This window comes from Nycticebus coucang, chromosome 1, assembly GCF_027406575.1.
Source record: "Nycticebus coucang isolate mNycCou1 chromosome 1, mNycCou1.pri, whole genome shotgun sequence".
NCBI lineage: Eukaryota > Metazoa > Chordata > Mammalia > Primates > Lorisidae > Nycticebus > Nycticebus coucang.
The window spans coordinates 163,870,416-164,158,773 of record NC_069780.1 but is presented as its reverse complement, the minus strand read 5'-3'; the positions used below and the strand labels follow the sequence as shown (position 1 = coordinate 164,158,773).

The 288,358-nt window shown below is 37.6% G+C and overlaps 3 protein-coding genes and 1 pseudogene across 8 annotated transcripts; 3 read left to right on the top strand and 1 right to left on the bottom strand.

The window, feature by feature from the left end:
• Positions 1-40,760: 40,760 nt before the first annotated feature.
• LOC128589666 (UDP-N-acetylhexosamine pyrophosphorylase-like) lies at positions 40,761-42,558 on the top strand. Its single transcript, XM_053596451.1, is given in 1 exon segment — positions 40,761-42,558. A coding segment is annotated over 1 exon segment (1,314 nt). The 5' UTR covers positions 40,761-41,025; the 3' UTR covers positions 42,340-42,558.
• A 29,671-nt stretch (positions 42,559-72,229) lies between these two features.
• Positions 72,230-134,076, top strand: OSMR (oncostatin M receptor). 3 transcript variants are annotated; one of them, XM_053591888.1, is made up of 18 exons: positions 72,230-72,403; positions 91,182-91,267; positions 95,356-95,528; positions 99,338-99,509; positions 101,606-101,884; positions 103,063-103,201; positions 103,712-103,863; positions 113,512-113,654; positions 113,981-114,134; positions 118,485-118,561; positions 119,708-119,930; positions 122,431-122,610; positions 123,646-123,750; positions 125,649-125,822; positions 126,150-126,317; positions 130,761-130,842; positions 131,340-131,412; positions 131,742-134,076. In XM_053591888.1, the coding sequence occupies exons 2-18, from the start codon at positions 91,195-91,197 to the stop codon at positions 132,318-132,320; spliced, it is 2,946 nt and encodes a 981-aa protein (XP_053447863.1). In that variant the 5' UTR covers positions 72,230-72,403; positions 91,182-91,194; the 3' UTR covers positions 132,321-134,076. The 3 variants fall into 3 exon arrangements, with proteins under 3 accessions (XP_053447863.1, XP_053447881.1, XP_053447872.1); XM_053591906.1 differs by having other exon boundaries at positions 72,234-72,403; positions 113,984-114,134; positions 131,742-133,959; XM_053591897.1 differs by lacking the exon at positions 72,230-72,403 and adding an exon at positions 72,978-73,039.
• A 2,695-nt stretch (positions 134,077-136,771) lies between these two features.
• RICTOR (RPTOR independent companion of MTOR complex 2) lies at positions 136,772-278,506 on the bottom strand. 4 transcript variants are annotated; one of them, XM_053591853.1, is made up of 39 exons: positions 278,436-278,506; positions 278,218-278,265; positions 224,531-224,628; positions 208,641-208,705; positions 207,682-207,813; positions 201,514-201,577; positions 196,022-196,148; positions 192,508-192,677; positions 188,859-188,926; positions 185,549-185,616; positions 179,938-180,020; positions 177,550-177,637; positions 176,466-176,556; positions 176,286-176,352; positions 176,078-176,158; positions 173,773-173,873; positions 171,280-171,445; positions 170,719-170,820; positions 170,550-170,596; positions 168,544-168,679; positions 167,958-168,157; positions 167,362-167,488; positions 166,836-167,000; positions 166,590-166,666; positions 165,768-165,846; positions 160,496-160,605; positions 159,631-159,718; positions 158,355-158,447; positions 157,902-158,008; positions 155,900-156,129; positions 153,551-154,559; positions 153,185-153,256; positions 150,974-151,151; positions 149,839-149,923; positions 148,569-148,802; positions 143,146-143,301; positions 142,659-142,782; positions 141,280-141,418; positions 136,772-141,157 (listed from the first exon to the last, which is right to left on the bottom strand). In XM_053591853.1, the coding sequence occupies exons 1-39, from the start codon at positions 278,482-278,484 to the stop codon at positions 141,083-141,085; spliced, it is 5,199 nt and encodes a 1,732-aa protein (XP_053447828.1). In that variant the 5' UTR covers positions 278,485-278,506; the 3' UTR covers positions 136,772-141,082. The 4 variants fall into 4 exon arrangements, with proteins under 4 accessions (XP_053447828.1, XP_053447847.1, XP_053447838.1 ...); XM_053591872.1 differs by lacking the exon at positions 278,436-278,506 and adding an exon at positions 228,008-228,037 and having other exon boundaries at positions 278,218-278,260; XM_053591863.1 differs by lacking the exon at positions 153,185-153,256.
• LOC128592765 (uncharacterized) lies at positions 199,871-199,966 on the top strand (annotated as a pseudogene).
• Positions 278,507-288,358: the final 9,852 nt, after the last annotated feature.

Here is a 288,358-nt window from a genome sequence, read left to right as displayed (position 1 = left end):
AGACAAGCAAATGATTTGAATCAAAACCAGAGCTACTGCCCAAAGAAAGTTTGTACTTCAAGCCCAACCAAGAAAATTGCAAAGCCGAGAGAACCAGGTACATTAGAGAAAAATAGCAGAAATCGGGATCTCACATTCATAATATACAGGATATAATCCAAAATGACTTGATATGTAAAGAATCAAGAAAATGAGCCACATTCTTAAGAGAAAAGAAAGTCAACCACATCTGACCCTGAGATGAACCAGGTGTTGAAACAGTCAGGGATGTTAAAACAGTTATTTTTAACTGTCTTTTATAAAGTAAAACAAAATATACTCTTGTGAATAAAAAATAAGAAGATTCAGCAATCATATTTAAATAGTAAGAAGAAATGGAAATTCTAGAACATGAAATTATAATATCTGACATTTTAAAATTATTGGATAAACTGAGTAAATGGAGAGATACAAAAAAAAATGAACTTGAAAATAAATCAATGAAATCATCTAAAAAGGTGAACAGAAAGAAAAAAGACTTTAATAAAATGATAGGGACATGTCTCACAATATCAAATGGTTCAATATACAGACAGCAGCTAAAAGATAACAGGGCAGGAAAATATTCTCAAGTAAAAATGAACAAAAATTTCCGAAATTTGCTGAAAGACAAAAATTTACAGATTAAAGACGTTTTGTCAATGTCAATTAGAATAAACATGAAGACACTAACATTAAAACACATCATAGTTAAGCCATTGAGCTTAAGATATAGAACAAACACTGAATGTTGTAAAAGAATAAATAAACCATTACATACAAAGGGAACAGAAGCCAATTAAGAACAGAATTCACATCGGAAACCAGGGAGGCCAGAAAAGAGTAGAAAAGCATCTTTAAAGTGCTGAAAGGAAAAAAAAAAAAGACTCACAACTCAGAATACGTAACCCAACAAAAATGTCCTTCAAAGAAGGAGACAAAATAAAAACAATTTCAGATAAAAAATAACTGAATTTGTTGCCAGTAGATATGTGCTATAAGAAATGCCAATGGGAGTTCTTTGGACTAAAGAGAAAAGATTCCAGATAGAAATTTGGATCATCAGAAAAGAAAGAAGTACATCAGAAATAGTAAAAATATCCAGGGAAATGCAAAAGATTATTCTTTTTCTGCTTAATTTTTAAAATAAATCTGTTTAAAGTAAAAAGTATGATACTGCCTTGTGAGATTTACAATATAGGTATATATAGTATATACAGAGTGGACATAAAGTTCGTGTGTATTTAAAATAGTTTAACATAGTAAATTGCACACAAACTTTATGTCCACCCTGTATAACAACTATAACATAAAAAGGGGAGCAGGGGTAGACATGCCTCTATATACTTGAAAGATTTTTATATTTTTTACACAGTATTAAAATACAAATGCCTACATACAATAACTAAGAAAATGCCATGAAGGCTACGTTGAACAGTTTGATGAGAATATTTCAGATTGTATATGAAACCAGCACATTGTACCCCTTGATTGCACTAATGTACACAGCTATGATTTAACAATAAAAAAATAATTTATAAAAAAAACACTAAAAAAAAATAATAAATAAATAAAATGTTACCATGTTAACTGTGAAAATTTAAGGGTATATACATAGTACTGTAAATCACTAGTCAACCACTAAAAAAAAATAAAATGTGAGGAAGTATAGCTAAAAGTCAATAAGAAAATTTAAATATTCAAATAATTTTTAAAGGCAATAAATAAAGAATACAGGCTAAAAGCACTCCCTAAAATATACATAATTATTTATTTCTCAATAAAAAATAAACAGATATATAATTTTTAAAGTACAAAAAAATAGAGGAGACAAATAAAAGATAAATAATAAAATGGTAGACTTACCCAAACATATCAATAATTAAATTAAATATTAATAGATTAAACAATCAAAATTCAGAGATTGTCACAATGGATTTAAAAAACTACTGTCTACAAGAGACACATTTTAAATCTTTTTTTTTTTTTTTTTTTTTTTTGTGTGTGTGTTTTTTTTTGGCCGGGGCTGGGTTTGAACCGGCCACCTCCGGCATATGGGACCGGCGCCCTACTCCTTGAGCCACAGGGGCCGCCCCACACTTTAAATCTTAAGACACAGATAGACTCCAAGTAAATGAATGAAAAAATATACTATTCAAGTAGAAAGCATAAAAATGTTATAGCACTATGTCAATATCGGACAAAATGAACTATAAAATGTTGTGGGTTAGGCTCCCTAAAAAGATATGTTGAAGTCTTAACTCCTGGTACCCACAAATGTGATCTTATTTAGAAGTAGGATCCTTGCTGATGTAATCAAGTTAAGATGATGTCATGGTGGATTAGGATGGGCTCTAATCCAATGACTCGCGTTCTGATAAGAAGAGGGAAATTTGGACACTGAGGCACAAGAAAAAAGTTTTATAATGATGTGGGCAGAGATTGGATTGATGTATCTACAAACCAAGAATACTAAGAACAGGTAACAACCAGAAGCTGGAAGAGGTACAGAATTTTACCCTAGAGGTCTCAGGGGCCCGACTGATACCTTAATTTTCGATTTCTGTCCTACAGAACTGAAAGAGAATTTAATCTTTATAGGTTTAAACAATCCAGTTTATGTATTTTTTAATGGTAGTCTTAAGAAGCTAATACATAAGACAAAAATTATTATCAGAGATAAAGAGGGACATTTCATTATAATAGAAGGGTCATTTCCTCAGGAAGACATAAATCAGAAATGTGTATGCTGCTAATAAATGAGTTTCAAAATACATGCGGTAAAAGCTCCCACCTAACCCGTACAATGTAGGGGTATATGGCACACTTATTGGCTGAAGGACTCAACTATAGCTCAGACATTACCTAACAAATGCAAACCGTGTAACCTAATCATACGTACCCTTATATTAACCTACAAAAAAACCATACGTACCCTTATATTAACAAAACAAAAAAAGAGATATAATTAAAGGGAGAAATAGATAATACTCTAATTTTAGCAATTTTACTAATTGCTCTCAGCAAAATAACTAGACAAAAACAATCTGAAAAAAATAAACAAACACTAGCAACCACATAAATACATGAAGGAAAAAATAGTTGTTACACTTGGAACATTCTTTCCTGCTTTCTGCAATTTTCCTAATGTCCTCAATTACAGTCTTGGTTTTTCTTCCGATAATGCAACATATTTACCCTATTTCCCCCTCAAATTTTTGGTTGCAAATGTTTTTAATTTGGCTTTTTAAAATATCTTTCATCTTACATTTCTTATGCAACAATATTTTTTTCACTCCTTCTTTCCCAATCACTTTAAAGAACTCTTTTCTTCCTTCTGTTCATTTCAACTTCTTCTAGTGTAGATTTCTAGCTTCCTTAAACAGTATTAGCAAAAACACCTCTAAGTGCTCCAAATATATTTAAATCTTTTAATCATTTGAAGTATCATTACCACCTAGGTTTGGCAGTCTAAGGAGGCAGATTTTATAACCCAGCCAAATGAAATATTTTAGATTCTCTTTATAACTTCCTTTTTCTTTTCTTTTTAACACATGTTCATTTTCAAGTTTTGAGCATTGTTGGTTATACAATCATGCATCACTTACCAGCAGGGATATGTTCTGATAAATACACTGTTAGGCAATTTTGTCATTGTGCAAACATCATAGAGGACACACAAACCTAGGTGGTGCAGCCTGCTATACCCCTGGGCTATATGGTGTGGCCTATGGGTCCTTGGCTACAAACATGAACCTCACATCATTGTGCTGACATCTGTTGGCAATTGTAGCACAATGGTAAGTATTTATGTGATAAATAAATTTTACATTATGTGTAAACTTAAAAAAGGAACAGCAAAAATACAATATAAAAGATTTTTTTAATGGTACACCTGCACAGGGCCCTTACCACCAATGGAGTTTTCAGGCATGGAAGTTGCTCTGGGTGAATCAGTGAGTGAGCAGTGAGTGAATGTGAAGGCCTAGGACATTATTGTGCCCTACTCTACACTTTATAAGCCCTGTACACTTGGGCTATATTCAATCTATTGAAAAGCAAAATAATTTCACAACAATATTATGACAACTACAGTGTCACTAGGTAATGGCAATTTTTCAGCTTCATTATCTTATGGGACCACCGTCTAATTATATATGTAATTGTTGACTAAAACATTATTTGGTACATGATTGTATAATTCTTCATCAAATTACTACTTCTTTCTAACTCCTTTATCATAATGTAAATTTTTTTCTAAGCCTCCTGGACTAGACTGAAAAGGGGCCAACAAAATATATCTTGGTCCTAATCCCTAGAACTTGTGAATGTGATTTGTTTTTTATAAGGCAAAGTCTTTGAACATATGGATTAAGTTAAGATCTTCAGCTGGAAAGATTATCCTGGATCATCTGGGTAAGCCCTAAATAAAATCCCGTGTATCCTTATGAGAGAGGCAGAGGGAGATCTGGTCCAACGAGGGGCTGGACCAGAGAGAGACTCAGACATCCTGGCCTTGAAGTGTGGAGCCATTTGGCCACAAGCCTTGGAATGTCCACTGCTGCCAGAAACAGGAAAAGGCAAGGAAGATTCTCCCCTGGAGCAGCCGGAGGAAGGAAAGCCTGGCTCACACTTACTGTGTCAGTATTAAGTCTACCAAGTGATACTGATTTGGACTCTTGGCTTCCAGAACTGTGAGAAAACAAATATTTGATGGTTAAGCCACCCAACTGGTGGTAATTTGTTATAGCAGCTGCGGGAAACTAATCCATTTCCTCTCTCTCAGCTATGCTGTTAGATCAGTTTCCTTCTTTCCATGAAGGGGAGAGATAATTTTGGACTTTAATGTAAAAAATATTGGTTTTAAGCCTACTCTGTGCCAGGCTCTGGGGATAAACATGCAAAACCGACAGCTTCTTTATTATGAAAGAGCTTGGGTCAGTGTTGGGCAGGTTAATTTCAAACAAAATACAATGAAGTATGTGTCATGAGATGAGGAAGGTGATCACACAGGAGGAGTATGAACTTGAGAGGACCAAGGGTGCCTTCTTCACGGAGGTGACATTCAAGCTGAGACTGGTACAGAAGATGAAGGTGAGCCAGACAAAGAGTGGTGTTCCAGGCAGAGGGAAGAGCATGAGGTTAGTTCACTCTCAGGCCCTTTGCATTTCAAGATACCCTTTTTTGGCTCGGCATGCTGGCTCACACCTGTAATCCCAGCACTCTGGGAGGCCAAGGTAAGAGGATCCCTTGAGGTCAGGAGTTCAAGACCAGCCTGAGCAAAACAAGACCCCGTCTCTACTAAAAATAGAAAAATTTGTCAGGTGTGATGGTGGGCACCTGTAATCCCAGCTTCTTGGGAAGCTGAGACAGGAGGATCACTTGAACTCAGGGGTCTGAGGTTGCTGTGAGCTAGGCTGATGCCCTAGCACTCTAAAAAGAGAGAGACCCTTTTTTACTTCAATTAATTCATAAAGCTCATAAAATGTCTTTTCTTCTGGACCATGGGCTTGGCAGTGCAGGGCGAGCATGGGTAATCCAAAAATCTGAAATCTGAAATGTTCCCAAATCTGAAATATTTTGAGTGCCAAATATGATGCTACACGTGGAAAATTCCATACATAAGTACTTAATACCAACTTTGTATCATGTACAAAATTATCAAAACTATATAAAATTACCTTCATGCTATGTGTATAAAGTGTGTATAAAACAAATGAATTTTGTGTTTAGACTTGAGTCTCATCTCCAAGGTACCTCATTGCATACAGGCAAATATTCTGAAAGCTGAAAAAAATCCCAAATCTTCAGTACTTCTGGTTCCAAGCATTTTGGATAAGGGATACTCAGCCTCTACTTTATAGGTGTTTGCTAATCATCCAGTGATAAATGGTAAATCTAATATAACTGGTTTCCTTACTTTCTCTTCTTACACATTCTTCAGTAGATCAGCCCCTGAGGGCTGGAGATGAGAGATTAGCTTCTGTTTCCTTCTCACATGCACCCACATTCGGAAAGTGTCCTCCCCACAATTGGTGAATTCCCTGAGAGAACACTTGGGACATAATAGTCACACACATTTTGCAGAAGTATAAAGTATGGCCAAAGTGGTTACCATTCTTACCCTCACCCAATCCCTAAACGTGACCTTCAGAAATGGATTCAATTTGCAATGTTCCCAAAGACCCAGGAAAGCCACTGATAACTTTTCTGCCTCCATTTAAAAGGTCTTAGCTTTCTCTAAAACTGGCACAAGCTCACCATTCTGCTAGATTAACTGACTGTGAGTGGGAATGGACTCCACCATCTTGCTTGTATCTGGTCAGACAGTGCACATAAAAGTTGATGGGAGAATTGTATCAACAGCTCTATTTTCTCTCTCTCTCTCTCTCTCTTGCCATCCTCAAGAAAGAGGCCCACGTTTGGGCCCATATTCTGCACCACTGTTAGCTCATGAGGATCCTTGATGAATGTCTACTAAGGCATTTGAAAGTGTTTGTTCATCATCTTCATCAGCATCATGACAATGATGTGATCTGTGTTATAAAGAGCAACTACAGAACTTTGGGTACTGCACCTCATGTGGGCTCTGAACTTGCCAATCAACTTTGAAGGTCAGAAGAAGCAGTTTGATAATAATGAGATCTAGAATTGGAATGTACATTTTACGCTTTCTTGCAGATGTGAAGGCAGTAAGGGAGGGACAGTCCAGGAAATGGCTGGCTATGGGGACAATATGGTGTCATCTCAAAGAACAGCTGGCTATAGAGTCAACTTCTTTTTCTTCCTCCATTTAGCAGACATTTGGTTGGCTGAGTTATACAGCTCCCAGCTCTGCTTCAGAAGGTCTTTGTTTATCTTAGCAAGGACAAGTAAGTGGCAGGAATGTGTAATATAGTGAAGTGTTGCCAAAACAAACAGCTCTCCTAAAATGTTATGTAAAAGTGGCTATTGTTGCTGGTGCCTCTGCAAGAGTCAGAAACCACTTGCTAATAGCTTAATTCCATTTCTCTGCAGACAGGCTGATCCTATTGCAGAAGAGGAACCATGTGTCTGCTGGTTAGAGAGAAGTCCTAGAAGCCAGAGTGGGCCCACATTTTATAACATAACCGAGGACTGACTCACACAATATCCCAGGGTTACATCGTTTAACCTCCTGGGGCTTGCTGTCCATCCAGCTGGAAAATTTGTTAAGATGTGAAGCTGGATTTAAAATCATTTGTGGTGCAGCTGAGTTGCTTTTCTAAGGGGTACAGGCTGAGACTGATGGGCCTAACTGAATTACAAAGCCCTGTGGGCTCTGCACCGTACAGGTGAGAGCCTCATGAGATGCAATGAGAGTTCAGGCTGGTGAGGTTATTCTACAACAGGCAGCAAATCCTCTGCTGAATTGATAGATAAGTATTTCTAGTTTCTGTTCCTTTTTGGCCTCAGCCAATAATCATATTTCTCTGTAAAATAGATCCTGCTCGAATCAAGACCCCCAGGTCACCATCACACAGCGACTGTGTATAACAGGGTGAGTACTAGGTGGGGGCTGTCATCTTGATTGCTACAGAAATTTGTAGAGCCTGCAGAGATGTACAATCACGGCAGCTACACTGATGCAGGAGCAGGGAAGGGAAGCGAGCAAGCCATTCCCTTGGCCTCCAAAACGGAGAGAGTTACATAAAGTTATATATTGGACATGTGTCTGAATGCAAAGATGATGGATTGAAAATTGGTAGAAGAAAAAACAATTTGAGGAAAGAAATGCTTGTCCTCAAACAATTGGTATTGCCTTTTGGGTTTCAAATACACTAAAAGGTATTCCGGGAATGGTGGCTTCAGTTTTAGGGTCTGGGTTTATAATATCTCGGTAGGACAGGATTGGCCTCTGAAGGTGAGATTTCTGATAAAACCTACAGAAGCCCAGATAGGTCATGTGTAGTTTACACTTAAACACTAAAGGAGTTTCCAAAGAGGCTAGGAAACTGATAATTGTGTTTGAATTGATTCTTTTATTCCTAAGGCCAATAATCGTTTGTGCTTAAAACATCTTTTAGTTGGGCTGTCCCTAAACAGGTTGAGAGAGAACTGTTTGATGACAAATGAATGTTAAGTGGTGGCAGAAAGAATGAGTCAGACTGGCTCTTTCTGTACTAACTGCTGCTCACCAGTCCTCAGACACCAACGGGTAGAGCTGAGAATATTTATCTCTTCATCCTATCATGGAAGAGAACTGTCATTTCTCTCAGAGAGGCTAAAATGACAGTACCCATGCAAAGTCTGGCCTCTGCTTGGTAATTCTGAACAGATGCTCAGGACCACGCTCAATGTTTGACGCCTTTGACATCTTCCATTGAAGGGGTACTCAGTTCAATGTTACTTCCAAAGAATCAAGAGGGAAATCTTGTTAGCTTTCTAGGGTGAATGAGATTCATGGAGTAAACAGGAATTAAGAATGCTAATAAGAGGATAAATCAGAGGAAGCCAAAAGAGTGAATCCTGACAAGTAGTACTTAGAGCTTGATTTGCCTTCAGAGAGATTGGGATGGCCCTGGAGGAGTTCCTAAGAACCCTGTACTCACATGATTAATAGCCACCCGCTCATTCCTTCCGCAATCACTCATTCATCACCATCTACTTTCCCAGAACTGCCATAGGAACGGCACAGGACTCGAAGATGACAGGCAGCAAAAGCCATCTGAAATACATTAGATTTGAGCACATACACAAAATATCTGCACATGCCAAGTGAGTGACTCTGAGCAATGTGTATGGCAAGTTTCATGACAAGATGAGAGATTTAGGTGAGATCTTTAAAAAAAAAAAAAAAGATTTATTTAAATGAGATTGAATTGGGAAGACTAGAGAGAGAACATTCTCCACTAAAAGAAGGCTGAGTCACTTAGAGAAATGACTGAGTTCATGGCTAGGACAGGGTAAGTTCAAGATGAACCTCAAATATTCTTCTTATGCAATAATTAAGAACATTCTCAAAAAATAAGGGCACAGGAAGAAATATGAAGGGGTTCCCAATGCCAAATCTGGGATAAATTGAGCATCCAAATAAATTAATGTTTACAGATTGCCTATTGAATAAAATAGAAATTCCTAAGTTCATATTGACATGAATCAGTGGATGAATGAATGAGGGAGGAGGAGAAGCTTCTCCTTTTGTAGAATGCCATGAAATAACTATAGAAGAGTTTAAGAAATCACTTTACAAACATCGTTGCATTAACTGATTCAGCGAGAATCATCAATAGAGGCTCAAACTAGTGGGCAAAAGTTTGATAAGAAACAATATATCTACAAAGTCTCAAAACACATTCTCACAAAACACTAATGACAAAGGGAAAAGGTAAATTTAAAGAGGAGAAACTGGCAAATACCTCCTGAACCTCCCTTTCCCATTTAACCTTATCAGTAATTAGACAAACTGATAGCACACTCCTACAGACACATTGCACTAAGAGGAACGCTACATGGCTACCTGACATCTGTGATGCTTCTACCAAAGCACCTCAGCGCATGCCCATCATGAGCCAACATTACAGATAACTGGATGAGGTTTTCTTCCTTGGTACGCCCATATTACTCTGTGCATATTTCTAGTATTGCCCTTATTATCTGCACTATACATATGCACTAATTGGGTCTGCATCCTCCTTAGGGTCAGGAACAAAGCATTATTTATCTTTGTGTACCTCTAAACCCATTTTCTTCCTATGCATGACTCGATCATCACATTTGTTATACTGTATTTGAAATACTTATTTGCCTGAATTTCTCCCTTGCTTTGGTTAGAAATCCCAGTAGTAGCTTAAACAATAAAGGCACTTGATTACCTTATAGAAAATTAAGTCTGGACATGGGCAGTTGCAAAGTGTATCAGCATTTCAGTATTGATATGGCACTGGTGAACATCTCTATGACAGGCCTTTCCTTCAATTTCAGTAAGACTGCTACAGCTTCAAACATCAAGTTCTCATACAACAGGGCCCCGAGAAGAAAGGAAGGAGGTGGTTGGGGAAAATCCTTCCCCAAATCCCTAGTATACTTCCCCTTAACCTTCACGCACACGATCATCCTAGACAAATTATAAATCATCCCCTTTGCCCAGACACATTATTAACTGAACGAAATTGGAGTTCTGTTAACAAGAAAGAGATGCGGGATCTACTGAGTGGCATCCTTTGTGCCTGCTGTGTTCCTCTACAAGCTTATGGAGATTCTTTGATGGAAGAAACTGTTTCCTACTCCTATTTCCCCTCTGGCACCTGCAGTGTATAGCATAACACCTGACAATGGGCGCTCAATAGGTGTTTGTTGAATGGATGAAGATGAACAGACATGGAATAACACCTTAATAACAACAAGCATGCAACAAAGTTGCAGAATTGTACAGATTCTTACAGCCTTGAGCTCCAGCTGCTAATTCCTTCCCTCCAGGTAGCTAGAAGACAAGTATGGAGTCATAAAAGGGTTTCCACCTTCTGAGTGGTTAATCCGGCATGAGTAAAATGGAAGGTGGGAGCTTTCTAGGCAGAGAGGCTGGCATATCTGTTGACATGCTTTGCAATGTAAAATACCAACAGTCGAAATTGCACATAACAAGAAACGCATGAGAAGGACAGGCCCCAGGAGCAGCAGAGTGGGAAAGGCCATCAGAGATCTGCTGTCACTCCAGATGCCACACAGCCAGAGGAGGCAAAGGAATTAACTCTTCTATTTTTTTAGGAGCAAGGATATCATTCCCAAAGGCCCATAGCAGATATCTCCTCACACTTCTGGGCACATAATTGTCCATTCTGAAGCCAGTCACCGGGAAGGGGAGTGGGATCTGTGTATCTGAAGAACCAACCCTTCAGGGTGGGGTGGAGCCCAGGAGTAAATCTGCAGGACGATGGGTCCAGTTCACAAGTTAAGGCCACACTGTAGGTTAAAAAGCTCTGATGCCTGAACTTGTTTTATTTATTGTGGTAAAAGTGGTTATGAAAGTAGGACCTAAGAGCTCTTTTGAAGAGAGAACAGTCATTAATTAAATATGGGGGAGCAAGAGAAAGGGAGGAATCAAAGAGGGTTTTGAGGTTAAATTTCTTTTCAAAATTGATGTATAGCAACAACAGAAGATGGAGCCACTTACTATTTCCAGAAACTTGGAAACTATTCCCAGACTTAAAGTTCAGTTGGTTTACAATGAACAAACAAACAAAACTCAGAGTAACCAGCAGAATGCAGGACTCAAGGCGTTTTATTATGTGGTAAAATCGGGTGAAGGTCAGCTAAGAACAACATATGCAATGAATAATTCATGTGGCTTACAACCGCTTCATCTCCCAGGAGTTGGAGAAAATGATAAGGAGAAAAATTATTCTACCCCAAAGTTTGATCAATGGGGACAAACTAGTGAGTTAAGAAAATAGCAACTAGGAAGAAAGTGGCAGCTGCGGCTTTGGGGAAAACAGGAAGGAATAGCATCAGCTCAGTCAGACAAGAGCTTTCAACATGAGGGGTAAGATTTTCAAAGCGCAGATTCCCATCAGGACATTCTAACTGTAATTCCATCTAATGCCAATGGCCCAGGGCAAGAGAGGGGGACATAAATTCTCATGGCTGCCCAAGCTGTTCTCTGATGACCCTAAATTTTAAAAGGATATCCATTAAAAGATGGAGGGAGTCATTACCACATGGTGGACAAAACCTTCTCTATGGAGTTAGGTAAAACTAGGGGTAAATGTTGGCAACGACTTAGAAGCCGTGTGGCCTTAGACAATGACTTAGCTGCCCTGTGCCTCCACTGCCTACCTTTAAGCTGTGTGTTAGAAATCCTCCTGCACCAGGTTGTGGAACAGAAAAGAAAACACAGAGCACGTTAGCATGGTGGCCGGCACAACATAAGTGCTCCATATATACAGAATATTTGTTGCTGTTGTGGAAACAGTACTAAAAAGATTATTTTCACTTTTTAAAATATTTTTCAATAAAGGGAGGGGAATTAGAAAAAAAGATAGAGAAACATTTTCCATAATTCCATTTTCCATATAAGTCATTGGCATACTCAGACAATTCAACCAACAGAGAAAAATGCCAAAGAAAAATCTGAAATCTTCTGTCCCTACCAAGCCTGGGCCAGCTCATCCCCCAAATGTAACCATTGCTAACTGTTTCTTGTGATTACTTCCAGAAAAACATTCCAAAGTTTTATCTTTAATTAAAAGCTAAATATAAGATGCAAAAAAATTTAGCGATCAGTCAAATAGAGTGTGTGGTATAATATCAACTGATGACAGAATTAAGAGAGAACATATTTAATTCTTCCCTCTCCACCCTGCCCTTCCCTCCTCCCCCTCATCAAGTAGAAGACTGAAGCTCACTGGCTGAGAACTGAAGATCCAGGCAAGAGAAGGCCTCACTCTGTACTGGCAGATCTAACTAGTGGGCCATTGAGAATTTAGGGAACTGAGAGGACCTGGGGATGAGCTCATGTAAATGCTGCCCATTGTGTTTAAGGAACATTGGAGATGGAAGGAACTGAATCCTAGTTTTCAAAAAGTGGATCAATGTGGATGCCTCAAATCATAGTCACTAACTACATTATGGAACCTGAGGAACATTCTAGAATAAGTTATTACTAAAGAAGATGTGAATATAGAAAAAGAGATTTATAGAGCCAAGTTGGACTGGATCCACCCCATCCTCTTTTCTGACAAGTACACTAGACCAAGAACCAATAGGGAATGTAGACATGCTGGATCTGGATTTCATGAAGCAGGTAACAGAGTTTCTTAGGATATCCTTGCAGGGAAGTGGATATGGTCTGAGGGACAAAGACATTCAGGTGGCTTTCTAAGTAGCTGAACCACGAGAGGTAAAGGGTGCTGAGGAGGAATCCACATCAACCTGCAGCAGGCTCTGGAGGGTGGTGTCCAGAAAACATCCTCCACCTCACCCCACTCAACAAGGACTTGGCTGTCAGGAGGCTTTAGCTTTACCAGACATAGTATTTTTTTTTTTTTAAGGGAGAGTGTGTTTTAACATTACATGTATAAATGAAAATTAACTGTCAGATAATTTAATGTCCTTTTAATCTCTCCTGTCTTTGTCGAGATAAACTCCAATTATCTAAATTTCTTATGCTATATTTATTGCAAAATTGGCTACAATGGGCTACAATCACATATTCTTTTTTATACACACAGGCTTTGCAACAAGATCTTGCAGCACCTCCTAGGAGGAGTCCCCTGTCCTTGGAATCTGAAGTGGTCTTGTGACTGGCCATCAGTAAAATGTGGTATCAGGAAAATGTGGCAAAAACGATGATGTGCCAGCTCCAGACCTGGGTCTGCAGTGGCCGTATGTTTCCACTCTCCTTGGTGTCACTGTCTGAATGAACCCAGGCTAGTCTGTCGTATGATGAGAAACGCACTGCCAACAGCAAGTACGCTGCCAGCATGTGAGTGGGCCTACCCGAGACCAGCCAGCCCCTGCACTGACACCTGACCCCTAACACATGAGAAAGCCCGATAGTGACCAGATGTGCCTGGGCCAGTGCAGCTCAATCCCACGCAGCTTCATCCACCTGTCCCCCTCCATTGCCCATCCTGCTTCCTTTGGCTCATTCCTACGTCTCCTTCAAGACTCATCTCAGGCGCCACCTTTGCCAGGCAGCATTCCCTGTCCCTGGGCTCCCTGTCCCCGAACCTCTTCCCACCCGCCAGGTAAGCGCCTCTCCTGCCGCACACTGCCCTTGGTTCTCACCTGTACCTTTGTCATAGCACTTCTCCTAGCTTACGGTCACCTGTTTACTCAGCTTCCTATTTTTGTTTCTCTATGAATTCTTTAAAGGTAGAAATGTTGTTCTTAATCTGTTATTCCAACAACTAAGACAAGTCCTCAAAAGTAGCTGGTGTCTTTGAACATGTGTTAAATGATGTGAATTAAATGCTTTTTTAAAAAATAGATGTTTAGCCTTGAAAAGAGAAGATACAAAGGAGCTGATAGATGTAATAAATACGTCATTAGCTTGGGAACAGCAATAAGCTACCAGTTAGATAAATTGGATTCCTGGTCCTAAGGGCAGCCACAGATTAGTCCCTGCCTTGGAAGGACAGGACAGGAAGGTTTAAGTTAGATCTTCGTTGGTCCAAAAAGTAGCCGGCTGATACATGTTAGCTCCTTTAGCCATTTATCTCTAGAAGGTAACATGTGTTCCTTAAAGCAGATATCACCACTGATGAAAACTGTTACTTCTGTAAAAGGAGGGTGAAAAGAATCCTGGGCCCGCCCATGAAGCCCTTCTCTTTTTGATGGAGACCAAGATCAGGCAGCACAAAGTCTGGGAGGCCCATGTTCCATCCAAAGTCGAGTTACTGATTCATTTTTAAGGAAGCAGAGAGAGGCAATTCTAAATACAAGACAATGAGTGCACAGATGGCATTCATTGATTATCATGAGGAAAAGACTTCAAAACAACATAATCATGTTCTTCAAAATAGTTTTCTAAGGGTTGTTGTATGGAAGGAGAACTTACTCTCTTAGGTTCCAAAAGGAAGACCTCAGACCACTGGAAGCAAAAATGCCCATAAATAGGTGGGCGTTACGAAAGTTTTGAGATACACAAAAATCGACAAACGTAAAATCCATCAGGATGGAAAACAAATGAAGCCCTCCCCAACACCCTGCCAACCCCGGCAAGGTGAGACTTTTACGGATGAGTCAGAAAGGATGCTGTTGACTGTGTTTCTTGGAAGTGAAATAATGAGCCCTAACACAGTCTGTCTCAAATCTTTTGTAGTAACCTGTGTATATGGATTTTCTAACAATTAGATGTGTTTTTAAAAATGGAATGAACAGCTGTTGAGAAATAGTGCTTTCTTTGTCCCCAGGGGATATCCAGAGAGGGATTGGGTGATAACATCTCAGCAAAGTTGCAAGAAAGTTTTGTGCTACAGGAACAGATGCAGTCCCCTCTAGTTTGTTATTCATTAAAACAGGGTTCCATTTGGGAATTACCTTGTACCACTTCCCCAAAGCTGTCTGCGTCTGTCACAACTACGTGTCCAGAGATGCTATCTTCCCAAATCCAAAGACTTCCTTTTCATTCAAACAGCACCTCTGCCTAGTTGTATTTGCTAGAGAAACCCACCCTCTGGACAGAGTTCACTGACCAGAACCAGTGAACACCTGATACCAGGCTGAATTTCAAAAGTGGAAAATTGGGTGCTATGGTGGGACTGCTTTTTGACATGCAGGAAGCTGGCTTGCAAAGCAATATAGTAACACATGTTAAATAAGCAACTATTATATGTCAGGCACCGTCCCAGGTCTGGGAAAGCCTGCAGGTAACAAACAAGACAAACCCCTGGATTCATTAAACTCACATTTAGTAAAAGTCAGGAAACAAATAAGAGAGGCAGAGAGAGAGAGCTCAAGAGCATGGCCCCTGAGAGCGCTTTGGGTCCTATAAGATACCCTCCTGATTCTTCAACAAACATCCTGCTTTGCCAAGGCTAACTTGAGTTGGTTTCTATTATTTGCAACTCCACCGGTCTTAACTATGACCCCACATGAGTGCACTGAGTCAGTAACCATTCTCTTTATCACAATTTGGGGGCAGTAGGAGAAAGGGGCCTTTTTAAGATCAATAGGTTAGAAGCTAGTCAAAGAAAATGAGAAAAATTTTCTACCCATCATCCCATGGATCACTTATTTAATTTAGGGTCTCAGGGTGTTTCGTTCCCATAATAAGGAAAACTGAGAGAAGCTGTTTCCCCAGATATTCAGGATGGCAGAGCAAAGGTTATATGATAGGCAGGGTTTTATGTTCTCTACTGCATCCAGGTATTATTATTTAAAACGTCTACATAACTGATGATAAGTAAGGAAGTGTGTTCTCCACCCAGGCTTATAATAATAAATAAAATCATTCCAAAACAAGAAAAGAAAAAAGCTCTTTCCCCCAACAGCTTAGCGGGGAGAGGCGAGTGAAACAATACAGGACGGAGATGTGACCTGAGATGAGTCCAGGGAGTTTTAAATAGACCGTGGCAGAACGTGGCTGGGTTTCCAGGGGCTTTTTGAGACAACAAAGTAGCTATTTGGACGGTGACTGGCTGGCGTGCTCCGCAGAGGGGTGCAGGTCCTAGGACAGTGTGTACCCTATCCCTCAGGGAGCCTCATTCCCTGGACTTGTAGTTTTGGAGTCTCCAACTTATTAAGGGGGTAAGAGAGATTTATAAAAATGTACCTTGCTATTTTGCCAAATCTGCTTTTATTTTAATGACTCGTACAGTGAGATGAGATCTTCTTTCAATTTTCTACTTGCTGATTAATTTCCTGTTGACTTTGAAGGTAACTGAAAACCTTTTAGATAAAGCAGAAATAGCCTTAATGCAAGTGATTCTTGGTAATGGGATTGAGTCATTTGAAGCCAGTCTTTGGAGGCCAGGTTTGAGTCCCTAGATGGGTGGGTGGTTGGGGCACTTGCTCATTTAAAACATGTCCATGTGTAAACACTTGTAACATCAAGTCATTCTTTCCCCATCTGCAGTGTCCTGGGAGCCTCCACTTACGCTCCTCTCCAGAGGCTAGTGTGCGCCACGGGGTCTCTGTCTGCCCTCAGTCTCCTGTCCCACAGCTTTCTTTGATCTTTCCCATCAGATTTGACATTTTTCTCTCTCTCCCATGTTCAGGTTCCTAAGTTTGATGTATCCCGCCCAGCTATTACTAACTGCTGGGGCGACAATATGTACTCAGTGGAGTGGGAGTTTACTCCTAAGGGCAGCCACAGACTTGTCTTTGCCTTGGAAGAACAGAGAATTTTAAGAGAAAAGGCAATGGGCCGGTTGTTCAAAGATTTCATTCTACTCTTAGTTCTGCCGCTAAGTGGCTGGGTTTCTGAGCAAGGTACTTTTCCAACCCTCAATTAAGAAAAAAAAAATTTCAGTAACAACAGAGGTTTAAGTAGATAATTTCTAAACCTTCTTCCTTCTCAAGATATGAACTTCTAGTCCCGGAATAGGAAGGGAGCTTCTGAGGAGATCTGAAGCCCCTCCGTATCTCTGAGCCAGCTGTGTTGTTGTCCTCCTCCTTAATCCAGATGCCGAGACATCTCCAGGCACCTTCCAGGGACTGTGACCCAATGTCCCCAGCTTTCCCCTGGGCAAAGTTCCTGCCAGGATTATATGAACGGAAGGACACACTCTGTATCCTGGATAATATTCCTAATATTAACTTCCTGATATTCATATCATAATTAATATTAACATTCCTGTTAACTTCCGAACACTCAACTAAAACAATGTGACTGCTGACAAATAAGTTTAAAACTAAGACATTCACTGGGTGGGGTGGCTCATGCTGTAATCCTAGCACTCTAGGAGGCCAAGGTAGGAGGTTCGCTTGGTGTCAATTCAAGACTACCCTGAGCGAAGCAACCCTGTCTCTACTAAAACTACAAAAATTAGCTGGACATGTTGGCGGGTGCCTGCAGTCCCAGCCACCTGGGAGCCTGAGGCAGGAGGATTGCTTAAGCCCACATGTTTTCAGTTGCTGTGAGCTAGGCTGAGGCCATGGCACTCTAGCCCAGGCAATAGAGCAAGACTGTCTCAAAAAAAAAAAAAGCCTAAAATATACAAAAACACACAAGCTTTAAGGACTGAGTCTCTTTCCTCATGTCCCCAGGTGTGCGCTTTCAGCATAGCTCTCTGGATGGTAGCTCTGAACCTTGGCTTCACAGGAATCTTCCAGAGGAGCTTTTGGAAGTCCTGTACCAAGGCTACTCCCTGCTCAAACCCGCCTTTCTCCCCGCGGTGAGGCCAGAGAACAGTGTACTGAAGAGCCCTGAAATTCCAGTTTTCACTAGAATTCAGGGTCCCTGTAGACATATGTAGAACCCAAGGAATATCTGATTGAGAGCAGGGTTGTCTAAACCCTGCTCAGGTGAAGGAGTTACTTTGGCTTTCTTCTTTTCTTCAAAATCTATGTAGATTAAGAAATCTCGGTTTATTACTCTGTTTCACTGGGGAAATCACACTTGGAACTTCTATCTTGACTTCTTCTTTTACCTTGTTTAACCTACATGTTGGTTTCCCGAGTGTCCCAGGCCTCTCAGAGCAGGATCTTACTGTCCTCTATTAAGTTAAAGTTCTTTAAGCTTCGTGTTCACCCAGGATACCTGAGGATTCCTGAGAGACCTACGTTTCCATTGACACATCTTCCTGCTTCCACTAAACTTCTCTCCACTCTGATCTCCTGCAACATCATCTGTCTTCCTCATTATCCTTCTGTGTGATCAACACTACTCCCCTTGAATGGGTGTGGAATTACTGTTTACTTTTACTCAAGAGGCTTTTTCATCTTTTTTTCTAGCTCGTAGGTTCTATTTCCCTCAAATTCCTGATACTTATTTTATGCAGGCAAATTCAGCTTTCCACATCCTAGGCTAAACTAGCCTTTGGCTGACTTTACACATTCCTCTGCCCAGTTGCTCAGTTAAATAGAAGGCCAAGAGCACAAAGGGACGCACAGGGGTTGATTTGCTATACCCCTTTCACCTGCTCATCCTCTCAAGCAGAGCTGCCCTCCTAGGTCATGGCTTCCACCCATCTGCCCTCTTTGTTCTGGTACACACATACTAGTCTAAAATCAGCTCCTTGATTTAACAATCAATCCTTGACTGAATGAAACCAGATCACCCACCATGCGATGTTTCCACTCGATGGTGGTGGGCACAGCAGAAGTGTGAACATCAGAGCTAGGAAGGACCCAGGTTTAGTCCAGCTGAGATGAGGATGGAGTAGTTCATGATGAGAGCTCAGGCTTCCTACATGCACATCCAGAAACACCGGGGTATGACCTTGGCCATGTTATTTACTCTGTGTTATTATTAGCTCTGGGGCTAAGAATAGAACCTGTCTTATCAGTCTAAGGGAATAAGTGACCCAAAGCAGGTAAAGTAATTGGAATGGTTTCTAGTAGACCCAGACCATGGGTCTCAGAGCCATTTAAGAAAAACTAGATGGAGAACCCAAGCCTTTCAGCTTCTGGTCCTGTGTGCCTTATACTCTTCCAGGCTCCAAAGGATAAGACATCAGTGAACCTGTATGGACTTTCCATCTATCTGGAAAACAAAACAGATAACACTGGAAAACATCAGGGGTGAACATTAAGGAATAGATAAAGGGACCAAGTAGTGATTCTCAAGCTTGACTATACATTAGCATCACATGAGAAAATTTTCAAACTCCTAATGCCAAGGCCATACCCAGACCAATTAAACTAGAATTTCTAGGGGTGGAGCCCAAGCATCCATAGATTCTAAATCACTCTGAGCAATTTCAATATGCAGCTAAGGAAGGAAATCACTGGCTGGAAGAATCTTGACATCTTGCTGGGCAACCTCAATTCAAAGAGGTGCTGTGGTTTGCTTCCAAACACTACAAGTACTATGACAAGGCTGAACTTGACCAAATTTTATGACTTCTCATCCAGTCATTATTTTTCTAAAGCTAGCACTGATTAGGGCTTAGGGCTTAGGGATTCATCATGTACCATGTACCATACTAGACCCCTCTTCTCATATATTGCCTTGACCCAATGCAATAATCCTATTAGCCAGTATTATAATCAGCCCTACTTTACGGATGTGGAAACTATGGTCTGGAGAGATAAATCATTTGGCCAAGGTGACACAGGTAATGTTCAATAGATCTGGGACTCAAATACTGGTCTTCGGACTCACAGCCCCTGGAACCATACCGTGAGCCCATCTTGCTGCTTTGCCCCCTGAAGTATCCTTTCTCAGAAATATTTCCCTCACTTGCCAGCCACAATCTGAGGGCAAAACTCTCCCTAACACATCAACACCACTACTACCACCTTCACCTTTTCTAGCACCATGACCCAAATCCCAATGCTTGGGATGTCATTTTTGTAAAATATAGATTTTTGCTTTGCTTCAATCCACCCCCCCAAAAAAATCAATTATCCTCCTTCTCTGCCACAAAACTGTATTCAGTCCTTTTCTTGCTGATTCTCACTATTATTTTCCTTCTTCATTCTGGTTAATTTTTTAACAGGACTGCTAAATTTCTACCCTTTTTATCCACACAGGGTTAAAAATTCTCAGCACAGTGCAGGGCAAAGCATTGTCCTCACCTGTTGTGGATCCATCTCCAATCTTCCAGAACATAATTCGTTTGCTCTCAAAGGTCTTCATCAGAGGGATATGCATTTTCTTTCCCTTCCCAAGGCCAAACTCCTTTTTATGAGTGTGTTAATTATCTATAGCTGTGTGATATTACCAGAAATTCACCAACTTAAAACAATACACATTTATTATCTCACAGTTTGTTTAGGTCTGGGATCCAGGAACAACCTAGTTGGATCCTCTACTTTGGATCTCACCAGGCTATAATCAGGTGTTGGTTGGGGTTGTGGTCTCATCTGAGGCTCAACTGGTGAAGGACCCACTGCCGAGCTCTTCCAGGCAGCTGGACGTATTTAATTCCTTGCAGTTGTAGAATTGAGGACTGAGGGTTTCAGGTTTCTGTTGCCCTGAGATGTTCTCAGCCCCTTGCCACACCACACTCATAGGCAGCTCACAACATGGCAGCTTACTTTAAAGTCAAAAAGGGAGAATGTCTCCTCACAAGGTAGAAATCCCAATTGTATAAAGTCCCAGGGGCAAAGATTGTGAGGCCCCCTCAGAGACTATCCTCCACACCATATTATGGACACCCCTCTGCTGCTCCTTTGGAATATTGCCTCTTTTTCCCCACCTCCACTCCCCACTTTTCAGTCTTTGCCCAGGTTGCCCTAAATTTGGAGTACAAAGAGAAATGAAATTTATTCTACCCTCAACACTTATTCTAAGGACAGGAAAAGGCATTTGGATGGAAATTCTTCATGGTCATTGAAGGAAATATAACTCGACAATGTAACTGAGGGCAAAGAGGGGCCAAATCCACACCCCCTTCCACACATACCAAGGGTTTCAGTACTAGTTTTCATGAAACAGAGCCAAACTTAAGTGAATAAGAGGAATATGAGTTTTTTCGTGCTAAATAAAAAGTTATATTTAGAAGAGAACTAATCCTTGTTATAATGAAGTAGATTTAATTTTGGACATTCAGAGACACAGCAAGACACAGGTCAGAGTAGAGGCCCCTTTATCTTTTCCCAGTGGCCAAAGCTTAGGCCTGTAGGGATATCACTTCCTTCTCTAAGCCAGTGGTCTCAGAAACCAGAGTTTGTTGTTTTGTTCCTGCTGGACTAGCAGATGGTGGCTCAAGGAGAAAGGACATTATAGAGAATGCCTGAGGTTTCAAATCACTAGAAAGGATGAAATGATAGGACTTGATTATATTTCTATGCAGTAGAGGGGTGTACCTTAGCAACAGAAGTGAAGCGGAGACATGAGAGTGTGCAGATGTTTCTTGGCCTACAGTAGGGTGATGTCCCGATAGACTCCTTATAGACTGAAAATACAAGTCTAAAATGCATTAAAGAAATCTAGCCTGCCTTAAATATGCTCAGGACACTTACATTAGCCTACAGTTTGGCAAAATTGTCCAACACAAAGCCTATATATAACGAAGTGTTACATATCCCACATAATTTATTGAATACAGTACACTATAGAGTGTTAGTTGTTTACCTTTATGATTACAGGGCTGATGGGAGCTGTGGGTCAGTGCTGCTGCCCAGCACTTCTAGAGTGTGTCTAGTAAATACATTTTACCTTCACACCATGTTTACGTCAAACACCCTCCAAGTTGACACATGAAATAAGCACCACAAATACCTTCTCAAGGCCCAGGAAGCTTTCTCATGGAACCCTTCTCATGGAACGCCCATAAAGCTCCTTTTATTCCCCCACTGTACACAACACAACACACATGTGTGCACACAGGCCTAGGTAGTGAAGCTTTGCACCCAGGGTGATAGAAGAGAACAAGCCTGGATTTCATTGTCCTTTCCCATGCTCTGTAATGCTGTATGACTTTGCAGAATCCTTGGGTAAAGAACACTTTCACATACTGTATATTAACTTCAGGAAAGACAAGAGAGGTTGGGATTTAAAAAAAAAAAAGGAGGAGGAGGAGAGTGCTTCCCTCAAATCAGGTCAGGGCATGGCACGAGCTGGTTAGTAATGTTTAGTAGATTACTGGGCCATGGAGCAGCCATGTGCAAACAATAACCAAGCCAGAAAAGGTAGTTGTTTCTATTTTCCATGCTCAGTGAGAATAAAAGAGATGAGGTCAGCAGTGAAGTTTCACCGAGAATGGGACCACCTGCCTGCCAATGCAGCACGTTCTCCAGCTCAGCCTGCCTCCTATCAGAGGTCCTTGCCTAACTCCATCCATTCCCCAACTATCCTTGCACATATCTGTCCTCTAAGAACTTTTCTGTTCTGTGTAGATCTAAGTTAGATGCATATTAGTGTTATTTCTGTCTCTTCTGTTAGATTACTGCCACCCTAACTTCAGTGATGATGTCTACTCGTTAGGATGAACCTACAAATGTCAAGGGTGATTCTATTTTCCATGTGCATTCAAAAAGGTGAGGACTGAAACTGCATCATTGCAAATGCAGATTTTACCAAAGCAATGTAGGTAATATATTACAATTATTTCCCTGTCCAGAAAACATATCCTGTACACATTCTATAAATGATAGTGGGAGATCTGGAGGAAAAAATCAACTACTTGTTCTGTATTTCCTTGTTAGGATATATCCAGAATATAAAAAAGGAAATTCAGGAGACTTGAAAGGTAGTTTAGATTAAAAAGCCCAGTCCTCCTGGAAAACCAAGACTCAGAAAGAATCAGATTTGTCTGTGCCCCGACAGCTAGTTGGTTATGAAGCTGGGTTTTGAACACAATTCTTGACTCTTGTGATGCATTATAAACATTACTCAGGATCTATTAGCTTCTTACTTCCATTCAGTAAAGCCCTCGTTTTTACAAAAACAATGTCACTTTCAAATGGGACTTTCCAGTGTTGATGAGTTGGCAAACAGTTACTTAAATTCTCACTGAAACCCAGTGTTTCTTCTCATTGCATGCACAGTGGATCCATAAGGGCCCTTGCCAGGAGCAGAGCATGGCACAGGATTCTGCAAATGTTCCCTATCGATTCCTTGGGGTCAGCCCAAATTGCCCCAACCTTTAGCAATTTGTAATATCTGACATTTTATTGGATTATACAATAGTCATACCCCCCCTACCACAATGCCCCAAGAAACGTGCAATAAAGCACATCAAAATGACATTTCTAGAAAGAAGTTTACTGTATCTTCTCAAGACTAAAGCTAAGCATCTGGAAACCAACGGGGCCCTCACAGCCCCTCCCACCGGAAAATGAATAATACATGAGGATTTTCAGGAATTGCTAGAAGTGTGACACCTACTCGTCCCAGATTTCCTGGAAGAATCTGATTCCTTTCTGATGAATAAATTTATTAAGCACATAATGAAAATTTGATTTGAATTTTAGACCTTTGCAAATGTTTCATATTCATCAAATCATTCATGAGAAAAAAGAACCCCATGTGGGACTGTGTGTCCTGATGATTTGTTTGCAAATGTAGAGGCTATAACCCAATGTAAAGAATGAACTAGAAGCCTGAGCACTTGCACGCAGCCCTGGTCTTGGGTTCCTCCTGTCCCTCTACCCCAGATTCCCAGGTCACAGCCGGCAGGAGGGCAAATGTCTACAGCGAGACATACACAGCAGTACGGGGAGCTTGCTTTCTTCCCACAAAGCAAATTTCATTTTGCTTCTTGCAGAAGAGATATCTGACTAATTTTCCCCTTTGAGGGTTACACGATGATCCACTATAGGCCACAAATTCAACTGAGTCATGAATGTGGAATTGCTAGTCATACTCATTCCATCGTATTTAACATTCAGATGTTCCATATAACCCCAAACCCACAAAAACAACTTTTCTGCAGGGCTCAGACCAGATCAGCAGCAGAGGGGGTTGCATTGCTATTCCCGTGGCTGCTTCCCTCCCCAGCCCTCTGACCAGCATCTCTCATTGTCCTTCCCTTCTTTCCCTCCTTCCCTCTCTCTCTCCACCCCTGCATTTCCAACCTGGTGAGATCTGAGTTTAAATGTGCAGTGTGATTTACTCGCTTCCTCATGACTGCTGTCCGTTCCTGGCTGCAGAAACAAGGATCTCGCCAACAGTCCTCAGCCAGGGTGTCCTGAGTTCCCCACCCTCTTCTCTTGTCACCTTCCAATTCATTTCCTGTAAGCTGTGACCCTTTCCTGGGAACATTAATTAGCTGTGATGCTTTTTTATCAGAATTCTAGGAAAGTGATATTGGTATGACTCACACTTCTGCTGTTTAAAATAGTATTAACTCTATCTGAGTGAGGCAGATGAGTTTTTTTGCAGGATGCTTATGTATGGATTTATGACCTTCCGTAATCATTCTGGGAAAGAAAGAAAAAAACACACATCAGCACCACTTAATCAGACTCTGTCGTATCACTAAAACTTTTAGAGTGAAAACATACGGGATGCCATGACTTTAAAGATCTCATAAACGGCTGTATTTAGGCATACAACAGACTTCCTTTATGATGTTAGTTTTAAAAATAAAGTTAACACCACCCTTAGAAATTATATTCTACCACACTTTGCTTGATAAAATACAATCTATAATGTATCTTTCTAAGGGATTTTGCAATCTATACAGTTTGAGCTGTGTTAAATAAACTATGTAAATTTATGTGGGCCATGGTCTAAATTAATTCAGACTGAAATAAATCAAACTTTAGCTAGACCATGATTTAATTAAAAATTGAAAATATGACTCATGGCACTTAAGTTTACTGATGTTTACTGCCAAAAGAAGCATTGTTGCTGTGACAGAGATAAATGTAGGACAGGATGATAAATTTCTCAAGGTTGAAATAGATAGAGGTATCAAGATGGACACCACATTGCAGAAATGCCTACAATTACTCAAATAAATGTCTTTAGAACGGGTTCAGAAGAAGTAAATTCACAATGCAGTTACGAAAGTCCATAGATACACAGTTTTTACTTTCAGCTTGGCTCTGAGAAATGCAGGGGACAGGTTGCCCCCTTTGTACTGAGGCTGGGAAGCAATGGGGGCTCTCAGGGAAGGACAGGGATTGAGATTTCCCCGCAGGCTGACTTTGCGTGGGGCACTGGGACGGAGCTGGTGCAAACTTTTGAATTATTGTCCTGGCTTTCATTCTTCAATGTAAGCTTGAAGCTTTCCTCCCAAAATATTTAAACAACGTTTAGGAGACTCAGAGAGAAATGCAATATTTAGGATCAAGTGTAAGATCCCCCAGAATTTCCCTCAAAAATAGCCAAAGTGCATGGCCAAGAGTCCCCCTTCACTGCCAGCTGAGATCAATCAGGAAAAGGAGAGACTTGGCCAATGCATCTCACCTCCTGTCAGTTGACCTGGTAGTCCTAAGCCTGAAAGGGACACGCAGAAACTGAAGCTGTCCTGGTCCTCTCTTCCTCCCCTCCCAGAGAAGGCGGCCACCAGGAGAGCAGAGGAAGACCCATGGGTTAGCCTGCGGCGCCACCTAGCAAAGCCAGAGGGCACTGAGGAAATTAGGAGCTGGGCAGTTTAGAGGTTTTGGTTTGGGTTTTTTCCACACCAGAAAAGGGGGTTTCCGTTTCATTCACAGACTTCTGGGAAAAGGAACTTGTCTAAAACTTTTCTTGCTCATGATGGAAAACATTTATTTGAATCTAATGAGAGAATTTGGCCCAAAGATAGTATAGTAATCAAAACTTATGAGGACAAGCATTTTGTTCTCCAAGCTTGCTTTATTCCCCTAATAACAGCTATGACTATGCAGTTTTCGTTTCCAGAAGAATTTGATTCTATCTTAAGTTAAAATTTTTTTTAACAAGGAGGCACCATTTCCCTTGTTTACTTTTTTGCTTTTTTCTCCCTTTTTTTCTTTTCCTCTCTCGATCAGATTTACCTCTGCATGATATCTTCAAGTCCTGAAGGAAACAGAGGCTCACCAAGGACGTGGTTCTATAAGATTTGGGCACCCAACTATTTTTTTTTTTTCTGCTGCACATTGGAAGATGAAGAGTTGTCTTGGGCCACACATTAAATACATAAACACTAATGAAAATTGATGGGCAAAAAAAAGATCTGTGCATTCTTTTCATGATACCTGCCACCACAGATAAGCAAAAAGGCCTCAAATAATCTGCATGCAGCCTGCAGGCCACAGGTTGGACACCTCTGCAACGAATTTAGATATGGTTGAGTCAAGGGACATTCTAAGAATTTTACAATGTCACTTTGCCCCTTTGTGTTTGGGAAAGTGAGCTGTGTCTTCCATTAAGGAGACACTTGCTGAAACTGTAGCACAGCCCAAACACTGATGGAGGCCCTTCCCAGAAAGCCAGAGCAGACCTTCTCATCTGCAATGTGAAAATCTCTGTGGAAAAACAGAGACTCAAAGATGCTTCTGAGCTTCTTGGTGAAAGCTGTTGTGATGACTCCAGGGGCCTGACCACACTAGGAAGAGACAATCTTTGCCTTTGAAGGAGTTAGGGGAATGCAGAGATGGCGAACATGGGCTCTGGAGTCAAATGCCTGGGTTTAAAGTTTTCTTCTCCCGTCACTTAAGTCCCAGGCACCTCAGTTCTCTATACAGTGAGGATAATTCTAGTACCCACTTCAGTCTTTTGTTAAGATTGAATGAGATAAACCATAGAAAGTGCTTAGAATCAGGCCTGGTACATAATAAATGTTAACCAGTATTTAATTATACTAGCGTTTAAAGGAAAAAAATCTGAGTTTTCTCACATTCCAATAAACCAGTCGCAGGTTTTGGTCCCATTTGAAATAGTCTCAGTTAATTAGTCCAGTAGATTGAGCCTGTGTAGCAACCCTCAATAGCAATTTCTTTTGGAAACTCCCACATTGGCAGCAGAAACAGGGGTAGGTATACAGCACTTGAAAATTCTTTTAGAAGGAAAGATAGAAAAATGTTTGAAAGGCCATAGCTCAATCTCAAATGGATGCAGAAGTAAAGCAACTGACCAACTAATAATCGAGGTTGTTTCTTTTCACTTGCCATTGTGATCATTCTTCAAACTCTAGCAGCGTACTTCATTGATTCGCATTGAAAGCAGTGAACTCTCCTGAATGTTTTGATGGCAATAAGGCTTTTTCCCCATTTTTTATTTATTAGATTTAAATTTCTTGAGTGCAGGCATTCTGCCTAGCCACTGTATACCTCCAAGCAATTAGAAACTGCTGTGTAATTTCGAATTAAACACCTAGACAGTTTGAACAGTGGTGCCTTTCTGAATCATGTTAATAATATGTGATACTAGTCAACTGAATCGACTCTGTAGTCAAACAAAAACAAGCCTTAATTTTGGAAGCATTCTGTAAGGGTATTGCCTCTGTGTATTGCCATTGACTCTGGTCCATTGTTGTGTTCTGTCAATGCCTAATAAGAATCAAGACACAACCCAACACTCTGAGCAGCCCATTTCTTAGGAAATGGCAAACTCATACTTTTTTCTGCAAGGTGAATGCCTGAAGAATTTACCAGAAAGCCTTTGGCCTGCTGATTAATGCCAGTGAAAGAGTACTTTTTCCTTTGAAGACATAGGATACGTATCAACATACAAGCTAAAGTCAGAGTGCAAAGCTCCTTTTGAGCTTCTCTGACCAGGATAAATGAGGTTGTGCTCAGACCCTGGGAATGGGAAAAATGGCCTGACAAGTTTCATATGTCTAATACCTCTAGACGTCACATGGCTTTTTATGTAGACCCAATTAAACTGCAAAATAAACATTAGGAATGTCAACTTGATCTAAGAGCAGTCTGCTGATCTAAGTGATCTAAGATCCTCCTGTTTTTAATGCTCATCCTGCACTCATATTTATATAATCACACGTTCTCATCTGAACTAGATCAAGAGTCTTGGTTCTGAAAAATTCTTACAAGTTTTTATAAACAGGGAGACGTAGATAATACTGAAGACAAAAGACTTTTTTGATGGCTAAATAGCATTTGCTTCCAGGTCCAGTTGCAATGTTTTGATCTAGGTGCACCCAGAAATATAATCTTCATTGGTTTATGTTGATGTACTCCTGTGATAGCAATAGCAATTCCTGAGCTATTCTGACTTCAGGAACAACTCTTGTGAGAAGTATGTTCCTGGTAATTTGAGCACAGAATCTCCTTCCATATTGTTATCAGATATTGAAGTATCAGAGCAAGGACAGACCACACTGGCTCCCTGTACGTCCATGCCGAGCTCGCTCCCTGCCTTTCGTATGCCACAGTGACCTAAGGAAGTGGAATGCTGCACAAATGATCTGTTTGATTGCAAAATGTGGTCAACTATATAAGCACATACAATTAAAGTATATGACTTTATGTATTCAATATGATTCTAATTGAAATTCCCCTGAGCTTCTGGCAAAACTTGACAAGCTGATCTTCAAATGTATATGAAAGAGTAAAGGATCAAAATAGACATGACACTCACAAAGAAGAACCATGTCTTTCAGATGCTGAAATTATTCTAGAGCCATAGAAATGAAGGTCTTGTGGTATTGGTGGAAAAACATATAGATGGACGAATGTAACAGAATTTAGAACCCAGAAACAGATCTACACATGCATAGAAATCTGACTGTTTTTTCCCGGAGCTAGCATCACGGATGCTTAGGAGAAATGTGAAATTTTTTCATATTGTGAGCATGGGGAGAACAGATTACTCATATGTTTAAAAAATGAAACTGGACCCTTATACCACACACAACAAAAGCCAATTTCTGGTATCTTAAGGACTGAAATGTAAAAGGAAAATTATAAAATGTGTTAAAGATTAATATAGGGATAATTTTATTTTATTTTTCAACAAAGTAGGCAGGTTAATAGGGGGATCATTTTATATCCTGCTTTATAAAAACTTTCTTGGAAAAATATAAATGAAATGATTCTTAAACTAAAATCAATCTCATTAAAACTAAGAATTTATATTCCTCAAAAGACACTGTAATGAAAGTAAAAAGTTAAGTCAGAAACTGGGAGAAGGTACTCACAACATAAAAGATTAGTCTGCAGAATATACAAAGAACTATACAAATTAATAAGAAAAAAAACAATCTAAATGACAAATAGGCAAAAATGTTAAATGTGTATTTTACAGGAGAAAGAGATGGCCAAAAATACATTGAAAATGCTAAATCTTATTAAAAATTAGGGGAAAACCCCAATTAGAATGCCAATGATCAGATACCACTTTACAGTCACCATATACACAGGAAGGATCAGGACAATGCCCAGTGTTACTGAGAACGCACAGCAATTGTCACAATACTTTGGAAGATAACTTGGCATCATCTAGTAAATTTGAAAAGTAGTTGAACTCTTTGATCCAGTAATTTCGCCCCTATGTATATTCCCTAGAGAAACTCGTGCAATGTTTACTAGGAGGCATAAAAAGAATGTTTATAGCAGCACTGTTTGTATTAGAAAAAGACCCTGAAAACGGACCAAATATTGATAAACAATAGAATAGATAAATAAACTGTGGTGTGTGCACAATGACTACATCAATAAAGAAATAAAAATGCTACACATAACATGGACCGAGGTCATGATGAGTAAAGCAGGAAAGCAAGCACAGAGCATGCGCAGATGACTCCACTTACGTGGCTTCAGAAATGTACAAAACCAACAATGCATGTGGGGGAATATAAATATATAAGGCAAAACTATAGAGAAAAGCAAAGAGATGATGAAAACGAACGTCCCTCAGGGCTTATCTCTGACAGCAGTGGGAGAAGGAGGATGAGAAGGGAAGGGCACTTTAAAACAGTTATGGGGGCGACGCCTGTGGTTCAAAGGAGTAGGGCGCCGGCCCCATATGCTGGAGGTAGTGGGTTCAAACCCAGCCCCGGCCAATAAATAAATAAATAAATAAATAAATTGTATTAAAAAAAAAAACAAACAGTTACGCTCTCTTTCTTAGAGTGGGTGGCTGGTAATGGATGTCTGTTGTGTTCGTATTATTTAAACCCCCCAAATGCTTTAAGCTTTTTATTTTGAGATAATCTTATACTCACATAGAGATTTCAAATAGAGCCCAGTGGGTTCCTTTGGGCCCTTTATCCAGCTTCCCCCAATGATGTCATCTTACATAAGATTATCAAATGATTACCATTCAATTACCAAAACCTGAAAATTGACAGTGAACTAAACTGCAGACCTTATTCAGATTTCACTAGTTTTTACATGCACAATTTATGGGTGCATGTTTGTAGTTCTATGACATTTTATCACACATGTAGATGTGTAGAATTGCCTCCATAATCAGAACACACAACAGGTTCATCAAACCTGACAAACTACCTCCCTCCCCTTTGAGAGTCACACTCTCCTTCAACTCTCACCCCTAGAAAACACTTGTCAGCTTTTAGCACTATAACTCTGTTACCCTACACATATGTAATATAAAAAAAAAAAAGAACCCTCAGTTTTAGAAGGAAAAAATACACAGGACCCATAAAGCTGGTCCTATGTTCACCATCAGCCCCTGCAGTGACATTTATTTACCCAGGCTTAATGAATTGGAAGCATTTCATGTTCATCAATTCACCACCCTTAGCCTCTCCTAAAGACCAAAGCTAAAGATGTGTACGTGCCTATCCTTCTAGAAGGTCCTCTTGAATCAGAAGATTACCCTGTCTTCTCAAACCACAACCCCCCTCACACACACACACTATACCTAGGCCTCTGCAAAGGGGTAGTAGCTTATCACAGTCTGTTTCAGAGGGTAAAGTTGGCCCAGCATGGGAAATCTTACCGGATTAGACACTGGTGGAGATGCTCCAGGGACCCTGAGGTCACTGGATCTTGACAACAGCCTAACACAGGAGGCATGCCCTGTGCCATTCAGCCTCCCCTGCAGGCTAGTTTGTTCCTGTTACGCAGAGTCCCTGGCAGGTCTGAGGCTCCCACTGTCTGGCTGCTTCAGACATAACCAGTTTAGGTTGAAACCCAGTGATCTCATCCACCTGGGCCCAGTCTCGTTACCTGCCTCTTAGCGAACCCAGCCCACCTGTCCTTTAATGAGCTCCCTTTCCTCCAGCCAGCCTCCAGGGGAGGAGGCCTTGCCCTACTCTAAATCTTTTTATTAAAATACAAACAGAACAGAACTCTTTCCATTTGGGCCCTTACGATTATTTTTGATGCTTAGTATATCTTTCAAACCTGTTCAAAACAGGTTTGAACTCCTCTCCTCCCCTGCACTCCCCTCCTCTTTTTATTTTTTTCCATTGGTGCTTCTCATTCTAGCTGAGATGTGTTTGTTTCAATGCTGCAGTCCTCAAACAGGCATGTATAGGCAGACTCTGTTTCTGCCACGATCGATCACTTCTTGGAATCTTCCTCCTGAATAGATTCATGTTTCCTTCTAAAAACAACGGCAAAATTGGGAGTTGCATTCTTTAAGAAAGCTCAACCACAATTAAATGGGTTTATTAAAAGGTATTCCTTCAGACAGCATCATGGGATTTGAAAAATTGTCTGTGGGCAAATACATCTGAGTTGACAATGGATTTGACACAGTTAATTACCAAACCCTGCTACTTGGAGAATGCTCAGATCTTTTATGTGTGATCCACACGCCTTCTTTTTCTTGGAGGGGAGGTTTCTACGGGAGGTATTTTGAGTGCTTTAACAACCACTGAGTTAAAGCATATGTATGACAAGAATGCATCTTTTTTTTTATTGTTTGGGATTCATTGAGGGTACAAAGAATTAGATTACACTGATTGCATTTGTTAGATAAAGTCCCTCTTATAATTGTGTCCTGCTCCCCAGAGGTGTGACATACACTGGTGACCCCCATCCCCTTCCCTTCTCCCCTCTCCCCACTCCCTCATTCTCCAACCCTTTCCCCTTGTATTAGCTCATCTACTGCCTTCATATTAGAATTGAGTACATTGGATTCTTGCTTCCCCATTCTTGTGATGTATCCCTTTTTAAAGCAAAGTTAAAAGCTGAAGGCCCCATTCTCCACTGCACCAGTATACTCCATGTGGCGAATATGCTTCTATTTGCTCTCGGATCCACCCTCCACCCTGCCACCTCCCCATAGGAGCTGACCTACAAGAACAGGCTCCTGTGTTTTTCATGCCATGTCTCTTTCTTGAGCATTGATCCCAAGAGTACTTCCTACTAAACCTTCTGCATCCACCTCAGAATCTGCTTTTCAGAGAACTCAACCTGTGATGAGAATTGAATAGATCTTAAGATTAGATCTATAGATCTTAGGAAGAGGCTCATCCTTTCCCTTCCCTCTCATTTTCAGTTTTCCAGAGGTGATTAATTTCAACTCCTTTGATATGTTCTTTGCATATCTCTGAAAAAATGCTCAGATTGCTACTTTTTAATTATCAGTTTTCCTCTGGAGACTGAGGCTCTCTCTCACATGTGCACAGCCAGAGAGCAAGAGTACACTTTCCAACCACACAAGGTTAGAATCAATAAGGTTAGAATAAATACTCAGTAACATATTATTGTGACTACACATAAATGACAAGGCTCAGAAATGTCATATAATTTGATTGTTTTCTTCCCCTCACATTTTCTTTTCCTGAAGTTAATGTTTGTCTTGCTTTTCCATTTGCTTAGTTTTCTATGTATTTGTCACTGATTTATTTCCAAACATTTATATTATAAATTTCTTCTTGATATAGTCAAGCAAGTTAAGTACTCTATCAATGTCATTTTTTCAAAGACGTCTCTTCTAGAGCCTTCCGGTCTGCCATATTTGGATGGGTTGATAACTAGGACCACCTCCTCTGTGTTCCTAGAATCCCCCTTTCCTGTTAATCTGGGGATTTTCTTCACATCTTTCTTGCATTGTATCTTTCCTAGTTTACCTCCTTGTCCTGGTGGAGCATAATCTTCAGTCATTTCCTTAGAAAGAATGCACGAGGATAAATTTTTTGAGATCTTAACTTGTCTAAAAAGTAGGATATTTTACCTTTGTACTTGGTTGATTCAGGAAGATAGTCAATCTCATGCCTCAATCTCCTTCAAGCAGATGTCTCTGGAAAAATCTCTTCTTCCTTTTTTGTATTGCTACCTCCTTAGGTCTCCATAGTTCAAAAAACCTCAAAAAGTCCTGAATAGAGACTTCAATTCACAGGTAAAACATAATCTCAGGATTAGAAATGCATTCACACATCATAGCCAAGTATCAGTTTAGGTAATAAGAGGGATTATTATTTTTTTAAAGCCAACTTCACTTTTACTCCATAATTTAAGTTTAGTTGTCTAGTTTCAAATATTTCATTCCTTAAAAAAGACTGTACTTCATCATATAGGTATTAATAAAGAATTCTAAATTCCCTACTGAACCATGGGTCTTGGTAATCCTACAAAAAGCACAAAAGGCTAACGACAAGCCAAGGTACAAGTTTTCATATTAGAATAAATACACAGAAAAATTGTTGTATCATAAATTGCTACATTTTGTTCATTTATATATGGGTTTGTACATTTCTGTATGTTTCTGTTGCATACATACAATATACATTTCTGTATATTTGTAGATGTATACATTACGCACACACATATAGCTAATGCATCTATATTACTCAAAAATCACAGTCTAAAGAGTATAATAAAAAGCATATTCCCCACCCAGATTCCCAGTTCACAGAAAACCAGTCCTTGTTTTGTGTGTTTCCTAGTAAAGATATTTAATGCGGATGCAACAGATATTAGGAAATATATTCAGAAAGGTGTGAACACAGCAAAAGGAAATGACATGGACTGGTAAATCTTGGCGCTAATGGCAGCAGGATGGCTTGACTAAGCTTGAAGAGATAAGGGGATGAGAAGAAATTGCTAGAACCTAGAGAGTGGTTGGCCAGGGCTACCCACCATGAACATCAGCCATTGATAGAGGGTGACAGCCATTCCAATGAGGGCCAGCAAGCAGAAGGGCAAGGGATTAAATACCCCCAATCCAGTCTCCACTGAGGGGGGCCCATTGGCTGAACCCAACTAGAAACTAGAGGATAATGAAACCCCATAAGGTAATGAATTAGAATTCTCCAATGAAACAGAACCTAGAAGATATATAGATGTATCTGTGTGTGCATGTGTTTGTGTGTATGTGTTTGTGCGTGCACATGTGTGTAGAGAGAGAGAGATTTATTTTGATTTTAAGGAATCCATTTACATGATTCTGGGGGCTGACAATTCTGAAATCTATGGGTCAAGTGACATCATAGTCTTGAGTCCAAAAGCTGGAAGCTCAGATAGAATTTCTATGTTGTTGACATGTGGAGGAAGAATTCCTCCTTCTTGGGACTTTTAAGACCTTCAGCTGACTGGATGAGACTTACCCACATTGTGGAGGGTAATCGTTTTGACACAATGTTTACTCATTTAAATGTTAGTCACATCTAAAAAATACCTGCAACATTTAGGCTGGTGTTTGACTTAGCTAAGTTGACACAAAATAAACCACCCCATGCAATACACGGAATTTATCTGTCTACAACATATAGTAGGTAGGAAATAGTGAGAAAGGAATCCAGAGGTGAAGACAAAATAACCAGCTCAGTTTACATATGATTTTTCCCTTTTTATATACTAATAGTAACATGTCATACACAGCATTTTATACAATGCCTTATTCTCCTTTTGTATCTTAGAGATATTTTTGTATTTAGGAAATAGTTTCCTCACTCTTTTTTCTGATGTATAATATTCCATTTTGTGGTTGTATAATAGTTTACTTAACTATAATCCATTACCTATAAACATCTCAGTTCTTCCCTCAGTCTTCTGCAATTACAAATGGCTGTACATACATCATTTGAATGTAGGCAAGGATAATAAAGTTCCTAAAGTTTTTTTTTTTTCTTTTTATTGTTGGGGATTCATTGAGGGTACAATAAGCCAGGTTACACTGATTGCAATTGTTAGGTAAAGTCCTGCTTGCAATTGTGTCTTGCCCCCAAAAGGTGTGGCACACACCAAGGCCCCAACCCCCTCCCTCCTTTCCTCTCTCTGCTCTTCCTTTCCTTCACCCCTCCCTCCTTCTTTCTCTCTCTGCTCTCCCCTCCCCCCACTGTGACCTTAATTGTCATTAATTGTCCTCATATCAAAATTGAGTACATAGCATTCATGCTTCTCCATTCTTGAGATGCTTTACTAAGAATAATGTCTTCCACGTCCATCCAGGTTAATACGAAGGATGTAAAGTCTCCATTTTTTTTAATGACTGAATAGTATTCCATGGTATACATATACCACAGCATGTTGATCCATTCCTGGGTTGGTGGGCATTTAGGCTGTTTCCACATTTTGGCGATTGTAAATTGAGCTGCAATAAACAGTCTAGTACAGGTGTCCTTATGATAAAAGGATTTCTTTCCTTCTGGGTAGATGCCCAGTAATGGGATTGCAGGATCAAATGGGAGGTCTAGCTTGAGTGCTTTGAGGTTTCTCCATACTTCCTTCCAGAAAGGTTGTACTAGTTTGCAGTCCCACCAGCAGTGTAAAAGTGTTCCCTTCTCTCCACATCCACGCCAGCATCTGCAGTTTTGAGATTTTGTGATGTGGGCCATTCTCACTGGGGTTAGATGGTATCGCAAGGTGGTTTTCATTTGCATTTCTCTAATAGATAGGGATGATGAACATTTTTTCATATTTTTATTAGCCATTTGTCTGTCTTCTTTAGAGAAGTTTCTATTCATGTCTCTTGCACATTGATATATGGGATTGTTGGCTTTTTTCATGTGGATTAATTTGAGTTCTCTATAGATCCTAGTTATCAAGCTTTTGTCTGATTGAAAATCTGCAAATATCCTTTCCCATTGTGTAGGTTGTCTCTTTGCTTTGGTTATTGTCTCCTTAGCTGTACAGAAGCTTTTCAGTTTAATGAAGTCCCATTTGTTTATTTTTGTTGTTGTTTCAATTGCCATGGCAGTCTTCTTTATGAAGTCTTTCCCCAGGACAGTATCTTCCAGTGTTTTTCCAATGCTTTCTTTGAGGATTTTTATTGTTTCATGCCTTAAATTTAAGTCCTTTATCCATTTTGTGAGTGGGGAAAGGTGTGGGTCCAGTTTCAGTCTTTTACATGTGGATATCCAGTTCTCCCAACACCATTTATTGAATAGGGAGTCTTTCCCCCAAGGTATGTTCTTGTTTGGTTTATCGAAGATTAGGTGGTTGTAAGATGTTAGTTTCATTTCCTGGTTTTCTATTAGATTCCAAGTGTCTATGTCTGGTATTTTTGGGCCAGTACCATGCTGTTTTGACCACTATGGCTTTGTAGCACACCCTAAAATGTATGGTAATGCTCCCAGCTTTATTTTCATTACTAAGAACTGCCTTAGCTATACGGGGTTTTTTTCTGGTTTCATACAAAACACAGAATCATTTTTTCCAAATCTTGAAAGTACAATGTTGGTATTTTAATAGGAATGGCATTGAATAGGTAGATTGCTTTGGGAAGTATAGACATCTTAACAATGTTGATTCTTCCCGTCCATAAGCATGGTATGTTCTTCCATTTGTTAATATCCTCTGCTATTTCCTTTCTGAGGATTTCATAATTTTCTTTATAGAGGTCCTTCACCTCCTTCGTTAGGTATATTCCTAGGAATTTCATTTTCTTTGAAACTATGGTGAAGGGAGTTGTGTCCTTAATTAGCTTCTCATCTTGACTGTTATTGGTGTATACAAAGGCTACTGACCTGTGGACATTGATTTTCTATCCTGAAACATTACTGTATTTTTTGATGACTTCTAGGAGTCTTGTGGTTGAGTCTTTGGGATTCTCTAAGTATAAGATCATGTCATCAGCAAAGAGGGAGAGTTTGACCTCCTCTGCTCCCATTTGATTCCCTTTATTTCCTTGTCTTACCTAATTGCTAGCACTTCCAGCACTATGTTGAATAGTAAAGGTGACAGAGGACAACCTTGTCTGGTTCCAGTTTTAAGAGGAAAAGCTTTCAGTTTTACTCCATTCAGTAAAATATTAGCTGTGGGTTTTTCATAGATAGCTTCAATCAGTTTTAGAAATGTGCCACCTATGCCTATACTCTTCAGTGTTCTAATTAGAAAAGGATGCTGGATTTTATCAAATGCTTTTTCTGCATCTATTGAGAGGATCATATGATCTTTATTTTTGCCTCTGTTAATACGGTGGATAATGTTTATGGACTTACATTTGTTAAACCAGCCTTGCATCCCTGGGATGAAACCTACTTGATCATGATGTTTGACTTTTTTGATGATAAGCTGTAATCTATTGGCTAGGATTTTGTTGAGAATGTTTGCATCTATATTCATGAGTGACATTGGTCTGAAATTCTCCTTTTTGGTTGGGTCTTTTCCTGGTTTTGGTATGAGGGTGATGTTTGCTTCATAGAATGTGTTGGGGGAAGATTCCTTCCTCCTCAATTTTTTGAAATAATTTCTGCAGTACAGGAATAAGCCCTTCCTTGAAAGTTTGATAGAATTGTGGTATGAAGCCATCTGGACCAGGGCATTTTTTTGTTGGAAGCTTTTTTATTGTTTCTTTAATCTCAGTGCTTGAAATTGGTCTGTTCAGGAGCTCTATTTCTTCCTGGGTAAGTTTAGGGAGAGGTGTGATCCCAAATATTGACCCATTTCCTTCACATTGTCAAATTTCTGGGCATAGAGTTTCTGGTAGTATTCAGAGATGATGTCTTCTATCTCTGTGGGATCAGTTGTTATTTCCCCTTTATCGTTTCTGATTGAGGTTACTAGAGATTTTACTTTTCCATTTCTAGTTAGTCTGGCCAATGGTTTATCTATTTTATTTTTTCAAAAAACAACTCCTTGTTTCATTAATTTTCTGAATGATTCTTTTGTTTTCAATTTCATTGATCACTGATTTGATTTTGGATATTTCTTTTCTTCTACTGGGTTTAGGCTTAGATTGTTCTTCTTTTTCCAATTTCATAAGGCGGCTTGTGAGTTCGTTGATGTGCTCTCTTTCTGTTTTTCGAATGTAGGCATCTAAAGCGATAAATTTTCCTCTCAAAACTGCTTTTGCAGTATTCCACAGGTTTTTGTAGCTTGTATCTTCATTGCTGTTATACTCAAGGAAGTTAATGATTTCCTGTTTTGTTTCTTCCTGCACCCATATGTCATTCAACAGAAGGTTGTTTAATTTCCATGCCTTTGTGTGGGGTCAAATGTTTGTTAGAGTTGAGTTCCACCTTTAGTGCCTTATGATCTGAGAAGATACAAGGTAAAATTTCAATTCTTTTGATTCTGTTGATATTTGTTTTGTGTCCCAGGATATGATCACTTTTGGAGAATGTTCCATGGGTTGATGAGAAGAATGTATATTCTTTGTCTTTGGGATAGAGTGTTCTATATGTGTCCATCAAGCACAGTTGTTCTAGGGTCTCATTTAAATCTCTTATATCTTAGTTTAATTTCTGTTTGGAGGATGTGTCCAGCTCTGTAAGAGGAGTGTTAAAGTCCCCTGTTATTATGGTATTATCGGATATCATATTGCTCAGACTGAGTAAGGTCTGTTTCAAGAATCTAGGAGCATTTAAATTGGGTGCATAAATATTTAGAACTGAAACATCTTCTTCTTGTATTTTTCCCTCGACCAATATAAAGTGACCATCTTTGTCTTTTTTGACTTTAGTTGCTTTAAATCCACATGTATCTGAAAATAAGATCGCAACTCTTCTTTTCTTCTGAATTCCATTTGCCTGAAAAATTGTCTTTCAACCCTTGACTCGGAGTTTTAATTTGTCTTTTGAAGCCAGGTGTGTTTCTTGCAAACAGCAAATGGACGGCTTGTGTTTTTTAATCCAGTCAGCCAATCTATGTCTCTTCAGTGGGGACTTCAAGCCATTAACATTTATTGAGATAATTGATAAGTGCGGTAGTATTCTATTCATCTTATTTTATGAGAGTTCATTGCTTAGTATTATCTTTTGCATCAGTGTGGAAGTTAGGTTCTGTCCTTTAATTTCTGAGTTCTTACTTTGCTGCTGATCCATTGTGATGGTCAATGTGTAGAACAGGTTGAAGTATTTCCTGTAGAGTTGGTCATGTTGTGGCAAATTTCCTCAATGTTTGTATATCCATAAATGATTTGTTTTCTCCGTCAATTTTAAAGCTTAGCTTAGCAGGGTATAGAATTCTGGGTTGAAAATTGTTGTGTTTAAGTAGATTAAAGGTAGATGACCACTGTCTTCTTGCTTGGAAAGTTTCATTAGAGAAGTCTGCAGTCACTGTGATGGATTTGCCCCTGTAGGTCAACTGGCATTTACTCCTGGCAGCTTGCAGAATCTTTTCTTTTGTCTTGACTTTGGACAGGTTCATCACAATGTGTCTTGGAGAAGCTTGGTTAGAGTAGAGGTGACCTGGGGTCAGATATCCTTCAGAAAGCAGAGTGTCAGAATCTTTGGTGATATTTGGGAAATTTTCTTTTATAATATTCTCTAGTATGGCTTCCATTCCTCTGGGGCATTCTTCTTCCCCTTCTTGGATTCTTATAACTCATATGTTTAAATGCTTCATAAAGTCCCATAATTCTGCCAATGAACATTCTGCTTTCTCTCTCTTCTTTTCTGCCTCTTTAACTATCTGAGTTATCTGAAGAACTTTATCCTCTACCTCCGAAATTCTTTCTTCTGCATGGTCTAACCTAGTGCTGATACTTTCCATTGCATCTTTAAGTTTCCTAATTGACTGCTTCAGTTCCTTCAGCTCCTCTATATCCTTTCTATATTCTTCATATCATTCATCTCTTATTTGATTCTGTTTTTGGATTTCCTTTTGGTTATTTTCCACTTTATTAGCTGTTTCCTTCATTGTTTCCATCCTTTCCTTCATTATTTCCATCATGTGTATTCCAAATTCCCTTTCTGTCATTCCTAACATTTCTTTGTAGGGGAATCCTCTGCAGTAGCTACCTCATGGTCCCTTGGAGGGCTTGCTCTGGGCTGGTTCTTCATGTTCCCAGGAGTTTTCTGCTGATTCTTCCTCATGAGTGATTTCTTTTATCTGTTTTCTTGCCCTAATTTTCCTTTGACTTCCTCTTGCTCTTTAAGTTTCCATGCCTGTGGACTAAGGTTTCGATGAGTCCTTTTGGTACAGGACCAGAAGGATGAGAAGGTTGAAGAGCAAGAAGGGATAAAAGAAAGACAAAGAAAGAAAGAAAGAAAGGAAAAGAAAAGAAAAGAAAAGAAAATAGAGAAAGGAGATGGGGTGGGTAAAAGGGAATATTGACAAAAAGAAGAGAGGCACAGAAAGAGGGAGACAGAGCAATATAGGTGTACAGTAGGGTACTTTGACACAATCTTAAAAAAAAACCCAACCTCTGAGGGTACCGGTTGGGTGGTTCCCTTGAGGTCAGCAGCTCTTTGCTAACCTGATCAGACACAGTACCCCACCTCCACCAAGTAGAGAGGAAAGACCAAAATGATATAAATCAAACCAAAATAAGCAAACAGAAAACCTAACGGGGTGTCTGGGCCAGCGGCTTCCACTCCTCCCCCAGCTGGCAACCACTCGGAGCAGTGAGAGGGGTGGGGTGGCTGGGGCCAGCGCACCCCACAGTCCATGCTCCCACCCTGCTGCCCTGGCCTCCCAGATGAGGAGGAGGACGCTGATGAATGGCCATGTGGAAGGAGCCGGAGCCAGAGCTGGAGCAGGGCGGAGATGCCGAGGAAGGTTTATAGGTACATAAATTCTTCCCCCATTGTCAGAATGCTTGAGTATCAGAGCATTATGAATGTCAATAACCTCAAACTCAGGTTGTCCAAAGGTGGACAAGAACACCTACTGCATTTCTGGAATGAACTTGAAGAAGCTCAACAGGTAGAACTTTATGCAGAGCTCCAGGCCATGGACTTTGAGGAGCTGAACTTCTTTTTCCAAAAGGCCATTGAAGGGTTTAACTAGTCCTCTCACCAAGAGAAAGTGGATGCATGAATGGAACCTGTCCCTCGAGAGGTGTTTGGCAGTGATACCAGGGATCGAGATCAGTTGCAGGCCTGGGAAAGTGAAGGACTTTTCCAGATTTCACAGAACAAAGTAGCAGTCCTTCTTTTAGCTGGTGGGCAGGGGACAAGACTTGGTGTTGCATATCCCAAGGGGATGTATGATGTTTGTTTGCCATCCCATAAGACACTTTTTCAGATTCAAGCAGAGCATATCCTGAAGCTACAACAGTTAGCTGAAAAATATCATGGCAAAAAATGCATTATTCCATGGTATATAATGACCAGTGGCAGAACAATGGAATCTACAAAGGAATTCTTCACCAAGCACAAGTACTTTGGTTTAAAAAAAGAAAATGTAATCTTTTTTCAGCAAGGAATGCTGCCTGCTATGAGTTTTGATGGGAAAATTATTTTGGAAGAGAAGAACAAAGTTTCTATGTCTCCAGATGGGAATGGTGGTCTTTATCGGGCTCTTGCAGCCCAGAACATTGTGGAGGATATGGAGCAAAGAGGCATCTAGAGCATTCATGTCTACTGTGTTGACAACATACTAGTAAAAGTGGCAGACCCACGGTTCATTGGCTTTTGCATTCAGAAAGGAGCAGACTGTGGAGCAAAGGTGGTAGAGAAAACAAACCCTACGGAACCAGTTGGAGTGGTTTGCCAAGTGGATGGAGTTTACCAGGTGGTAGAATATAGTAAGATTTCTCTGGCAACAGCACAGAAACGAAGCTCAGATGGATGGCTGCTATTCAATGCAGGGAACATCACCAACTATTTCTTCACCATTCCATTTCTGAGAGATGTTGTCAATGTTTATGATCCTCAGTTGCAGCACCATGTGGCTCAGAAGAAGATTCCATATGTGGATTCCCAAGGGCTGTTAATTAAGCCAGACAAACCAAATGGAATAAAGATGGAAAAATTTGTCTTTGACATCTTCCAGTTTGCAAAGAAGTTTGTGGTGTATGAAGTCTTACGGGAAGATGAGTTTTCCCCACTGAAGAATGCAGACAGTCAGAATGGGAAGGACAACCCTACTACTGTGAGACATGCGTTGATGTCCCTTCATCATTGCTGGGTCCTCAATGCGGGGGGCCACTTCATAGATGAAAATGGCTCTCGCCTTCCAGCAATTCCCCACTTGAAGGATGCCAATGATGTACCAATCCAGTGTGAAATCTCTCCTCTCATCTCCTGTGCGGGAGAAGGACTAGAAAGTTATGTGGCAGATAAAGAATTCCATGCACCTTTAATCACTGATGAGAATGGAGTCCATGAGCTAGTGAAAAATGGTATATGAATCAGATACCAAGTTCTGCCATGATGGAAATGGCTTTTATTTTTGACAGACCAACTGTGAACCTACAGGACCTCTACTGGAAGACTGAAGTTTGAATAGCCACAAGGTTTCATTTTACTTGTTGAAGTCTTATAACTACTACAAACTTCCCAAGATTCAGATGACTGAACTACAGAGAACACTTTTATGATTCTCAACTCATTGAAGGTCTTATTTATATTTTTCAATTGTATAATTTTTTCCCCCAAGCCAAGAAAAACATTGGCCATACAGAAAATTTCCTACAGCTTAATGATGATGGCCAGGATGTTTGACATGATTTTACTTGGAGCTGGAAGCATTTGTTTTTTAAGTTTATATAGTAATAATGTCGTCAAAAGGTTTCTATGGTACTAAAAGTTTTGTTTTGTTTTACAAACACTAAACTTTTATAAGAAAATAGGCAGTAAAATAAACTTATGTTCTTGCCTCTGGGGGAAAAAAACTTTACGGGATAAAATTGGGTGAAAAACCAAATAATAGGGGTAGAAACACTAGCAAAAATGAAGTTCTAATTACTGAAAAAGGCAGCAATGGGAAATTGTATTTAAACTAGAAAAATGGAGAAAGAAAAGAAATAAAAAGAAAAAAGAAAAGAAAAAATCTGTACAGAAAAGGTTGAAATTAAAAAACAAAACAACAATGACAAAATAAACAAAAAACAAACAAACTAACAACAACAACAAAAAAACAAGCAAAAACAAAGCAGTATATATATCTTGTTGAATATTGTCTGGGCAACAGTTGTTCTTCTGGGGTATGAGATGTTAATCACAATGCTGATACGACTGGAGGCCTCCGCTGATTTCTCAAACCTCATAGGGTAGAGACCCTAAATCTCTCTTCAGCCCTTTTAAAAGGCACTTTAAACTGTTAAACGTGGCTAAGCAGAAGCTTTCCCAGGAAAGTGCTTGTCGCTGGGATCACTGCTGAAGTGGCTATCCACTTACTCAGTGTGCCAAAACAGGTCTCACTCTGCCCCAGAGGGTTAAGGCTGTAAGGCTGCTCAGTCCCTGTCTTTAGGCTGCTCAGTCACTAGGTTACTAGCTTCCGCCTGATCCTTGCTCTGTGACCCTGAGGGCAGAGCTTGCCAGGGCAGTTCTCTCACAATGGCTCCCTGCAGCCCAGAGCCGAACACTATTAGCTCCGTCTGGCTCAGCGGCTCAGTCTGGGGCCCTAGACAATGCCCAAAATTCTCTGCACTTCTGCCCAAGCTCCCCCCAAGGCAGTTCAACTGAGTGCCAAGTCCAAAAACACCAAAGCAGCTCACAGGTAAGGCCGTTCCGGTTTGCAGTCTCACTGCTGCTGTACTTACAGCTTCCGGCAGGATTAGACTGAACAAACACATGCAACCACTTGCCACTATTTTTGTCCTCCTCTTGGGGTCCATAAGTCTCTTGCTGACTCCCTGTATCCTCAGAGGGATGATTATAGGCAGATCCCACCAGCCAGAGATGCCTGGAGTCACGGTGCCCAGTTGCAGGAAAGCTGTTACTTGGCCACCATCTTGCTCTCACTCCCAAGTTCCTAAAGTTTAATTGCTGGGGAAATGAGTATAAGCATTTTGTCAAATTGCCCATCATAGGATCCTACCAATTTGCATTCCTAACTAAACCATACAAAATGCATGGTAGCTGAAAGGGAAGGGATAGAGAAAGGAAATTAAGAGAGCTAGGGCAACCATCTTTATATCAGCCAAAATAGACTTTAAGTCAAAAACTGTAACAAGAGAACAAGAAGGTCATAATATAATGGTAAAAAGGTCAATTGTAAATATATATGCACTCAATATCAGAGCACCTAAATATGTAAAGCAAATATTAAATGCACTTAAGGGAGAAATAGCAACATAATAATACAAAGGAAACTTCAATAACTCACTTTTAACAATAGACAGATCATCCAGACATAAAATCAATATGGAAAATTAGACTTCAACTGTTCTTTAGATCAAATTACATCCTTAACAATATCCCATGCAATATCAGCTGAATACACATTTTTCTTAAATACACGCAAAATATTCTCCAATTCTTAAGTTGGATCACAAAAATAGTTGCAATTAACACTGAAATCATAGCAAGTATCTTTTGGTATGAAACTAGTAATCAATAATGAAGAAATAAGAAAAATTCACAAATATGTAGAAATTAAACCACACGTTCCCAACCAACCTAACTTTACACCTGAAAGAACCATAAAAACAAGAATAAAGTTAACAAAAGGAAGGAAATAATAAAGATCGGAGCATGAATAAATGAAATAGAAACTAGAAGAAAATAAATGAAACTAAGAGTTGTTTTTTTGAAAATATAAACAAAATGATAAACTTGACTAAACAAAAAGAAGAGATTATTCAAATAAAATTAGAAATGAAAGAGGAAATACTACAACTTATACTATGGAAAAAATAATAAGGGGCTATCATTTCCAGTTACACACAAACAAATTAGAAGAAATGAAGAAATTCCGATACACATACAACCTACCAAGACTGAATTATGAAGAAATAGAAAATTTGAACAGATCAGTAATGAAGAAGGAGATTGAATCAATAATCAAGAACATCCCACCAAAGAAAAGCCCAGGGCCAGATAGCCTGACTGCTGATTCCAGCCAGGTGTGTAATGGCTGGATCATTTGGTAGTTCCACTTTTAGTTTTTTTGAGGAACCTCCATACTGTTTTCCATAACGACTGTGCTAATTTACAACTCTACCAAGTGTCCAAGGGTTCCCTTTTCTCCACACTCTCACCCACACCTATTTTTTTTCTTTTTGATAATAGACATCCTGACAGGTATGAGGTGATATCTCATTGTGGTTTTGATTTGCACTGTCCTGATGTCTGGCAATGCTGAGCACCTTTTCATATGCCTCTAGGCATCTGTGTCTTCTGTGGAAAAATGTCTATTCAGGTCTTTTGCCCACTTTTTAATCGAATTATTTTTGTTTGTGTTTTACCACTGAGTTGTGCATTTTGGATAACGGTGCCCTATCAGATACGCAGTTTGCAAATACTTTCTCCCACTCTGCAGGTTGCCTTTTCATGTTGTTGGGTTTTCTTGTGTGCAGGAACTATTTATTAATTTTTTTGTAATTTTTTTCCTTTTGTTGCTTCTGCTTTTTATGTCATATCCAAAAGTTCACTGTCAAATCCAGTGTTCAGGAGCTTTTCCTTTATTTTCACTTCTAGGATTTTGATAGTGTATAACGTGCAGTTATGAAATGTGTAAGTTCTGAAAATCTAACATATAGCATAGTGCCTACAGTCAATAATAACGTATCGTACACTTGGAATTTGTTAAGAGAGTAGATCATCAAAAAAAGTAAATATGTGAAGTGATGAATGGGTTAATTAACTTAATTTGGGAATCATTTCATAATATATACATATATCAAAATGTCACAACGTACACTTGAAATACAATGTTTATTTGTCAATCATAACTCGATTTAAAATAAATAAGAAATAAAAATTAACAAGTTAATTACAACAAAAAAGAAATAATTTTATAGAAAAAGGAGAAATGAGTATCATACAGCAATGAAAAGTTTGCAGCAATGACAATTTTTTAAAACTAGTGAGCTACAAACGCTTAGGGCCAAAATGGAAATGGTTTTATCACCCCTGAAATTTCCTCACTATATACATGCGTACAAACCACCACCGACCACTACCACCACTTTATTTTCAACAAGCCAACTGGGAAATACTAACAATAACATTATTAAATGCCTTGGCATTTAAACATTTGAAACTTGATGGGGAGCCAATGATAGAATGCTATGGCTCTTCCAATTTGAGACTGGCTAAACTGTGAAAATGCATCTTACTATACAAGCAGAAAGTTGATTTGTAGGGAAATGTAAAGTTTCAAGGTAAAGGACCTTAGAACTAAGATATTTGGAAGGACATAATTTTGTAAAAATAGACAATTCCATAGCAAATCTCTCACGAGCAGAAGCAAGTTAACAAACTGGCAGCAGAACGTGGAAATCTTTTTTTTTTTTGAATTTACTTAAAATAAATAGAATCAAACTATTTTAATTAAAGTAAGCAATGAAGTGATATGTTCAGTGCCAAGTTTTATAAATCAATGCTGTCTCTATTTGACACATTCTGATACTTTTGAAGATGTTCTAAATTGTGTCTTACCCAGAAACAAAATTGTGTCTTACCCAGAAACAACTGACTTTTCTTCTTAATACTGATTTATACATTGTTTATTTGCATATAATATTAATATATTTGTCCCAATAATGCTATTGGAGTTTTTAAGGAATTTTAAGATATTAACAGAAAGATTTGTGGATGAAATGATAAGATGTGTCAGATTTGTTTCCAAATCACACAGTGGACTGGAGGGAAGTAGAGAAACATTTAGATGGCGTAAGATTGGCTAGGACTGCCACGGGATTCCTTACACTAGTTTTCATTACTTCTGTTAAGTTTAAAATTCTCCACAATAAAAAGCTTTGAAAAATACAATTAGATCCCTGAGATAAGAAGTTGGGGAATTATATTGGTTTTGACCGTTGTCGTTTTGACACGACTGAATAAAATCATTCCATTCCTCCAGCGAGGAGCATAATAAATCCCTTGAAAAGGTAGAGAAATGAAACTTCCAAATAAGGGGATTTCAACCTATAAATTCTATGTACAGCAGAACTTCCACAGTTGACCGCCTCCTTACGTTGACCTAATTTTCACAGACCAGACGTGTACCACATGTACGAGTCAGTACCAGCAGGCCTAGCTCCTTATGCGACCACCTCCGTATGTTGTCCAGCTTGTTACGGCCCCTTGGGTGGTCACCTTATGGAGGGTCTGAAGCATCTTCCCTCTGTGCTCACAGGAAGTCCTAGGCTTTGGCTCCTTCTGGAGTCTCAGTTACGGTGGAGTATAGGCCGTCTCCCCTCTGACTCAACATCTGCCTGACTCAGATTAGAGGTAAGATGAATACAGGGAAGCCGATTATGTAAAAGAAGGAATACACCACTTTTTTTTTTTTTTTTTTTTTGCAGTTTTTGGACGGGCTGGGTTTGAACCTGCCACCTCTGGCATATGGAGCCGGTGCCCTACCCCTTTAAGCCACAGGCACCAGATTATCCAAAAAAGCTTATTCTAAGGGTTTCATGTTTTCATCTGAAGCAATTATATTCTTCAGCAGAAGCCTTCATTCAAGGTTGGTGGGAAGCTTCTGAAACTCCTTTTTTATTTCCTCTATGAAAAAAAAATGCTTAAAACCAGAAGCATTGCAAGGTGAAAATTGCAGCAAACTGTTGCAATTAAACTTTAACATTTAATGTGGGTGATTAATTTGAAAACTTGGCAATACAATAAAAGTTATCTCAGGCTATGCGTTGATTTAATGTCTTTTTAAGTAGCAAATGAAATTAAATTTATCTTTCCATGCAGGAAATGTTAGTATTCAAACAAGACATTTTTTTCTCTTTTTTCTAAGAAGGCTTCTGTTTGTTTGCTTGTAGTAGTTTGGGTAGAGTAGAATTTTCAAGAGTGGGGACTGTGAGAGAGAAAACTCAGGGGCTAGATCAGTGAAGATTGAATGGTAAATTTTTTTTTTTTACACTTAAAGGAAATTTTAGTCATATCCACACAGGTGCCAGCTCCACTCTAGTATGTCTTTTCTCTGCAAAATCCCATTCACTCTCATAAAGGAGATTTCCAACTCTATTTTGCAAGTTGGCAGTTATTAAACAATAGTCACCCCCATCTACTGTGGGTGGGTCATGGGGGTCATCTCTGCAGAAAGCTTCAGAAGCAGCATTGACACAGGGAGCTTGTCTCCCAGGTAGGATCGGGGCCCAGGAGAAGTATTCTCAGCTTGAGATTTATATTGGAAGTTGGGAGAGATTTGATTAATTTTTAGAAAAGACTAATTCCCTTCCTTTGTCCCCTGAAGGACAAGTATACTTCCCGGTTCTGTTGGCTTTGGGCTTGGCCAGGTGTCTTACTTTGACCCATAAACTGTGAGCAGACGTAGTAAGAGCAGAAGACTTAAATTTGCTTGTGTGATTGGGCTTCTCTCTTGGGTTTTTTGATCTGCCAGAACTTGTCCCAAGTAACGTTCAATCAAGGAGAATGTAAGGACACCTAGGTTGGACTCGAATGCAATCTAAAGCCTGAAGCGAGCCCAGGTGACCTGCAGTAGGAAGCAAAGCTGCCCAAATGACCCACAGACCTGTAGGCAAGAAAGTACATAAGCTTATTGTTGTAAGCCACTGAAGTTTGCAGGGGTACTAGGGTTTGGATGTTTTTTTCCCCTTCAAAATTTACATGATGGAAAGTTAATCCCAATGCAATGGTGTTGAGAGGTAGGGCCTTTGGGGAGCTGTTTAGGTCATAAGGGCTTTGCCCTTGGGAATTGATTAAAGTCATGATTAACAACAACAAAAACTTGCGGAAGTGGGCTCTCTCTCCTCTGCTCTTCTGCCATATAAGGACACAGCAGGTATCATCCTGGAACCAGACACCAAATCTGCCAGTGTCCTTCCTGTCCTTCAGAGCTGTGAAAAATAAATTTCTGTTCTTTGAAAATTATGCAGTCTCAGATATTCTGTTATAGAAGCATAAAACAGACTAAAGTAGTTAGTGATGCAACACTGATGGCTGATGAACATAGAATCATCTGCACACACAAGTGAAACATGCGAGCAGGTGCATTTTCTGGGAAAACTGTATACAGCAGTGACTCTTAATGCTTTTTAGGTTTATGGACTATGATGAACTAATTGTTTCTGCATCCATAAAATTTATGTTAGAACCCTAACTTTCAAGGTGGTAGTGTTATGAGGTGGGGACTTTGGGAGGTGATTAGCTCATGAGAGTGGGGCCCTCATGGATAGGAGTCAGGTCTTTCTTAGAGGGAAAGCTCTCTCCTTTTTCAGTGAGAAGATGTCTGTCTATGCACAGGAAGCCAACCTTCCCTAGACGCCAAATCTGCTGTACCTTTATCTTGGACTTCTCAGCCTCCAAAATTGTAATAAATAAATACAGTAGAGCCTCTGTAAGTTGACCACCCAAGGGACTGTAACAAACTGGTCAATATACAGAGGTGGTCACCATAAGGGACTAGGCCTACTGTGCTGATACACACATGTGATGCTTGTCCAATCTATGAAAATTAGGTCAACTGCAGGAGGTGGTCAACTATGGACGCCCTACGGTATCTGTTGTTCGGCAGTCCAAATGTACTAAGACATAGACTTTTTAAAAATCCAGTAAATGACTTGATCAGATTCTTCTCCAGAATAGCTTCATTGCACACCCCCAGATGTCTCCCCAGATCTCCATATGAGACTACCTGACTGGCAGAATCTAAAACATGTCCAGAACTCTGGGGTCAAGGGAGTTTAGGTTGACTTCAGAGTTTAGGGTTCAGACTCTTTCCTCTTTGGCATTTTTTCATTATCTTCTTCTTTTTTCCTGAAACAAGTGGTGATCTTCTTGGGGTTCCCAAGTCTTCATGTGAGTCAATGGAAGTGACTCTCAGATTCTCTTTGCATTTTCTTGTTTTTGAATCATTAGTATGAGCAAGTTCCCTGAAAGTGCTGTCCTATCCCTGTGTTCCACCTTTCTCCCAGCCTCATGCAACCTGCATCTCATGACTCCCTCGGCAAGGTCTGTCTCTCTTGTCACCTTCTCTGTCCTACACCTCACGTTCATTCTTACATCAGCCTTGCAGTTCTCAGGTCTCACCATCTTCTAACCATCCTTGGTTTCATGATTTTGTTAGACACTGCTAATAAACTCCCAATGTCTACCTTTTCTTCTACTTTTTAGTGAAAGAAACTTGAAGTTTTATATCAGCCCACCTAAAGACGAATACCTTAGCTTCTCAAGCAGTTGGCTGTGATAAGATCTGAACCAAAAGGATTCTTACCCCTGCCTTCCTTCTGGCTGGAGAAAGGTAATGGCTGGTTGGAGAGACCTCACAAGACATTTATTGAACATGTTGGAGCTGCCCTATCCAACCAGACTCACCCCTAGCCTATTAAATGAAAGGGAGATAAATTTAGGTTTTAGGTAAGCCAGAGTGTTTTGTTTTAGGCTTGAAGGAGATCAGGATGTGTTACCCCAAAATATGCCGCTTTGACGTAAGGATTATTTTGAGCTGACGGCAATTCAACAGATGACAGGAAGAGTCCTTGGCCCTCCCTTTATTTGCTTAAAAGCAGGGCATAAATTTCGCTTTGTGAACATGTCTCCCTGTCCTGTACCAGGAAGAAAACAGCAACTCTTATCAGTGGAGATGGTGGTTTGGCATTGAGATGAAGTGGCATAAACAAACCTTATGAAAATAGCCCTTATTCATATTGTTTGTTAATTTTCCTCATATGTTTCCTAGTCACTTCCCTAAGATTTATCATCCCTTAAAGTCCAAACTTTCCTTCATCAAAATGATGTATAAATCTCTGAGTCTAACCACTTCTTTGAATTTCACTTATTTTCTTTGAGCTCCTATGCATATAAACATTAATAAAAATTATATGCCTTTTCTCTTGTTAGTTTGTCTTTTCTGAGTTAAATTCACAGGCCCCCAGACTCTGAACCTAAGGAAATGGAGGAAAAGTTTTCTCTCTCTGACAACTGTACCTTAAATAATACAATAGCCACAGGCATATTTCTCTTCTTGGGGACAATGGCTGCATGGTCCTGCTGCCACACAACATCCAGGACTAGCTTTACAGTGACAACTGCATCTTTCTGGTGCACCTGTCATAATTTGTTCCCTGCCTATTAGCAGTCTCCTATGACTAGGACAATACCTAAAGATGTTTCTCATGTGTATCTCATGATATTTTAAGAATCTGGGGATAAGAATGAATAGTACCTGGTAGGATGATCCTGTAACTTTGTCCCTTTGGAAGTAATAAACATATTCTCTACGATCTTCTGGCATTGGCGTCAGCTAATGCAGCAAATCCGAGCTCTACCACTTAACAGTAATGCTGCTTAACCTTTCTGTGTCTCAGTTATAAAATGGGGATAATAATTATACTTGTCTGCAAGAGTTGCTATGACAATAGTTTAACCGAAATTATTAGGCAGGATTATATTATTATAATTAGATGGTTAAGTTACTCTACTTTTTAAAAAATACGATCATGTGAACCAGTCCTTGGGCCTCTCCCTGGATCTTGGAAAAGTCTGTGGCATTGGCTTCACAGTAAATCCACCTCTGCCAACCTCACACTGTGATTACAGGATAACACAACATACAGCTAGGGCCACCAGCATGAAGGGACATTTATACTTATTACAGAATGGTGACCTCTCCAGGGGGCTCAGGCCTTGGCCAGCAGAGAAAGGGTTAGATTTTGGCTCCTCCACTTCTGTCACTCAGGGCTACTAATACAGCTGTAGGTTGGTGAGTCCACCAAGGTACTTGGCCAACAGGGTGGAAGTGAGCAGACGCCAAGGTCAAGTTCCCTTTTCTCACCCAATTGTGTGTCTCAGCACATTGCTGCATATACCCAAGAACAGGGCACCTGTCACTTCCCACGAGGTCTGTCCTTCAGCCAATCCTTGCACCCACTTTTTGCTAATTGCACAGAGGTGCCCTAGAGTTTGCAGGTGAGGCCAGCACATTGCACAAGTACAGAGGGCAGCCCTGACCCCTATCATACAATAAGTACTCTGCAAATAGAAATGTTTCTCTTTTGCTCATCATCTCTCCCCATCAATTCTTCCCTACTCACATAATGTTTTCCTTACTTGCTCAGTGTTGTATAACCTAAAGTAATTTTAAAAGCTTATTTGCGTTATTTTCAAGGAAGCAATTGGAAACCTAAGTTGCACCAAGGAATTGAGCAACTTTCCAGCGTGTCCTTGAGCTCTGTGGGGGATCCACATGAGACAAAAATTTAGGCATTGTTCCAGGTTCCTTGTCAGTCTGTACTGGTCCCCTGTCACAAAGATTCTTTGCTTGGCCAAACTTCAGTCAGACTTCTGAACCCTCCCTATGGCCCTCAACCCTCAGGGGCTGGAGGTGGGGGGTGGCTGAGCATCAATGCCCTGTGATGTCAGATTTACCTTTTGACATCCTGATGGAAAGATTTAAAGCAAATTCCTTAGGTAGTCTGTTCTCTAAAAAGCAGCCACTAGAGGGCTCTTTAGGCGCTCTCTCTGTCTCTCTGTCTCTCTGTTTCTCATTGGCAACTCTTTCTTTTTCCTCCCTCCTCTCTCCCCTTTCTCCAGCCGGCCCTACTGGGAGCTGAAAGGTTTGGTGGGCTGCTTCAGACTCTCCCTAAGGATGGATGGTTAGAGAATTGGGTAGCACAACAACAGAGGTCCAGATCACCTCACCACATTGTCTCTGCTGTATCAAAATAGCTACAAATTTAAAATGTTGGCATTGGCCAGGCATGGTGGCGTAACCCCTGTAGTCCCAGTTACTTGTGAGGCTGAGGCAGGAGGATCCTTTGAACCCAGGAGTTGGAGGCAGCAATGAGCTATGATTGTGCCACTGCATTCCAGCCTGGGCAACAGAGAGAACTTACATCTAAAAAATAAACAAAATAAAATAACATTAAATGAAAATGTAATGTTGGTACTATAAAGGCTAATTTATACTCCCACCACCACCATTTGTGAATTAACTGCAGATCCACACCCTTATTAACACTTGATCTTGTAAATTTTTTAAACATGAGAGTATAAATATTGAACTATTGGCTATTCAATTAGCCATCTGTATTTTATCTGTTTCTATCCTATCAACAAATTCTTTGCCCTATATAGATATTTTTAAATGATACTTTTTAATCTATAGAGTTTCCCTGTACAAAGGAAATAGTTTCCATCCAGCCCTCTCCTACTAGAATATCCAACCACCTGAGCCATTCCTCATTCTCCTCCATACAAAATGTGCTTGTCTTCCTGCGATGACAGTGTTCAGCTGCAGTGCGATTGATTGCTCAGTGTTTCTGTAGTTCTTTGAATGTCTGGGTGGAAACTTTCTAGGTGTTCATGGTGTGTTGGAGAAAGAATTCTCACGCAGTGATTAGGAAAGGAAGAAGTACAACGTTTACTTATTTTCCCATGGAAAGAAAGAAAGAGAGCAAGAAAGAGAAAATGAGTGGCCGCGGCACACAGAGAAAGGAGCGAAAAGGCTGAGCAGTTGAGGAAAAGTGGCTGGTGTGTTTTAAAGGGTAAAATGGCTTTTTTCCCTTCTCTGTTTCAGAGGACTGATGATAGAAGCTGCTATGAACTTTCAGGGAGTTCTTTATTTTTTTCTCTGTGAGGCTGACTTTATCTGGATCCTTGGAATCTGGTGCTGGCTAGAACTAAGGCAGAGGGTCCGGAGCAGGGAGTTCACACCCCTGCTGTTGGCTCAGGACTCTTGAAGGCTGAGCAAACAAAGTCTTTTAGGTAAGAAGTTAGACACAGGTATTTTAATTAAACAAAACAGAAGGGGCAATTGTGAGTCTTCTCTTCAGAGGAGCAATTATATGTTGTGAGTTTATTTTACTCTTTCCCTTCCATAGTGTATTTTCCTCTGTTAGACAGGTTATTAGCAAGACTACCTTTCAGGGAGTAGATAATGTAGGTCTGTCTGCTTTCCAGTAAAATCTCCTTAAGGGACAGACATGGTTTACTTACTGGCTTTGTTCAGTAAAATGTATATTGTTTGATAAATGCTGCAATTGACATGACAAAAATAAATAGGTTTTGACCTTTGCTTTTCCTTCTCTGGGAGTAAATCTAATATGTGATTCTAATCATAGCTAATGGTGTGAAACAGTTAATTTGGCTGGTGTTAATGTCACGAGGAAAAATAAGCACTAAAGAGCCGCCCTCTGCTGGCTAAGAAAACTTGGTACCAGAACTTCGGATTCAGTTTGCAGCACTTGAGGAATTTTAAATGTCAGTTCTAGCTAGTGGCAGATGATCTGAGGATTTATCATGTTAAAAAAAAAAATCCTTGGGGGAGACGGAGCAAGATGGCAGCCAAGTAACAGCTTCCTTGCATCTGGGCACCGTGAGTCTGGGGAGATAGGACTCCAGGCATCTCTGGCTGGTGGGATCTGCCTATCATCACCCCTGAGAGGATACAGGGAGTCAGCGAGAGACTTCTGGACCCCAAGAGGAGGACTAAAACAGTGGAAAACCGGCAAGTGGTCGCGAGTATTCAATCCGTCTAAACCCGCCCACAACTGTAAGTTCAGTAGCAGCGAGACTGCAAACCAGAAAGGCCCTACCTGTGAACTGTTTTGGTGTCTTTGGACTTGGCACTCAGCTGAACTGCCTCGGGGAGAGCCTGAGCGGGAGTGCGGAGAACTTTGGCCGTTGTCTAGGGCCCCAGTCTGAGCCGCTGAGCCAGACGAAGCTAATAGTGTTTGGCTCTGGGTCACAGGCAGCCATTGTGAGCGATCTGTCCCAGCAAGCTCCGCCCTCAGGGTCGCAGAGCTAGAATTGGGTGGGAGCTGGTAACCCAGCGACCAAGGAGCCTAAGGGTGGGGTCTGAGCCGCCTTGCAGCCCTAACCCTCGGGGGCAGAGGGAGACCAGTTTTGGCACACAGGGTAAGTGGATACGCACTTCAGCAGTGATTCCAGCGACAAGCACTTCCCCTGGGAAAGCTTCTGCTCAGCAAGTGAACAAGATCAAAGTGCCTTTTAAGTGGGCTGAAGAGAGATTTAGGGTGTCTACCTGCTGGGGTTTGAGAAACTAGCAGCCTCCAGTAGTATCAGAACTGTAATTAACATCTCATACCCCAGAAGACCACGTGTTGCCCAGACAATATTCAATAACATATACATACTGCTTTGTTTTTGGTTGTTTTTTTTTTTTTTTGTTTGGTTGTTTTGTTTATTTTGATGTTGTTGATTGTTGTTTTGTTTTTTAAGTTCAACCTTTTCCATACAGATCCTTTTTCTTTCTCAATTTTTCTAGTTTAATTATAATTTCCCATTGCTGCCTATTTCAATAATTAGAACTCCATTTTTGTTAGTGTTTCTACCGCTATTATTTGGTTTTTCCAGCCAATTTTATCCCGTAAAGTTTTCTGTTTGCTTGTTTTGGTTTGATTTATAGCATTTTTTCTTTCCTCTCTACTTGGTGGAGGTGGGGTACTGTGTCTGATCAGGTTAGCAAAGAGCTGCTGACCTCAAGGGAACCACCCAACTGGGCACCCCTAGAAGGTGTTTTTTTTTTTTTTAAGGTTGTATCAAAATACCCTACTGTACACCTATATTGCTCTGTCTCCCTCTTTCTGTGCCTCTCTTCTTTTTTTCAATATTCCTTTTACCCACCCCCTCTCCTTTCTCTATTTTTCTTTTTTTTTTCTTATCACTCGGTCCTCCTTTCTTTCATCCCTTTTTTGCTCTTCAATCTTCTCACCCTTCTGGTCCTGTAACCCTTAGTCCACAGGCACAAGAACTTAAAGAGCAAGAGGAAGTGAAAGGAAAATTAGGGCAAGGAAACAGATAAAAGAAATCACTCATGAGGAAGAATCAGCAGAAAACTCCAGGCAACATGAAGAACCAGTCCAGAACAACCCCGCCAAGGGACCATGAGGTAGCTACTGCAGAGGATTCCACCTATACAGAAATGTTAGGAATGACAGAAAGGGAATTTAGAATACACATGTTGAAAACAATGAAAGAAATGATGGAAACAATGAAGGAAACTGCTAATAAAGTGGAAATTAACCAAAAGAAAATTCAAAAACAGAATCAAATAAGAGATGAATGATACGAAGAATATAAAAAGGATATAGCAGAGCTGAAGGAAATGAAACAGTCAAACAGGGAACTTAAACACACAATGGAAAGTATCAGCAACAGGTTAGACCATGCAGAAGAAAGAATTTCAGAGGTAGAAGACAAAGTTTTTGAGATAACTCAGATAGTAAAAGAGGCAGAAAAGAAGAGAGAGAAAGCAGAACGTTCACTGTCAGAAATATGGGACTTTATGAAGCGTTCCAACATACGAGTTATAGGAATTCCAGAAGGGGAAGAAGAATGCCCCAGAGGAATGGAAGCCATACTAGAGAATATTATAAAAGAAAATTTCCCAAATATCACCAAAGATTCTGACACTCTGCTTTCAGAGGGCTATCGGATCCCAGGTCGCCTCAACTCTAACCGAGCTTCTCCAAGACACATTGTGATGAACCTGTCCAAAGTCAAGACAAAAGAAAAGATTCTGCAAGCTGCCAGGAGTAAGCGCCAGTTGACCTACAGGGCCAAATCCATCCGAGTGACCGCAGACTTCTCTAATGAAACTTTCCAAGCAAGAAGACAATGGTCATCTACCTTTAATCTACTTAAACAGAACAATTTCCAGCCCAGAATTCTGTACCCTGCTAAGCTAAGCTTCAAAATTGACGGAGAAATCAAATCATTTATGGATATACAAACATTGAGGAAATTCGCCACAAGACCAGCTCTACAGGAAATACTTCAACCTGTTCTGCACACTGACCACCACAATGGATCAGCAGCAAAGGAAGAACTCAGAAATTAAAAGACAGAACCTAACCTCCACACTGTTGCAAAAGATAAAACTAATCAATGGACTCTCACAAAATAAGACGAATAGAATACTACCACACTTATCAATTATCTCAATAAATGTTAACGGCTTGAATTCCCCACTGAAGAGACATAGATTGGCTGACTGGATTAAAAAACACAAGCCATCCATTTGCTGTCTGCAAGAAACACACCTGGCTTCAAAAGACAAATTAAAGCTCCGAGTCAAAGGTTGGAAGACAATTTTTCAGGCAAATGGAACTCAGAAGAAAAGAGGAGTTGCAATCTTATTTTCAGATACATGTGGATTTAAAGCAACTAAAGTCAAAAAAGACAAAGATGGTCACTTTATATTGGTCAAGGGAAAACTACAACAAGAAGACATTTCAATTCTAAATATTTATGCACCCAATTTAAATGCTCCCAGATTCTTGAAACAGACCTTACTCAGTCTGAGCAATATGATATCTGATAATACCATAATAACAGGGGACCTTAACACTCCTCTTACAGAGCTGGACAGATCCTCTAAACAGAAATTAAACAAGGATATAAGAGATTTAAATGAGACCCTAGAACAACTGTGCTTGATAGACACATATAGAACACTCCATCCCAAAGATAAAGAATATACATTCTTCTCATCACCCCATGGAACATTCTCCAAAATTGATCATATCCTGGGACACAAAACAAATATCAACAGAATCAAAAGAATTGAAATTTTACCTTGTATCTTCTCAGATCATAAGGCACTAAAGGTGGAACTCAACTCTAACAAAAATGCTCGACCCCACCCAAAGACATGGAAATTAAACAATCTTCTGTTGAATAACAGATGGGTGCAGGAAGAAATAAAACAGGAAATCATTAACTTCCTTGAGCATAACAACAATGAAGACACAAGCTACCAAAACCTGTGGGATACTGCAAAAGCAGTTTTGAGAGGAAAATTCATCGCTTTAGATGCCTACATTCGAAAAACAGAAAGACAGCACATCAACAATCTCACAAGAGATCTTATGGAATTGGAAAAAGAAGAACAATCTAAGCCTAAACTCAGTAGAAGAAAAGAAATATCCAAAATCAAATCAGAGATCAATGAAATGGAAAACAAAAGAATCATTCAGAAAATTAATGAAACAAGGAGTTGGTTTTTTGAAAAAATAAATAAAATAGATAAACCATTGGCCAGACTAACGAGGAATAGAAAAGTGAAATCTCTAGTAACCTCAATCAGAAATGATAAAGGGGAAATAACAACTGATCCCACAGAGATAGAGGAGATCATCTCTGAATACTACCAGAAACTCTACGCCCAGAAATTTGACAATGTGAAAGAAATGGATCAATATTTGGAATCACACCCTCTCCCTAGACTCAGCCAGGAAGAAATAGAGCTCCTGAACAGACCAATTTCAAGCACTGAGATCACAGAAACAATAAAAAATCTTCCAACCAAAAAATGCTCTGGTCCAGATGGCTTCACTCCAGAATTCTATCAAACCTTCAAGGAAGAGCTTATTCCTGTACTGCAGAAATTATTCCAAAAAATTGAGGAAGAAGGAATCTTCCCCCAACACATTCTATGAAGCAAACATCACCCTGATACCAAAACCAGGAAAAGACCCAAACAAAAAGGAGAATTTCAGACCAATCTCACTCATGAATATAGACGCAAAAATTCTGAACAAAATCCTAGCCAATAGATTACAGCTTATCATCAAAAAAGTCATTCATCATGATCAAGTAGGCTTCATCCCAGGGATGCAAGGCTGGTTTAACATACGCAAGTCTATAAATGTTATCCACCATATTAACAGAGGCAAAAATAAAGATCACATGATCCTCTCAATAGATGCAGAAAAAGCATTTGATAAAATCCAGCATCCTTTTCTAATTAGAACACTGAAGAGTATAGGCATAGGTGGCACATTTCTAAAACTGATTGACGCTATCTATGACAAACCCACAGCCAATATTTTACTGAATGGAGTAAAACTGAAAGCTTTTCCTCTTAGAACTGGAACCAGACAAGGTTGTCCTCTGTCACCTTTACTATTCAACGTAGTGCTGGAAGTTCTAGCCAATACAATTAGGCAAGACAAGGAAATAAAGGGAATCCAAATGGGAGCAGAGGAGGTCAAACTCTCCCTCTATGCTGATGACATAATCTTATACTTAGAGAACCCCAAAGACTCAACCACAAGACTCCTAGAAGTCATCAAAAAGTACAGTAATGTTTCAGGATAGAAAATCAATGTCCACAAGTCAGTAGCCTTTGTGTACACCAATAACAGTCAAGATGAGAAGCTAATTAAGGACACAACTCCCTTCACCATAGTTTCAAAGAAAATGAAATACCTAGGAGTATACCTAACGAAGGAGGTGAAGGACCTCTATAAAGAAAACTATGAAATCCTCAGAAAGGAAATAGCAGAGGATATTAACAAATGGAAGAACATATCATGCTCATGGATGGGAAGAATCAACATTGTTAAAATGTCTATACTTCCCAAAGCAATCTACCGATTCAATGCCATTCCTATCAAAATACCAACATCGTACTTTCAAGTTTTGGAAAAAATGATGCTGCATTTTGTATGGAACCGGAAAAAACCCCGTATAGCTAAGGCAGTTCTCTGTAACAAAAATAAAGCTGGGGGCATCAGCATACCAGATTTTAGTCTGTACTACAAAGCCATAGTGCTCAAGACAGCATGGTACTGGCACAAAAACAGGGACATAGACACTTGGAATCGAATTGAAAACCAAGAAATGAAACTAACATTTTACAACCACCTAATCTTTGATAAACCAAACAAGAACATACCTTGGGGGAAAGACTCCCTATTCAATAAATGGTGTTGGGAGAACTGGATGTCTACATGTAAAAGACTGAAACTGGACCCACACCTTTCCCCACTCACAAAAATTGATTCAAGATGGATAAAGGACTTAAATTTAAGGCATGAAACAATAAAAATCGTCCAAGAAAGCATAGGAAAAACACTGGAAGATATTGGCTTGGGGAAAGACTTCATGAAGAAGACTGCCATGGCAATTGCAACAACAACAAAAATAAACAAATGGGACTTCATTAAACTGAAAAGCTTCTGTAGAGCTAAGGAGACAATAACCAAAGCAAAGAGACAACCTACACAATGGGAAAGGATATTTGCATATTTTCAATCAGACAAAAGGATCTATAGAGAACTCAAATTCATCCACATGAAAAAAGCCAACAATCCCATATATCAATGGGCAAGAGACATGAATAGAACTTTCTCTAAAGACGACAGACGAATGGCTAACAAACACATGAAAAAATGTTCATCATCTCTGTATATTAGAGAAATGCAAATCAAAACAACCCTGAGATATCATCTAACCCCAGTGAGAATGGCCCACATCACAAAATCTCAAAACTGCAGATGCTGGCGTGGATGTGGAGAGAAGGGAACACTTTTACACTGCTGGTGGGACTGCAAACTAGTACAACCTTTCTGGAAGGAAGTATGGAGAAACCTCAAAGCACTCAAGCTAGACCTCCCATTTGATCCTGCAATCCCATTACTGGGCATCTACCCAGAAGGAAAGAAATCCTTTTATCATAAGGACACTTGTACTAGACTGTTTATTGCAGCTCAATTTACAATCGCCAAAATGTGGAAACAGCCTAAATGCCCACCAACCCAGGAATGGATTAACAAGCTGTGGTATATGTATACCATAGAATACTATTCAGCCATTAAAAAAAAATGGAGACTTTACATCCTTCATATTAACCTGGATGGACGTGGAAGACATTATTCTTAGTAAAGCATCACAAGAATGGAGAAGCATGAATCCTATGTACTCAATTTTGATATGAGGACAATTAATGACAATTATGGTTATGGGGGGGAAACAGAAAGAGGGAAGGAGGGAGGTAAGTGGGGCGTTGGTGTGTGTCACACTTTATGGGGGCAAGACATGATTGCAAGAGGGACTTTACCTAACAATTGCAATCAGTGTAACCTGGCTTATTGTACCCTCAATGAATCCCCAACAATGAAAAAAAAAAAAAAGTGAAAAAAAAAATCCTTGGTTTTCAGATCATACATAGATTTTTTTCAAAGACGTGTGATCATTGAAGAAAAGTTGGTAATTTCTTCAACAGTATAAAATATAGAAATGACTCATAAGCCTACCGTTTAGAGATAACCACAAATAACATATTTTCTGTTTCCTTTTAGTCTATGTTTATAAACACACACATACATGTATATGTATCATGTTATTTATTTTCCAAATTAGAATCATAAAAATCTATATTTTGCTCTTTTCACTTATCATTGACATTTTCTGTGATTACTCTTCTAAAACCTGATTTCAATGGCTAAATATTCCATTAAGAAAATATATCATAATTTATTAACAAAGTTTCTTCTGTGCCTGGACAATGTGCACACTGATTCTGCCTATTTTTTCCTCTTCTTGGGCATAAGAGATGCTCACATTTCCCGGCCTCCTTTGTAGTTCTGTGGGAAACATGTGACTGGATTCCAGCCATCAGCGTAGTCCAGGCCTTGAAAACAACTCTTGCCATCCTTCAGCCCTCTCTTCCAATGCTGCAGTGACTTTGGAGCGAATGTTCCAGACAGCATGGCTATAACACGGAAGCAGACTAGTTTCCTAAGTCAACACTTGGCAGAGGAAAGACCACCAGATTGGCATCAGGCTATGACTTGAGAGAGCAACACACCTCTATGGGTGACTGCACTTAACCCAGTGATGCCTTAAGTAAATCAATGGATTGGAAGAACTGCAAGTTGTTTCCAACCTTCCGTTGTTGTAAGAATACAGTAACATTTTGCTTATTTCTAATTGTGTTACTATAATAAATAAGTAGTCTTTGGGGTTTCACCCCATTTTAAATAAGCACATAGTTACTACTTTCTTCTTTATGTTTTTGAAAATTTTATAGTTTTCTATAAAATGTTACTCTTTAAAAAAAAATCAAACAAGCAAACATTAAGAGACTGTGGAGGGGGAGAAGTACAATTTTCTACAGAATGACCCTGAATTTGTAGTCTGGCAATGAGATGACCTGGAACAAGGGCTCCTTCTTCCCTATGGGAGGGTCTGTCCCTCAACCCAGCCCCCTGTGGGTTAACAGTCTCTTGTCTCCAGCTCTATGAATCTAATTTCTAAAACCATTGCTAGGTGCTGGGAGCCAGCATTCTCAGACAACTGCCGGGCAGCCTGCATCTAAACGCAGACTGGCACCTAAGATCTGTTTATCTTATGTAAATAGCCCATAGATGCAGCACTTTGAATCAGTCTCTTTCTCTCTCTTTGTTAATCACCAAAGTTATTTTCTTAATTTTACTTTTTAACTAACATATTTATATATAAATGAAAATTCATAAGATGAAAAAAAGTAGAGTTAATAGTCTCCCCTCTGTCCCTTAGTCACCTAGGAACTTCCCTACAGGAAACTAATTTTGTTTCTTCTCTATCCTTACAGAGATATTTAATTCTTTTCTATTCTCTTTTTTATTTCAAAAATGGCAGTATACTTTATGAAATGCCAAACTTTTGTCCACACTTACGGAATTCAGTGCAATATGATCACATGACATTTAACATCTTTCATTACATCTGGTTCCAAACCTTCTTCATGAAGAATGTTCTGCTTTCTTCCAACGGACACCTCTCCTTCCATTCAGTCAGGCCTGGACACTTCCTTTCCGATAAATTCTGTGTTTCCCTTTGTTCAATCTTCTTCCCAGCCTGCACTATCTCCTCACTGCCGATCAGTCGGTCACAAGTCTCTGGGTCGTCTTCGGCTCCAGCAACCCACAACCCTAGCTCTCCTCCCTCTCACGGGGAACTGTTGCCTTCCTTCCAGCTCTAGACAATGGATCTCCTTTTCCCTTCAGTTTTCCTCCAGCTCTGAAACCCATTCAGAACTTCATCATACCAGCACTTACCCTGGAGACACGCAGAGTTGGAAATATTAAAGAAAGTGTTCATAAAAGTATTCTAACAAACAATATTACTGTTCCCATGAGAAAAATCAGCTCCCCTTGGCAGGGGTAAGAGCCTCTTTCTGACACGACCTCTTGTAGAGTTTACATAATCCTGTCACTATGGCTACTATCTCTCCTAGGTATTTACTTTTCTTTCTCAGAGCTCTGAACTCAATCTCTTCCAGTCAAAAGTCATCAGTTCTCTGACTCCTAGAAAGCTTATTATTGCCTAGACTCCTTGCTGCCTGCATGGGAGGGTTAGGCTTTTACAGGGTGTCCTGGAGGTTGTTCCTAAAGTCACTATATGTGAGGGGGAATGGGAAATTGTAGCTAAATGTACCTTTATGTACAAAAGATTCATTATGAAGTTTTGCAAGGAGGTGCCCAACATGTAGAGAATATTTTGCAAATATTTTGTAAAATGTTGTAAATTTTAAATATTGTAAATAAAGGTACATTCAACTACAATTTTTCATTTTCCCTATGTATGATAACTTTAGAGGTGACCTTTCAGACACTCAGTATTGTCACGGTCTACAACTGGACAGGGACAAAGGCACACTTGTTCTTTCAATTACCAAGAGACCTAGGATGATGCCTTGTATAATATATAAATGCTTCCTAAATATTCACTGATTATAATTTGAACATAACATCCAAAATAAATAACAAACGAGGCTTCTCTTCTTCTCTATCAGGGCATTCTTTGATTTCTAAAATTATTATTTTTAAGAAATAATGTACTCATCATAAGAAGCCATTTCACACAGACAGGTCTTAAGGAAGAGCACAAGCTTCTCACCTCTCACCCTTAAACCTTTTCCAGAAGAATAACATTAGGTACCAATTTTTGACAATCCTATCCAGAACATACTTAAGTATGCACCCCAGAAATATTAAGAAATTAAATAGATGCGAGGGATACACTATATACACTTTTATGATTTTTGCTTTTTCACTAAATCATATATCTTGGATATATTTCCATAGCAGTACTTACTTATAATCATCCTTCTTTTGAAAGAATGAATCATAGTTTTCAGTCTTTTATTGGTAGATCTTTATAAGTTTTTTGCTGTTACAATGTTCTTCTGATGCATGTACAAGTGTGTGTATTATAACTACACACATATAAATGTTTGTAATCCTAAATTTCTAGTCAAGTATAATTGTTCTTTATTTTTATTTTTAAAAATAGCAGAGATATTCAGAAGAAATTGCCTAATGTTGTCTTTTTCAAAACATTTAAATTTTCATCTTTGGGCATTATGTTCCAATAATTTCTAGGAAGACAAGTTCTTATGATAATTTCTGGTTAAAGAGCTAAGAAGATCGATTTAATAACTCTTGTCTTCTAGGAAGACAGCTCCTTATGATAATTTCTGGTTAAAAAGCTAAGAAGATCAATTTCATAACACTTCTTTTTTTCTTGGGTATGTCATCTTACTCTCTGTTAGTTTGGCCATTTCTTATTGAATTTGAACGAACATTTTTTCCTGGCCTGTTCACATATACTTCCCTGGAGAGTGTGGAAATTACCTGAGCATTATTCCAATGTGACTAAGCATCACATGAGAATATTCTGCAATGGATAAAATAATTGCCATTGTGTTAGAATTGGCTACAAGCAGCTACATTTAAGCTTTAAGAAGCTGAGAAGATGGACTATAAAAGTGAAGGCCTTAGCCAGGTATAGTGGGGCGTGCTTGTGACTCCAGCTCCTGAGAAGGCTGAGGTAGGAGGATGACTTGAGCTCAGAAGTTCAAGGCTGCAGTGAGCTACAATTATGCTACTACACTCCAGCCTGGGTAACAGAGCAGGACTCCATTAAAAAAAAAAAAAAAGTGAGTGTCTTTAGGAAGTTTTCATTTCAATCCAGTTGGAATGAAGCACAAGTCAAATTACAAAGATGAAGGTAAACCTGATTCTAACTCCCTCAGTTGAATTTTGTGTTCCTCATTTGAAAAGTACCTGGAGGAAATCCAAGAATGAATTTAACTCTTCCCTTTTTTGGTTTAAAACTCTTTCCATGGTATTACAGTGTCACTAATACTTACAAATATTTATCCTGAAATGATACATAGCCATAACAGATTAACATTACATGATTTGAGCATGTTTTTATCAGTTTCCAGATTTAGGTCTAGAGCAAATATATCCCAATCTTTGGAAAAATGGAGTGGTATCCAAGAGAATTTTTTTTGGAGGGGGGAGAGAAATCTAGCCTAGCAGAGGAAAAAGTTAATACTAGCTCTCCCAAATGCCTAATCATTTAGCAGATCTACTTACAACTGTGGGGAAAGCCACTTCCAGTCATTACCTGAATAGCTTCACTAAAGTGACAGATACCCCCGCCCCAAACATAACAACATAAAACACTAGAAAAATATTTTTAAAAAAATAAAAGCACTTAAAGGTAAGGAGAGCAACCAACAGTGGACACATTGTTGAAGAGAGTCCTTACTTGGCAGAAGAAAAGTTATGATATGAATTTCCCACATTTTATGGCACTTACCCTAAGACTAGCCCAAGTTTGTGCAAAGTAGGTTTAGTCATGGACTAAGGGTTACAGAATGTTTGAAAACGTGCACTATTTCTGATTTGAGAACTAGAGATCAGAGTTCGGGGCAACCAATGCCTTTGGTGAGTGAGAGAGAAAATCACAGGAGGAGAGAGCAAGAGAGGAAGAAGCACAAATCGTGTGTTTAAACTCTATACCTACTGCTGGATAATCTCCAAAGCAAGCTTGGGCAAGAGAAATGCGAAGCAGCCCAGCTAAGGCTAAAAAACTGAACTCAGATTTGAGCTAGTAATATTACCTAATGTAAGCAATATCAGATTCGCAGTTTGAATTTAACCACACTAACTGCCCATTTAAAAAGAAAATGACTATCACTGGAGGAATGGAAAATAATCCATAGGGTTCATAACATGATATTTACAATGCTCAGGTTGAACTCCAATATTACTTCACAATCTGGAGACAGATAAATCAATAAACCAGGAAAATGTAATCAATTCTCCTAAGAGAAGCAATCAATGAAGACTGACTTTGAGATGACGTGAATGTTAGAATACTGAAGTGGTGCCTTACAAGCAGCAATTATAACAGCTATGCTCAATGAAGTAAAGGCAAATATATCCATAATAATTGAAAGAATAGGGAATATAGGTAGAGAAATAGAAAATATATTTTCAAAGAACAGACGGAAATTCTAGAACTGAAATATATAATATCTATTACACTAGGTGGGTTTACTAGCTGAATGAAGATGGTAGGAGGAGGAATCAGTAAGCATAAAAATATTCAATGCAAACTATACAATTTGAAGAACACACAGAAAAAAGATGGACAACAACAGAGCTTCATGGGCACTTGGGAATATATCAAGGGTTTGACATATTTGTTGTCATTGAGGCTCAGAAAGAGATGAAAAAGATTAAGGGGGAGAAAAGACATTTGAAGATGTACTGGCTAAAAATTTTGGTAAAAGAAATAAATGTACAAATTCAAGAAACTCAGTAAATGTCACATACTATGAATAATAAAAGTAATTTTAAAACCTCTAAGTACATCATTGATAAATTATTGACAACCAAAATATAAAGAGAAAATATTGAATACAACCAGGTAAAAATTGACACACTATCTATGCAGAGGAAAGAAGACTGAAATAGTGACAACTGTTCATCAGAAGCAAAGGAGGCCAGAAGATTGTGGGACAATTACCTTTAAAGTTGAAAGAAAAAAGAAATCTGCCAACTCAGAATTCTTTATCCAGCAAAATATCTCTCAAAGGTGAAGTGAAATAAGACATTTTGAGCTAAAAGAAAATGAAGAGACGAATACGCATCTCCAATAGACTTGCACTTAAAAGAATGCTAAAATAAGTTTTTAGGCTGAGTAAAATGATACTAGATAAAAAATTAGGTCTTTGGAAAACATTTAAAAACAGTGGGAAAGGAAATATGTGGGCTAATATAAAGGACTAGTTGTCCTCTTAATTTCTTTAAAAAACATACCACATGGTAGGTTTTATTTTGTTTATAGATGTACGATCTTTACAACTCTAACATTAAGAATCAAATGTAAGATTAAATGGACCTATTATGTGAAATGGTACAATATTATCTCAGTGAAAATTAAATATGTATATTATAATCCATATAGAAACCACAAAAATATCTTGCAAACAGGAATGACGAAAAAAAAGACAAACTAAAATGGCATTCTAAAAAATATTCATACAATCCAAAAGAAGAGAAAAGGAGAAATAGAAGAACAAAACCAGAAAGAGCAAACAGAAAATATATAATAAAATGGTAGGAGAACCACAAACACATCAATAATTGCCTTAAATATAACTATACTAAACATTTCCTATCAATTTCAAATGCAGAGATAAAAATAGGTGAAGAAATATATTTCTTAGACTTTATTTTCATTTTAGAAACAGGGTTTTGCTACATTGCTCAGGCTGGCGGGGGTGGGGGGGTTACGTGATCCTCCTGTCTCAGCTGCCTGAGTAACTGAGACTACAGGCATACACCACTGTACTAAACAGAATCAATTTTTAAAAAACATCTTAACTATATGCCGTCTAGAAGACATACGTTTTAAATATAACCACAACTATAGGCGTTGTTGAGATTAATCTTAAGCAAATAGTTTTCAAAAGTCCCAAACACTCCCATCTAATTTTCCCCAAAGTACTTCTTCCCCTATCACTGTATTAATGTTCTATTCTTTAGCATTCAGTACTATACTCAAATTTATTCAGTCCCATAACTGTAGGCCAAGAAAATAACAGCAGCTATTGAAAAGAAACACACATTAAGCATTTTCCTTAAAGTCCATGAGGGAAAAAAAGCAAGAGATCTAAACAAGTCTTCCCTGTTGTCTAGTTTCTGATGATTTTTGGAACAAGTTGCAAACACAATTATAGCCCCTAGGAGAGGGTGGGATATACAAAAAGAAATCAGCCAATTTTCAAATAATATCTAGTTGAAACATTATTAAGGATGATATTTTCTTTCACTTAAATTCACTTAGATTTTGAAAGAAAAATAATTAATCATGAAATAATGAGAGGGAATCCCCTGAAATTACAAAATAACAAAGTTCCACGTGGTCTCAATATACTCAACATCTTGCTTTGACCTTGCTGAGTCCCTGCTTGGATGTTTAGAAGTAATAGATGTCCCAGTTAATCAAGCTTTATGTTAAATTTCAGATTAAAAAATCTGGGGACTACCTATTTAGTTTTTTACAATGCAAAAATAACATTTTAATTTCCATTAAGTTTTCTTCATCATCACCTGTGGGTGCCCATGGAGGAATCCATGGAGGCACCCTGTCACCCCAAGAATAAAAACAGCGAGGACATGGAATGAAGGTACAGACCTGCAAGAGGTGGGCTTCCCAGAGGTGCAGGGAGAGCCCCAAGCACCCTCTGTCATCCAGGCGTCCTTAAACTTTTTAAACAGGGGGCCAGTTCACTGTTTCTCAGACCGTTGGAGGGCCAGACTATAGTTTAAAAAAAAAAAAAAAGAAGAACAAATTCCTATGCACACTGCACATATCTTATTTTGAAGTTAAAAAAAAAAAAAAAAAAAAAAACGGGAACAAATACAACCGCCTCATGCGGCCCGCAGGCCACAGTTTGAGGACCCCTGCTGGAGGCCCAAGTACTAAGATCAGTGCTTAATGGTCACTTTGTTCTCTTTCCCCACAGGCTCAACTCCCACCCTGCTGCACCAATAATGTTGAAGGTATAACACCTGCTTGCTAACATCTTATCTTATTAACACCTGTAGTTGCTTGAGGGCTTGTCTCTGGACAGCAAAACATCTCCATGCTAGCTAGGAGATCGTCCCGCTCCCAGCGCCTCCCTCAAGAACTGGTTGCCGCTTCTATAAGCCTGGTGCTTAGTCTCCCACAATCACCAATCATAATCACAGAAGCATGCTTCTAAAGCCTAAAAGTGAATCTTTATGATGTCAAGAGTGATAACATGCCAACAAAATACAGAATTCTTATAGATGAGGGTAATTGTTAACTTATTATCCATTGCTTAGTTGATGAAGCCACTTTCTTCACAAAACTCCCAATTCCTTCAAACTCCATCAGCTGGTAACTTAATACTGGCCAACATGTAATTACAGATACTTATAGTAGTTGAACAAATAGAATCATAGTTGTATTTCACAATTTCATCTATATCTACCCACCTCTATATTATATACAAAATGATTTTCTATGTATGTATATATATATATATATATATATATAGCGAGCGAGCGAGACAGAGAGAGACAGAGATAGATATTTATGCAATGCTCCTGACACTTACAGAACTATTTTCCCCTGAGAAGTTGGATAGTCCACTCATGCCTCCCCTACAACAGTTACATGTCTAAGGCTTTTTGTTGGAAGATGGGAGATGAAAGAGGATGGATCATTCTCAGGTTTTTGGCTTCCAGGTTTTTGGTACCAGTGTCCAAAGGGTACTAATTTAGGACTGGACCATTAATTTGGTTAAGTGTCGGGCTATTCACTTAGTATAAGAAATCGAGCAAAAATTAAAGAGTTCGAATTTGGGCATATTGATTTTGAAGTACAAATACACTGGTCTGGAGTACAGATAAAATCATTGCAATTGAAAGGAAGAGTTGAAGGTCATCGGTAGACCCTCATTCTCCTGAATGTGATCATTCAGGCTGTGGATTAAGAGAAGAATGTCAAAGATAGGACCCTGGACACACCAGATATTTTCTTTTTTCTCTTACCTTTCTTTTATTGTTTGTTTATTTATTTATTTAGACAGAGTCTTGCCCTGTCACCTAGGCTAGAGTGCTGTGGCTCTCACAGCGTCCCTCTTCCTCAACCTCCCAAGTAGCTGGGACTATAGGCACCTGCCACTACACCTGGCTGATTTTTCTATTTTTAGTAGAGATGGGGGTCTCACTTTGCTCAGGCTGTCTCAAACTCCTGACCTCAAATGATCCTCCCACCTTGGCCTCCCAGTGCTGAGATTACAGGTGTGAGTCACTACACCTGGCCTATTTCAGTTATTTCAGGCTTATTTTTAAAAACTATGTATCAGTTTCCTAGGGCTATAAAAACAAATTATCATAAATCTGGCGGCTTAAAACAACAGAAATCTATTCTCTCACAGTTCTGGAGGCCAGAAGTTTGAAATTAGGTGTTCTTAGGGTTGGTTCCCTGCTAGGGGCTTGCAGGGAGACTGGTCCTTGCCTCTCCCCTAGCTCCTGGTGGTAGTCAGCCATCCTTGACCTTCCTAGGCTTGAGACAGAGTCACTACAATCTGTCTCAATAGTCACACAGCATTCTCACTTGGCAGCTGAGTCCAAATTTCCCTTTATTTTCCGAGGTAGAGCAGACACTGGATTAATCCAGTATGACCTCATCTCAACTGCAAAAACATTATTTCAGAATAAAGTGATACTCAGAGGTTTTGGGTGGATATAAATTTTTGGACCCAGTACACCCACCCTAAGCATATGCTCACAAATTGACAAGTGCTACAGCAGGGAGGCTTTAAGCAGAGACATCCAACCTTTTCCTTCTCTGCTGAAAATGCTAAGAATATGAGTTGTTGAGGGCCATGTATTAAATACACAAACATTAACAAAAGCTGATAAGCAAAAATAAAAGGTTCAAGCATATTTTTTGTGATATCTGACTTACAGGTAAGCAAAACAGGCCTCAAATAATGCAGCCTATAGACTCCAAGTTGGACGCTGCTGCTAAAATGTATACATTTAAGAAATTAGAATTAGGCAAAATAGATTAATTTTTATGAAGGCACAGCATTTTTGAATTGTAATAGGAGCTCAAAGTGAGACTCACTTTTCAGAAATTCTTCATACTGAATATTTTTTGTTTGATGTGCTGGAAAATGGATCCCTCTTGACTATTTCTATAAAGAAGAAATTAATGTTTTTTTCTACCAGTGAAATACAGTCAGAAAGCCTTTCCAGCCCTTGGGACCCGGCTTGACAGTTTCCATGGCCATGCACATGGTGAAACTAATGGACTCTTCTAAACTCTTTTATCAATGAGAGGTGTGGCAAAGGACCATATACTGTATTTATTTAGACAAAAAGTGCCTTTTCTTCATTATCATCAAATATTTACTATAAGCCATGGTCTTCGAGGTAGCATTAGGTATTAAGTGTATTAGGGCAGAAAACAAAATAAAATCAAAAACCTACAACCTAGAACTTTCCCTGGGATGACATTAGGGAGGAGCAGGAACTGTGAACAAACAAAACTACCGTTTTAAAATAACAAATAGTTCTGACATTATTTCTGAGCCAGCTGATCAATTCGAAGAAGATTCTAAGATACGATTTACAGCCAATACTTGTTGATGTCTCTTGATTTCTCCCGTCACTGCCTTCCATGTGTGACACCTTCCAGGGTCCCCAGACCCGAACCCACCAGGCTTAGCGGAGCAGGAGCGAGGCCCCGGAGCCGTCCCCTGTCCCGTCCCGGTCAGAGGTGGTCACGCGAGGGGCAGTATTAGAAATCTTTCCCTACCCCCTCCCCAAGTCAATTCTGCTTCCGAGATCCCATTGTACAACTGTAAAGAGACGTGAAATAAAGTCTTTCGAAGGCCCCAGCACAGTCAAGACTGGATTTTTAAGTAAACCAAGTTGCAGCCCGAGCCGCTTCGTGAAAAACGGCCTCGGCACTGTTGCGACGGAGGAAACTGTCACTTCGTTGGGCAGAGCGTTCCCACAGGACCGGAGCAGGGAGGAGGAGGATGCCAGGGATTTGCTGAGACGCATTTTCACTGCTTTGAACACCAAGTGGAAACAGGGCCACAAGTTTGGCAAAGGACTTTTGGTTTTCTGCCGGGGAGCCCAGGGTTGGGACAACAAGTGGGCGGCCACAGCCCGGGCCTCGGCGGTCCCTGAGCTTCCCTCGGGTCTGGCCGTGCGGGTTTCCGAGGACGCGGCCCGCGGGGTTTCGGTTTCCACTTTTCCTTCCCAGGCCGCTCCCACTTCCTCTGCCCACCGGTCCCCGCCTCTCCGCCCAGCCTCGGTCCCGGGGCCGCTCCTCCCTCGGGGTCCCGTCTGTTTCTCCCACACCCACCCCGGGGCCAGAAGGAGAGGAATTCCTGTGGGTCCCAGGAGTGCCAAGAGTGCGCGGTAGACGGGAAATTGCAAAAGCCCTCAGCCCTCTGCCCTCCCCCGGCCTTCCCGTAACTCCCGCCCTCGGCGCTCGCCCCGCGGCTGATTCATAGCCCGGCCGGCCGCCTCTGCACGTCCACACGGCCGTCCGGCCCGCCGTCCGAGGAGTCGCCGGCCCGCGCGCGGCCTGCGCCCCCGCGCCCCGCGCGCCTCCCTCGCCGGGACGGTGCGCACGGGCGAGCGCGGCGAGGAGCGGGGAGGAGCCGCACCGCCAGCCCTGGGACTCACGTCTGCGCCGACAGACCCGGCGCTCCGAGGGGTCCTCGCCCCCGGCCCGCCCGCCCGGTGGGTACCGATCACAGACTAGTTGCTCGTAGAGCGCTTCTAAGTTCACCGTCCGTCGCCTCTTTCTAAAGTGGTGGGGGAATGTTGTTGAATTAAATCCCTGTGTGACCTGCTTTTGCCTCTCCCAGGACTCGGTGTGGGGCTCCTCGCGGCGCTTGGCCTCTTCCCCTGCCACCCTCAGTCCCCCCCCGACAGAGCCATTTCTCTGCGCCTCTGTGTCTCTCTCTCTCCACCCTGTGCTGTTTAGACGAGCAGGTGGGAGGAGCTCACGCACAGGTGGGATGAGGAATTCCTGGTGACTCCGCCGTCATGGACACTTACCTTCTCCAGCCACAGGCACGGAAGTACCCTCCTCCCCCAATCCACACTATAGACTAGAAACGTAGGCATGGAGGGTTCAGTGACTCGTCCAAGGCCATAGGGCTAGCTGAGCCTGCCCTGAGAGCAGAGCCCAGGCCAGCGGTCGACGTTTTTCCTGCTACTCCTTAACCTGCCCTCTGTCCACCCACCCACGCATCCACCTTTCGGTCCTGCCGGTGCGTGGCGGGAGGCACAGTGCTAGGTGCTGTGGAGAGGGGCTTGCTCACAGGCCTGCCTGGAAATCACTTCCTGAACAAGCTATTCTACCCCAGAGAGGTAAATATGGGGGTCTGTAAGTGTGTAGGCAGAGAAGACAGAATCGAATGTGGAACATTTAATTTAAAAAGGCACTCTTTTAAATGGAGAGTTTAAGGAGAAGGAGAAAGAAATTTGGGTCTCATTCCCAAATCTAAAACTAACTTGGTCAAATTACTTATGTTCTCTCAACCTCAGTTTCTTTTTTTGCAACCTCAAACTCTTGGGTTTAAGAGACTCTTGCGTCAGTCTCCCAAGTAGCTGGAACTACAGGCGCCAGCCACAGTGCCGGGGTATTTTGTTGTTGTTGTAGTTGTCATTGTTTGGCAGGCCCAGGCTGGGTTCGAACCGCCAGCCCTGGTGTATGTGGCCGGTGCCCTAATCACTGAGCTATGGGTGTGGAGCCTCAGCCTCAGTTTCTTAACTAAAAAATAATGGTGGCTCATACTTAATACAGACTATGACTAAGCATTTCACATAATGGTAGCTCATTTAGGCTTCACCAATAAGGAAGGTACTAGTTTTGTCATTCTTATTTTATCACTGAGGCCCAGAGAGAGGTTTAACAGCTTGTCTATGGTCACACAGCTGACAGGTAGCAGAATCAGGCTCCAGCTTTGGAGTCTGCTCGTAACCACTATGCCATACCTCAAGTTCTAGCACCGTTTTCCGAGTGGGCCTTGGCTGGAGGTGGAGTTTCATTATTGTTCTGCTTTATCTCTATCCTGAGCTGCTTTAAAATGTATTCTGAGACTACAAGATTAAAGGGTCCCCAAAGGTCAGAGTGGCCTCTGGTAGCTCCCAAACTCAGCTGTGTCTGAGCATCAGTGCTGGGTATTTTCAAAGCACTGAACTCTAGTCACAGCTGTTGAGAATCTTCAGGGAGTGCTCAGTTTGGTGTCTCCTGGAAGTATCCAGTATCGTTAGAATGCGTCCAGTGGCATGAAGCTCACCTCCTAACATTTTATTGTTGGACAGAGTTAATTCTTCTTCTTCTGTCTTCTTGTAATTTACATCTGGGCCCCCGTTCTGCCTCCTTTTGTCCCAGCAAAGGTGTCTAAGCCTCTTCTACCAAAGGGAGCTTTGAGGTGGTCAGCAGGGACTCCAGCACCACACTGGGAAGAAGACCTCTTACACACTTGGCCTTCTTCCCTCTGCTCTTTTCTTTAACCTGAGCAGAACAGGAACATGGACAGGGACGCAGTGGGTGTTCCAGATCTCTACAGCTTTTGTAACCCCTCTGTCCTGAGAAAGGAACCAAGTCAGGAAGACCATTAGGTTTTGTAAGAGGAATCAGTGATTACTGTATTTGACATAAGGAAAGAGTTTGTTTTCCTTGTGGAACTGGGCTGGGGCGTTTGTTGGCTTACAGTAGAAGGAAAACTTGGTGAATGTTGTCTCACTCACTTACAGGAACAGCGAGCCTTGGCCTTGCTTTCCCTGGGGGAGGATGTCCTTCATGATTAAGAACAAAAAGTGTGTTAAATGGGAAAAAACAAAACAAAACAAAAAAAATATCATGGCCTTGCTAGAGAAAATCCCTCCTCCAAGCAGGCTTCTTCGTAGCTGTGTAAAGTGAGATTCTCGATTCCAACGGCCGTGTCCTCACAGCCTTCCTTCCCTCTTCATTTTAGTTCCACTGGTTCTTCAGTATTATTTGCTCCAGAGTGTGTCTTATTTTTATGTTGTAAAAATAATACAAGTTACGGCTGGGTATGGCAGTCCACACCTATAATCCTAGCACTTTTGGAGGCCAAGGCAGGAAGATTGCTTGAAGCCAGGAATTAGGAAAAGCCTGAGCAATGTAAAGACTCCCATCTCTAAAAATAGAAAAAATTAGCTGGGCATGGTAGTTATGCACCTGTAGTCCCAGGTACTTGGGAGGAATGCTTGAACCAGGAGTTTGAGGTTTGTGGTGAACTATGGTGACACCACTACACTCTAGCTTAGGCAACAGAGTGAGACTCTATCTCAATAACAATAGTAATACAAGTTATGACTGAACATATTCTCATTCAAACAATATTAAGTACATGGAATGAAATGTAGAAGTCCCATCACCACCTTACTCTCATTCAGAAGAGAGGTTAAGTTTGGTAAATACTACTCCAAGATTTTTTTCTTTTCTACAGATTTGTATCATAGGTACACACACACACACACACACACACACACACACACACGTGTTTTTAAATATGTAAATGAGATCTAGGGCGGCGCCTGTGGCTCAAAGGAGTAGGGTGCTGGCCCCATATGCCGGAGGTGGCAGGTTCAAACCCAGCCACAGCCAAAAACTGCAAAAAAAAAAAAAAAAAGTAAATGAGATCTTACAAATCATTGTGCAGCTTGCTTTTTCACTTTCCAAGACTTAGAGATTTTTTCCATACCTCTTTTGTTAATGGTTACATATTATTCCAAAGTAAAATAGAATATAATTTATCTGTCCTTTCCCTTACTGGTGGACATTTAGGTTAAAGTTATTCAGCATTGGCACATCGAAATGTCAGGGAAGATCATATATCCATTATTGTGCTCAAGTGTGAGTATGTTGGTGGAATAGAATACTGGGAGACTGATAGTCTAAGGCAGTGGTTCTCAACCTTTCTGATGCCGCAGTGTATTTTCATTGTTAAAAGGGGTCGCAACCCCCAGGTTGAGAACCGCTGGTCTAGGGGTTTGCCCATTTTTCTATTTGATAGGTCAACCCTTCACATTGTACCACCCCATCTCCCACGTGTATTATTGTAAACTCGGTGCATGAGAATCTGTTTCCCCCTATCCTTCTTTTTTTTTTGCAGCTTTTGGTTGGGACTGTGTTCTGTGTTTGGACCCAGCACCTCCGGCATAAGGGGCCAGCGCCCTACTCCTTTGAGCCACAGGTGCCATCCATCCCCTTATACTTCTTTTTTTTTTTTTCAAGCAAACTTCAAAACTTATTCATGAGATATTTATTAAAATAACACATTTAGGGAAAAAAATCAATACAATGTATATCATTACTGAAAACTGTATACCATCATACAAAAAAGGATTTTTTTCTGGGAAGCTGATGACTAATTTATGGCAAGTTTCACTTTCAGAAATAAAATCACAGAATAACACAATGTAATTCAATCTTAAAGGCTGGCATGCTGAGCAAGGAATGTTCTTATTCTTTGTAGGAGTTCCTTCTTTACACTGTCAGGTACCAGGGCTCTGCCTTTTGGAGTGATTTCAGCCACTAAGTCATCAACAGTAACGTGTTCTAGTCCTTTTTCTTTAATTACCTCTTTACAGTGTGCCTTCAATTGATCCTTCCAGCCACATTCAATTAATTTAGCTCTCAGCAACTCTTTGAGGTGTAGACCAGCTGTTCTTTTTAACTTTCAAATCTGGAAAATGAGTGAAACTCAATATAACATTTTAATTTGCATTTTGTTGATTACTACTATAATTAAATAGCTCTATATATTTATGCATCATTTGTGTTCTTCTGTGAATTACCTGTTCCTTTCCTTTGCTCATTTTTCTATGGAGTTGGTTCATACCGTTCACTCATTTTTCTGTTGAGTTGTAGAAGCTCTGTACCTACTCTAGATCTTAATCTTTTTCTGTTATATATAATGCAAATATTTTTCTTCTAGCATAATGCTTGTTTTCCCCAATTTTTTATTGTGACAAAATACAAAAAAAATTGCCATTTTAACTATGTTTTAGTGTTCAGCTCAGTGGTATTTAGCACATTCACACTGTGCTGTTACCACCATCCATCGAGTGCTCTTTTCATTTGCAAAACTGAACATCAATGCCCATTAAATAATAACTTACCATTTCCTCCCAGCCCTTCTCCTTTCTTTTTGAAGTTGACTACTCTGGATACCTCATATAAATGGAATGATACAGCGTTTGTCTTTTTGTGACTGGTTTATCTCAGTGTAATATCCTCAAGATTCATCCATGTTGTAGTAAGGATCAGAATTTCCTTCATTTTTAAGGCTAAGTAATATTCTATTGTATGTGTATACTACGTTTTGCTTATCTCTTCATAATGCTTTTTGTTTTTAACTGTCTTTTTGCTGCACAGAAGTTCCAAACATTGTTGAATCAACTCAGCAATCTCAAGATTTCTATGTTTTATCTAACTTGGGCCAATCTTTTCTCCTAAAAATTATTTTTAAAATTATTTTCTTTTCTTTTAGTTTTTATATTTATTTCTTTAAAACATCGGATTTTTAATAAGGTAAAAGGTAAAGATATAACAATTTTTTTCTAAAGTTGCAGGCAGTTGACCCAATACTATCTATTTAGTAGTCAATCTTTTTTTTTCAATGCTTTTGAAGTTGAATTTATTTTATAATAAAACCATTATAAAATTATTATAAAATTTATTTTATAATAAATATATAAGGTCTGTTTCATGACTATTCTGTTCATTGTTCTTTTTTTTCCACTCTTTTCTTATCCCAATATTACTCTGAATTAAATACTATATACTTTTATGGTGTTTTTCTATCTAGTAGTGTATATTTGTATTTTTTCGAAAACTATTACAAATGATTCTTTTTTTTATGTTTTTTCAGGATGACCCTCGAACATTTTTTTTTTTTATGAGTGATTATGCACTCTTGGCTTTTTCTTTTTTTTAACTTTATTCAAATTAATATGAAGGTACAATACTTAGGTTACATTGTTCTCACTTCCAGGATAAAGTTCCAGTTGTAAAAGAGCCCCTCACCTAGGGGGCATGTTTTACACCCTCACAATCTCTCAGTTAGGTAAGATCCCCCTCATGCCTTCCCTCCTTCTGCTATAAATCCTCACCTCTCCCCCCTACCACTTCCCTCTACCCCCAAACTGGACTATAGGAGTGTTTCATTGTTCTTAGGAACATATAATTGTTTACACATCAATTTCACATTAGTATGGAGTACACTGGATATTTATCTTTCCATTCTTGCAATACTTTACTAAGAAGAATGTATTTCAACTCCATCAAGGTAAATGTAAAAGATGTAAAGTCTCCATCTTTTTTAATGGCTGCATAATATTCCATGGTACACCTATACCACAGTTTGTTAATCCATTCATGGGTTGATGGGCACTTACGTTCCTTCCACGACTTGGCAATTATGAATTGAGCTGCAATAAACATGTCTTTGTGGTAAAATCATTTATGTTCTTCTGGGTAGATACCTAGTAATGGGATTGCAGGGTTAAATGGAAGGTCTACATTTAGATCTTTGGGGATTCTCCATACTTCTCTCCAAAAGGGCTGTATTAGTTTGCAATCCCACCAGCAGTATAGAAGTGTTCCCTTCTCTTCACATCCACACCAGCATCTGGTGTTTGGGGACTTAGTGATGTGGGCTAATCTTGCTGGGGTTAGATGATATCGTAGAGTGGTTTTGATTTGCATTTCCCAAAACACCAGATACAAATGATTCTCCTACATTTTTCTCTTTAAAAATAGCTCAAGTTTAACAAAATCATAGTTTTTCTTAGGATTTTATTGGACTTTTAATTGTTAGCAATTTTTTTTTTACATCTTAATGTCCATTCTAGTATGAGCTTCACGCTCCGAGGAAGCTGCGCTATGCAGACTTTGGTGAGTGGCTTACCTGGTTTCAACTAATGGCTTCACATCAGATTAATGTGTCAATTTGGACAAGTTACTTTTAACCTTTTTTATTCTTAATTTCCTCCCTTGCATATGGGAACCATAGTAGAATCCTTTTCATAGTGTTACTGTCAGGATTCAATTAATAAATACATTAAGACACTGAGCAAAGCCCCTCACAGAGTTAGCATCTAATACTGCTAGCTGGCATCATTTTCATATTTATCTTTATATATTTCTCTATGCGTTGCAGAATGCCTTATTAGTAGTAGGAACCAGTAAATAGTTTCTTTTATTTGTTGATAGAATCCTAGGAGACAAAAATATGTAATAATATTAAATATAGTAATAATGTAATATTAACATAATATTAAATATACTAGTGCTTCTTAAACTTTAATGGGCATATGAATCACCTGGGGATCTTTTAAAAATGCAAATTTTTATGTAATAGTCTGTGGCATGGCCTGAGATTTTGCATTTCTGATAAGCTGCCAGGTGGTATCAATACTGTTGGTCCTTTGTCCACACTTTCAGGATATAGCTTTTCTCTTATTTCAAATTATGTTGGTAGTGATAGTATTTTCTATTTATGATCAAAGTATTTGATATATTTATAAATTGCTTTCTTTTAAAATTATATGCTAAAGAATTGAGCTAGTGCTGGTTCCCTTTCTTCATTTCCTCTTCCCTTTTACCCTCCCTTTTTTCCTTCCTTCCTGTGTGTGTGTTTGTATGTTTGTGTTTAAAGAAGGAAGGTTAGTGAAAACACTAAGTATACCATCTAGTTCTATTCTTAAATCTGAAATCATTGAGGTAATTGACTATCTGGATTATTTTAAACTGTTGACTTAAGGTGAAGATAGTCACGTAAAGTACGTCCAGTCTGAGAATGACATCTAAAGTCAACTGAAAGAAAAGTCACAATTGCAAGTGGTTTAGCAAATAGAAAAATGTATGCCACGAATAACACTTGGAAAACTAATAGCACAAAAACAACTCTTAGGAAATAGACAGTGAGGTTCCCCTGTTTGTGTGTGAGCCTACTTTTGAGATGGTCTAGATCAGGGGTCCTCAAACTTTTTAAACAGGGGGCCAGTTCACTGTCCCTCAGACGTTGGAGGGCTGGACTATAGTTTAAAAAAAAACTATGAACAAATTCCTATGCACACTGCACATATCTTATTTTGAATTTAAAAAAAAGGAACAAATACAATATTTAAAATGAAGAACTAAAGTTAAATCAACAAACTTACCAGTATTTCAATGGGAACCAATGGCCTGCTTTTGGCTAATGAGATGGTCAATGTCCGGTTCCATATTTGTCACTGCTGGTCGTAACAAGTGATGCAAGTGTGCATCAGTTAGTCCTGAGACTGAGAGGAGGAGTCGAGAGACAGAGAGGAGGGGAGTTGGAGAGTGCGGCGCACATTCCACACATGCCCTCTGCGGGCCGGGAACAGTCCACTGCTCAGCAGGACAGGCAGCGTTGGCAAAAACACTGCTGCCGGATAAATGTCCTTAGTGGGCCGCATATGGCCCACGGGCTATAGTTTGAGGACCCCTGGTCTAGATCAACAAACTATCCTTTCCTGAGTAAATTTTGAACACATTGTGTTAACTCTTGGCCAGCTCTCTCTACTACCAGTCTTCCTAATGGGGGATTTTGAAAAAGTTAACTTCATAAACGTATGCACCTCAGTGTGCCCATCTTTTAGAAGGGATGGCAATGTGCTTTTCTACTCAAGATACTGGTTACTTTTTGTATTTGGAAAATACACACTATTAAAGTATCTGCATACTCTCAAAAGCTAAGTGCTTGCATTTTTGTACAGAAACACATAACACCTTCCTAGGCTAATCCAGTACCTAAACATTACTAACCCATTCCAGGTCTGTTCAGTAGCTGTGGTATTTGAATCATAACACACTGTCAACTAGTTTAATACTGTTGGGGTATATGATTCAAGTATGAGGTATGGAAATGATGGGATTGGCACTGCTACTAGATGGAACCCAATCTATATAGAACACATGCACACACGCGTTTTAAAGAATGTTTTACGCTGTCGAATCACATCACTTGCAAGGAGTTAATACACAGTTTCTCTTATCCTGCCCGCCGCCCTCCTCTGTCCCAGCCGTGCATGGTGTAATGGCTCAGAGGTGAGTGTGTCTTTTGAGGCCAGTTAAGATCTTTCAAGTTGAAGACAGCAAGACAAATAGACACGGAAGAGACTGAACTGGGGAAAGCACTTGAGAGCAATACAGGGAAAGGGGGCAGGAGTGGGCAGAGAGGCCCTCCAGACCCTGTGCAGGCCTGACCCCTATGATAGAGGTTGGGGAAGGGAAGGTGGGAAGGAGTGGCTTCCAGCTGCAGTGCAATTCTGAGAAAGTTTTGGCTGGGCCAAGCGGTAGCTCCTGATCAAAGTAGCCCATTACAGCCCATGTCAAGTGAAAAGGCTTCTCTTAATCACTGGCTAGAAGCAGCCCCTGGGTGTGAATGAGCTGGAGATCCCAAGGGGCAGTGGCTGGAGGCTGTCAGTCATCTGTGCTCTCCTGAAGGCAGCTCTGAGTGGCACAGCTGCACGGTAGCCACACTTCTCTTTCAGGGATGTTCTTGTGCACACACTAGTCTGAAACTTGCTTTTTCAGCAAATATTTTGGAATATTCTTCCAGGTCCACACATGGATCTAGTTCCTTCTTTTTAACAGTTGCAAAGTTGTCCTTTGTAGAAATGCACAATAATTGTATTTTTTTAGTTCCTTGGGATGGAATTTTGGATTGTTTTAAATCTTTTCTCTCAACGCACACAATGCTACAATGAAAAGTTGTTAAATATCTATCTCTTTATACTATCAACTGGGCAACATTTCAGAAATCGAATTATGTCTGGATCAAAGGAAATGCCATAAAATTCGTAGATATGGCCAAAGTGACCTTTATAAAGTTGTACTCTCTGATTATTAGTGAGTAACAATCCTTATTTCTGTTAACTCTTGCCAGTGTGAGGTCTTAAGAGCATTTTAAGCTTTGCCAATTGAACACTACATACATATACAGACACACAGTTACAGATTTAATTTGCAGGACTTTTTGTTTTTTTTTCTGAGACAGAGTCTCACTTTGTTGTCCAGGCTAGAGTGCAGTGGCATCATCACAGCTCACCACAACCTCAAACTCCTGGGCTCAAGTGATCCTTCTGCCTGAGCCTTCTGAGTAGCTGGGAGTATAAGCACACACCAACACACCCAGCTAATTTTTCTGTGTTTTATAGAGACTCAGGCTGGTCTTGAACTGCTGGCCTCAAGCACGCTTCTTGCCTTGTCCTTCCGTTAAGGAGCCCAAAAGAGGGGTGCTCCGTTGCTTCCAGCACAGAAAGCCAGTTACGGAGACAATGAGGGTTGTTGAGGAAGAAAGGATTTATTACAGGAAGAAAGGATGTGTCAAGTGGGAGGGGGGAGGAATGGACCACCTTAAATCTGCCTCCCTGACACCAGGGGTTGGGAGCTTTTCTATAGGTTAAGTGAATGACGCACAAGGGGAATGAGGGTCCTGGCATGTTTGGGTGGGGTGCAGGGCCCACCAGTGCAGGGAGGAGTCGTGTTAGTATGTACATCCCATGGACAAAAAATGGTGGCTAAGTCCCTTCCCAGTTGGGGATTTTAGTAATATAACAACCTAGGGGTTAATATTGGTCCTTCTTTCAGCCTTGTGTGCAAGTGGGTTGCAGGGAGTAGGTCACTCAGCATGTTCTTGGGCACAATCTGTGGTAGGGTGTCTCTTCTCTTCCCTGGACAAACAGCTGGTGTGAGGATCTGTAGTTAATCATGTGGCTGCAAGGAGGATCTGCCGTTTCTGGAAAAGAAACTCAATAGGGAATATGTCAGTGCAAAAGAAAAAGAAAGTTTTGCTCAGCAAATCTTACTGAAAACATAAGAGAACTACAAAAAAAAAAAAAACCCAAAAAACACTATAAAAATATTTTCTAGCTCATGGAGCTATACTCCCAAAGTGCTAGGATTATAGGCATGAGCCACCATGCCGGGCCTGTGCGTCTTTAATTCTTAGGGATCTTGCCCAGTTTTTCTTTTTAGGGTATTTGTATTTCCTTCTTTTCATGAATTACATAGTCACATTTTACTATAGAGTTGTTTTCCTTTTTTAAAAACTTATTTCTAAGAGCTCCTTATATATTAGGAATCGTTGCTCTTTGCAATATATATTGAAACTGTTACATCCGGTTATAGCGCTAACATTTTTAAATGTTGACGGCGTCAGCCTAGCTCCCTTTGTCTTTCTTGCTTATATCGTGCCTCAGAGATTACACCAATACTCACCCATGTTTTATTTTAGCTCTTGGGAGGGTTTAATTTCGTTTATGTGGAATTTTTTCTGCTGAAGGCAGTGAGGCAGTAGCATTAACATTAACTGGACTTACCGTCTGTATTCTCAGAATCCCATTTATTCCTGATGCCTGTGTTAGGAAGTACATTCTTTTATTCTCCTCATTTTACCGAAAAGGAAATTGAAAACTCGAGGGGTTAAATAACTCGTCTTTAGCTGTGCAGTCATGGACCGGACTAGGGATTTGACCCTAGGCAGTCTCGCGTCACAGTCTGTGTCTTTAACTGCTACACCCTCCTTTTCCCACTGGCTGTTGTTCCAGTGCCGTTTGGAGGAATAATGTATGTTCTTTCAAATGATTTAAAGTGTCACCTCGAACATATGCTGTACTAAATTCCTACATACTTTTTGGATCTAGAAGAGTCCCTGAATTCAGGTTTTCCATTTCCTTCTTTGGCTTCCTTACCACTTAGACCAGCAGTTCTCAACCTGTGGGCCACGACCCACAGAAACTGTATTAAAGGGCCACGGCATTAGGAAGGTTGAGAACCACTGACTTAGACACTCAGCTTTAATCCTAGCTAAATGTCACAAATTACTGAAATCTTTCATTGCTTTAAAAAAAAGTCAGTTGTGCATGAGCTAATCTAATCCTCTAGATCAGGGTTTACCTTACAAAAGTGGTAGAAACACTCAACTGTTATCCACTGGGTGGTTTAGAAGGGTGGGGCTGGGGGAGAAGCGCTAGAAGCTTCTGTGGGGTAGCTCTGGCTGTGAACCTTGAAGAGGAAGGGAATTGGAGCAGAGCCAAAGCTGGTAGGTAAACAATCCTCGGTGTAAGGGCAGAGGCCATCTTCAAATATAAATAATAGTGCTCTTTAAAAAAAGAAATAAAGGTAACTGGGTGGCACCTGTGGCTCAACGGAGTAGGGCGGCAGCCCCATATGCTGGAGGTGGCGTGTTCAAACCCAGCCCTGGCCAAAAACTGCAGAAAAAAAGAAAGAAAGGTAACAGAAACAGAAGATTCTGGAGAACGTCCTGGCAGTGGCAGGCAACTCTCTGTACTGCTGCATGGAACTCTTTTATGAACTCACACACCCACATACAGGAATCCTCCGGGAACAGCTGCTTCTTTAAAACAGCATTTACATGTGACATCATCAAGTTGCCAAGCCAGTTTTGAAGGAATTTGCAACACACCCACGTTCTTGGGAAGCAAATGACTGTTATCATGCTACTTCTTATGGGGATTATTTGTGAAGAAATTTTCCGGGAATAAATATGTCGTTGCTGATAGTACAAGAAGTGCTGGTGAGGAAGGGCAGACTCATACCCAATTGTTTTTTTTTTATGGGCATCTTCTCATAGTTTATTCCTGCCCCACAGTTTTTTTTTTTTTTTATTAAATCATAGCTGTGTACATTAATGCAATTATGGGGTACAATGTGCTGGTTTTATATATCATTTGAAATATTTTCATCAAACTGGTTAACATAGCCTTCACTGCATTTTCTTATTGTGTTAAGACATTTATATTCTACACTTAGTAAATTTAGCATGTACCCTTGTGAAACGCACCGTAGTTGTGTTCCCACCAATTACCTCCCTTCACTCATCCTCCCCTCCCTTCCCTTCCCTTTCCCCATATTCTTGGGCTATAATTGGGTTATAGCTTTCACATGAAAGCTATAAGTTGGTTTTGTAGTAGGGCTGAGTACATTGGATACTTTTCTTCCATTCCTGAGATACTTTGCTGAGAAGAATATGTTCCAGCTCCATCCATGTAAACATGTAAGAGGTAAAGTCTCCATCTTTTTTAAGGCTGCATAATATTCCATAGTGTACATGTACCACAATTTATTGATCCATTCATGGGTTGATGGGCACTTGGGCTTCTTCCATGACTTAGCAATTATGAATTGGGCTGCAATAAACATTCTGGTGCAAATTTCTTTGTTATTCATACCCATTTTAAAGTACTGTTTTATGATGCCTTTGGTATTTCTGCTGAGTGATCTCTAAGGCACCTCGGCTGAGAATGATGTGTTGCAGAGAGACGAGATTTAAATCTGAAGTTCTACAAAGTGAGCGGGCAGGTTTTCTCTCTTTCCCATTTTCCCCCGGAGAAGGAATGTCAATGTGAGACACTGAATTAAGTAATATTTGGGAACACCAGTAAAAGAGGGAAGGCCTGAAAAGGAATCTGTTTTCATAAAATAAGACTAAAAGCAAAGAAGAGAGAAAACTGGTACCAATTTTAATTCATCCACCAAATATTTACTGGGTGGGAACTGAGTTCTGGGACAGTGGCAGAGAATGGGAAATAAGACTCAGGCCTGCACACCGGTGGTGCCTCGTGTGGCTGGAAACGATGGAGCTCTGAAAAATAGACTAAAAGGAACAGATTTGGGGGAAAGCCAAAGTAATGTGGATGAGGCAGGAAAGGTTTTTCTGGTGGAGTGTATTTTGGTGCTCTCACAGGGTCACCTCTGTGCCCATTGCCCGTGTTTCCTGGTCCTCTCGCAGGGTCACCTCTGTGCCCACTGCCCGTGTTTCCTGGTCCTCTCGCAGGGTCACCTCTGCCCCCGCGGCCTGTGTTTCCTGGTCCTCTTACAGGGTCGCCTCTGCCCCCGCGGCCTGTGTTTCCTGGTCCTCCCGCAGGGTCGCCTCTGCCCCCGCGGCCCGTGTTTCCTGGTCCTCCCGCAAGGTCACCTCTGCCCCCGCGGCCCGTGTTTCCTGGTCCTCCCGCAGGGTCGCCTCTGCCCCCGCGGCCCGTGTTTCCTGGTCCTCCCGCAGGGTCGCCTCTGTGCCCGCCACCACGTCTTCTGGTGCTGCCTGCTGGCTGCCTCCACTCTGCCACACCTGCCCCTTATTATCCCTTGACTTTGCCACGTGCTCCCCCAGCTCATGGTCTGCAGAGTGTGCTCTGTCACCTCCAGGTCTGTCACTGTGTTAGTCAGCGTCCCATAGGGCGCAGTCAGCACTCTGGGAACAGCGTAACACGAGGAGGCTTCATGCGCAGGTGTGGAGTCAGGACCACAGGGGGCTTGGAGGCAGCTGACTGGAGTCGTTGGTGTCTGTGTTTTCCACACAGCGCCAGGCGTAACAACTGTCCGTGAGGCATTTCCCAAAGAGGGCTCCACAGGGGTCTCTGGGATGGTCTTCAGGCTACTGACTTGTGTTTACGAGTTTTTTTTCTTTTATTTCAGATTAATATGAGGGTACAAAGGTTTAGGTTACATTGTTTTCAGTCCTAAGGTAAGGTTCAAGTTGTAGTCAAGCCCTTTACCTGGGGGGTGTGCTGAACACCCTCACATTGTGTCTTTATTTTTTTGTTTGTTTTTATTTATTTATTTTTATTATTAAATCATAGCTGTGTACGTTAGTGCAATCAAGGGGTACAATGTGCTGGTTTCATATACAATCTGAAATATTCTCATCAAACTGTTCAACGTAGCCTTCATGGCATTTTCTTAGTTACTGTATGTAGACATTTGTATTCTGCCTTTAGTAAGTTTTTATGTAGACATTTGTATTCTGCCTTTAGTAAGTTTCTCCTGTACCCATTCTAAGATGCACCATAGGTGTGGCCCCACCCATTACCCTCCCTCCACTAAAACCTCCCCCCTCCATTCCCCATTTCTTGGCCCTTTCCTCATAGTCTTGTGCTATAGTTGGGTTTAAGCCTTCATGTGAAAGCTATACTTTAGCTTCATAGTAGGGCTGAGTACATTGGATACTTTTTCTTCCATTCTTGAGATACTTTACTAAGAAGAATATGTTCCAGCTCCATCCATGTAAACATGAAAGAGGTAAAGTCTCCATTTTTCTTTAAGGCTGTGTAATATTCCATGGTATACATGTACCACAATTTGCTAGTCCATTCGTGGGTCGATGGGCACTTGGGCTTCTTCCATGACTTAGCAATTATGAATTGGGCTGCAATAAACATTCTGGTACAGATGTCTTTGTTATATTGTGATTTTTGGTCTTTTGGGTATAAACCTAGTAAAGGAATTATAGGATCGAATGGCAGGTCTATTTTTAGATTTCTAAGTATTCTCTAAACATCCTTTCAGAAGGAACGTATTAGTGTGCATTCCCACCAGCAGTGTAGAAGTGTGCCCTTTTCTCCACATCCACGCCAACATCTCTGGTTTGGGGATTTTGTTATGTGGGCTACTCTTACTGGGGTTAGGTGATATCTCAAAGTAGTTTTGAAAAAAAACTCATCATCCTTAATCAGAGAAATGTATTTACAAGTTTTGATAAACTTTGTAGATTTTACCAGAAGGTGTTTGTGTAACAGCTGGGTCCTTCTGCCCAGGATCCTTAGGTGGCCAGGGACCTGAAACCGTGGAGGTGCCGTTGTTAAGTAACACTGGGAATGACAGTCCCTTTGCTCCCGGGCAGGCAGTGGCTGCTGTGTCACGCTTGCCACCCGCCCCCACATGTGTGGAACAGGGCGTGTCAGATCTAATGACAGACAGAGGAGCACACCTGATGTTCACCTCCTGGGAGTCACAGCTGACTTGTGGGACAGCAGTGGGATGGGAAGGAATTCCAGACAAGACTATCCTGATGAGTCTCAAAGTGCTACCCCAGCCATACAAACGCGTCTCTCGTAAATACCCACATTTTCCTCCTCCCTGTGTTGCGTGACAACTTTTACTCTCTCATTTCATCTCACTCTTATGTGGCATGTGGCTGCTCATTTTTAGTTGTTTAAGTTTTTCTGCCCCTGTGATTTGTTAACTTGTTACATGTAAAATATCTGATTTACTAAGAAAACTTCAAATTTCTGAAAACAATTTAAATTGTCATTTCATCAAGAAAACGTTTGCCAGCACACAGGTCACCCTCTGCATCACCTGGTTTTAAATCTATGAGATGAGATCTCCTGTCAGGGGACCCTTGCGTTCCTCAGGAGATGCTGACGTGAGAGGATGAGATACCAGCGCTGCGGAACAGCAGCGATGTTTGAAATTACACAGTGTCGGACACTCCGCTCTGGGTATTTCTCCTTGACTTCCTCTTGGTTGTGAGTAGAAACTGTTTCCTATTGGCTTGGTTTTCCCCTGGCTTTGATATTCAGTTGGAATAGGAACATATTTGAAGGCTTTTAGTTAACTTTTACTTTTTTGTAATTGATATATAATAGTGCACATCTCTTAGGTATACATTGTATACTGATCAAATCAGGGAGGGTAGTGTATCCATGTAACTTAAAACGTGTCCTTTCTTTGTGATAACATGTAAAATCCTCTCTTCCAACTATCTTTTTAAAATTTTGTATGATTGATACGTAAGAGTTATATACGTTTATGAGGTAAATGTGATATGCTATTTGATACATATCATGTATAAAGATCAAATCAGGATATTTATGATGTTTATCATCTTCAACATTTATCATTACTTTGCATTGGGAGTATTGCAAATCTCTTCTAGCTGTTTGGGGATTTTTGTTTGTTTGTTTTTTCAGCGTAATAAAGGGAAATTTTATTTACAAAGAACAAAGGGCAAGTTTAGAGACACTTCCAAAGACAGTTGGCGGTGGTCCCTCTCATGGAAGAGAAAAGGTGAGAGAGACCTCTCCGAATATACGCTATTCTGCTGTTGCTAAGGTGCTACAGAGACCTCTCCGAGCTATTTTGAAATACCTGCTGTACTGCTGTTGCTAACTGTAGCCGCCTTACTGTGCCACTGAACAGTCACACTTATTCTCCCACCCTTAAACTGCATTTTTGTATCCATTAAGCAGCCTCTCTTCAACCCTGCCCCACCCTTCCCGCCTCTGGGACCTGTAATTCTACCTTCTACCTCTGGGCACTCTTTTAGCTCCCACAGGTGAGTGAGAATGTATAATATTTGTCTTTCTGTGCCTGGATAATTTCACTTAACATCATGACCTCTAGTTCCATCTGTGATACTGCAAATGACAAGATTGTATTATTTTTGTGGCTGAATGGTGTTCGACTGTGCGTATATATCACATTTTCTTGATCCGTTCTTCTGTTGATGGACTTTTAGGTTAATCCCCTATCTTTACTATTGTGAATAGTGCTGCGGTGAACATGAGGGTGCAGGTGTCTCTTTGGTATACCCAAGTTCATTCTTTTGCATGAATACCCGGTAGGGGACTGCTGACTCCATGATAGTTCCATTTTTATACTTTTGAGAAACCTCCGTACTGTTTTCATAATGGCTGTACTAAATCACATTCCTTCCAACAGTGTATAAGAGTTCCCTTTCTATACATCCTCACCAGCATTTGTTATTTTTTGTCTTTTTTGTAATAGCCATTCTAACTAGGGTTACTGACCATTCTAATTATGTTTCTGATTTGCACTTCCCTGATGATTACTGTGTTGAGCGTTTTTTCATATGCTTATTAGCTATTTGTGTGTCTTCTTTTGGGAAACATATGTTTGGATTCTTCCCTTTTTAATGAGATTATTTGTTTTATTTGCTGTTGACTTGGAGTTCCTTGTAAACTCTAGATATTGGTCCCTTGGAGGATGAATAGTTTGCAAATATTTCATTTTATAAGTTGTCTCTTTATTTATTGTTTTCTTTGCTGTCTAGTAGCTTTTTAGTTTAATGTAGTAGTTTAATTTGTCTATTTTTGTCTTTGTTGCTGATTTTTTTGATGTCATAGCCCTAAAATCTTTGCCGAGGGAATGTTCTGAAGCATTTTTCCCAAGTTTTCTTCTAGTAATTTTATTGTTTTATGTCTCCTGTCTATAATCCATTTTATGTTAATTTTATGTTAATGGTGAGAGGTAGAGGTTTAGTTTCATTCTTCTGCATATGGATGTCTAGTTTTCCCAGCACCGTTTATTGAAGAGGTGTCCTTTCTCTATGTTCTTCGAGTCTCTGTCGAAGTCATAAGGCTGCCTTTTGGCCTCTTCTAGCAATTTGCCAAAATGATGAACACAAAGAGAAAGAGGAGAGGCTCTCAATATATGTTCTGTAGACCTCTAAGAGCACATGGAGTTGTTCCTTTGGCCACATACATGTGAATCTACAAGAAGGGTGATATAAATGTCAAGGGAATGGGCACTGTTCAAAAAGGCACGTCCCAAAAATGTTATCATGGCAAAACTGGAAGAGTCTACAGTATTATCCAGCATGCCATTGGCATTATTGTAAAACAGAAATAGAGGGTGTGGATAGAGATACTTGACGATCTGGTTCACTGAATTTCTAGGTTTTGATGAAATCCAGGTGGCTGGACAGAAACAAACATCGCCTTGGAGTGAATGGTCCCATTGCCGCCCTCTGCTGAGTCAGAGTTTGAAGCAGAAAAGTAAAATTCACTGCTTCCCCTGACTAATACGTTTATTGTTCAATTAAGAACATATTAGCCCGCTTGAGGTCATCCAGGCTTGTTCTTTATGCCCTCAGATGGTCGTACTGCTCGAGTACCTGATGATTCAGTGAAACTCTTTGGCCTGCAGTTTACAGCTCTTTTCTAAGACAAGGAAGAGCGGAAATTATTTGGAACAATGAAAAACTGTCTCCTGGGAGAATATGCTGACTGTTCCTAGGTTAAATTTTAATGAGGGAGGAATGGAGGCGCTCCCCCTCACCCTGAGGAATTAATTTACATTTAGCTCTTTTAAGACTATGGTATTTATTCTTTTTCTAATCTGAGTTTATTGTTCATGTTCAACTCTTTAACCTTTCTTTACCAGCCCTTTGCTTGGTTGAATGAATTGGCTGATCAGTTGTTGATTGCCAGCAAGCCTCAGTGGCACACAGAAGTCAGCATCTGTCGCTCCCACACCTGGGGTCAGCTGCTCTTGGCTGGGGGTCCACCAGCTGCTGGCTGACCCAGGCTGGCCTCAGCTGGCGTTACCAAGGGGATTGGCTCTGTGTCATGGGTTGGCCATTTTCCTCCTGGTTCCAGAGGGGCAGCCTAGAAATGCACTTTTCATGTGGAAGGTGGAAACACAAGAGAGTAAGCAGAAACACAGATGCCTTGAGTCTCGTCTCCTGACTGGCACACTATCACTCATGCCTCGCTTGTGCACCAGAGAAGCCACAAATACACTCCTCCTGTCCTGGGACGATTCCTGTGACATGGACATGGCTGCAGGGAGGGGAGAAGAATGGGAGCCTTTTATGCCATCGTCTACCATGACTGTCTTCAAGAAACCTGATACAGTTAAAATTAAATAAAACTTTCCTTCTTTGCAATTTGTCTTTTTCAGGAAACTGGAACCTATGGCACTCCTTGCCGTCTTCCAGACAGCATGCCTCTTCACGCTGCTGTCCATGAGGGCTTGTCAGGCTGAAGGTAAGAGGTGGAAGGAACGTAAAAGAGAAAACATCATGCGGGGCACAAATGAAGTGGTGGGTGCTTTGGAGGAAAAAGTTAAACACTTCCTTTTTTCTTGGGAATTACTTGGAGTTAATGAGGAGATTTGTCAGTTTCTCAAGGCAGCGACTGCCTTAGTCTTGGCTTCCTTCGTCTTGAAGGCTCATTTTAATAAGCCCCCTGTGCCCCTGACTTCCTGGCCGGCGCCTGGTCACTGCGGGCAGTTGTGTGCACACCTCACCCTACGGAACTGACCAGTCTGTGTCACCAGGACATGGCCAGAGTAGTCTGCTGGGGACAGATGTGAGATACAACAGTATTGGCTGCTAGATTAGGACAAGTTCTGATGTCCATCTATCTACATTCTTTAAGAGCTATTAGCTTATAAAATATGAATGAAAGCAACAAAAAGTTATGAGTTTCTACTCTCTCAAGTCTTTGCTAAGTACCAAAATACTATTTATAAGTAAAGAAATAATATTTGTCACTTAGCCACTCCCCAAGGGAGGGTGTTTTGAGATAAATCAACTTTGTATTAATAAATAAGGACAATTGGAATGCAACACTTCCAAAATGTTTACGAATATTTTGATAGTACTTTGAGCCTATTTAGAAGTAGGTTCTTAAACTTGGGAGTATCTACTGGTTCATCAGTTTTCATTACTTTCATGCATATTTAATAAAGCTTTGCTCTTTTCTCTTCCTGTACTCGTTCTGTGCTGTACATCCTTTGTAGCAGAGCGTGCCTGTGGATGCTGTTACTAAGTACACCCACAGCTCCTGTGCCTGGATTCAAGACCATGGTGTTTGCCAGGGATATGTGTAGAATTTCTCATCTTCTCTTAAAACTCCATAAAAAGATACTTGGAAAAACAAGGAGATGCTGTCCTGATAAATAGTTCAATTCTCCGTGTGACCTTGTTTAGGTCTGAGTGCATTTATTTTAGGTCCAGGGCACATGGGAAGATGCTGCTTCTTAAAAATCACAGTTTGTTAGTTTCTTCCATAATCTGAAGCTGAAAGGTGGAAATAAGGAGTTCTTATTTGTAGTATGGGATCCTCTTGCACAATCTATCTCAGTTGCTAAAATTTAAGTGCAGTGGACTAGGCTGAGTGGGCCACCTGCTACGAATGTCCAGGCAGCCAGACCCACCGCCCCAGCCTGCTCTCTAGGAAATCCCAGGCAGTTAACTTGTCAGCCCAGCCCCTCACTCTGGGGAGGCCTCCTGATCCCACCCTGCACTCTTACTCTTTGTTTTCTCTACTTCCTTTGTTTAGAGCAGACATGCATTTCCCAGTCAGTTCTCTGCTTCCAGCAAAAATCCCTTTTTTGCTAATATCCCTTCTCTGCCAAAAATCCCTTCTTTGGTAAATAATCCTGTCTTTGTCCTCCTCTGTACTATTTGGATTTCTTAATTCAATTTTTGCCTCTGTACATTAAACTCCTGCTCAGACAGTTGGCTTACCACTCAGTCCCTAAGCCAGGTTCATATCTGAGAATCAATGTCAAGTAACCTGGAGTAATTTCTCGTGACCAGTGATGCTCTTCAGTTACCCCTGGGCACTTACTTCCATCACCAGAGAGCGTATGTTTCTGTAGCATTTTCCATGTCTGTTGTGTGGACGTACACGCAGGCAGAAACAGAGATGCAAATATGTGGTGTGTTTTAAAACAAAAGTTAAATTACACTCAGAACATTTTTTTACTTAAAACAATACAACATATGATGAATACTTTTTCTTTGATATTAAATGTTCTTCAACGTTTGGTTTAATTGCTGCACAGGATCCCATCTTCTGAGTGGGCTGTGCTTTATTTCCTCAAGTGGGAACAGGGACAGTCTGAGAAACGGTTGGGGAAGTGGGAAAAGAGACTCATCCCAAACCTGACCTTCTCGGCCACACTCCAGCGAAAGGAAAGGAGACCCTGATGGACAGCCAGGAGCCCTGGGTTCTGGTCTGGCTGTGTGACCATGGCAAAGTCACTTCCCTTTTTTTTTTTAACCTCAGCTTCCTCTTCTGAATGATAAAAGGCTTGGACTTAGTAATTACGGTGCCTTTGATCTCTCTGACTTTACTTTGGTATTTCCCACTACTGCCCAAGGAAGTCATAGATTGCTTTTGACCAGATTATTTCTGACTGATGTCACCTGAGTCATTCAACCCTCACTAATAACATTTGTTAATACAGGAGTTCTTTTTTTGCCTAAGCAACATATGGAAGCTTTCTCAACCTTCCAGAAATAAAGTTTTGACATGTAGTTGACTCATTCATTCAGAAGCCAGTCACCAATGATCTGTCCTGGAGCTGGCTCATTCTTAGTCTTGCTTTCCCTGGGCTGAGTAAGACTTAGTTTCAACCTTGTTTTGCTCACAGTCTACAGCACGTTTTTCAACCTTTTAATCTCATAGCACACTTGCATCTATAGTTAAACATCACAGCATACTTAAATTGTGTTGATCGATAAAAAGAGTAAGAAAAAGGAACTTTTTTTTCTTTTGTGCTTTGAACTTCTTTCAAAAATAATTTAATTAATGGGCTTTTAAAAATTTTGAGGCATACCTAAGATCCTCTCCTGGCCCAGCAGTGTGCCTCAGCACACCAGTTGAAAATCACTGTTCTCCAGGGACCCAAACACAGAAGCAGATTTTTTCCTGCAAGCTTCTCTCGGTATTCCAAACAGGGCTTCAAATCACTGGAGGAATTGCACATCCTGAAGTTTCACTGCAGTGGAGTGAACCAGGTACCTTAAAGGAGTTCTTCTTCTAAAATACAAACTATGATGTGATTCTGAAACAAGTACATGTTTCAGACATTTACAAAATACAGAAAAGTATAAAAGAGAAAATTAAAATCACTCAACCCCACCACCAGCAATAATGACAGTTAACATTTTAGTTTTCTTTCTTTCTTGTTGGCTTTCAAAAAATAGTGTGTACTTTAAAAACCATCAAATGGGGTACATAGTCCATCATGATTTTTAAAAAGTGTATACAAAAATTTAAGAAAAGCATATGTGATTTAAATTTGACAATGAAGTAAAACTTGAGTTAGTAGGATTGTGGGAACTCCATCAACTTATGTGTTATTTGAACTTTTTATCGTGATCATATATATTTAAAATTGAGGTGAACTTGATATAACACAAAATTAACCATTTTCTGGTTAAAGTGAGCAAATCAGTGACACTCTGTGTATTCTCAATCTTGGGCACTGACACCGGTGTCTGGTCCGCCCTTCGGAGCAATTTTTTTGGGAATGGCCATGTCAGGTGGCAGATGTATCTGCTTACACCTCTGTGTGCAGGCCGTTGGCAGCGATGCCCCTGGTGGTTTCAAGGTAGCCTGAGAGATACGGGCTGCTTTGCAAGGGGACTGCCTGCAGCAAATCTCATTTTGAATTCCCAACCTTTCACAGACTCCATCACACCACAAAGTCCTCTGCACTTTCAATCTCTCGTTTTGTGTGAGTTTATTGCGTCCCTCCCACCAGTTCCTTCTTTTTCTGGGAACCTTGCCACAATTACTTCACTTTACCCTGAGTGCCTGGTATGTTGCTACTCTCATTCAAAGAGTTCAGCAGATTCTTGCTACAGGTATTTTAATTTCAGATTAAGATCTGTGATTGCATCTAGAGTCAGAATGTGTTCTTACTTTATATCCTTTTATAATAGACTACAAAATATTGACTTGCAAAATAAAACTTTAATTTTTGATTTCCAGAAATATGAAATTTATGGCAAAAAAAAGTCCTTTTTTTTTTCAGGGTTGTTATAAACTTCTAAACCAGTGAGATTATTTAATAAAGGATTATCTGTAGTTCTATTTATCTGTTTTTCAACTTATACACTTGCTGTGTATTGCTAAGCAAGTCATTTCATTTGTTTAGGTCTTGTCTGTTAAGTGATTTCTAATTTCCCTTCCAGCTATTCAAAGTGTTTGATTCAAAGATGCCATATGAGCGATGTTTTCTAAAGCTGACCGATGATGATACAGTTGAATTAGCTGTGGCTATCAACCACACTCCTGTTAAATGTTGTTTCATTCCTTGTTTTGGTCTTTTTCAGTCTTGACTGAACATTTACCATTGACTCCTAAGGCACTTAAAGTTTCTGTCAATTCTACACAGCAGCGTTTGCATTTACAATGGACTGTCCACAACCTTCCTTATAAGGAGGAATTAAAAATGATATTTCAGATACAGATCAGTAGAACTGAAACATCCAATATCATCTGGAAGGTAAGAATTTTTGGTTTTGGCTCACTATTTTAAAAATGCTTTTCTGACATCGTAATTTGTCTTTTGTAACATCCAAAAAAATCTCATTATGGAAACATATTAGCCACTCAAAACAGTTTTCCCAGGTAGTTGCATTTCAGTGTCTGCAATTAAGGGGACCCAGGGTGAAGAAACATGACAGCTTTGGTTCGGTGGGCAGGATACGACGTGCTAGGAAAAGATTGTTTTCTCAGTTCTGCTGTGCCCCTAACGAGGGCTGGAGCCAGAGATCCGTGGAGATCAGCCATCTCATTCTTCTTTTTTCCCCATTCCCTATTTTCCTAACTAGGAGGTTATAATTTGGCAACATTTCTCTTCCAGTGTGGCTTCTTTCTATTTCTTTGCTTACAGTGTGTGGAAATGCAAGCCAGGGTATAGCCTAGCACTTTGTGTTCCAGCCAGCAGGGGGCCGTGTGGGAGAGTAACTGACCAAGTTGTTTGTTTGTTGCCACACATGTGACTTTTTCTACAGCAAGTCAAATTAAGAAAATCCTTAATTTCATGTTCTTTTTTGTCTTTGAATTATTTTGGGTAGACCTTTCACTTATCTTGGATCAAATAATGGTTGTGTCTGTTTCCCCGAGGCCTGCCCAGTCCAGTGCATTGGGACACATTGGTGGCATCTTTTGATTGGTATTGCTGATCTGGAGAAACTTAATTAATAATCCAGGGCCAGGCACGGTGGCTCACACCTATAATCCTAGCACTCTGGGAGGCTGAGACAGGTGGATTGCTTGCGGCCAGAAGTTCAACACCAGCCTGAGCAAGAGCAAGACCCTGTCTTTAAAAACTAGTCAGGCATGTGGCAGGCACCTATAGTCCAAGCTACTTGGGGGGCTAAGGCAGGAGGATCACTTGAGCCCAGGAGTCGGAGGTTGCTCTGAGCTGTGATGCCATAGCACTCTACCAAGGGTGACAAAGTGGGACTCTGTCTAAAAAAAAAGAAAAAATAATAATCCGCACATACATAATGTTTAGTCAATTATCATGGAGTGTTTAAAGGTGGTGAAATGTTTTCTCATTGAAAGGACCTGAGAATGTGCTTGGAGGGCAGGGAAGCTCAGGGCCACGTCGGGACCTCCACTGGCTCATTTGAGGTCCCCGCTTCTCCCAGGTGGTGGAGCAGTGGGGGCACAAGATCCAGAACGGGTGGTTCCTTTAGCAAAGCCTAAAGTTCACTCATGGTAAAGTGTCCAGTTACTTTCTACAATCATTATTGCGTGTGAGATCCAAGCAAGTGGCCTAAGTCAAACACAGTTTTGACTCTGTCCATTTAGGATTCATCTCGGGTCTATAACTCTACCCCTCCAAGGGCAGTTTCCACCGTGAGAGCCACTTAGTGTGCTGGTGGCAGGAATGGAGCTTCTGTGTGGCTGTTCACTTCCCACCATCAGGTCCTCTTCCCACCATACCACCTCATGCTAGTAAATTGGATTTTTTAAAATGGATATTATAGTTGATGTTTGGACCCAGTAAAACATTTCACAAAGATGATATTGTCCAAGAAAAAGAATTTGAAGGGACATGATGGAGCAATTGTGGAAAACTGGCATGTAGCACCCGTTAGCAAAAATAACATCCACCATAGACCAAATAGAGCCATCGTTTATTTTTCTAAAACACAGTTCCTATCTGTTTTCATATTTGATTAATGAAATAGTCCTCTCCTCAAGGTCAAGCAGCATGTGTAGCCCCCTGCTGTAACTTACCAGGGCCCGAGACCCTTACCTTGTCCATTGTGTGGTTCTCCCAATACCCCATCCAGCCTGACTCCACAAAGGAGAAACCCAAGGCACAAAGAGGTTTTATTGTGTGACACCTCTCCAGGTGACAGAGGCAGGGCAGTATCATCCTTCACCCATTCCTAGACCAGGATGATAGTCACATGTAGTGGCCCTGGCCACGTTTTGCATGCACTAAAGGGTAGGGGTTTGATAGAGAAATTTAGGTTGCTATTTTCAGTGGGCACATGTCCCCCAGAACATGTGAAGCCATGAGAAGCCCTTATCTGAATCTTTCATTCCTCAAGTTGAGGACATATGTAAGATCTTCTTCCAGAAGGAGGAGGACGTCACTGTGTCTGGACCAAAATTTCCCTGTCATGGGGCAGCTCCCTGTAACGCACGCCCTGCAGGGCACCCTCACTTGGCTGACTCAGTGTCTCTCAGATCACTGTGTTCCCAAACAAGCCAAAGGAAAAGCATCTTGAGCCAGATGCTTGCAGCTGAGCCAGGGGCACCAAGCCGTTTCCTGAATGGGATTGGCCAAAGATTTCTCCTGGCAGCGGTGCCTCATGGCCCTGCTCTGGGCCAAGGCTCTGCCCTTCCCTCAGGCCATTTGCTCTATGATTTTATCCATGCCAGAGGAATCAGAGTAGCATACTACCATAGCTCGAGCTTGGCAGGAACCTGAGAGTGCATCAGTCTAGGGAGAGAGCTCGCCCTCAGTAGCAGATCAGTGACCTCGGTTAGCCTTTGTGTACATGGATGTACGTGCCTATTTCTTGTACCTTACCAATTACTGCAAGGGAAAAATTCACATGCTATTTTGATAAATGAAAATGGCCCAAAGATGTTTAAAAATATTTAAAAACATTTAAAAATATTGCTCAATTGATGTATTCAAGGAGAGTGTTATCACCTTCATTAACAAGGCTGAAAAGACTACAGACCATAAGTTGAGGCTAGACAGAATCCACACTAATAGTGTCTGGGGGAAATCCACTCCTAGCAGACCGAGGAAGTGATTAAATTATTCAGCATGGAGGTTTGGCCAGTGGGCCCAGGTCAGGCCTTGTGCAACGCATGGCGCTGTCTCGGTGGCGAGCACACTGGCAGCAATGAGGAAATGAACGCACGATCGGGCATCCTGCGTACGGCGTGTGTGGGTTACCAGCAAGGTGTCCTGGGCTTGGGGATAGGCTTAGTCTTCTCCCACAGTTCGCACTAAGGACTGTTTGTGCAGAAATGTCAGTGAGGATTGGAAGTTAATTTAGTAAGAAGAGAGGAGGAGAGTGCTCTGGGAAGACCCCTGAGAGAGAGGGGCTGGGGGGGTCCCAGGCCTGAAAGCACCCTGCTGTGCTGGAGCCCTGAACATGTGGAGGCTGGGGGGGCGCAGGCCAGGCTGCGCAGGACCACAGGGAGCAGTGAGGACAAGAGAGCACTGGGAACGAGGGAAGTGGCAGGTTCTGGTTTGCTGTTTTTTATAAGCCCACTCAGCTGCACAGTGGCAAAGCAATGGGGGAACCCGGAGAAGGCCAAATGTGACCAGTAGGACATGGGAGAGACAGAGAAACCCGCGGGGGGAGAGGCGGGGGGGGCATGAGAACCGTCCATTGACTTCGGGAGCCAGTGCAGCTCCTGGGGTGCTGCGAGGGACTGCTTTCTCTACTGGGATTCGGCCAACCTGATCCAAACCTGGCTAACAATGGATATTAAAAATGCCATCAATCTTCATTTTGTTTTTTAAGGGATGGCTCAATTAATTCTCTAGTGTTAAGAATTTTCTTAGCAGGTTCTTTGTGACCAGTGTTGAGAGTAGTTTCTGACTCCAGTATCTTCCCCCGCTTGCTGTGCGTGAGCCTCCGAGGCAAGGGGCTGAGGTTTTAGAGGGCAGAAGGTCATAGCTGGAGCCTTCGGAGCCGCTGACTTTCCTCGTGCGTCTTGTGGACTGACAACGGGGTCTTAGATGTGTGCTTTGGGACAAGTCAAATCAGGCTGTTTTCCAGGAGAGGATGGCTATATATTTCCAATTTTCTCCTTTCCTTTTAGGGGAATTACAGCACCACTGTGAAGTGGAACGAAATTCTGCAGTGGAGCTGGGAATCCGAGCTTCCTTTGGAATGTGCAACGCACTTTGTAAGAATAAAGAGTGTGGCGGACGATGCCAAGTTCCCTCCACCAAATTTCTGGAGCAGCTGGAGTTCATGGCAGGAGGTCAAAGGTAAGAAGCGAGATGGTTACGAAAAGATTTAATATTTTATATTACTGGACATCAATAGTCAAAGAGTGGAAATCCCCTTTGAGAAACTATAGGAAGATAGTGACATAATTTTCCTTTGGCTTCTACTGGAATTAAAAAACACAGGTAAGAAACTCGCCCCTGGGAGAGAGGTGTCTGAAGTTCCGCTTCTGAGCTTACTCACCAAGGCCAATTGAGCAAACTCCGTTTTGCATTTGTTTTCTAAATGTATGCAGTGTTTGTATTAATAGAATGCTAAGGATCAAAGCAGGACATACACTACACACATGTTTTTATTATAACAACACAAAATGTGTATGCACCCGTGGTGGTGACTGGGAAGGTTCTGTAAAGGGCCAACCAGGACCTGTTTTGGCTTGCAGACTACACAATCTGTTAGGACTACTCATCTCTTCCATTATAGGGTGAAAGCAGTCCTAATGCATAATAGAACGAGAGGGCTGTGTTCACAAAAACAGATTGTGGGCTGGAACCGGATCAGCCCTCACCTAGGGAGAAGGGGAGAAATTTGGATCAATGAAAGCTGTGCTTCATTTGAGTGATGAGGCAATAATAGACATGTTTTAAGTATCCCTTATGATTTTGTTGTAATTAAAATTTAGAGTGGGTTTTGTCAGAGTTTCTTATGTTCCTGTTAAGCTAACAATGAAAAAAATAATAATAGAATGAAATGTACGTTCTAGTCACCTTTTGAAGTGTGATACGTATTAGTTTAGTGTTTGTGTCAGCCCTGTGACATATGCAGCACTTTTACTCCCACTTCACAGATGAAGAAACGGCACCAAGGGACGAGAGGATGCACCTCAGGCCATCAGGCTCTTTGGTGCTAGAGCTGGAATTCCAGCCGGGGCAGTCTGGCTCCAGAGGCCATGTGCTTAACTATTATATCCTACCACCAAAAGAGGGACACAGGTCCAGGCAGCCCCTGGGTTATGGACAAGATAGGTTCTGTAGGTTTGTTCTTCAGTTGAATTCGTATGTAGGTTGTAACAGGCACATTTACCTATTACCTGTACCAGCCCTGATTGTAAGTGTGAGTCGTACATCAGTTGAGTGCTTGCAAATCAGAAACTACCTGTACAGGGAAAAAAAGGAGAGATAAAAAAGACAGTAAGAGAAAGAAAAGAACCACATTATAAACAGGTTCCATAAAATGGACTATGTTTCTCAAAACTGTAACCTCAAAAGGAACTTAAGAATAAAGGGAAAACCTGATCATTACCAACTTCCAAAGCACAGATTCTCAACCATGGTTGCAAAGTAGAATCATCTGATGGCCTTAAAAATAAATCCGGTGCCCCATGCCCAGGCCACACGGTTGCACAGTGGCCAGCAGCCAGCCTGCAGGCGGCTGGGGTGTGACTGGGGGTGTCAAATCCTAGCAACAAGCACAGTCAGCTCCTTCTGGAGCCCAGGCCCAAGAAGGTGCCAGGAGGGAGCCGTGGGAAGTCGGTGAGTTTCCATAGAAAGGGAGAGCCCTGGGGATTTTAATATGCCCACAGTCCCTGTAGAAGGATAGTCTGGAGCAAAAGGAGATGATATCTGGGTGACTGAAATTTCTGAGAAGGGGGAAGAGATGTGATCTCCAGTACAGTCCAAAGGGATGTGTGGAGTTGAAGCTGGGTAGACCTGGCTGGTCTTAGACATGGCTTTGCCGCTTACTAACTAGCTGAGTGAACTTCTGCTCAGTCCTACCCGCTCTGTCGTAGGCAGTAAGGCTGACGTGAGATAAAGTGCGTAGGCACTCAACGCAGGGCCTCCCGTGCAGCTGGGGCTCCGTAGAGACTGGCTACGGCTGCTGCAGCACCCATCCCACAGTGATCAGCAGTGCCAGTGATAACGCTGCTGTCTTTGGCCGGGGCAGGAAGGGCCGCGGCAGTGGGATGAGCAGAACAACAGGAGCGGTTTTGGAAAGGACTGTTTTGCAGGCACCAAAAGGTTGGGGTTTGATGGAGAAATTCAGATTGCTATTTGTTCTCCAAAAGGTAGCAAAAGTTAAAGTTATCTACCGAGAGTGAGAGTCTAATTCAGCTGTCTTTTTTTTTTGGTCTTAACAGTACAAGATTCTTTTGAACGGAATACATTGTTCATTTTCCCTAAAGATAAGCTGGTAGAAGAAGGCTCTGATGTCACCATTTGTTACATTTCTGGGAACATTCAAAATAACATATCCTGTTATTTGGATGATGAACAGATTCATGGAGAACAACTTGATCCACATGTATCCACATTCAAGTTGAAAAATGTTCCTTTTGTTAGGGAAAGAGGGACAAATATCTATTGTGTGGATCAGGGGAGAAATACCATAAATGGTGGCACTGTTCTGTTTGTCTCAAGTAAGTATGCAAATTCTGTGTGGCCCTCTCTCCTCAATCCCTACGGAATAGATTGAATCTCCTTTACTACAAGACAAACGTTTTCAAGAATGGTCTTGGTTTTCTTGTTTCCCAAGTCTTCCAGGGGAGGCTCCGGAAACGATATCCAGAAGCAATGCTTCCAGGATTTCCTGTTGTTTTCATGGCTTTACTGACTAGGATATTCCTAGACACCGAGAGAGAGTTCAGGTCATGACCTGGGCTGCGGGAAAAATCTGCTTTGCCTCAGCCACGCTGGCATTTCCACAGGATCACAGAGGGAGGGGAAGGGCTGCAGGTTGGGCCACCACATAAAGACAGCCAGGGTTGTGGTCTGGACGCTCTGGGTTCAAACTTTCTTTCCCTGGCTGGGAGTGTCCTCTTGACCAAATTTCTCAGCTTCTCTAAACCATTCCTCCTCTGTGAAACGGGGATGAGGATGGCGATTGTGAGGATTAATGAACGAGGGCTGTCCTTGGCCTACAATAGTGGGGTGGAGAAGGGAATCAGGAAACAGAGGCTGTTACTGTTTTCATTGTGTGGCTCCAGTGGACACCTCACTGGAGTGGGAACGTTTTCATCTTCATGCAGGTCTGTGTGCACATACAGGGACTTGTGTTTTGTCTTGGGGTTGCCCTCCCTGCACAGTAGGGCAATTCCTGTGACTCCTCCCTCCTCACATCCCCTGCCAGAGAGCTTTCTAGTCTCTTGGATGCTTGGTTCTCCTGTGCCCCTGGGTGTGGTCACCAAGGATAGCAGTGACTCCAGGGACTTAACGGGTGCTATTCCTTGGAATCCTCAGGTCTGGGCTGCTGAGTTTAGTAGCTCACAGAATCTGGCTCTCTCGCATCCCCTGGGCTTTCTGTCAGCTGTGGCCCTGGGCCGGCACTGGGGTTACAGCTTTGCCAATTGCAGACAGTGTCAGCCACATACACATCCCTGGCCAATCATCCCTGTGGTGTCCCAAGAATGGAAGGAAGAAGGGGTGGAAGATGAGGCACCTAAGAAATGGTTTTGGGAACTCTGGGGGGCTCTCAGCTCAGTGAGATCTTCATCACTCAGAGAAACTCAGCACTTTAGGGCCCACGCTTCCGTGTGATTTGTCTTTCAGTAGAGATTTTAACTAGGTCTTTGGTCTGTGTGTATTTTTGTATGGACAGAAGTACTTGAGGAACCCAAGGACTTTTCTTGTGAAACTCAGGACTTGAAGACTTTGAGCTGTACTTGGGATCCCGGGGTGGACACCGCCTTGGCTTGGTCTAAACAACCTTCCGAAAGCTACTATACTTTATTTGAATCGTAAGTTAGTTGGGGTTGCATTACGGACAGATTCTTCCTTATTTAAGGGTCCTTGTGATAGCATCACAAAAGCTACACTTTGGTGTTGCAGGAAATTTGAACATATATTTTGAAACCACTTCAAGGTCAAGAAGCAGTGGTCATAATGTATAACATTTTCTACCTGAGGGTACTGTAAAAGGAATATTTAGCATAAGAATAAGACAGTTAATGGTATATCTAGATATGAAAATAGCCCCATCTGACAATCTAGGTCTACCTAATTTCTCACTTTTTAAGAATATTCCAAGTAAATTAGGAGATGTTCTCCCCAACCATGAGGAGGAGTCAGTGATTGATTACACATTTAACCCCATGTTTCAATTTTGTTGAAACAGTATTTTCCTTTTTGCTTACTTGCTGGTGATGGATCAATGCAAATATGTGGACCACAGTGTGAATGTTACCATAGGGATACCTCTGTTTTGAGGAGAATGTAAGCCCTGTAATTATTTTGTTTTGTTGTTTAAGATTTTCTGGGAAAAAGAAACTTTGTAAAGAGAAAAACCGGTGCAACTGGCAAATAACACAAGACTCACAAGAAAGGTATAACTTCACACTCACTGCTGAAAATTACTTAAGGAAGAGAAGTGTCCATCTTCTTTTTAACCCGACTCATCGAGGTGAGCATAGAGGTGTCACTCCCCACGGTGGCCACTGATGCGTCTTTGACACACTGTGTAGTAGATCTTACTAATTGACTTAAGTGTAAGTCAGAACTTACACACACTGTTCAGCCCACACTGCTCATGGATGCCTGGATCTGCTGTTGTTTGTCTTGATAGTATCATGAGCACCAATGAGCTTACTACCCAAGTTCAAAACTAGGACTCTGATGATAACTTAATTCAAGTCACATCTCATCTTGCTCCCCCCTTGCTCCTCCCACCAAGATGATTATCTCTTTAAATTGTGTGTTTATTCTTATTTCTTGTATAACTTGAAAAATAAGTTTTTATTTTCTTTAGTTTTAATCAATGTAAAGGGCATCGAGCTTTATGTACTAATTTGGTAATTATTTTTGTATAATATTAAACTGCTAAGATTTGTCCACAGTTGAGTGTTACAATAGTTCATTTGTTCTGACTACGGTATAGAATTTTGCTGTGTAAATATTCAATGTTTTATTCATACAACTCCTTTGATGGATTTGCAGGTTATATCAAGTTTTGTGCTTTTGGATGCAAAGCATTTTTATACATGTGTTTGGTATACATTTTTATACAGAAGGTGAAAAAAATGTATATACATTTTAAGACAGGAAAAAAGTATTAAAATTATAATACTCATTATTAATACTGATAACAAAAGCAGGGTACAAGTCATGTTTGAGCACCTCTTGTCATTGCAGAAGTCAAGTAATGAGGTAGATAGTCTGGGCTGCTGATTCACTCAGTATGGTGAGCAGGACCTCCTAGATGATGAGAGGTATTCACATCCACTCTCCCTTTTTCCCTTTTTCTGAATTTCTTGGATGCCCCAGTGAGAGACAAGGATTTATAGAAGAGGACTGGGCCTCTGCTTCCCGTAGGTCCCCGTGAATGGCCCTTTCCCAAGTCCCAGAATAATCTGGGGAAAGAGCATTTGAAACAGTCATGGGATGGAAACAAGTTTTGTTTTTTCTTTGAAGGGCAGAAAGAATGTCCTTGAGTCTTTCCTGTGAGAAAAGTCTTTCCTGGAATTGTGGGCAGTGATCAGATCACACAACAGCTGTAAGGCTGGGAAAGACATTTGGGCTGAAAGGTTTTCTTCAGAGCGAGACATGATGTGATGTATGCTGTGGGAAAAGCCACTCAGGCTGGACTGTGGGGTGCCAGGGAGGGGCAGGGTGCTGGTGAGGGGGGTGGGCTGGACCACAGCTGTGGTCTGAAGCTGGTGGAAGGAGGTGGTGTTCTGAATATAGTTTGGAATAGAGTTGATAGGACTTCTGCAGGGAAATACGGAAATGGGAATTTAAAACAGGGAAAGAGGCGTTTAGGATGACGTGTAGGGTTTTGGTGTAAACAATTGGACAAGTGAATGTTGGAAAACACAAGCCCACCAAGGTTCGTTGGTTGTGGTCCTAATGTTTTGCTATAGAGTCAGTTAACACAGGAGCATCTAGTTTCTTTTTACACAGTGGACACCAGGGCTTGGTTCTGTGAGGCACACAGTGGTCTAAGGAATTCAGGAACAGGTTACCATGGGCAGGACGAGACGGTCACTCTGGTCTTTGACAGAACAAGGTCCTGGCTGGCAAACCCAGCACTTTGTGGTGATCCACAGGGAGACCCTATTGAAGGCCTCCCACCTCCAGGCTTCTGCAGCTGCTCCATCTTCCCAGGGTGTCAGGTGCTGTCTACCTGTTGGATGGGGTGGGGCTGAGTTAGCGTAGAGACCCAGTCTTTCTGTCCCAGTCCGGAGGCTGCTACCTCTGCAGCTCCCACTGCCCTTGCTGTGTGACCCTGACCTTTTGGTCTCAGGCCAAGCGGGGAGGCCACATCCTATATATACACTTGACATGTTTCATGCTGTTGCCTAACCAGCTGGAAGGATCAGATGTCCTGGGACCTTAGCACCCTGGTACTGATCAGTCTTGTCCCCCCACAATCCCCCCGTGGACTCCCCAAAAGGGGCACAAAGGTTAAAAGCAGAATCTCCAGATTAGAGTCAGGGGGTCCTGTGGCTGAACCACAAACCACCTTCCCCAGGACAGGCACTGTAAAGGGAAAAGGGGAAAGGCAGGGTTGGGAACACCTGGGGTTGGGTTTCACAGGTGCAGCCTAATCAAGCAGCCGGCTTGTCCCCCTCCACCTGCACCGTGCGCAGCATTCTCAGTGTGCCTGCCGTGCTGCGTTTCCCTGGCACTGGAGAGCAGTGTCAGACGTGAGACGGGGGTGCTACCCCCCTAGCCGGCCATCCCGATGTCCTGTCTCAGTGGCTGTGTGAGGCTGCTGTTTCATCATTCAGGGGCTGTGCTGGCCTGTGGATGACAGGGTGCGTGGAGAGTTTGTCGTGTTCCATGACAGCGCACCTGTTGTTGTGTTGCTTGGGCAGAAGAGGGTGGTACTTCCCGAGGTTGAAGTCTCATGGGGTAGTCAGTGTGACAACATACTTTCTCTCAAGGGCAGCCATGGTAATCTCAGCATGCACGTGAGCGACAGATATTTGCCCTTTCCAGGCAGCTGTCATCCCAAATACCAAACAAAGACGGAGATTCTCTAAAAGAAAGTGATTCATATTCAGGAAGGGCATCGCAGTGGAAATAGCATAGGCCAGAGTAAACTGTGGGCATATTCAGGAAAGTAAAGAAGACAAGGGTTTTTAAAGGAAAAATTGAGAGGATTACGTAATTGTTTTGAGATCATTATCCTTGGTGACAAGGGCTGTCAGTCCAACTTTGGATAGGCAGTTGCTGGGCAGATGTTCTTGTAAAGTCTTTTTTTTTTTTTAATGTAATGTCTGTGTTTTTGCAGTTTTTTATGATAGTTTTGGTTGTCAGGCATTGGTGCCTGAGAATCCACCCCTCATGGAGTTCCCCAGCATCATTTTTCAGGGAATTTTAGTCATATATGTCTCCATTTTAATTCTGACAACTTTCCAGTGCTCCCTTTTGGACAAGATTTTTCTCAGAAATCATTGTTGATCATCTTTTAGTAAGGAGGGACCTGTCCCAGGTTACTGGTCTGGTTTCATGCCGGAGGGGGTGATTGGCAGCTTGGAGCCAGCATCACAACTCTTATAGCCACGTTTAAGCAATAAGGGAGGTTTGGAGAAAGTGACTCTCAGTTTAAGTCTACCTGAAGTCCAGTGTTAAGTTCAACTTTGTTTATTCTGTAGTCCTTTTGGTCATCAAAGTGCTGGGCCAGCATTATTCTGTTAAAAAGCATACTTCTGCAAAACTACAACAAGTAACAAGAACATAATTTCAAAAAGAAAATGCAAAATAAAATTAACAGTAATATGATAACCCCAGTTTGCATAAGAGTTTTGAGCTATGAACCTAGTGTTAAGGGCAGACAATCGAGTGATTCAAATGACCCTGGGAAATTAGATGAGACCAGTTAGAACTAGGTGGGATCTAAGTTTTCAAAAAGCATTTAGTGTATACAGGTCTCAGCTTCCCCACAGGAGTCTCCCAGGCACAGCATATGGTATTAGCAGGAACACAGACATGCCCTTAGTTCACCAAGAGGTACTAAAGCAGCGGTTCTCAACCTTCCTAATGCCGTGACCCTTTAATACAGTTCCTCGTGTTTTGGTGACCCCCAACCATAAAATTATTTTTGTTGCTACTTCATGACTGTAATTTTGCTACTGTTATGAATTGTAATGTAAATATCTGATATGCAGGATATATTTTAATTGTTACAAAGGGATCGTGACCCACAGGTTGGGAACCGCTGTACTGAAGGGTCTCTTCGGCCAGGTTTTGTCAAGTTACTAGCAGAAGCTACTGATTGTGAAATTTTAATTACATCATCATCTTGTTAAAGTAAGAAAACAGGCATAAGAATAGGCGTCTCATTATGATGGGGAGTCTTGTACCGTCAACTTGGAAAAAGTCATCTACTGCATGAAGCCGTCTACTTCTTATCCTGGTTTGCTGATCTCTGCAGCAGGCATTTGGGTGGACTTTCTGTGTGGCTCATACATGGGCCTTATCCCTTGAAATTTATATTAAGTTATCCAGCTTCAGCTTTAGGGCGTTAGGAACAAAGCAGTTTTTATTCTTACTTGCAGAATTGTAGTCAAATATTAGAGGAAATTAGGAGAAATTATATGTTTAACAAAATGGAACCTATTCATCTGGGTGAATTTTACTTGCCCTTATAGGGAACATCGATCCAAAGCCTTCATAAAATTACCTATCTTATTTTTAAAGACCTCTTTTTATCCTTTTTTTAGTTTCACATGAATTTGAGGTTAAATATTCAAATGTTTTTATTTTAGCTAGGACTTGCTGAATTATATATAAGAAAAACCTAATCTCTGAGTGGCCTTGAATTTTAGCAACAAATTTGTATTTTTGTTGGCTAATGTGGTTTGCTTGATTAGTCAACATAGGTAAGGAAGCATTTTGGCAAAAGACAGTTACAGTTTTTTGATTTTTTTTTTTGTTTTTTTGTTTTGCTCTGGTTTGGAGTTTTTCTTTTTTGTTAGTTTTTTGTTTTTTTCCCCTCTGCTTTTTCTGCAAATTGATATTATTGCTCTGAGCTCAAGATTTTGACTAAACTGATCTGAGACCTTAACTTTCACAAACTTTTATCTAGTTGCTTCCTTTTTAGATTATCAATCTTTTAATGAACTCCATCACCCTAAGTGATTGTTAGCCAGGCAAACCTAAATTTACCTTTCCAAAAGGGTTGACGTTTAGGTGTACGAGATAGGTTGTTGGTTGCTGTGAAGCTGTTGTAATGTGAAAGCCCTCTCTTTTTCTTATCTTGGCTGAAATATCCTAAGAAAAACATCTGAGTGGCATTTGAAATTAACGCAGTGGACTATCTTAATACGAGTAAAAAAGTCAACCAATTCAGAGTAGCAGAGAGGCAGAAGGAAAGAAAATAGAGGAACTGGGAGCCTCTACATACTAGCATTTTATTTTAATCCTGTAGTTGAAGTTTTTTAATTTGGTGAAAAACAAGAATGGACATTTCACATGAGGTATAATGAATGGCCAATGAGCGTGCAGAAAAATGAGGTAGGAAACCTGGTAAGCCTTAACGTTGGAGAATCTCATTCGGTTCCTTATTAATCTCTCCAAAGCAAAAAAGTCCTATAAATGCTGTCAGGGGATATTAGGAGTTTAGATTGATGTTTAGGTGGTGATAATGGTGGCTTTAATCGGCCACCTCACACCCACCACTTAGAATAGTGTTTTTCAACCTTTTTTAATCTCGTGGCACACTTCAACCTATAGTTAAAGTTCCGCGATGCACTTAAATTATGTTGATGAAAAAAAAAGAGTAGAATAAAATATAGTTACTGTGCTTTGAACTTTTTTCAAAAATAAGTTAATTAATGATCTTTAAAAATTTTTGCAGCATACCTAAGATCCTTGTAGGGCACACCGGTCTGCAGAGCACACCAGTTGAAAATTGCCAATTTAGAACATTTATTTTTGCTACTGGAAAATGTTCAGAAATAAGCAAGGGTGTATAAAAGAGCCAAATAATTTACAGATGTAACCAACCAATCCAAAATGAAAGCAAAATCAGAGTACTCACAAGAATTTTGCCCCAGGCAGGCAGATCAAAGAAATACTAAGATAGCATGTAAATTCTGCAGACATCAGAGGACTCAAAGCAGAAGAACATCGTCCTTACGGCAGAAAAGGCAAAGGATCTTTTATCATCCTAAGAGGGATGACACAAAATCCTTTATTAAGGTGGCCTTAGGGACAAATCAGGTTCTGAATGAGGTCAAAAAGAACTCAACCAAGGGAGAGATTCCATGAATCTAGGAGGAGATTCACCAGGGCAGAAAAGGTAACTCATGGAAGTGATGAGTGCAAAGGGCTCCGTGGCAGCGTACTTGGATCCAGTGTAGAAAATGATACGTATCTGGGAATGGGCATCACAACGGGAATACATGAGCCATAGTAACTACATCCATATTCAGGAAGGTAAAGGAAGACAAAGTTTCTTTCTTTCTTTCTTTCTTTTTTTTTTTTTTTTTTTTTTGCAGTCTTTGGCTGAGGCCAGGTTTGAACCTGCCACCTCCTATATATGGGGCTGGCGCCCTACTCCTTTGAGCCACAGGCACCGCCCAGAAGACAAAGTTTCTTTTAAAAAATGAGTGGAATTGCAGCTTGGCGCCTGTAGCACAGTGGTTATGGCACCAGCCACCTACACTGAAGTTGGCAGGTTTAAACTCTGCCCGGGCCGGCTAACCAGCCATGACAACTGCAACAAAAAATAGCCAAGCATTGTGGCGGGCGCCTGTAGTCCCAGCTACTTGAGAGGCTGAGGCAAAAGAATCACTTGAGCCCAAGAGTTTGAGGTTGCTATGAGCAGGGACACCATGGCACTCTACTGAGGGTGACATAGTGAAACTCTATCTCAAAAAAAAAAAAATGAGTAGGATTGCATAATTGTTTTGAGATCCTCATCCTTGGCTATTAGGATCAGTAACAAAGGCAGCCAAGGTTGGACAGATAGCTGCTGGGCATATGTCCTTGCAGAAGTTTTTTTGTATAAAGTTGTGCTGGCCTTTGTGCAAAGTTGCGGTATTTGCTGGGTCTTTTGTGATAGTTTCTGTTATCGTGCATGAGAATCCTCCCTTGGGGGGCCTTTGTTCTGTTTTTCAGGTGTTTGTTTTTTAACATAAGTGACTCCATTTTGATTCTGACAACTTTCACACAGCAAGCAGTTCCTATATTTCTTGTCCCCACCCAAGGGGGGTCTTTAATCGTCCACTCAATTGTTTTTCTCCTGACCAATGGCTGTGCTGTTGACAGTGGTGGTAGGGGGGCCGGCATGTCCATTACTCTGGCGTATAGTGGGCAGAACAGCTGTGTTCGGTCTTGGTCAAAAGATGGCTATCTAGGGGTGGACGGCAGCGGCATCCCCAGGAATCCCATCTGCTTTTAGTTTGTCAGGGCTGTCTGTAAACTGGACCGCACCATTGGCAGGCAAGGTTTTGAATCTTTGGCTCCAGGCAGCCCCAGGAGTAGCCGAAGCGGCCTCTACAGCTTGCATGGTCCCTTCTCGTTACCGTGAGCCATTTGTTCATAGAGCCTACACCATGCTCGTAACACTGGGTCCCAGTTAAACACCGCCTTAAATGTGCCAGTTCATTTAATAATTGAGTTCTGTTGGGCCTGTCTGGTTTTACTTTGTAACCAAGTGAGAATGGGCAATTCATGTCCTAGCATACATGAATTGGCTGTAAGATGCTCACTCTCCAGAGACTATTGCCCAGTAGCAAACAAGGGGTTGCCATATAAAAGGGGTACCTGGTGGCTGCCTCAAACAGTTATTAGAAATCTGAGAGACTGATTTCTTCTCACCAGGGACTCCAATCCTCATGCCTGGAGGCTTCGGGCACTGTAATTTTATCAGGCTAGTAGGCTCTGGTCTAAAGGTTCTGAACAGCAGTGTCTGGACCACAACTCGTGGAATGGCCCGCGCGGCATGTTGTTGTAGAGGCCCCATTAACTGTTGGTGGCTTTATTGGTCACCTTCACTAAGTGGATCAAAAGGACACTCAGGTTGGGGACATGGTATCTCCAGCGCCCAAAGATGCCTACCAGCTGTTGGGCCTCCTTTTTATGAGTGGGTGCCGCAAAGAGCAGCAGTTTTCATGAACTATGTCCGGGATACTTCTTTTTGGCTTTCAGCCTAAGTGGCCTTGGCATTTAGCCTGTGATAGTCCATTGTTAGTGTGCCCAGGAGGCCCTTCTGGCTGCATAACTGGGCTGTTACTTTGTGATAGTGTTATCTGTGACATTTTTATCCATGTAAAGTCCTGATTTAACAAGGCAATGTACAACGCTGCACTCACCATGCAAAACGGCTTCTGTTGGGTGACCCCCTGGGTTGGGTGGCAGAGTCAGCAGGCAGTAATGCATCTGCCCCCCTGTTACAGCTCGAATTCTTGGCTGTGAGGGGCCATAGCCCCTCAGCTAGAGGTGACGTCCTGTGTCACAAGCAGCCACAACGTCAGTGTAGACCCCAGCACAGAAATACCACAGGTCACTGTGTTTGTCCTAACCCCCCCTAAAGTGACCAGGAGACATTGCCATGTGGTCTCCAGTGTCCAGGAACCTCAGAAATATCTGAATTCTCCTCTTGACAAGAGTTTAGGGTTGTCGGCCTCCACTCTGGGACACAGAGACTTGGGCCCCTCCCCTAACTGCACCATTTGAATCTGCTACGTCTCTTTGTCAAACAGCCAAGCTGCAGGAAACTCTGAACAGGTATCCTTGTCTGTGCTCTGGAGCCTGAGTCACCCTCTCTCTGAAGGTCCCTGCACCGCGCATTTTGTTTCTTCTCAGACATCTTAAGGATAGTTAGAGGACGTGTTCTCCTTCCTTCCCAGTGGCCTCAGCGTGCATCTGAGCACCCACTTCCTGAGCTCTGGGCCTCACATAACAGTCCTGAGTTTTCTGGTCTCCACATTATTTTCTCTGCCTTAGTCCATGCAGCCACCTCACCCTCATCCTCAGGGTTTGTGTGTGTGAGAGAGAGAGACAGTGAGAGAGAGAGAGAGAGAGGTCTCTCTTCTCTCTCCTCTTTTTCCATAAAATATCCGACTGACTGGGCGGGGTGGCTCACGCCTATAATCCTAGCACTCTGGGAGGCTGAGGCAGGTGGATTGCTTGAGCTCAGGAATTCAAGACCAGCCTAAGCAGAAGTGAGACCCCTGTCTCTACTAAAAATAGAAAAACTGAGGCAAGAGGATCGCTGGAGCCCAGGAGTTGGAGGTTGCTGTGAGCTATGACACCATGGCACTCTACCCAGGGCAAAAGCTTGAAACTCTGTCTCAAAAAAACAAAATAAAACAAAGCATCTGCATGCATGGGCCCTCAGGTTCAACCCTTCTTGCTGTGCCAACTTTGTGAAGCGGGTTCATTGTGCACTGGGTACCAACTTGTCTCCGTCTTGTGACACAGGGCACACTCATGCACCGAAGCCACATGAAATGGATCCAATGCTCATACGAAAGCAGCAAGGAATGTCAGAAGCCTAGGAGTCATTGCCAGCTTGTCCCCCAAGGCTCAGGAAAGACACCCAGGACGAATGGGCTCTGATCTCTGTGTTCCTCAATTGTATCACAGCTGTGGGGCCTCAAAAAAACACCCATCCTGGGATTTAGATGACTCACTGGGCTAAAGCATTAAAGGACACCCTGTTTCTTGGGGGAAGGTGAACAGAGTTTGGCTGCTCCCCTTCCCTTTAGGCTGTTGTGCTCCAGGCACATTCTACATATTTTGTGTTGTATCCTTGACATTGTGAATGTCATTATGGTTAGACTCTGGGTTCTGTAGTAATTCTCCCTATGGGCCCCCTCCACCAAGTTTTGACTCCCTTTTGCATTCTTCCACTTGTGTTTAGTTTTTCTTTCTGAATTTTGTTCAATGTGTCTGATAGAATCATTGAGAGAGAAAGGCTGTGTCGTTGGCTTACTCTATCTTTCCTGTAAGTCTGGTCTTGTTAGTCATTTTCTCAAATGTGAACAAAAAATAGGTATTGAACAAATAAATGAAGAAATGAACTGCCTACTTACTAAAGTCTTTTGGATCTATGTGTGAATTTTTTTTTCTTTGTTTCTTTTTCTTTTCCTGGCAGTTCATCCAATGAGTCCCTTTAGTGTCAAATTTGAAAATGTAAGTGCCACAAATGCTGTCCTGACCTGGAAGGTGCACTCCCTTGGGGATGACTTCACACTTCTGTGTGAGATTGAAGTCTATGGTGAAAGACAAATGATACAAGTAAGAACCTGGGTTCATTTTCTATTTGCTATTTTCAAAAATCCTTTTATATCCTGAACAGGGAGATGACTGAATGAAATCAGTTTAAACTCTTATTTCTGTGTGGGTTTAAAGGATGTGGGTCATCTGTTTTAAAAGGGCTATGAAATTAATCATAGACTTTTAGAGTTGGGAAGAGGGCCTTAGAATTGTTTTTCCCTCCAAGGAACTGATCCTACTCCAAGTCAGTATTTGCATTGTCCTGGTTTGGCTTTGCAAGTGAGACATGCTCACCAATACATCTGTCTTCTTTTTTCTTTTTTTCTTTATTCTCTCTTTTGATCAAGCAGCACAATGTTTCCGTCAAGGTGAATGGCAGGTACCTTTTGAGTGAATTGGAGCCCGACACAGAGTATACTGCCCGAGTCCGCTGTGCTGATGCCAACCACTTCTGGAAGTGGAGTGAATGGAGTAGTCAGGACTTCACCACAGTGGAGGCTGGTATGTTCAGCTCCCTGACGTTTACCTCAGTGATCTAAGGCTCAGGAGATGGGTTGGCTTTCCTGAGAGCCTTTGGAAAAAAAAAAATATAAGAGGAATAGCATCTAAAAAATTAGACTAAATGCCTAAAGAGAAGTGTGTAGGAAGACCTCACCCTCAAACATTTGACATCAGTGTGATTTCCACGGCATAGTCCCTTCTTAGCTTTCACTTTCCCCAAATGGTTACTGAAGCTATTGCCAGATTCACACTGGACCTGGGACTGTGTAAATTAGTGTAGACATTTATTTAATTCAGGACTAGAGACAAATAGAAATGTCAATGCCAAGGAAAACATTGGTCTCATACTAAACAACTTCAAGGCCGTGTTTGGAGGTGCAGTGATATTTGCCTCCTTAGTCTTTATTAGTAAGTTTGTTCCAGGCTCCGCACACGGTGAGCACTGTCCAGCACGCTGTCAGAAGAGGCTGTCTGTTATGCCCAGGAATTCTCAAAGACCACACCATCACACTAGCCAAATTAACAGAAGAGTCCTTTATTTAAAAGCCGGCCAGCGACTGCCTCACACCTAACACAGGGGTTCGGACAGCAGCCCTGACTGCTTCAGGGATTGGGTTTTTAAGGCTTGGTCTGCATCCTGGTTGGCACACAGGCTGCTCAGGTGCATCTGGATACCTGGTTAGCAAGCAGCGTACAAAAGCAGAATTGAGCAGTTAGCCATACATCTTTGTTTCCGTACTTTCCTCACCTGGTATTTCTCAAAGGTCCGTCTGGGGACAGTTGGTACTTCCCAGTCCGTTTCTCAGGGGAGTTCGTCAAGCAAGAAGTCAGTGGGTACTTTCCCATCTATCTTTGGAGTGAACCAGACTTCCGACATGTTGTTGAGCCCAGAAATTTGCCAGGAGTTAACTGGTATTTCTCCACCTTAGTCTAGGCCTAACGTGTCCACATTCTGGCCCAGAGCGCCCTTTCATTTGTTCTTTCCTCGGTGTTGTTATTACAATTTCAAGACCATGTTGATTCAAGTTCTGGCTATTTTGATGCCAAAGGAAGGATTATATGCCTGCATTATCCTTCATTCATCTTACTATGTGTACATAGAGGCTGGCAGAACTCTTTCCGTTTCATCCTGGGAGGGCCATTTTAAAGCAGTGACTCTAATTTGGTGCTGGTGAAGGCTGTTTAGCAGAATTAACATCTGGGATTCCTTAATCAAGCCCAGCTTACCTCTCATATTCCCCGAAGGCCCCTGCCAACCCTTATACACACTGACATGCCAATAATTTTTCCCAGTGGAGGCAGACTCTTCAAGAATCCTTGCCACAGAAGACCCTGTTCTTGAGAGGAATATGGTATATTCCTTAGTTGTCTTTTATTCTAGAATCTAGAGAGAACACAAACTAATCAACAAGCAAAGAGTAAACAATCCTATTTATAAGTGGGCAAGAGGCTTCAATACAGCCTTCTCTGAAGAAGACAGATGAATGGCTAACAAACACATGAAAAAATGCTCATTGTCCCTAATCATTAGAGAAATGCAAATCAAAACCACCCTGAGATATCCCCCTATGCTAGTGATATCAGCCCAGACAAAGTTCCAAAGATGCTGATGCTGGTGTGGATGTGGAGAGAAGGGAACACTTGTACACTGCTAGTGGTATTGCAAACTAATATAGACTCTATAGAAAGAAGTATGGAGAATCCTCAAAGAAGTAAAAGTAGGCTTTCTTTCTGACCCGGTAAGCTCATTACTAGGTGACTACCCAGAAGGAAAAAAAATAATTTTACCACAAGGACATTTTGCACTAGAATATTTATTGCAGCTCAATTCACAACACCAAGTCCTACAATCAACCCAAGTGTCCATCTACACATGGATGGATTAATAAACTGTGGTATATGTATAGCGTGGAATACTATTCAGCCGTAAAAAAATATGGAGACTTTACATGTTTTGTATTAACCTGGATAGAGTTGGAGAACAGTCTTCTTAGTAAAGTATCGTAAGAATGGAAAAGCAAGCATCTAATGTACTCAATACTAATAAGAAACCAGTAGATAAACAACTACATGGCCTCATGAGAGAAAAACACAATTAAAATCAAGTTAGAGGGGAGATAAAGGAAAGGGGAGAAGGGAGAAGAGAGAGGACTTGGCAAGCTCTCACCTCATGTGCACGAGGTAGGAGTTTACAGAACACCCCCTGGGCGAAGGGCTCTATTACAACTCCAACTTTACCTAACAAATGCAAACAATGTAATCTAAGCATTAGCACCCTCATATTAATCTGAAATTAAATTTTTTTTTTTTTACTTTAGTAATACTATCTGTCTGCTTTGGGTTTTTTTTTTTTTTTTGTCTTTTGTAAATTCATTTCAACATAATTGTATATGTTCCAAAATAATACTCTCAAACAGATGTTTTGAATCAAGTCACAAATGACATGTCCTTTCATATTTGTCCTTTCACAAATAAATATTTGTCCTTTCACAAACAAAAAATTAATATTTGAAACAAGGTGAAACACTTTATTAATTTTGTTAAATTTTGGTAATTTGGGGACAGTTTGCTGTTATGCATTTTCACATTTAGCAGCTGAAATTTAAAACCATTTTAGGATACAGAATTTATATTAAAAAATAGAAGTCATATAAGAGATGCTAGAGTTATGTTTTTAGAAAGCTGAGATGGAATGATAGCACATCCACAAACTAATAGAGAGATGGAGATGTTTTAAGGCTAGATTAAACGTGAAGTATCCTGTTAGGGTTTATGGCAGAATGACTTTAATGCCTGTATGTTTCTTGTTTGTCTTCCTGGGTGTGCTAAGATTGTGTCATCTGTATCTTCAGCAAATTAAAGCCTGATATATATCTCAGGCTTTAGGAATGTTGTCACTTCCCTTTTGACTACTTTTCATTGTTCTATTCTTGTGAAAGTCATACCAGGGGAAAACTCATGGTAGAAAATTTGATTCCATGCAGAATGCAGAGTATTACACAAATGTTCATTTCATAGTATTTTTAACAATTGATAAAATGTGTACCTCTGTAAGATTTTAAAATAAATTGTGTCGATTTTATTGTTTTTCAGTCACAGTGACTTTTTTTTAATGAGAATTTTGTTAACTTATCATACAAGCCACGCCTTCCATTGACCATTCATTTTCTAAAGGGAACTAATGCAATGACTAAGACCCTGGCCACACTATGTTCAAATCTTGGCTTCACTTTTACTTATAACTGGGTAATTTTGAACAATTAATCTCTCTGAGCCTTAGTTTCCTTATTTAGAGAATGATATAAATAATAATAACTGCCTCATAGAGTTGTTAGGAGGATTTATGAGTTAATTTTTGTAAAATATTTGGAACTGGGTTGGCACCTAGTGATCCTTCTGTAAATATTAGCTATTATTGTGTATAAATGTCAGTTTCACATGCAGGTACTCAGAGTTGGTTTGCATTGAAAAACTGACCCCTGCTCATGATAAATTAATTGAGCAAGGACAGATTCCAGATGCAAAATCAATCGGTTTGCAATTATTTCTGATCAAAGGATAGAGCTAAGAAAAGGTTAGGACATTTAAGCAGGTTGTTTTGTGGGTTCTTTTTTAGTTTGCTTTTTATTCATTGAAGAGGGTTTGTGGAACTCTCAGGAAATGCTAGGCCCTCAACTAGATGTTAGAGTTTTGTAGCCAGATGAGTCAGAGCCCCCAACCCTGGAGATGTCACAGAAGAAGAAAGAGGAAGCACACTATTCTAGAACAGCATGGCGAGGGCTTGCAGAGGAACAGCACAGCAGGGGCCCAGCCCGGCCCTGGGGACAGCCACCCAGGCTGGCAAGAGCTGGGAAGAGAGAGACAAGGATGTGTTCCCAGGCTGCGACTCCAGAAATAAGGCTAGCCCTAGGAAATCACAGGAGGACGTTAGTGTACCTCAAGTGCAGCCTCCAGATGGGCCGCAGAAGTAGCGACGACCTGCTGCCTCGAAAGTCACAACATAGGAAACCCACCCAACTCATCTCCTAGAATTGGTCCAGCTGACAAATTATTCCAGAATTCTTTGGTGGCTTCCAGAAGCTCTAAAAAAGCTTGATGTTTATAAAGGTTTTCAGTTTCCTGTTCAGAGGTGGCTGCTGTTTATTTTATAAAGCACCTACTGTGTACACCTACTGAGGAGGAGCAGAGTGGCTCTGGACAAGTGGGTAGGAATCACAGAGTGGAAGTGCAGGGGGACACCGCGGGTAGGACAGGTCATCGTCATGTCCTTGACAACCGTAGGAAAGGGCGGTGTCTTGCTCTACATACATACACATTATGACCCAAGAACTTTTCCGTGGTTAATTTCAGCTCCCCTGGAGGCTCCTGATGTCTGGAGAAGTGTGAAGTCAGGGCCAGGAACTCAAAATGTGACCTTTTTCTGGAAGGTAAGGAGCACAGATTCAAAAAGTCTGTTTTGTTTCTGCTATCTTTTGCTTGGAAATGGAGACTGCTGTGGGTTAGTGCAGTCTCCCAGCTGGGAGGGGTCTTCACACCAACCCCTAGGGTTTCTTACCCAGTGGACGATCCCACGTTGCTTCCTTGCAGCCCACACCGCTGATGGCAGTCCTGGCGGTTAGAACCTCCTTCTCCGAGGTTTTAGCTCAGACCACCCCTCCCTTCTGCAGGGCCCAGGGTAAAGGTGTAAGGTACAACCACGTGCCGCAGTTAGAAATTAGGAATATTATTCATATCATTTATACCTAGAAGTTACAATAAAGCTAAAAAAACTAATATAAAACAAATTTTGTCTTCTTATTTTACTTACCTTCATGACAACCTAGAAGGCCAGATTTGTATTCGGAACACTCAGATGTTCCAGGTCTCATACCAGAGCACGGTGGTGCTGTAGAGCTGGCCCCGGCTATGGCCTGCCCTGCTTTACTTCCCACCTGCAGTTTGGCAAACTCCACAAGGACCTCTGTGTATACACGTGTGGACGTGCCACCTAACATGTAGGTTCTGTCACCACCCTAGCAGGCAGCAACTGCCAGCTCGCTCTCAGGTCTAGGGCCATGGGCACCAGGGCCATGGTGTGTCCTAGGGAGGGTAGGCCCAAGGATCAGCCCTCAGAAGTGGGCAGGGACTGTGTGGACAGGCAGTGCCTGCAGCCTGGAGGATCGTCTAGAAGGCTCTGGGTTATGGGGAGCAATGTGGGGACAACATAACTGGGGGAGGGTTGGGTGCTGCTGGTGCCCCTCCTCGGTCTGCTCCCCTCAGCTAGTCTTGTTTAACTCTGCAGGTTAAATAGAGTCCCTTCCTCTGGGTTCCTGACTCCATCACTCTTCTCTGGGGACCCTGTGCCCCTGAGCAGCTTACCCCGAGTGACCCTCTTATCTGCTCAGCTTCAGTTAGAGGAGAATGTCTGCTTTCAGGCTTGGTTAAGATGGTGATTTTCTCTATTAAACTGAATTTACCTGTGTATGCGTGTGTGCGTGCGTAAGGGAATTGAGGGATAGAAAAGATAAAAAAGTAATTCCAGAAACTCCTTTCAAAGTAAAACCATTCTGAAACGATTATCATTATTTTTTCAGCCACTACCAAAATTTCATGCCAACGGGAAGATCCTACACTATACTGTAGTTGTGGAAAATCTGGACAAACCATCCAGTTTGGAGCCCCTCACCATTCCTGCGCCAGCCAGTGGCACAGAACTGACCCTGGACCAGAGTTCTTATGAAATCCGTGTCACGGCCAGCAACAGTGTGGGTGCCTCGCCGGCGTCTGTCATGGTCATCTCTGCAGACCCTGGAGACAGTGAGTTTTTCATTTTGGTTTTGTTTTCATTCTCTAAGAAAATGCTCATCATGTTGTTAAGTAGAGATGACAAATCAAGAAGACAAGAACTTGGGGAGATAAAATGGTTAGCCAATAGTTTGTCATTTTCTTTGGGGTCCAGTATGGAAATGTATTTCTGTGAGTCAGTCCCCGTTAGTAGGAAAAAGAAACTTTCAGTTATGGTTCAAAATATTTCTGTCCTGGGAATTCTTCAATATACTTGGGAAATCATTTCCAATTTATTCAAGTAAATGTAACCCCAACAAACTGTTCTCATAGAGTTGGAGTTAGTATTTGAGTGCTTTGTGACTTGTGAAATATGGGTTGCATTTATCATGTTATAAAAAATAGTGTCAGTCTTTATGACCTAGAAACACCCCAAGAACATTTCCAGGGATCATAAGAAGAGTTGGCATGATTTTTCACCAGGGGTTCTGCCAACTTTGTAGAATGAAAGAGAAAAACCGGCTCATCTCTTAGCCCATGAAAGAGCAAACAAGGAGGCGATGACCTAACACACAAAATCAATAGTGATGCTAATTTCCTTCTTACAGAGCTGTAGGAAGAGGGAACCCCTGCGGCCACACGCCGGGTACGACGCACACGTGGGCAGGTGACATCCTGAGGTTGTGCCTGAGCCTTGGGATGATGGTGCCCTTCCGTTCCTGCTATTAAGTTTTCCAGGCCCTGCTTGGGAGATGATGGCAGATGTCGTACCTGTTGTTCAAAGTTGGCTTACATTTGGGTTAAGCGAGCTGTATGAGAAGGCGATTTATTTATTTATTTACTTATAGAATTATCCAGTATATGTCAGAGAAGGAAAAGAAATTACTGTATCACAGAAGAAAATCTCTAGAAGTTGGTTTAAGAGCTATTTAGCATAACCTTTGCTTTGTGAAATAGCAATAGTGAGGGAAAGAAGATGTATTCTGGTTTCTTTAGGACCAGGACAGGAAGAGTGGGCATTTCATTCAGCCTGGGCAAGTTGGTAGAGCTGGTAGATAAAAGAAAGTTTGTCTTCCATGAGGCCCAGTCCAGAGTGACATTGCTGAGAACTCTCATCTGCTTTGGGGTCTTCTCTGCCTATCCCCTCTACCTTGCCGTCAGAACCCCAGACCTTCCCCCCACGAGGCTCTATGTAGCTTTCCTTCAGTCATCCTTGTTCCTAAATCACTTGTGTACAGAAAGTCACTCATATCCTATGAAGAAAATCAATAAAGTTAAGTCAGTTCACACTAGGATGTTTATGACTGAAAAGGTTCCCTTACTCTTTCCTCTACCTCCATCTCTCAAAACATATTTGCAATTTTAAAGATGCTGCCTGCTAAGAGTTATAACCTAGGTTTGCATTTAAATTTTAGTCAGTGTGAATAAGTGAAGTGAAACTTCTCAGCCTCGGTGTGAGGGAGATTTGTTTCTGTGATGGAGGAAGCTAGGGAAGCCACATGAGTAAGCTGGACATAGTGTGAAGCCGTCTGGGTTTTTTCCTGATACGTAGGCCTGCTCACTCCTCTTTGGGTGCCCCCAGCTGGGTAAGAACTTAATGCCCTAGAAAAATGAAGAGCACCAGACTTTCACACCAATGTTAAGTTGTAACTAGGATTGCCAGATCAAATATAGGACAACCTGCTAATTCTGAATTGCAGATTAACGAATCAATTCTTAGTGTAAGTTTGGAAATAGGAGAACCTAACTTGCCGTAATCCCTAGAGGCCATATCACCTTCTTCCAATTGTCAGACTTCAGGAAAACCACCCTGGCATATAAAAAACATGTTGAGTGGCAGTCTGGGGCATAAATTGTATGCCATTCTCCTGTAATCCAACTTAGTATTTACATGATTTCTCTCTCTCTCTCTCTCTTTTTTGGCCTCAACTCAATTCCTATTCCTGACATCTTAGAAGCAGTAGTAAGTTCAGGGACAGCTGACATTACCATGGGCCAATTAAGCTGCATTAGTCATCCATTCAACAGATGTTTTTTGAAAACAGATCAAGTACCAGGCACAGGTCTAGGTCAAGGGTCAGCAATCTTTTTGGCAAAGGGACAGATAGGAAACGTATTAGGCTTTGTAGGTCATTCAGAATGCATTATATAGTCTGTATTCATCTTTGCTGGTTTATTTGTTTTTTCAATTGTTAAAAAAAAATTTTAGTTCAAAGGTCATATAAAAACAAGCCTCAGAGGTTGGAGTTAAGCTGCTGGTGGTAGTCTGCTGGCCCTGGCTCTGGGTGCTAAAATCTGGTTGGGTCAGGATGAAGGCATTCAAAACTCAGGTGGGAATATTTTCTAGGGAGTGAGAGGCAGGGAGACACCCAGGGAAACATCCTCAGCCAAACTCCTGAAGCCACGGAAGTGGTGGGGCTCTTACCTGCTACACACAGCTCATGTATATGTTTGTTTTCTTCCCTAGACACTTGAACAACTTTACAATTAATTAAATCTGAAGCATTGTGCTATTTTTTTTTTTAATGTACAGAAGAGGTTGAAGCAGAAAGAATTAAAGGCACGAAGGATGGATTCTTTATATCCTGGAAACCCCAATCTGGAGATTTCATGGGCTATGTTGTAGACTGGTGTGACCGTCCCCAGGACACACTCTGTGACTTCCAGTGGAAGAACGTAGGTCCCAATACCACAAATACAGTCATAACCTCAGGTAAGAACTTTCCATATTATTGTCTTGCTACATCCACCTTGTGCAAATTCAACTAGGATTTATGGACAATCCCATAGATGCTTTAATGGGGCTAAACTAACAATTTTGAAATGCCCAATCTAACAGGAGGGGTTGGGGTTCACATTTTACAGGAATGTGATTTAATATTTAACCTTTAAATCTACTTTTGCAGAGAAAATGTAGACCTGAGCTTGTGGTCGGTTCTCATACTTTTCATGAACTTGTTCCTCTACATTGGTGGTCTCAGATGAAGAGCAGAGGGACTTTGTAACAGTTGTCCAGAAAGCTTTTGCAAAAGCAGAGAAGTGCACAGATTTGAGAAATGTTAGGACTATGGTTAATGGGAGTCAATCTTCAACTTATTTACTTTCAATAAAACATGTGTCACTCAAACTCTGACCTCCCACACTGAATTTGTGATTTGAAGATTGCAAAGTCAAAGATGGCCAGATTTGTGGCTTGAGTAGGAGGGGTGGGTGGCGCCACCTGCTGGGCTCAGGGAAAGATGTGGAAATTATCTGGGTACAGAGGACGGTGGAGGTTTTGGTGTCTTGGTGGGTTTTGGAGGTAGGCTGTTGGGGTGCAGGTGTGAGGGGAGATGGGGGAGCCGGAGGCACAGCTTTCATGACTCTTGAATTTAGCAGGAAGAGAGAAGGCAAGTGCCTGGAGCCGGATTTGGAGTCAAGGGAAGATTTGAAATGGTTTTGTGTGCCTGGTGTGATTCTGCACCCAGTCCCACACACGTGGATAAGGTCATGTTTGAGAGCTCATGCCTGAGAGGACACTGTACAGGCCAGCTCCTTCAGAATTGCTGGACATGAGACTGGTCAGCTGTTTTCTATGTGGAAACTCCAGGCCTTCACAGAAGGAAGGAAGGTGGTAGAGAGGAAATGTGAAAATCCTAGAAAATTATTAGGGGAATGAATACACACTCGTTTTTTATTCTTTGCTTTTCCTTTTCAGAATTAAAAGTAAATCTGTGTTATTGAATATCTGTTAACTTTTTTTCCCTAGATGCTTTTAGACCAGGGGTCCGATACAACTTCAGAATTTATGGGTTATCTACAGAAAGAATTGCTTATTTATTAGAGAAAAAAACAGGATATACCCAGGAGCTGGGTAAGTTGAAAGCAATTAATTTTCCCCATGTGCAGACTTGTTCAAAACAATCCTAAGACCCCAGCTTTGAGATTCGGTAGATTTCAGCCCCTTTTCCAGTTTTTAGTGTCCTGTTTATTCTGATAATGGGTTTTTAAAATTATTTTTTAATCATACAGACATAAAACATTTTCATTAAGGATGATTTATGAAATGTTATGCAAAAGAATAAGACATTTGGTAGCCATTGAAATACAAAGAGGAAAAAAAAGACAACAAAATTATTGCTAATTTTACTACCCAAAGGCAGATGTTCAGAGTTCATATTTTATGCATATCCAGATATTCCTTTCTCTGTACATATACACACTTTATTTATTTATTTATCTATTTATTTTGAGACAGAGTCTTACTTTGTCACCCTGAGTAGAGTGCCTTGGCATCATAGCTCACAGCAACCTCAAACTCTTGGACTCAAGCAATCCTCTTGCCTCTGCCTCCCAAGTAATTGGCACTAGAGGTGTCCCCCACACTGCCTGGCTAGTTTTTTCTGTTTTTAGTAGAGAAAGGGCTTTGCCCTTGCTCAGGCTAGTCTTGAACTCCTGAGCTCACGTGATCTCCCTAGCTTGGCCTCCCAGAGTGCTAGGATTACAGGCATGTGCTACTGCGCTGGCCCAGATAGAATTAAAAATTGGGTCTTCACTGTATGCAATTTGTCAACTGCTTTTTTTGACCTATGTCACTAAATGCTATTTAGTCATATCATTTTTATGACTGCAAGTGCCCCACTGTATTGTAGGTCAAATCACCACTTGTTAGACAATTAATAATGATTAGGGTGTTTTTCACCTATCAACTGTATAAAATGTGTCTTCCAGCGTGCAGTTGCAAATGCTAGATCTTTCTTGCTTTGCCCAGTTTCTTGAGGCCTACCTGAATCACCTTCATTTGAGTTAAATCTTTGTCCTTATCTATGATAACAGTTTTTAAATGCTGTCCTAGAGGTAGCATACTTGAGTCCCCAGGGTTTGAACTTCTTAAATATTTTTAAATTTCTTTCTTAATTTTTAAGAGTTTTCATACATGTTATGAAATTGTCCCATAGAAATGTCACCACCATCCCAGCAGAAGGGTGAGGGATTTTGAGCCTCCCATGGTGTTGCTTGTTTGCCTTCCTTAGCATCAGGGTATCACAGCCACTGAGAGCTGTAAGGCCAGGCCCTGGACTGCCAAGAACTTAACTTTCACACTAATCAGACCACATCTCAGGGGACCTTCAGTTCACAGTAACTGATCCGCAGTTCACACTTGGCTGTGAGACAGGCAGGAGGTATGTTGTTTGCACATGTGTGGGTGTGCACAGACCAAGTGTGCATAAATGTGTGTGGAAAGACACGCTCAGGGAAGCCTTTGGAATAAACATTCCCAGATGCTTTTGGTGACAAGTGGGTAACTTTGCATTGCCACACCCTGGAAACTAGAGTTCTGTAAATTCTTCCTTTTCCTCCCTTGCCTCTTTGAATATGAATGTAGCCTTCCCTTTCCTCCCCTTCCTCCTCACGGGAATAGCTCTCTGGTTGGGTCTTCTCTCAAACACTATTTAAAATTCAAGAACAGAATGAAGTCTAAGAACAAGTTTTAGTTTCTCTCTCTTTTTTGCGATATGATCTTGTGCAGATTATTTAGTCTCTTTGAGTATCCACCTGTTCATTGTGAAGGGCAAGGCCTGAATGAAAAGAGTAGTCAGGTCCTTCCCAGAACGCACAGCATATGTCCAGGCCTACGTCTTCCAGAGGACAGACCTGCCATACCCTCGTGTGGCCTCCAGAGCTGGCTGTAGTTTAACTTTTAGTTTACATGAATGTTCTGAGATGATTTCCAAAGCATGACTTTCATCTCACCCACCCTTCCTTTCCTAGCTCCTTCAGACAACCCTCAAGTGGACACGATTAACTTGACATCCCACTCTTTCACTCTGAGTTGGAAGAATTATTCCACTGAATCCCAGCCTGCTTTTATAGAAGGGTATCATGTCTATCTGAAATTCAAGGCGAGGCAGTGCCACCCAGGAGCTGAAAAGGAAGTTCTTTCAGGTGACATCTATTTTTATTTCTTCATCCTTTGAAGATCCTAGTATTTGATCTCATTGAAAAGGCTATCATCTCTGACTGTGGCCAGACTGAATTTTCTTCTTACATGGATTTTATGGTCCATAAAATGAACAAGGGTGAACAAGATGGTGGAAAGGCCAGTATTTTAACTTACTTAAAAAGCAACATGGCCTGGTATTTTTAGAAGCACTGAAACTACCATCAAAATGTTTAAAAGTGTTGACAGTGCTGAGACAACAAGAATATTAGTGTCCAACTCTCTTACACAATCTGTATCACGCTTTTACTGATTTTTTTCAAAAATCACAGATAATACAGTATGTTGTCAATACAAAATCAACAACCCGGGACAAAAGACATTCACCGTGGAAAACTTACAGCCAGAATCCTTCTATGAGTTTTTCGTCACTCCGTACACAAGTGTTGGTGAGGGCCCCAACAGTACTTTCACGAGGGTCAGGACTCCAGATGAATACTGTGAGTTTTTCTAAATCAAAACTCTTCCCTTATAAGTTTCTGGGAATAACCAAGTACAGAAATGTCTTAGGTTTTGTCTAGATGCAGAATTTTCAAACCCTGCTTCTCCCATCTCACCCTCTTTCCCTTGATGAAACCCTCTGTTTCACAAAAAATGTTGCACTACACGAAACAGATAAAAGTGGAGCTGGTCTGACTGACGAGTTCCTCTTACCTCTGTTGCTGGGGGGCGGGGGGGGGACCCTCCTGGGATATTCCTGTGGAACTCAGTCTCATGATACTGTGTGCGATTTGAAAACCACAGATAGCATATTTTTGTGTTGGCATCAGGAGAACCCCAAGGCTTCTGTCTGGAGAAGATTCAATTCAGTTGTCCTCTGCAGCCAGCCTAACTTCTGGCTGGTTTCCCTCAGTGGCAAACGAGTTGCATCCCGACTCTGCTGGGGGCCCCAGGGGACCATTAGAGAGGGTGGGATGGGGATGGGCAGAAGCATGAATGCTTGTTCCCAAACTCCATGTTTGTATATTTGGCCAGGGATGGGGTGAGATGAAGAGATAGATCTTTTCAAAATGCATTTGGCTTGAAAGATGGAGAAAGTAGAGGGAAGGCAGAAGAATGGTAGGAACTGAAGGATGGAAATTTCATTCTCACGGTAAACCCTGACATCCAACATACAGGAATGTGGTGAGAGAAAACAGGAACTATGGAGGAAAGAGGAAGAGAGAACACCTTCAATGAAGGATTCATAGGAAAATAGCCTCTAAAAAAGGACCTCTGAAAATTAGCCTCTGTGCAGGGTCCCGTGGCTGAAGGCAGAGGCATAGGGCTGGGGCATCGAGTGGGCCTGCTGACCCTGGAGCGTCCTGACAGTGACAGACTCCCATCCCTGCAGTGGCAGATTGTGGCAGTCACTGCCCATTGGTTACTAGCCTGAAACATGGCCCAACATCTCCAAGCCAATGTCCAGAACTCCCTAAGATTTGAGCCAACAATTTACAGTATTTGAGCATGTTTGCCATTTTGCAGTTAATTTTAAATTTATTTTCATGTTACTGTTCTTCTAGCTTTGGAATTTCTCAGGTGGTATGCACTTAGGCACATTATCTTTTTGTTAAGCATACTTTTCGAAGCTTCATTTATCTCTCTTATGCTAAACCTCCTTAGCCTTGGCTTGTGACTCTATTGATTATTATTAAAGGGAAAACATTTGAAATATCTACTATTTATTTATTTTAGACAGTCTCACTCTGTCTCCCCAGCTAGAGTACAGTGGCCTTAGCCTAGCTCACAGCAACCTCAAATTCCAAGGCTCAAGCAATTCTCCTGCCTCACCCTCTCAAGTAGCTGGGACTAGTAGCCACCATACCCAGTTAATTTTTCTTTCTTTCTTTCTTTTTTGTAGAGATGGGAGCTCCCTGTGTTGTGCAGGCTCAACATGTTGTCCTAGCCTCAAGTGATACTCCCATCTCTGCTTCCTAAAGTGCTAGGATTGCAGACATGAGCCGCCATGCTCAGCCTTAACTTACAGCTTTAATAGAGTATTAGTGTGACCAGAATCCAATTAACTGTACCCCAGACAGCATCTTCTAAAATGAGGCTGTGATGATTAAACACTAAAAAAGAACAGAAATGGAAAAAACTAATGTAACATTGAAATTGCGAAATTGTGCAAAAATATTCATTCTATTGATACTTTTCAAAATAGCTCCTTCTTTTTATACATTGGTTTAACTTCTTCTCTGCGTGAGAGACTGCTGCACAGAGGTGAGGAGGAGACCCAGAGAGGGAGGCGGTGTGTTCAGAGGTGGAGGGCGGCCGTCCCAACCGTGCTCTGTGTTTCTCTATTTGGGCATTCGGCAGCTGCATTTCCTTCTGAACACAGTAGACATACTGAGTAACTTTTCAAGACTGCGGACAGAAGTAGGTCATGTTCCAAAGTTTGTTTTTAAAAAATTGCCTGAAAATAGCTGAAATGAACAAATGAGAAATACCAAATGATGAGGATGTAGAATCACTCATCTTGCTAGTGGGAGTGATTCTGTCTGAGCAATTTCAGAAAACTGGTGTTCTCTTCTAAAGTGAGCATATGCTCATATACAACCTAAATGTGAGATCTTTCATCCCTAGGTACATGGGTACCCTAAAAAGATGCCTATGCGTATGCCTTAAAGTAATAGCCAAAGACGTGTACTAGACTGTACATAGCAACACAGTTCAGGAGAGGCGCCCACCAGGCATACCCGATGCCATCAAGTAGAAAGGAATAATAATTGTGGTATATTCACACCATGGAAAATCATTCTATGGTTACAAAACTATATGGGTGTCACAAATGTCATGCTGAGTGAAAAAAGCCAGACATGACTTCCGCCCTGCGGTCCCATGCGTGAAGCACAGAAAAAAGCAAATGTCATCTGTGCTGTTAAAAGGCAGGCTGCTGGTTACCTTTAATAACTGGATGGGGACAGGGCTCACAAGTATGTGCTTGGTTTGTGAAAACTCATTGAGCTGTACACTTACAAGTATTTTTCTATGTGTATATATCATACTTCGATAAAAAGCTTAGCAAAACCAGTCGGAAATTTGGAAGCATGGTTATGTCCTCAGGCTACTTGCAAATACATTATAAATCCATAATATAACCAAATTTTTTAGAAATAATTTTGAGTGGAAGAGTTGGGACAGTCTCTTTCCTCTTCCCTGGGGGCAGGCCAGGTGTTGAGCGCTTGCCTTGGCACTCTTCTGTGTTTCTGGGACCTTTTCTCCAGAACCCTGTGTTGCCTCATGGTCCTGGCTTGTGGATCCAGCTAGACCAGCTTTCCCTGACAAAACTCCAGCATTATCCACTGCACTTCTGCTGCAGACCAACCTGCGTTCTTCCAGGATAGCTGGATGGTTGGGGGTGGGGCGTGAGGAGTGCAGTCAGGAGAATGAATTGAACAGAATCGTGCAAATGTGAATAACTGTCCCCAAACCCACCCTGAGCAGCCAACCAGGCTGAATTATTAACTGGTGGAATTGCAAGCAGTGGGAATAGGATTTGGTTTCAATCTAAATACCAAAGAGAGTGCCTCTCTCTAAAAGAAAAGATGTTTATTGGAAACAGGCATTGCAATGGGAGTACGTCTGCCATAGTAAACTACATGTGATTCAAGGAGGTAAAGGAAGACAAATTATTTTTAAAGGAAAAGAATGAGGATTCCATAATCGTTTTGAAGTAATTATCCTTGTCTACAAGATCAATAATAAGGGCGAGTCTAGCTTGAGGGTGGACAGATGGTTGCTGGGCAGACATCTCACACTCATATCTTTTGCATAAGATTTCAGTGACCATTTTTTTTTTTTTAATCAGGCATACAAGCACATACAGGCATAAAGCCCTCTCTGGATGGCTTTCCCCAGCTCTATTAAGCAGAGTTTTCTTAACATTAGTGACTCCATTTTGATTCTGACAGCCTTTATAATGGATATTTAAAAAAAAAAAAAATGGGGGGCGGCGCCTGTGGCTCAGTGAGTAGGGCGCCAGCCCCATATGCCGAGGGTGGCGGGTTCAAACCCAGCCCTGGCCAAACTGCAACAAAAAAAAATAGCCGGGTGCTATGGCGGGCACCTGTGGTCCCAGCTACTCGGGAGGCTGAGGCAAGAGAATCGCTTAAGCCCCGGAGCTGGAGGTTGCTGTGAGCTGTGTGATGCCACAGTACTCTACCAAGGGCCATAAAGTGAGACTCTGTCTCTAAAAAAGAAAAAAAAAAAAAATGGAACACTGGTTGACATAGCTGAGAAAGCAAATGTATTCTTAGCCGTGATTAAGACACAGGTGATTTGATTTGAGGCTAACTAGAAGACACGCACTAGTCAATTTTTGAGGTGTGACAACCTCACAATCTCAGCAGCATACAACAGATATTTCTTTATATGCTTTGGGTTTATAGGTCAGCCATATCTTGGCTACTTGAGGCTGGGCTAAGCTGGAGTCCAGCCTTCAGGGGGTTCAGGCCCTCTTCTCATGTTGGATCAAAGAACACAAGCGAGCAAGCCAACCTATGCCGGCACAGTTAGCACTCTTCCTGCTCGAATCACAGCTACTGACATTCTATCGGCCAAACCAAAACACGTGGCTGAGCCCCAGGTCAGGGTGCAGGAAAGTTCTCCCCACCTACCATGAAGGGTGGGGAAGTACAATACTAATACTAGGAGTGATTGCCCAATCAGAACAAACTTGGGTCACACAACGGTGATGGCAAGTGGCTTCCACCATCTGTTGGTTGATTCGTTCCCTTCTCCAAATCAGATAGACAGAATTCATATTGAAGCTTGCACGGAATAGATGTTTGAGGACTAGTAAACGTGGAAGACTACTCTCATTTAGAAACGTATTTTTATTCCTTTGAGGAGGAGACGTGTTCATTAAGCACATCCCTTTCTTTCCTTCTCTCCTCCAGCCTACATGCTGATCCGCATCATCCTGCCCGTGATTCTGTGCATCTTTCTCTTCTTGGTTGGGTGCAACTTAAAGAGTCAGTGGTGAGTGTGTAAGAGAGGTGTCACCCAAGGGGAGTCAGGGAAGTCAGGAGAAGGGTTTAGTAAGACACAGGTGACTTGCATGATATTGAAAGATGGTGCCAGAAATAAAAAGTACAAACGAAGGAGGCTGAGGTGAGAACATGTAATTTATTTAACATTTTAGCTTTCCAGGTCAGTATACAAGGGAAATAATAATCATTTGACATAAAGAGATTGCAAAGGCTTTTCAATAGCAATGGCTAATAGTTATATCTCACTGTATGCCTGGCAGTGACCTAAGTACTCTGTCTGTAGTAACACATTTCATCCTCACAAGTGCCCTGTACTCTAATTATCTCCAATTAACAAATGAAGAAATTAAATCATGCAAGAGTTAAGTAACTTGCTTAATACGTGATAAAGCAAGGATCGGAAACCAGGAATCTGACCCCAGAGTTCTTGCTCTTAACTATTCCACTATATCGTGCAACTCAGTCTCTTTTTCACTGCTGTTCCAGGGTGAAGGAAAAGTGTTATCCCGACATCCCAGACCCTTACAAGAGCAGTGTCCTGTCTTTAATCAAGTCCAAGGTAAATGCTGGGAAATCGTATGTACACCATCTACTTACTAAGGACTAATCCAGAATCGGGGCTGTAATAATCATGCTTTCCTAGACTTCTCAGGAAAAGTTTAACAAAAAGCTGCCTCTGCTCCCAGGGTCATGAAATAGGCATTTGGGGCTTTGATTTCTTCTGTCAGAGGAAATCGTGTGGCTTTCAACACCAGCTCCAGATAACTCATGACCAGAAGGAAACATGAACAAAATTAAAGCTATAAGTGCATTTCACCTCCTTAACATGCTTTGACGCATGCGCACCGCATGCATACACTCTCTTATTTAAATGTTTTTCTTTTCCAGGAGAACCCTCACCGAACAATAATGAACATCAGTGACTGCATTCCTGATGCCATTGAAGTGGTGAATAAGCCAGAAGGAACTAAGACACAGTCGTTAGGCCCTGGGAAGTCACTCACAGAAGCGGAGTCCACCAAGCCTGTCTACCTTTATCTCCTTCCAACAGAAAAGAATTATGCTGGCCCTGGACCCTGCATCTGTTTTGAGAATTTTACCTATAATCAGGCTGCTTCTGACTCTGGTTCTTGCGGTCATCATGTACCAGTACCCTCGGGAGCCCTACCAAGTCAGCTGGGACCACTGACCTCACCAGAAAATCTACTAAAGGCACCAGGAAAAAACGGCATGAACTCCCAGGGAGAAATCCCAACTGGAGAAACTACTTTGAATTATGTGTCCCAGTTGGCTGCACCCGTGTCTGGAGATAAGGACAGTCTCCCAACAAATCCACTCATGCCACCACCCTGTTCAGAGTATAAAATGCAAATGGCAGTACCTTTTTGTCTTGTTTCACCTCCCCTGACTGAGAATAGCAGCCTCTCTTCAATGACCCTTTTAGGTCCAGGTGACTGTTACCATTAACCAGCACATCCAGGTTATGCCTCTACACTACACAGACGCTAAGGGGAGCAGAGCTGGCACCACGCTCATCACCAGGTGCCTGCCTAGGTCCTGACTCTCAGTGAGTTGCCACTATTTACAGGTCTGATTATAAAGTAAGACCACTACAGTCTGGCTAGGTTAAAAGCCAGAAGCTATGGAACTTGACATTCCAACTTGGAACAGGCTTGCTGTAGAAAGGACAGAATCATGGGAACGTGCTTACCTTGCTGCTGTTCCAGGTCACTTTCATTTACATCACTAGACCTGAACGGAGGGTTGGGTATGAAGTACTCCACAGACCAGGCCCACTCAGTACTACACAGAGCAGAATGCCATGCTCAATATTTTAAGAGTAAAGCAGTTAGATTAAAAAGTTTTGTAAAGGCAACCGATTTATTATTAGAGCATAAATTGTCAGTGCAAATTTATTGAGTGTAATGAAAAAGTCACAGGTGTTTGAGACCAAAACAGGCTTTAGGCTTGCCTTGAAGAGACAAGAATTAGTAGTTATTGACACAGTAAAATTAACCCCTTTGGGTTACCTAATCTAATTGGAAAAATGTGGGAGTGAATCAATACGACCGCCACAACTCTCCTGTCCAGCTTACTACAGTGAAAGAATGGGATTGGCAAGGACCTCCTTAGTGTTAGCTGCACTTTTTCTCTGTCAGTATTCTACCATAATTTTTGATGACTACCTCAGGATAGAAAAAGGAAAATATATTATCAAGTTAATTTCATGCATATTTTATGGTTACTCTTTTCTTTCAAAAAATATATATAAATGACCTTTGGACTCTGGGTCTAGGTCTCTGTCTCATTTATATGCGGTATTCCGATTATGCTAAAATAAGTAAAATGAAATCTCATAGTTCAAACATAATTTAAATGTAACCGTAAAAAAATTCATGGACTAGGAAATTATGTATTGGCTCTGCAGAAACCCAGTGTCCTTTGAACCAGTATATGCAAAGCACCTGGTGTTCAGTACCTGCTAATTCCTTTTTCTTCCCTCCGCCCACCAAGCCCTTATGTTTATCTGTCACATTTCTGAACATGCATGAAGAGGGCTTTCTTTTTGTTTTCCTGCCTGTCTTCAGCCTGATGGAAATGACTTCGCCTGTGCTCCTGCCTCTGGTACCAAATGCCCTGCAGTGTGCCATAAAATGTTATGGAGACACATATCCACGTCTCAAAATAATGTGGCTTAAACATACCTAGACAACCAGTTCCTGTGAAGCTTTTCAACTTTTTCCTCACATGTAACTCTTTTGCTGGAAAAATTGGTTATGTGCTCCTGACTTTATCTTGGTTTGTCTAATAGTTGGGAGAAGTCTTTGGGGCCAGTATAATCATTTACCCTATTTATTTACACTCCTTTGTCATGATGCAATTATGTTTTTCATTTGAAACTTGTAAACAGAAGTAGCAATGAGACTGATTTGTATATGGCATTTTTTTCTTACAGGTTTTGTTTAAAAAGTAATCCACAAAACCTTGAAGTCATTTTTGCTATTGCAATAAGCCTTAATTAAAACATTTCACCATCACATTATTTTGTGTTTTATCTACCTCAATCAAATAAAAATCTAACAGTTATTCAGTATATTTGATAAATCTCATGAACTTACAAGGTTCCTGGGTACCATGCCTAACTTCCAAATCAGAATCTTTGGGACACAGGACATGGAATCTGTATTTTTCATCAGTTCCTAGGCATTCAGTTACATAGCAAACTTTGAGAATCATTGCTCTGAATCAAATGAAGTCTTTCTGAAACATAACCACTTTCCAACAGGAAAGGCTGGGGAACGTGACTGTGTGTTTATATAATCACCGACTTTTAGCTTTGGATGTAAACATTCCTCTCCAATGTTTGGAACCAAATGCATTAGTATTTAACACCTTTGTGTTCAATACTATATGCCATTTTAGTATTGCTTTAAGAAATGTTATTCAGAAACTTTGAAATTTATATTCATGTATAAGTATTAAGATTAAAAAACAATTATGGAGGCTCAGCACCAGTAACTCACTGGTTAGGGTGCCGGCCACATACAATGGGGCTGGCGGGTTCAAACCCGGCCAGGCCTCCGAAAAAAAAAAAAAAAAATGACAACAACAACAACAAATAGCTGGGCATTGGGGCAGGCGCCTATAGTCCCAGCTACTTGGGAGGCTGAGGTGAGAGAATCACTAAAGGCCAAGAGTTTCAGGTTGCTGTGAGCTGTGACGCCATGGCACTCTACCAAGGGCAACATACTGAGACTCTGTCTCAAAAAAAAAAAAAAAGAAAAAACTATGGAGACTTTCAAACACACACAAAAGTAGCATAGTTTAATAACCCCCTATGTACCCTCACAGCCTCAACAGCTACCACCCATTGCTGTTTTAGCCTCTTCCATATGCTTGTCCACTCTCCATCCTTAAATTATTTTGAAACAAATCCTCTGTGATGCATGGGTACATACTTGCATTTCTCTAGAAACAAGCTGTTTTTTTCTAATGTGGTCATATTTTAAAAAATTGTACCTAAAATCACATTAGTAGTATTTCCTTACAAATATCATTTTATTTGGGTGGTAGGCAGGACTGGCTTTCATGGCCTTTGAATCCCATGTCAACAGGTACACAATACTCAGCTGTGTACAGGGGACCATGATGGTTCAGGCTGGGGGCAGGGACTTCTTCATACAGTAGTCATACACTTGATGAAAAACAAGTGTATGTATGCTACATTCAAATACCTAACCCATACTAATCATAGTCAACCTGATGATCTACTAGAATGTGTGTACTTAGTAAAAATGAAGTTGACTTAACGCTTTTTCTCTTCAACGAGGTGATCAAGCTGATGGCAGATCTTTGTGAACACCCTGACAGGCAAGACCATCTGCCTTGAGGTTGAGCCCAGTGACACCATTGAGAATGTCAAAGCCAAAATCCAAAATAAGGAGGGCATTCCACCTGACCAGCAGTGTCTGATATTTGCAGGTAAACAGCTCGAGCATGGCCACTCTTTCAGGTTACAACATTCAGAAAAAGTCTACCCTGCACCTGTGCTTCATCTGAGAGGAGGCATCCTTGAGTCTTCCCGCCAGCAGCTTGCCCAGAAATAAAACTGTGACAAGATGATTTGCTGCAAATGTTATGCTCACCTGTACCCATGGTGTCAACTGCTGCAAGAAGTACGACCACATCAACAATCTGCGCCCCAAGAAGGTCAAATAAGTCCCCTCCTTTATCCACTTGCCCAAGCCCCATGGCCCCGAGGCCTCGATAAAGTTACCTTTTCATTGACTAGAGCAGTAAAAAAAGAAGTTGACTTACACTTATTATCTAACATTTCTCCTGAGAGATCTGTTGAAAAATAAGCTTGCCTTCATCTCAAAGAATTTATAAAACATATTGAGCACTTTGTATAAGGTAGAACTTTTAAAACACTGGAACAGAAAACAGAAGATAGTCTTCAGAATCAGCAGTTAAAATACTGTCTTTACAGTCCAATAATTAGTCCTATGCAATTTGAAGAACTAAGCATATGTAGCTGTCTTATTCCTCTAAGATAAGCATTGAAGAAACTTTAAAGTTGTACCTTGTATTTATATGCTAAAGAGTTTTAAAAATGAAACAATCTTTTGAAAGTTCAGCTATGACTTTTTTTCAAAGAGCAGCTGCATGGTAATATTTTTTATTTTCAGGCCAACTGCATGTTTAATGACAGATACAGTAGAAAGCAGTGTGTAAAATGATACACAATAATGTGACAAATTATCTGAAACCAAATGTTTCTTAAAGTGAGACATTATTTTACCATTGTTTACCAATTACATATAACAGCCCTTAGCTTTGACACTGAGTTTTATTTTCCAGACTTGGTAATTTCCTTTGTGGCATTTACTTCTGCCAGCAGGTGGCGATAGGTTAGCTGCCTGATCAGACCAGTTTAATGTGTGAGAATTCAAATACCTTCCACAAAAAAGTTATGCTTATCACATAATACTTACGCTGTATAGTATTTCCTCAAGAAATTCACAGCTGTTCTACCTAATGATAGATCCATTTTCCAAACCCCATAATGAATGTAGACTTAAAAAACTATAAAGATGTTTGATTAAATTATGAAGAATGGGCAGCGCTGGTGGCTCAAAGGAGTAGGGCGCCAGCCCCATATGCCAGAGGTGGCAGGTTCAAACCCAGCCCCAGCCAAAAACTGCAAAAAAAAAAAAAAAAAAAAAATATATATATATATATATATATATATATGTATGTATTTGGAACAATTGATCTAGATGTTACTGAACTGTCTGTGGTACCTAAATGTCACTTTTGCTGGGTGTCACGTGTCAGCATCAGCATTACACGATTCAAATCAAGGCCATATGACTACTGATTGTTTTACATTTTCAAACAAAAACAACACAAATTTTAGAATTTTAAGTACATTTTATTAACAATGTATCCCTTTGATAAGATTATGCTTTCAGGAGGCTTTTAATGCCCTTGACATAAACTGTACACATTATACAAAAACAAGAAAACCACAACAAAAAAATCAAAGTGAGCAAAACCATTGGGGGACAAATCTTATTTAAATTATACACAACTCAATGAAATATTCTTACGGAAAATATATAAATACTTTTTCTTTCTATGTTACAGTTATACAATATAAATCAGATTTCAATGTCTGTTCAGTGACCTACAAACACCAGAACCTCCAAATATGTAGCAGCGTATTACTAAATTAGAAAAAAGAAGAAAATCATGTGGTTAGAGAGCATTTTAAGAGTTTTCACAATCCCTTACCACTTTCTAAAACTAATTTACACCATTTGTTTTACAATGCAGCTTTAGGGTTTCCGACAGGCATTTTTTTATAATTACTTATAAAATATTTTTCACTCCCCCTTTCTGTCCCAAGACTTTGCATTTTGTGCTAAATCAACCTAGTTAAGTGGCAAAATTGTAAGTTTTTTTTGGCATAAATTATATTTTTCAAATTAAATATTTTATTAAGAAAATAAAACAAAATGTGCAATTTGTGCATGCTATGGTGTAGCTGTCCCCCTAAATTACAAAAATATCCCAAGTGTGGGGGGGATTTCATATTCTGTGAGTCATATAAACCTACAATGAATGAAAAGTATCCTGGGAACTTGGAACTAAAAGAAAAAAAATGCTCCTAGAAAGATTCTCACAGATTTCAATGTTCTTTGATAAGCACTGCTATTAATTTCACAGGTATACTCTTTAATTAGAGTCTCATTTTAATGACACTCTTGAAATTAATATGGTAACAATGTATTCTGTGAGTGCAGAGACAATGGAGACCTTTCTCAACTTACATTTTGGAAAATCTGAATTATCTGTTCATTCCTAACAGCTCTTCTCATAAGTATCAGTTCTACCCTTTTCTTTTTTACCATGTCTTAATGAACTGTGAATTTGAGACAAACTGGAAGCATAAGACTAATGGAGAAAAAACTTTACTCCCAAAGAACATTTCCCAAAGTAGTTTACAAAAGTTCATTTCACACAGAATTAGCACCTCACTCTTACCATGCAAAAATAACTGCAGTTATAATTTGAATGACAGATAATTTGGTTTTTATTGCTTAATGATCTGTGCTTTAATGTGGGGATAAAAGGCATCTTCTGAATGGAAAGGAATCAACTTTCACATGAATAGCACTAGCACTGACATCTCCCTGGTGAACATTCTGCCTTTGTGACATGCCCAGAAAAACTCAGCTTTCATTATCTCGAGCTCTGGATAAAAGAGCTGGAATTACTAAAGCCAACATTTCAAAAGGACTTGTATACATTATTACAGTAACAATGTATATACTTTCAAAGGTTCTCTTTTAATGTCACAGTCTTACAGAATGTCCTCATGCCATAATTTTTATTAGAAAATATTTAGTCAGGGAAAACAGATTCCTTTCCCCCAATCTAGCTAAGCATAAATATGAAATAAAAGTATAAGAAGTTTTAGACCATATTTAATTATGAATACTAAATTTCTAATTTCCTTATTAGCATTTACTTAGTATGTGAAGCTGAAATCTGTATTTGAAAAAAAAATTCAATTTGAAATGATAGTTCACTTTACAATCAGAAATTCACAGTTTACAAATGGCATAACTGCCCAAATTCCTCCAAATTATTAATGACCAATAGTACAAATTTATATGAACTAAGATTAATCCTAAAATCTTGAAAAACTACAATATTGACATAATTTTGGTATTCTATCATCTGGTAATATCTATTATTTATAGATGATTTTCTCAATTATTTCTATTACCACTGATGCCATTCCTAATCTTTTGCTGCTATAATTTAATACTTTTAAACACCTAAGTTAATCACTTGGCACTGCATGTATCTTTCACCATAAAGTCTACTTTTATACAAAAAAGTACTGAAAGAAACGTATAAGACCTGTCAGTAAAACTATGGATAACCAAATCACACTATAAATTTAAGTATAGGCTTTTTGTTTTTTTAGTATAGTGATAATCACAAAGCTCTGTCTCTCCAAAGTAAGTGCTATAGGCAGATATGATGATGTATTACATACATGTCTTTCAAAGTAACAGTCAAAAAACCTGTTCAGGCTAATAGTAACTCAGCCTTAATTTCAGGATAGATAACCAAGGTAGGGTACAGGGATGAGGGTAGTTTTGTGTGTGTGCAAGGAAAAAAATTACTTTTAATTATTGAGAGATTAAACCACAGATTTTATACTCTGTATTAACTGAGGTAGTATTTAAAATTAATGTCTAAAATATGCTAATCCATTATGAATAAGATTACTACATTACTTCCTTTGGAGTTTTTAACCACTATTTGGTCTAGTATCTCTGACATTTGGTTCTCTGGAAAGGCAGTTTAATTATCCAAGACCAAAGACCAAGGTGACAGGAAACGTTCTTAGAAGTACTGTCGACATTTAAATAAACACTCGGGTTCAGTGATAAAGTTTTAAAAATTACTTGTTTTATCTTCAATTGGGCTTCATGAGAGAAAAATCTGAAGAACCACTTTTTAACATAAGCAGCAGCTTACAGCCCTTATCTGCTTTGTTACAATGTAGATTGCTATACAGTGCACATAAGAACAATTCACTGAAGTGCAGTCAAAGAGGTGTTATGAAGTGAGATGAAATACTTCATCCCAATTGGAACTTTCAGTGCCAGTAAATTTAAAAAAAAAAAAGGGAAAAAAATCTCAGTTTTCTAGTTCACAGGGATCTTTACAGAGATCTCAAAGTAAATTACAAAAAGGATTTGTAATATGGGAAAATTTTAACCAATGTGCTATGACTGTGTCAAAACTGATATGTAATTGTAAAAATGGTATACACAAATTAATTTTAAAAGGGTCCTAATCAGTCCAGCTGGATTTTTTTTCTATTTCTATATAGTTCTCAAATAAGATAATCCTTTCATTTACAAGCCTTCTAATGATGATGACCATGCTATGCTTATATACAAATTTGCATATGTTTAATTCTTGTGAAGATTTCCAATATACTTAGACATATACAGATCAAACAAACAAACCTTGCCCTCATCAAACTGAACAATTTCACAAATGTGATAAAGGCAAGTACTGTACTCATAAATTCGCCTATCACTGCATTTAGTTTGTGCAAAATAAAAACATTGATATTAAGTTACTGCTGCTTAAAAATTTGGTACTTAAGGTTTTCCACTACAATTTTTAACCTTAATAACATGTTTTATTAATAAGTTTTAAAAATGAAATATGGCTCTTCTTTCCCTATGGAATGTGTAAATTGCAGGCAAACTAATCTTTTCTTCAGGAGATCCAAAGTATTATTTAATGCTTTACTTTGTTTAGATCTACATTAATAGTGCTTACTCAAGTTTCTGTTTAAAATGATATGGAAATTTGATGAAAATGGAAGTCCACTGAAAATATATGCACTCTATTTAATGTAAACGGGAAATATTTTCGATTAAAATATAAAACTATTTTCTGATTTTAATCAGGAACTGTAGTGAAAAACCTTAATTGGTTCAAATAGCCTATAATAATACAATGCAACAAAACTGAAGAGACAGATAACAATTAAGAATCCTTATGCAAGTCCAGTAAAAAAAAATAACTTATTTAAGTCCCAGGTTGTTGAGGCTCTTCTTCACTTTAAGGTTACAAACCTTTGAAGTAGTGTTACAAACATTAAGAAAAATGTGAAAGGGCCAAAGTTCCCCTCTAATACCAGCAGTTACAGCACACCCCATGTGGTAATAGGATGCAGCCTTATAGACACTGATTCCTGGTTTCCACGAATTAGTTAACAAACAAGGCATCTTTATATTTACCCTAAAAAAGAATTCAGAAATAACTGTGCAGGGTGCTTCTGCATATCGCATTATTGTTCCACTGTCATGATGCTTTTAAAATGAAAAAATAGAAAACCTATGTAGATAATTCAGTGCTTGGCTCTTGCATACAATGGTAACTAAAAGTCTTAGAACTGTGGTAATGAATCATGAACCCCTCAAAGGGCTCAACAGGGGAAGAGAAGGAAGTTGTTTTGGTTAGGGAAGTCAGCAATTCCAACTGTTCATGTACCAGTAATTGCTGGAACAGTGTACAGAAGATGCTCCTGTTTTTGCTGCCCAGTCAGTATTTTCTGAGGCGTCTAGGAAATCCACAAATATGAATATATAGAGTATATATCTATATACATCATAAATATGAGGTCAGGATTCAGCAGATATATCAACTATAGGTTGCTTTGGTGGTATTGCCAATACAGCCTCTGCTTCTTCATGCATCTAGAAAATTGTAAATCATTAATGACTTTTATAAAAATAGCAGATATTACAGATATAATCTTTTAACTTAATTCAAAAACAGAATTATTCTTAAAAAGCAAATTTGAGAAGTATAAACTTACTTGTAAAAACTGTACGTCTTGAAATAATTCTTGTATGAACCTCCGACACGGAAGTCTGAATGTGCAGTGGGACAGCAGGTGGGAGACCTCAGAGTATAGGCAGATGTCGTCGAATGTCTGAGGATACTTCTCCTTAATTCTAAAAGGAAAGAAAAGACTAGGGTGTGATAAAACCTGTAATCAAAATGTACCTATATTTCCTCCAAAGTATCACTTACTTTAAAAAAGTAGTTTTTTTCTCCATGAATTGGCTATGTATTTTAGATGATGACTAAAGAATATAAAACAATAAATATTCCAATCTCATATTTAGATATTATAAATTTGGGTTTTTTTTTTAAACAAAAAAAGATTATCAAAACCTAAATGCTTCTTGTAAAGTTAGAAATACTCTTTTTCACTGGCATGAGAAATTACAAGATTTATTTATCAGCCTAGGATGATTTATTTTCAAAATTAAATTTTAAAATAGAAATATTATTTGCAAAGTTAGCCTGAAATTATTCAGATCCTTGAGTGTGCTATCTTGTTTTTATTTTTCAACACTTGAAATAGTGGTTTTCAGCTAGGATAGCACCTTGGGAACAGATGTGGGTGGGGACACACAGGTTAAGGCCCAACTTCAAGGGCTCTTAGCCCAGAGGTCTGCAGTAGAATTCTGCATGTACAGCACCTTTAAAAAGCCCATCAGGAGGCCCTGAGGTCCATTTCCTTCGAGAACCACTACATGAAAGGAGACAAATAAAGGTGCTGAGATTTCTGTCTGAATTTTCTTACATCATCCTGCTATAATTCAGAAAGATAATAAAATTTCTATAATTTTAATTAAGAGAAAAAATGGGGAAAAAAGTTAAATCAAGAAAATAAGACTTCAGATTTTTTTATGTAAGCTCATTTTTTCCAATCTTTTTGGTCTCAGGACTTCCTTATTTCTTCCAAAATTATTGAGGACCCCCAAGAACCCATTTTTTTTTTTTATGGGCTATAGCCATCATTAACTACTACATAAAAAATTAAAATTGAGAAAATTTCAAAACATTAATTCATCATATCTACTATGTTAATATAAATAACATTTTAATGAAAAATAACTATTTTCCAAAACTAAAAAGAAAAGAATGGCACTGTTTTACACTTTTGGAGGTCTCTCTACAAGTCTGGCTTAATAGAAGACAGCTGGATTCTCATTCTTGCTTTTGCATTCAATCGGCTGCCATGTGTTGTTTTGGCTAAAGTACACAAAGAAAATCTAGCTTCACATATACATGCAATTCTGTTCAGAACTACTGATGTAAGTTATCCAATTTTTGAAATCTTTCAAGTATCTTTTCTACCTTATAAAGCAGAACAAATAGTATTTATGTACATTGTTTACTCACGTTAAAAGCCCAGTTTCGTGACATTTAGTTGAAACTGAACTACTCAAATTAACAACTAATCTTAAAACTTCTTTTCGAAGGAGTATACGGCACATCGGTGTATCATCTGGAATTGTTTTAACACCTGAAAAGAAGATTTCAGTGTGAAGTTAGATATTTTATCTATATCACAATAAAAAAATAATTATAAACTCAGGAAATTTGTTTTTAAACTTCATGTAAAGATCTAAAACTGAGATTAGTTCCACATGATATGCCAATCATTTGGGGAGCAAAACTTTCTAATATAATGTAAAAGGAGACAGCTAATAGGATACTTGTCAGTAGCTGATACAGGTGCAGTATTTAAAAACGCCTGCCATGTTACTTCACTAAAATTGATTTGTTATGGTTTTGAAACAACTTTAATTTAAAATATTTATGAAAAAAAATCAACTAATAAGAACAATTTTATTAATAATGAATGCAACTGAACCTGAAAACTCACCTAGTATTAATTCTGTGCTTTTGGTGCTGCTAGCTGAGCCTTCTTGAGACACTCCATCACTGCATCCAGAAATCCCTGAAAACTTAGAGGGAACTACTTCTAAGGGATTATGGATAGTCTGCTCACACCAATCAGAATATGGAATATCTTGAAGGTCTGCAGAAAAAAATAATTATTTCAATTAAAGTACCATAATGGTTAATTCCTCTGCTTACATTGCATGCTGTAATTATCTCTAAGGAGATAATTCCTCGTAATTTCTTTTCCAGTTTCAATAATTACTTTCTGTGATGAAGGTCTGATCTTCAAAGTTAGACTGCTCAGAAATTAATTGCACAGAGATTGAAATTTGTTAAATTCTAAAGACATTTATAAATAAGACTTTACCCTCCTAAATAGCAAAACCAATATAAGAGCCTGTGATTATTTTAAAAATTCAAATAAAAATGTACGTGGAATTTAAATTAACTGCATAGGTAAGTGCCATTACAAGTTTTTTTTTGTGTGTGAATTAACAGAATTTCAGCTTTTTTACTATTATAATTTTTTTCTCTTGTTCTTTGTGTATTTATGCGATTATACCATTTATATTCTATAACTTGCTTCCCCCCACCCCAATTAATAAGTACCAATATACAAATCACAACTTCCCTGGCTTATCTGAAGTTCAAAATTTGTTCCTTAGAATTAAATTTACAATATTACCCATGTATTACTAAGATGGGACTTTAAAGTAAACCAATCATAATTAGTGTTGTTCAAATGCTTTCCTGATTTCAAATTCTCCTGGGCACTTACACTGAGTAATTAGAGCAAATGGAAATCAGGAAATTTCTGGTTATGCTTTTAGGGAGTAACACTGGGCAACCTATAAAATCACACAACTTAGCACTATAGGAAATGTTGTAGTTAAAGCTTTGATCTTACAAAAGGAAACAGATTCAGAGAGGGAAGACGAGCAGCTAGAAGACAAGACCTCTTGAAAGCTAGTCCAGTACCCTCCTCTGTAATATACTGTCAGAGTAGACAAACAGGTGTATTTTTAAAAGTCCAAGAAATTAGACCTGTGTCAACCATACTTACTGTTCCTTCCTATCTTGGTTTCCACACATAGAAATATCACCACCTCATCGCATCTACCAGCACTTCCTAAGATTACTATTTACATAATGCTAAACAGAAAATGCTTCCATTCCTTGGAAAAGAAGCTATACAAATTTAGTATAATTTAAACATTTTGATTATTATGAAAGTCATTATCTCTCAGGCACTTAAAACATGCTACTTAAATTATACATTGATTTTTTTTTTAAAACAAAGAACTATTGGAAAAAGATTTGTAAAATAAAGATGTACTTAAAAGTAATTTTTTTAATGTAGCTCTCCTCAGCAATGCTGAATAATAACATAAGAGATGAATATGATATTTGAGACTTGGTTGAACTACTCAGAGTACAATGGCAAAACATTCCTGTACAAGTAATAGTAAGAAAGTTGTATAACGTTTCTCAATCAACATGCTTCTGAAAAATTATAGATGAACAAGTTTGTTTCAGCCTAACTTTCGACTCCTAGTATTTCTACACTGTTGGAATTACATCTTATTTCTAAAGAAGTCACTTACTAAAAAAAAAATTTGTACCTCTAGGTAAGCAAAATTCAGAATTAATTTTATCCCATCTGGAGGAATAAAACAGCATCTTAAGTGTAATAATAGAAGTCTCTTACTACCTACGATATATCTTTGTAAAGCATGCTAAACTGTATGAATAACATTTTAAGATTATTACATGTATTAAATGGAAACTTCAGACTATGAGGGCAGAATATGGGCCTTATTATAAACTGGCAGGATAAAGAGAACCAAAAATTCTTGGAATTTCTTATATATGGAAGATAATATCCATGACTTTGCTGAAGGCAAAGCTATATAGTACACTGAGGATATTTACCTTTAGGGACCTTTACTATCTATCTCCTTTAAGCAATATTTTAGGAAATGAAACTTAAGACACACTTTCACTCAATAAATTTTATTTCAATACTATTTTTAATCTAGATAAAGCATTTTGGGTGCAAATCAAGCGGTTCTATCTAAATGGTTGATGTTTACCCTTTTTAACCATAGTTGTTTGCCTTTATTGTTTCCTCTCTTCTTGATTAGTAATACTCTACCTTAGCTTTATCGTTTTTATTTTTTAAACAGAGTCTCACTTGGTTACCCTCAGTAGAGTGTTGTGGAGTCTTAGCTCACAGCAACCTCAAACTCTCGGGTTCATACCATCCTCTTGCCTCAGACTTCTGAATAGCTGGGACTACAGGCTCCAGCCATATGCCCAGCTATCTTTTTTTTAGAGACAGGGTCTCGCTCTTGCTCGGGCTGATCTCAAACCATAAGCTCAGGCAATCCACTCATCTCGGCCTCCCAAGTGTTGGGACTACAGGGGTGAGTCACTGTGGCCAGCAGGCTTTATCTTTTAATTGAAAATGTGCAGACAAAAAGCACAGGATAGGTCATACCCTAAATAAAGAGATGAACTACTTTCTTTATACCATGTAGCTCAGCATAAGGCTAGCTCCCGCTAAATGCCACTACATGTAGAAAAGAATAAAAAGTTGTAGGTAAACAATAAAATGAAACGAAACGAACATCTGCATTAATTTAAAAAAATCAGCTAAATTTTTCCTGTGTGATTTTCTTTCCAGAAATCAGTAAGTCATAAAATACCAACACAATTATTTCTGGAAAAAACATAAACATTTCCATGAGAAGCTCCATTTCTAATACATTTAACCTAACAACCAATTCTACTAGGCAGCAAAGGAAGTGAGCATGGTAGGATCACCATAACTGAACTATCCGAATTTAGGAGAGAACGTTATTTCTAACATAAACTTACTGTGAGTTATCATTTACTGAAGGCTTACTGAATGCTAATCTTACATGTTATTTAACATCAAAACAATACCATAATGTTATCATTATTCCAACTTAGGGACTTAAGCAAAAACAAAAAGAAAAACTAAAGGTCAATGAGATGAGACAGATTGCCCAAGACCAAATAACTAATTGAGTGGAATAGCTCAGCTTTGAACTGAAGTCTTCTTGATGTAAAAAGCTCAATGCTCTCTTTATATCTGTGGTCTTCAGTGATTCCTGGAATGCCTGAATTCCCTGGGGTCTCCTCGAAGGTTGTCACTTGGATAAGGAGAAGGCAGGTGGATATGGTTCCACTTCATCTTTCCCCTAACATGCTCATTTATATACACCACTCATCTTTGTATGGATTTTGATCCCTTGACATTACCTTTTATAGTTGGTTGATTTTTTTCCTAATGTTCTTTCAGATAGACTGGTCTAAAATACTCAGCGTTTTCTTACTACAAGTTGGTTAACTATGATAGGGTAAATGTGGTGGTACATGTAAACTGTACTCAATAGAAATACATAATATTGAATTTTGTAAAGCCAACATTGTTGACTTATACACTAGAACTATACAATGTATAAACACCTAGGAAAGCATCAGAACACAGAATAACGTGTTACTAAATATACTAGTCTAACAGTCTTTTCCCTATGCTTTAATATTTTTGAAACGCTAATACCACCAGATTAGAAGTTTTAGAGAAAGAAATGTCTTGTGTTCAAGACTTGACACCCCTTTAATCATTATATAGCAGAGGAACTACGTTTTGGTTATTTGTCTCAGATAATAAGATGTCTTCTTTCTAATACACAGAATCTTCAAAATAGCCTATAGCAGTACTTTTTATAATTCACTGTAGATATGAGTTAGTTAATATGCAGATTCTGAAATAAGCATGGGGCGGAGCATTTCCAGTAAGCTTTCAAGGTGAGATTGATGCTGCTGGTCCATAGTCCACAATCCAGGTTACGAGGGCTCTACAGGTCTTGGTCTCTACTTATCTGCCTAGGCTCATATTTTATCTCCTTGCTTTCTGAGCTCTGGTCACACATATATCCTTTTAGTCTCTTCGAGTCCCCATGTTCACTCCCATTGGAGAAACTTTATTCATGTAGTTCTCTTTCTAAAACACTCTTTATTCCAGTTTTTACCTAGTTTCTATTCATTCTTTATACCACAGCTTAACAGTAACTTCTTTAGAAAGCTCTTCTTTGATCTGCCTACTTGGTCATATTCCTCAGCTGGCACCATATGCCTATTCTTAATGCCATTTGTTATAAATGCAGTATTGTATCTGTATAGATGATCAGTTAATCAATACAGTTTTTCTGTACTGGACTAAAGCTCACACAGTGCAGAAAACAGTGTCCTTTTGGTAGACTTTTTGTTTCCTAGCATCTTGTGTTTTTTTTTTCCTAGCATCTAATACAATGCCTGAACTATGGTATTTGCATAGTAAATATTACATTGAGTGCATGAATGTTTAAAGGTTCAATTAGCCTCTCTCCCCTCAAACCTCCAAAAAGGGTGCCAGTAAGTAGACTGCAATAATTTCCCAATTAAGAGTTATTCTCACCCTGCTGTTCCTCAACCTGACACCTCACATCACTAGAATAAAAAGCTGCAAAGGAGGGGACTCTGGCAGCTGTGCCAAGGCGAAAAGCCTTTCTGACTGCAGGAAGTTTTTTTCAAGTCTCAAACTTTACAACTCTGCTTGATCACTCCTAGAACAGATCAAAAAAGATCTGAGGTAGCTGTGATTGCTTTGTGACTGGTAATTGATAAAGGCTGGTCCCCTTATTTGTTTCATAAGTAAGCAGAAAACAGTATAGTAAAACGAGTGCTTCATAAGCACTTGCTGAATGAGTAAACGAAGCAACAGAACTTGCAGGAACTAAATAACAAACAATGAATAGCCATATGATTAAAAATAGCATCTTCTCTACTGTGTGCAATACATTAAGCAAACACTTTCCCAAACCTTTTTCACTCATAGAAAATGGAAGTAATTATCGCACACCAGGGTCTGTTCACAGTGGAAAGTATTACTCCAGGGTTTGTCAAGCCCAGGCTCCACTGAAACATGGAACTGTCAAGAAGATTGGTATTTCAACATAACCGTGTCATATTTGTGGCATGTTAGTGGGCTATAATCTATCATCTGGGAAATTCTCAATTAGAATACTAAGGAAAAATTTGGAAAAGTAAACCAGAGAACTTTGGTCATCACTAGGTTTTTCTGAGGGTGGCTAAGAGATATTCACCAAGAAAAGGCATGCAAGAATAACACTTAAAACACATATGTACTAATTTGAAATTGTTAGCATGTCTCTTGTTGATTCATATGAAGCTCAATCTAAGTCCACTATATTTACTTCCTCACCAACTATATATTGAAAGCCTACTGTAAAAAACAGCATTCACCTGGGTATTAGAAATATAGAAACGAAAAGACACAACATATCATGCCTCAGGTGGACTCATCTCACTTACCTGAATGACTACATATTGCACTTAGCTGGTTACTGGGTTGGAAACCCAGAATTTCAATACAGACACAATAAAGGCAGTTATCATCTGTATGCTCCTGTAGTCCAGTATCTTCTGTACTTTCTAAAAACAAGGAAGCATCTGAATGGATTGAATTCATTATTTCTGTAAGACTCATCTGCTGCCGTAGCAAGTGAAAAGAATTTTTTACAAGACCTCCAGTTCCAGATGGAAGACCTGTGCATAAGCAAATATAAAACATAATTTGATAAAGATACTCTTTTTTCAAAGTGCCTTAAATTATGTACAATTTTTAAAAAGGGAAATTAGGAATAAAAATAAAAAATACTTTTTATGACTCAAAATCTGACTTTAACTGGAGAAAAATAATTTTCCTTAAATTATAAAATAACTAAAGTCATCAAAGTTTCTATTATTTTAATATAATTTTAAATACAAAATGAAAAACTGATTATGTAATACATCATTTCAATTATTCTCAATATTTGGCTAAGGAAAAGTAATATTTCTAGTATAAAAAGGCATTTCTTTAAAAAATCATCTAGACTATAAAGCTAGCAAACTTGTGGCCTATATGCATATACTGTCAAAATGTGACAGTTCATAACAGAAAAGATTAGATAATTTTAAAGTACATTTTTATCTTCCTCCTTACACCATATAACATTTGTTTCTTATACGTAGGAGGATTAGTGTTATAAATTTTTTATGTAGTACTTTTTAAGTGTAGAAAAGAAGTCATTCAGTTTTTATCTTCTTAAGATTCTGGGTACTCAGTTGGAAAAACACTTTTAAGTCTCTCACAAAATATACTATAGTTTACGGTGATTCAAACATTTACTTTGGTATAATTTTTAAGTTGACCCCCAAAGTGGGCATACTTGAATTTTTAGTATCATACTACTAAAAGGAACTAAACATTTTCTATTTATTTATTTTGAGACAGAGCCTCAAGCTGTCACCCTGGGTAGAGTGCCGTGGCATCATAGCTCACAACAACCTCCAATTCCTGGGCTCAAGTGATTCTCTTGCCTCCGCCTCCCAAGTAGTTGGGACTACAGGCGCCCGCCACAACGCCCGGGATACTTTTTGGTTGCAGCCGTCATTGCTGTTTGGCGGGCCCGGGATGGATTCGAACCCGCCAGCTCAGGTGTATGTGTCTGGCGCCTTAGCTGCTTAAGCCACAGGCACCGAGCCAACATTTTCTTTTTAATAGAAAGAGGAGTCTCTGAGTATAAAGAAGATGGATTACCTCCTGCATCATGGGCAAATACTCTCGTACCTCGATCATCATGTGGAGGTATGTTTTTTGTCTGAAAATAAGGAATATCCTTTACCTAAAACACATATAAATCATGGTAAGTTCTACTATACAAACAAGTCCATTTTATGAATATTAGTGAAATTAAATGAAATACAATTAAAATAGAATTACTATAGCATATGAACCGCTAATTAAAAGTTTACAAAAGAAGATTAAATTATCAAAACTTGACAAAATAATAACCCTAAAAGTCATTATCTTATTCTTGGTGAGTAAGTGTATATTAAAGTAATTATTTCAGTTTTAGGGTTTATCTAAAATGTTTTTAGGCTTCTAAACAAGTGTGTGTGTGTTTATTTCTTTATGCCACTGCCCCCAACAATGTGTATTCTTTAGTATATAGTGTCTAAAGATTTTTATCTCATGGGATTTGGGCCACCTTGTATGACTGAGCACCACGTAGATGCCCAATATGGGATAAAAAGAATCTAGGAATGAAAAAACAAGCAATGTCAAACATGACTAAAAAAAAAAATTAGGAATTTAGTAAATTTCTACAGAGAATATAAGAAAAAAAGAAATCAAACAACATTCTGATTTAGTACGAGACGAGAAGGATAAGGTTCTAAGAATCTAGAGATACTATAATGAATAAAAGAGTATAGAATAGTTGAAAAAGATGAAATAATTCTCATCTTAAAATTTCTTTAAACAAAACTACCTTAAGAAATTATTCTCCCTGGCTGGGTGTGGTGGCTCATGTTTGTACTGCTAGCACTTTGGGAGACCTACGCAGTAGGAATGCCTGAGGCCAGGAGTTTAAGACCATGCTGGACAATACACCAAGACCCTGTCTCTTAAAAAAAAGAAAAAAAATTAACCAGCTGCAGCGCTGCAGCAAGAGGATCTCTTGAGCTCAAGAGTTTGAGGTTATAGTGATCTATGACCACACTACTATGCTCCATTCTGGGTGACAGAGAAAGGCCCTGTCTTTGGGGGAAGGAGGGTACTTCTCTCAAATTAGTGTATACCCTAAATTATAATTTCTAGTAAGCTAGTTACACTGTACAAGATGAAAAAAATAGAAAATAAACTCTCAGGAAAATAATAAAATTTATGATACCTGGAATATATCATTGATGTCCACTGGGAGAGCAAGACCAATGTAATCATCTGAGCCACCATATGTAGCACTGGAAACCATGGATCTCACAGAGGAGGATCGCTGTAGAGTATTTTGATTAATAGGACTTAATAAATCTTCTTTATCTAATGATGCATAACTTAAAGCTTTCATGAACCTATAAAACCATAAAAAATCCACTGCATTAGTTTCTTGATTTGTAATTTAATCATATAAAGAAGTAATTTATATCCCTATCTTTATATAAGACAAGTAGCTAGCAAAGTACTAGGCAGTGCCATCTTCTTTACTGGGAACACATAAACACTTCAAAATATTAGCTGTTAGGGGTTGATACGCAATGTTGACTGTTACCAAAAATAACTGTTAATTGTCTCCCAGGTAAAGGTGAAAAGGTGTACAATTAGAATAACTTTCAACATCTAGAAGTAAAGAAAAAAACAAACAAAACCAATTTCAGAAGTCAGAGATACAGTCTAAGGACTATCTTGGCAATTACTTGAGACTGCTAGATTTGCTATCATTTGACTAAGGATATGTGTATTAATTCTATTTAACATTATATTTATGAAACACAAAATCAATTACTTATTCTTTTTGTGGTTATAATTACATTAATCTTTCATTATCACGTAAGATTTATGTAATATAGAAGACCAGACACAAGACAGCAAAATGGCATCATTTATAAGAATTAACAAGAGATAGCCTTTTATGAAGCACTATTTTTACAATGTACTCCTTAACAGAGATTCCATAACAAATATATATTGCTATTTCCATAAGGTAAATATGTTTCATACAGATTCTTATCATGCAATAGACATGCTAAAATATTTATTTGGTGTCTGGCTATATATACAAGGACTATGGAAAGTTCTACATTTCTATATATATTGGTATTTGAAAAACTAAATCTTATAAAATGTACTAACATAGCCTGATATTCGAATAATTATTTCATAAAACATACAAAATAAATGCTTATTATAAAAAGTAGCTATGAATATTATCATAGCAAAAACCACTCCTAATTTCCACCTAAAACCTATACTCAAGTGAAATTTATGAATTTCATAAAATAGGTCAAAAAAATCATTCCATGTTATACCTCTCTGACTCCATAAAACTCTTCACAGACTACTACAGTGAGAGGAAAGAATTTTCAGATTATTCTCCTTCCAATTCCTATTTCGACCAGTGTAGCTTCATTTTATTTATCCTTCATATTGGGTTTCCACAGAAACCTTTTAGTGAAAAAAAGAATTTCTCTGCTGAAAAAATAATATTAAAAAAGCTTAAAAACATAAAATAAAATAAAAATATAGGACTATAAGTAGGTTCAATGAGAATAATATAGAGATAAAATCAGCCTCACTACAGGAATAATTTATATGTAAAAAAAGCTTAAAACCACTGATCCAGTCAATCTCTATTGGATTAAGTAAGAGGCCTCTAGAATTTCAGAATTCATAAACTTTACTGTATAGATTTGTAACACAGAGCTGCCAGTTTTTGTTCTGATATAGTTGCCAAAGCCAGTGAGTTCTAGGTATATGTGGCATTAATAAACAATTTATTAAATCCTACAAAAGAGGACATAATTTATCACCTGCTACCGGGAAACCCTCTATAAAACATTGTTAAGCATTATCACAACAAAATTCTTTGATGTTATTAAGAATTTAACGTAAGAGCCAGATGGATTACATCAAATAATTGTGAATAAAGATGATAATAGTAGTCAACTTTTAGTGAGTAAAAAATTTGTGCCAGACACTATTCTCACATATATTGTTGAACTATATGTACTTGACATATATGCAGTACATATACATTTATCCATTTCAGTAAAAGTAAATAACTTAAAACTAAGAAAAGTGGTTTTAGAAACATCTGATCCAATAACAAAAATTGTAAGTGGACAAAGTTTTGCAAAAATCAAATTTAATACTGAATGGTCTTTAAAGGTAAAATCTGAACTGTACACTTTGAGAAGCCTAATATATTCAAAATACGGTGTTACAATCCCTGCTGAGTCCTTAGGACCAAGTAATTCACTTGGTGTTTATTAGGTTCCTACTTAATAATCACAGCTACTTAAACTGAAAATAATTTCACTGAAATTTTCAGTTATCTTAAAAAAATAATAATAAAGAGGTCAACTTTTGGAGCCTTAAATTGACCTACCTGACAAGGTTGTTTGTTATTGTAGGTCTTAAGCTCCTGATTCCCCCGACATGCTTCTTTTTAAAATCGATCCTTGCAGAAGCGAGAAATAAATAAAAAAAAAAAACTTATAACTTATGTGTCCTTGGAAAGCATATCTGTTTTTTTTCAGGGCTTATAGGAGTTTCTTTTTCCCCCCTTGCAGCTGCAAGAATCCATTTCAAATCATATCGGGGGTAACAAGGAGCTTATAGCCTAATGTGGTAAACATATACTGTAATAGGTCACTTGTGAGGTTTATGCAGTATAAAACCTGGCTAATACTTTACATTTAAATCCGTTAAAATGCAACCTTTACTGCTCATTTTTAAGCACACATTTGCTCACCTGCTTGGTGTTAATCTGGACTCAAAACTGCTGGCTTTCATGGTGATGGTGTCAGTAAACAGCACATCTTTTGCTGGAGATGCCAAAGCTTCAGAGTGAGATAAGGATGGATGCATTCTTTGTTGCTGTAATCTTTTCAGTGTAGCGTAGCCAAAGGCATCTCTGGAACTTGTGTAACTAAAGTTACAATCTGCTAGACTTTTAATTGTAGCAATAGAGGGTGCTTTAAGGGACTGTGCTCTTCTGGGAAGTGTATGAGAAGAACCTGGAGGCACCAGGGACACTGAGTTTGACTTGGAGAGAGACAGATGGTTAGACTGTGGCGTCAAATAGTGGCTTGTCTTAACCGTTTTAGTACTTACCACAGTACTCATACTTCCACAGTCTGTGTCCATAGTTGTGCCATCTACACCTACTGTCTCTCGTGAAGGACTCGAACTCATTGAACTTATGCCACTTGTTGTAGTGTCTGTATTAAAACTCTGGCTACGTATCTTCATGTGAGAGCTCGTTGAACTTTCCACAACCAACCTCTCCCGGCTTGTGTTTTCTCTGTTAGTATCTATACCAAAACTCTTGTTAAATTTTAAATCATTTTCTCCAATACTCGGAGTACTACCAGTGTCTTCAATATGCTTATTCCCAACAAATGAAGTTTCTAGTTGTAATGCTTTCTGTACAGTGGATATGGGTGTGAAATCATCACTGTGATTAAAGTCAACACTGGGTTCCGTCAGTGTTCTGATTCGCCTGTTACTTGTCTTATTTTCAGTTGACAGTTTCCCTCCTTTTGGATCACTGCTACTGCGATGTTTTTTATTAGGTAAAGTAAGCGAATTTAAGATACGATTCTTCACAAGTTTACTAGAAGCAAAGAAAGGGAATGAATTTTTATCCTTGATGGGTCCAGATCGGTCATAAAGTGCTGGCTCTGCATCTTCATTGATGTCAAGGAAAAAGGTACTAGTGGAGCTGCTGCCAAACCGGTCATCCTCCAATATGAACATACCTATGATTGAAGGATCAATTAATAAAAGTACATATAAAATACAAATTCATGATAACTACTACTGATATAGTAGTTTTTTAGTCACCTGGGGAAAGAAATTCAAACTTAAAGGGTTAAACCAATAAACTACATGAAAAGACCTTCCTTATAACCCAGAGTTTAGACTTGAATAAAACATAAAATGATATAATTATGAGAAACTCCTGTTATTTCCACAGAAATACCACAAGACTCACTGTGGTACAGTTTATATGAAATTTCTTTTCTCAAGGAAATTCTCAAAATATTCAGGATAAAATTAAAGGTGGAAAAAAAGGAGACTTGACAATAGATACTCATTCGGTTGGTAAAGATTCCTAGTGGCTATTCTTCAAATCACAAAGATAGGAGAAATTAAGCTTGTCAGAAATGAATTGCCTATCTTAAACAAACATTCTTATAGAAAACTAAGTTATCAGTGCCTAGTTCTAACTGAAGACTCAACCCAGGTCCCTAGTTGTATCTATGGGATTCTACTCTGTTTTTAACTTGTCTGTTGAATAGACTACTTCAAATATATTTTGAAAGAAAGTAAAAGAAAATCCTAAATGAAGAATTTGCATACTGAATTGCATTTTTATATTTTGTTAATTCTAAGATGCACACTTTTCACATTTAGTCTATTTTCATATGGAATCTTTTGATTCCAAAATCAGAATGCATCTTGCAATCAGTGGTATGTTCTAGTTTAATAAGCAGTGTTTTTCTTTTCTTAGTGATATACAAAATAGTGGTGTTTCTTATAATTTGTGAATCTTAGATTCAGTGAAATATGAGCTAATAAATGTTGCACTATCTTCTTAAGAAGAAGGCCTAATAGCACTTAGCGCAGGCCTTAAAAAACACAAACTGTTTTATGTGTAATTATTTTTGATACTCTACCCCTTAATAATTCCACTATTTTAAAATTTAGTGCTTCTCTCAAAAATGAATATGTGAATATAGTATGTCTTAATAATCCTATCTATATTCTGCTTTAGCAATCTCTAGAACTGAAAAATGTGTAAAGAAAGTAAACGAAGAAGGGGCACAAATATTTGTTATATTTATTTCTTTTCTGACAACAAAAAAGAGGATGGTTCTTCTGGTACATGGCTTATTATATAATTCTATATGTAGGATTTTTCAAAAGCTATTTAGAAAGTAAGAGGAGAAAACAATGTAGGCTGGTAACCATACTCTGTGTTGAGTTATCTGGGAAAAAAGCAAATTAGGAATGTAACAAATACATTTAAATTTTAAAAATATAAATACTAATGTTAATATTGGATAACTTTATATAAAATTGTGATGATACTTACTCGATGGTGCAGATTCACTTTCACTATTATGTCTAGAGCTGGTTGACTCTGAGTTCAAACTTAGAGTGCTTGGGATAGATGAAAGTTCATTACAGAGTTGTTCCACATCATCTGGAACCACTGGCCATGGATGTTTGCGGCTATGCCTCACAGCATCCCAGTTGTGACATTTTAGAATATCACAGCCTTGTTTGGTTTTAGCTATGAGCCCAAGTACATAGACACAGGTCCTGTATATAAAGATAAAGCAATAACAATTGTAATTCCAAGCTGAGATTTTTTTTTTTATTGTTAAATCATAGCTGTGTACATTTGTGCAATCAAGGGGTATAATGTGCTGGTTTCACATACAATCTGAAATAATCTCATCAAACTGTTCAACATAGCCTTCATGGTATTTTCTTAGTTACTGTATGTAGACATTTGTATTCTACATTTAGTAAGTTTCACCTGTACCCATTCTAAGATGCACCATAGATGTGGCCCCACCCATTACCCGCCCTCCACCCTAACCTCCCCTCTCCCTTCCCCTCCCTTGGCCCTTTCCCCATATTCTTGTGCTATAGTTGGGTTATAGCCTTCATGTGAAAGCTATAAATTAGCTTCATAGTAGGGCTGAGTACATTGGATACTTTTTCTTCCATTCCTGAGATACTCTGCTAAGAAGAATATGTTCCAGCTCCATCCATGTAAGCACGAAAGAGGTAAAGTCTCCATCTTTCTTTAAGTCTGCATAATCTTCCAAGGTATACATGTATCACAATTTGCTAGTCCATTCGTGGGTCGATGGGCACTTGGGCTTCTTCCATGACTTAGCGATTATGAATTGGGCTGCAATAAACATTCTGGTACAGATGTCTTTGTTACATTGTGAGTTTTGGTCTTCTGGGTATATACCTAGTAGAGGAATTACAGGATTGAATGGCAGGTCTATTTTTAGATCTCTAAGTATTCTCCAAACATCCTTGGAGATGGATGTATTAGTGTACATTCCCATCAGCAGTGTAGAAGTGTGCCCTTTTCTCCACATCCACGCCAACACCTCTGGTTTTGGAATTTTGTTATGTGGGCTACTGGGGTTAGGTGATATCTCAAAGGAGTTTTGATTTGCATTTCTCTGATGATTAAGGAGGATGAGCTTTTTTTCAGGTGTTTGTAGATCGTGCGTCTATCTTCTTTACAGAAGTTTCTCTTCAAGTCCTTTGCCCAAGCTGAGATTTTTAAAAATAGAGTCTCACTCTGTTGCCCAGGCTAGACTGCCTTCGCTTTTGCCTTGCTCACACTAAGCTCAAACTCTAGGGCTCAAGCAATCCTTCTGCCTCAGCCTCCCAAATATTAGCTGGGACTACACGTGCACGACACAACACCTGGATGATTTTTTCTAGTTTTAGTAGAGACTACTTCTTGCTCTTGCTCAGGCTGAACTCAAGGGATCTGCCCTTCCACCTCCCAGAGTGTAAGGATTACAGGTGTGAGTCACTGCACTGGCCAACTGAGATTCTTTTAAAGCAACCACAGGTTTATCTACTATATATGTTACATTTGAATTTTCTTAAAACTTACTAAAAACTGTGAGGAAAAATATATTAGAACTAGTTAGAAACCCGTTAGCAAAGATAAAAACATGTAAACCTTCCTAATAAAGAGTAATTATAACAAAATAAAAATACAATGCAGTTTTAGTAAAAAATACATTAACTTTTCTAGTATAATTCTGAAATATTTAGGTTATTGGACTACCAGAATATTTGTACATACACTCTGCTTTCCCTGTTTACCTGCAATGTAAACTTCAATATTAAAATAAAAATGGAATGATAATAGTATACAAGGAGTCTGTTAAGATGTTGTGTTTAATGGATTCAAAAATCTTACATTATTAGGACTTTCAGTGAATTAATGGAATGGATTACACTAAATCATAAAATACTTTTTTTTCCCTTGCACTTATTTCTATGTAACAATATATACATTAGAAATATTTCTGAGTTAAATGACATACCCTCTGATGGAAAGAACCTCACACTGTTTTGCAAGTTTTAGTATATCTGGAATCACATTTTCTTCTAGTAGCAAATTGAGCCCCCAATTTGAGGAGCCAATGTTTCCCTTAAAGAAAAGAAATCATTATGTCATAATATTCACAAGAATAGTTCAAGAAATTTGGAAAGTTAGCAAGAAAAAATTTTAACCCCATCTATGAGGAAAAAAATGTAAAAAAAAAAAATATTCCCTCAAATAAAACCCATCAGGAATTAGTTCATGTTCTAGTTGTCTCAGCAAGAAAACAAAAGCAATAAAACTAATGGTTTAACTATTCTTCAACATAAAGGTAACATTGAAGTTGATGTTAATCTATGAACAAGTTCTAAATAAAATAACTTTTATTTATTTGGTATTAATGAAAAAAATGCTAAAACTTTGTGAAGATCTTATAAAAGTGTTTAATACAAACCAAGGCCCAAAGAGATGCTTTCAGTTTTTTAATTTCTTCCCATTTATCCAAATCTGGTGTACGAACATTGTGACAAAGTTCTGTAATGATATTCTGGAGAATGAAAAAAATATACTTTATTAGCAATAGTATGTCCTTCAATATATTTTCTTATACATCATAAAACCTATTAAAGGTTTGCTTTTAGTCATTTTTGCAAATTTAAAATTCTAAAATAATTTTATGTAAAAGTTTTCAAGAGGTAGCATTAGTGCATGAATTCTGAGTTCATAATCTAGAATTATCACTTACTCGCTGTGTGGCCTTGAGCAAGTTACTTACCTTCCCCATGTCTTGGTTTCCTAATCCCTAGAATAGTGATAAAAATGGCATCTGTCTCATATGGCTCCATGATTTAACAAATTATTACACATAAAATGTTAAGAAAGTACCTGGCAGTATTATAAAAAGTCCTAATTATCATTATTTCTTTACAACAGAAAATAAGATACGATTTACATTTTATCATATTATGTAGGTAATGACACTGAAAAAAATCATTCAAATGTTAATATAAAGATACCTACCCCAATAGTCTTCACAGACATAACATAGAAATACATGAAATTACAGAGTGTATTTATGCAAAACTTCGTGCTCAAGATAACAGCTGATGCTAAAAGAACTAATTGTTAGATAACTATTATTTACATATACAACAAAAATATTTCTGCAACTATTTCTAAAACAAGAATAAGGTTATATTAATTGAAAACACCTAGTTGCATGTCATATTCACAGCCACAAATGTGGTACCACACTATAATCAAAGGACAACTGGTTGCCTGTGCCTGTTACATTGTATGATGGGTATGAGAACAGGGAGGCACTCACAGGCAGCAACTTTTCAATTCACTGCTCAACAAGGATAACTAAAACTATATTAGGTTCAATTTAACTTTCCAATGAGTAGAAGAAAGAAACTCAATTTTTTTGTACGTTTTTGGAGATTTGAAATTTTCGAACAAACTATAAAAAAAGAACCCAGACTTTCACTGGGTTGTTAGCTGTTCAAAAGCTCACACACAAGTCAAGAAATGCACACAAGGCGATTAATGTTTCTAAAGATAACAAACATAGAACGCCTAGGTCAATTACAAGGTACATAGTTTTAAAAGCATATGTGCCACGGACTTGTTTTTGAGAAGTTTTTTCTAAGATAATATTTTAGCAATATTAAGATTTTTTGTTTTTTACTATTGTAGCTATTTAAATTAAGCAAATTTTTTGTATTTACCTGTACTTCCAACAAATGGCAGCCTGTTTTATGGTGTACCAGTTGTCCATAAAGGTGTACAGGCAGGTAAACATGAGGACGCTGTAATCTAGTATAATAAAGATAATTAATATACCCACTGGCTCATTTAAGTATGCTAATTAAACAAATGACTATTAATAAAGTGCTAGGTAAATAAAATTAGATAAAACTTCCCAGAATAAATAAAAATGTGCAGATGGGAAGACATGAAATTTCTTTGGAAAAATACAAGTTGAGTATCCCTAATCCAAAATGTTCCAAAATCTGAAACTTGTGCTGACATGATGCTATAAGGGAAAAATCCCATACATTAGTACTTAACACAAACTTTGTTTCATACACAAAATTATTAAAAATACTGCATAAAATTATGTTTAATCTATGTGTATACAGTGTATATAAAACATAATGAATTTCATGTTTAGACATGGGTCCAATCCCCAAGATATCTCATCATATATATATGCAAATATTCCAAAATCTTAAAAAATCTGAAATCCAAAACAGTTCTGGTATCGAGTATTTTGGAAAAGGGATATTCAACCTATATCAGTTTGTCGGATCTCAAAGTACTGGTAAAAGAACTAGGAACAGAGAGGCAGACTAGACTGAGCACATGGAGGATATATGAATACTATTAATCAACGCAGGTATTCAACATGGTCTGAATACCACTGAAATTTTTGAGCAATCAATACTGTATATTAATATTCTTCCTGTATCAGTATAAGAAACAGAATATACAAGTACTCAGAAAACTTAAAAATATGATGAGTTATTACAAACTGGTTTTAAATTGACATTTAAGAACTAGCAATGAATTTTCCCATTAACTAGATTATACCTTTGGTTACTCCGACGTACATAGTTATCACCATCAACAGGCTTCCGATAAGTAGTAAGTGCTTCATTAAGCTGTTCTTCAATCAAGTCAACATATTTTGAATTATATTCCTAGAAGATAGTATTATTAAAAATTATATGCAGTGTCAATCATTTTATAATATGTCAGATGTTTAGCAAATCTTGAAAGAATAAAATATAAGAAAAATGAAAACACCTGTTTATATAATTAAAGAAATTTTGTAAAGGGTAGAAGGCATTATAAATGTAAATGTTCTATCATATCTATAAGCTTTCTATTTATGTTTCCACCTCCTTTTCAATTAATGTTTTGTGGTCCAAATAAGTAATTTTGGATTCCTTTCCCCATGAAAAATGGTACCTTCTCAATAAAACCTTTAAGATATTCATTTTACATTTAAAAAAGGAATTAACTGAGTATTATCATTTCAGTACCTTTCATTAAGAATAACTATCTCTATTGGCTTAAATCAGTTCAAATGTAAAAATATTTTTTACTAACACTTAAAAAACTTCTGGTAAAACGCTTTACATTGAGAGTCAATCACACTGCTATCTCTATTGCAAAAAATCTCCACTCTATTGCAAAAAAAAAAAAAATTGATAAAATCTCTTTGGAGAGCATTTTGGCAATATTTATCAAAACTTTAAATTCTAATAATGCTTTGGCTTAACACTATACTTGCAGAAATTTATCCAATAATTCTACAAGTATCTATAGAAGAATATCCAGCAAACAGTGCTTATAAAACCAAAACGTTGGCTATAGTCTAAATACCTCTCAATAAAGCACTGGTTGAGAGGTATAAATTAATATAAATTAATGCATGTTCACAAAATGTACTGTATTAGTATTTATACAGTCATTAAGAAGAATGAGCTAGATCTAAATGTACTACTCTGGAAAGAGCACTCAAACACTGCTAAAAAAAATTAAATTGTTTTAGCTTCATTTGTAAACAGAATTCACTTGTATTTTAAAATAAAGACTAGGTACTGATAAACAAATCTCTGAATACATATAAAAGAAATTAACAGATACTACCTTCGGGAAAAATAGAATAAGGAAACTTTTGTTTTTCATCTTAAACAATTTAGACTACTTGAATTTAGTGGGTTCCTTAACTCCTTAAGTTCTATATTTACAACTGATCCTTGAACAATGTAGGAAATTAGGGTTCTAACACATCCACCTGCACAGTGGACAATCTCTTATAACATCTGACTGCCGCCACACGTAACTACTGTAGCCTACTGTTGACCAGAAGCCTTGCTGATAACCTGACCATTAACACATATTTTGAATGTTAATATACTATATTCTTACAATAAAGCTGGAGAAAAGAAAATGTTAAGAAAACCATAAGAGAAAATATATTTACTATTCTGGAAAGTGGATCACCATAAAGGTATCCATTCTCATCTTCACATTGAGCAGGCTAGGAGGAAGAAGATAAGGACTTGGCCTTGCTGTCTCAGGGTGGTTGAGGTAGAAAAGCTGAAGGAGGTAGAAGGGCAGGCAGAAGCAGGCACGCTCAGTGTAATGGTAATTTCAGTCTTTTTTGCCTTTTCTTATCTATACATGTTTCATCCTTCCGCCATCTGCTTTAGTTTCAGTGCCCATGTCATAAAAGGGTTCATGGTATAAAAGAAGTCAAAAGCAGTGGTGAATAATCAGAACACTGCTGCCAGATTGTCGTTAGTTGTGTTCTGGCACTGCTTGTTCGACTACTACATCATTGCTTGGCACTGGCTTAGAAGCACTCATCTCCATCAAGTTGTTTCCTGTTCATTCCACCGGTGTGGGGTCTATTAGCTCTTGAATTTCTTCATGAAACTTGACATACACACACACACACACTTTCTCTACATTTTCTAACATATCCACAATCTCTTTCATGATTTTTTTGATTGGCTCTGTTGTAGATCTTATGAAGTCATGCACAACATCTGGATACTTTTCTCCAGTAGGAATTTGTTGTTTCAGGCTTGACAGCTTTCACAGCTGTTTCTACAACAATAGCATCTTCAACAGTGTAGTCCTTCCAGATGTACGTGACATTCCATCCAGGTTCCCTTCCACAGTGTTGAGAATCCTTTCCATTACAATATCATGTGCAATGAGCCTTAAAGGTCCTCATGACTCCCTGAATTAGAGATGTTGTGCTTGGGGTAAGCTGACCACACTGATGCCTTCAATGTTGAACTCACAGGGTTTTAGGTAACCAGGAGAACTGTCTAATATCAAAAGAACCTTAAAAGGAAGTCCCTGGCAAGTTACTCCCTGACTTCAGGGATAAAACATCTGTGGAACCTAATCCAAAGAAAGGGTTCTCCTTGTCCAGTCCTTCTTATTGCATAAGCAAAAAACAAAAGAAACAAACAAACAAAAAATACCTGGCAAGTGGTGTTTATCTTTTCCGTTCAAGACCTGGGGATTAGGAACTCTTAAGGCAGTCTTGATCACAAACCTGACTACATGCACAGAATAGTAGAGTTAGTCTATCTCTTCCTTCCTTAAATTCTGGTGCATGCCTCTTCCTTACCAATAAAAGTCCTATTGCCATTTTTTCCCAAAATAAGGCACCTGTATCTACATTAGAAATTTATTCAGGTAGGTATCCTTTCTCCTTAAAGATTATCTTAATGGCATCTGAGAAATCACTTGTTTTCTTTTTTCTTTTGGAGACAGTCTCACTGTCGCCCTTGGTAAAGTGCTGTAGCATCATAGCTCACAGCAACTTCAAACTCTTAGGCTCAAGTGATTCTCTTGCCTCAGCCTCCCAAGTAGCTGGGACTACAGGCACCTGCTACAACACCTGGCTATTTTTCTTTTTTTTTTTTTTTTAAGATGGGGTCAGGTTCTTGTTCATACTGGTCTCCAACTCCTGAGCTCAGACAATCTATCCACGTTGGCCTCCCAGAGTGCTGGGATTACAGAGTGAGCCACCATGCCCGGCCACAACTGTTTCTTGGTGGGCAGAAGCTGCTTTTTCTGTTATCTTGAGTTTAAGACAAATTTGTGAAATCTCTTTTTAAAATTATCAAACCACCCTTCACTGGCATTAAGTTCTCCATCTTTAGATCTTTCACCTTCCTTTTGCTTTCAATTGTTACATAATAACTTTACTTTTTCTCTAATCACAATAGTTTATAGGTATGCAATTCTTATAGCAACCCTGCACTCACATAAAAGCTTCACTTTCAACCGGAGATGAAAGGGTATTCTGCCAAAAGCACAAAGTTCTTGTGCCTGCTTGATACAGCTGCAGTAATGGCTTCACAAAGTTCCTTTTCTTTTGTTACAATGGTCCTTGTGCTGGATTCATTTATATTGGAATGGTGGGCAACTGCAAATACAGACCTCAATCTATGGTATATATAAAAAATTCAACATTTTGTTATAAAGTCATGATTTTACTCTGTTTCTCAGGGACACGTTCAGCATCACTAGTGGTACTTCATCTGGGTCCCATGATGTTATTCGAGGTTATGCAATAAAAATAATGAAAGAACCACCACAAGAGATCACTTCTTCCTGTGATATATAATTTACTGGAGAGATGAACTGCTCATGAGATGGTTAGTGTCACATGGCATTTTAAATGGATATTCACTACGTACCTCATTGCTGAATATCACACTAAGGTCACTTTCGAAGTACTCTCCTTGGGAAGCTATGCACCTACACCGGTGCCTAGTCCACCTTTCAAAGCAATTCCGGAAGCCTTTTTCTGGAATGGCCATCAGAGCTGTCATTATATTACCTTTGATGTCCTAAATGTCATCAAAATGTCTTCCTTTCAATATTGCCTTCATCTTCAGGTAAAGAAAAAAGTCATCGGGGGCTATGTCAGGTGAGTAGGAAGGGTGTTCCAATACAATTATTTGTTTACTGGCTAAAAATCCCTCACAGAAAGTGCTGTGCATTGTAAACTGGTGCACTGTTGTGATGCCGGAGCCATGATTTTCCTAATTGTTCCTCTATTGATGTTTACTTGGTCTGCTATGCTTCTCACAGTCAGCAGATAATTTTGATGGACCACATGATTAATTTTTGCAATGTTTCTGTCAGTTCTGCTTGTTATTGGCCATCCTAACCTCTCTTCATCAGTGACACTTTCTCTCTCTTCTTTGAATACCTATTTTCTGATTTATTTGCCTACTTATTTCTTGAGACCCTTTCAAACATCACATCCTCTACTGCACCTGCCCATCCTTAATAATCCCTAAGGCAGAATCATTACTCTCTCCTCTGTGTTCTCTTATACATTTACACATGTGTTTCATATGGTACTTGTATTTTGGACCTACTAAGCAATTTTCTAATATTATGATCTGTGCAATAAGAAAATAATAGTGATTGGTTTAAGTATCTTCTATCTAAAAATAAAACTATTATATCTTGTCTCAGTTCTGCAACTTTATGCCTTAAGTTGTATACTTTAAAATTTCAGTCCATTTAATAAATGAGAATCTCTTATAAAATATGTGCAACATAGACAATATAAATAATTTGTAATTACATAAACAAAAGAGAGAAAAGAGATGATAAATGATCTGAAATGATGAAAAATCTAAAAATCATTTACATTGGTATAGATCATTTTTACCATGGGTTTCCAAGATGCTTTGACAATTTTAATGCTTCAAACAAAATAACAAAGCCACAACGAAAACCAGTTAAAGAAAAGCGAGGAAGTTGTTTAGTACCTTCGTACTACTCTCTTTCTTACTAGGCTTCCCTATTACCTACCATAGCAAAATGTTTATTCTCAGAGTTATGTGCAGTAGCATCCTAAAATAAAGTTTAATTAGATAATTATATCTTCTTGGGTAGAACTATTTTCAAACTTCCTTCATTTAGAAAAATTATTTTAGTTTCAGCTTAAAAAGGCTCACGCAAAGTTGTAGGCTATGTAAGGGACTCAAGAATAAAAGAAATGATGGTAAGTAGAGTTGACAAATTATACTAGATTATAAAATCTACTAAGTAGAAAGCAAAACTTCAATAGAATGTACACAAAATGAAGAATAGTTCACTAGAAATGAAATAACTATAGTTTTTATAAAATGGGTAAATATAAATACAAGTAATTATATAGAACTTAGGACTTCATGTAAATGTTTACATATTTAACCTCGTTAGTTTCAAAACATTGAGACGATATAAAAATATCATCCTCTAAACTCACAAATCTATTTCCCTAGATAAAAACATACAAATTAAACCTTATTCAATATGAAGTTACCTTGTGCCACTTTTCCAATTGCTTTGCTACATAACCCCTTTCATTCAGATAGGAAAATCCTTTTGGAATGGAGAGAAATCTGCAAATTAAAACAAACAATAGTTTAAATTTTGTCCATCCAAAAGTGTTTAAGGAACTAAAAGACCTCAGATTTTTAAAAAACTATGTAAGGAGCTTAAAGACTTTGGGAATAGCCTCTTGCTAAAACTAGGTTTGCTATAATTTATTACAACTTCAATTACTAATAAATTTTCACAAGGTTTGCAAATATGCATAAACCCAAACACAACAAAAAATAATCTTGAAAATTATTAGGAGACAAAAACGTGAAAAGAATTAAGGAAAACAATGAAAAGACAGTTTCAGTTTTAGAGGATGTCAAAAATTCTAAAACAGACCTATTTGAGAAGTTAAAGGGTAAACTCTTCAGGGTACTTCCTATTCAGATTTGAATCCAGCTTTAATGTATGTTGCCAGGGAGAATACAACAGAAAATTTAACTGTAAAGAAAAATTTGTTTGGGTGTGATGGCTTATGCCTGTAATCTAGCACTTTTGGTGTCCAAGGCAGGAGGATTGCCTGAAGCCAGGAATGTGAAACCAGACAGGGCAAGACTGTCTCTCCAAAACATAGAAAAATTACCTAGGTGTGATGGTGCATGGTGCCTATAGTCCCAGCTATTTGGGAAGCTAAGGCAGAAGAAACACTTGAGCCTACGAGTTTGAGGTTGCAGTGAGCTATGCTATGATGATGCCATTACGCTCCAGCCCAGGCAACAAAGTGAGACCCTCACTCAAAAAAAAAAAATTACTTAAAATTTACCTCAGGAGGAGAAGCAAACCCTTATCTCCAAGGTGGGATAAAGCTGGCTTCATCTGAATAAGAGCATGAAGATTGGCCTAAAAGAGATGATTATTAGGAAAATTATCAATTTCACAAAACAGCAAATTCATTATTTCCAAGATGTCAGTATTATATTAAATACATTATACTTTCATATAACTGTCAATTAAAATTGAATAATTCAATAAAAATTTATGTCTATTTAATTATAAAAAAAACCTTCACCTTATCTTCACATGCTTCATCGAGGATATCAAGAGCTTCAGAAGAGATTGTTTTGTTTTTATCATGTAACTGGGTTACTAGTAACTCAATTCCCCAATTATTGAAGAATTCAACATTAGCTCTCAATAACACTCTTAAATGTTTTGTTGCATACAGCCTGCAGGCCTATAAAGATAAATGAATAGATTTCAAACAACAACTTCATCATAAATAGCCTATTTGATTTTTATTTTGGGATAGTTCTGCTACTTGAAAAGGGCAGGGATATTAAAATTTATGGTCAGCCCTTAATGTGAATACCTTTAGTGCTTATAAAACAAAACGCTTCCCTTTTTATTTAGTGGATTCTTCCCCTTGGTATATAACTATGGGTACTATATGGAGTTCCTTAGAAGAACAAAAATCTTAAACTCAATCTCTATCTCATACTCTTAGAATTTACAATTGATTTTACTTAGCTTTAAATTTATGAAGTACTGAATTAACTGGTTATAAAATACAGTTTTATTACCTATGTTATACTCACATCAGTAGCTGCAGTTAGGATTTTGGAAAGGATAACTCTAGCCAATCCATCTCTGCTGTAGTCCAAGCTAGAAACAGTCAGTTTTAGCAAGTGATCTTGGTTTTTTAAAGAGCAAAGATTAAGAAGACTGTTAAAAAAAAAAAAAAAGAAAATAATAAAGGTTACTAGAAATTACTGTATGAATTCCACAAATTTTTTTCCAGATTTACTGAGATATAACTGACAAAAATCATATACATCCAAGGTGTACAACATTATGATTTGTGATTTGATATACATTATGAAATGATTACCTTCATCACATTAATCAATATATCAATCACCACACATATCTACCATTTTGTGTGCTGGGGGTAAAGCAGGAAGACAAATCCAAATATTTAAAAAATTCCTAATATAAACAAGCATTTCTGAAAGAAAGCATTTAATAACTATCATATGAAAGACTACTGAAGCATCAAGACAACTCTATTTTAATCCTTTTTAAATAAAATTTGTGTGTATTTAGCACATGTACACAGACTAAAAAGCTTATCTCTGAACACATTAAAAATAAATTGTATGTGTACATTGCAACAGAATCTAGAGATGCTCACCATTGAAATACACTGCACTTTTCCAGCATTTTGACTCCATGAGGATGGCAAGAAAGTGTTCCAATAAATAGAAAGTAGTGTTGACTAAGTGAAGTTAATAAACCGTTATTTTGAAGACTTCTTTCAGGTTTCATCCCAGAGGAGGCATTAAGCCATTGAACAATATCCTTTACTAGATCTTCTAAGTATCCTTGCCCATCCTAAAAGAAAATACATAATAATATTGTGAAAGAAGCATTAATGACTATAAATTGCAAAAATCAGAATTTAATAATAATGATGAATTTACCAATAATAGATACTCATCACTGGGTACCTTTTAATTTTAATCCTATCCAACATGATGCTGCATGGAGATGTATTATTCTCCCTTTCACAGAAGAGTAGACCAGGTCTTCTAGAGGGGGATCTCTTGCCTAAAGTCTTATAACTAGTGACAAAATCAGGATTCAAATCTAGGTCTGGGTTTATATCCTATGTTTCTAAATATAGCTTCTGCATATTCAGAAACAAAAGCAAATCAGAAGGTGGAAACATAGGGAAGAGAAGAAGGCAAAATCCAATGAAAAATATTCAGAGTGCTTACCTCTTCAGACTCAAGAAGAAATTCCGTAAACTGGCAACCCACAACTGTGAGCTGCTTGGACTTGGCAAAATCCAGATCCAGATTGGCATATAATTTACTGCTAGGCTTGTAAAAATAAAGTAGTCTTCGTACAAACCTAAGATCAAAACAAAATTAACCACAAAAACACTGAATAATTATTTTGAACCTTAATTGTTGCTTTTGATATAATAAGGCTTTGAATATGTTTGGGGTCTGCATCACTAGGGTAAATGGCAAAAAATTTAATAAACACATTTTGTATGTTTCACAAAACAAACCAACAAAACCTCCATTGTAAAAAAACACTTTTGTTATACGATGATGGAAAGAAGTAGAAGAAAGATGACAGCAGAAAAGAGATTTAACATAGGTAGAATATAAAATTGGACAAATACAAAGAAGCCACTTGGATGTAAATTTTCTTCAGCTGTATTCTATGAAAACTCTATTCCATAGCTCTATAAAGTAGTCTTATACTAGATAATTTTAAGTTACGATATTAAGATTTTGTTGGTTTTTCACAATCTGGCAAAAGACCAAGCATTAAAATTGCAATTTCAATGACTGAATTTATTGGCAAATAAATTATTATTAATTTGTGATTAATAAATGATATAACTTTCAACATTATGTTCTAAGCTTCTAATAGTTTAGTTCTATTCAATTTCATGCCCTACAACTCAGTCTAATAGAGGTGCCAGATCCAGAAATCAGAAAAACAAAGTTGAAAAAGGCATCACCTCTGTTCTGTGCTTCTTTATTTCAGTGTAATTTATGTGTTCTGTATATTTCTCAAAACTTAATATACTGTTATGTACCATGAGTAGATGAATGCAATCAAGCAATAATGTTAATGACATGAACGTCTCAAACACAAAGTAAAGCCCTTCTATTCACTGAAATCACTGCTGAAAGTTGGTTAGTATAAACTCAGAAGGAGTAAACCAGAGAATAAGATAGCAGCTTAAAGTGTTCTACATGCTAAGAACATCTGCATGTGTTGGAGAAGGGGCGGATATGGAGAACATAAAGAGGAGGAAGAATGGATAACTCTCCAAAGTCAAACACGACCAAAAGTAGAAAAGTAGAAATTGTATATTAAAAATATATGTCCTCATTATGTCATCCTCCTATGTTAGCGCTAAGACTACTACAGTGTATATTACCCCAATTAGAGAAATCTTTATCTTAACTACTCCATCTTTTACACAACTAAAAGCAAAATGTAAATAACTAGGAAAAGAATTAGCTGATGTGTTTTGGTTATAAAACTACATACAAAATATATGTGTATGTTCCACTGAAGACTAATTATTAAAATGTATGACTATTTAAAAATGTATGTAAATTATCAAAATTTTCAAAACTGCTTTAAAACAAAGATTTTTCATGTAAGAATAGATCAAGACTTAACTTTGAAGTTATAAAAACCCAGTTCTAAACTGCCTGCTCATTATAAAACTTGGGGTGGCGGGAGAAGGAGGAAGGGATGGGTAAATCCATACCTATTGGGATACAGTACACACTATCTGGGTAAAGGGCACACTTATATATTTGACTCAAACTACAAAAACAAAGTATGCATGTATTTTAAACAATTTTTACTTTTAGCTATTAGGCATAACATAATCCAAATCCAAGGGGTTTTTTTGCTGTTGTTGAGATGGAGTCCCACCCTATGCCTTGAGCAGAGTGCAATGGTGTCATAGCTCACTGCAACCTCAGATTCGGAACGTGGGCAGCCTGCTGCCTCAGCCTCTGAAAGTCACTGGGATTATAGGCCCTCGTCCTGGCGCCCAGCTGGGTTTTTCATTTTTTTATGAGTTGAGGGTCTCCCTCTTGCTCAGGCAAGTCTCGAACTCCTGAGCTCAAGCAATCCTTCCTCCTCAGCCTCCCACAGTGCTGGAATTATAGGTGTGAGTCTCTTCACTGAGCCAAATCTAAGTTCTTTAAATTTAAATACACAACAGTTCTTACATACATACCTGTGCAACTGCTCATCTTTGTAATTTCTTAGATTTACATTTGGCCACTAGAAAAACATAATAAAATATGTATTTATCAATTTCTAAGCATATAAAATAATTATAATAGACTATAATTAATAGTAAAATGAAGATGGTCAAGCCATCACCATTAAGTATGTTGTTTTACCTTAAGAATGGTCCCTATGAGATTCCAATTCCAGTCAAGATTCTCTTTATGTTGAAGGACTTGGCTATCTCTAAGATTCATTAAAAGAGCTTCTTCTGTATCCTAAAATCATCAGAAATAGAAAAAATTAATACAAAATTAACATCAGAAAACCAAGTTCAAATTTTCAAACCTAAAACAAAGAATTTTCATTTAAGGGTAAATCAAGGCTTAACTTTAAAATTATAAAAACTCAACTCTAAACTGCCTAGTCATTATAAAACTCAGGAAGGAGGAAGAGGGGATGGGTAATTCATACCTATTGGGTATGGTACACACTATCTCGGTGAAGGGCACACTTATAAATTTGACTTAAAGTGTACAAAAACAAAGTATGTAAACAAAACATGTACCCCTAATATTCTGAAATTTAAAAAAAAAGTTAAAAATAAATAAAACTCAAAAGCCATTTGAAAACCCATATGCACAAATCAAACTACAAACTCAAACAAGTACATTCATACTAGTGTCCAGAATTACGAACTTATATTTAAGTTAAAGGTCATGATTTCATGCCAATACCTTAAGAACAAATATATCCTTCTGAACTCGAAGATACTGATCCCGTTTCTGGTGTGTTGCAATTGCTTTTTGGATAATGTGATCTAAATGAAGGCTATAAGGCTTCGGTCCTCGTTTTTTCATTTCATGGAAACGTTTTAAACAGTTCAAGGCTGCACTGGCTCGCCTAATGAGAAAAAAAATTTTGATTAATACAGTAATAAGACTAGCATAATTTTAAAGAGATTAATTTGATAAATTATTAAAGCTTACATAAATTCGAGGCTAGATATTATTGCAAAAAAGTGAATTTAGTCAAATCTGGAAACGGAAAGACAAAAAATCAAATGCTGCTGATTTATAAAAATAAATTATTTAGAAAATACTTAAAGACTCAACATGTATATAAAGACTCAAAATACTTAAAAGATTTAATCTTTTCTTCTATGGTGCTGGGTATTTTTTGTATTTTGGTTTCAAAAACTCTACACAGTCAGAAATCTAGTTTTCTACATTTTCTTCTTAAAGTTTTAAAGCTTTGCTTTTCACACTTAAGTACTTAATCCACCTGAAACTTTTTTATGTTTTCTAAAAGACAAGGTCTTGATCTGTCATCTGGGCTGGTCTTGAACTTCTGGCCTCAAGCAATCCTCCTGACTCAACCTCCTCAGTAGCAGGTATATGCCACTATGCCTGGCCTTATTTTTGTTTATGGTATAGGTTAGAATAATTTCACTGTCCTCCCATATGGATAATCAATGATCCTTGTATTAACTGAACAGTCTCTATATTTTCAGCACTGATTGGTAACTGTAAATGGTATCTTTGTAAAAATTATGTTCTATTTCTTGTTTGTGGTATGTATTATAAAAGTATAGTTTTCAAGAATTTGATAGCAATCAAGTCTCAACTTCAATACTCCTAGCAAACAGAATTTAAAAATCTTGAGATGTGCTGATTGGCAAGTATTTACTATGTCAGTAAAGAGAGCTTGCAGGCTTGGTGCAGTGGTCATGTCCATCATCCTACACTTTAAGAAGCCAAAGTGGGAAGATCGCTTGAGGCTAAGAGTTCAAGATCAACCTGAGCAACATAGTGAGACTCTCCCTCTCTATAAAAAATAGAAATAATTAGCTGGGCACAGTGGCCTATGCTTATGGTCCCAATGACTCAGGAGGCTAAGGCAAGAGGATCGCTTGAGACCAAAAGTTTGAGGTTTCAGTAAGCTGTGATGACACCATTACACTCTAGTCCAGGCAAAAGAGTGAGATCCTACGTTCAAAAAAATAAATTTTTTTAGCGAGATAAAGGAAAAAACTATTCTGAGAAGACTATTACCATTACTACACTACTACTACTAACGTTTTGGAGGTAAATTTGAATTCCTGATGAGCCCTGAAGTTCATGGTCATAATCTGACCTATAGTTTAGATCTATTAGGTTTGGAAGAGTTCATTTTTCCATTATGAAACTATTAAGGTAAACACCGAAAGCTACCACTGCTGATGGTAAGCCTAGAAGTCACAACTAAGATGGTCCTGAATGCCTTCAGTATATGATACAACTTCAGTTTGTTAAATAGTATTTTCATTGACAGAATTAAAACAGAATTCAATACTTTTGTATTGAAAAAGCTAATCAAACTTTTCAAAAGTATAACTGATAACAAAAATCCATATTTGGAATAGCTAAAGAACTGCATTTCACTAATATAAAACAAAAATAAACTGGTCTACATATATAAAATTTTCTGATCATAATAGCAAATAAAAAAGATTAAAAATGGGCAGCACCTGTGGCTCACAGGAGTAGGGCACCAGCTCCATATGCCAGAGGTGGTGGGTTCAAACCCAGCCCTGGCCAAAAACTGCAAAAAAAAAAAAAAAAAAAAGACATACCTGTCATAGATACAATCTTCACCAAATTAAAAAAAAAAAAAGAAAGAAACAACTCCTACTAGCCTGTCCTAATTGAACTCCTCCATTCTTACCTTTTATAATTATACTTTATTATTAGCACTGGAATTCCAGTAGAGTTACAACTGTATTACTTACTCTAATTCTGTATGTAAATTCTGTGTTTGTAATACCTCCTTCAATGTTAAGAAATTGCAAAACTTTTAACCACATGTATTAATAAAAGAAAACATTGGTAGTCTTTGTGCTTTGTTAATGTGAAATAATTTGTATACATAAAAATAACTCTGAATTGGTGCTCACAACATAAAATAGTCTAAGAAACATTCAACCAACATTTTTAGTAATGTGGTAGGAAGTCTATGTCCTTATCTAAAAATATGCCAGAAAAATGTGATTTTACCACACTACACTTTGTAGACTAAAATACAAATTATTGAATATATTGAGAATTATTATTTTTTCCTCTTATTTGTAAGATGTCCCTGAATGTCCAAGCTAACCTATCTATACTACTTTTTTAAAAAGAAAAAAAGGTAATCTAAGTGAATATTAAATATACTAAGCATAAAACAGTTGCTCAAACTCTGCTACTTACAGCCTTTTTTCTTTGGGGATGTCAAAGGATGCAGCCATATTCATTAGGGTTGGCAAGCAGTGCAAATGATGGCTGTGTGAATGAGGAAGAATTGTGTTTGCCTAAAATAAAACATAATGTTTTATATGAGCTTTCAGAAATAGAAATATTTTGTTATAGACTATCTGCAGATAAAATGCTATATATCAAGACCTTTAAAAATTCTGAGATTTTACTCACAAAATTAACGTATTTACTTTACCCAACACATACTTACTTATAATTTTTATCTTACTTTGAATAAGGATGAAATATCAAGATATACACATTTTATTAAAATCACTAATTTTCATAGATCCTTTTAAATAATATTATGAAAATTCAGGTGGTACCCAATTAAACTCAATTCTTAAATGACCAGAAAGGATTATATGTCAAAACATTACAAAACTGAATCTAAGTCATGATTAAAATAACTTAAAATGCTAGATACAGTATCAAAACTTGAGTTGACTTATGTTTTAAAAACAATATTCTCAAAATAGGTTTGTCTCATATACTACTATTTTTACAATAAAAAACTCATTAACTTCTGCTTTCTAAACAAAATCTTATTATCCAACCAGTTTTATATCATTGAAGATAAGCAAATTAATTAAATGTGGAAAATAGACAATGTAAGAATAACATGTAATTAACACTGCTATACTAAAAATGACCGGCTTTTATATTTCAAGAGAATCATAGAATCTGGTGTATGGGGGAAGGGAAAGAGATGAAATTTATAAGAGATTCCTTTATGCTAAAATACGTAATTCTGGTATCCTTACAGGAAATAATTTAATAATCAGACCTGAGAGTCTGTGAGACTAATTCTTTCACAGCTAGGCCAAAAAGAACAAGTGGCTGTATTCATTGATTAAGAAAATAGTTAACATTAAATTCTGTTTAACTCTATTTGCTTCACTCACATAGTCTGACTGTTATGTGGGGAATAAAGGTAAGGAGGAAAAGAGGAGGGAGGAAACAGAAAAAAACAGAAATATCTGTCAGTAATATCAAGTCATACCATAATTTAAGGAGATTTGCCATCGTATCAATTGTTCCTTAATGAGTTAAATGGTCTTTCATTTAGTGTTTTACTAACTAGCACACAATCTAGAAATACAAATTTTTACCTTATAAATTATCAGCGTTTCCCCCTTGCTTGATTTGCTGAGAGTATAGTCAGATCACTCTCTTACTTCCTCATTTCCAGAAGTTACTGATGTCACAAAATCATGGCACAAAAAGAAAATCCCCATCCTCTAAACCTCAAACTGTAAGTTTACAGAGAAGGCTAGCTATGATGAAAATTATATTTAGACAAAGCTCTCTAAAATTAGGCACTCACTTCCATGTATCAATTGTTCCTAGCAGAATGAAGTAGTAGCTACAGTTTTACAATTTCATGCTTTTTGGGTAGGAAGTCTTCCTGAAATCAATTAAGATTTATAGGACCTGGCTTGGTGCCCAAAGTTCAGTGGTTAGGGTGCCAGCCACATGCACCATGGCTGGTGGGTTCACACCTGGCCCGGGCCTGCTAAACAATGACAACAATAACAAAAAAATAGCCAGGCATGTGGGGGGTGACTGTAGTCCCAGCTACTTGGGAGGCTGAGGTAAGAGAATCACTTATGCCCAAGAGTTTGAGGTTGCTGTGAGCTGTGACGCCACAGCACTCTACTGAGGGTGACATAATGAGACTCTCTGTATCACACACACACACACACAAAGATTTACATGACTAAAATAACAACACAGAAAGTGAGTGTAAAAATCAATACTGAGTACTCTGTATGTGTAGTATTTATTTCATTTATAAAACCAGCCTATAGGGCGGCGCCTGTGGCTCAGCGGGTAGGGCGCTGGCCCCATATGCTGAGGGTGGCGGGTTCAAACCCAGCCCCGCCCAAACTGCAACAAAAAAATAGCCGGGCGTTGTGGCGGGCGCCTGTAGTCCCAGCTACTCGGGAGGCTGAGTCAAGAGAATTGCCTAAGCCCAAGGATTTGGAGGTTGCTGTGAGCTGTGTGACGCCACGGCACTCTACCGAGAGCGATAAGGTGAGACTCTGTCTCTACAAAAAAAAAAAAAATAAATAAAACCAGCCTACAGATAGTATATCTACTAGGATACAGGCTTTTTGCAACACAAAGATAAATATTCATTGAACAAAATGTGAATTTATTTTTTAACATAATACAAAGCAACACTATTAAAATAACCTATTTTCTAAATTCAAAGATTAAAGGTATGAAACATATAATCAGAAGTTGTTAAACTTACCATATGTAAAAGCTCTCCTAAAAGGATAGTAGCTCTAACTGAGATATGATCATCACTGTTTGTTATCACTTCAACTAAACCCTTTAAAAATAAAAAGAAAATATTGCTGCAAAATAATATATGTGAACACATTTATGCATGATATATTTTTTAATCTGAAAGAACTGTGTTAGAGAAAACAGAATAAAGTCAGTTTTATAGGTTTTACCTCTAAAAGTCCATTACGAATAAATGCAGAGAGTATTAGTGCCAGATAATTATCCATGAGGTCTGGCCTGGAAATAGACATACCACAGAAACAATTTAAATAATGCTTCACATATTACATCTAACATTAAAAAACCAGTAACTGTAATAAATTAGAACCATGTTTATATTTAGATTCTACCTGGATCTGGCACGATGTGGAAGGATAGTTTTTGCCTCAGCTGCTACAAAGCCATCTGACAGCCTCCAACTGTCTTGGAACCTCCCAGGATCTAAAATAGTTAAAATTAGGTAATTAAAAAAATATTAGATAACACTGAAACACTTCAAATACTTGTAGTACCATCAGACAACCAGGCTCTAGAGAACTTCAAAAAAGTGTTGGTCAAAAAACCATACACTCAAAAAGGTAAACACAAAACCTATTTATTTGGCTAGGGGTGGTAGTGCATGCCTGCAGTCCCAGCTATGCCAAAGGCAGACTGGCTTGAGCGCAGAAGCTTGAGGCTACAGTGAGCTATGATGGCACCACTGCACTCCAGTTGGGATGACAGAGTGAGACTGTATCTCTAAAAATAATAATTAAACAACTAAAAACCCCATTTATGTAAATGTCCATATATCTAACTTCCTTCATTTTGGGACCAGGAGTTATTTGGCTAAAATAAAGTAAGACAAGAATTAGATAATCTAATTTGAGAATTACATAGTTTTCCTACTGTTTCTTCTCTTCCAACTTGGCCTATCTCCCTAATTTACTTATTTTGAGCCTTACTCTGTTGCCCAGGCTAGAAAATCATGGCCTCAGCCTAGCTCATGGCAATCTCAAACTCCTAGGCTCAAGCAATCCTCTTGCCTCAGCCTCCCAAGTAGCTGGGACTACAGGCATGTGCCACCACACCTGGCTAATTTTTCTATTTTTAGTGAGAGATGGGGTCTCATTTTGCTCAGGCTGGTCTCAAACTCCTGACTTCCAGTGATCCTATTCACCTTGGCCTCCCAGAGAGCCAGGGTTACAGGTGTGAGCCATCTCTACCTGCCCCCTCTCCCTGTTAATTTCATTGCTTCTTTTGTGAGATTTAGGGTGATAAAGAAGAAATTAAAATTTCTTAGTCTTAGGAATTTCTGTGAAGTTTTATATTAATTTCATGCCACAATGATGCAATAAGAAAAGAAAACAATGTTCAATATTTAGTTTAGCATTTCTCCTGTTAGGAACTTTGTTTCCATTAGATGAATCACTTTAAAAATTACAATATGCTTACCTACACTGAGCAGTGCTTCTATAAACTCCTCAGTGACAACAGGTAGAGGAAGACGAAAGATATCATAAAGCACTTCCAGTAGACCTCGCTAAAACAGCAAACAAACATTTTTCATTTATTTTTATAAAACAAATATTTAGAGTTTTAAAAAAATGTCTTATTCACAGAATAAAGACAATGATAAAAAAATTACAGTCAGGAGTCAAATATTAAGACATTTGTTCAGTGATAAACTATGTATGACACCAGTCCCATCCTGTGCACTACAGCGGAGCTGAAAAACTCCTATTGCCTACTGATGTAGTAGTCATCAATCATAGAACAAAGTATTTAGTACTTGCCTGTTTGTGATGATACTGGTGCAAAAAAATCTATTGTGCTGCCAGTTGTATAAAAGTAAAGCACATATAATTATGTAAAGTACATAATATTGATCATGAATGTAAATGACTATACTCCTGGTTTATGTATTTACTATACTACTATAATTTTTCTCATTAACGTACTCCTTCTACTTATTAAAAAGAAAGTTAACTATAAAAAAGCCTACGGTTGGTCCTTTGGGAAGTATTCTGGAAGAAGGCATTGTTACCACAGGAAGCAACAGCGTCAGGTATGGTATTGCCCCTGAAGACCTTCCAGAGGGACAACATAGGGAAGTAGAAGTTAGTGATGGTGATGATTCTGACCCTGTGTAGGCCTAGGCTAATGTTGTCTAAGTCTTGGTTTTTGATTTTGACAAAAAAGTTTAAAAAGTAAAAGTAGTATAAAGCTTATAGAATAAGAACATAAATTATTTTTGTATAGCTGTACAATGTTTATATTTTAAGCTAAGCGTTATTAAAAGAAGTAAAAAGATTTTTAAAAGTTAAGTTTATAAAGTAAAACGTTCCAGTAAGCTAAGGTTCATTTATTATTGAAGAAAAAAATTTTAATAAATTTGGTGGAGCTTATATACAAGTTTATAAAACCTACAGCTATGTATATTAATGTCTGAGACTTTCATATTCACTCACCAGTCACTCACTGACCATCCACCAGAGCAACTTCTAGTCCTTCAAGCTCTATTCATGGTTAAGTGCCCTGTACAGGTATACCATTTTTTAATCTTTTATATCATATTTTTGCTGTACTTTTTCTATGTTTAGATATATTTAGATACATAAATGTCACTGGGTTACAAGTGCCAACAGTGTTCAGTACAGTAATGTACTGTTCAGGTTTACACCCTAGAAGCAACAGACTATACCTTATTGCTTAGGTGTATGGTAGGATATACTGTCTATGTTTGTGCAAGAATACTCTAGGATGTACACAGCACAAAGAAATCACCTAACAGTGTATCTCTCAGCATATTTCTAACCTTAATCATTGCATAACTGTGTTGTATATTGAAACACTACTATAACCAGCCCGTATTAGAGAAGAGATAACTACTGAACACTTACTATACACATCATTTAATTTTTTCAATAATTTTTTCATTATCCCCATTATGTACATGAAGAAACAGACGTAAAGGTTAAAAGTAATTTTCCCAAAGTCATGGAGCTAAATGTAATAAAAGCAAGAGTCAAACTCCAGCTGGCCAGACTCCAAAGGCCATGTTCTTTCCCCACCTGCACAGTAAGAAGTGAATTATTATAAACTTTTGTGCCCTGCTTATAGATCTCTCCATTTATAATCATGTCCTTTCATTTCCAAGTGTGAAAGCATTTTTTCTTTCACATTTGAAGCAAAGCGCACCCGGCTAATATTTTCTAACAATATTTTTCAACTCCAGGTTTGGTTCACATGAAGAAGAAAGGGTAAAAGAAAGGAATAAAATTAAAACAAAAACATTTTAAGGAGAAACTTAACTTTTACTTTAAGAGTTTTTTTCCTTCAAATTTCATTTGTTTTAGATATATAAAACAAATCCTCACATAACATTTAGAACTACATGTAATAAATAAACATGTAAATGATTAACTGCTTTATAATCAAAACCACTATTTTCAAGATAAAAACTTATAAAAATGTAACACAGAAGGCACAGATGCACAAATACAACTACTTTTTGCTAAATGTATTTCTTTAGTGCTTGAAGCTTTCATAGTGAGAATGCCTTTCTGAATTATTTGCACTGTTTTAATGAATAAAATATAACCAAGGTCATATTTTCAACTAAATTTTTAATACATCCATTTCTCCTAAAAATAGCAGTAATTTAAATAAGTCATATACTAAGGACTTAGAAGTGGCAAATATTCATTCATGTATTTTAAAAATACTCTATAATACAGATAAACAACTAATAATGAAATGTGTCACCTGAAATAATTTTTTCAAGCAATTAATACTCACTGCTAAAGGTCTAGAAATAAGATAATTTAAACTTTCACTTACCCTTATTTCCATATTTGGTATGCAAAGTACTCCAATTAAAGACTGGATCCCAGAGTTTCCAGGTTTACATAAATTAATAATACCTAAAGAAGATAAAAAAAAATCACTGACTTGAATTTCAAAAAAATTTCTATAGCATATATTATATCATAATATAAAATCTGTGATATTTTTCTAAGCTGAATTAAGCTATTATACTATTTGGGTATCATAAGTGATATGTAACTTAAGTTACATATTTCAAGCATTCTCTGTAGTTCTCTACTGATTACAAATAATAATTTCATCATTTAAATTCCTTCTTCAATATTTGCTTCATATCCAAAAACTTCATGAGTCTGACTATCTAATACTGTCGTGGTGCCTGATAAACACTTGCTTTCTCTGGGGGTAAGAACATGGGAGAGAGTAAGAAAATGGTCTGTTTACCTTCTTTAATGCTCCCCAATCAAAAGTGAGAAACCTTGCTTGGCATTTATCTTTTAAAAATCAATTCTAAAACTTATTGAACACACAGAAGAGTATAAGCAACAGACTTTGAACAAAGATAAATAATTTTTAATGTATTAAATTCATGTCACAGAAGAATATATGTGAACAGTCAAAAAACACGTAATAGTGCTCAATTTCATTAATCATCAAAGAAATGCAACGTATATTAATTATACTGGTGATACAAGTATAAAACAGTATAGGTATTATGGGGAAAAGTTTAGCAGTATCTTACAAAACTAAATATACATTCACCTGTGATTCAACAATTCCATCTCGGTATTTACCCAAGAGAAATGAAAGCTCATGTCAACAAAAAGATTTGTATAAGATTGTTCACAGTAGTATTTAAAATAGGCAAATGTTCACAAATAGAAGGAGGGCTAAAAAACTGTGATGCAGTCATCTACCCAGGCCCAAAAAAGAACACATTACTGATAACAGAAACAAATGAATCTCAAAATCATTGAGTGAAAAAAGCCATCCACAAAAGTGTACATACAGTGTAATTCCACTAATATGAAGTTTCAGAACAGACAGAACTAATGCATAATAAAAATTTAAAAGAATGGTGCTTGCTTTTTTTTTTTTTTTTTTGCAGTTTTTGGCCAGGGCTGGGTTTGAACTTGCTACCTCTGGCGTATGGAGCCGACGCCCTACTCCTTTGAGCCACATGCGCTGCCCTGGTGCTTGCCTTTTTTTTTTTTTTTTTATTGTTGGGGATTCATTGAGGGTACAATAAGCCAGGTTACACTGATTGCAATTGTTAGGTAAAGTCCCTCTTGCAATCATGTCTTGCCCCCATAAAGTGTGACACACACCAACGCCCCACCCACCTCCCTCCTTCCCTCTTTCTGTTCCCCCCCCATAACCATAATTGTCATTAATTGCCCTCATATCAAAATTGAGTACATAGGATTCATGCTTCTCCATTCTTGCGATGCTTTACTAAGAATAATGTCTTCCACTTCCATCCAGGTTAATATGAAGGATGTAAAGTCTCCATTTTTTTTAATGGCTGAATAGTATTCCATGGTATACATATACCACAGCTTGTTAATCCATTCCTGGGTTGGTGGGCATTTAGGCTGTTTCCACATTTTGGTGATTGTAAATTGAGCTGCAATAAACAGTCTAGTACAAGTGTCCTTATGATAAAAGGATTTCTTTCTTCTGGGTAGATGCCCAGTAATGGGATTGCAGGATCAAATGGGAGGTCTAGCTTGAGTGCTTTGAGGTTTCTCCATACTTCCTTCCAGAAAGGTTGTACTAGTTTGCAGTCTCACCAGCAGTGTAAAAGGGTTCCCTTCTCTCCACATCCACGCCAGCATCTGCAGTTTTGAGATTTTGTGATGTGGGCCATTCTCACTGGGGTTAGATAATATCTCAGGGTTGTTCTGATTTGCATTTCTCTAATATATATAGATGATGAACATTTTTTCATGTGTTTGTTAGCCATTCGTCTGTCATCTTTAGAGAAAGTTCTATTCATGTCTCTTGCCCATTGATATAAGGGATTGTTGGCTTTTTTCATGTGGATTAATTTGAGTTCTCTATAGATCCTAGTTATCAAGCTTTTGTCTGATTGAAAATCTGCAAATATCCTTTCCCATTGTGTAGGTTGTCTCTTTGCTTTGGTTATTGTCTCCTTAGCTGTACAGAAGCTTTTCAGTTTAATGAAGTCCCATTTTTTTATTTTTGTTGTTGTTGCAATTGCCATGGCAGTCTTCTTCATGAAGTCTTTCCCCAGGCCAATATCTTCCAGTGTTTTTCCTATGCTTTTTTGGAGGATTTTTATTGTTTCATGCCTTAAGTTTAAGTCCTTTATCCATCTTGAATCAATTTTTGTGAGTGGGGAAAGGTGTGGGTCCAGTTTCAGTCTTTTACATGTAGACATCCAGTTCTCCCAACACCATTTATTGAATAGGGAGTCTTTCCCCCAAGGTATGTTCTTGTTTGGTTTATCGAAGATTAGGTGGTTGTAAAATGTTAGTTTCATTTCTTGGTTTTCAATTCGATTCCAAGTGTCTATGTCTCTGTTTTTGTGCCAGTACCATGCTGTCTTGAGCACTATGGCTTTGTAGTACAGACTAAAATCTGGTATGCTGATGCCCCCAGCTTTATTTTTGTTACAGAGAACTGCCTTAGCTATACGGGGTTTTTTCCGGTTCCATACAAAACGCAGAATCATTTTTTCCAAATCTTGAAGTACGATGTTGGTATTTTGATAGGAATGGCATTGAATAGGTAGATTGCTTTGGGAAGTATAGACATTTTAACAATGTTGATTCTTCCCATCCATGAGCATGTATGTTCTTCCATTTGTTAATATCCTCTGCTATTTCCTTTCTGAGGATTTCATAGTTTTCTTTATAGAGGTCCTTCACCTCCTTCGTTAGGTATATTCCTAGGTATTTCATTTTCTTTGAGACTATGGTGAAGGGAGTTGTGTCCTTAATTAGCTTCTCATCTTGACTGTTATTGGTGTACACAAAGGCTACTGACTTGTGGACATTGATTTTATATCCTGAAACATTACTGTATTTTTTGATGACTTCTAGGAGTCTTGTGGTTGAGTCTTTGGGCATCCTTTTCTAATTAGAACACTGAAGAGTATAGGCATAGGTGGCACATTTCTAAAACTGATTGAAGCTATCTATGACAAACCCACAGCCAATATTTTACTGAATGGAGTAAAACTCAAAGCTTTTCCTCTTAGAACTGGAACCAGACAAGGTTGTCCTCTGTCACCTTTACTATTCAGTGTAGTGCTGGAAGTTCTAGCCAATACAATTCGGCGAGACAAGGAAATAAAGGGAATCCAAATGGGAGCAGAGGAGGTCAAACTCTCCCTCTTTGCTGACGACATGATCTTATACTTAGAGAACCCCAAAGACTCAACCACAAGACTCCTAGAAGTCATCAAAAAATACAGTAATGTTTCAGGTGCTTGCTTTTTAAGAATATGAAGTAAGATATTAGGAAGGAGTATAAGAAAACTTTCTGAGGTAATGATAGTGTTCTATATTTTGAAATGCATAAGCATTTATCAAAATGCATCAAATGATAGGTACGTTTTATGTATGTAAATTTTTCCTCAAACCTCTTTTCCCAGACACAAAACCAAACCAAACAAAAAAAGGACTGTAAACAACAGAATTCTAGATAACGTATGTGCTGTTAAGAAGTAATGAGTACTAATGTCTGCAACTTCTTTTGTGATATTAAGATATATCAGAGTAGCACAGGTCAACTGAAGAACACACAGAGGGATGAGCAGATATTCAATGAAGTAAATACAGTAAAATCTAGGGCCAAGAATATACAGGTGTTTGTCATATAATTTTAAGAAATTTTTAGGTTTCAAACTTTTAATAATAAAATGTTAGCGAAAACATTTTTTAAAAAGTTACATATAAGGGTCTGAAGTTCCCTGTTACTCCTGGCTAAATGTGTGCGTGCACACATACACACACATCTTTATGAATAATGTATATGTTCTCTTTGCATTTAGAATCAAAATGAAATTAAAATGTAAGGCTTAGACTTATTTGCTTACATTACCAAATGGTGTTTCTCAAACTTTGATGTTTATTGGTAGTTTGAGAAATTATAGATGAAGATACAGTCTCTACAATTGTACTCTGCATTAACACAGAAAATAGGCCGTTGCCTATTCTTCTTCACATGAAGAAATTGTGTTCTAGAAGGTCATATCATAATCGGTTATTTGGAATTTGAAGTACATCACAGACATAAGGTTACAAATACACAAAAGTTTATTTGACTTATAACTAGTACTATAGAATCTAAATACTATTTAGGAAATTATTTATGTGAGAAAAATGCTTTCACAGTTCTAACTTGTAATGCTGTTATTTCTCTTTCTACTTTCACTGGGAGAGTGGAAGGCTCCCAACCTGTTAAGTTTCTAATGATGGATATAAGGGCTCCAGAAGAAACTGAAGCACAGGGAAAAAAAATGTTTAAAAGCAGTAAAGGAAAGAGGGACAGTGACAGCGAGAATAGTCTGAAGTAGGAAGAATGAATGATGAGGGGATAGCAGCCAGACTGTATTGGTAGTTAAAGCAGGACAGAGTTAATTGTTAAGATAGAAGCTAAGGGACAGCAAAGAATGATGATTTTCAATTACTGAAAATAAAGTTATATTGAGTTTGGAGTAAGGCAGTGATGGTTAAGCATGGCAGGAGGACTGAGTTGGTTTCTATGTTGAAAGAGTATGAGAGGGGGGTGGTAAAGTATAAAAACAGTGTATGTGATTGCTGGATCCTTATGGAATTGTGTGGTTGTCTATAAGTGTAAGGGAAATACTTATGAGGTATAGCAAGGCAGGACTTTTTATGAAGGTACTAAGAAGAGAGAGAAATTTCCTTGGAAATATACTGGCTAGAGGCCAAATCTATGACTGGGATAAACATCTGTATAGAAAAGATATTTATATTAAGTTAGTGTTACCTAGGTACACAGAAATGTTTTGGTAAATTTGTTCTGCTTATTGCTATACTCCTTTCTGTGCTGTCCCTTCAATTATTCTTCGAAATCAAGGAGGAATACAGTAATCGTCCGTATAAAACAACACATGTAGTGGTATTATTTTAAGAAAAATATTTGCTTTTTATTCAGTAGAACAATAAAATATACCAAATCTCAAGAAATCTGTGACTACTAATTGCCTACCTTGATTATAGGGTATTTATAATATTATTACACTGTACTTTTAAGTAATAAATTTTAGTTCCATATGCAGCTAATACTCAAGTATGTAGGCTTTTTTGGTATACATTATGCTTAAATGATTAATTTTTTAATACTGTCCAGGTAACTTGGACAGTTCATTTAGCACAGTAACTTGCAAATAATAAATAAATAAATAAATATATATATATATATAGAGAGAGAGAGAGAGAATATAATACTAGCTATTTCCTATTAACCACTGCAAATTTTCTTCTCTATATTTTAATAGTTTTGTGCATATTCTTTGGTTCTAGTAATAATATATAAAGCAGACTAGATAAACGTCAATTAAATGGTACAATAATTTAACATTTGAAAAAAGTAGTTTTTCTTCTTGAATGTAATAAACAGAGCAACCTACCTGCCCATGACCGGAATGTTGCTATGATTCCCATTTTACTGGCTAGAAACCGTGCTTCCCTGTCTTCTCTGTTAAGGGATAGGAAGACATCAAAGAAATAAAATGAGTTTTTCCTGTTACTATATCATAGTAAGAACTATCATTAATTAATGCTTAAATATTTACACATGAAATAAAAACAAGATGTTAAAGATCAGACCTATTCCAAAGCAAACTATTCCAACTATAAATTGACTCCCAAAGTAAAATTCACAAAATGGTTTAAAATTAATTAAATAGCTTTTCTATTCAGTACTATGTTCCCTGCTCTTTCTGAAAACTATTTTTAAGTGAGCTTCAATTAAGCATTAGAGAGAATACTATTCTCCTAAAGAGCATCTGTGGAATGTGGCTATCCCTTACCAAAGAAAATTACCACATACACTTAATTTTATCATAGGTATTCTCTCTAATTCAAAATTCTTGCCCTGGACTTATGTGAACATTTATAGCAAGCAAGTTCAACGCAGTCACTGAAATGTTATTTTTTTAAAAAAACCTAGACATTAACATTACCAACGACTTTCTTTCTTGACAATTAGGTGTCTATCTCATTTGCTCTTTTTTTATATAGCAGTTACAATAGTTAAGGCAAGCAACAGAACGATTTATATTTGTTAAACAGTTTTCATGCTTGACTTATAGCTACTTCTAACACTTAATAACAATCTTCTATTTATTTATTTATGCTACTGCAACCACCATCTGTACCCTGTCCATTTTTTCCTGTTCCATCTTCTCCTTCACTAGTTAAATTCTTAATAATTGCAAGCATACTGAAATTCACAGAAAAAATAAAGGAACAAAAAAAAAGAAGGAACAAAAGTAGAAGGAACAACAACAAAAAAGGCAATGAAAATCAAAGAAGAAAATCAAATTAGACAGTAGTAAGCAATCAGATAGTCTACAAAAGAATAAAAAACTAAGAGAAAAGTGAGAGACTGTAGCACTAGTCAAAATAAGAATATAATAGTAATTACAATGGGGGGGTGGAAGAAAAAAGAATAAAAGTTCTTTCTCTTAAAAATGTTGGTGACACTTAGATTTATTGCCTGGAAATCCATCTCTAATCTATTAAACTTGTAAAATTTTTTAAACCACCATTTCCCTTTCCTTGATTTTAAATTTTCTTCTCTATATTTGATAATTTTGTACATATTCTTTGGTTCTAATAATATATAAATAAAACTAGATAAACGTCAATTAAATGATGCAACAATATACCATATGTGGCCTGCAGTCTATCTGCCCATACTCCAGAAACTTACAGAACCAAAGAAAAGGAAGGATTTTAGTAGAATGCCCCCCTCAAATGCTAAAAAATATCTAAATTCATGGTATGCAGAATTATAAAAATGGCCCCACCCCAAGATTCCATGTTTTTATTTCCAGATCCTGTGATTAAGATGAAATATCACTGCCATGACTGACTATGCTTATGTTATATAGTCAAATAGAGCATGAAATAGGGAGATTACATGGCAGTCCTTATATAACTGGAAAGCTTTCTGTAACTAGCGACAGAAGATAGATTCAAAGCACTAGAAGCATTAAGCACTAGAAGCATTCAAAGCACTAAGCACTGTTGCCTTTGCAGATGGAGGAGGCCGCATACCAAGGAATGTGAAAGGCCTCTAGGAGGTGAAACCAGGTCCAAGCTCACAGCCAGCAAGGAAAAAGGGAACTGAGAGGCACAACAAGGAACTGAATTTTGCCAACAGGAATAAGCTTGGAAATGGACCCTTTGCCAGAGCCTCCAGACAAAAGGTGGGTCAGAGGTTTACTGACCTACTAAACCTACTAGGTTTAATGACCTACTAAACTGTAAGTTAATAAACTAGTGCTGTTTTAAGTTTTACCACTGTTTGTAGTAATTTGTTATTCAATAATAGAAAACTCATATACTTTCCATCAATAAAGAGAATGTCCATATTTCTAACAGGTCAAGAAAGGGGCTTAAGAATTCCAATTCATGACTAAAGTATAGAAGGAATAATTCTCTGAGAAGTCTTAAATAAAGGACATCTATTTTGATTTCTTAACTCAGGTCATAGGTTAGGGTGTGATAATGAGTCCACAGAGATGGATGTGATTGAAGATAGGAAACCACTATTTTTAATTCAGAAGAAAAATGAAAAACATATTCATAGCAGCACAATCCATAATTGCAAAGATGTGGGAACACCCCAAGTGGTCTTCAACATGGGAATGGATTAACAAATTATGGTACATATGTACCACAGAATATTATTCAACCATTAAAGATGGATATTATGTATCTTTTGCAACAATTTGGATGCGATTTAGAGACCATTCTCCTAAGTATCACAAGAATGGAAAAGCAAACATTACCCATAGTAACGGGTATATTTAGTACATATACCCAGTACTAAATTGGAATTAGTAGATTAACACCTACACATTCACATGAGAGAAAAACTCAACAGAATTCAAGCTCGAGGATGGTGAGAGGGTGGGTAAATTCCCAGCCAACAGGTATTTTGCATGGGTATATATGGCACACTACCAGGTGTGGGACACACCTATGAACACTTTAACCTTATAAATGCAAACTATGGAATCTGTTTGTACTCCTATATTAATCTGGAAAAAAACAATAAAAACATTCCCTTGTTTAAGGTTTCAAAACTTAAAGTGAGGAATTTAAACTACATACCATCATAATAAGTATGTCTATAATCTAACAACCCTAATAGGAAAACATCTTACGGCATAGTTAATGGAACTGCATCATTAGCATAATCTTTGCAGATAGTACATTTGATTCCTAATCACTTTAATTATAATCATCTCTAAATACCCAGAAAACATGTGCTTTTCTTCTCCAAAAAGATTCTGAAAATTATACTACCTCATTTCCAGAAAATAATCTTTACCCCTATTTCCCTATTAATCTGACTCTCAAAAGTCTACATATGACATCATTCTGCTGACTCAATTTGTTAAGGCACTTCTTCATTCTATTCCCTGTTATTTCATTCTTTTAGTTTAATTTAATTATGCTAAAAATACACACAACAGAAAAATAAGATATAGGTTTCTATAGAAGACTTTTATTTTTTGAAATGAGAAATCAGTCTTTAAATTTCTCAAAGCTTTCAACTCTTTAAACCACAGTAAACTATGAGAGAAATAAAATATAATTCCATAAAACAGTAAATTTACTTTAATTCACATTTCTCTGGCTCCACCTACAATCAGGAAAACCTAAAAGCTTTAATGTTAACACACACACACCAGTGGTACTTACTTGAGCTGTCCTTCAGCTGTATCTGGACTATGTCTATAGTGAAAATCAGTATAGGGTGCTAAAATTCGCTAATTATAAAAAAAAAGAAGAAGAAAAAGAACATAATCTTTATTATACATTCTTTCTAAAACTAATTCCATTCTAACTTTAATTGAGTTGACTGCTTAAGAGACTGATTTTTAAATGTACAAATTGCATTTTTGAACTCATATCTAAAACAGGGACAAATCATGCATGCACAATTTGATGGATTTTCTCAAACTAAGCATATTCATGTAACTAGCACCAGATAAAGATTACTGGCATCAGTGTAACCTAAAAATTTGTACACTCATAATAATTTGAAATAAAAAAAAGATTACTAGCATCCTCAAAGCTCTCTTCATATCCCTTTGTAGCCAGCCATGATCTATCACAAGATAACCATCCTGACTGCTAACACTACAAATTTTTAAAAATTATTTAAATTGTTTTATGAATTATATTCTACTTTTGTTGCTAGTATAAAGAAAATCCAAGTTATTTTTGTACTAAGAAACCTTGCTAAATTTACTCATCACTTTAGAACCACTATATCTCAATAACAACCTTTCCATCTCGTCTACTGAACTACTATGGATATAAATTTTAATTCTAAATGTAACTTAAAATGTATAGGAGATAAATAATTGCTTTTAACAGTCAATATTCTCTTATGTTCAGTTACACATGTATTTCTCCTGGGTCTCTTTGTTCTTTCTTGCATCTGTTTGTTTCTCTGAGATAATTTTTCTTTTAACTGAAAATTCCCTTTAGTTTTTCTTTATAGCTCTTTTTTTTTAAACAGTAAAAGATACTTACTATCTCATACAACTCTGGTGAGTCAAGAATCTAGGGAGGCTTGGCTGCACGGTTACAGCTCAGGGTCATGATCACAAATTGCAGTCAAAATGTTGGCCAAGGCCATAGTCATTTTGAAGGCTTTACTAGAGCTGGAGGATCTGCTTCAAAATGTTTTATTTACAAGGTGCTGATTGTTGGTAAGAGGGCCTCCCCATGTGTGCCTCACCTTGGGCTGCCTCAGAGTCCTCACGACAAAAAGCAAGCAACTCAAGAAGGAGCAATGTTTCTTTTAAATTTCTGAGGAATTTAAAAATTTTTTAATGTGAAACATCTTTTGTTGTTTGTATGAGGCAGGGTCTTGCTCTGTCACCCAGGCTGTGACCTCCAACTCCTGGACTTAAGCGATCTTCTACCTTTAACCTCCTAAGTAGTTAGGATGATAGGCACACACCAACATGCCCAGTAAGACCCCTATAGTGCTGGGAGTACAGGCGTGAGCACCTCGCCTGGCCTACTTTTGTTTTTGAAAGGTATTTTCTCTAAGTTAGGGTGGCCCTTGATTTCTTTCAGCACTTTAAAATTGCCATTCCATGGTCTCCAGTTTCCATTATTTCTGTAGAGAAATCAGCTCTCAGACTTGCTCCTTAGAAAGTAATGTGTTTTTTCAGGTTGCCTTTAAGATTTTGGATTGCATATGCTTTCAAAAATTTTACTATGTGCCCTACATGTTTTTTTCTTTGTATTATCTTATATTGAGTTTTTTCAGCTTGGTAAGCATAAAGCTTCATGAATTTTAGAAGCAAAGGTTTGGCCACTGTCTCTTTGGACCTCGGCTTCTGCCAATTTTCTCTGTCCTTTTCAAAATCTACAATTATGTTTTATTCATTTGCTCTATTTATTTCCTTTCTTTTTTCTGTGTTTTACTTCATGTGAATCAAAATTATTTTTGTTTTACTCTGTATATTTTTATTGACCTTTCTTCTAGTTTACTAACAGTACCTTCTGTTCAAACTGGATTTTTAATTTCATTGAGTTCTGCATTCTAGGTATTCTATTCCTCATTCATTACTAGAATTTCCATTTGATTCTTGGCATAATTTAATTACATCGTAAATTCTCCCATTTCATCTATTTCATTCTTCTTCCCGGGCAAACTAATCATGGTTGTTTTAAAGTCTTTTTCTCTTTTGGGATCACGGATAAGCATGTTTCTATGGGATTTTTTTCTTTGGCATTTTCTTTTATATAGTCATGTCTTTTCACATGACTAGAAATTTCTGATAGAATGCCAAACATTGTGTGTTTCATAAAAGGCTCCACATGATGTTATTTTTCTACTAGAGATGGTCCATTCTTTCCTCTGCTAGGTACATAGACTAAGGGGACTACTAATCACTTTCTCCTAATTATCAAATAAGTTAAATGAGGCTACAATGCAATTTTAACAAGACTTTAGAGTTATTTTAGATTGGTTTTCCTATATTTTGATGTTTTTTTTCACCTATGTAAAGGCTTTGCTAATCTGCTGTACTATAACAGGAATAAAAAGAGCCAGTATATATTATCTTCTTTTAATAAAATGATCTCTCCAATTTTAAAATTACTTTTCTACTTGATAAAAAACTTAAAAGCTGTTTTAAACATGTACAATATCAACAAAAGCCAGTTTATTTCCATAGAATTCCTATGAATAGCACATTAGAAAACATTTATTAAAATGCATAGTGTACTTACATTTGTTAATGATAGAGGCCAATATCAATTTTATAATCTAAAATAGTTTTTAAAAATAGACCTAATAGGGCGGCGCCTGTGGCTCAGTGAGTAGGGCGCCGGCCCCATATGCCGAGGGTGGCGGGTTCAAACCCAGCCCCGGCCAAACTGCAACAAAAAATAGCCGGGCGTTATGGCGGGTGCCTGTAGTCCCAGCTGCTTGGGAGGCTGAGGCAAGAGAATCGCGTAAGCCCAAGAGTTAAAGGTTGCTGTGAGCCGTGTGACGCCACGGCACTCTACCTGAGGGCAGTACAGTGAGACTCTGTCTCTACAAAAAAAAAAAAAAAAAAAAATAGACCTAATAAAAATATAACTTTTAAGACAAGTTTCATAAAATGATTTAGAAAGACAAACTAGGGGACAATAAATCTTTTACACTTTGCATAATTTCATATCTGAATACAGACAAATCCTTGATTTAAACTTAGCCCTCCATGGACAACGATGCAGTACATTCACACATATAAATTGTAAGAGAACAGTGTGTGATAATTCTGTTCCAACCTCTACCACATACCTTCTTACAAAGAAGAATATATAGTAGCTTTAGTACTTAATAAATAAACACTATCTGAATTAATAAAAAGAAATTAAAATGCAGAGTATTTTAAAAACATGCATACACTTTCAAGTAAATATAATTAACTGCAAACGAAGTGCTTCCAAATTCAGAGAATGGCTTAATGAATAAACAGCATATAAATAGCAGGAACTATTCACACACAATTAATGTATTAAAGTCCTTGAAAACAAATGGTCTTCTCAATAGGTAAGTATCTTACGTAACATTACTTGTACTCTAATTTGCTTAATAAACTTCTCATAGCTAATATAAAAATAAACTTTACTTTGCACAATGATGAAATATTATTCAGAATAACTTTTTCATTTCACTCTAAACTGAATGAGCTATAGTACGTTGCTGGGAATAAACAAGTCTTGGTTCATTTAGGTCTGAAAGTAATATTGTGCTGTATCTATAGACTTCAAATTCAGCATGAGAGTATACCTTAAAATATATTTTAAGACTAGAAAAGAATATTAAAGTTTCTACCTCTAATTCTACATCGGCTCGCACATACTGCCGAGTCTTTGGATGATTAAGGAGGTGCAAAATTGTAGTAATGAGGGCCTCATTTATTCGACTTAATTGGCAATCAATCACATTTTTCAAGATGGTATTTAGTCCACCTCGAAGGGCCACCACCTCTGGATTTTGAAGTGCTAAAATAAAAGAGAAAAATTTGACATATTACATTGGGGATAATTATAAATTTAAAAAATCTGGGCATTTACGTTAAAACTTAATTTCTTTCCCTTTCTGACTTAAAAGACTTTCTTATAAAAGGTATCTACTGAGAGTCACTGAATATAGTTCCCCCAAATCATATTTTTAAAGTGCCTTGGGCTGTCTTTTCATATCCTTTTTCTTCATTATTTTACTAAAATGGTTTTTCTTTCCTATCAAGTACAGGGAGGTCTTTATAAAGTGAGGACGTTAGCCCTTTATCTGTTTCAAATATTACCTCATTTACAATTGAACTTTAAATTTTGTTTACAATTCTCTATCTTAATTTTTAGGAAATACACGGAGAAACACACACTTTTTAATAATTTATTTATTATTATTATTATTTTTTGCAATTTTTTGGCTGGGGCTGGGCTTGAACCCGCCACCTCCGGCACATGGGGCCAGCACCCCACTCTGTTTTTAGCCACAGGCACCGCCCTACTTTTTGATAATTTTAAGCTCAGAAACTTTTCTTACGACTAAGATCAGGCATTTCTTTTTATGTGAGCACCTGTGCATGTTTGTTTTAAATGAGTTCATGATTTACACATCAGTTTTCTACCAGAAAGTTGAGTTTTATTAAGATAATAAATGTAATTTTTTTTTCAAATGTTTAATGAATTAATCCAGCATGCTTCCCAAACTGATTTTTTAGTTTATAATACACTAAAGTTTTCTGTATTGCAGGGTCAGCAACTCTTGATTTCTTTTCCATTTTTCTAGGATAATAGTTCTTTAAAAAAAAAAAAAATATATATATATATATATATATATATAAACAAACTCTTCCCTTTCTCCTTTATTATTTTTCAAAAATGTTTTTATGGTTGGTTCTTTACTGTTCATTCTTCCAGGTAAATTTTAGAATTAAGTTTCTTCTCTTACATTTTCTAAAATGAGGTATAATTACATATAGTAAAATGGACAGGTTTTAATAGTAGAATTCAATAAATACTGAACAATGGCCCTAAACCAGACTATATTACATAAGAACTACCTATTCCTTATTTTTTAAAATAAAACTACCTCGGTGGGTCTTTTTGGAAGCAATTATTTCACTGAAGTTTTCAAATACTTCAAATATAGTTTTTGATCTGTCATGTTTTCTACTTTGTAATTGGAAATTAAAATTTACCCATTAATTTCACTCTTTCACAAATATATTAAAGAATCTTTTATTTCTCTTTCTCATTTATTTTTGTCCTTTGTATTTTCCAAATATTTATGTATTTTTATAGTTTTCTTCTTCCAATTAATAAAATGTAGATTAAATAATCTATCATGTTCTCTATTAAAACTTCTAATTTTATTGTTGTCTTACTCCTTCTACTGTGAAATTGAGTTTTTTTCCTTCTTTTTCTATTTCTTGACTTCATACTGGTTCATTCTTTCATTTTTTGCTTGATTAAAAAGGATTTTATGATGAGACATTAACTCTGATTATAGTTTTCCAGGCATTCCATACATAGGAATTCTGTAATTTTCATTATTTTTCTAAATTTCCTTAATCACATGTCTGTCTTCTCCATATCAGGCATTATATACATTATTTTTAAATTATTTTAAATAAAAATATTTTTTATTATTTTATATAAAATAAAAATGTTACTTTTATTTTAAATAAAAATATTATTCAGAATAGTGGGTTTGGTTCTTCTATTTCTTTAGCTTAAATGTTATTATTTCAAGAGGGACTGTGACTCACATCATTGTTACATTAGGTGATGAAAAAAATATCTTTTCTTGTCCTTTAAAATTATATTTCTTTGACGGCGTCCCTAGTCAGCGGGTAGGGCACAGGTCACATACACTGAAGCTGGTGAGTTCGAACCCTGCCTGGGTCAGCTAAAACAACAATGACAATTGCAACAACAACCAAAAATATCCAGGCATTCCGGTGGGAGCCTGTAGTCCAAGCTACTTGGGAGGCTGAGGCAAGAGAATTGCTTAAGCCTAAGAGTTTGAGGTTGCTGCTGTGACACCACGGCACTCTAACCAGGGTGACATAGTGAGACTCTGTCTCCAAAAAAAAAAAAAAATTATTTTTTTTAATAACAAGTAAGGTTGAACTTTTAAAATATATTGATTAGCCATGCCTTTCAGAACTACAGTCCTCCCTCCATATCCACAGGGAGCTGTTCCAGGACTTCCATGGACACCAAAATCCTCAGATGCTTAAGTCCCTTATATAAAATGATACTGTGTTTGCATATAACCGAGGCCCATCCTTCTATATACCTTGATTCATCTCTAGATTACTTCTAATACCTAATATAATGTAAATGTTACATAAATACTTGTTATACTGTATTTTTAAAATTTGTATTTTTTTTTTGTAGTAGTTATTTTTTTCTCCAAATATTTCTATCTGTGGTTGGTTGAATCCACAGATGGGGAACTCATGGATGCTAATTTGCTTCTCCCAAAGATTTGCATATAAATAAGTTAATTGTTTCTTGCATTTTTTTCATGTTTCTTTTTCTTTTCATTTTTTCTTTTTTTTATTAAATCATAGCTGTGTACATTTATGCGATCATGGGGCACCATACACGGGTTTTATAGACCGTTTGGCACATTTTCATCACACTGGTTAACATAGCCTTCCTGGCATTTTCTTAGTTATTGTGTTAAGATGTTTACATTCTATATTTACTAAGTTTCACATATACCCTTGTAAGATGCACCACAGGTGTAATCCCACCAATCACCCCCCCTCCGCCTACCTCCCCACTCCCTCCCCTCCCCTTCCCTCTTCCCCCTATTCTTAGGTTGTAACTGGGTTTGTTTTCTTGGCTTCTCAGAGTAAAATCTGTAGCTACTAAAGACCCTGTGTGGTTTCTTTTGATAATTTAAAACTCCTTTTCCTCCCAATGATCGAATAAATATTCATTATTTCACCCCATTGTTCTTCCATTTAATAACTCTTAGATCCTTCTGCATTTATAATTCATTTTTATATATAAAGCGGATTGTTTACTGTTTTTAACCCTCATCAAGATAGAGTGTGGTTACCATCAGAGAGCCAGACTTTAAAAGAAAATTTTCTTATAAATACTGGAATTTAGAGAATTCCTATACTAAATTTCATGATGAATAAAACTTTAAAATTTGTAGAATTTTAATACCACTTTGAAATTGTTAAATAACAAGTCTTTCACAAATGTACTACTTTTTCATATTTTTGTAGCAATAACTGAAGAGTTCATGTATCAAAAAATTTAAAATGTTTTTTTTTTTGTAAAATATTAAATTTGGATTACTTAAAGAAAATTCTGACCTAGTTCACAGATAATGGCAATGCAGGCTCGGACCATCCTATCTCTTTCTTGAAGTCCATCATTTCCAACTGCAATTAATGAGTTGGTCACAGAACTAGGAAACAAGGAAGCATTCACAGTAATCATCTGTAACACAGAGGAATCAGATAAACAAGTTACTCACTTTGTAATAAACTTCTTAAACCTACTTTGTTCAGATTAAGGTATTTAATATCATAGAGTATTTATAAAATTTAGGTATCAATTTTACCTTCTGCTTCATATGACTTTCAAAGATTATTAATATAACTAATAGAAAAATGTTAATAATCATTATAATGGAAAAATGTGTAAGGTTGTTTTCTAACAGCCCAGACTATAAATAATTTGACAAGGTAGATTTAATATTGGAGATTCTAAATTATCCAGAATAGGAACTACACCTTAAACAGCATTTCAATCCCTAGACAAAATATTCCAATGATAACATCAGCTGTCACTATACTACTATACTATTATTTTCCTGATTCTCTCCCCCATATATAGTTATCACCAAGTCTAATCAATTTATTTCATGAACATCTTTATCCCTAGTCGCACTTCCTCACAAAATTAATTGATTTGGGTCTTTACTCTCTCTCATTGTGTTGTAATAGATAACTAATGATCTCTTTAATCTCTAGCCACTCCCCCAAATCAAACCTGAAATAACTCACAATGTATTTTTAATATTTCAAAAATCCTGATGGAAATAGCTTATGTTCTATGATAAAACTTTGGATGAATCTCACATTAAATGAAAGACCTAACTGGCAATTATATACTAGGAATATTGAAAATAGGTAACAAATACTGTCAATTGAAAAACAGAAAACAAATTACGTAGCTAATTATTGTTTAATAAATAAAGGCTACTTGGTAGATTAAATATATCTTTTGTTTGGGTGGTAATAAAATATTGAGGAAAATTAATCTGTCCTGGATTTATTAATATAATTCTGTTGGGATAACTTGGGACTATGAAACAATAAAAGGATGCTATATAAATAATGAAAGATAAATAATTAAATCCTATAGAGGATCATAAGAAAGATCTGTATTGGTTAGAGTAGCTGTAAATAGTCTGTCATTAAGCAGAATTAAGTGATGTTATAAAGTTCAAATGAAATTATACAATATAGTTCCACAACCATAAAATAAATACATTTCCAATAACTACAGAATCTATAAAAGCTTTCACATACATTTGTAAATCAGTATTTTCCATTAATCAAAAAAAATGAGAGGAAGAAGGGGAAGAAGAGAAAAAAGAGCATACAGGAAATCAATCTTCCTGGTTGTAAAAATTCTTATGTTAATTTGTATTTTAATACTTATTGGCATATTATTAGAAGCGTACAAGAAAATTTCCCTAAACATCAAAATGCATCTAATATATTCTGCAAAGATTTAGCTCAGAAACCAGACAAAATGGCCTTTAGAGTTAAATTTGTCATTAATAAACTATGTTATTTTTGTCAAATCAATTCTTTCTATGTCTCAAGTTTCCTCATTTGTAAACAAAGATGTGTATGACCAGACAATTTCTAGATTTTCAAATATAAAATTCTACTCTATGAATATCAAGTGTCTGGTGAACCTATACTTCTTTAATTCAATAGAGTGTATAAAATTTAAATTTTTGGCTGGGCACAGTGGCTCATGCCTGTAATCTGAGCACTCTGGGAGGCTGAGGTGGGAGGATCCCTTGAGCTCAGAAGTTCCAGAACACCCTAAGCATGAGGGAGATCTTTTCTCTCCTAAAAATAGAAAAAAAAAATATATTGTAGTTTTACAAAAAAAATCACTCTTCTTATTTCTAGGTAAATATATGTATAGAAGCGCTTAAATTCTGGGTAAATCAGAGAATGCTTTCTTCACAAATTAACAAATGAGGAAAAAGTCATACAACACAGTCACTATTTAAAAACAGTTCAATCGGGCGGCGCCTGTGGCTCAGTTGGTAAGGCGCCAGCCCCATATACCGAGGGTGGCGGGTTCAAGCCTGGCCCCGGCCGAACTGCAACAAAAAAAATAGCCGGGCGTTGTGGCGGGCGCCTGTAGTCCCAGCTACTTGGGACGCTGAGGCAAGAGAGTCACTTAAGCCCAGGAGTTGGAGGTTGCTGTGAGCTGTGTGAGGCTACGGCACTCTACCGAGGGCCATAAAGTGAGACTCTGTCTCTACAAAAAAAAAAAAAACAGTTTAATCATATTTCTTGGCATAATAGGACAGACATATAAAACAAATTAAAGATCATGAGTAGGTAATGCCTTTGTGGAACTGATACAAAGGAATGAGTTTTCCAAGAGGAATGTTTAAAATTTGAGCTGACACTGAAAGACCATATAATATAGAAGGGAGTAGAAATGAAAGGAGTAGAAGGTAATGATCATGGTAGTGGGTACCTGTCCACATGCCTGGTAGCATACTAAAGTCAGACAAAAACAGCTGGTTGGAACAAATGTGAAAGCTGAATAAGGTGTGCAGGTTGTATTTAAAACTCACAGGTCAATAAAAGTTTGGAAATTTGGAGAATTAGGTTCTTGCTCTGGCTTTGCCAGTATTTGTTGTGTTCCAAGGGTGTATGATTCCACCATATAATTTCTTTTGATGGTAAAAAATGTTTGTTATTATTAATCCCATGGTACATGAATAAAGAAATGAAATATGAAGAAAATAATGGCTTAAATTAGGTAGGCAGTAAGTATAGTTTACATAGGATAATTAAAGAGTAGCAACAGCTAGCTAGTGGAAAAGCTATATAAAAAAGGAAAGGCCAGAAAAGGACTACCTAATTGGAGAAAGAGGAAAGGCAAGGAAGAGGGGATACCATTTGGAGACACTAAAATGAAGTAACAAACAAACAGAAAATTTCCAAAAGAATGAGACAAATGAAAGAAAAGAAAAAGTAACATTAATTACCACAGAACAAGTTATATTAAAGGAAAAATTACTTTTGGTTTTCTTTCAAAATATAATAAAATTTTATTACAAATTAAAAAAAAATTTTGAATGTAATGTTGTTCCACAACCATATATGGTAACAATTATGATATTATAATATTAAACATATAATTTATGTTGGATATGATTATGATATTAAACATTAATTTCTACTGTAGGATGAGCACCCCTAAGCTAACATGAAACACTCCAAAATCCAAGACTTTGTGAGTGCCAGTATGATGCACATACAGAAAAGTCTACGTTTGATACCTTTGCCTTCCAGTGGCTTACTGTGCACAAACTTGCTTTCATGAACAAATTAAAAATATTACATAAAATTACCTTCAGCCTATGTGTATAAGGTGCATACTACATATGAAATATCAATGAATTTTGTGTTTAGATTTGGGTCACATCCCCAAATCCAAAATCTGAAACACTTCTGATCCTAAGCATTAAAGGTACTGGATATTAAAACTGTAATGCAGTTGCCAAGGTGTTACTGGAAAAAAGAAACACGTGCTTCAGGTGGTAAAAGTACTAATGAAATTATAGTTTATCTGACCTATAGAAGCCACTGTTCATTCAGCAAATGTGCTTTACATTTAGCTCCACAACTCTTCCTCTGAGAAGAAATGACTTAAATTACTCTGTATCACAGAACAGAGTAACAAAAATATTATTTTATTATGGTGCTAGCAAATTATTTTTAAGGACCTGTTTACTTTTACTGAACTATTTTATGAATTAAATTTTAACTTGTACAAAATGCTTTATAAAACTGAAGTAAAATATTTACTAAATTCAAAGAAGCTAATTTAACTGTATGAATCCATTTGAAATTCTCTCTTTCTGTGCTCACTTCAGCAGCATATTTACTTTTGTGCTTACTTCAGCAGCTCACTTTGGAACGATACAGAGCAGATTAGCGTGGCCCTGCACAAGGATGAAATTGTCTTTTCTTTTAAAATCAATTTCTAGGGCAGCAAATCTCAATGCATAGGTCTGAGAATTCTGAGGGTCCCTAAGATATTTTTCCAAGATTCTACAAAATTAAAACTATTTCCATATCAATACAAAAACTTTATTTGTCCTTTTTACTCTGATTCTCTCACAAGTTAATAGTGATATTTTCCAGAGACTCCATTTATTTGATATCACAACAGATCAAATCCAAGAGCAAATACGATAATCTAGCCATGTATATCAAGACAACATTAAAAACATTCGCAAAATACTAAAACAATAGCACTCTTCTCACTGATTTTGCTTTTTGGAAAATATAATCATTTTTGCTAAAGTATTTATATTTACATGTAATGGGTTTATCATTATTTTTAATATATTAATATATATTTTAATTCCTAATATGGTAAGTATTGACATATATAACCCAAATAACCAAAAAGTTGTTCTAGATTCTTCAGAAACAAATTTTGTTTTCTTATCTTGGATTTTCATAGTCATGGCAGTAGGAGGCTTATATGAACAAATAAAAGCCATAAATCTTATTTCTAAATTTAAATTTGAAAAGCCAAATCAAAGTCCTGGAATAGTAGTTTTCTTATAACAAATGTTTCCTAATCTATCTCTAATACCACTCTCCCCTGAATTTCAAACTTAAGACTGAACTCATCCATTGACTTACTCCTTTTTATGCTTACCTGTAGGTATTATTACTAACTATAAGGCAGACAACCAGGAAGGAAAAAAGAAACCAGAGGAACCCTAGTTAATATACAAAGTGAAGAATCTACCATTTTGGAATATGTACTGAATTTAAAGATAGAAAAGGAGAGAGCTAAAAAAGTTCAATTGTTAAATAATTTTAGATAAATTTTACATTAATAAACAAATACTAAAGATTCTCACAAATGTTTAAGACAAACTATGATACTTATCTTACTGAGGCTGTGTCCCAGTTCACTGTTTTCCTCAGCTATTAGGCTATCACATTAAACAATAACATAGCATTCCTTGAACGCCTCCTGATGAGAAGTATTATGAATTGTTCTTAACATCCTCTCCTTCCAGTTTAAATTGCAAACGTTTATGCTGTACAATGGCCTGAATTGTTCATTGCAATTGCCCAGGGATTGTAACAAGATTCAGATTTAAAATAAGGAGCTTACAACTATTTGTGAAATCCATTTAACAGCATTAAATGTAAGTATGCAATGAAGAGAAAACCAGGATGCAGGGGCAAGTAATCTTTTTTCCAATAACTTATCAAATCAGTAATTACAGCTACATGTCTATTGAACGTAGAAATATTCTTCACATTGAACATCTTATAAGAAATATTGTCCTAGCTATACCCAATCACATAAAATAATTACAAAAAATATTTGTTTATCTCAAAGTTTAATGGATTAATGTAATTCATATATAACAAAATAAAAATGTTAATAAAATTTTAGTCTATAAATTCTAATGAAAAGATTTTACAAAACAGTTAATCTAAAAACATAAATGTTTAACACAAAAATCATAAATTTGCCTTTTACTCTCACACATAAAGCATACCTTTCTGACTAATCGAAGTGCTTGTGTTCTTTCTACCTCGTTGCTCTGCTGTATGTCAATGCACCTATATGATACACAAAAGTTAATCATTGATGAAATTTTATTAAACAACGTTCTGAATCATAATACCACTAGATCAGACCCATGTTTACAATGTTCATACAGTAGATTAAAATTTTAACACATGATTTCTCAGTATCAGTAAATTATATCTCAGTGATAAATGTTTTAAAAATTTTATTTAAGTAATTTATGGAACTACATACATTTATAAAGGAAAACTCACAAACAGAGCAAAGTATCAAAAAGCCTACTACAAACATTTATCTATCTCTGAAATATGTCACAGACATTTTATAAAAATTGGAAAGGAAACTAGTTCAAGCCTGCTTTAGTTTGTGATTTTAACTAAGGCCAAAGTTAAGTTTTATGCACTATCCACAAAACTTCTATTTTACAAAATCTAATTCACTTCAAAAATTGTCACACAGGGGTGGCACCTGTGGCTCAGTGAGTAGGGCACCAGGCCCATATAACAAGGGTGGCAGGTTCGAACCCTGCCCCGGCCAAATTGCTACAAAGAAATAGCCAGGAGTTGTGGCAGGCACCTGTAGTCCCAGCTACTCAAGATGCTGAGACAAGAAAATCACCTAAGCCCAGGAGTCGGAGGTTGCTGTGAGCTGTGACGCCACAGCACTCTGCCAAGGGTGATAAAATGAGACTCTGTCTCTAAAAAAAAAAAAGGTATACAATCAAATATCACTAAAGTGAAATTTCTTTATAAGATTTATTAAATTATCCCATTTTGAAATGATTTATAATGCAAGCAAAATTAATCATTATTAATTTATGTTTAGGTAGTTCACTATTTTCATTAATGCTTTACATGACTTTATTAAAAAAAAACATTTTTTTTCTATCTGAATACAGTTAATCTAAGGCAAGTCCATTAAAAAAGTAAATGAACATAGAATTCCAATTCTGGCCATGACAGAGATGCTAGAATGAGACTAACCTTTCTGACAAAAACAACTATAAAGATTGAAAAAAAAACTTGACAGTATAAAACAACCCATAAAGCAGCAATGAAGAACAATCCTTGAAAAGGGAAGCACACGGGTCTACATTTAACCAGGCCTTTAAGCTGGGGACAGGTGTCTATCTTTGGCTTTAAGACCATAGAGTACTGGCAAAAAGCAAAAGTCTGGCCTGCTAGACCAGAAAGACACAGTTTTAACAAAGCAAAAAGCTGTTCTGAGAAGCTAAGGAACAGAGCAGAGATTCAGTGGGTACCTGATACTCTAAAAAAGAGGTTAGGGTTTAATACTGGGTAAACTGCTAAATAACTATACTTATATTTGAAATCTCAAATAGTCACTACCTCGGAGCAAAGGCAAAGGTACAACTAAACTTTAATGAAATGAGTGTAATAAGCCAACATTCCAAAACCAAACTTAACTCTCTTAAAAGAAATATAACATGATCCTGAGCCAATAATTTTGTATACCAAGGTTCAAGTTCTATCAGACAGTATGAGGCATAGATTAAAACAGAGGGCCAAGAACCAAAAGAAAGTGGCAACAGAAACAGAACACAGGTGTTCACATATTAGAGTTGTTAGAGGAGACTTAAAATAACTACTGTTAATATGCTCAAGAAAATAGAAGGGAAGTTGGAGACATAAAGACCTGAAATCTTTACATAAGAATATAATAAATAATATAATAATTAAAAGAATTCAAGAGACTGATTTACTAGCAGAATGGAAGATTAAAATAATAAAGAGTAAGTAAAAAAAGAAAGCAAGCACTCTGAAGTACAAAGCTTAACAACAATAGTTGAAAAATACAGTAAAGACACCAGAAACATATGGGATAATGAAAAGGCCCACCATGTGTACACATATGTATAGATGGAGTGCTACATTGACGGGACATTATATAACACAAATAAAAATCTTTAAAGCAGCCAGAGGAAACAAGGGATATCACAAAGAAATCGTAAGACAGACTCAACAGTGAAAGAAAAAGGGAAAAAAAAGAGAGAGAAAGCCAGAAGACAATAACTTATTTTTAAAGCACTGAAAAATAATAATCTGTAATAAAACAGCCTTCAAATATGAAAACAAAATAGAGCCATTCACAGAAGAAAAGATGAGAGAAGTCATTGCTAGTTGATCTCTACTATAACAAATGGTAAAAGAAGGTGGTGCCTGTGGCTCAAAGGAGTAGGGCGCCAGCCCCATATGTCGGAGGTGGTGGGTTCAAACTCAGCCCTGGCCAAAAACTGCAAACAAAAAAAAAAAAGAAATTCATCAAACAGAAAGAAAGTGATCCAAGATGAAAGCATGTTAATGCAAGAAGGAAGAATTCTAGAATAGGCAAATAGTATGGATAAATACAAATAATTACAATTTAAAACACAACAGGTACATTGGACAGGTATACTGCACATTTTCTGGGTGAAGGACACAACTACAAATTGGATTTTAACTTTACAAAAGTAAACTATGTAATATAACTGTATGCTCCCCCATATTAATATGAATTTTTTAAAAAGACACTTTTAAAGATTCACTTGGATGTTGATAGCTGCATAATTCACAATCGCAAAGACGTGAAATAAACCAAGTGCTCACTAATACTAGTATCTTTTGTGATAATCTGTGTGGAAGTGACTGGTACCCATTCTTCTAACTGAAACATCATAAGAACAGAGAGAGAAACGTGATCAATACCAAATCGGAAGTAATAAACACTTGAGCACACATATGGAAGTAAATCTAAATGAAAATCAAGCTGGGGGGAGGAGAGAGTAGGAAACAGAACAAAGGGAAACAATCAAAAAGGAGAACTATAAAAACAAAGAACAACCGTGACAAATTCACACCTATTGGGTACAATGCTGACTATAGGGGAAGGGCACATTTATAACTTTATAACTGACTCACTCTGTACAAAAAGAAGGTAAGCAAGCAAAACATGTATATCCCCAATATTCTGAATTTTAAAAAAGAAATAAAATACCAACAGAGGTTCAATTAAGCTGAGAAAAATATTACTGTATGACAAAAAAAGCAATTCCAATTTAAAACAATAAGCAGGTTTTCTGTAGGGTTAAAAATATATTTAGAACATAACAATAGCACAAAAAACAGGGAGGGGCATAGTTAAACTGTAATAGGTTTCTGGCACTGCGCTGATAGTAATAAAAGGCTAGACATTACCATATCAAAGACACATAATGTAATCTGTAAGGCAATTAGTAAAAGATGACTTTATAACAAAGAATCTAACAGAAGAGGAAAAAATTCTTGATTATTCCAAAAAGAAGAAAAAAAAAAAAAAAGGAGAACTATAAGAACAAAGAACAAATATGACAAATACAAATAGCAGAATGGCAAACAAACTCAAATATACTAGAAAACTAATAGCAAGATGATATTCACAAATATATATAATTATAGTCCATAAATTATACATAATAAAACACTAGATATAAATATCTAGATATAAAAGATGTATCATGCAAACACTGGGCAAAAAAATGGTAGTGGTGGTATATTGTTAGGTAACAGGAATACTCTTAAAAGAAATAACTACTAGGAATAGAGAGAGATATTTTATAATTATAGAAGGATTAGCCAATATGAAAGTTTATTCTGAATAAGAATGTAGAAAAGCTTTAAAACCTTACATAAGAAAAAGAAAAGCCTGAAGAGTACTCTGTGAAAAAAGTTAAGTCCGTAATTTTAAAATTTCCAAAAAAGAAAACTTAGCCAGAGATTTACTGGTGAATATTACTAATCATGTAGGGAAAACCAACACACATCTTACAAAATAAACTCTTAAAAAAATAAAAAATGGGCAATACCCCTCTGATTGTTTTATAAAACAAACATACTTCCAATACCAAAACCAGATAAGGACCCTAGAAGAATGGAAAAATAATCCAGTACCCTCTCATGAACATAAGTGCAAAAACCTACAGAATATTAGCAAACCAAATTCAGTTGTATACAGTCACGACAAGATATCACAAACCAGTGGTGTTTATTTCAAGAATATAAAAGAAAAACTACTAAAAGCTGACATGAAGAATAAATAATAGTAAAATACTAAATACTTTACACTTGAGTTCAGAATCAAAACTTAAGTTGTCCACTACCATTTCTACTCAGTGCAATATTTTAACCTATGCAGCAAGGCAAGAAAGAGAATGATATAAGGATTGGAAAGAAGAAAAAAAAGGATCATTTGAATGCTTATTTACATAGAAAATCCCAAATAATCTACAACTAGAACGGACAAATAAATTTAGCAAAGTTACCAGATAAGAGTTGGATATTCCCCTAAATTATTTTTCTATATATTAGAATCAAGAAACAGAAAAGCATTTTAAATTACATTAATAAAAGTATCTTAGAATAAATCTAACAAATATGTTGAAGACCTCTGCAAAGAAAACTACAAAAAGCTGAGAGAAATCAAAGTTTCCAATAAATACGTGTTTAGAGGATTCAACATTAGGTGTCAGTTCACTCTGAATTAATCCAGAACTTAAATGCAATCCCCAGTAAAATCTCAGCTAGGTGTATGGAAATGGACAATCTGATTCTAAAATTTATATGGAAATGGAGAACCCAGAATAGTTATGATAGCCTTAAAGAAGAAAAGTTAAATTCACACTAACGGATACATTATAAAACTCCAGTAATTAAAACAGTGAAAAACTGTCACAAGAGCAGACACGCACATTGACCAACTAAAGAGAACAGAGAACACAAGAATAGATCCATACTCAGTTACCTGATTAACAACAAAGGTGAAATGAATTTAGACATGAAATGAAAATCTTTTCAATAAATAATACTAATACTTTTTGTATATTCATAAAGATAAAAATAAATCATAAATTGACACAGACCTCATATCTTACACAACAATCAAATAAGATCAAATCCTATCAGATGGTTCAAATCCAATCAGATGATTCAAAGACTTAAACATGTATGAAGGAATAAAACCTTTGGAAGAAAACACAGATCTAGAAATAGACTAAAGGCATTCTGGATTTCATTACCTAAGAAATTTAGTTCATCAAAGACCCATTAAAAGAATGAAGAGGCAGGGCAAACTTGGAGAAGATATTCTTGATACATATATCTGAAAGGATTCATATCCAGAAGTCATCAAAAATTCCTACCCAGTAAGACAATTTACAAATGAACAAAAGATAGAAAAGATATCTAAACTGTCAACAAACACATGAAAAGTGCTTAACATCCTCACTCAGAAGGGAAATGTAAATTAAAACCAAAATGGGACCCCGTAATGAAAACTATACAAGATAGGCTATAGTTAAAAACTAAAAAACAGTAAGTATTGAAAAGGAGTACAGAGACTGAAACTCTCATACATTGTTAGGAGTGCAAATCAAGTGTAATCACTTCGAAAATGGCCCAGCAGTATCTACTAAAGCTAAAAATACATATACCTTATGACTAACCAATTCAAGTCGAACACACATCTAAGAGAAATGAGTGCATATGCCCACTAACAGACTTACACAAGAATGTTTGGGACTGGTACAGTGGCTCTGCCTGCAATCCCAGCTTCTAAAGAAGCTGAGGTGGGAGGATCATTTGAGCCCAGAAGTTTGAGGCTGCAGTGAGCTATACCAGAGAAAGACTGTGTTTAAAAAAAAAAAAAAAAAAAATTCAGGGCAACTTTATTCCAAATAGTCAAACACTGAAAACAACCCTGAAAATCATTAATAGATTGGAATAAACTCTGTTCTATTAATAAAATGGAATCCTACACAGCAACAAACAAGATACATCTACATGGATAAATCTCAAAAACAGTGAGAAAAAAAGAATGACTCGGTATTATTTCCAACACATGATGCTCAAAAATAAGAAAAAGAATGACTCGGTATTATTTCCAACACATAATGCTCAAAAATAAGAAAAATCAGTCCACAACAAGCAAAGTCAAAATGTTTACTACCTTTACTGGGATGCTGGAAATGTAAATCCTGTTGCTTGGTCATACATATATGCAAAATTCATAAAGATTTACACTAAAAAATCTGTACGCTTTATGGCAAGCATGCTAAAACTCAATAAAATTTATAAAAACATATAAACAACTCTAGGAAAATTACCTAGCTATTAAATAGTCCACTTTCAATTTTAGCACCTTCTGGAGAATACTGGAGTCTTGGATGAGATATCGAAGTGCTCGTAGCCCTGCTGCTCGCACTTCTTTTGCTTCATTTAATAAAGCTAACCGCAAACTGTATGAAAACAGACAAAAAAGAAGTTTGGCTACATGAGTTTCAAACACAAAATTATAGTATCAAATTATTTCTCAGTTGAAATATGCAAAACTTATAATTATGCATGATTTATTCTATCTAACTGAAATTCTTATATACAGAAACCATTCACTCTAAGTCATGAAATTTTACTTTATGTTATACTCTGTTACCTCCTTAGTACATTCCTACCAATCAAGATGTTAAGATTTGTTCTACCATTTGTAATTTATTTTATATAAACAATGGGAAATTAAATATGCCTTGTTCAAGCTATATCATAGATGTCTCTACATCTCCTCTACCTGCCTGCTTCCACCCCTCCCAAAGAATCATTGGTTTAAACCAGTAATAAAAATACTTCATAATGATAGCAGGCAAGACCATTTATATCAATTTAAATTCCTAAATGTACCAAAAAGATGTTTATAAACCATACAACATTACATTTCTATTACTGTGCTTGGGCAAATCAAGTTTGTCATAAGAACACTTTCTCTTAGGTAAGGCCTATAGTTACAAGTTCCTCTTATTCCTGGATATAAGAAATTCAGTCACAAACTTCAGATTTAAGAAGTTAAAGAGTCCAAATATTTTTTAATATTTGCTTTGATTCTTCATATTTGGTAGTTAGAAAATATGACTAAGAATCACAAGTTAAAAATACTACTGATGACCAAGGTTCAAGCAACTGTTTCTACAAAATCAAATATGAAATGCTACATTTTATTTTTAACCATAAAATTACTAAAATTAAAATTGCTAAAATCTGGAAGGGATTAGGGAGAGGACTGAACTACACTTACCAAATTATGATATCCTCATAGTTAAAACCCAATTTTTCTTCACTGTGGCCAATATCACAAAGAAGCTGTCAGGAAAAGAAAACAAGTGTGCATATAGCTGTTGTGTATTTTTACGTGACATACATTTAGAAACATTTTTAGGCTGGAAAATAGTATTTTTCTTATAATATTTAGAAAAATACGATTGATTGCTCAAATAAGCAGCTTTATTTCTATCATCTTACTACTTTTTATTACTACAAGTTTTAAGTTTATCCCTCATTTCCTGAAATTTTTTAATCAATATTTTCTATTATTCTGTTTTTCCCTCAATAGTTTAAAACCTATTTTTTTAGTGGTCACCACAGTGATTACAACATGCATTATTGACTTGTTTCAGTCTAACAGAAAGTATTATTTTACCAAGTCCTCAATCAAATGCTAGATTTTAATTTCTCTTACTCCCCTGGCATTACACTTTACTGTTGTTTTTTTCTATCTTGAAAACTCCATAAGGCGTTACTGTTATTGTTTTCCTTAACAGCACTTAACAAATGTCAATTTATATTTACCCTTTTCATTATTCCTTTCTTCACTTTGGTGGTTCCTCAATGGGATATTCTTCCTTTTAGCTGAAGAAGTGTTTGCTGTTACTGTTGCTGTAGACTTGTTTTGTTGGTATTTTAATTTCATTTTAGCCAAGGTTGCAGGTAGTTATTTTCTTAGTTTTTATTTCTCTGGAAACGATTTTATTTTTACTTGAATGCTTTAAAAGGGTATTTTGCTAGCCTAGCCACAGAATTTTGTAAGGTCTGACAATTAAGTTTGTGAAGTCATCCTAAAAAGAGTGCTACATACCTCATTGCTGAATATCACTATGTTCACCTTCCAAGTACTCTCCTTGGAGTACCTGCCAGCACCCAGTCCACCCTTCAAAGCAATTTTAGAACTCTCCTGGAATGGCCATCAGAGCTGTCTTCGTGTTACCTTTCATGTCCTGAATATTATCAAAATGTCTTCCTTTTAATATTTCCTTTATCTTTGGGTAAAGAAAACAGTCACTGGAGGCCAGATTAGGTGAGTAGGAAGGGTGTTTCATAGCTATTTCTTTAAAGGCTATAAACTCTCTCATAGCCAGCACCCTGTGAACTCTTTACTTCAGCTCTTTACTCAGGTCCTGAGCTCTTTCAGGACCACATGCCAAGATTTTCAGTTAAGATTTTCCTGTTTTTCTATGCTTCTCACAGTTAGCTGATTATTTTGACACACAAATCAACGAAATTATGTAATGTTCTTGTCTGTTCTGCCCATTACTGGCCACCCTTACTTCTCTTCATCAGTGACACCTTCTGTCCCCTCAGAAAAATGTTTAATCCATTCGCACACTAACATTTTCTTCATGGCATTATCCCATAAACTTGGACTAACATATCCCTGATTTCATTTCCACTCTTGCTAAGTTTAACAAGAAATGCACAAACATTTGTTCCTTGCTCTAATTCAGACTCCAACATTCTGCTGATGGCACACAAAAACTCACAGTGACAATAATGAGTGCCATTCAGCAAGACACTGACACATGTTGACATGAACACAGCTGTGAGACACTGATACAGTAAGGTTATGAAACCTTACTGACTTGTTTGCACAGTGCTGCCAATGGAGATACATAGTGGCAAGTTCACCAACTTAATTGTCAGACCTTATAGATTAGCTATCTTCTTCCAGTAGTCTCAAAATGACTTCCACTGTTTCTGCAGAGAAGTCTGCCATCAGTCTTATTATTGGCTCTCTTCAAAGTCATGTCCTTTTTCTCAAGGTCTTCTTAAGATTTTTATTTTATCTTTTGTTTTCACCAATCTTACTATAATGTGTCCAAGTGTAGTTTCCTTTATACACATCCTGCTTAAAGTAAACAAAACTTCCTAAATTGCTGGGTTGATAGTCTCACTTTTGAAAAATTCTGTATACTATCTCCTCAAAATTACTTCTGTTTAATTTAGTCTCTTCTTCAAGTAATTAAATTAAGTATGTCATATTTTTTCTGTAAATGTTTCTGTTTTTTTATTCCTTATTATCTCAATGTGTCAGTTGATTATTTTCTATTAATATGTCTTCTCATGTGTTTAATATTCTATAATATCTAATCAGTTAATTTTAGATATTGTATTTTTCCCTTTCTGAATTTCCAATCTCTTTAGACATTCTAATACTCTAAAGAAAAACTTCATTTCACATTCATTTTCTTCATAGTTTCCTTTATTTCCTTAGCATATTAATCATAGTTACTGAAAGTACTTGTTGGTTAAATAAACCTGAATGATGTAGATCATTGCTGGGTGTGGCATTAGTTGTTTTCCCTTTTGTTCTAGTCATGTAATCCTGTCCTTTGGTGGCTCCTTAATCTATGATTATATAAAAAGTTGCAGAATTTCTTGATAATGTTAACTGTCTCCACAGAGAGTTCAGGCCACTAGACAGATTAGCTAGCTGTCCTGGTAAGACTACCTATCTACCTGTGGCTTTTACCCAAGGTTTCAACTGAAAGCTTGTTGAGGGACCAAGTCCAAAAAGGTGACAAATTTAATTTTTGTACTACAAAAACACTGTAAGCACCACTCCTAATTTTCAAAGATTTTCTGCTTAGGGTTTTAAGTTTCTTGTTCCTGGTAGCCCTGGAAGAAGAATCTCCTTACAGTGATGTACCCTAGGTTTCCTTTAATTAACTTTTTATTAATTTATTAACAAAAGGCCCTATCTCCAAATATAGTCACATTCCATACTGGAGGTTAAAACTTTGACACACAATTGTGTGGAAACACAATTCAGCCCAAAGCCTTCTATCCTCAACTAGCAAACTAACACAGATCATTGCAATGTGAAAGGTTCAAACATTGTTTCAGAAAGACCAAATACCCAAAAGGAAAACACAGAAAGCAAATGCATAAGGATGTACTGAAGAAAAATAAACACAAGATATATTCGTGGTTCCTAAAACTTGAATGAAATTGTAAAATTTTATTTAAAAGAAACTTAACAAAATGGCAAGAAACTGTTTTAAAATACTATTGTACAGGGCGGCGCCTGTGGCTCAGTGAGTAGGGCGCCAGCCCCATATGCCGAGGGTGGCGAGTTCAAACCCAGCCCCGGCCAAACTGCAACCAAAAAATAGCTGGGCGTTGTGGCGGGCGCCTGTAGTCCCAGCTGCTCGGGAGGCTGAGCCAAGAGAATCGCATAAGCCCAAGAGTTAAGAGGTTGCTGTGAGCCGTGTGACGCCACGGCACTATACCCGAGGGCGGTACAGTAAAATACTATTGTACAGGCAAGAAGATACCTTGGTAATGAGATTATAAACTTAAAATACTTTGTAAAATAAATTGAAAAATGCACCAGGATCAGGATCTACCTTTAAAGATCTTTTACTAAGAAAATAATCTAAAAATACATATAGCCGGTTCAAGAATGAGATGTTAAAGCATTATTTACAATATTAAAAAATGGAAATACAATGCTTATAAAGGATAAAACTTACATAACCATTAATATAATGTAACATATAATCCTAAGGAAAAACATGCCTAACCTACCACTAAGTGGAGAAAAAGAGACAAAAAGATACATTTCTTAAACACATACCTTTTAACATCAAAAAATTTTTAACAACAAAAAGGAAACACAATTAGAGGTGATTTATTTTCTGGTCTGTGTAATCTAGGGAGGGAGATATATATAGTATTGGTGGATATACAGAAGTAATATTTATTGATTACAAATCTTCTCTACTCTATAAATGAAAATAACTGTGGCTTAGAGATGTTAATATGACTTCCCAAAGCCCCAGATCTGTAACTGGCCTTAGGAGGTGGTAAAGCCAGATATGAAACCAAACCAGTCTGAGGCCAAAGCCCACCGTGAAATATGTTACTAAAATTTTGTACTGAAATTATTTATACAGGGTAGAGGTAGAAGTGAAGAGGAGCAGAGGTAAAAAGCAACTGAACATTATCTTATTTAACTTCTCTAGTCTCAAAATCAAGAGTCTAGAGACTCTTATTATATATAAGATATATATATAATATATATTTGACTATATATTATGCATCTTATGTTTATATATGTATATACATAAAATTAGTAAATCGATTTAACTACTGTTTTCTCCAGAACAGCTAACTAAAAATAAACCATACAAAAATTGCCATTTCAAAGAATTACAACACACAAGAAAACCACAATTTCACTACTTAAAATAATTCACTATTTAAGATTCCTCAGGTTATTTCAGATCAGTAGCATTGTCTCTACATGGTGCCATACGTGAATAAAAAAAGTCAGTTTGTGTGTTATGATTACTTAAACCTTGAACATATTCTAATACACAAACTTAAAAGAAAAAGGAAACTTAGAATTTATTTCAACACATAAAGTATTGTGCTTTTAAAATGGGAAAATTATTATTTTCCTAAAATTATGTATGAATTATACATATCAACTCAGCTTCTAAGAGGGCAGTATTTCTGTTCTTCTTTTACAATAATAATAAATGTTTATAAGTGGAAATGCTTTGAAATCCTAACAATAAAGTATACAAGTCTTGTCTTCTTCAAGGGTTGGTTTCTCCCCTAAGTGTGTACTTGGTTGTCATTGCCTGCATTATCTTTCTCACACTTGTCAGCTAGTATGAGATAGATAATTATCTTTGGAGAAAATTATGGATTCAGAGAAATATAATTTTCAAATTATCTACCTTCTCAGACCACTTAACATGTGCTAGACTTAGCAGTTTTGATTAAAAGGTTAAAAAAATCAGTTGTTATTATGATCTCCAAAAAACACACACAATTGGGAAAGTGTTTAGAAAGTACTATCATTTTTTGCTAATGTCAACTCATTTCAATTGAAAGAGAAAAATGTTCCATCAGTCAGAAACTGGAAAATCAGAAGTAACAACTAAAAAGAACAATTTATGGCAGAAACATAGTATACTTGCCATAATAAGTACCTGTTTTCCAAGGATAGTAAGAGATGCTAGGGCTATATTTTCAATGATGGTTAAATGCTTTCATTGTTTCCAGGATTCTAAGTGAGACCTTTATTCAATCTTAAATGAAAATATCACTTTCAAATTGGAATTATCACTAGCAGAAACCAAACTTTCTATATATGAATAAATGCACATACATCAGAAATAAGATATCTCAGATTATCAAAGAAATATACTTTCATTATTAATTACTAGGAGTTCCCTTCAAATATTATGAATTTGAATAACTTTTATACAAATATATATTTAATACAAACATTTTTGGCACTGATTGACTCACTACCTTACTAGTTAATCTCATAATTTAAATAACCAAACCCTAAAACACAATTCAAACCCTTTATCTCTTTCTCTGTGAAAGACACAGGAAGAAAAAGCAGAACACTGAGTTTAAACGATGTGCATTTTATCCTGTCTCTACTAATCATGAAACTGCTAATTAATCTTCAAGCATTCAGTAGCAGGTTCTTCACTACTGTGTTAACTTTTACTGGTGACATCCCATCTTCTGCATTAGTATACATCATTAAAATACAATTCTGCCTATCACATAGATTTGTTATTACATATTAAGAATAAATCACTGACTGGTTAGAAATTGCTAATGACCCTTAAAAATCTAAGATTTAGCACAAGTCACCTAAAATGCTGAACTATCAGACATCACATTTTCTTCACTGGGCTGGCACTCCTCATACCACATTTTGTTTTTTTTTAAATTGGTTATCAGTAAGAACGTCTAGCTAAATATGAGCAAATAGGATCAGAGTTCATGCTATGAGATGGCTACCCTCTCCTTTTCAATACTACAAGTATTAAAGATGACGTACTGTAGTCATATGGAAAGTGTTTATCTGAAAATGAAGTTGTCCTAAAAGAAAACAAGAGTATGAAATGGAAAGACAGGATGTAAATGACACTTTCTCAATCCCTGGCTTGTTCTGTCTGTAATCAGGACCCAGCATTTGGTCTTCCTAATTATGTAGGCAAATAACTTCTTTAAAATTTGGCTAAGATAGATTAGTTTTATTGAATTTGTTACTTATAAAACAAGTTAAGTATTCAAGATCATCAGGAGTCCACAATTATTTTATAAGCACAACGAATACATTAAATTTAATTTTTATGTAAACAAAACAAATACTATCACATAAATTTTTTTTTAATGGGGTAAAGGTTTTGATAATATGTCACTGGTTTGCCCATTAAAATCCACCCCCATGATCAAGGAATCACTCTGCTGTTATTATAATTAATCTATTAAGACTTTCTTACATAAATATTAAAAAGGAGTTATCAACAATTATATTCTGACAAAATAAAATAAAGCTATAAATCATCTCTATGTATTAATAATAAAACTTAGTTTTACTTATTAAAATGACCAATTTTTTAAAAATATACAAATATAATCAGTTAAAACTACATAGTACTTAGGTTACATGAATAGTTCTCCTAAATAAGCAATAGAAAGAACAGCCCAAACTTTAACAAATGTTATCATATACATTAGAATTCTATGGCAATTTAGACACACAAATATATACACATATAGAGCAATAAAAAAAAAATATATATATATATAGATAGATAGATAGATAGATAGATATAGATATCAACATGCCATACTGGGATGTGGACAAAAAAGCAAGCTGCAAATCAATACACATACATACATATAAATTTCTATACACATATGTACACATATATATATTATTTCATGTTCTCATTTTTTAAAAATGTGTTTGTTTATACATAGTCATGAAACCACATTAACTTTTCAGTCAATGATGAACCACATGTAGAATAGTGGTCACATAAGATTATAATACCATATTTTTATTGTCCCTTTTCTGTGATTAGATAAGTTTAGCTACTTACCATTGGGTTAAAACTACTACAGTATTCAATATAGAAACATACTGTGTACATTTGTAGCCTAGGATCAATACCATATAGCCTAGGTGTATAGTAGGATATACATCAAGATTTGTGTAAGCGCATTCTATGATGTTCACATGATGATGAAATCACCTAATGATAGATTTCTCAGCATGTATCCCATCATTAAGCAACACATGATTGTACAATAATGAATGGTAAATAAAATAATGCTTGACTGGCTAAAAAGTAGCTTAAATAAACTGAGCGTGATATTAAACTTCATTTTGTTTAGCTCATTTAGTCCTCACAACTCAATAAAATACACATATATACACACACAGAGTAGACCCTCCATAATTAACCATTTGCCTACACTGACCACTTCCAAAGATTTGACCTAACTTTCACAGAACGGACACGTACCCAGTGGAAGACTGACCTCCACATACTGACCACCTCTGTAAATTTTATCTTCATCACTTTGACTGTGACACACAATATTAATTTATCCTCTATAATTTGACCAGTTGAGTACATTCTACCCCTACGGGTAGAACGTGTGGGTTTTGTCCATTAGTTATATTATTTTTTCTTTAGAATAAGTTCTTTTTTCATGTTTTATTATTACCAGATGTGTGTTGGATTAGGCCTAATGTCCTATTGTTCATCATGCAATGCATTAGATTTTTTCAATGTGAAGGAATTACAGATGTATTCTACAATTAGTAAGAAATGTTACAGTTAATAGAGACATGGTGGCCCAAAGGAGATAATTCAAAGAGCTCACATTGAAGGAAAAGGTTGCTCTTCTACATTTTCTGGAAAGCAGCAACTATAAAAAGACAGTAGAACCTTCTGGTGTTAGCAAGACTGGCTAGCAATATCCAAAATGTAAACATGAGTACTTGGAGGTATAGCTATGAAGGCAGCTAACATGCAAATCTCCAGGCTAATAATCCAAGAAGGTACTAAAAAATTCGTACAGGAATTCAGGATGGCAGATTTCCAAGCAACGAGTGGTTGGCTCGAAAATTTAAACTGCAACATGAGATTGTGGTGGTATCATGTGATGAATCCAACGAATTTCCAGTAGAAGTTGTGGAAGAGTTCATCAAAAAAGATTCCAGATTCACCAGAGCCTTCAAAGATGATGACATCTTCGACAATGATGAGTGCAGACTCTTTTTTGAGGAGATGCCTGACAGGAGCCTCATTATGAAGGATGACAAATGTAAGAGTGGAAAACTTTCCAAGAACATTTCACAGTTCTGCTTTGCACTTGCTCAACTGGAGAGAAACTAAGCCCTGGGTGGCTGGTAAATGGGCAAACACATGGGCATTCAAGAACCTAAAGCTTGAAGACCTCTTGTGTCACTTGGAGAGCAAACAAATGTGCATGCATGACTGGTGCCCTATTTGAGGAGTGGGTAAGAGGTATCAACAGGGAAATGAAAAAGCAACGGTCTATTCTGCTGACAATAGATAATTTTCCTGGCTACCTGCAAGTGAATCATCTCACAAAAGTGACACTGAAATTTCTGCCTCCAAACGTAACTTCAAAACTCTAACCTCTTGACCAAGGTATCATCAAAGAATTTAAAATGCACTAGCAAGCCCAGCTTCTGCAATAGGTCATTACTATAACAGAAACCTAAGGTCACCTGTGGAAGCAACTTCATCAGCTGTATCAGTTAATGCTCTGGATTAAGTTTGCTTGGGATATAGTTCAGCCAGAAACAAAACAGAAGCGTTTAAAAAAATTTGGATTGTCAGAAGCCAAGAACATGATGTTTGGGTCCCATCAGATAGTTCATCTCCCATAACAGAATTTGAAGTAGATTTTGAAGGTTTTGTTGCAATGAATGATGAGATGACAATGTGTTAAGAACCTGACTCAGAAACAGTTTTCCAAGCAATAGTGACTGAAATACAGACCAGTAAAAAGTGCATGAAGCAGCTGATGAAATGAAAGAAGCACATGAGATAACACGTTAATTACAGTCTTCAAAAGATGAGGAGTTCAGGCACCTAATAATGCAGCTGAAAGCATCTGCTGTGGAAAATGCTCAGGTATGCTGAGTGGTGGTATAGTCAGTGTTGAGAGTGCTTTCTCTATTAATGTTTGTCATAAGAATAAGAAACAGACCGAGATTAGCCCTTTTTCAGAAAGAATAATTAAACCATGAAAAACAGTAAATGTACTGATTTTGTATGACATTACTATATGTATGATTTTACTGGGTTTTGATTATGTATGATTTTATAGGATATTCTCTAATAAAAGCTGTACAAGAAAGTAAAGTACATGTATGTATCAGTACAGTAGGTCTGGTTCCTTATGTTGACCACCTCTGTATGTTGACAGCTTCCATATGCTGACCGGTTCTACTGTATTTACGATTATACTAGAAAGGGATAAACACCTTCTAGTGGTTACCTCTGGAGAGTGGCATTTTTGTCAGAGTGGGGAAATGAGTGGCAAAGGGATATGAAGGAGGACTTTTACTTTTTACCATGTATTTTTCTGTACCATTTTTTTTTCATATTTAGCTTATTCCATATTTGTAAGGTTTTTTAAAAGAGCAAAATAAATAATATTTCAAAGGTTTTAATGTAAACATATGAAATTAAACATAGAAAAAGAGAACTTTAGGAAAGAAAAAGAGCCAAAATATTTCATCTTTAAAAGGTCTTTAGATTGCTGCATGTTATCAGTTTTAAAAATAGAATACTAAGATTATATTCATCAGCAGTCTATTATACACATGATGATGTAAAAAGATGTCAGAAAGCAAGAATAGGTATGTGACAATCACATGGTTAAAGGATCACATCATAAGCTCTCTCTCTTTATACCTTAAAAGGTGTTTTAATTTTGGAGATGAGTCTGCCCTATACAAAATATTAATGTCTCTGGTCTACTAAACTAATTTAATCTTAAGGGGTTATACTTAATTAAAAAACCAAATGCTAGTAAAAACAAAAACTCATATTTATAATAAAAAGCTTCCCAATCTAATACCATACCATTACCTAAACACCTATTATGTGATAGGCTTTAGGATAGAGAGGGATTTGAGAACAGAAAAATAAATACTACATACGTCTTGTGTTTGAGAAACTGTTTAATGAAATAGTAGTCCATGACAAATAATAAAAGATAGGCACATTTTAGTAGCTATATATGTAACCTGGTGGAAACACAGAAAGAAGGTGACCAACTAATTCCGCTAGTCTCGGGCATAATTATTTTTCTTATTTTCTTACTCTATAGATCTGTTCCTAGAAATTCCTGAGAATTTCCAAATTTTACTCAATAAGAAAACAAACTTAACAGATTTATAGAAATATTAGCCACATTAAGTATTTATAAACCCAGCTCTCTAGCAAATGGAATTCAAAGACACATTATATTACCATTAAATTCAGTATTTGTTGTATACCAGATTATTTGTGTGCTACATTTATGATAAAATGTGCACACATTTACTACATATTTATAGTGATGTTTCTTAAACAGGGGCAATTTTGTCCCCCAGGGAACATTTAGCAATGTCTGGAGACATTTCTGCTTATCATAACCAGTGTAGGGGTAGTGGGTAGAGGCCAGGGACATTACTAAACACCTTACAATGCAGAGGGAAGCCTCTCCAAACAAATCATCATCTGGCTAACAATGAAGAATAGTGATTTACAGTATAGTTTACCAACTGGCCACTCAAGCATTTGAGCAGACACACCTGGTTAGTTACCTAAAAAAATAGGAAAGTAGCAAAAAATACAAAAAAAACACAAATCCCTGCTTATAAGGCACTACCTGTTATAGAGTACATATTATATGCCAGGCACTAAACTGAGACCCTACCTCTAAAGACAGCAAGATTACCTCCGAGTAAAGAAATATTCCCAAGATTGCCTTGCTAGTAAGTCTCTGCCTGTTTGATCTAAGGCTCATGCTTTTCCCAATATACACTAAACAGCCAAAATAGATTTTATCAAGTGCAAAGTTCATTGACTTTACTCATGAGCCTGAGCTCTGGGCTTAGTCCCTCTTAGTACATACAAATTCTAATAAGTTTGGTCAATCTGAATTTTAAATACATAGGCAATTTAAAATAGCAAACAAAAGGGCTGCTATAAGGCTGGAACCAAGGCCAGAGGAAATATGAAAACTATAAAAAAAGGATATGGTAAAACAAAAACAAGAATATAAGAAATACAAGTCTAGGCCTTTCATTACAGAAATAAATCACTGCATACTCTACAACAGTACAATGGAAAAGGAAATGAAGAACAGAAAAGAGAGAAAGAGAGGTGTCCAACAGATTCCTAAATATTTTAACCCCACTTTTGAGACTGCTCAAGAAAAAAAGATTCCTTTCAAAATGTTACTACTTACCAAGTCACCCAAGAGCTTTGATGGGGAGACTCTAGGAGATTAATGTTGTTTTCATGCCTGCTGAGACAACATCCCAGCCCATGTATCAAGAAGCATTTCAACTTTCAAGTTTTACTATAGGAAACACATTTTGTACACTATAGCTGCCACAGTTAGAAATTTTCCTCTGATGGTTCTGGGCAAAGTAAATTGAAAACTTTCTGAAAAGTCTTCACCATTCTGGATACTATCAAGAACATTCACAATTCATGGGAGGAGGTCAAAATATCAATCTTTTTTTTTTTTAATTTTTTTTTTTTGTAGAGAAAGTGTCTCACTTTACTGCCTTCAGTAGAGTGCCATGATGTTTTTTTTTTTTTTTTAATTTGGCCGGGGCTGGGTTTGAACCGCCACCTCCGGCATATGGGACCGGCGCCCTACCCGCTGAGCCACAGGCACTGCCCGAGTGCCATGATGTTTTAACAGGGCTTTGGAAGATGATTTCAGTCCTCACAGATTTTGTGAACTTCAAGACTTTAGTGGATGAAGTCACTGCAGATGTTGTGGAAATAGCCAGAGAATTATATTTAGAAATGGAGCCTGAAAATGTAACAGAACTGTTGCATTCTCAGAATAAAACTTTAATGCAGGGGTGTCCAACCCATGGCTTATGGGCCACATGTGGCCCAGAGTGGCTATGAATGTGGCCTAACACAAAATCGTAAACTTACTTAAAACATTATGAGGGTTTTTTGGTGGAACTCCATTGTGCAATTCTCAAGTGTGAACTTTGTAGGCAACAACATTATGTTGCAATGTCCTGTAAAATGAACATACATATGCTTTTACTATTTGTACACATACGTGGCTTCAGTTTTACAACCAGCGTGCAGCTTCTAATGTGTTATCTTCCAAGTGCCGTCAGTCAAAATGGCACCATCAGACATTACATGTGCTTGTGGTGATTTGGAGAGGCAGCAAGTATCAGTAATATTTCAATCTACCATTGCAATGTTAGGCATTTAATATTATTTATAAGTCAGGTAAGCATTCTTATTTGATTATTAAGCATACTTCCACACCTCCGTGACACCTCACATATAACCCGCTGCATTTTACAATTGGTCTTCTGCCTTGCCCTGCAGCGAAGATGTAGAAGGGTCCAAAACTTGCTTTCTATTTTCCTGTCAATTACTTTTTTCACAACAAAAGTAAATGTAGTCCTTTATCTATTATTATTTGTTTAATCCCAGCATGGCTTCTGCAACATCTCAAAAGAAAACAGAACCCTAAAATAGAAAAATTATGGATGTAGGAAGATTGTTCAATGGAAAGTAGAGAGATGACTACTTTTTTGTTGAGGCAAACTGTAAGGCCCTCTGCTTAATTTATAGGGAAGTTGTGAAAGTTTTCAAAGACTATAATTTAAAAAGGCATTATATGAAAAAACATGTTGCCAAATTTGATGCATATGGAGGATTGTCATAGGACAAATTAGTGGAACTGAAAAAAGTCATTCTTCTCAACAAAAAAAAATTTTTAAGTTACAAATCAGATGGATTCCATTGTAAAAAGCTAGTTGTGTGGTAGCATATTTAATAGCAAAAAAAAAAAAAATCAAAACCATTTACATATGGTGAATTGAAGTAATGTATGGGAAGCATGGCAGATATAATCTGCCCTGAAAAGGGGGGAGACATTTCTAAAATCAGTTTGTCTCACCAGACTATAGCCAAGCAAACTGAAGAAACTGGAAAATCTATCCAAAGAAGTTTGGAGAGTAAAGCTGCTAATTTAAAATTTTGTGCTTTAGCAATGCAATGGATGACGGTACTAATGCTACAAATATGGTTCGATTTGCCATTTGTATTAGAGGTATTAATGATGAATATAACATCATTGAAGAAATGGCTCCTTCAGTGTCATTTAAAGACACAACTAAATCAATAATAGAGTTATACAAAGCAGTAAAGAATATGCTAAGATGATTTTCTTTGTCCATTGTCAACATATCTGGTAAAATTACAAATAGTACCCTGGCAATGGTACATAAAAGAGAAGAACTTGTAAAATTAATAGGGATTGAATCATTGTCAATTCCAGAATTCCTTAAAAGTACAAATGTTGACTATGGCAACATGCTATCAAGTCATTTATGATATCAAAAACCAAATTTGTGCCAGAACTTGATGATAAAAACCTGCTTACAGACTTAGCATTTTTAGTGGATCTAACTGTTCATTTAAATTAGTTAAACTGAAACTTCCCAGTGAAAAACAACTTACTATACAATGTTTCAAACCATAACAGTGTTTCAAATGAAACTGAAATTATGGCAAACTCAAATTAAGGCAAACCATTTATGCATTTCGTTAAATTGGCTTAAACACAGTCCTGTAAACAGTGAAAAATATGCAGCCTTGTTTTCCAATTTAATACAAGAATTTGAAAACAGATTTTAAAATTTCTGGGAAAATAATACTTGGGTGCCTTTGCAACTTTATTTTCAGTTGACATAAATAAATGTTACCTGCCAAATGGAATGCATAGAGCTGCAATCTGATGTTCAACTTAAAGAAAAATCTGATTATGTCTCTTTACTGTACTTTTATAGGTCCTATCTTCCCAGAGACAAATGCATAGTATCCCTCACTTCACAACTGTACCTTATTTATGTCATTGCTTTTTGGCAGCACCTATGTTTTTGAGCAGCTATTTTCAAAAATGAAGCACATTACAAGTAAAATTAGAACCAAAATATCTAATAAGCACCTTGAGAACTGAGAATTGCAACTATTTCTATCAACACAGATATTGATGCATTAGTTTCTTAAATACAATGTCAAATATTCCACTAGTTTTATGTTGCCCATCTTTCTTTTATTTTTGTAATAAAAAAATTAAAAAAGGACATTTTATTACTTAGATATACACCTTTTCTACATTAGTGATCACAAACTGGGGACTTGCTTGATAATCGTAAAAGACACTCTAAACAGGCCATTACCTAATTAGGTTTTTTTTTTTAAGACAGAGTCTCACTGTGTCGCCCTCGGTAGAGTGCCGTAGCATCACAGCTCACAGCAACCTCCAACTCTAGGGCTTAAACAATTCTCTTGCCTCAGCCTCTCAAGTAGCTGAGACTACAGGCATGTGCTACAACGCCAGCTATTTTTTATTGTAGTTGTTATTTAGCAGGCCCAGGCCGGGTTCGAACCCACTAGTGTATGTGGCCTGCACCCTAACACTGAGCTATGGGTACCAAGCCCCTAATTAGGATTTTTATGTGAGGACTTTTTTGCATATCTGTGGTGGCAGATACCATGAAAATTAAGCATGGACCTTTTATTGTTTTGCTCATCAGTTTTCATTAGTGTTTTGAGTGGCCCAAGACAACTTTTCCTCTTACAATGTGGCCCAGAGAAGCCAAAATGTTGGATACCCCTGCTTTATTTATTTATTTATTTATTTATTTTTGAGCCAAGTCTCACTTATTAACCCTCAGTAGAGTGCTGTGGCGTCACAGCTCACAGCAACCTCCATCTCCTTGGGCTTAGGTGATTCTCTTGCTTCAGCCTCCCAAGTAGCTAGGACTACAGGCCACCCACCACAACGCCCGGCTATTTTTTTGTTGCAGTTCGGCCGGGCTGGTTTGAACCTGCCACCCTCAACACCCCTGCTTTAATGGATGAGGAATTGCTTCTTATAAATAAGCAAAATGGTGATTTCTTGAAATAGAACCCACACTTAGTAAGGATGACATAAACATTGTTGAAATGACAACAAAGGATTTAGATTATTACATAAAATTAGCAGTAAAGCAGAAACAGGATTTGAGAGAAATTACTAATTTTAAAAGGTCTACTGTGGGTAAAATGCTATCAAACAACCTTACATGCTTCAGAAAAATCTATCAAGAAAGGAAAAATCAATGTGGCAAACTTCACTGTTGTCTTATTTTAAGAAATTGCTACACCGACCCCAACCTTCAGCAACCACCACCCTGATTAGTCAGCAGCCCTTAATATCAAGGCAAGATACTCCACCAACAGAAAAAATGTAGGACATGCATGCTTAAGGCTCAAATGATCCATCATTAGCATTTTTAATAGTATTTTTAAATTAAGGTACATAAAAATTTTTTTAAAATAATGCCACTGCATACTTAACAAATTACAGTATAACATAAACATAACTTTACATACACCAAGCAACTAGGTAATTCGTGAGTCACTTCTTTGTGATATTCACTTTATTACAGTGATTGCTGATGTATGCCTGTATTACCAAGTAAAATAAGTAGAGAAAGGCAAAAGAAATATATCATTACGTGAATAAAAGACTGAAACGTGAAAATTCTCAGTGATTTTTTCTTTATTCTTTTCTGAACCTAACAAATTTTCTATAAGAAGCTATGAATCTTCTATTACTCAAGTACATTTCTAAATTTATAAAACACAGGACAAAATCCAGGGAAGAAACAGAGAAAAGAATTAACTTTGACTGAATACTAAGAATTTATTTTTAATGACAGTTAAGAAACATCCGATAGGTGGTTTAAGGAACAATGAATTTTAAACAGTAATAAAGATTCGAGTCACTTACCTTAGTAAAGTTATTCAGATGGCCTAGCTTTCTCATATTAGATACTCCTTGCAATCTGGCCACATTTTGGAGAATTTCTCTTAAGTTATCAGAAGGATCTAGAAGGAAATACAAAAAACTTAATATAACTTTACGAGTATTTTCTTAATCAAACACAAAAAATACGGAGTGTTAAAACATTCCAACATCAGCTTTTGGTTTAAATTCCTACTATTCACCCCAAATCCATGAATTTAAATGATTTCAAAAGCCAAGTGGATATTCATCCAATTACCTTCATAAATCTACTCTCATACCTATGGTCCAACTCTGCATCATCATCTGGAACTTCTTAACCACGAAATCTTAAATCTTGCTTTGGTTTTAATGTGTTCCCTCAAAATTTACGTGTTAGAAACTTAACCTATAATGCAACTGTGTGGAGACAGAGGTAGGACCGTCAAAGAGGCAATGAAGTCATGACAGCTCTACCTGCATGAAAAATTTCTTGTGATGACACTTGCTTATCACAGAAATTCACAAAAATTAGTTTGTCAAAAGTAAATTTACCTTCCTCTTGTAAGCAGCATACCCCACCCTCACCATGTAGTAGCATTTCTCTCTCTATCCCTCTCTCATCTCTCTTCTCTCTCCCTCCTTCTCTTTCTCCTGCTATGGAATGACTCAGCAAGAAGGCCCTTGCCAGAAGTAGGCACCTTGACCTTAGACTTCCCTACCTCCAGAATTATAAAAAATAAATCTGTTCTTTCTAAATTACAGTCTCAGGTGTTCTGTTATAGCAGCACAAAAAAGACTAAGACAAATCTCAACACCCCAACTTTCACTTCTAGTCACAAATGTAGCAACAAGGACCAAATATACCGTCCTGTTTGAATCAATAAAAAAACTAGATAAAATATACTGATGATTCCTGATTAACAATGATTCAACTTAAGAATTTTTTAACTTTATGAAGGTGCAAAAAGCAACACATAGGTGCTAGACACCATACTTTACTTATATCACCAATCTGTTTTTTACTTTCAGGACATTATTCAATAGATTATATGAGATATTGAACATTTTATTATAATACAGGCTTTATATGATTTTGCCCAACTATAGGCTAATGTAAGTACTCTGAGTATGTTTAAGGTAGGCTTGGCTGAGCTGTGATGTTCACTAGGTTAGAAGTATTAAGCATTTTCAACATATATTTTCAATTTAAGATGGTTTTACGGGGACTTAACCTATTAGTGAGCTGTGGAACTTCAAGCAACTTAACATATGTGTTAATTGGAGACACCAAAGAGAAGAAAGAGCTGGGGAACAGAATAATTACTTAAAGAAATACTGTATAAAACTTTCCAAATTTAAAGAAAACAATAAACCAATCAATCAAAGAAACTCAACAACCCCCAAACAAGAAATATGAAGAAAACTAGACTACAACACATCACAATCAAATTGCTCAAAACCGCTGATACAAAAAATCTACAAGACAGCCAGATAAAAGAAAATCTGCAAAGAGCAAAGAAAAGGATGACAGATTTCTCACCATAAATAAGGCCTAAGAGAAGACAGTGGAGCAACTTTTAAAACAATGAAAAAAATGCTTTAAAAGTATAAAAACCATTCAAGCCATGGGCCAGATATAGTCCTGCAAGAAGTAGCTTGCCACTTCTGTAATACAATTCAGTTTTCTCAGATCTCTTTAACCTATTCTTCTATTATTCAACAGCCTATTTGTTTTAAATAAAATAAAAGCAAAATCTGAAAAAACAATCTTCATGTTGATATTTTAGTTTAAGAGCGGTTATGACTTCCTTTGAGATTTTTATCTGTTAACACAAACCAAGGAACTATTTGTTCTCAATTAGTGTTTTCCTCACCAAGTGAAACTGTTTATATTGTCTTTCTTTACATTTATTTAGCTTACATCTGCCTACCTTACTTCATCCTGTTATACTGGGAGTTGGCTATGACAACCAATTTGGTGTCAAACTATTAAGCACGCCATTTATCCTAGCTACTTCTACTTAGTTTGAAGTTGCTACATGCTGAGATTGTTCATCTGATTTTACAGTATCTCCCATGAATTTTACGTTAATGCGAAGGAAGTTAAATCGTCAGTGGTTTAGTATATGTCTTTATAATTAGAAATTCTTTGTAATTATTTTTAAACTGGAAAGAAAACCACACATCACTGGGTGAGATCAGACCAACTATAAAGAATTACAAGGGGCCAGGAAAAAGTCACTATTAGTATTTAATAGCTTTTTGTTGTTATAACATGTATCTGTTGGAGGAGACTGAGGAAGAAAAATTATAAGCAAGTCAATGGTGCTAAAATGACTTAAAATATTTGGGAAGTTTATAAAAATTTCATAATCCTTAAAACAATTTAGGGCAATATAGGACCTATGGCAGTTTGCAAAGCTGGAGTTAAAGATACTTTACACACTGAAGTCAGTGGGAAATTCACCTAATGGAAATGAATAATCCAAACATTTTACTTCAATTTATCATTTAGGTGTCAGATACCAAACTAAAGTGACAATATGGTTACTAATGTCTAATGATCTAACAGGACTAATAATAGTTATGATGACTAGTCTGAGGCCAGGCACAGTGGCTCACATCTGTAATCCTAGTACATTGGGAGGCTTATGGGGGAAGATCACTTCAGGCTAGTTTGAGAGCTGCCTGAGCCAACACAGCAAGAGTCCACCTCTACAAAAAATAGAAAAATGAAGTAGGCAGGGTAGTGTGCACCTGTAGTCCCAGGAAGAAGGACTGCTTGAACCCAAGAGTTTGAGGATACAGTGAGGTATGATCATGCCATTGTAGTCTAACCTAGGAAAGTGAGTAAGACTGTCACACATACAAACACACACAAGATGATTAGTCTGAAAAAATATTCTTCACGCAGGCTGTAGATTTTTAAATATTGCCAATTTTCTGGGTACAAATTGATTATAGATATTTTTATAAAAACCATAACTTTATTCCTACAAAACAAAATCTCATATTTCAGTGTGTTCTTAGCAAGTATTAAATGAATGTCTCATTATGCTATTATGATTGGGTTCTGTTTTAGGTACTGGAAATACAGCAATGGCAAGATAGCTCCCTCTCTCATGTAGCTCACACAGAAGTGGAAGAAAACTGATAGCAACAAACCCCATGCACACAATTTTAAAACTGAATCTAATACTGGATCAAATGTTTGCCCACATTGAAATGACCAGCCTTTATCCTTACTTCTCATCTCTTTCTCCTTTATACAATTAACCAAGAATGCACAACTGCAGAAAGATTTCAAAGTTTCTTCATAATGTGACTGTTAAAAGACACAACACGTTTCATCCCAGACTAATTTAAAATAGTATCAGGGTCATTTTAGACATTGAACTACTAACATTCATGTGGTTTACCTGGTATTTCAAGTTAAAGTTCCCCTTGTAATGAAATGAAAACCCTTGGTTTCTTCCTTACCTGATAGATCAAGAAGTCAGCACATGTTTTCTGTAAAGGGCCAGACAGAAAGTATTTTAGACTTTGCAGGCCACAAAGTCTCTGTTGCAACTATGCAACTTTGACAACTCTCTGACTATGCAACTATGCAACTCTGACAACTCTGCATGTCGTACAAGAGAAAGCAAGTGTAGAAAATCCATAAAATCCACAAAAACTGGACAGACTCCATACACATTGTATTAAAAGTATTTTAACTAGTACTCCACTTGAAAACAAAATTGAAAATCATAGATCGATAAATTGTAGCAATGAAATACAATAGACAGAGCATATGGAGCTCCAATTAACAAACTCATATTCAAAGACAGTCCATAAAATATTAAGAAATAAATGAATATACAAGTTTCAGCTCAAACATTTCAAAATTCTAAATTTTCTATAGTTGTATCATTTCAATCTTGAACAATTCTTTGATTACTCAATCATCAGTCCAGAATGTGCCAGAAAAAAGGACTTTTTACACATAGATTTGCAACCTAGTTTCTGTATTTGATGTTATTAAATATTTTTCTTCTGTATCACTTTTATAGTGAGGATTTAAAAGAATATTTTCATAATGAAAAGAGTGGAATTAGAATGTTCCTAACATAAGAAATGATAAATGCCTTAAGTGATAGATACCCCAATTACCCCGATTTAAGTAATTCACACTGTATGCCTGTATCAGAACATCATACGGACCCTATAAAGGCATACAACTATTATATACCTATAATTAAAAATAAATTTAAAAAATTTAAAAATATAAAAGATTTTTTATAAAGAATTTTTTCAGATATAGTGTTTTATGAAATCAGTATTATAGTATATTAACAATATACCAAATAAAACAAATCATCTGGGCAAAAAGTAAAATCTTAAAAGAAAAAATATACATCTTTGGTTGCATCAAAATGCACAATTTTTCTTCACCAAAAGACAATTTAAAAAATGACTGGATAAGGTGGCTTGTGCTTGCACTTCCAATCACTTAAGAGGCTGAGGCAAGATGCCTGCTTAATGCCAAGAGTTCAAGATCAGCCTGGGCAACAAAGCACAAGACTCAACTCCATTTAAAAGTTATCCAGGCCTGATGGCCTACCTAAACTTGAGTCCAGGAGTTCGAGGGTAAAATGAGCTATGACCACTCAACCCAGGCAATAGAATAAGACCTTATCTCTAAAAAATAGAAATTTAAATCATAAAAATAAAAAAAAAAAAAGAAATCCACAGACTAGGAAAAAACATTCACAGTACAAATATCAGACAAGACGTTAGTAAATATATAAACATTGTCTACAAATCAATAACATAACACAGCTTAAAAATTGATAAAATATTTGAAAAGATATGAACATAAAAGAAGATAACAGGAGGCCAAGGTAGAGATTCTTTACGTCATTAATCAAAAGGGAAATGCAAATAAATTAAAACCACACCTATAAGAATGGCTAAAGTAAAAAAAAAAAAAAAAACAACTAACAACAGAGTGTTGGAGAGGATACAGAATAATTGGAATTCTTATACAGTGTTGGAGAAGCATAAAAAGTTGCAACCACTTTAGAGAAATATAGGCAACAAAAATCTATCCATATTTTAAATAACTCTGCAATTCAACTCTCAGAAATGTAAGCCCACAAATACGCCTGTACAAGAATATTTATAGCAACTATATTCATAATAGCCCCACATGGGAAACAATCCAAATGTCCATCAACAGAAATAAAAATGAACAAACTGTAGTAAATCTACACACTGGAATACTAAACAAAAATAAAAGAAAAAAAAACAAAACTACTGATACACACAACATGGATAAATCTTTAAAAAGATAAAAAAGTCAGAAGACCAGGGCGGCGCTTTGTGGCTCAAAGAAGTAGGGCACTGGTCCCATATACCAGAGATGGTGGGTTCAAACCAGGCCACGGCCAAAAAAAAAGACTGCCAAAAAAAAGTCAGACCAAAATGTATCATTCTATTAATATGCAATTCGAATATAACCAAAAGTAATCTATAACAAGATAAATTAGATAGTGATTGCTGAGAAAAAAACCAACCAACTGGAACCAGATAGCATGGTTTAGGGCAGTGGTTCTCAACCTGTGGGTCACGACCCCTTTGTAACACTGAAAATATATCCTGCATATCAGATATTTATATTACAATTCATAACAGTAGCAAAATTACAGTTATGCAGTAGTAACAAAAATAACTTTATGTTTGGGGGTCACCACAACATGAGGAACTGTAGTAAAGGGTTGCCGCATTATGAGGCATTAGGAAGGCAGAGAACCACTGGTTTAGGGAAAGGGATGAGAACATGCTGTATCTTGTCTGTAGGTAGTACACAATTATTAAATAAGTACTGAACTATGTATACTTTGTTTTATGGTAACCGTACCACAATAAAAATTAGCATTTTACCATAAAGATCTTTACATAACAATAAATGAGAAAAACCAAAAATAAAATACATAAACTTTCACCTATACATGCAGAATACAAATAAAGAAATGCAAAGAGAAAGCTACCATTTAAGACATATTTAAATATTATATACTTACTCATTCACTTAGGCATTTATTTATTTCCTGGCTCAATTCTCGGTATATGTGCACATGTTCACACACATCTGTATGTAAATATTTAATTTAAAAACAACTTCAGGGGGCAGAGACAAGATGGCTGACTGAAGCCAACTTTCCACAGAGGTTCCCGTCCAGAAGGAGAGTCAAAGGACAGAAATTTAGTAAGTAACCTGGTGGATTTGAGCTACACCAAGAGAGAAGGTTGAAGAATGCACATCAACCCTGCTGAGGCGAGCTGCGACCCCAAGGATACAAACAAAAGGTACAAAATCCATCGCCAAACACACGGGAGTCCCCTCCCATGAGAACTGCTCATAGTGCCCCACAAACAAACAAGCAGAGTTCAAAGGTCCTCCCACTACACTCCACAGGAGAGACCCTCTAAAAACTGGACCTACCTCCCCTACTAGGGTGCCATGGCGTTCTCCTGCAAGGCATAAAACTCTATAAAACTCTATATATTCTCTACCTGCAACTCTGAGCTCCCAGCACTCCCCTCCACTCTCACTCTAAGGTCTGGAGGCCTGTCCCCCAGGAGTCCAGATTCTTGGATGATTTCTCAAGGGGTGTGGACAGGGCCTAAACTGCAGCTGGTCAATGCTGACTCTGGGGCACAGGAGTGAGGAGAGGACGGTCGGCTGAGAGGGAACCACACCCGAGCAGCGGTGCCCTGAGGCACAGAGCAGCAGCTGTCTTTTAGCAACAATTGGGCTCACTCCCAGATATTCTGAAGCCACACCCCCATCTCTCTGGGCAACCAGAGGAGGCCGGGTATCTACTCAGGGGCCAACAATCACGGAACAGATCTGGGACGGAAACCAGGCACCGTGAGTAAAGGGTTCACCTGATGCGTTACTGGCCTGGGTGGAGTGTGGGACTAGAAATGCACATGCAGAGCCAGGAAGTTCCCAGGGCAGGGCTGACCCACAGGACTGCTTTACTGAGCCTAAGACGCACCCGGCCCTCAGGAGATCGTCAGCCTATAGACAAAGGAAGGCAGCAAGCTAGAACTGACAGGTAACCAAATACAAACCTGCAGAAGCAAAGACAGGGCCTGAGGCACAGGCTCTGGGAACTCAAAACAGCTTCTCTTTTGCAGGGGAATTTAGTAGGGACAGAAACAAATTCCTTCAAAGTTGTTCTGTTCTGTTCTGTCAGTAACATCAATCAGGGGCGGGGCTGGAACTGAGTGAACACCCCCAACATTGATCGAGCGCCTGAGATTGTCAGGCCTCACCTCCCCCTGCTAGACAGAAGCAGAACGCAGCAGCCAGACTGAGCAGAAATAGATTTCCTTGTGATTCAGGCAGGTGCAAACCCCTGGAGTATCTATTCACTCTAGGCAACTGGGTCAAAGCCCTGCAGGACTATTGGTGACTGAGTATGACAGAGGTGCAAGGTGGGGAAGGAGGCATCAACCTTCCCAGGCTGATCTATTTGCTGGGTGGGTCCTCCTGACTCCACAGAGCACTGAAACAAACCATATCAGAGTAGTCACCAGACACCTGCGATTCAGTTGCCAGAGACCTTTTAAACTCTCCCACCTGAGACAGGTGCTGACTGAGACAATTTATTTGGACCTTTTGAACTGAGCCAATCGCCCAAGGACTATTCAGGTGGTGCCCTGGGTGTGTGGTTGTAGGAAGGTTTGATTTTCCTATTCCAATTGTTGCCTGTGGTGGGCGGGGTGACTTAATTCCTGGTATTTCTCCACAGCTGAGACTTCAACCCAGAGTAACTGTTTCACTAGGGTTGAATAGAGACCAGCTAAAAACAAGACAGAACCACTTAGCCCCACCACACCAAACAGGTCCCCAGTTTCTCAGGCCATAGCACTGTATGAGTCCTCAACAAAGCTCCAGGGGAAAAATCAAATGGTGTAAAACAATCATGGGGCAGAATCAGTGGGAAAACTCTGGTAACATGAATAACCAGAATAGATCAAACCCCCTAAGAAAAGATATGGCAGATGTAACTGAAGATCCCATTCATAAACAGCTGGCCGAGATGTCAGAAATCGAATTCAGAATTTGGATTGCAAACACGATTAATAAAATGTAAGAAAATTTGGAATTAGAAATTCGAGCAATTCAAAAGTCAGAATTAGAAATTTGAGGAGAAATTCAAAGGTTGTCTCAAAAATTTAACAAATTTAAAGAAAAAACCACCAAAGATTTTGACCCACTGAAGCAAGAATTTGCAGCCCTCAAAGATCTGAAAAATACAGTAGAATCCCTCAGTAACAGAGTGGAGGAAGCAGAAGAAAGGATTTCTAACTTTGAAGACAAAATCTTTGAATATTCCCAAACTCTCAAAGAGGAAGAGAAATGGAGAGCAAAAACGGATCATTCAGAGAGCTCTGGGATAATTTGAAGAAGGCTAATATCTGCCTCACTGGAGTCCGTGAAAGTGATGAAGTGGACTCACTAGGCACAGAGGCCCTTCTACATGAAATTATGAAAGAGAATTTTCCAGACATGCCAAAAGATTCTGAAATTCAGATAGCAAACAGTTTAAGAACCCCAGTACGACTCAATCCCAATAAGACATCCCTCAGGCATATCATAATTAACTTCACTAAACTTAATATGAAGGAAAAAATTCTGAAAGCAGCCAGACGTAAGACATTCATTACCTACAAAGGGAAGAATATTAAAATCACTGCAGATCTCTCTGCTGAAACTTTTCAAGCAAGAAGAGGGTGGTCACTGACTTTTAATCTCCTAAAGCAAAATAACTTTCAACCCCAGATCCTGTATCCTTCATTTATGATGGAGAAATTAAATACTTTAATGACGTTCATATGTTGAAGAAATTTGCCATAACCAAACCAGCTCTTCAGGATATTCTCAGACCTATCCTCCATAATGACCAGCCCAATCCTCTACCACAAAAGAAAACTCACTCAGAAACTTTTGATCAAACTCCAACTTCCACAGTGGTGAAAGGATTAAAAATGTCCACTGGACTTTCGAAAAACTTGATACCCAAAATTTTACCAGACTTATCAATATTCTCCATTAATGTGAATGGATTAAACTGTCTTCTAAATAGGCACAGGTTAGCTGACTGGATACAAAAACTCAGGCCAGATATTTGCTGCATACAAGAGTCACATCTTACCTTAAAAGACAAAGACAGACTCAGGGTGAAAGGATGGTCATCCATATTTCAGGCAAATAGTAATCAGAAAAGAGCAGGTGTTGCAATTCTATTTGCAGATACAAAAGGCTTTAAACCAACAAAAGTGAGGAAGGATAAGAATGGTCACTTCATATTTGTTAAGGGTAATACTCAATATGATGAGATTTCAATTATTAATATCTATGTATCCAACCAGAAGGCACCTCAATTTATAAGAGAAACTCTTAACAGACATGAGCAACTTGATTTCCTCCAGCTCCATAATAGTTGGAGATTTCAACACTCTTCTGGCAGTGTTGGATCGATCCTCCAATAAGAAGCTGAGCAAAAAATTTTACATTTAAATCTAACCATCCAACATTTGGATTTAGCAGACATCTACAGAACACTTCATGCCAACAAAACTGAATACACATAGTTCTCATCAGCCCACGGAACATACTCCAAAATCGATGACACTTTAGGTCACAATTCTAACCTCAGTAAATTTAAAGGAATAGAAATTATTCCTTGCATCTTCTCGGATTACCATGGAAAAAAAGTTGAGCTCGGTAACAACAAGAATCTCCATACTCATACAAAAACATGGAAGTTAAAAAACCTTATGCTGAATGATAGCTGGCTCAGAGATGAGATTAAGAAGGAAATTATCAAATTTTTGGAACAAAACAAGGAAGACACGAATTATCAGAACCTCTGGGATACTGCAAAGGCAGTCCTAAGAGGGAAATTAATAGCACTGCAAGCCTTCCTCAAGAGAACAGAAAGGAAGGAAGTTAACAACTTAATGGGACATCTCAAGCAACTGGAAAAGAACATTCCAACCCCAAATCCAGTAGAAGAAAAGAAATAACCAAAATTAGAGCAGAATTAAATGAAATTGAAAACAAAAGAATTATACAACAGATCAATAAATCAAAAGTTGGTTTTTTGAAAAGGTCAATAAAATAGATAAACCTTTGGCTAACCTAACCAGGAAAAAAAGAGTAAAATCTCTAATCTCATCAATCAGAAGCGACAAAGACAAAATAACACAGACTCCTCAGAAATCCAAAAAATCCTTAATGAATATTGCAAGAAACTTTATTCTCAGAAATATGAAAATCTGAAGGAAACTGACCAATACTTGGAAGCATGTCACCTTCCAAGACTTAGCCAGAATCATGTGGAAATATTGAACAAGCCCATATCAAGTTCTGAAATAGCATCAACCATACAAAACCTCCCTAAAAAGAAAAGCCCGGGACCAGATGGCTTCACATCAGAATTCTATCAAACCTTTAAAGAGGAATTAATACCTATATTACTCAACCTGTTCCAAAATGTAGAAAAAGAAGACTACCCAACATGTTCTATGAAGCGAACATCACCCTGACCCCCAAACCAGGAAAAGACCCAACAAGAAAACAAAATTATAGACCAATATCACTAATGAATACAGATGCAAAAATATTCAACAAGATCCTAACAAACAGAATCCAGCAACACATCAAACAAATTATACATCATGACCAAGTCAGTTTTATCCCAGAGTCTCAAGGCTGGTTCAATATACGTAAATCTATAAGTATAATTCAGCACATAAACAAATTAAAAAACAAAGACCATATGATTCTCTCAATTAATGCAGAAAAAGCTTTTGATAATACACAGTATCCCTTCATGATCAGAACACTTAAGAAAATTGGTATAGAAGGGACATTTCTTAAACTGATAGAGGCCATCTACAGCAAACCCACAGCCAATATCCTATTGAATGGAGTTAAATTGAAATCATTTCCACTCAGATTAGGAACCAGACAAGGCTGCCCATTGTCTCCACTGCTCTTTAACATTGTAATGGAAGTTTTAGCCACTGCAATTAGGGAAGAAAAGGCGATCAAGAGTATCCCTATAGGGTCAGAAGAGATCAAACTTTCACTCTTTGCAGATGATATGACTGTATACCTGGAAAACACTAGGGACTCTACTACAAAACTCTTAGAAGTGATCAAGGAATACAGCAGCGTCTCAGGTTACAAAATCAACCTTCATAAATTGGTAGCCTTTATATATACCAACAATAGTCAAGCTGAAAAAACAGTTAAGGACTCTATTCCATTCACAGTAGTGCCAAAGAAGATGAAATATTTGGGAGTTTATCTAACAAAGGACATGAAAGATCTCTACAAAGAGAACTATGAAACTCTAAGAAAAGAAATAGCTGAAAATGTTAACAAATGGAAAACATACTATGCTCATGGCTGGGATGAATCAACATTGTTTAAATGTCCATACTACCCAAAGCAATATACAATTTTAATGCAATCCCTATTAAAGTTCCACAGACATACTTTGAAGATCTTGAAAAAATAATACCTGAAATCGCTAAGACATTACTCAGAAATAAAAACAAAGCAGGAGGAATCACGCTACCAGACCTCAGACTATACTATAAATCAATAGTGATCAAAACAGCATGATACTGGCACAAAAACAGAGAAGTAGATGTCTGGAACAGAATAGAGAACCAAGAGGTGAATCCAGCTACTTACCTTTATTTGATCTTTGACAAGCCAATTAAAAACATTCAGTGGGGAAAAGAGTCCCTATTTAACAAATGGTGCTGGGTGAACTGGCTGGCAACCTGTAGAAGACTGAAACTGGACCCACACCTTTCACCATTAACTAAGATAGACTTTCACTGGATTAAATATTTAAACTTAAGACATGAAACTATAAAAAAGAAGAGAGAGCAGGGAAACCCTTGAAGAAATCAGTCTGGGCAAAGATTTTATGAGGAGGACCCCCCCAGGCAATTAGAGCAGTTTCAAAAATACACTACTGGGACCTGATCAAACTAAAAAGCTTCTGCACAGCCAAGAACACAGTAAGTAAAGCAAGCAAACAGCCCACAGAATGGGAGAAGATATTTGCAGGTTATGTTTCCAACAAAGGTTTAATAACCAGAACTCACAGAGAACTCAAACGTATAAGCAAGAAAAGAACAAGTGATCCCATCGCAGGCTGGGAAAGGGACATGAGGAGAAACTTCTGTGAAGAAGACAGGCACACGGTCTACAGACATATGAAAATATGCTCATCATCTTTAATCATCAGAGAAATGCAAATCAAAACTACTTTGACATATCATCTAACTCCAGTAAGATTTGCCCATATCACAAAATCCCAAGACCAGAAATGTTGGCATGGATGTGAAGAAAAGGGAACACTTCTACACTGCTGGTGGGAATACAAATTAATACATTCCTTTTGGAAAGATATTTGGAGAACACTTAGAGATCTAAAAATAGATCTCTCATTCAATCCTATAATTCCTCTACTAGGCATATACCCAGAAGACCAAAAATCACAACATAATAAAGATATTTGTACCAGAATGTTTATTGCAGCCCAATTCATAATTGCTAAGTCATTCAAAAAGCCCAAGTGCCCATCGATCCACGAATAGATTAATAAATTGTGGTTTTGTGGTGTATGTACACCATGAAATATCATGCAGCCTTAAAGAAAGATGGAGACTTTACGTCTTTCATGTTTACATGGATGGAGCTGGAACATATTCTTCTTAGTAAAGTATCTCAAGAATGGAAGAAAAAGTACCCAATGTACTCAGCCCTACTATGAAACTAATTTAGGGTTTTCACATGAAAGCTATAACCCAGTTACAACCTAAGAATAGGGGAGGGGGGGGGAGGGGGGAGGTAGGTAGAGGGAAGGGGATTGGTGGGATTACACCAGCAGTGCATCTTACAAGGGTATATGTGAAACTTGGTAAACGGTCTGTGAAGCTAGTGAATGATGCCCCATGATCATATCAATGTACACAGCTATGATTTAATAAAAAAAATTAAAAAAAAGAAATATGGAGACTTTACCTCTTTCATGTTTACATGGATGGAGCTGGAACATATTCTTCTTAGTAAAGTATCTCAAGAATGGAAGAAAAAGTATCCAATGTACTGAGCCCTACTATGAAACTAATTTATGGCTTTCACATGAAAGCTATAACCCAGTTATAACCTAAGAATAGGGGGAAGGGGAAAAGGGAGGGGAGGGAAGGGGGAGGTGGGCAGAGGGAGGGTGATTGGTGGGATTACACCTGCGGTGCATCTTACAAGGGTATATGTGAAACTTAGTAAATGTAGAATGTAATTGTCTTAAAACAAAACTAAGAAAATGCCAGGAAGGCTATGTTAACCAGTGTGATGAAAATGTGTCAAATGGTCTGTAAAACCAGTGTATGGTGCCCCATGATCGCATTAATGTACACAGCTATGATTTAATAAAAAGATAAATAAATAAATAAAAACAACTTCAATATATAGTATCCCAAAAGTCACACCCTAAAGTTACCAGGCATAGGGAAAATGGGAAATTATAGGTAAACGTACCCTCATTTACAAAATATTGCAAAATTTTACAAAGAGGTGTCCAACATGAAGAGACTATTTTGTAAGTATTTTGAAGAATTTTATAATGAATATTTTTAAATAAAGATATTTTAGCAATAACTTCACATTTTCCCTACATACAGCAACTTTAGGAGTGACTTTTGTGACACCTTGCATACTGCTTTATAACTTATTGCAACAAACTAGAATACGTTATTATTATCGTGTCAATAAACATAAAGCATAAAAAATAAAAACGCTGGAATGAAAAAGAACTGGATTTAAACTAGCTTATTCACCAAGAAACCTTAGCCTTGGTTAAGTCACTTAACTTCAGGGGCATCCATATTCTCATATCTAAAGTGGAAACATTTACCTACCTTGAAAACATCATTGCAAATGTGACAGGTAACTTCCTTTACACAGTGCCTAACCCATAATGGCTACTTGATGAATAATAACTATAATTAATTATCAAGTAGCCATTATGGGTGGCTACTTTTTTTTTTTTATTTTTTTTTTTTTGTAGAGACAGAGTCTCACTTTATGGCCCTCAGTAGAGTGCCGTGGCCTCACACAGCTCACAGCAACCTCCAACTCCAGGGCTTAAGCGATTCTCTTGCCTCAGCCTCCCAAGTAGCTGGGACTACAGGCGCCCGCCACAACGCCCGGCTATTTTTTGGTTGCAGTTTGGCTGGGGCCGGGTTTGAACCCGTCACCCTCAGTATATGGGGCCGGCGCCTTACCGACTGAGCCACAGGCGCCGCCCGGCTACTTTTTTATATAGCATCAAAAATGTTTATGGACTAATCATGTGAAAATTGTGCTTAGCTCAAGCAAATTTTCAATTCACACATTAGTCCATTTAATAAATTTGTATTATGAGAGGTTTAGTGTATTAAATTTATAATCCAAGATTTGTTCATTTTTTAAAGTAGAAACAATTATTAATACCTTTAGCACTATATTAATGATTAAATTAGATATGCCATATAGAAATGTTTAACAAAGTCATATACAAATATGGGAAACTATGGCTCTCTCTATCTCTTATATAGTGTATATGACCTGAAGTCATTTTAATAGGCTGAGAGAATTTATTTTCTTTATATAAAAAGCAGTAATGATACAATTTTATCAAAACTGTTATTATACAATAAAACCTCAAACAAATAAATCCCTAAAGAAACTGTTTAAATCATGCAAGAGTAGTAAATTATAATAAATTAAGGAGGTCATCAATGCAAGGACATTAAGCCAAATATGGTAACTCAATAGGCCACACTGTTGTCTTAAGTGTATGCTTAGAATATACTCCCCAACATCTAATAGTCACTTCAAAGAACCCTTAATTCTTAATACACTAACTAGTCACTTACATAACCTACAGAGGCCCAACATTCATCTTATCTAAACTCTTATTTTGAAAAACTTGTTGTATACTCTATACTAGGCCATTATCTGTGTATATTCTGTTTAGTCCAATAATTCCCAATGTTTTCACTCCAAAATGAGGGTAAAAAAACAAAACAAACTAAAAAGTGAACATTTATACCATGAATGAAGATCCTATGAAGAGTTTTAAGCTCCATGAGGGCAAAGGCAACAATTTAGCTTACAACAATATCCCAAGTGCCTACCCTAGTCTCTGCCATTTAGTAGCTTTTAAGAATTATTTTTCAATATTAAAGAATAAATTGTTTAGATGAAAAACAGGTTGTTACTGCTAACAGTGCTCAGGAAAAGGCAAATCCAACCAATGTTTACTGAACTATCAATTATGTATCCAGTAATATACTAATTCTAGTAAGTATTGCTTATTACAGCTACCAATGGCCCCATGAAGCAAAGTAGCAAAAGGACAGAGAAAAAGAAGAAAAAAGAAACTATAGAAGACACTATGAGGTGGTGCCTGTGGCTCAGTGAGTAGGGCGCCGGCCCCATATGCCGAGGGTGGCGGGTTCGGGACCAGCCCCAGCCAAACTGCAACAACAAAAAAAAAAGGATGGCCAGGCGTTGTGGCGGGCGCCTGTAGTCCCAGCTGTTCGGGAGGCTGAGGCAAGAGAATCGTGTAGGCCCAGGAGTTGGAGGTTGCCGTGAGCCGTGTGACGCCATGGTACTCTACCCGAGGGCGGTACAGTGAGACTCTGTCTCTACAAAAAAAAAAAAAAAAAAAAAGGCACTATGAAAGGAAAGTTACACTTAATGACATATCAGCCAGCATGAATCTAAGTAAACTTTTGCCTCCTCCCATTATCTCTATTCCTCAAGGCTTCAAACAAGGCTTCACACACTCATTAGTTTTCGATAAAGCCATTTATAATAAGTATTCTTGAAAAGCTGGAGACTGACCAGAATCTTAAAACAAGGATGTAATTGTTTATTTATCTTCTCTATCACAACCATTCAGAAACAATGATTATTATCATTAATGACTGGCCAAGCTTCTTGATAACAGCCTTGAAGAGGCAGTGAAAAGAAAAGTCTCTCCATAAAAAATTATCTTTGACTTTTTCCTCTGATGTCACACATTAAACTGGACAGTTAGTTGAATGATTACTCCTTTCCAACATTTCTGACATGCCTTGCTTCCTTTTATTCAATCAACCATCACATTTCAATCACTCTTCTACCTTGCACCTTAACTATGGTAAAAGCTATACAATGGAGTCCCCCTACTTATGTCTCCATTCTAATCCAATTTCCATGTCATTGAGAGATTAATTGTAAAAGTATAACTTTTTTAAATGTTAGGTTAATGTGAGGGTACAAAGAACCAAATCACGATATTTGAAATTATTAGGGAGAGTCCCTCTAATAGCTATGTTCTGCACCCACAAGGTGCACCATACACTCCTACAATGTGCCCATTCAGTGGGAGAACTCCAAACCCTCCTTCCCGCAACTTGAATTGAAATGAGTTTTTCTCCTACGTGGGCCTTAATTAGACCATCTACTGGCTTCATATTACTATTGAGTACATTGGATATTTTCTTTTCCATTTTTGTGATACTTTACTGAGAAGAATGCATTTCAACTCCATCCAGGGCTGATAGTATTCCACGGTATGCATATACCACAGTTTGTTAACCCATTCCTGAATTGATGGGCATTTAGGCTGTTTGCACATCTTGGTGATTTTAATTGAGCTGCGATAAATAATCTAGGGCATATGTTCTTATGATAAAATGATTTTTTTTTCTTCTGGGTAGTTGCCTAGTAGTGAGATTGTGGGGTCAAATGGGAGATCTAATTTGAGTTCTTTAAGGATTCTCCATACTTCTTTCCAAGGCTATATTAGCTTGCAGTCCTACCAACAGTGTACAAGTGTTCCCCTCTCCACATCTGCACCAGGATCTGAAACTTTGGGACTTTGTAATGTGGGCTAATCTTACTGGGGTTAGGTGATACCTCACGGTGGTTTTGATATGCATTTCTCTGATGATTAGGACCATGAACATTTTTTTCATGTTTGTTGGCCATTTGTCTTCCCCCAAGAATGTTCTGTTCATATCTCTTGCCCAGTGATAGATGGATTAGCAGCTCTGTTTTTGTTGATTACTTTGAGTTCTCTTGAGATCCTAGTTACTAAGCCTTTGTTAGATTCATAATATACAAATATCTTTCCCATTCTGAAGGTTGTCTATTTGCTTTGATTGTTGTGTTCTTAGTTGGGTAGAAACTTTTCAGTTTAATTAAGTCCCATTTCTTAATTTTTGTTTTTGTTAACAATTACCATAAAAGTCTTCATAAAATACTTCCCCAGGCCATCAAGAGTTTTCCCCACACTTTCTTCTAGGATTTTAAAAGTTTCCTGTCTTAGATTTAAATCTTTTATCCATATTTTATCAATTTTTATAAGAGGTGAAAGATATGGCTCACATTTCAGTCTTTTACATGTGATCACCCAATTCTCCTAGAACCATTTATTGAATAGGAATTATTTTCCCCAGTGTATACTTTTGTTGGGTTTATCAAAGATCAGATGGCTGTTAGGGACTGATTTCATCTCTTGGTTTTCTATTAGGTTCCAAATGTCTATGTTTCTATTTTTGTGCCACTACCAGGTTGCTCTGATCACTGTGGACTATCACTGTGGATAGCCTGAAGTCTGGTAGAGTGATGCCTCCAATATTGTTTTATTACTAAGAATTGCCTTGGCCATATGGAGGTTTTTCTGAATCCATACAAATGAAGAACTATTTTTTTCTAAATCTTCAAAGTGTGATATTGGTATTTTAATGGGGATTGCATTGAATCTTTAGATTGTTTTGGGAATAATAAGACATTTTAACAATGTTGATTCTTCTTAGCCAAGAGCATGGTATCCTCTTCCACTAGTTAATGTCTTCTGCTATTTCTTTTCTTAGGATTTCATAATTCTCTTTGCAGAGATTCCTCACCACTTTTGTTAGGTATATTCCTTCGTATTTCATTTTCTTTGGAGCTACTGATGACTTTCTCAATTTGGCTGTTATTGGCATATACAAAGGCTATTGATTTATGGACATTGATTTTATACTCTGAGACGTTACTGTATTTCTTGAACACTTCCAGGAGTCTTGTGGTTGAGTCTCTGTGATTTTCTAAGTATAAGATCATATCATCAGCAAAGAGTGAGAGTTTGACCTCCTCTGTTGCTATTTGGATGCCTTTTATATCCTTCCCTTACTTGACTGCATTGGCTAGAACTTCCAGAACTATGTTAAATAGTAGTGATGATAGAGGACATTCTTGTCTGGTTCCAGTTCTAAGTAAAAAGCATTCAGTTTTACTCCTTCTGTAAGATGTTAGCTGTGGGTTTGTCACAGATGGCTTCAATCAGTTTAAGACATGTGCCATGTATACCTATATTCTTAAATGTTCTCGTTAGGAACAGATGCTGAATTTTATCAAATGCTTTTTCTGCATCAACTGAGAGGACCATATGGTTTTTGTTTATGCTTCTATTGATATGATGTATTACACTTATGGATTTGTGTAAGTTAAACCAGCCTTTTATCCCTGGGATGAAGCCCACTTGATTGTGATGTATAATTTTTTACATGTAGCTGTAATATATTGGCTAAGATTTTGCTGAGTATTTTTGCATCAATATTCATTAGTGAAACTGATCTGTAGTTTTCCTCTTAGTTGGTCTTTTCCTAGATTTGGTATCAGGGTGATGTCTGCTTCATAGAATGTGCTGGGGAAGATTCCTCATAAATATCTTGGAATCGTTTCTGCAGTATGGGCATAAGCTCTTCTTTGAAGGTTTGATAGAATACTGTTGTGAAGCTGTCTTGTCTAGGGCTTTTTTTGTTGGAAGATATTTCATTTTTTCTTCGATCTCAGTGCTTGATATTGGTCTGTTCAACAGATCTATTTCTTCTTGGTGAAATCTAGGGAGAAGGTGTGATTCCAGGTATTGATCATTTTTTCCACATTATCAAATTTCTGAGCATAGAGTTTCTTGTAGTAGTCAGAGATAATCTCTTGTGTCTCTGTGACATATGTTATTTTCCCTTCTTCATTTCTGATTGAGATTAGAGATTTAACTTTTATGTTCTAGTAAATCTGGCCAATAGTTTATCAATTTTATTTGTTGAAGAACCAGCTCTTTGGTTCACTAATTATGTGAATGATTCTTTTGTTTTCAATTTCATTAGTTTCTGACTTAATTTTAGTTCTTTTCTTCTGCTAAGTATGGGATTAGATTGTTCTTCCTTTTCCACTTTCTTAAGATGATTCATTAGTTTGTTGATGTGCTCTCTCTGTTTTTCAGATGTAGGCATCTAATGCAATAAACTTCCCTCTTAAGACTGCTTTTGTGGTATCCCACAGGTTTTGGTAACTTGGGTCTTCATTATTGTTATGTTTGAGGAATTTAAACAATTTTCTCCTAAATTCTTCTTTGACTTAGCTGTCATTCAGCGTAAGATTGTTTAATTTCCATGCCTTTGTGCGGGTTGACCATTTTTGGTGGAGTTCAGTTCTACCTTTATTGCTTTGTGGTCCAAGAAGATACAAGATATAATTTAAATTCTTTTAATTTTGTTGAGGTTTGATTTGTATCCTAGGATATGATATATTTTGAAATATGTTCCATGGGCTGATGAGAAGAATGTATATTCCTTAGCTTTGTGATGGTATGTTCTGTATATGTCTATTAAGCACAGTTATTTTAGGGTCATGTGTAAGTCCCTTTAAGCACAGTTATTTTAGGGTCATGTGTAAGTCCCTAGTATCTTTGCTTAGTTTCTATTTAGAACAGAGGTTCACAACCTGTGGGTCGTGACCCCTTTGGGGGTCGAACAACCCTTTCACAGGGGTTGCCTAAATACATCCTGCATATCAGATATTTACATTACGATTCATAACAGTAGCAGAATTACAGTTATGAAGTAACAACGAAAATAATCTTATGGTTAGGGGTCACTACAACAAGCGTAACTGCATTAAAGGGTTGCTGCATTAGGAAAGTTGAGAACCACTGGTTTAAAGGATCTATCCAGTTCTGTCAGAGGGGTGTTAACGTCCCCAGATATTATGGTGTTATAGAATATCAGATTGCTCAGACTCATCAAGGTCTGTTTCATAAATCTGGAAGCATTTAAGTTGGATGCATAAATATTTAGAATTGAAATGTCCTGTTGTTGTATTGTTCCCTTAACTAGTACGAAGTGACCATCTTTGTCTTTCTTAACTTTAATTGCTTTAAATCCGCTTGTATCAGAAAATAAGATAGTGACCCTTCCTTTGATTTCCATTTGCTTAGAATACTATTTTCCCTCCCTTTACCTTGAGTCTTAATTTGTCCTTCAGGATTAAGTATGTCTCTTGGCAACAGCATATGGATGACTTGTGCTTTTTGATCCAATCAGCTAGCCTGTGCTTCTTCAGTGGGGATTTCAAGCCATTAACATTTATTGAGAGAATTGGTAAGTGTGGTGAAGTTCTTATTTTATGAGAGCTCATTGCTTAGTTCTATCCTTTGTGCCACTATGGAAACTAGGTTTTGCCCATTAGTTTCTAGGTGTTTATTTTACTGGTGGTCTGTTGTGATCATCAGTGTTAAGAATAGGTCTAAGTATTTCCTATAGAGCTGGTCTTGGGTGAATTTCCTCAATGTTTGCATATCAGCAAAAGATTTGATTTCTCCATCAATTTTGAAGCTTAGTTTAGCAGGATAAGGAATTCTGGGCTGAAAATTATTTTGTTTAAGAAGGTTAAAGGTAGATGCCCATTCTCTCCTGGCTTGAAAAGTTTCTGTTGAGAAGTCTTCTGTCACTCTGATGGATCTGCCCCTGTAGGTCAGTTGGCACTTATCCTGGCTGCTTGTAGAATTTTCTCTTTTGTGCTGACTTTGCACACGTTCATTAGGATGTGTTTTGAAGATGCTTTGTTAGTGCTGAGATGACCCAAGGTTCACTATCTCTCAGAAAGGAGGGTTTCAGAATCTTATGATATCCTCCAGTAGGGCTTCCATTCCTTTGGGACGTTCTTCCCCTTCATGGATCCCTGTAATCGAGCACTTCATGAATGTTATGCTTTCCTCTCTTATTTTCTGCCTCTTTAACTACTTGAGTTAGCTCATGAACTTCATCCTCTAGCTCTGAGATTCTTTCTTCTGCATGGTCTAATCTGTTACTGATACTTTCTACTGCATCTTTAAGTTCCCTGACTCCTTCTGTTTCTTAAGCTCCACCATATCCTTTCTATATTCTTCATGTCTTTCATTCATTTTTTGGTTCTGCTTTTCCAATCTTCAATTCCCTTGCCTTTACCACCCATATTTTAAGATCCCTTTCTGTCATTTCCATTACTTCTTTATGGGTGGAGTCTTCTGCAGTAGCTGTCTCATGGTCCCTTGAGGGCATTCCTCTGTTTTGGTTTTTCATATTGCCAGAATTTTTCTGTTGGTTCCTCCTCATGTGTATTTTCTTCTTGTTCACTTTCTTCCCCTACTTTTTCTTTCTCACTGCCTCCTTCACTTTGAGTTGTTTTGTTTCAGAGCTTAGGGACTGAAGTGGTCTCTTGGTATAAGGCCAAAAAGAAGAGAAGGGTAAAGAGCCAGCAGTGAAAAAGAGAAAAAAGAGAGAAAGAAAGAGGGGGGACTAAAAAAACAAAAAAGGGGGGGTAAAAGAATGGGATAGAGAGAGAGAAGGAAAGGAGGATAAAGAGAGCAACAGAAGAAATGGTGGTGACTGGCTGGGTGTTATGGCCACACCTGCAACTCTAGGAATTTAGGGTGCAGAGCTGGATTGCTCCTTTGATATCCAGAGCTCCTTATCAGTCTTGGCAAAAGCAAGACCCCACCTATGCCAATTACAGGAAGAAAAGGGAAATAAAAAACAGTAAAATAAAATGAGGAAAAATTCAGCAGTATGTTGCAGTGTGGACCTGCTAGTACTGACTTTCTAAAGGCCAATGCTAAAAAGACACTCTGGACTGTGAGCCTGTGACCTCCTTGAGTCAGGCCACTGCTGTGACCTCCCAGGCAGACCAATGCCATGACCCCTCAGTAAAAGAAAAAAATAAAAATAAATAAAATCAAAAATACAATTATATTAGATAAGGAAAGGGAAAAAAGGGATATCTTAGCTATTATATGGAAAATTCATGTGCAAAAGATGAGCAAAGTAGAAAAATCTCACCCAAGAGTGAGAAAAACGGAGATTAAAAAGAAAGAATGAAATCAAAGGGGTAATAATACAACCAACCAAACAAAAACAAACAAAAAAAAACCCAAAACCAAAAACAACAACCCTAGGAACAACAAAGAGGAAAGAAAAATAACCTGGACAGCAGGTGGCACTGTGATGTTAGGATACTGGAGAATACAAGCCAGAAAACACTCTTCCATTGTCCATGAGATTGGGTCTTGTATTCCTGACTTAGCTGCCCTCAGTCAGTGCCTGTTTATCATCTGCATTCAGTCCTGCTGATTTCTTAAAGCTCTCACCAGAAACTTTAGGCAGCAAATCTCATAGTGTCGTCTGACAATAATTCCCAGAGGTGCAAGTAGCCACTAAGCTCATCCCAAGAGTCGATGCTCAAGCTCATCAGGTGTGCCAGAACCAGCCATGTACTAGGACCCGGTGGACCATTTCTCCCACACAATCTTCTCACAATGGTGGCCCAGCTAGCAGCCATGACCTTCCCACAAGGGTGGCACAGCTAGCAGACAAGTGGTGGGAGATCCGCCCCACCAGGTATTCAAACCTGGCCATTCAACATTAAGTCCATCCACTTGTCTAAGACCTCCATGGTAGTTCCAGTGCCCAGCCCAAGATCAGAAACCTGCAGGACAGCACCTTCCCTTCTCAGACCTCTGTGTGAGTTCTGGCTGGCTGGCTGGTCCCCACCAGTTCCCATACACTGGCCTTCCATGCAGGCTGTCCTCAGCTCCTGACATCCTTGCTTGCTCTTTCAGTCCACCACTGCATCAGTGTGCCCCATTGTGATGACTCTAGGTAGGTGGGTAGGTCCCCCCACCACTGGAGATGACTGGGGCTTTTATCTCCTGCCTTGTCAGTAGATTAGTAGGCATGTATATCTAGTTCGAAATATAACTTTTATTATTTTATCTGCCTTCTTGAAAATTTCAAAGAGAAATTGGGAGTAGACTACAGTTGACAATATTTACTGTGATTTATTTGTGAATACACATAACAATACTCATAAATTGCAACCTAGAAAAGTTGGGATACATATAAGGTTTTAATAACATGTCAAAACTAAACAACTACAAAAATCTGATATGTAATTATGTCTTTAATATAATCGGTGATTCTTGTGAGTAGATAAAAAAAAGACTGAAAGTATATGAAAATTACTATAGTTAGTATTACCTTTGCAAAAAGCCAGAGGCAAAACTGTGTCCTCCAACAGCTAAGACATTGGAAATACATCTTCTCACCCTTATCCACAGATCCAAAAAAATGAGGAAGCACCCCTTTAACTGTCTAACATTCCCTGAAATTCTGACAACTATTAACTTCGAAGAGTTAAATAATTTAGTAAGGAAAGGATTCACTCCAAGGACACTATTCTGAGGGCCTTCTAGAATATGATAACTAATGCAAGAGAAGTCAGAATTTTCCAAGAGAAACTATTTTATCTTCGCATAGAATAATAGAACATTTTTTTCTTAAACTGATAACAAAATCTGCCCTTTTAAAATTTTTATCTATTTGTTCTAGGGTAACCATCTGGAATATAGACCAAGTATTATCTTTCTTTCACATACTGAAAATAACCTTTTTTTCCTCTCAAGCAATTGTAGCAGGTAATAATCTTTTAAACATTGGTATATTTTAAATATTACATAAATACGACAGTGGAAACAAAAAAGGTAAACCTATCAATCAGTAACTATGGCAAGTAAATCCAGTTAGTTGGGTTACAATGTTCCTGAATGTTAGGCACATCACACTAAAAGATGAACATGGGACTTTGTATTACTGGTTCCACACTTAAGGAGCTTGAAGTCATCACACCATTCTAACAAGTAAAAAGTATACTGAAAAATCAACTACTCTTCTTGGATTCCATTCAAAGAGGTGAGGACATAGATCAAACCACTGTTTCCAAGATCAAAGAACCAGACAACGAATATACGGAGTTACACATTACTGGAACAAGAAGTTCATGAGTAGAAACTGCTATTAGAACCACAGCCTGGCTGGGAAAACCTAAAGTGCAATTAGCAAATAGCTGGCAGATCAGTGTGGACAACTGTTTTAGTGTTAAAAACAACAGGGATCCCATGCAACAGCAGGCTGTACATTTTTCTTAGATTTACCTCTGGGAGCCTGATTAAATCTCACAGTAAATATTGATGAAAAATCTCTCATGCTTCCAGCAGAGGGAGAGGAAAAGGAACCATTTTGAAATAGGCCACAGCACTATTTTTCTTAGCAAGGTTTACCCTTCAGAGAAGCTATCGAAGGACTATGGGACAACTACAAAAAGTGTAATATGTGGGAATATCAAGGAAAAGAAAGGAAAAGCAATATTTTAAACAATAATAATTCAAAATTTCCCCCAATTAATGTCAGGCATCTAACCACAGCTCCGGGAACCTTAGAGAACACTAACCTGGATAAATGCAACCCCCCACAAAAAAACCCTACTACACCTAAGTATATCAGTTTTAAGCTACAGAAAATTAAACCTAAAGAAAAAATTCTGAAAGGAGAAGAAAAAAAACACCTACAAAGAAATAAAATAAAAACTACATCTGACTTCTCAGAAACTATGCAAACAAGAAAAAAACAGTGTGGAGTATTTTAAGTGTTGAGAGAAAAAAAACACCAACCTAGAACTGTATACCCTGTGAAATTTATCCTTAAACAGTGAAGGAGAAATACTTTCTCAAATAAATAAAAACTGAGAGAATCTGTTGTCAATAGACTTGTCTTGCAAGAAACAGAAGTTATTTAGGCCAGGTGCCATGGTTCACACCCGCAATCCTAGCACTCTAAGAGGCTGATGCAGGTGGATCCTTTGAGCTCAGGATTTTAAAACTAGCCTGAGCAAGAGCAAGATTTCATCTCTCCTAAAAATAGAAAAAATGAGCTGGTGCTGTGGTGGGAACCTGTAGTCCCAACTATTCAGGAGGCTGAGACAGAAGGATTACTTGAACCCAGAGGTTAGAGGTTGCTGTGACCTGGGCTGACATCATGGCACTCTAGCCTAGACAACAGTGAGACTCATGTCTCAAAAAAAAAAAAAAAAAAAAAGTTATTTAAAGAGAAGGGTAATATGGGCGGCGCCTGTGGCTCAGTGAGTAGGGCGCCAGCCCCATATGCCGAGGGTGGCGGGTTCAAACCCAGCCCCGGCCAAACTGCAACCAAAAAATGGCCGGGCGTTGTGGCGGGCGCCTGTAGTCCCAGCTACTCGGGAGGCTGAGGCAAGAGAATCGCGTAAGCCCAAGAGTTAGAGGTTGCTGTGAGCCGTGTGACGCCACGGCACTCTACCCGAGGGCGGTACAGTGAGACTCTGTCTCTACAAAAAAAAAAAAAAAAAAAGAGAAGGGTAATATGTCAGAAACTTGAATTTTCATAAAGAAGAGCATCAACGAAGAAATGAGTAAAAGTAAAATAAAAGTTGAATGTTTCATATGACTATTTTAGAAGAATGATGAACCATGAGTTCATCATTGAGAAGGAATGATACCAACAGATACAGGGCAACATGGACAGCAGGATGGCACTAAGTCCCTTTGGCATGCCTTTTGTTTCTCTATCCAACTTAGAGAAAAACTCTGTCGTTCTTCAGAAGCCATTGTAATTATTAATAACACCTTTCACTTCCAAAAGTACCCAGGCTGTATTATAAATAATGATAACAAATATGGTCACCCTAAGTATAGATGGTTAAACTTCAACTGTAGTGTCTATTTTTTGTAAGATTAGATCTGCTCTGTTATCTCCTTCTCCCAGAGACTGGAAGAAAATAGTTTTGTTGACTTGTACCAGTGTCCTACTCTAATAATAACAATCACAGGAAGAGGTATATTAACTTCTGATTTGTAACATATTAAGATTTCTTCCCAATGATGCAGGGGTCACTATAAAGTATTTACACAATATTATCTATGTGGTGGCCACCTCTGCAAAATTGTGTAAATGAAAGTACAGTTAGCTATAATTTCCCATTTTCCCTAAGTATGCCAACTTTAGGGACACCTTATCTATGACACACTACCTCATTATATAGCCTTTATTTTTATTTTTTATTAAATTATAGCTGTGTACATTAATGCGATCATGGGGCACCATACACTTGTTTTATAGACCGTTTGACACATTTTCATCACACTGGTTAACATAGCTTTCCTGGCATTTTCTTAGTTATTGTGTTAAGAAATTTATATTCTACGTTTACTAGGTTTCACATGTACCCTTATAAGATACACTGCAGGTGTAATCCCACCAATCACCCTCCCTCCGCCCATCCTCCCCCCTTCCCCATATTCTTAGGTTATAACTGGATTACAGCTTTCATATGAAAGCCATAAATTAGTTTCATAGTAGGGCTGAGTACATTGGATACTTTTTCTTCCATTCTTGAGATACTTTACTAAGAAGAATATGTTCCAGCGCCATCCATGTAAACATGAAAGAGGTAAAGTCTCCATCTTTCTTTAAGTCTGCATAATATTCCATGGTGTACATATACCACAATTTATTAATCCATCCGTGGATCAATGGGCACTTGGGCTTTTTGAATGACTTAGCAATTATGAATTGGGCTGCAATAAACATTTTAGTACAAATATCTTTGTTATAATGTGATTTTTGGTCTTCTTGGTATATACCTAGTAGAGGAATTATAGGACTGAATGGCAGATCTTTTTTTAGATCTCTAAGTGTTCTCCAAACATCTTTCCAAAAGGAATGTATTAATTTGCATTCCCACCAACAGTGTAGAAGTGTTCCCTTTTCTCCACATCCACGCCAACATCTCTGATTATATAGCCTTTAAAAGAGAATGTGCCTTTGGTATTCATACTAATTTGTAATTATACATTTATTTGTATGATTATCTGACATTTATTTCTCTGTACTGTAATTCTGCTTTAGTTCACCATTGTGATATCATCCTAATACCAAATACAATGGCTGGCACGCAATTACCACATTCAAAAAATATTTGTTTAATAAATGAATATACCATTCAAAAATAAGTAGATAAAAACTTTAAAATATATCAAGCTGTTTCATGATCTGGATGCCAGTTTAAACTCACCTCAGTTAAAGTGCCTGTTATCAAAAAGATAAAAAATAATAAAAGCTAGCATCAACGTGGAAGAAAGGGAACCCTTGCAGAATGTAAATTACTATAAGCATAATGGAAAACAGTATAGAGGTTTTGCAAAAAATTAACAATAGAATTACCACGTGGATGATCCAACAATTCCACTACTGGATAGATGTGTATATCCAGAGGAAATGAAATCAGAATGTCAAAGCAGTATCTGCACCCCCATGTTCATTTTAGCACTATTCACAATAGCCAAGATATAGAATCAACCTAAGTGCCTATCATCGGATGAATGGCTAAAGAAAATGTGATATACATGCACAACATAATATCATTCAGCATAAAAAAGAATGAAATCCTATCACTTGTAGCAACATGGATGAGGACACTGTTAAATCAGTGTTTTTCAACCCTTTTTATCTCATGACACACTTGAACCTATAGTTAAACTTACGCAGCACACTTACATTATGTTGATCAAAAAAAAAAAGAGTAAAAAAAGAATATACTTACTATGCTTTGAACTTGTTTCAAAAATAATTTAATTAATGATCTTTAAAAATTTTCACAGCATACCTAAGATCCTCTCACACACACCAGTGACACACCAGTCTAAAATCACTGTGTTAAGTGAAATCAGCCAGGCATAAAGACATACATACATAAAGACAAACATCACATGATCACATTTATATGTGGAATCTAAATAAGCTGATTTCACAGAAGCAGAGAGTAGAATAGTAGTTATCAAAGCTGCTGATGGGAATTGGGATGAAGGGTGGAGCTGGAGAAAGACTGGTCAATGGAAAAAGGTTACAGTTATATCAGAAGAATAGCTCTGGTGTTCTACTGCACAGTAGGGTGACTATGGCTAAAAACATTGTATTGTGTATTTAAAAATAGCTAGAAAAGAGAATTTTGAATATTCGCACCACAAAGAACTGATAAACGGATGATGTGTTCGCTATGGTTTGAATGTGCTCTCTAAAACTCATTGTTAAAACTTAATTCCTAATGTGGCAGTACTGCGAGGTAGGGGCTTTAAAAGGTGATTGGATCATAGAGCTCTGGATGGATTAATGGGTTATGTTGGGAGAACTGATAGCTTTGTAAGAAGAAGAGATCTGAGCTAGCACTTCAGCACACCCCACTCCATTGCCATGCCATCATACCTTGCACCACCTTTAGACCCTTCAGAGAGCCCCACAAATAAGAAGGCTCTCCCTAGATATGGTCCCATGACCTTGGACTTCTTCTTGACCTCCATAACTGTAACAAAAAAATTCATTTACTTATGAATTACCCAGTTCCAGGTATTCCTGATAAGCAACAGAAAATGAACTAATTTAGGTGATGGACCTGGGAGGGAGAGGAAAAATATACCAAAATCTGCTTGGTTTCACAGGTATCCCAATCTGCTAAAAATTCACTAAGCAGAACATTTATATAAACTCACTTCTCTCTAGGTATAATTCAATAAATAGTTAAAAAATAAGAATAAAAAATATTTTAGGCTATATAGGCTATATATATTGTCCTTTTATAATAAACAGAAATATGCTACCTTAACTTGACTTTTCACCATCTAGCATTTTATTAAAAAAAGTCTCCAGGTCAGAACTCTGAATATTAAAATATAAGAACTGTCAATGAAAATACTTTCTTCTGATTAATTATAATAATGATAGCTGTGTGAAGTATTTCAGGAATGGAAAACCAAACATCACTGTGTTCTCACTAAGAAGTGGGAGTAAACAAAAAGGCACACACAGGCACAAAGCAATATAAAGCACAGGAGAAACCACAAAGTAGGGAGGGCAGCTGTGGTATAGCAACTTACCTATTGGGTACAATGAACTTTAATCTTGTTAGGGGCACACTAAAAGCCCCAACTTAAGCATTACACAAGATATCCATGTAATAAAAACACTTGTACCCTCTTAATTAATATTTTGAAATAAAAATAATAATGATAGCTATAATATGGGCATACATAAAAGAGCAAATACAAAACATCATCATGCTGCTTCAAAATGTATCTATTTTCCAAAATCTGAAAACCAAGAAGACATTAAATAATAAAAATTCTCCAAAATTTTAACCAAACATCTTTCTATTGCTTTGAAAAGGAATCTCATTTTCTAACGTAAGAACAAACCTACTTAATATGATTAACAATGTAATGGTCTTCACCCATTTAAATTTGTCAAATAGAAAATTTTTTAAATGGCAATGCATAAGAATACAAAAGTGATAGACAGAAATTTAAGGCTGCTACCTGTGTTCAGAAAATCATCTTCCTGATCCTTCTCTACCATACTATTTCAAGAGTTACATTTCTACCACACAGTGGTAGAAATCATATTCCCAGGGTACACCACTGGAGAAAGCCTAACCATTCACCTTACCTAATCCTCTAATCCAGTGGTTCTCAACCTTCCTAATGCCACGAGCCTTTAATACAGTTTCTCATGTTGTGGTGACCTATGAGGAACTCTATTAAAGGGTCGCGGCATTAGGAAGGTTGAGAACCACTGCAGTAATCGTTTCATCCTTGTCTATTTTTACACGGTAAGTAATTAGAGAATTTATAAAGATTTTCTGGCACAGATGATTAAGGTAGAAAATGGTTAGAACTGTACAATGGGAAAAAAGTATCAAGTACTTTCTTAGAGTTCATTTCTTTCCTCTCTTCAGAAGAAAGATTGAATCAAGTACTTGCACTCATGAAACATTATTATTATTATTTTTTTTTTTTTGTAGAGACAGAGTCTCACTTTACCACCTTCAGTAGAGTGCCACAGGTGCCACCCTCATGAAACATTATTAAGATAAACTGTGGTAGAGAACCAAACCAAATTTACAGAGCACTTTTACTTTGTATACAAACACAAAGTATACACAAGTATACTCAAAAAGATTCACAAAGGCCATTCACCAAGCTACAGAAATGGTTATCAAAGAAATCTTTTCATTTATTTTATTTTTCTGCAGAGAAACAATATGGAAAATACAGTCTACAATAAGAACAACCTTTTCTGAAATAGTAAAAATAGTTAAAGCAATTACTATTTGAAGATTACAATTATTGCATGTTCTATTGTAATTACTACAACTTATTTTATTATATATTTTCAAAGATACTTGTAAAATCTTTAGGTTTCCACAGTCCCCTCATTACAAATCCTTTATTATAAGAAAAAACTTCTGTTTGTCTCTGAAACAATTCACTATGTAAATGAACCCAGTGAAAGAATGGAACAGCTGTGCCTGAAGACTGAGACAATTAATTGTGATATACACCAAGTATGTGAGAATTACTTAGAAGTCAGCTGTACACAAGTACACCTACTTCCATTTTTCTGCTTTTTCTGAGAAACATGGCTACAGTTCAGACCACTTGTCTTGACAGGTGGCTTCTAAGAATGTAATTAAGGGTTTTTCTCTTAGAAATGGTTAAGGAAACAGGTATAAATACACCTGAAATGTAGGACATTCAATATAAGTTTACATTAGAAACCTTACCAACATGTTACCATGTTATCTTCTAAACTTCCCATTTATATTTCATCTTACCTCATTCCAACACTGCTACCGTTAATTATTCACTATTTCTCATGGATTTTCAAGTCTTCTTCACTAGCTCTCTTAAAAAAGTAGAATTTCTTGAAATAACTCAAAAGAAAGGATAAACAATAAACATAGGTAAAAGAAGAATTAATGAACTGAAAGACCTAGTTGAAGATATTATATAGAACTTAGTCCCTAAGAAAAAGGAGATGAAACACATGAAAGAGTTTAAAAAGCAAGAAAGATTATGAGAGAAAATCTAACATACATTTAATGAGAGTTTCCTAAAGGGATGACAAGAGAAAATGAGGAAATGCAATACTCAAAAAGATAAGGATGAAAACTTTTCTGTAATTAAACACTTGAAATACTTAGTATTGGATGCCCAATGAATTCCAACACAGACTCCAATTCCAACCATCTAAACATATTTTATTATAAAGGTTTAATACCAAAACAAAAAAGAAGTTGCTAATACAGACAAAAAAAATTATCCAAAAAGATGAGCAATTTAATGAACAGCTTGGTTTTTTTCACATACTAAAACAACTCAAAGTAAGCTGACCTTGTATGAATCATGACTCAAAATATCTACGAGGCAAAGAAAAAAACTTGAACATTGACCAAATATTAGAGATATGAAAAATGCATTGTTAATTTACTTAGTTGGCATTTGGTTATATATTTTAAAAGTCCTTATTCCTTAGAGAGACATACTGTGATATACTTGCAAATAATGTAATATTTACTTGGGATTTGCTTCAAAATGATCCATGTGGATGGGGCATGGAGACAAAATAAAATGTTTCATACGTTTATAATGGCTGAAGTAGAATGAGACTTCCATGAGGGTTCACTCTTTTTTCTTTAACAGTATGTGTCTGAAATTTCTCATAATGAAATCTTTTTACTAAAAGTATGATAAGCTGGCAAAAGTATGATCAACAGCAATTCTTGCACACTGCTACTATGAGGATAAAGATAGATAATCTCTCTCTCCATATACGTACATACATATATATGTGCCATAGAACCAGTAATTCCACACCAAATCTTAGATATGAAATATGAGTACAGATTTTATGTATGAGGCTATATAGTCCTTGTTTATAACAGTAAGAAACTATAAATATTATGATCAAAAGAATAGAAAAGTAATTATTATTTATTAACACTTGCTCTTAGTTTCTACCTGATAGGCATTTGCCAGATACTGTGCTGGGATCTTTGAACAAATTTTCTCACTTGGTGGGAAAATGATCTTATAATGAATGATCTTGTAAGATATATAGTATTTCTACAAATAAAAAAAAACCTCAGGCCCAGAAAATTATCACATCTGATATTTCCTTGCAAATTGTGGAGCAAAAATCTGAATTTAGAGCTTTCCTACTACAAACTTGGATTTCATTTCACAGTAATAATTAGCAATGTAGGTTTTTCAAAAGAGGGCTGAATTTTCTACAGCAAAATAGCTTAAAATATATAGATGGTCCCAAACTTACAATGGGTTGACATAATTTTCTGGCGTCAAGATGGTGTGATAGCAACATGCATTCAGTAAAAACCATACTTTGAATTTTGATCTTTTCCTGAACTAGCAATATGTGGTATGACGTTCTTCTGATGGCATTAACAAGCCACAGCTCCCAGTCAGCCACGTGATCTTGAGCATAAACAACTGATATCCTACAGTGCACTGTGTCATCAGTGTTTTCTGGGTATTGTGTGGTGTTTTCCCATTCCACCTTGTCTATAAAATGCTAGATGATATTTTCAACTTACACTGGGTTTATAAAGATGTGCTTCATAACCCAAGAGGCAGCTGCAGAAAAAAAGAACTTTTCACAGCATTGCAAAGGTAAACTGTAGTTAATCTAGACCTGTACAAATTAGCAATAAGGTCTGAATTAATAAGGTTTTCCATAATCTGCAGTTCCCATATTATGCGAGTACATATAAAATAAAGTTAATGGGGAGGTCCATTCGAGCCCAAGAGTTTGAGGAGTGCTGTAAGGCAGAGAAGATGACTAGTTTATCCCAAATAGTCCTCTTAATATTGTCAGTTTCCTCGAAGAACACAGACAGCTAACTGATCCACCTTTACTACCTCAAAGTACACTGACAGCTGATATGCCTTTAGTACACAGATAGCCCTTTTCCTTTTATTTAAAGTCTCACTACATTAAGTAATCTCTGAAGTTTCTGCTGGCTCTAACCTAGCAGTCCACAACATTTTTGCCACTAAAGACCAGTTTCATGGAAGATAATTTTTCCACAGATTGGGCGGGGGTGCGGATGGTTTTGATATGAATCTGCAAGCAATTGATTTATTATGGTCTGTGCAGTTCAACCTCTCTGCTAACAATAATCTGTATTTACCGCCACTCCCCAGCAGTAGCATCACAGCCTCAGCTCCACCTCAGATTACCAGGCATTCAGTTCTCATAAGCAGCACACAACCCTAGATCCTTCAGGTTGTAGCAGGATTCTCTAAGAACCTAATGCCACTGCTCATCCGACAGGAGGTAGAGCTCAGGCAGTGATGTGAGCAATGGGAGCTTCTGTAAAGCTTCTGTCCCTTGCTCCCTTGCCCACTGAGCAGCCCAGGGATTGGGAACCTTCCCACCATTCTAAACTATGTTTATTCAGCTTCAGCCTTAAGGTTCATACCAGTAATTTTCAACTACACAATTTCTAATCCATAAAGCCCTTCAAAGCTTGGCTTACCGGTTTAGATCCAGGAGTAAGTATAAAATAAAAAACATTATCACTTAAGAACTACATCCACACTACTTCTAGCAATTAAACTTAATCAACGTGGAGAATATTCGACTGATGAGCTTACACCCAAATACTTTCATGTATTAATTTTTAAAACCCAAATCACTAGCCAAAATTATTCATAATCTATTAGGCTATTTCAATGCCCCTTATGCACCTAACTAAAAATACTTACTTTGGAAAATGCTAACAGTAAAAAATAATAAAATTTAAACTTAATATGGGTTGGCACAGTGGCTCACACCTGTAATCCCAGCATTCTTAGAGGCCATACTTTAGGTGGGTATATTGTTTGAGTTCAGGAGTTTAAGACCAGCCTGGGCAAGAGTGAGACCCTGTCTCTACAAAAAAGAGAAAAAACTATCCAGGTATGGTGGTACATGCCTGTAGTTCCAGCTACTTGGACTACTGAGGTAGGAGGATCCATTTGAGCTCAAGAGTTTGAGGTAGCTGTGAGCCATGACACCACAACACTCTACCCAGGGCAACGGAGTGAGAGACAGTCTCCAAAAAAAAAAAGAAATATTTATATATATATATATATATAATTTAATATGTAGTGAATCCTCTTCTATTTGCTTAAAGTACAAAACATTAAGAAGCCAAAATCCAGACATCATTCAATTATAACTTGTCAGGGCAAAATAGGTTTCAACTCTAATGTCAACCCTAGCACTGCCAGGAATATTATCCTAAGAATTACAAATCCTCATTGTCACTCAGGAAAGAGTGGTGATTGCTAAGCAATCTCTGCCACAGCAGCACTCACATATCTGCCAATCCTGAACCATGTTTTTAACTTTACCAAAGGCATAAATGTGCCTAATGCTATAATCTCTTTAAAAAAATATTTAGGATCCTGTGGCTCAGTGAGTAGGGCGCGGGCCCCATATGCCGAGGGTGGCGGGTTCAAACCCAGCCCTGGCCAAAACTGCAACAAAAAAATAGCCGGGTGCTGTGGCAGGCGCCTGTAGTCCCAGCTACTCGGGAGGCTGAGGCAAGAGAATCGCTTAAGCCCAGGAGCTGGAGGTTGCTGTGAGCTGTGTGATGCCACAGCACTCTACCAAGGGCCATAAAGTGAGACTCTGTCTCTACAAAAAAAAATATTTAGGATCTAGCACAGTGCCTGGCATATGAAAATAATGTCCATTAAATCCACAGAAATAGAAACAAAGAATAGGAAATAAAACCCATATTCCAAATAAGAATTTTACCAAAAAAAAAAAAAAAAAAAGAGAGAGAATACAGGTAACACTAATTTTACCCATTCTTCTATTTTCCTTATATCTCTATAAAATAGATTCTACATGTAAGATTTCTACAAGCAGGAAAGTAAACCAAATGAATAGAACCATTTCTTACAGAGATTATTATATAAGGCTAAGGAGTCCCTTCTGGGCCTTCTGATTTGTCAGTCTAGCTTAACTATTCATTCAGTCTACATTTTTTGAATGACATGAAACTAACTGGAACTTCTTTAAGAGCAAGTTCTGATTTATCTTGTAACCTCAACCTTCAGAGAACCTGGCAGAATACCTTGTTCTGATACATACTCATTAATTAACTGAATGAAAAGTTAAATGAATGAACTTCCGCCCACAGTGAAAAAGAACTGTTATTGAAATTAATCCTTCACAGAAGGAGGGAAGGGTGGGAAAAGGAAGAGCAGAGAGAGGGAAGGAGGGCGGTGGGTGGGGCTTTGGTGTGTGCCACACCTTTTGGGGGCAAGACAGGATTGCAAGAGGGACTTTACCTAACAAATGCAATCAGTGCAACCTGGTTTACTGTACCCTCAATGAATCCCTAACAATTAAAAAAAAATAAATAAATAAATAAATAAAATTAATACTTCACGTATTACTTGATAACTCGAAAATATTATGCCAAGGTATATGTACATAGCTTACAAAGAAGTATTACCACAACTATCATTACTGCTTTCTGCTTTTGAAAAGACAACACAGTGCTTAATCTCAAATGAATCAAAATGAATAATCTTGCCAGTCTTGTAACTAAAATGAAAGAATTAATTCACTTACTGTTTTATTCAACTAACACTGATTTAATGCCACACAAAGCCTGCTCCAAGGGTACAGTCTATTCTTCACAGAGTGCAGTAATTTTTCTAAATAATCAGATAATATCAATCCCTCGTCTTAAAACCCTCTAATGATTTCCCTTGGCAACTATACCACCTTCTCCAAGTTATTATTACTCTACTTCTCTCTTCTGATCTCATATTCTTCCACTCTCCCTCTCATTGATCCAGCACAAGACACACTGATTCTTTCCCATCTCTGAACCTTTGTCCTAGTTGCTCTTTCTACTTGGAAGACTATCGTCCCCTCTTTACATGGTGCCTCCTGATTAGTCCAGTACCAACTAAATGTTACTATTTGAGAAACTTTGACAATTCCTCTAAACATGAGTCAACTCTTTCACATATCCAATTTTACATTATTAAAAATTTACCAGTACCTAAAATTCTGTTCACATGTTTACTGTATTCCCCCCCACTAGAACATAAGTGCTTCAAAGGCAGACACAAATTTTTTTCACCACTGAATCACTAAAAAAAGGTTAGTATCTAGTACATAGTAAATGTCAATATTTGTCAACTGCAACTAAGAAGCAGACACAGAAGCCCAAAGGAACAAGATGCTCAACCCTGCTGGGGAAGACCGACTTTTTAGAAAACTTATTGATGGCTACAGAGAAGAGAGTAGACAGGAAAAAAAACAGAACCAGAATAGGGAGAGTAGTTATGAAGTCTATGGAGCCATCCAGAAAAGAAAATGAGGGCCCAAATATAGGCCTGGCAATAGAAATGAAAAATGTAGATTTTACAAGTATTTCAGAGATAAAATCATTACTACCTAGTCGTAGATTTGAAGTGTAGAATAAGGACAAGAAACGAGGTTAGGATGTCTCCTGGGTGTCTTATTTGGCCCAATTAAGATACTGCTCATAACCCAGATGGGAAAAATTAAACATTTTTAGGACAGCAAGATAATTAGTAAGTTTGAAACCTATTAGGTTTGAACTTGACTATATCATGGTTAAGATGTCATGTAAGCAGTGAAACACTGGTCTAGAGTCCTCAAGCTAAAGCACAAATTTGACACTTACGCAGTCAACAAGTGATTGATCCAGCACATACAACTTGCCAGGGCTGTTTTAAGTACTCAGGACATAATGGTAAACAAAACAAAGCACCTGTCTTCACAAAACTTACATTTTAGGAAGACAAAAAAAATATGTACTATAATGTCACTGGTGACAAGGACTATGAAAGAAAAAGCAATACTATAAAATGAAAAGTGATGGAGATGAGGGCTACTAAGATAAAATGATCAGAGAAGGCCTCACTGATAAGGCTGACATTTTCATAGAGTTAACTGAAATGAAGGAGCAGCAAATATACAAATGTTGGAGGAAGAGCAATCCAAACAGAAAATAAGAGGTATAAAGGCCCTGCAAAGCTAATATAATCAGGAATAGCCAGCAAGGAAATTATTTCACCAAGCATAGTGAATAAGTGGAAAAGAGTTAGGAAATGAGAATGGCTATAGAGATAGCCAGGGACTGGATTACAATGGTAGTCATCACATACAGTGGCGATTTGTTTGAAACAAAATAATCTATCTTGCATGTACCACATCCCACATTCCTAAGAGCAGATGCTTTCCAAATTCTTTTTAAATGCATGTGTAAATTAATTAATTAATTAATGACTTGGCAAATTTAAGTCCAATTTGTATCTGACCATTTCCCAAATTCCAATTTATCCTCTAAGGACATTATCAAACAGCAATTTAAAAACTAATAAAATATGTGACCAATTTGCTTTTAATAATCTTCAGAAGTAGAATTTTAAAACATTTTGAACAGTAGCAACATCACTGAAACAAGTACATGCCCTTCCAAGGGGTCTGCTTAAAAAAAAACTACTTAAAAATATAATATTTCTTAAATTCTGCTAAAACAATATACCACTTGATAAACCCTTCATATTTGGTAACATTTTAATAATCAAAGTATCATTTTAGGCCAAGTTCTGATCATGTTAGGCAGTCAACAATTTATCACACTCCTTCAGCTCTATTCTAGGAAAAGTCATTTAAAACAGTTGGAAAAGAGACTCTATAAAAAAATGCAAACATTGTAACCTAATTTTTGTTATCCTCAAATTAACCTGAAACTATAAAAAAAAAAAAAAAGAAAAAGAAAAAAGGAAAAAGAAGGAGGTGGTGCCTGTGGCTCAAAGGAGTAGGGCACTGGCCCCATATAACAGAGATGGCAGGTTCAACCCCAGCCCCAGCCAAAAACTGCAGGGAAAAAAATAAATAAATAAGGAAAAAATTGGGAAAAAAAATTTGGCAGTGAATATAACAGCAATAAATAATACATCCAGATTAAAATAATACAATACTGGTTTTACTGCACTGTATAATTTTTAATGGAGTCAAACAAGTAATTGTTTAAAATTTGTCACTAAAAACAAATATTCTTTTGGTGGCTAATAATTCAGACTCAGTTTCAATATACTCAGTGAACTAAACAGTATAAACTCAGAATCAGCAAAGATCCTCCAAGGTTATTAAATGTTTTCAACCTTCAAGGAATTCCAAACTCATTGTTTGCCATACTTCCAAAGAGTGTATGTGTAAGAATGTAACACATTTCAAGTATTTGAAGTAAAATTAATACTGGTTTTTATTATTACCATTTAGGAAAGTACCATCAGAAACTTCACCTTCAATATAATTCAGTATTTTTCTCTTTCACATTTACTGCTTTTGCATATTGAAATAAGTAAAATTTTATTTTACAAGTTTTCTTTATTTTACAAGTCTACGCAAAACTTTTGTTGCCAAGTTGCTGTCAATAATTTAAGCAATTTCCTATGAAATACTCTAATTTCATAAAACTAAAATCTCTTAGGACAAGCATCAAGAGATAGTCAGTGAAAACATTTTCTATTACAACTCTCACAATGCCAACTCTCATGGAAAAATTAAAAAATCAATGAAGAAAACTCCAACTATTAAATTTTATCTTAAATTTTATTTTAATTTAATTCTATTTAAATTTTATTTTAATATCAATTACAACAAAAGAAAAATGTAATCTATCTCTATAGCATGTTCTCTTACAGCAAAGCATCACAAGGAGAAAGGCGAGAAAAATAGTAAAATATAAACAGAAACCCAGGAGAGAAACTGAGAAAAAAAAAAAGGCAAAGAGAGAAAGAATAACATAGAAATAGGTTATAATTATCAAAGAAATCTTAGACACTCTTATTTAGTCCCATAAAGTTCTAATATACCTTTTAGAAAATCAATTCCATTACTTTGTGTGAAACCTAGAGTGGGATAAGACAGCTCTTACTGATTTGATTTTGAGCTTCTTCAGGAAGGCATGATGGCTCATGCCTGTAATCCAAGCTACTTGGGAGGCTGAGACAGGGGGATCACTTGAGGCCAGGAGTCTGAGGTTACAATGAGCTGTGATGACACCACTGCACTCTAGTCTGGGGGGACAGAAAGAGAAACTGTGCTAAAGAAAAAGAAAAAAAAAAAAGAATAGGAGAAGCATCTCTATTTGTACTTTAGCAACTTTTTAACTTTGATGCACAATTATAACTACATGATGTAAAACTACCATATTAACAAAATATTAATATTTCCACATGAACATGCTATTGAACTGAGGACCAAATAATGTTGATCATCTTCCCTTTTTCTCTGTAGCACTACTAAACAAATTTTTGTAATCATCCCAGCAACTTAATTAGGTCAACACGAAATTTTTACTGGACTCTACCATATAGAGTTCAAATTTTTTCTTTAAACAGTCATTCAGAAAAAAAAAAATTCACATATCTAGATGTGTTACTGGGTCAAAAGTCAGGCTAAAGAGGCAGAATAAAGAGAAACACAGAGAATGATTCAAAATTTTTAAATTAAGGTGGAATTACTATCATTATTTCAAACTCTATATAACCATATAAAACACTGCCAATCCAAAAGGAAATGTGTATTTGTGTGTATTTGGCTTCAAATAACTTTAGAGTTATATGGCCTAGTGATAAAATATAATGTTGGGCATGTGGAGTCAGATACAAAAGAGTATACATTGTATGAGTAACTTCTATGAAGTTCATAAACAGGCTAAACTAACATATGGTCTAAAAGCCAGCATAGTGGTTTCCTTAGCAGAGGAAGTAGTACCTGGAAGGAGACAGAAGGAGAGTTCTAATCTAGGGTACTGGAATATTATATTTTCTTGATCTGGATGCTGATATTCATGTGCTCAATTTCTCAAAATTCATAAAATTGTACATTCATGACAAATCCTTTGGATCTATGTTACCTCTCAACAAAATTTTTAAAAAAACATTAACTGTTCTCTCCATAGTTTTAAAGGCTCTCAACAACTTACCCCTGTCCTATAAATCAGTATAAATACTAAAATTCTATATCCTTACGGTTCCTCTCTCAGTAAAATTTGCTCTTGATTTATCCACATTCTACCAATCCAATGTTAAAACAATGGTCTAGTTTCTGTGATTTTTTTCCCAGCTCACAGATCTCTCCCTTCTCTCATCTTTTTGGCCTTTTATCATTTACCATAAAAATTAGAACACCTAATATCTATTTATTTATATCTATGGCTGAAACTGTAATAAATATTTTACAGACATGTCATTCAACTCCTCAAATAAGTGTTATCTCCCATAGAGATGGGGAAAACATACTCAGAAAAGTCAACTTACCTAAAGTCTTATACTTCTCAGAGGCAGGATCGAGATTCAAACCCACTCCAAAGCCATGCTCTTATCTACAAAGCTACACTGTCTTTGCATCGCACAACTAACGCCTTGTTAGATTTTATTTTGTCTGTATTTATCATACTCTGTACCTTATTACTTATTGTCATATAATCCTACTACCCTTACTATATATATAAGCACTTTTTCTAGGATGAGTTCAAGAACTTATTGTCAGAATTCATATATGCCAACTTTGTATCAAGTCATAACTTCATCAACTTACGAGGCAATTACCTCTCTGGAAAATACAGAGGTTTGTAAAAGCAAGCACCCCCCCCAAAAAAAAATGACAATAAAAATTCAAAGTAGAAATTGCCATCTAATATATTCATTATAGCACATATTTTACTGACAGTAGGCCTCTTTAATTCTTCATAATCATAATCTATTTATCCTTCCTTTATATATAGCATTAACATAGCCCAGTTACATCATTTCCATTATATAGAACAATAAAAATAAAAATCTAAATAAATAAAAGAGCACTAAGTATAGGAATAACATTAATAACTGCAATGTAAAGTACAGCCAAAAACAACGTAGCAGCACATAAAAATCAAAAGAGCAGTCATATGTTAGAGGGTAGTAATAAACCATCTTCCTCCTACCCACAGCACAAAAATCATTTCTAGCCAAAGAGAAAAAGTTAAAATATAGTTGACATATTTTTCTCAAGGTGGGTGGAAAATACATAATAGTTCCAGAAACAACAGCATCCAAAATGGTAAGAGCAAGAGCTCAGTTAATAACTTGCTTCCTAAGGGTGCCAGATGAACATTCTACAATACACAGAATACTCATTTAGTCCCAGCAATAGAGTTTACTTTCTGTTGTACTTGATGCTATTTGGAGGAAAACTGTAAAGGATTAAGTACATGGCTTTTAGAATCAAAAACAAAGAAAGGTATATGAATCTCAACTCACCTAACACGTTACAACCTTGGGTGAGACTAGGCACTGCCCCATTTTCCTCATCAGTTACACAGGTGTATTAATACATACATATTTCCTTTTTATATTTCCTTGAGTGTTCCTCAAGTATCCCAGGTGAACACTTAGTGAAGTTTGTAGGAAGACAACATACAGTACCATTCAAACCATGTGGCAGCGGCCGCTACTATTTATCAAAGATCATGACTTATTTAGTAACTAGAACAATGCTGGACATACAATCAGTACTCAATAAATACTTGGTGACTGGCCTCTGTGATAATAGCATGTAGTAGTGTCCAACTTGATTATACCCACTACTTTCTATTTGTAAACACTTACCAAATAAAATAGTAAAAGAACTGTTTTAAAGAAAAGAACTAAGACCAGTTACTGAAAGTTATTCTTTCATTAGACTCTTGGGCTAATTTGATATGAGTTTTATCAGCAAACATAGCTGCTCAACAAAAGAAATCACTATAAAGGTTGAAGTGATGGTAGATAACTGCTATCTGATATTGCAGAGACGATTCCTGCTGTGAGTGGGGAAGATTAATGATTTCTAAAGAAGCTCCCAAATATTCTTTAAAAAGTAAATTTTTTATTTATATACACGCTTTCCCCAAATCCATGCATATTCTATTATCCCAGGTGAACACTTAGTGGCAATGTATGAGGTCTAACAATTAAGTTCATGAACTCTTCTGAAAAAAGTGCTACATATCTCACTGCTAAATATCACTACAGTTACCATCGAGGTACTCCCCTTGGGAAACGATGTACAGACACCAGGTCCTACTCCACCCTTCAAAACAATTTTGGAACTGTTTCTGAAATGACCATCAGAGCTGTCATTGTACAATTAAGTTTGCAAACTTGCCACTGTGCACTTAAGTTGGCAGCATTGTACAACTTGATAGTTTTGTAACTTCGGTTTATCAACCTCTCACAGCTGTGTTTGTGTTGACATGTAGCAGTGTCTCGGTTCAGTGGTATTCATTATTGCTGTTTTATGTTTTTGTGTGCTGTACAGAGAGTTCTGATGGCAATGAGGTATGTAGCATTTCTACTAGGATGAGTTCCCAAACTTAATTGTCAGATCTCATATTTATTTTAAAGAAAATTACACTTTTTCTCTATGGTACTTTTACAACATACATCATTGATGTATGTGAAAAATTCTGCCTAGGACTCAACAATCAAGTCTAAATCTTTTAAATAAAACAAAATAACTATTAAAAGAAACAAAATATAGCAAAAGGCAACTGCCACAGTTTACCCAAATCTCTTAATCATTTCCCTTTTATTTTCTCTTAAAGAACAGCCAGAATCTTTTCAAACATATAAAGTCTTCCATTTTGTTAGGGAAAACAGTAACAAATATTTATGTATTCAAAACAACATTAAAAAATGAACATGTAACAGGTAGCTCTACCATGGAAAGGAAAAAGACAATTTTAGGGTCTTATCAAAATATATAAAGAGATATAAACACTTTCAAAGCGAAACACTTTCACTCGAGGGCACAGTAGGGTGTCTGGATTTGGCAATAAAATATTATGCATGTTTCAAGAATGTCTTCATTTCAAACATTCTATATCATTGTCAAGCTATATGTTTAAAATTTAACTCACTAAAATTATTATAAATTTCCTGTAAGAATTATTCTCATATAAAATATGAAAACATATGGCATAAGAACTTCTGACTTGCTTTGCACTAAGTTATACTATTCAAAAAAAAAAAACACTAGAAATTAGAGCCTACAGTAATATTATAAAATACAGCCACAATTCACACTAAATTAACAAGGTAAGAAATAGCTATTAGTACTTAACCATTATGATTTTTTGCTAATATCACATGTGACAGATAGGATTAAATACTTACCTACAACACGTGTGCTCCATAGTATCCTACTTACCACCTAGTCACATACAAAGAAACCACAATATTGTTAAATGTTAAGAGCACACAGCTCAACTACCTCAAAATTTTGTTCCCAACCCTACCCTAGAGTGTCTCTCTACAATTCTACTCCTCTCAGAGTTTTTCATTTTTCCTGGGTGAGGGAGTCGAGGGTGGGGAGGAGTGATGGTAGTGTGGTGAACACTAGGGAGTGCATTACAGAATTATGAGTGAAAAAAACAACATAGTATATGAAGGGTCAACACTAAGCGTGGAAATAATTAGCAAGAATATTTAAAAATGCAATTTCTCAAAGTATGAAACTACTGATAAGAATACATATGTGCACCCATCTAAAATAGTTAAATACACTTTTATCTGACAATCTGTCCCTTCTTAGTAAATAAAAGTAAATTACTTGGCTCAACTACAATTTGAACTTTACCTAACAAACACAAACAATGTGATCTAATCATTTGTACCCTTCATATTAATCTGAAATTTAAAAAAAGTAAATTACTTAGCAATCTTTTTTGTTTACAGCTTCTATGTCTCTTCACAAGAAACACAGGAAAATTCACTGGATTCAGAGCAAGATTACTAAAATCCCTGCAAATGGCAACTGAAGTCTTGTTCTGCTACTATAATAGAGCAATTATTTCCTGAAACCCTATTTATCCTTTACACAAATCACTCAAGGGCTCAGTAGGGTGTCTGGATTTGGCAATGAAATATTATGCATGTTTCAAGAATGTCTTCATTTCAAATATTCTATCTCATTATCAAGCTACATGTTTAAATTTTCAAATCAGAAAATATGGTGATTTTAGTATGGAAAATAATAAAAAAGCTACCCCTCCCATTTACAGTCTCTATTTCTAGGTTGTATACAGCTAGAAGCAAGTTTGATACCAAGTTCAAAGAGCCCCTTGAGCATGCATACTTTCCTCCATCAACAGTATTAATGAAGGTGTGAGACATGCATTAACTACAAAACAATGGAAGGAAAAATTATTTATGCCTGTGTTTGGAATGCAGGTATTTATATACTCATAGTCACAAATACACAAGTAGCATTTCACAACATACCCAAAATCTTGTCTAGCACTCCCTTCAAAGGTAAGAAGAACCTACATGAATTCAATAGTTAAGGGATTCATTACGGAAAAGAAAAAAATTTCCACCAACTTTTTCTCAACATTATCTTTAAATATTGAATAATATGACAGGAACATGCTAGTTTAAAAAATATGATTTTTAAAACTCTAGAGCTCTACCAATTTCAATACTATGCTTTTATGCAAAGGTCTTTCAAGTGTCATCACTCTGTAACTTCTGAGAAGTCTTCCCTCTCCCTTGAGATCATTCCTGACTTATCCCCTTTTTTCCTGAATTCTTCTAGCTTTTTGAATCCTTTTTAAAGATAATTGGCAGATATTTCAAATACTACTGTCCTAAATTAAATATTATACGTTGACACAGCTATATCCCAATTATAATACTTTAAACTCCATAAAGAAAGATTTCTGCCTTCCTCAATCACAACAGTACTATCCCATGTAATTATATCATACACATATCAAAAATATTGGTTGACATTAACAAAACCATTACAAATTCAAAGTCTTCAACAAAGTGTGGTTAAAAAAACTGAAAAAGTAGGCAGCGCCCATAGCTCAGTTGGCAAGGGCCAACGGCCACATACACCTAGAGTGGTGGGTTTGAACCTGGCCCAGGTCTGTTAAGCAACAATGACAACTGCAAACAAAAAATAGCCAGGCGTTGTGGTGGATGCCAGTAGTACCAGCTACTTTGGGAGGCTGAGGCGAAAGAACTGCTTAAACCCAAGAGTTGGAGGTTGCTATGAGCTGTGATGCCACAGCACTCTACCAAGGGGACAGTTTAAGGCTCTGTCTCAAAAAAAAAAAAAAAAACTGAAGAAAGCATGGTGCCTATGGCTCAGTGAGTAGGGCTCTGGCCCCATATACTGAGGGTGGGAGGTTCGAACCGAACCCCGGCCAAACTGCAACAAGAAAATAGCTGGGCATTGTGCGTTATGGCGGGTGCCTGTAGTCCCAGCTACTCGGGAAGCTGAGGCAAGAGAATCATCTAAGCCCAGGAGCTGGAGGTTGCTGTGAGCTGTGACGCTAAAACACTCTACGGAGGGCGACAAAGTGGAACTCTATTAAAAAAAAAAAAAAAAATTGAAAAAGTAATTGAAGGAGCCAGATTATTTTAAAGCCAGGTAATTAAGGTTAAGACTATCTTTTCTGTATTTTTTTTTTGGGGGGGGGGTGATAAGAGTCTCTATCTGTCACCCTGGGTAGAGTGCTGTGGTGTCACCATAGCTCATAGCAACCTCAAACTCTTAGGCTTAAGAAATCCATCCTCTTGCCTCAGCTTCCCAAGTAGCCAGGACTATCAGCATATGCCACCAAGCTCAGATGTTTTTTCTCTTTTTGGTAGAGAAGAGGTCTCACTCTTGCTCAGGCTGGTGTGGAACACCTGAGCTCAAGTAAAATCCATCTACCTCTGCCCCTCAGAGTGCTAGGATTACAGGTGTGAGCCACTGCACTCAGCTATATTTCTTATTAAATTCAATTGACTCCTTAAACAAGGGATGTTTAAGGCATTGGAACAGTCTCAACTCCTATTATATTTTATATAAATGTCATCATTACCAGGTAAATTCCTCAGATTATGCAATCTGGCTAGAAGATTTGTAAAAGGAATACAAACAATATATTTAGGTCTAGGTTCTCTTTCAACCCTATTAACTTTGGACCTATGAATGTAATACATATTTAGCTATTTTTACATTATTGTTTTCAATTTATTTGGCATCTGTATAATTTTACAATTACATTCATTGTAGGGATACTTTAGAGAGCCATTCAGCTTTCCCTTGTCCACAGTATCAAGAAAAAATAGATAATACAAAACAATGGATGATCCAAAACACATTAACAGTCAATAACCAATTATTCAGATATGAATCACCTAATAAATATTTTAATCTTTTTACTACTTTCTACTACTCTAATAGAATTTGCTTAGGAAATAAAAATCAATTCTAATAATTTAAATAAAATGTGAAACATACAGCAAGACTGTAGGGAGAAAAAAAAAAAATCTTCCTAAATCTAAAATCTAAATAAATATCTAAAAAAATCTTCCTAAATCTAAAATGTAAATAAATATTTAGATTATATATTTAGCACTCTTCTACCATCATTCCCCTTTTTAAGGCAGGAAACTGAAAGTGGATATATTTAGCTTGGTGATACAGGTACAGATACACAGCAAGCCAACCACTCACCCCACTGTACTTTTCACAGCCCTATTTCATGAAGTAGCAACGAAAATAATTTTATGGTTGGGGATCACCACAACATGAGGAACTGTATTAAAGGGTCGTGGCATTAGTAAGGTTGAGAACCACTGGTTTATCAGACTACTCCTTACAGTGACCTAGCAAGACAATGAATGCTTTCTTTTTAATCTTTCAACATCCTAGGAATATAGTGATATCTGAGACTCATAGAGATGGAAGCAAAAAAGTGCTACAAGTGTAAAGTAGTACTATGCATTTTAGAGGTGAGGAAACTGAAGCACAAAGACTAAGGTGAAAGTGCTACCAGTGTTAAGTATTATGCATTTTAGAGATGAGCAAACTGAAGTCTGGTGAGGTTAAATAGCAAGCCAAGATCTTCCTCAGATAAAGTTAGAATACAATCTAGTTCTACAGACCTCAACTTCAAGGTATCATTCTAGTAGCACTTTCAATTCAAAACACTTCTCTTGGCTTTAGAGATCATAATCTTAATAGTCTTGACACATTTCTTCTTGATTTCTTCTCTACAACAGACATCCTCACCATCTTATCCTGGAACACTTGAATCTTTAGCATTTTCTCCACTTTCTTCTCTTTCTTTTCTCAACACCTTATGAAAAGAACAGTCAAATCATAAGGTCAGAACAACTACGACCTCAATCTAGTATTTGCTGTTAGCCTTACACATCTCTGCCAGTGGCAATGATCTGAAATTCAAAGTACAAAGCTAAACTCATTATTATCCCTTCAATTTATGGCACCATCAATTTCACTGTCCCTCAGGACTAAAAAAAGTGCTTTTTTACTTCTATTCTTCTTGATACTATACCATTCCTTTCCCCCATCTTTCCCTCCACTTTTCCATTCAATAAACACTTCAGTGATTACTGTATGATAGATGGTTGGGGGGGTGGGGTTTAAAAATGAGTAAAAGAGAACTCTTGCTGGTTAGATGCTTAAGACATAGGGAAGAAAACTAAACAAAAAACTCAAATAAGACAACGGTAAGTGTAATTTAGAAAGGAATAAATAAAGACATGAAAAAGTAGAGGAGAAAGCAATAAATTCCCACTGGGGTAATAAGAAAAGAGTTCCAGAAGTGGCACATAACCTTCACCTTAAGGAATTAGGATTTCTATAGAGTTCTGGAAATGTAATTCTAGGTTAAAAAAAAAAAACTGCAAGGTCAAGTAAATATGAAATTGCATGTTTAAGGAATAGCAGTCTTTCTTCATTGACTAAAGCAATTATTCTGAAATAGGAGCATAACTGTCTCCATAGGGAAGGAACAGGACTAGGAAGTTGATTCTTTAAACTGGCAAACTCCCCTCAAACCTCTTTGAGAAACTGTGCATAACGAAGTGAACCATGCAGACAGACAGATACAATGAGACTAGTACAATTATGGCAGTACAGAAGAAAATACGGAAATAAGTCAGAAAAGGCCTCGAGTACCAATCTGAGAAATTTACATTTTATGTAAATTTTTTTTTTTTTATTTAAGGTAATCTAGATTTCTGGGAAATAATCCTGGCAACCAGGCAGCAGAGGGAGAGAAAAAAGGTGAGAACAGAAGCAAGATTTTACTGTCACCCACTGGAATGAGATAATGAAGATGTGAACTAGTCCAATGACAATGGGCAGGAGAGACTGAATTCAACAGATATTTCAGAGGCACAGAGAAGACTTTGGCAAGGGAATAAAGATGGTAAGCAATGGTCTCTAGTTTGAATAGCAGAGGACAGTGGTGATACCTAGAAAGTGAAAAGTGGGTACACTTTGGGGGGCAAATTTAACACAACACAAAATTGAGATAATTATCAGTCATACACCAGTCATTGATTAACACTGTGACCTGGGCTAAATTACTCATCTTTCTGAATTTCAATCCTATACAATTTCAAAGTCTATATTCTCAACTAAGAATAATAAAAATACCTCAAACTTATGTTGAAGATTAAGTGAGATAATATTTTGTTGCCTGGCATTAATATTATAGTAGTAACAATAATAGAGTGCAGAACTTTAAAATGCTAATGAATTTGGCTAGAGGTTACTAGCATCTTTTATAAAATATTTTCTGTACAGGGGGACAGTTGTGATTGTAAGACTATAGAGGTTAAGAAATAAGGTTGTGGAAAGAGGATAAACTATTCTGTTTGTAGAGCCTATAGACAAGTAATTGTTTTGTAATCTTTTTATTGCTCTGTATTTCACTTTTAACCCATGCTTGAGATAGTCTTGGTCTATATGAAGAATATAACAAATACTTGCTGAACATGAGAAACGGAAGCAACAGGAAGAAATGAAGAGGAGAAGATCTTAGTTCTAAAAAGAATCTTAGAGGAAAACAGTACTGGGAACATAAAATTTCTTCCCAAGTTACCCTTAGAAAGGAATAAAGATGCTTTATTCTCTCTGAATCAGGAGAATAGAAGGTAAAACATAGAGACAAACTGGGGAATTCTCATTGGATGGGCAGCCTCTACATTTTTAATAAAGAAAAATTCTCTGCACAGAGTAGAGGGATTACAAAGTCAGCTTGAAATCTGAAGTAAATTAGTTGATTCCTCCATTCTAATACATAGTTAACTTCATCTTTGTAGCCAACACACTGGTCCAGTCCTCCACAACCTGCCAGATTATAACAACAGCCTCTTAGGCAACTCCTTTACCTACTTACTTTCCCCTTCCCAATCTCTAGTATATTCCCTAGAAAGTTTGTATTCCCTTCTACTATGCCTACCACAATTCTTATGAGAAGTCAACCCCGCTGTGAAACTTCTCTCATCCTCTACCCACCATTATCATTCTCTTCTCTGGCTACTAATGGTCTACTTCTCTGTTCTTTCTACATTATTGTTCCATACTACGATCACTTCTTTATATCTGTTCTGATAAACACCTTAAAAGGGGGGAAAGTTTCCCTTATTTTTATTGCTCCAGCACTTAATTCAGCACCTGTTATGTAATAATAAGTATTCAGTCAATAGCTATTGTATCTAACTGAAGAGAACAAATGACTAACCCCCTAAAAGAAATGAGAACTAAAAAGTCAGTGTCAAAATCTCCATCATTTCAGATAACCTTCCTACTTTTCTAGGTATTAAACAGCAACCAAGACAGTCAACATTTTTATTCTTACTAATAGTAAAGTAAAAGAGTTAGATAATCAAGACTCAACTGTACTTTCAAATAAATTATATTCTAACAATGACATTTTACTACAGGTATGTCCATGTTCTGGAAATTCACTTTGAACATAATAATTAAATTATAGCAGGTGGTGCTTACCCAGGAAGAACACTGTGCCTTTTGAAGTAATTCAGTACCAGGAAGAGATGCACTACTGGACTGATCAACAGTCTTATCTTTGTAGTAGCAATAGCTAAGGGGAGCATGTAGTTTCAAAATACATTTTGGCATGCAGTATAGAGAGTATTTAATGACATCAATAGCAAATATCCAAGACTTTCACAAATTAGGTAGTTGTCTAAACAAAACCAAAAGCAACAATTACAAATAAATTAACTATGAAACCTACTGCAATGAAGTTCCTCACTAGGTCAAAGTTATTCCACTGACAATTTTTAATCGAGGCACTGTATGTATGAACCACAGCACCAAAGCCAGTACCAAAGCCAAAGATTACCTTAGAACTCTCCTGGCCCTCAGGAAGCTTGAAAAGCAAGCCACATCATTATTATTAAGAAATTTTCTAGTATCAGGGAGAAAAACTGTAAACTCCTATGAAATAGATTACCACATTTTATCTTAAGTGAATAAAAAAAATTACACTTCGCTTAAACTTAATTTATTAGTAATCTCATAGATTACTTTTTTACAGCTATTATATTCAAGAACTCTACTTCAGATAGACTATACCCAATTAGTATACCTCAAAAAATGAAGCTTAAATACCATAATTCCTTTATAACAAGTTGTAATTTCAAAACAATTGTATGAAATATTTTTAACATGATTTTAAAAATTCTGATTTCACAGTACAGGAAGGCAACTAGCATTAAATGTCACTAACAAAATGTCCTGTCTTATGCTGAGTACTTTAATTAGCTCACTTATTTCTCACATTCTTAATAACCCTTTGAAGATATCTCTTCTTTTTGAGATGAAGACATCAGGAGTTAAGTAAGGTCAAACAACTTGCCCCAAATCACCCAACTATTTAAGTGTCAAAGCTGAGATTACAACCCTGCACTATTTGACTTATAGCTAGCTCTTTTTTTAATACATAATGATGGCTCCTTCAGGGATTACAATGACCATAATCTCTATTTGATAAATGAACTTTATTAGATATCTACACAATGAATTTCTCAAAACGTAAGTACAATTAGAGTAAGAGAAAACATTGCCTCACAATTAAACAAAAAATTTTTGGTTTCCCAAACTCTTATCTTTTTAAATATTATAATCCAATCCACAAACAGCCACCCTTCAGCTGCAACCCAGACTGCCTCAATTCTCAAATTATTACTAAAGTTTGATTCCTCATGAACTTTCACGTGAGATCCACAAGCCTTCCTTAAACAATGAAATGTTTGTCAGAATAACAATTTTTTAAAAATAGTGTTACTATACAATAAATCTAACTCAAATTATCTTTTTATTCTAAACTTTCTTAGAATTTAAGAATACAAATCTCATATAACCTCTCCGTTCTGTACTTTTGCAATCAGTTTCAAATGGCTGTCTACATTGCATTTCAAATATAAGTACATTTTGTCAGGGCAAGCAAAAATAACATTTCCTGCACTTTTTATAGTATCTTGGAAACACCAATGAATCTAATTAGGTGCTTACTAAATTCTCAGGTAATACATCATTTTAAATAGAAAACAGAATTATCTGTGTTCCTTAGTAAAACTGGAGTAAACCAAAAGTTTCAAGTCAAATGTGTACATAACCTTTTCTACAACCCAAAATTTCAACACCAGAGAAACCACTCAACAAACTCAATTCAAAATACAACTATAACTTATATACAGCACCACAACTAAGCAGGCTTTTTTATTCTTTTGAGACAATCACCCAGGTTGTAGTATAGTGGTCTCACCATAGCTCACTGCAACCTCAATCTCCTGGGCTCAAACTATCCTCCTGTCTCTGCCTCCTGTGTAGTGGGAACTATAGCAGGTACTGCCATGTCCCGCCATGCCCAGCTAATTTTTCCACTTTTTGTAGAGATGGAGGTCTCACTCTTGCTCAGGCTGGTCTAGAACTCCTGGCCTCAAGCAATCCTCCTACCTCTGCCTCCCAAAGCTCTAGGTTTACAGGCTTGGGCCATTCACCCAGTCCTAAACAGGTTTTAATGCACAAATTAAGATGCAAGTTTATCTATTATCTAATAAGTGCTCTTTCACCTCCATCTAAAATGCATATGCTTATGTATAAATAAAATCACTAATTAATTAACCTCTGTTTTAAAGACCTGAAATTCTAAATTTCAGGCCTGTAAAAATTATCTTATTTTGTTAGGAATTTTACATAGATTTTTCACGTGTGTTACATAATCAAATTTTCAAACTACTGCACAAAAGGCAAAACTTTAAATCTTTCTAAACTAATTCTCAAAATCATTTGCTAAAAATGTTGCAAATTAGTGCACTGATGACCTAATTAGTCGCCATTTCCAGTACTTAACCCCCACTATATTGTATTTTAGAAACTCTTGTGCCTGGTTCACCCAAAAGTCCCTGAACTTTCAGAATAAAATATTAAGTTACAAAAATGTATTCTTGTAGCTAAATGAAAGCTGAACATTCGGTTTATAAAACAGTAATCTTACATCATAATATACAAAATAAATTAGAGAATGTACTGTGCTTTCGCTACAGAGATGAACTGTTGCCAACAATGAGTCTAGTTTTAACAAATACTGCACATTAAGAGTCATTCACAACACAGGCTAAAACTCAAATAAATTGATCTTATGTAGCATGTTTACGACGACTTTTTTTTTAAACTTCCTAAGGTGTTTTACAGATGTCAAAAAAGAAAATGATCTTGAACAGCTGAACTCGAGCTACAGCCAGGGAAAAATATGACTTCGTTGGAATCAGCAGACCAAATCCTGTTTATCGTGGAAGAAAGGAATCTCGTATGTAACTACTAAAGCTCCAGCGAGATACAGTCGAAAAAAACTCTAGCATTGTGACTGACAGAAGGAATACTGGCTCATAGCCGGATTAGGTCCTTAAAATACAATCCGGATTTACCCAGATCCTAAGGTGTAAACAAACCCATCTCCACTGCAGAAGGTAAACAATGAACCTGCGGCAGAGTGAGGGGGCGGTCTTTTGCCAAGTACTGACCAAACGGCCGGGGAAAGGGAAGCAGAAGGGAAACAGTGTAAACCAAACACTCAGCGGGAACGACCAGCGACGCTAGGTTTCGATACCGAGTTATCAATGCTGTGGGTCCTCACAAGGCAGTGGGCAAAAAGAAAAGCAGTCACGCAGGCAGTAAGAAGCGAACAGGTCCGGCTGCTCCCCCGCGGGACGGGGAGGGCAGGATGTGGTCGCTCTTCCCTCAAACATCTTCCTGCAACCTAAATAACAGAGCCTACCTCCCTCCAGCCGCCCCCAGAATTCAGCAGCCTGAGCTCCGGGATAGGTGTAAAACAACCTCTCTCCCCGGAGAGAACCCTGAGGGTCGGCTCCGCCGAGTTCCACTCGGTGCTCTGCCGCACCCGCAGCAGCCCGAGGCCCGAAGAGCTCGGGCGAGGAAAGCGGGCACCGGGAAGGGGGATGGGTCCGGCGAGGTGGCCCCGGGCTCGGCTCCCGCGGGCCGGCAGGCGGGGCTCCAGCTCCGTCCCCCGAACCCCACCGGGCCGGTACGGGGCCCGCCCCTGCCTCGGGTCCCCAGCCCCGGGCCCGGCTCCTCCCCAGCAGCGCGCCCTCGCCGGCGCCCGCGGCGCTCCGCGTTACCTCGGGTCAGATCCAGCGGGACGTTCTCCTCGCCGCTGTCATTCCGCCCTGCGCGAAACAGACACACAGCCCCAATTAGGATTCGCTCGCAGGCCAGCTGCGGCTGCCCTGGCACCGGCCAGCGCCCCGGCTCGCTCCCCCCACCCAGGGCCAGGGGATGGCAAGTGCTAGGGTAGCGGACGCCGGGCGGTTGGGAGTAAGGGCTGCAGCAGGCTTACCTCGTATTCGGAGGTTCTTCAGAGAGCGGCCGCGGCCGATCGCCGCCATATTGACGGGTTTCAGTCACAACACCGGAAACCTCGCCCAATCGCGCGAGAACCCCTTCCCCTCCCCGCGCGCCGCACCCGCCCCCCGCGGCTCCTCCTCCACTTCGGCGGCCACAGGCCGCCGCGTGCTTCGGGGCACCGCGTGGGTCGGCGGTCTGGGACGCAGCTGGCGGTGCGGATCCGCCCCGGACCTAGAGGGCGCGGCCACGGCTACGGGCCCTGCCGTCCGAGGGCTCGTCTGCCGGGAGGGGGCAATTTCCACAAGAGGGATCCCATTGATGCGAGTTTGCAGCGTGGAGGATGCTTCCCCTCCGGCCGCGAGGAAGCCGTAATCCAAACGGAGACAAGGAGAGGCGGAGGAGGTCGGGATGCAGCCGTCTGGCCACCTGCTGAAACCGTCCTGCCTGAGTCTCCTGTTTGTTTTCAAGCCCCAGGAGAGACGTCCCCGCTTCCGTATCTTTTAAAACGATTTATATGAAAAGGCTGCGTGCAGTTGTAGTCTCCCTGCCTAGAATCGCCTTGCTCCAAGTTAACATGTAACAAAGTTTGTTTTCCACACTCGCTCTGACCACCGTGCTAAGCAGCCTTGCCCTTGATCTTCAAAGCCACGCTCAGCAGGGAGGGCTTTTCCAACTGGATGGAAGTGGTTGATTTCGGTGTAGGTTTTGGCCGCCTGGAGCAGAAAGCGAGAAGGGGGTGCCTCGGCCGAGAGTGCAGGACGCTCGTCCCGCGGGGGGCTTGCTCCCCCGCGCGCGGCTCGCGGAGGCCGGGGGACAGGGCTTCCTCTGCGTCTGGGAGCAGGGAGAGGTGGTTGCGCGCTGTGTCTGGGTTTGCCGTTCCGTAACCCTGGGATCGTGGCTCCTGTAGCTATTGTGGATCAGTTAACTGTAGGGATTTTAATTCTAAGAACTGTTCAGTTAACATACATTTACACTTGGTCCCTAAACCAGCAACTTTCTCTTAAACTAGATTTACTTTAAAGAAAGGATGAGCATTTTGGCGCCTCTCAATTCCTCGACTCGTCTATTCCACGAGACTGAAAGTTAATTGAAAGTGGAGATCTTGCCTTAGCCGCTGTTTTCCCAGCTACCAGTTACTGTAATGTCCGGCACAAATAAGTGTTTGATAAATTATCTGTTGGATTAGCAGATGCCCTGAATTCTTTCTTTGTTCCAATTATTTTCTTGCATTAAAAAAAGGAATATTGGAGATAACTTATTGCAGTTGTTAATTATAGTGAACAACTGGAAGCTCTTAGATGACCGAAGTTAGAAATTATAGTACAACAGCTATTAAAAATGACAAATGGATCTAGTATATTAATAGGAAATGATCATGATGCTAAATCAAGAGATTACAAATTTCCTCTTTTTATAAATCTTTAAAATACGTGTAAAAGTAAGTGTATATTATAAAATATATTTTATATACATGTATGTAGAAAAAAGTCTGAGGAAATATACATCAAAATAGTTAATGATATTCTCCCCTCAGTTGTGGAATTGCATATGCATTTTTGGTGTTGTTTACCTTTCTGCATTTTTAAAATTTCTATAGTTAATGTAGATCACTTGCAAAATAAAATAGCATCACCAGGAAAATAAAATAGGAACACAGTTACTACCCATTGTCCATATTCTGGGTCCTTTTTTTTTTTTTTTTAATCATCCCAAGTCTGCATGCAGATATCTGCAGCAGATATTGTGCTTAGATTTGCAAATGTAGCATAATTACAGTACTTAAAGAAAGTTTCTCTCTTGACATTACTGTTCTGGGAGTTTTAATAACACCAAACTTAACTTCTGTTACAGCTTTAAAATCTTACTGCAAAGTATTTATTTTAGTTACTATGTAAGACAAAACTGAACAAAATTTGCTATCTGGCCGGGATATTGATTATATTTCATCCCACCATGTTTCACCATTATAAGAAAGTAGAAATCTATCAATGGACATTTTACCAGATTATTACAATTGTTCCAGTTTTCAACCTATCCTTTTCTATGCCGTTTGTTTTATCCCTGTCTATACTAAATTAACGCCTTCCTAATACAATTTAACTTCATTTTCTTTTTCAGTCTTTCTTGAAATTGAGTGCAGCTGACCTGCTTTTAAATTACTTAAGGTACATAAGAGCCTGAATCCATTAGCCTTTTATTGTTATAACTGTTATGCTGCTATTAAAGACCATTTATTCAATTACTCTATGTCTGGGGGTGGGGTGGCGGGAGAAATCATCTTTCTTCAGTCCTAAATGAAACTGGTTTTTCCTCTGTTTCTCTTTCAATCATTTGAGTGGTTAAGTTCTCCACATTTGTTCTTAAAGTGACTGACATTGCTGGTAAAAAGAACAAGTTCTTAAAATATTTGCAAGTAGCACTCAACTAGGAAGCAAGAGTTTAGGTAAATTTTAGTAAGGGATACATTATGCAATGTTTTGTTTGCTTTATAAACAATAGCATGACATTATTGATCCTAGTTATGGTTATTTGTTAAAAATCCCTAAGTTATCTTATGTGATACTTGCCAATAGCTAGCCATTCCTTCTTGTGAAACTTGTTTTTCTTCCTTGCTTATTTTAGCCCACCCATATGACTTACTCATTTTGTTTACTTCTTGCTACTTCTCCAATTATCATTTTGATTCTAATCTGGTCCTTGAGAATGTGACTTCCTCTTCTTAGTTTTCATTTCCCAGCTAGGTTTCGTTTGCTGTGTCAATGAATGTTTTTCTGGTAGTATTAGTCATTGATAAAAAATGTTATATAAAAAGATTAGGTCCGGGACCACACCTCTAAAAGATACCTGGTTGATTCTGAAGATACAGTGACTCCATTGATAGTCACTCTCTGGTTTCTCTCCTGCTTGATGCAGTTAATAATTCTAGTTTATAAACTATATTTTATCAGTTTCAGATACAGTTGTAATGCTGAATCAGAAGCAAAAGCTTTGCCAAAATCTTAGTTCCTTTTAAGCTATCTTCTTTGTTGTAGGCAAGTTACATAAAGAAAGTAAAAAACCACAAAATTTGGTCAGACTTTTTCTTGGTAACTTCTCTTCATAGTTAAAGCATACATTTAACACCTACATAAAGGCCATTTAAATAATGGACTAAATTAAACAAATGTGTAATCCTAGGCTTAATCAAGGAGATGTCAGCCTTGGTCACAGCAGAATGGAGTCCTTTAATAATTGTTCCTTTAAATTTTACTCTTTGCCTCTTAAGTATCATTTAAAATTTATTTTAAACAATTCTGTAATGCATGAAGACCCTCTGTGTAAACAATTTTGAATGAAGAATAAACTTTTATTTGTGAAAGGGGAAGATACATTTATCTATAAAATAAAATCTAGAAGGGTATACTAGAAAGTGTAACCGTGATCATCTCTGGTTGGTAGAATTTTGAGTAATTTTCTTCTTTTTTTCTTATTTTACTTGTTTGAAAACAAAATTTTGCTTGTGCATTTTTTTAAGGAAAACTATTTTAGAGAACTTGTTGCCTGTTCTGTACCAAAATTATAAATGTTTGGTTATAAGAACTTGCTTAATAAGCTTGTAAACAATCAAACATTATAGACAGTCAAAATTGTGTCTCTCATTAAAAAAAGATTTACATGTGTACCTCAATACATATATATTTACTTTTTATTAAATCATAAAAATGAGAGAAAAGTGGTTAAAATTAATTTTATTACTTTACTAATAGTACAAATAAAAACAATGGAGCTGAGTATACTTAATTATTTTTTAAATTTCTTGTTAAATACTTTGTGATATAGCAATTCAAAAGTCTAGTTCTAAGAATAGTTTATTTGAATCTTGGTTTTTAATAGCTAAAACCTCACAAAAATGGAAGGTTTTTAAAAATGGAAGACTATTAGCTGCAGTTTCTAAATCATAACTCTTTATTTTTTCAATTCCATCCATTAATTATACAAAGGTTTTTAAATGTAATTTGGCTAATAAATGCCTGTCTTGCCTAATGTCAACTAGTTTTTCTAGCAAACTAGAAGACATAACATTTAGAAATTTTCAGTAAATGATGACAAAATGGTTATAAAACCATTTATCGAAAAAATTTATAAGCAGTTTAGACTGTGATTTTAAAGTGTACAGATAAGAACATTTACATAAGTGACATATTTACAAATATTTCAAATTGTTATCAAAAAAAATAAAAACTGAAACATTTCTAAATATCTCTTTTCTAAATGCTGTCATCTAGCATGGATTTTTTTTTTCCGGAACATATTAAAGTTCTTAGTTATTGTTACCACATTTACCCTAAAGGGAAAGATTAAACTATTTAAAAAATACTTGGTAAGATGCTACTGGAAGCTACCAGCCATCATGGAAAAAAAAAAAAAAATCTTGCCACTAAATAAATTTCAAACATCTGCATGGTAGAAAGATTTTGATAGTTATTCCCCTTCTCATTTCAGAATATGAAAGTTAAATTATGTTTTAAAGATCTTATTTATACAAAATTATCATATGTGGTACTATCTCTTCACTTCTAACTCCCCTTTTAAATTTCACTTACAGGAACTACATTGATTTTCATAAAATGTTGCTCTTATTGAGGAAGTTTGTTGATAAGGGTACACATTATTTGACATTTTTTACCTTCGCAGCACAGGAAAAAAGTTATTATTTATATATTTCAATACTAAATAGAATTAAGCAAACATTATGCACTGAGACAAGGTTAGGAATATTTATGCCTCCACTATACAATTTTATGGAAAAACTGCACAGCAAATTTTCCATAATACCTATTTGTTCAAATGCTTTTTTTGTCGTCGCTTTTCTTTTTCCAGCCATTTTTTTATCATAGCTGGAAATACCACCCTATTCCCCACTGATGTGTGCCTTTTTTATCTATTGCTAATAAGAAGTTTTTCTTTTGCAAAGTAACTGATTTAATATTGTATGACTTCTAACATCACTGAAAAACTATAGAAAATTGTCTTCATAATCTGTTTATTTTAAAAATATTTTGCTAATTTGATACCCTTATTATTAGCTAATATCTCAAGGTATGACCTATAATTAAGCTTAGGTAATAGTAAAGAATAAGGCATGTAGATTCATATTTCACATAATCATGATTATTTTTATGACAACTAGTTACATTAGCCTCACTTTTTCCTTGTGAGGAAGCTGATAGAGTACTAACATCAAGAGACATTTCAGATCTGTCGTATTTTAAAATCTCGTGCTTAATGCTTCAGTGTTAAATACGCAGTTTCTTTGTAAGATTCTTTTAAGCCATGTGTACATTGTGTGAGAGATAATTTATAATATATTCCTTAAATCCACTTGACTGGACATAGTGTATAGACATATACCAAAGAGAGAAGAATTCCTAAGAGAGTGTAGTAGAACTCCCCATCTTTTTCTCAGGATACCTTGTATGACTCATGGCAATTTAACATACTGACCAGATAACAGCTCCATTGTCAATCCATATAATAAATATCAATAATAGAATTTTTCTTTCTTTTCTTTACTTCTGTTATGGGGGGTGGGGGAAGAGGCAGGATGGGGAGGCTAAACTAATTCCCAAAACTTGACCAAAACACATAAAATATGAGACAGAAATCAGAGTGAGGAATAGGGAGGAACTAGAAAACCGAAAAGTGGAACTATCTAACTATCTACATCTTGCAGACTAAGCCACTACAAGGTAAAAAAGCTTTACATAAGACTCCTGCATTAAGCCCATGATCCTGGAGATCCAAAGTGGACCCAGTTTGGTAGTGCCCCTGGCTTTCAGCAGTTTGGTAGTGCCCCCTGGCTTTCAACAGTAGCAATTGCAAACCCTTTCTGGAGAAAACATTGCACTTCATCAGCTCCTTGATTAAGACAAAACAAATAAAAGCTCACATTTAAAGATCATCAAACACAGAGAAGAAAGTCACCATGAGTAAAAATCAATAGAAATCAAAATCAACAGAATTATATCCCGAGGACTGCAGATATTGATAAGAAACAGAATACTATATAATAGCTTTTACATGTGTGTATTAGCTAATTTTTTTCAAATGAAGAATTTATGATTCCATCTATGATAGAGAAATGAGTATTGGACTTACCTGCCCACTATAAAGTTACTGATCTAGGCAAAGATATATATATATAAAAACTGTGTTTAGGCATCGTACAATAGATAGGACATTGAACAATTGAGTGTGTCAGTGTGACTTTCAGATAAAAAAGACAAGCTGAGTTTCACATTGTTATTGGTTTCTGCCCGAAGATACCTTTTGAAATACCACACAAATTATGGAAACCAAATAAAACAGCAGTCTCACCACATGTAGAAAAGAAAGACTGAAGTTCAGAAATAATGAAGCAATCGAAATTTGAGGACAGAATAGCAGAGATGAAAGAGCTGTAAAATAGGAGCTCCAGAAATCTGTACATGTATCCCTTTGCTTATTTAGCTGAATTTTAAGCTGAACTAGTGCAAGGTAAAACTCTGTCAGCCCTTGCTCCTGGGCATTGTGATCTGAATGGAGATTCCAGAGGTTGCATATTGCTGAAAGAATAGAGTATGTAGTGAATATGTACACTTAAAGTATGAAGAGAGACATTGGTAAATAAGCTTTCAGGTAAGACCCACGAAGCTGGTATCATTTGTTTTATCAAGATGGTTTTATCAAGGGTTTTATCAAAAGGTTTTATCAAGATGCCCAAAAGGCTACAAGTTAAAGAATAGGGTGCACTACCCCTCCAATAAGGACTACTGTATATATGTCTAAACAAAGCCTAAAACAGCTGACCTGCCAATAAATTAAAAGATAAGGGAAAAAACTAAACTCATTAAAAAGAAAACAACAAAATGCCAACTCTCTAACACGTTGCATTTATAATGTCCAGCATACAATAAAAATTTTATTCATTGTGAAAAATCAGGAAAATGTGACTCCTTCTCATGAGAAAAATTAGTCAATATAAGCAGACCCAAGGAAAACACAGACTTCAGAATTATTCAAATTTCATAAGTATGATCAAAGATTTAAAAGAAAATTTTGGACACATCAAGTAAACAGATAAAGACTCTCATGAGAGAAATGCATACTCTAATAAAGAACCAATAAAGATTCTAGAAATGAAAAATATAAATAAATACGGATATAGTAGTTAGAAATCCACTAGCTGATGACAGATTGTACACTAAAAAGAAAAGATACATGGATTCAAAGATAGACCAGTAAAAAGCATAGAAAAGAGAAATATTGAAAGCGGATAAAAGAAGGAAAAAGATAAAGCTTCATCAATCCATATAAAAATATCAAATAGTCTGAAATTGGTATAAGTGGAGTCCCAGGAGAAGTAAAGAGAGAGATTTGGGCAGAAAAAATATTTCAGAACAGCTGAAATGCTCAAATTTGATGAAAACTATCAATATGCTGATCTAAAAAGCTGAAAGAATCACAACTAGAATAAACACAAAGAAACCCATTCCTGAACATATAATAGTCAAGTTGACAAATATCAAAGATAAAGAGAAAATCTTAACAGTAATCAGAAAAGAGAACAAAAGGTAAGTTAACTACTAGGCAATAACAGTAGGAATTACTGATGACTGCTAATCAGAAACAACAGGAGCCAGAGTTCAATGAAATAACATCTTTAAAGTGCAACAGGAAGGAAATATCTACAATTTAGAATGCCATAGTAAAATAATATTCAAAAATAAAAGTAAAATTAAGACATTTTCAGATTTTTTTTTTTTTTTTTTTTTGGAGACAGAATCTCACTTTGTTGCCCTGGGTAGAGTGCCATGGCGTCAGCTCACAGCAACCTCAAACTCTTGGGCTCAAGCAATTCTCCCGAATAGCTGGAACTATAGGTGCCCATCATAATGCCTGGCTATTTTTAGAGACAGAGTCTCGCTCTGGCTCAGGCTGGTCTTGAACCTGTGAGCTCAGGCAGTCCACTCATCTCAACCTCCCAAATTCTGGGATTACAGGCATGAGCAACGACGCTTGGCCTGATGTTTTCAGATTTTAAAATGTTATAATTTATCATGAATAGATACGTTCTAAAATAAATATTAAAGAATATTGGAGATGGGAAGGATGTAACACTGATGAAAATCCAGATTAATATGAAGGGACAAAGAATGGAGAAAATAGTTAACATATGGTTATTACGTTCTAAAAGATATTTCTCTCATTTGTTAATGTTAAAAGGCAATTTCTCAATTAACCAAAAGGCAGAAATAATATATTTTACATTTAAATTGTAGAAGTAAAAGTATGACTAATAGGGCTGTCGTAATGTTCTTATATATGTAGTGGCACAATATTAGTTCAAGATATAGAGTTTTTAGGTGTGTAACTACACAAATAGCTCCATGGGAGATTTCTGTCCTTCCGTATCAATTACCATATTGAAAGTAAATGAACTATATAATTTCTGATTTCAAAACTGACTTGTACTACAAAGCCACAGTAGTTAAGGTAGTATGGTACAGGCATAAGAGTAAAAACATAGATCACTGGAATATAATGAGAGTCCATAAATAAGCCCTTATATTTATGGCCAATAATTTTCAACAAAAGTACCAACACAATTCAGTAGGGGATAGAAAAGTCTTCAACAAAGAAACCAATGATCTTGGGATAATTTTATATCCACATATAAAAAGAATGAAATTAGACTCTTACTTTAGACTATCTACAAAATTAGCTGGAAGTGGATCATAGAGAAAAATTTAAAAGTTAAAACTATAAAAAACTTGGAAGAAAACATAGGACTAAATCCTCATGATTTGGGGTTAAATAATAATTTCTTAGTTATGTCACCAAAAGCTTAAGTGACAAAAGAAAATAATATCTAAATTGGACTCCATCAAAATTAAAAACATTTATACATCAAATAACACCATTAAGAAAGTTAAAAGACAATCCACAGAATAGGAGAAAATGGTTGCAGATCATATATTTTATAAGGGACTTGTATCTAGGGTATATTTTTTAAAAATTATATATAACTCAATAATAAAAAGACACATAATTTAAAAATGATTTTGAATAGACATTTCTCCAAACAAGATATATGAATGGTCAATAAGCACATGAAGACATGTTCAACATCATTAGTCACAAGAGAAATGCAAAGCAACCCATAGTGAAATATTACTTCACAGCCACTGTGATAGCTAAAATAAGTTAATATTGTTAAATTCTAGCTAAAGGCATTGAAAAGGAAAGAAATGAACAATAATAACTTGTTATTTAGGAGTGAGTGATCTTTGTTGCACATTTTTATACATGCCTCTTTATGTATGCATTTTTGTTGGGTCTATCCCCAAGAGTGAAGATTCCAAGAAACTGTGTATGTGTGGTTGCCAAGTGAATAGCAAATGGGTCTGTGGAATGATTGCCTTTGTGGAAGCTGCTACCTATGTAGGCTAAGGGCTCAGTGACATATTTGGGGCTGAAAGTGATGAGATAGGCCAGCAGTCAAGATGAGATGAGCTCAGAATAGGAAAATAAGGATCATCTCGGACCCAGGGGACATGTTTGTTTCTATCCATGACTATGTTTGATGGCCATGACTTTCTGGGAGAAATAATTTCTACTTGGTGCTTGTCTTTCTTTCAAGTGCTGCCCAATTTCTACCATTGATCAATGCTGACAAATATAAGGAAAGTGATTCTGAGAAGTGTTGTTTTGCCCAGTGTCAGGAGTCCCCCAAAACATGCTCGGGTTTGATGATTTTCTGGAGAACTCACGGGACTCAGAGTACAGTCATTCTCATGGCCATGATTTATCACAGCGAAAGGATACAAAGCAACATAAACAAAAAGAAGAGGCAGAAGGGATGAAGCCCAGAGAAAACCAGGTAGAAACTCCAAG

Coding starts and splice junctions, on each gene's coding strand:
- OSMR (XM_053591888.1), top strand. CDS start 91,195: ATGGCACTCCTTGCCGTCTTCCAGACAGCATGCCTCTTCACGCTGCTG. Junction 103,864..113,511: donor TTTTAACCCGACTCATCGAG/GTGAGCATAGAG, acceptor TTTTCCTGGCAG/TTCATCCAATGAGTCCCTTT. Junction 130,843..131,339: donor TGCAACTTAAAGAGTCAGTG/GTGAGTGTGTAA, acceptor CTGCTGTTCCAG/GGTGAAGGAAAAGTGTTATC.
- RICTOR (XM_053591853.1), bottom strand. CDS start 278,484: ATGGCGGCGATCGGCCGCGGCCGCTCTCTGAAGAACCTCCGAATACGA. Junction 148,803..149,838: donor ATTTGCCCATGATGCAGGAG/GTAATCCATCTT, acceptor GCTTATGCACAG/GTCTTCCATCTGGAACTGGA. Junction 141,158..141,279: donor AAGACGTACAGTTTTTACAA/GTAAGTTTATAC, acceptor ACAATTTTCTAG/ATGCATGAAGAAGCAGAGGC.